General features: G+C 35.3%; 1 protein-coding gene across 1 annotated transcript; it reads right to left on the bottom strand.

Annotated features, from left to right (window-relative positions):
• Positions 1-359: 359 nt before the first annotated feature.
• On the bottom strand, positions 360-128,702 carry LOC149555501 (uncharacterized). The gene is made up of 15 exons (XM_089829572.1): positions 128,057-128,702; positions 80,193-80,376; positions 73,555-73,773; positions 73,248-73,337; positions 68,780-68,873; positions 68,619-68,682; positions 45,269-45,328; positions 44,980-45,155; positions 44,114-44,231; positions 43,840-43,975; positions 11,960-12,292; positions 6,684-6,772; positions 6,563-6,591; positions 864-1,056; positions 360-742 (listed from the first exon to the last, which is right to left on the bottom strand). The coding sequence occupies exons 1-15, from the start codon at positions 128,372-128,374 to the stop codon at positions 467-469; spliced, it is 2,379 nt and encodes a 792-aa protein (XP_089685698.1). The 5' UTR covers positions 128,375-128,702; the 3' UTR covers positions 360-466.
• Positions 128,703-243,793: the final 115,091 nt, after the last annotated feature.

Here is a 243,793-nt window from a genome sequence, read left to right as displayed (position 1 = left end):
CTCAAATTACCCAAGACTTTCTACCAAAGGATCATAACCTTAACTGCAATATGTAAAGGAAAATGCTACCTATAAGCATTAGGCATTGTCAATAGTATTTAGCCTGGAAATGCAATATACTGTAGATATACATCCCCTAGAAACGAAACAGAAGCTCTTCCTGCTCATTTAGTGATAAATAAGAATTCCAAAGGCATCGCACCATTACAAAGAATGAAGAGAACAGTTTTGAATAAAATATGCATATAGAATCAGCTAGTAGACTCTACAGAGCTCAAAAGCCAATTTCCACGTTATGTTCATCTTTCATATTCACATATCAAGATTCTTCCACTTGGCTGAAAGAAAAAGAGTCAATCTTTACCAAGTTGAAACTTTTGCATTCCCTGAAAGGTAACGAAATTACAAAGACAAAGTCACAAAAATAAATATGAGGATAAAAACATAATACTGAGACATCCACCCATTAAAATATTATGTTGTTGCAAACAACAAAGCAAGGATATCTTAGTCCAATTTTCAGAGCACTGATTGTTGGTGCCACCAGGGATTCGATGTCCATAACAGGAGGAGGAGCAGACAAGCAAAGGTGCAAGCATGAAGCGAACAGTTCAAGTTTATACCTCTTACTAGCCACAAGGACCTCTTGTAAATATTTACGAAACAAAGTTTTACAAAGATCTCGATGTTGTTGTGACACTGATTCCCCAAACATTGAATCTTCTGCAAGTGGATTTTCAATCTGTAACAGAAAACAACTTCTATTAGCAGATAGTGAGCAAAGATAAAAATAATCCACAGGTGCATCAAGTTACAATAGACAGAGCTAATCTAAATAAAAGAATATGGGAATCAATCAATACCTCATTTTCATTGCGAGTGATTTTCATGATTGAGAGTGACTCCAATTCTCCAAAATAGGCTCTCTCTTCAGCTTTATGTATAGAAATGGCAAGAAGTTTATAAAAGCCACTAATAAGAGGATACTGACTTGAAAGCTCAACAAGGAACCGTCCAAAAGGATAAATCCATTTCAAAAACAGGTTAACAAAATCACTGCAACCAATAATGTATCTATGTTTAGGAAAATATCTTGTTTCTTACAGTACTCTTGTTTCACATTTACACATATATTCCTTGTATTAAAATGCAAACAAAACAATTTAATTTGCATCAAAGCCTAGATGATTCTATATTCACAAATATTGGAGTAAGCATGTAATAAATAACAATCTTTGTCTATTCTCTTTACTATAACATTAAAAATAAGGAAGTTGAAAATTTTCTCATGCACCCTATAAGTGACAAACGCATAATCTAATATGAAAATCCATATATATTAGAAGGAACCAGACATACCTATTAAAATATTGTAATGTTTTTTTAATGGTCATTTAGTTAGTTTAGGAAGTTCCCTTTCGTGTCTTCTATTCAACCTTCTTTCATTTAGAAACATTGTCTTTGTAAATCTATTGGAGCAGCCTGTCTCCATTAATTTATACAACACCAATTTACCGTAACATGGTATTGGAGCAGGTCAATTGGGTTCTTCAAGATTTGGTGAATTTTTCAATATAAAAATTCGTCACCACTCGTTTTTTGGCGAATTTTTTAAAACATTTGTGGCCTTTTCTTTTTTGGAGAATTTTTTAATTAAAAATTTGTGCAGTTTTGCTTCTCTCATTTATGAGGGATCGTAGTGGTTTGTTTGAGCTTCGTGAACTTCTTTTATCATTGTGGGAGCCGGCAGTTTTTCTTCTCCAACTCTGAAACTTGGAGGAGGTGGAGATAGAGACCCACTTTATTGTTTGCTGCCCCATCTACAATGAAATCAAAGGGAGGTTCTACTGCTTGTTCAAGAAGCCTAAGTCTCTCCCTTCCTTTAGATATACTGACTAGAGATGCCTCGCACTCAATCTTCAAGAGCCTTTGAGGCTCTAAGACCACTCTCTTCAGCACGTATTCCCCACAAGACAGCACTCCAATCAGCTCATTGCCTCTTCCTCTGTGGTGATCTCTCCAACACATGGTTCCAAGCGGCAACTTGACCCCCCTTTGGACTTCTCAAGTCTATGAGACCTTGCACGACCTACACCCAACGGCAACCCTCTTCCTCTTCTACCAGAGGTCTTCAAAGACGGCCTGAGGTTCCTTCTTGCTCAAGCGCCTATCCTTCGATTCCTGGACTTTTTCTCAGCTACTCAAAGCAACTAGTTAGTTGTGTTTTGTTTTTGGTTAGTTGTTGCTTCTGACTTTTGTTGTTCTATTTTCCTTCCTTGAATGTCGTCTGGTGCTCCTGTTGTGCTCTTTGTATCAGAAGTCCCTTAGGCCCTCTTGAGGGATTTTGTTGGACATTACTAAAATTATCTTTTCATGCTCAGACCCTTGCTCGTCATGGGCCTTAACCTTCGATGTTGGATTTCTTTGTACCGAGAAAGGACAGTCCTCCTCCCATCTGTTGTTGCTTCCTTTTATTTAATTTTTTGGACGTCATTTGGTGCTCCTGCTAGGTTGCTCCTTTTTGCATTGTTGTAACTTTCAGTCCCTTAGAGCCTTGTAGGTCTCTTGTTGGACATTAATATCATTATCTTATCTTATCTTATCTATCTCTCGTTGCATTATTTTTTTCTTTGTACCCACCCATTTTTCTATTTGGCAACCCAACCAAACATTTAACAACTCGCAAAACATCTTTTCAGAATCCTGCAACCTATTTTTTCAATTTTCTTGAGATCTACCTATGTTTAGATTCTGTGATTTTTCGCAGATTTATCTTCTATGTTTGCAACTTTTCTTTTTATGGTTTCAAGCTCATGCATATGAGGGTGTCTCAGCATCATTTCTTAATGCATCTTCATATGGAACATGCATCTGTGTTTTGGGCAACTTTTTTTGTTGCAAGCCTTGGTTTTGCCACGTTTCTAGGCATCACAATCTATACTCCTAAAACCCAAAATTTAAAGGTTTGTGAAACCATGCGAAGAAAATCACAAATCTGGTTTTCGCCTAGGATTTTTGGATGCAGCTCAAGTTTTTGTTCATTCAAAAAAAATGTGGTGTGTTTTTTAATTTTTTCTCTATAAAAAGAAATATTTATGTGTATTATAAAGTGTAATGTCCTCTTCTCCACGCTAGTTATTGATGCCTAGTTAGTCTATCTTTCCATCCAGATAGGCTAATGGCATATGTTTTAGGATGCCGGCCAGTCACAGGAATTTGGGTTTCAGTTGAGGAGATTTAATGGGAAACCCTAAGGTTTTAGTCACTTTATTTTTTTTGGATTGTAATGTAAAGTATTTTATTATTTAAAATCACTTTAGGACAAATTAACTTAAGTGACTAAAAGACGAAATAGTCTTTTATCCCACATTACTCAATTGTTTGTATCTCCCCACACTTCAAGGTGATAAAAGGAAACCTTTTGCATTGGGATTCACACAATGAAGATATGATAAATATTAGCAAATTGCTACAGACGGTTGCTTTAATGTGACTGGCAGTTTTAAGGACGAAACCCCTTAAAATAGTATGGGAAGTTGGACGTAAACCCAGCTACTGTTAGCGAATTGCTTACAGGTTGGCAGAGGTATTGGAAGAATGATAAGTCATTTCAAATCAGGTCTATCCAGATATTAGATATCTCTTCATATGCAAGTAGGAAATCGTAGGAGTCATCAGAGAAGGAGAGCAGACCTACGGCAGATAAGTACTGCAACAGTAAGAATTATCAGTCAGGACTCATGATATCAATTACAGAATGATAGCAGGGAAGTTCGGTTTGGTCAGCTATCATCTTTTCTACATGGTTAGGAAGTAGTGGCTTTGAGTATGGTGGTGGGAGTTGTGGGTGAAGTTGGGTGGTGCAGAAGCGTCTGCTAGAAGTAAGAATTAGCAGGCGGAAGATAATCACAGTACAAGACTCACAGCAGAGGCTCCACATTCCAGTGACACATGCTCCTCATATGGTAGAGTTTTCACATCGTATCACAGGATCCGCTGCGGAACAATAAACTAAACAGGGCAGTTCGGGTTGGAATCAGCATTGCAACACGGGGCAGTCACAGCCCACTCCAAGGTGACAAGCTGAACCTTTGTAACTGCAGCCCGTACAACTGAGCACCCACTACGGCTTTCTTCTGTGGTGAAACCAGGTTAGTATACTGCATTGTCTAGTGTTGGCGATAAATTATGTTGTGAGTGGAAGATTAACTCTATTGTTTCTTCTGCATATTGGTTCAAGACAGTATGTTATCGTTGGGCTTGAATTTCTTATATCAGTGCAATTCTGGAAATAGTATGTGTTGTGTTGACTAACCTTGTTTAAAAACATTCTTTTGGATATTAATCTTGGAAAGAATACTGCCATAGTATTAACACATTCAGTGTTCACTTCGCACACCAACTGTTTGTTAAAATTCCCCAAGTATAAATTTCATTCCTTCAACCAGATTAAGGGTGGGAATATTACATAAAGTCTAGGAATTTTATAATTCTTTCCTTCAAAAATTTTGGGAGGGTTTTATTTTTTTTGTACATATTAAAAATATGTTAGGTTTTTAATAATTTTTTCCCTTTAAAACAATTCTATCAAGTTTTGATTCTTTGTTTTCCTTTAAAAAAGTTGGGAGGGTTTTAATTTTTGTCCATTAAAAAATGGCTGAGTTTTGTGTGATTGTTTGCCTCAAGAAATGTTTTGTAAAAGAGTTTTACCAAGTTTCCTCAAAAACAAAGATTTGTATGTTGATTCATGTCTCGTATCTTGTGCCAACTACTTGCTAATGCTCAAGTGTTTGTAGGTTTTGATCGTTTTTTCTCTTTTAAAATCGTGTTTAGTTTTTTTAATTTTCTCCGCAATAACATTTCTAGGTTTTCTAAAATCATGACTAATGTTGTTGGTCTCAAGCTGTTTTAATTTTCATTGCTAGGAAAAAACATTGGAGTGCTCGGCAAGTGTTTCCACAAAAAATGTAGTTTATTGCATTCTGCTCTAGGTCATTGTGCTCATAGGGAATAATGCCTTTGTTTCCCAACATCAAGTTGGCAATTTTTTATTTATCTTGGTAATTTCCAAAATGATTTATAGAATCAGGGAGGGCCTCAAAAGTAGGCTTATTTGCAGCCTTCTATGCATTTATGACCAAAAGACCTACAGATTGTCTTTTGTAGGGTTGGTAGAACAATGCATAGTTCCCAAACTCTGATGCAATGCAAACTCTGTAAGGCTGACTCGACTTGGGACTCTGCAATGTCCCTTGTTAGGACAGTCTAGAAATCTAGGGTGATTATTCTAGGATCCTCTATTATGGATATGAATTAGCCTGTATATAACCAATTAGATGTGGATAATGGTAGTAATGTTTCAAGAAACACTATGAATGTCTTAGGTTATATGCAATTAATAATCATATTAATACTCTCTGATGGATTTAATAATTGTACTTAAAGTGCTAAAGATATTGACTTACCTATTACTCCAATAGTTGCTCTTGCTTTGAGAAAATTGAACAATGGATACGACCTAGCTTTTGCATCATATACATCCTACCTTTGTGAGTCTCGTTTGTGCACACGACCTACCATATCCATAAATAAAGGCATGGACCTTATTTTTCAAGAAGACTCCAACACTGAAGAATGATACAAAGCAAGAGAACATGACTGAGTCATAAAAGGTGGTAAATCATTGCCAAGAAGGTGGATATTACAAAAACTAATACATAATGTTAGAATATAATAATAAACTTATATAAATAATTAATAAATATCGCTTGCTAAGATAAATAAAAAATGCAGGCATTATAGAATGTTAAAATTTAAGAAGATTAGACATTCTCAGCTATATTTGCCATTGGCGTACCCATAATTATTCCTTCCATTGCGCACGACAAAATTTTGACAAATTCTTTTATTGCGCACAAGAAACATGTGGTGAAGCAGTTGATTCAATTGATCACATTGAAAGAGTACCAATATAAAATGAAACTTTGAAGTCAAAATTCATGAGAAATTTAAAACATCAAAAATTCCTTGTAAATTTTCCAAGGTTGTCTCGAATGAACGCACAGGCCTAAACAGAACCCTAGTCGTACCTTGTCACACTGAACCAAATGAATTGTACCCAACTTCTTAGGTACAAGGAAAAACCCAAAATGAGTTATGAAGTGGCACTACAACTTGGCATTTGTTGTAATAACCGAAGGCGCATAGGTCTTGTTTCCGGCAATGAACCAAGGAAATGAACTAAGTCATGTGATAGATCAATACCATAAATAGGAGTTATGAAGGGCATTATCTCATCCAAAATGACGAGTTATAAAATGATAAATTTTGCATTGCGTAAACCACTCCAAACCCAAGCCTCGGCATATTATGGTTTTCTCTAGTCTCATTTAAAGAGTATAACTGCACTACAATACTCTATTTAGGTATTCCAAAGGGACTAGAAGCCATGTTAAAAGTTCAAACAAAAAAAAAATCTCCAAGCACATTCACTTTCAATTTGTATGATAAAGGATAATGATGAACTGGACCTTAAAACAAAAAGGATGACATCAAAACTTACCGGGATAAAAATTCTTGGACAAATTCCACCTGTTAAAACCAATTTGACATCCTTAGAAGTATGTTGGAAAAACTTGAATCTCCATACACAGATGACATCTTTAAGAAATACAAAGACTCACCAAATTCAGAAATTTCCTCATTTGTAAAGGATCTAATGGCTCAATGAGCTCCCCTTCACCTTCGTTTCCCAATGCATCAGTTGCCAGATCTGAATTAGACTTCAAATATAACCATCAGTGCAATGCGGAAATAATGTTGCACTAACATTAATATTGCGCTTCAAAAAAATTCACTTATGAAATTTCTAAATGAACACAATGAGCCACAAAACAAAGTCAAAAAGCGATTGACAATTTCAATAAAAGGGGAACACTGTTATGCAGATATAAAGAATCGATCCAGTACAACTGACATATTAATGGACCAATCCAATGACCCACAAGCCACTCATATTAAACCTTGAAGAATTTTGCATACTTAATCTATGTATACTCCTGAAGCAACTAGAGATTCTTGCCTTCTCAAATTACAAATTCTTTGAACTGTATTTTTTGCAACCACAGGCAGGAAAAAAATCTCAAAATCAAAATTGCACAAGAGACTTCCTGAGAACCAAAGCCACCTTATGTGAAAATATTTCTGATCAAGACTATTTGCAAGCTGAGGGTCACATTAAACTATTTTCAGAAGACAAAACACTTACAATTGTGATACTACTGATAATTTCCACCCAATGAAAGGCCACAAGAGATAAGAAATCCAGATTGCCAAACATATGGAATCTTTATAGTGATGCACAATAATATTATTTTACATTAACAATGACATAATTAAATAGGTGATGATCAAACTATGAAACATGTGACCAAATTATTGTTATAATTTACAGGATTAAGATAGAATTGTCCTTGAAATTGATTGATATTCGTTAAATGTAGTTCTCATTCAGCCAATTAAATTAAAAAGCAACCAAGATAACATATACCAAGATCCTGTTAGTACAATCTCCCCTTCTCTAAGTAAATCTGATGCATATTACATCAAAAATTAAAAGAGTTGCGTCAACGAAGAATTATGTTATAGAATATTTTGTCCCATACAATCTTCGAAAAGATAGGACTTAAGTCTCTCAAATATTGTCAACTTATTTTCATCTACATAAAACATTTTATATGTACTGCTCTTCTATATGTGTTGATTAAAAGAAAATATAAGCATGATAAGAATGTTAGACAAAATCCACAATGATGTAACCTTAAAAGCCTCAAAATCCTGAAATGATACCATCCTATTGAAGCCATCATTTTCAACACTCCAATGTATTGCAAATTATGTCAGGTCTGAAAAAACCACATTCAAAAGCCTCAGGAGGCCACACCTCCTCACAATATCTCAGCCCATCAAGCTTCACAATTTATAAAACTTCAAAGTTCTCAAAATTCTGATCAAATATTTAAGCAGCATCTATAAGATTTAATAAGGTACCATTTTATGCTGTGTCACAAAGTTCAAGTTCGAGTTTGGCAACAATAATATTTGGATGAAGTTTGATGAGAGGAAAAAAATCTCCTTATATAAACTGATACTTATAACATAAATAAATCCATAAAAACAAAACAATATTATGTTCAATTTTAAAAATGTAAAAATATTATAATATAATATGTTTAGAAATTTAATTTAAGCATTTATTAATACATAGATAATAAATATATTAATTTTATATGCACATATATTATGGTTGAAAATCTGATTAAATATTTTTAGAATATTAAATTTTTATGTATTGAGTAATAGTAAAAACAAAATAAATAAACACAAACATTTTTTTAAAAACAATTTTATGTTCAATTTTAAAACTGTAAAATAATTATAATCTAATATGTTTAAAATTTTAATTTAGATATTATTAATACATGGATAATAAATATATTAACCTTAAATATAAATATATTAAGATAGATAATCTGATTAAATAGTTTTAAAATATAAATTTTAATATATTGACTAAAAACAAAATAAATAAACACAAAACTTTAAAATATAAAGCTGTAAGTTTTATTTGTTAAAAACTTAAAAAAGAATAGAATAAATACAAACCAGACCGAATGTAAGTTATATTTGAAAATGGAATATGAATAAAATATTAAAATCAAATCAAAACTGAAAGATAATAAGTTTAATGTGAGAAGCCAGGTTCAACTCTTTTCCAATCCACGTGTACAGTATCTGCAGCATTCTCCTCTCTACGACTCTACAGTCTGCGTGCCATTGAGTAAAATAAATTCATCATATAACTCCACACACTGCTACAGCTGTCCGTGAAACATGAACGACGCCACTTCTCCTGGCAAAATATTCTCAGTCAACAAAGAATTGTTATGATTATATTCAAGCATTTGAGTAGTTTGTTCTACTTCATTAGCAGGTAGATGCAAAAGACCCATTTAATCGCCCATGCCCTCGGCCAGGACACCCCCAAGAAACATTCTTTCAAAATATGTTTTATTAAAACCTTTAACCATACAAATATTGGGCAACTTGCAACAATTTTATATTCATGTTTTAAAGTTCACTGAATTTTGAACTTCATGGCTGAGATTTGGTGAACTATGTGGCTTAAATTTTATGTATACAGTATCTGTGCCCATTCCTACATCAAAGAATAGAAATGAAGGTTACCTAAAGCAAGATAACCCTCAAAATAGCATCATTATTTATGGAGCATTGGTCACCAACCTTAAACTAATAGGTGAGAATGTCAGGAACGGTATTACATCAGGTAAGACTCCCTGTATTAAATCGGGTAAGACTCCCTATGCCTCCAAGTGAATATTGGCAAAAAGATCCCATACAGAAAATAGAGAGCCATAAAGAGATATCTAACAGCTTATTAAAGTCCAAATGATCCTAGGGATATATTATGCCTGAAAATATATATATATATAAACAGAATAGTTCTAGGAGTAAAGGGAACAGATGAGAAACAGCTGATTGAGCATAAAAATATTTCGTTCAGAATCCAGATGCAACCTATAGCATGAACAATGACACTTGGCAAGAGCATAGCACAAGGATACTGAGGCCAAACCTCCCAAACAGTTAAAAGGAGTAAACCAAATAGCAGTGAAGGAACTAGATATCAACAGACCCAATGATACAAACAGCAATAGCAAGAACAGGAGAAGTAAAGAGCAATAACAACTAGATCATGTAATGAAAAACAGATCTCAAAAAGAAAATGTGAGAAACAGGAGAGATATGAGAAGAGTGTCCACTGAAGTCTGAAACAATCATACCAACAGCTTCAAAGCATTGAACAACGGGAACAAGGACAGAGACAGCAAGGCTACAGGCTGACATATGATAACAATGTCCAAGGCAATCAAGGAACTAGGTATCAACAGACCCATTGATACAAACAGCAATAGCAAAAACAGGAGAAAAAAGGAACAACAACGTGATTATATAATGAAAAACAGGTTTCAAAAAGCAAATGTGAGAAATGAGTGAGGTACAAGAAGAGTATCCACTGAAACAATCATACCACCAGCGTCAAATCATTGAATGAAAAGAGCAAGGACACGGGCAGCAAGATTAAAGACTAACATATGTCAACAAAGTCCAAGGCAATACAGTTTTATACACTATGCCAACCTTCTCTAAATGAAAAACATCGAGGGTCAACCAAACTCCCAAAACATATGAAGAGCAACTCATTCCACAAAAACCACATAACTAGGAACTCAAATTATGAAGGACCATTAAGCTGAAAAAAGAAATCCAACCACAGGAGACAATCAATATTTCAGAAATAGAGAAAGATAACAACATTGGGGGATATTGCAGATATGGACCCTAAAGTTCATAGCAATGGAAAAGTATGCAGAGGATGACCACATCACTAAAGCAAAAGCGCTTTCAAGCATCTTCTTGATTGAGATGTCAGATGAGTTACCCCAAACAAATCTCAACAACTCAAAAGTCAAACTTGGTCACAAAAGGATTGATGTGCTAGCCTTCAAGAAGACAATGAATGTTGTAAACCTTTCAAATGACACAAGCATGTGGGAAAGCAAGTACACCCGCTTATGTTCAACGGAAAAAGTAGCCGTCCATGCAAACAAACACTAACAAAACCAAAGTGTTGATCTTCTTTTTTATATGAAATGAGAAGACGCAAAACACTTTCCTTTTCAAAAACAATGCTTTAGAGATAGTGAATTGAGTACAAATACCTCGGAATTGATTTTCACAACAAACTCAATTGGAAAATGTGCATACCAAAAAAACTCAAGGATGCTAAAAGCTTTATATTCCTTACAAAATAAATGTGAGAATGCAGAGTTGTGGGATTAGAAACCCAAGAGTGTGCTTTTTGGTTTGTGCACATATCAGTGATCCTTTATGGATGCAAGATTTGGGGCAGCAGCATGTTGATCAGAAATGGAGGGAAGTAGAAAGAAAACAAAAACATCTTATCATCAACAGTCTCATAATTAACACTGTCGTCCCTTATGAGATCTTTTTGGTAGAAACAGGTATCTTCCCTTTAGAATTTTTGTCCATGGTTCGGTTGTTAAGCTACTTAAAAGAAACTCAAGGTATGGGAAAACACTGTTGCGCTTTGTTGATTACGGATGAAAAACATGATAGAAGAAAAAAACATGTGGATAAAGTAAAACAACAAATGGATGAAAAAATGGAATGTTAGCATACAAAAATGTCAAAAAAACAATGAGGAAATAAAAAAGCTTGCGAGGGAGAAATCCAAGTGTCATTTGGTTGAAACAAAACGGGCATAAAAAATCATACCACTATCAAAGAATTTAACCCCATTGGTGATCATGAGGAAAAAGCATGCATAGGAGCAAATATTACAAGGAGAGCAAAACTACTTAAAGCTCAACTGAGGACTAGTGCTCACCAATTAAGGTGCAAAACAGGCAGATAATTGATACCTAAGGAAGAATGGGAAAGAAGAGTATGCCTACTCTGCAACAGAGGATAGGTGGAGACAAAGCGACATTTCATCATGGAATGTCCAGCATAGAATGACATTTGTTCCAGCTATGTAAATGTTTTATAATGGACAACTTAAGTACATTATTCAATGAAACACAGCTAGACATAACATCAAACCTACTTATCAAAATTCATTGTAGAAGAGCAGATTAAAAGAAGTTGCAAAGTGCTTAACATCTTGGCACCTGGTTCTAGGGTGTGTGCTAATTACGGGGTCCCATAGGCTGCTTTGGCCTTGCAGACGTTATTAAATCTTTCACCCATTCATTCATCCTAAGTTTAAACTTCAACTTAAGAAGAGTGCTAGAAAAGAACGATGACCTTGAGCATATTGAATTTAACGCAAGCATCAGGATAAATGGATTAATACCTTGTTCCCTGGCTGCATTACCCAATTCATGGACTTGTGACCTTTTCACTCTATATTTCAAATTAAGCTCTACCATTGCCTTCATGATAGATTTTAGTAAACAATCAAAAATAGATGCCTGCAATTCTGCATCTTTTATCTTCCCATAGCTAGTTTCAGAAGGTTCAGAGAAAGGGATATTCTCCTCGTCAATGTCATTAATTCCATGCCCCTTTCTAGCAGTGCGGAACAACATTAACAGTTGGGACCAAAGCTCCACATAATGCTTCCACAGTGGTGCCCCCAACTCTCTTCCGTCATCTTGTCCCATTGCTCTTTCTAGAGATGACCATACTGCAGTACAGAAACATCAGGTAAACATTTAGACATCAAAAATGTTATCTTCAACATTGTATGTAATAGCAGAGCCAAAAACAAAACACGATACAAAAATAAAATTTGATCCATTATATCATTCTTGCATTCCCTGCAACTTCTAGATTTGATTGTGACATATAAAAACACTTCATCATAAAAATATTAATATGAGCAAGAAACAATTTATTTAAGGGAAAAAATTTAGAGCATTTTACAATGTAATGAACATGCTTCAATTACTTAAGATTAACAATATTCAAAAGGAAAAATTATTCTTGATGTAAAAGAAGATCCTTTATCTGTCATGGTGACTTCAGTCTTTTTAAACAATTTTTGCATTCTCGACTTGCCAAGCCATTGGATAATATGTTTTGTCCATTCTCAGTGGATTTTGTGATGTCCCCATCCTTTGCATTACATCAATCTAGCAGTAAGCATGTGTGATCAAGGTGTGGCAGATATTGAACATTTTCAAGTAGTTAGCAAGTAGAATCATAAATAGCAGTTAGTAGTTTAAGGAGTAGTTCTTGTTGTTGGAACCAGTGGCATTATGAGGGACAAAACTTATGCAATAATCCTATCAAGGAAAATCATCATATTTATAAGACTTAACAATTTTCCCTCTAGCAACTTATCAAATGAAGGATAATAAGATAGATTTTTTATTAATCAAGCAAGGCACTATTGAGAAATCTATACTCGAACCAAACACTCAAGCATACTCAAAGTATGATTCAGGTCTTGAGATAAAATGACATTATACAAGACAATCTTTATAAATAACAATATGATCAATATTAAGATCTTTTCAGCAACATTCCCAAGACAAATATGGTATCGACAATATAAGGAAGTACAATGCAGATTTGAAGTATTACAATGACCAAGCTGTGCAATCAGAAAAACATAATAATGATGCCATCTCCAAAGTTGCAGAAGTGAAAAGTCTCCTTAAAATGATATAATATCAGATATTCATGTTACCATATAGCAAGGGGAGGAATTGGTGAACAATTAATCATTGTATCAAATCAACCAGCCAAACACCATTATCACTGCCAAAGAGAGAATTATAATCAGTGACTAACTAGTCATTGATTAGCTATCCAAGTACAACAAAGAATTTTATATTAAAGGTGTGACAGAGAGTTTCTGCTCCTCCATTCTTACCATATGGTGTTAAAGTGGCATCAATAATCATTCCAAATCATCATCAAATATATTTTCTTATTTCTACTCTACATACATTTGTGGGTCACTCCAGTTCAGCAGCAGCCTTTTGTTTGAACACATGAATACCAGTTTTACAAATCAGGAACAGTGCCATATAGAATTGCTATTATCATCAGACATATCAGACAAGCATTCAGATAAGGTCTTATAGGACTGCTATTATAATCAGGCATATTGGGCAAGAATTCATACAGATCAAAAGGTCTAACGAGACCAAAACAAATCATCTCTGCATATTGTTAAAGACGTATCACAGAATTTAATAGTGATCTACTAACTAGTAATATATCACCACTTCACAAGATCAGGTAAATGGCCAGGTTGATCAAGGAAATCATTATTAAATAGTGTATCATCATTCCATCACCATTTCATAACATTATCTGGCAAGCAAAAGATCATTTCCATACTTTGTACAGCCATACCTGAAACAGCAAGAAAACACAACACTAAGTTGATAAGATTAATATATTACGGATCAAGATATAGAATCATGGAAAAAGATAACCATGGTATATACATCAATCTACTGTATCGATACAATACTTCAATATTGTATGATTCAAGACTCATAGAGATGGCATAATTCAAACCCACCTTGTAAATCCAAGTATTAGTACACATCATTAGTTAAGACAACTGATGGAGTATAAAGATTATCATCATGACACAAGTGGTGTCAACAATATAATTCTTCTAAAGTATACCAATTTGTTTCATAAGTTGGATTTTAAATAGAAAGAAGTCTCTTGCAATCAAAATCTACGAAAATAGTCCCAAAACCTTAAGAGATTAATAACGCATTCATAAAAAATGATGGAAACTAATATAGCAATGTTGTAATGTCCCCATTTTTTCCAGCATTGGAATTTCAGGGATTAGCCTATTATTGTGATTCTCGTACACTAATTATTGTGGATAGAGGGTCTTTTGAGGTAGTGGCTTGGCTTGGGAGGGTCTTGTCTTCTCCACAATTCAGTAAGCTACAGGTTGGTCTTCGTTTGGCACATATTTTACTTCATTTGGGCTTAGATTTGTGTACTTACTATTTGTGGTAAGTTGGGTGTTGATTGAGATGGACCCTTTCTATTTTTCGAAAGTGCATTTGGTCACATGGAGAATAATAGGTATGACTCCTATTTCAAACAGCATATTTAACTGATGAGTATTATGAGTTATTATATTATTATTAAATCATTAAATGGCTTATTATAAAGTTATAATTTAGCTTTATAATTTCACTTAAGTTGAGGGTTGAGTCATCATTGGAAGGGGCCATTTATTATATGCCTAAGCCAAGCATTAAATATTTAAAATGATGTTGTGTTGGAAAGTTTCAAGAGCTGAGTTCATTTGGGAAACTTTCCAAGTTTCTGAAATTGAGTTCTTTTGGAAATTTTTATCAACAAAGCATTATAAATATGAGCTCATTTTATTGGAAAAAGCACAACTCAATATTTATTTGCTTTTATTGCCATTGTGGCTTTTTTGAGTTCTAATTTTTTGTGCACTTGCTGAAGTATAAGGGTTTTGATGCTGAGAAGTGGTTTGTAATTCACGGCTAAGGCATTGTGAATTAGTTTCTGAGAATTATTTTAAATCACTGCTTAAGTATAGTGATTTAATTATATTTTGGGATATTGATTGAATCTTCTCTATTGTATTCTCTATGGCTGAGAAGTGATCTACTAGCTGAAGAATTTAGTGATTGGGAGCAATAATCATTTTCATCTGTTTGGCACTTAATCTATGGATTAGATTTGTGAATTTGTTACAGCCTTTGACTGTTGTTCCAGTGATAAGGCCATTAAACCCCTTCAGCTTGAAGCAATCTATTCTATGACATTCACACAAAAGCATTTGATGTGTGATATGTTGAAGATTTTGCCTCCCCTATAGGCGTTACTACTGTTTTTTTATTACCATCTGCTGGGAGATCACATTCTGCAAATCTGGGCAGCGTTTGGCATCATTGGAGCCCCGCTTTTGAAACCTAGAGACCTGTGATCATATTAGGAAGACCTGTGAGTACTTTTGAGTACCTGTGCTGCAATTTAAAAGGCCCACGATCAGACATTTGGAGCCTGCAATCAAGATAACAGGCTGCGTTTAGGACTGGATACCCTGCGTATGTGAGAAGGTTGCAGTTCAAATAGCAGAGTAATTCTGCTCATTTAGAGTGCATTTCAAGAGCTATTGAAAGCCATGTTGGGTTGGAGTTAGTGCGAATGCAATTACCTACAGCAGACCAACATCAAAAATTGAATGCTAATCAGGTTTCCTTTGATAATTAATTTGTTTCATGTTATGTTGTTGATTACAATAATACAGTTGTATTTATTAGAGAATTATTTGTTGGCACTGCTTGCATTTCCTTAACATCATTAGTTGTTTAGAGCATATGATCCAAAACACAAAAAACACAAATACATTTCAAAACATCATAGATAATTATAGCATGAGTTGTGCGCCAAGTAAAGGAAAATCGATGTTTAATTGAGCTGTCTCTGATTAGTAAAGGAAAATCGAATTTTTATCGAGCTGTCTCCTATTGAGGGTTATCACAAACGTTGTCAATGATTAGGCTTTTTAAGGAAGGAAATAGTAGTATTATACCATTAATATTATAAGGTGTGCAGAGCAAGGATTTCTTCATCCAAAAAACAGTTCTTTAATTTCAAGAGTAGAAATTTAGAGCAAATCCTCACTTATCAAGAATGTTCCAAATATTGTCGTCGATAGAAATTGTGTATCAGCCGACAAGACCCTTTGGGAAAGTTTTTGTATCAGCCGACGGGTCCCTTCGGGAAAGTTCTTGTTATGTAGCCGACGGGTAAATAGTTTGTAGCGAACATAATGTATCTGGCCGACGGATACCTCCGGGAAGGTTCCTCGGAAAGTATTTATAACCCCTTCGGAAAGCATTGTAATCATCTTATCACCAAAGCATAATGTACTGTTTGGCATATGCGAATAATAATAAAAAGAGTTCTGCTGTTCGTGTTAGTGTTCATTGTCTGTGCGCGTTTCTTAATTAATCTATGCGGTAAACATTTGGCGCCGTTGCCCGATGGACCTGGTACGCAGGCAAGCGGATATGAATTAAATGCCGAATCAGTTGAACAAAGATAAGAATAAGCTGAAGGAAAAAGATGACATACGTGTTGCGCAGGAAAATTTAATTCTGGCTCAACAGACAGAGCGCCGAAGGAGATTCCAAAAGATTGCCAACGAAAACAGGAGTGCGGAAGGATTGTTGAAGGAGACTCGACAACGGCTTGATTTGGTGGAAGAAGCGATGGAGGAGTTTTTGAACCTGCATACGCCACGGGAAGAGAATCCTAATGGAAGGAGATCGACTCTCACGACTCGGAGTGACGAGGGAGCACGAGCGTGGAGTGACCTCTTCGTCCGAGATATACTTCCAGAACGAACAGCTTTGGTTGACGAACCCTCTTCTTCACCAAACAGCGCGGAAGTCGAAAACAGCGCGGAAGCAGAAAACAGCACGAGTGTTGAAAACAGCGCGGGTGTGCAAAATTGGGCAGGTGTTCAGAACAGCATGAGTGTTGGAAACAGCGCTGGTGTGCAAAACAGAGCAGGTGTTCAAAACAGTGCGAGAGTACAAAACAGCACAGGTACACAACAAAACCCCCAACATATAGTGATAATGGCAGGTCCGAAGGAAAAATTGCCTAAATTTGATGGTGATGAAGCAGTTGATCCCATTTGACATTGTAAAACATGTGAAACGATCTGGAGGGCAAATGGCATACAAACGAATGGATTCGACAATTTCCCGCTACCTTACGAGGTGTTGCGATTGATTGGTTTACTAATGCTGATCCACAAAAATTAAACAGTTGGGATAACATTAAGGAGTTCATCGCAGAATTTCAACTTTTGCGTGATGATAATGAAATTGTAGCGGAGATATTCAATACCAAGCAAAAGAAGAATGAAACAGTACGGGTCTTCGCCAGGGGATTGAAGGACTTAATCAGTAAAATGGAGAATAAGCCGGCAGATGGACTCCAAAAGAGATGGTTCATTGAAGGCCTTCACCTGAAGCTGCGGAAAAAGATGAAGATTCGTGCTACCATCAACATACAATGAAGCGTACAATCGAGCAATGAACCTCAAAAGTGACCAAAAGACAAAGAAGAAGAAGAAAAACAGCTCGTCCGATTCAGATTACGATGCATCTTCAGGAGAAGATAGAAGCAATGACGAGGGAAGCAACAAGAAGGTTCGTGCCCTCTAGAAGGACATGATTCGGATGACGAAGGAATTCAAAAAATGAACAAGGAGACTAAGGGAAATGAACAAGGAGACTAAGGGCAATGACCTATGGTGCCCGGAGTGCAAGAAAGAAGGCCATACGAAAGGATCCTGCCCGAAAGATCAATTTTGTGAGATTTGCCAGATTCTAGGACACTCAGTAAAGGAATGTCCTTTCAACCTAAAATCAAGAACACCACAGCAAGTGTTCCTCACGCAGGAGGCATCCCTGTCAGGAGGGAACGGGAACACGAGTACGGAAGGAGCCACATCGGGTGGATACAGAAACAACCGGCGCGGTCATAACAACAGCAGCAATAACAACAATGGCGGCAACAACAATAATGGCGGCGGAAGGAGTCGAATTCAGTACGATGCGAATGGTCGGCCAATTGTTCAATGCCGCGCATGCAATCTATGGGGTCACTTCGCCCGAGAGTGCACAACGACGAACACACCGAAGTTGCTATGCCGATGGTGTGGACCTGGCGATCATGACGATGCTAAGTGCCCGAAGTCCAGAGTCAACTTGATTACTGTCGGGATGGATGAGGAAGAAGTTCTGGCAATCACTCGGAAGCAGGCGAAGCTATACCCTGACCCAGCGGAAGAAAAGAAGAGACTGGAGGAAGCACGGGCCGAGATCCAGAAAGCAACACAGGCAGAAACGGCACACCTGAAGGACCCGCCAAGTACCTCCGTCCGGAACTGTGCAGAACAGAACATTGTACGGCAAATATTGCAAGCTGAGATACCCGTCAAGATAAATGATTTGTTGCTCACTATGCCTCAACTCCATACGGCCCTCACAAATATAGTCTCGAGTGCTAAGCAACCCGTAGAGCAAGACAAGGAGAAACGGGGGGGTACAAGTGCAGAAGACCCGATGCTGTTAGCTCTTTCATCTAGACGCTATCCGGCGGTTGTTGAAATGGGCATTCTCGGGACTGTGCTAACGGACACGATCGTGGATGGAGGATCCGGTGTCAATGTGCTACCAGAGGATACTTGGAAAAAGTTGGGATAGCCGACATTATGGCCACCTACCTTCCAACTGTTAACAGTCGATCAACACGGAATCAAGCCATTGGGAATACTCACAGCGCAACCAGTGACAATTGGAACACAACCATTCCTGTTGGACTTCATTGTGATTCCTCTCAGGCAGAAGGGGTACGATGCTATTCTGGGTCGGGGGTAGCTGATACAAGCAAAAGCAAAGCACGATTGGAAGAAAAATACTTTATCACTCGAAAGCAAAGGCCGGAAGTATGTCATCAATCTGCACACTCAGATGGTCGGGAAGAAGCCCTATCGTCAGATTCTGAAGGAGAAGAGGATGAAAAGGGGCAAAGTATGGAACCAGATCAAGAGGGAGTTCTACGACTGGAAGGAGAGGATGATCTGGATTCAGTAAATGGTCTTTACCATTGGCAGATAGAGGATTATGAATTGTTTCCAACCTGCAACGTACTGACAATAGAAGAACACAATACTAATGAATTTCCAAAGGAGTTCACTGAAATGAAGGAAGGGGATGCGTCACTCGATGTGACCATGGCACATAAGTTCACTAAAGGGGAACCCATCAAATACAATGAAGTCGCGTTGCAGACCATGAATTTGGGAGACGAAGCGGAACCACGGAACATACTGGTGGGAGACAATTGGGACCCAGTACTAAAGACAGCAGCATTCAAGATATTTTTAGAGTATAAGGATGTCTTTGCATGGACGTACAAGGACCTGAAGGGCGTACCACTGGAATTGTGTGTGCACCGCATTCAATTGATTGAAGGAGCAATACCCGTACGAAAGAGGCCCTACAAAATGAACAAAAATTATGCGGCCCGGGTTACGAAGGAAATCATTCGGATGCTAGAGGCCAGCATTATTTTCAAGGTGCAGACCAGTGAATGGGTATCCCCGATAGTGATCTCACCGAAGGAGGACTCCATTCAAATCCGAATATGTGTTGATTTCCCATGCCTGAATGCAGTCACCATCAAGGATCCATTCACGGACAGCATCCTAGAGGAGGTAGCGGGACACGAGATCTACTCATTTATGGATGGTTTTTCCGGCTACAATCAGATTTCAATTGCAGAGGAGGATAAACTGAAGACGACATTTGTCGTAGAAGATGGGGTCTATGCCTCTAATCGGATGTCGTTCGGTCTGTGCAATGCGCCTGCGACATTTCTGACAAGATGTCCGTCGGAAACTTCGAGGCATTTTTGGATGATTGGTCAGTGTTCAATGCGGAGAACAAACATCTGGCAGCATTAGGCGAGTGTATGGAAAGGTGTCGCCGTGCGCGTTTGGCCCTGAACCCGAACAAGTGCAAATTTATGGTCCCACATGGATGGTTGCTCGGACACAGTCTGTAAGGAGGGACTGAAGATAGATCCGAACAAAGTGCGGGTCATATTGGAGATGCAGCCGTCCACCAATGTGACAGAGGTAAAATCTTTCCTTGGGCATATAGGGTATTACAGGCGTTTCATCAAAAATTTTGCCAAGATAGCATATCCGTTGGATAGGTTAACTTGCAAGACAGAATCGTTCCTATGGGACAAGGAACAGGATGAAGCATTTGAAGGACTCAAGGTACGACTGGCTACAGCACCTATTTTGGCATACCCGGATTGGAATAAGGAGTTTCATGTGCATGTGGATGCATCGAACTATGAGATCGGAGCAACCCTCGCGCAGACAGGAAGCCACGGGTTGGATCATCCAATCTACTTCGCCAGTCGGTTGCTATCAAAAGCTGAACAAAATTATAGTACAACCGAACGAGAAGCATTGGGGATGGTCTATGCTGTGTAGAAATTCCGACACTACTTGCTGGCTACTCCATTTGTGTTCTATGTCGATCATCAGGCCCTATTGTATATGATCAACAAACTAGTCATTCAAGGAAGAATCAACCGATGGTTACTCCTGTTGCAAGAGTTTACCTTCAAGATCATTGTACGGCCAAGAAAGAAAAATGTAAGCGCGGATCATTTGTCACGTATCAGAACAAGAGAACCGGCAGACAGTGTAAATGATGACTTTCCTAACGCACAGTCATTTCAGATTGCTGCACTACCAGAGTGGTATACAAGCATCGGCGAATACTTGTCAACAGGACAATTTCCAAATACCATGCCACCGAATGAAAAACGGAAGTTGGTGATACGGAGCGGAACATTTCAGCTGATTAATGGATTGTTGTATAAAATGGGACCCGATCAAATCCTGAGGCGTTGTGTCCTGAAGGAAGAAATTCCACGGGTACTGAAGGAAGCGCATGAAGGATCGGCAATAGGACACATGGGGCCAGACACAACTGCACGAAAAATACTTCTAGCAGGATTATGGTGGCCAACAGTATACAATGACGCCAAGGAATGGGTTGTTGCATGCGATACATGTCAGCGAGCTGGAAAACCTTTGAAGAGAGATTTCATGCCTCTGAATCCTTCTCATGCTTAGGAGCTCTTTGAACGGTGGGGTTTGGACTTCATAGGACCGCTGAAGACAAGCAGAACCAGAAGGTGCCGTTACATTGTTGTCGCGACGGAATATTTGACTAAATGGGTGGAGGCGCGTGCACTATCGGACAACTCAGCGATAAGTACAGCAAAGTTTATTTATGAACAAATAATTACCAGGTATGGCATTCCGTTACAATTAACAAGTGATAGAGGCGGACATTTTGTAAATCATGTGATCCAACTGCTTACCACGGAGTTCAAAATTTATCATTCGCTATCAAGTCCGTAATACCCAAGGGCAAACGGACAGGCCAAAGCTACCAACAAAATCCTGTTATCAATTATATACAAATCCTGCGCAATCGAAGGGGAGGATTGGGAGGAGAAATTACTTTCTGCTCTGTGGACTTACCGCACGGCATATAAAGTTACAACAGGACACACGCTGTTTCAACTGATGTTCGGACAGGAGGCCGTAGTACCAGCGGAATTTATGATACCAAGCTTGCGGATAGCACTAGAAAACAAGTTGGGTGACATGGAAAGCTTAAGGGAGCGGCTGTATAAACTGAACAGGTTAGAGGAGAAGCGATTATTAGCACAGTGGGCAACTAAAGTGACACAGAATAGGTGAAAGGCATGGCACGATAAGTACCTGAAGCTAAACAGGTTTCAGCCCAGACAGTGGGTATTGAAGTACGACGGCTGGAATGAGATCAAACTGGGCAAGTTCAAAGTTAAGTGGGTCGGGCCATATCAGATCCGGGAAGTAGGGGACAATGGAGCAATAAAATTATGGACTCTGGATGGACAGGAAGTGCCTCAGGCGGTGAATGGCTTGAAGCTGAAGATATACCACAGCCAAAAGTCTTTTGCGTCACAAAATGGCCTTCGGGAGACCCCTTCGTCATTGCAGACCGACGGTGACGACGGTCGAAGGGAAAACTAACTTTGTTATTCTTTCTTTCAAAAAAAAAAAGTACCATACGGTTTTCAGGGAAAAGTACCGTACAGTTTCATATCTAAAGGGAAAAAGCAGTACAGTACGGAATTCATAGTGAAGGAAAGAATACCGTACGGCTTCCATAAGCACCGTACAGGTTTCATAGTGAAGGGAAGAATACCGTACGGCTTCCATATGTATCATACGATTTTCAAGGAAAAGGAGTGCCGTACGGTTTTTAGGAAAAAGTGGTACGGTTTCCATAATTGAAGATTGATGCACTTTTTTTTAGATGTACGGTTTTTAATGCATTGTATGATTTTTAAGTGTTGAACGGTTTTTAAAAGTAGTGTACGGTTTTTAAGAGTTGAATATTGTAATTGGAACCACCGTACGGATTTCAATAGACTAAGAATGTATGGACTTTTTCACCGTACGGATTTATGGAGTTTGCAAGCATACATTTTGTAAATTCCGAATTTGGCAATACTCCAGGCTAACATACGGAATTTGGAGCCAAATTTTGTTAATTTCCATCGTACGGATTTTGAAGACTTGGTGGGATATTGCAGTACGGCTTTTCCAGAAGATTGAAATAGTGAAGACGCCTTCAGAATTGTTTCATCAAAACCTGTGTGCGTCGCAGCTCCAGGAAGGAGGCATCCATATGCAATCAGCAAACAGTGTCAAGTTTGAAGCCGTACGAATTTCATCACAGAAGGGTCAAGTTACCATATGCACCTCTATAAGGCACTGTACGGCTTGTTAAATCATCACCCATACAGAAGACTTCCATCATTTCAAGCGTACAGATTCCTTCTGAAGAGCAGGGTACGGATTTCATTGTACGGTTTATTGAATGCAAGGTTCTCAAGGTTGAGGTACGGAATTCAACAGTAAGCAAGCCGATATATCACTTCTAATCGGATTCGGCATACCATAATCAGTGAAGGGCATTGAAAATACCATCATACGGATTTGGGGGAGGGAAACTGTTGTACGGAATTGTGGTCTTCTGGTGGTATGGCTTTGTTATTTGATTTTCCTTCCAACTTTTCCAACGTACGGATATTTCATTCCAAAGGTTGCAATTCACCGTACGGATTTGGAAGAATTCTTCACTGTACGGATTTGGGAGACCGTTAGGAAAAGAAAAAGATATAATTAATGGAGTTTGTAGGTAAACGGTAGTGGAAAAAACAATTAGCACAGTCTAAAGTTGTGGGAGGCAGGAGCATGGCAGGTACAAGTAACCTGAATGAAGGCTCGAGCAGCAGCAAGGAGAAGCGTAAGACTACAGCACCTGCAGTAGCTGAAGTCACACCACAGACTATACAATTTGAAGGGTTGAATGGAACGGATTGCCGGAAATGGTGGCAAGAAACCCCTGATGATCATCCAATTAAAGCAAGCATCAGAAGAGCACAGGTTGAATGGGCCATTCAGATGCCTATTTTTTGCATTCGAGATTATGAAGGGTATCTACGTACCATGATTGAGACATATGGCAGAGCTTCTCGGAGGAGCACATTTCAGTATCTGGGAAGGAACTTAGTGGTATCATTCAAGGCAGCCGATTTCACACGTGTTTTTGGCATTCCAGGACAGCAAGGCAAAAAGGTTCAGCCAAAGAAAATTCCAAAGGATGGGAAGCTATTTTTAATCAGATTAGTATGTGGAGATTTAACTGAAGCAGAGCAAGCGGCATTAGCTGAGACATCGAAGGGAAGCGGTTTAAAGAAAACCGACATTCAGGAGGGGCCATGGCGGTGTCTGATGGACTTGGTCAAGAGCAGGCTCACAGGATCCTCTAGGGCATCGGATATCACATTTCCGCAGGTATCCATGATGAACGGAATAATGACTGGGAAAGTGTACAATTGGGCGTCTGTGCTGGCTGAACGGATGCATGAGTTTATGACTCTCTAGCACAAGACCTTCTATATGCCCCATTACGCCATTGGTCTTTTCCTTGATGCAGCAGCACAGATGATTCCAACGGATGAGTTAGAGGCAAAGCTTGGACCACTGGCTCCGGGAGAACCTCCTATCATGCGGTGGAAGCACTTGGACACAACCTCTAGGCAGAAGGGTTCAGCAGGCCAAAAGAGGCCCCGGATGGACATGGCAGGTGACACTGACAGCGGCCTACAGGTGACATCTTCTGAGCAGGACAGTGTGGAGGAAGAAGAAGGGGAAGGCGAGGATGATGAGGAGGTTCAGATTGTCACGGCTACCCCCTTGCTATTTCTGCGTGCTATAGTTCCCGTGACTTCCGAGTTGGTACCACGAGGTCTACACATGGCTCACATTCCTGGGTTTGGACAGACTCGGCGACTGATATTGATGACTGGAGGATCCCACCAGGCAGTCACACTAGCCACACCATGGCAACACGGGGTACGACCTTCTCCTGTCCAGCCGGGAGTTGGATTTGCGGTTGGCTTTGCCCACCTGACAGCACCCGTCACCCGAGAGACTTCTTCAACCCCTGAAGCACTTCCGGTAGCAGCACCCGTGGCGCCTGCCATAAGTCAGCCAGCAGCAGTTGTTACCATAGCACAGTCAACAGAAGCTCAGGCACTTCCAGTAGAGAACGTACCAGACGGAGGAATGCAGGAGTGTACAGCCCAGCGCAGCCCGAACAACCAGAGGTCATGGATAGAGCTAGTGTTTTTCTGAGGCAACAGTTCTGACTCGTTCCTGACAGGCGTGGCCCATCCATTCAGTCCCCCAGCTATTCCGGAGTAGCACCTGTACCAAAGCCTCAGTCTCAGGAGGAGGGAATGCCACATGCCGTGATTGCGCCGACAGCAAAGGAGGCGGCACCGAATGTGGGCATGGCTCCTGCTTATGAGGAGGACAATAGTGATGCAGAATGGTCATTGGAGGACTTCGCCAAGGAGGATTACGAGTCGGATGAGGACAGGTGCAAGGACTACCTCAGGACTATGAAGTCTGCATTGAAGAAGGGGCATGATGTGGCGATTCAGGCTCTCACTCGACGAAGGGAGTGGCATTTGATCTGAGCATATATTCGTGGGATTTGCCCTAAGCGATTTCAAACTTGTTTTGTGGATAGAGGTTGGCCGGCAGTTGAAACACCAGAGATGTTGGCAGATTGGGCCACTGAGCCAGAATTGGGACTGAGTAACACTCCGATGATGAAATTGGCACATGAGATCGTGGGACTGTACAAAGAGGTTTACTATGTGCGGCAGCGCGCGGAGGCGGATAGGGCAGCAAACAGTGTTGCAACTCAGAGATCTCTAGCGGTTGAAAAAGAGGCAAGAGAAAAGTTAGCCACTGATTTGGCCGACAAGCAAGCAGCATGGGCAACAGAGCGGGCAACACTATTAAAGGATATGGCAGCAGTGGTACAGGAGAAGGACGCGGCTATCCGGGATAAAGATGCGGCAGAGCATGAGTTGCAGTTGGCCAAGAGGCAGGCTATGGAAGTTGCACTTCTACTGAAGGAGACCGTAGAGGTTAATTCATAGATTCAGACAGATCTGCGCATCCGGACTGACTAGGTGTATGAGTTACGTCGTCAACAGCACTCTTCTGGGACACCTCCTTCTTCTCTCTAGTATTTCTTTTTCTTGTTTGTGGGTTGTCTCCTAATTTTGCTAGTCGTCAGGAGACGACTTTTATTTTTGGGGGGGATGATGTCGTCGATAGAAATTGTGTATCAGCCGACAGGACCCTTCGGAAAAGTTTTTGTATCAGCCGACGGGTCCCTTTGGGAAAGTTCTTGTTATGTAGCCGACAGGTAAATAGTTTGTAGCGAACATAATGTATCTGGCCGACGGATACCTTCGAACAGGTTCCTCAGAAAGTATTTATAACCCCTTCGGAAAGTATTGTAATCATCTTATTATCGAAGCATAATGTACTGTTTGGCATATGCGAATAATAATAAGAAGAGTTCTACTGTTCGTGTTAGTGTTCATTGTCTATGTGCGTTTCTTAATTAATCTATGCGGTAAACAAAGATACCAAGCATTAAACAAGTAAACATCAGCAAGAGATTCTGTACTAATAGCATTTTCAAGCTTATACTTGAAAACAAGATCAGAATCTGCCATCTTTTGCAACAAGCTATTGAGAAATCACAAATCAAAACAGAATTTCTTTTATGATTTTTGATACCATTGATTGTTTTAGCAAAGAGGTCTCTGGGAAGTGGGAAAATCACAATTTCCTTGAAGTATGTGCCGGATAGCCCTGTTGAAGCAGAGGAAACAAACCCTTGTGTTGGCTAAATATTTTGTAAGTGGTCGCAAACACACTACTTTCAAAATGAAGTATTTAGACACAGTATGTGAGATATAATCTCTCCTCTCAGTTAAGGGGAGGCACCCTTCTTATTGCTGCTGAATCAATTAGAACCTAGCAATAAAATCATACATAATCTAAGACAGGGTGTTGTACACATCACCTCCTCTTTCTCCAAAAAGGCTTTTCACTTTCATTAGTATTGCACTTACAAACTAAGTGGAGTCGTAATGTCAATCATCTTAAGAATAACCAACAGATTATCCTTAAGCATACTTGTAAACTATTAACTAAAAAATGTAGATAAGCAAAAAGACTCATACACTATCCTAAAATGTTTTAAAGAATGAGGGATCAATATGTTTAGCACAAAGACTTTTAACACATAAGACTTCCTTACTAATTTCTACAATCACAAAAAATCACAGCTCAAAGGCTATATATTCATTTCTGCATAACTCAAATTGAAAACTTCAGCACAATGTCTGTATGAATTCAAATTTAAAGCTTTCTTTATGATATTGTTTTGTGGTGTAAGAACACCACAGTGATATAACAAGTTCATCCAACTCAAAGATTGAAAATACTTGCTCTTTTATTTACTTTGAGACCAACTTGCACAAATAAAAGAAAAGTTTACATTTTGCACAATTCCACCAGAGTTTTCTTTCAATGCAAAAAGATAAAAAATACACTGACCGCCCTATCTATATAAAGGTGAGGAGATAAGAGAAAAAGGTGGGAGAAGTCCAGCTAACTTTGACTTTTTCCACAACTAAAAAGTGGCGACCTAATGTAATTTGACTTGCAATTTGTTTACGTTTAATTGCAAGTTACAATTTAAATGTAAAATGATTATATGCAATTGCAATTTTTCATCAACATGTAATTTGTCAAAAAAGAAATTACATCCTGCAGCTAAAAAGTGCAATAAACAATTATGCGTCCTGAGACAATCCTTGACCTTCTCCACTCCTATTCATGAATCCTTGATATTTGTGAATTGATTCATACACTTCATCAAGATTAGGCACACTTGTGTTCTCTGCCACCACAGTTGTCTTGATAACTAAATTTGAACATCTGGTGATTATTGCCTTATTGTCTTCAAGAACAGTATGAAGTCGAACCAGTGAAAATTAGTACCCTATGAGCTCGTGAAGGAATTTAGCATAAAATGATCCGCCTTAAACTCTAGATGGATCATCAGTAGGACTTTTTCAACTGCAGTGTCTTCAGAGTTCAACTCTTGATTTCAATTACCAATTTCCAAGACATCTCCTTAAACATAGCAATAATCTCTTACTCTTTTTCAACTCAAGTTTCAAAAGCTGCTTCCACGGCTGTGATCAGGCCTTAGATGACTTGAACTATTCACTAACAGCTCCTTGTGTGCAACATACTTTTCACAAGAAGGTTTTAATCCATTCTAGCACATTCCCAAATTCAGAATCTGAAAATTTATTCCAAATTTCAAGATCCTTCTCAAGGGAATCCAAGCTCTGATTAAAAGTTCAATTGGATGTCACCATCCTCACATATGCTAGTACATGAAGTGATTTCTTAGAGTTAAGCTATACCTTCAACTGCTGAAAGAAGCGCCCATATCCATTTACCTCTTCCCAAGTTGCATCAAACAATCTTCTTTTATCAAGTGTTTTATCAAATAACCACATAAAATGGCCAAAGAAAACATCTTGTACTCTCTTGTACTGAATTTCGATATTGGTACCAACGATCTGTCACCCCTAGTAGAAAGGCCTGGAAAAGGTCTAAGTGATGCCGCTATGTACATCAAATAGGAGTTCATATAGAATGTGAAAGTTGCAGGAACTTGTAAAAGCTACTCACACAAGGCATCGCCCATTACCTCAGCACAAAAGATTTGATATTGCTTATGTCTTACTACCACAATGTATCTATACATCCATGTCTCAAAAGCATTAGACTCTATCAAACCATGATTCGACTCAAGAGGATAATTACGTCGTTAATTTCCTCTTCAAAATAATAGCGGAACAACTTCGGCCATTTGGATGGATAAGTTATCCTTTATAGAAGCCAAGTTCCATTAATGTTCCTTATACGTTCCTTGGTTATCTGGTTATAGTGATTAAGAGCGTTCTGTATTGTTATGTCCACATGTATTGGGGCAATTGGAACTTTGAAGATTTCATCAATGGTTTCCGCATCCAACCAGATAATGATCCTGTCCTCAACATCTTGATGGTTCTTGACTTCTTATCAAAGTGGGATGTACAAGCAAGGACAAAATCAAGTTCTAGGGAAGCCACCGTGAAGGCAAACACGAAGTGTATATAACTTCTCAACAACAACTACATATCATTATCTTTTGCATTAGAAAATATCCTTTCAAGAAAATTAGTGTTTCCACTATGCGTAAAGGTTTAACACTACAGAATGAATAGTAATAGAAAGTAATATATAATGCAACACAACACTATTATTCAAAGAACTCATCAACTTCTTTATTAATCTCAAAAAATGTTTACATTCATGTATTAAGACTCAAAACGACAACATTACTTCTTAATTCCCAATGGTGATGATTAGCTAGAAGTACCTGAGAATATGAAGTCTGGAAGTTGCGACAAACCGTTGGGACCAACCAACTACCCAACTACATACCCCTTCAAACACACTAATCATACGTTAACAACTATTTTACCGAAAACATCATCCCCCCCGAAAAGAAAGTTGCCTTCTGACAACACACGGCAAAAATAAGATACTATACATCACTACAAAAAAAACAGAGGGTGTTGAGAAAGCGTTTCTAATGAAGACAGTGTCAATGGTGGTATATGCATTGCTAGATGAGCTCTCAACTCATGCACTTGATTTGTCCTTAGCCTTGCATCCCGCTCCATCAGTCTCTGTCGCTCTATGGATGTCTTCACCATAAAAGCAGCCTCAAGAACCTCCTTGTCCTTTTCCGTTGCTTCTGAGGCACTAGCAAGGCAACTCTCAACCATAGCCCTCTCTATCATCTCCTCTTGCAATCAAGCGGATATAGTTCTCGTCTCTATGAGTAGAGACTCTCTCTCAACTGCCCATGCAACCCTCCTGACCCAACTCCGGCCTATGCTTCTCTTCAATCAATGAAAGGCAAGATGCCAACTCCTCGCTGGCTATGACTATTGCTAATCTCTCAACCTCAGCCTTGTTGGTTATCAAAACCGTTGATTAGAATCCTACAAGCCTTGCCTGCTCGATGCTGGGATATCCAATCAGTTTTGGCCAACTTGATAGGATCAATCAATTCGATTTAGATACTCTACAATTTTGGCTCCGCAAAACCAAGGCCTGTACACCTGATCCTGGACAACAAAACTTGGATCCAAGATGTTTTATAGCGAATAGATATAATGCAAAGACAATTTCCTTAAGTGGCACGATTTTAAGGAAAGCTTCTAGATTGCGAATGGTGAATATTATTCTTCAAATTATAATTGCTTTAACAAGTTTAAGAACGTTGTAATAAGATTAAAAATGAATTACTAAAACAAATAAGTATTAAACCATTAACAGAAAAGATCTGAATATTGCCAACAAACAGATAGAGAAAAATAAGCGAGTTAAGGATCAGTGCCAAAATTTAAATGAGCAATAGAATCAAAACTATATGTTTTCACATACAACTTTGTGATATTACGAATATTAGATCTATGAACAATTCAATTATCAGGATGCGTCAAATTATTTCATTTTATGCATATTTAAACCAGTCTATAATGTTTTAACCCTTATATGGACAAAATAGATACAAATAAAGAAAACAATAATATTTCACTATATTTGCATTTCTCAGATTTAAATAGCAGCGAATAATTTGATTTACTTCTCCTGATAATAAATTGAAAATAAATAAAGAATGAAAAATGATCACAAAGGACGAACTATATAATATTTAACTCAAAAGCAAATAGAAATCTCACTGATTATACTGCAGAAAAATTTTGTGCTGAAGACACCCACATGTTGATGCTGCACTCAACAAAATTTCTTACAGCATTTGAAATGTATGCCCCATAATCTCACTATCCAGATGTTTTGTTCAACTTCAATCTTTCCAAAAGAGAAATTTAATAACATATATGATTCAAGAAATGTCAAGAGCCTTTTTGAAAGTATACTCAATGGTGATTTGTTTGATTTTTCATATCGCATATTTATAAAGAACCTAAGGGGTTTGGTTGCCTTGTTAAACATCGCACCCTTTCATAAATTAAACTAATCAATGTATATTGACAAAACCTTTAAACAAAATAGTTATCAGTTGAAATTTTTTGTGCTTAAATATTTGGCAAGTCAAATAGGAGGATCCCTTTCTCAGCATCAGCATACGATTGGTATGTTTGTTCAATCCACCTTTGCACATTTGGATGACTAATATTCTTTAGAATCGCGGGCCCCAGGCCTTGCTTCTCCCACAGTAACCCCAACATATGAAACTTTCGTGAAACGTAAGGGATAAACTTTAGCATCCGAACATACAAAACTGCCGTAGAAATACAAAGTTAGAACGATTGCATACATAACTATAGTTTTTATTTTGATATCCCCAACAATGGGAACTATATCCGCGACCAAAAAACGTATGATATCTCCCACAATCGTTCACAATAACTCCTCCAAAATACATTTTGTTGCCTTATAAATTGACTTAGGTGTCGTCTGTGAACAGATACACAAATTATTCTGACCCGATTCAGATTGAATAAGGTGAAGACTACGAATCATCCATTCAATATATTGCTAATATGTGCTTTCATTATTCCTTGCCGGCATCACTGTTGTCTGTGTTGAGTGAGAGGCGAGGCATAGAGTCTTCACGTGAATGTTTGCAATTCAGACTCTTCCAATATATTAATCCCTATACCTTCATCGCAGGTCCTTCTTTATGATCAAATGTTGTCACTGTACATTGTTATTCCTTTATAGTGAATGCCATCTCAAAGGTGCTTCTATATTTTTATTCCACTTGAATGTCTTTGTGATATCACTTGTAACTTGCCCCATGTAGTTTACCTGTTCAACGAAGAATATCAAATACCGACATGGCTTTTCACTAACTTGTCTATAGAAGTCTCATTCTTATGCAAGGTGCCAAGTATTCACATATATATAGTCGTATCCCCAAATAAACTTCCTAAGCAATTGTTGTACAACTCTATATTTGATGAAAGTTGGACGTCAATGATATATAAAGGCAATTTGGAGGCTTCCATTGCAGATTTGACGACTTGTAATAGGATTGAACAGGCATCTCTGATCCTCTCTCCTTTAAAATAAGCAAAATGTATGTAACATGATTGAAATGACTTTCTCAGGCATCCTCTGGGTCTCTAAATTGTTGGTTCTATCCTTATGAACACATTCCTGATCTGAACCTTGCAATGATGTCTAGGATCAAATAAGCCTCAAAAGTAATACGATTTTTGTTTCTCACGAACATATAATCTTGCAACATTAATCTGATACTTTTCAATGACTCTATCTGAATAGATAAATGCCACACATGGTTAAGAACAGGGAGAAACTACACACTCATAATATTAGCAACCTGATTAGGTAGTTAAAAGAGAAATATCTACTCCACCTACCAGATTAGAGCCTGAACTCAACTCTCCCTACTCCAAGAATCACCCCAAGCCTTTGAAAGGCCCCAACTCTCCATCATCTCAAGAGTATTTATGGCTGGCCACCCTTAAGACTCAAAAAAATCAGTCAAACTCTTGTTTGCAGCAAGTTCTGAGAACCTCCAACAAGGCCTCTACCTCTACTTACTACTCAGCCACCACCTCTCCTTGTGACCGCATGAAGGCCGCTATGTGCCTAGTTCCAACTGTCATCTCCTTGGTATACATCTCAACATCACCTAGACCCTTTAGAGGCTCCGACAAACATACCTCAGGAGCAATTGTCGACTACACCATCGATACATGCTCCTCCAACTACTTGACTACAGGTATACCAGCTTCTATCTGTCGTACTGGTGAACTTTCTCCCTCTAAATCCACTATCTCCAACAATACTTCGCATCACGGAGATAGGATGATTGCCCCCATAGGAGCCATGGGCATGAATTGCAACCTACTAAGCTAGGTATTCATGTCTGTCCAAGATGGAATATCAACCATCACTAAAGTGATATCTATCATAACCTAAATCCCTGCCCCTCTCCCCTGCTCCATAGTAGCCTCCACTACTCTAGCCTCAACCTCAATCACACCCATTGTCTCCATGGGAATCATCTCAGGTTGTCTCTGCCTCACTATTTAGTACCAAATTTGTCGATTGCTCAACTTGGGCTCTAACAGACTCCACCACAATTGACTCCATCATGACTATACCTCCAACAAACTCCACTACTAAATGTACCACAACTACAACTAGCTCAATTATTGGTACCATACTGGTTGGCATCCCCAATTACTCGAACCCTTGAACGGGCACAATAGTCATCAAACCAACCATTTTAGGTGCAATCAGATGGGTTGCATCTAAGGTAAGTCATCAAACAAAGAGGACTAGTATGGGTGTAATCATGGCTATTGAGTCTACAACCTCTCCCTCTGCCACCTGGCTATCACTGTCGACCATCCATAGACTATCTTCAAACGTGCTAGAAGTCTTTGCAATCGCCTCCTTGCCATTGTCTACGTCCTCCGATGATGACTTTGTTTTCGAGACTACTTGGCATTTTCTCTTTCTACCCTACAGGTGGACTCCCAAAATCCAAATATCTACAATAAAATACTAGAGGATGCCAGGTGCCAAGGTACCCTCTGGCTTCACCTCCAACTAACCCAACAGAATTTGCACTCTCTAGCATCCAAGAACGGTCCAATAGCATAATGGAGCATAAAGAAGGTGTTTTGTTGCAAGGTAAGGAGCTCATGCATCTAGTCTGACAACAAGGACACCTAATCATACACCAACCCATTTTTGATACCATTCATGAGAAAAATCTGTGGCCAGGCAATATGTAAGGCTCGACTAGAACTAGTAAGTCTGCTCTTCATCATGTCCATGATATGGCGCCATAGTCCCTCTACAACGAATTTCTTCATCCCTCAACTCTTAGCTATATTAGCAATTGTGTCCATATATGTTTGGCGTGAGAGTGTGTGAAACTAATCCTATCAGTGCTCCTCTTCATCGCTAGTCATCTTCTTGGCCTTTAAATCAATTTTCTTTCCATTCTTGTTAGGAATGCCAAATACCAGTGTGAACTCGACAACTATGAAAGAAAACCTTGAGATCATACCCAAGATAGTCAAAAGAATTGTTGCATGTAAATGTGTCAAATGTCTCCACCAACATGCAAAGGGCACCCTCATAATCTTGGATACAGAAAACAGGCTTTTGTATGCCCCAATAAACTTCAGCCCCCTTAATACTTTGCTTCACTAAATCACCCTATGGTGTTTCCTGCCACCATTTTATGCACTCAAATCCATTGAGTCCTTTAAAAACTACATTTTGCATTGTCACATCCTCCTATGCTACGTATGAGCTTTTCCTAACACCTTTGGTTATATTTCCTTCTTTTTCCCTAAGTCTGTATCAATTCTTCCTACAAGTTTTACACCAATAGGCAATGTCCTCACATTCTTGTTCATTCAAGAGGAACCACTTGAGACTGGCTGCAACTATTTCTCCCAATTCTCTTCATTGCAGGAATCCATCAATAATTATCTTCTTGTTGTCATTTTGTGCCTATGAAATCATTTATTAATATTTTCTAAGAACTTGAATCCCTAACTACTATAGAGTTTTCTTGTGGACTTCCCGGTGGTATGGCCTATAGTAGACTTCTCTGTGGTACAGCCTACTGTGGACTTCTCGACGGTACTACTAGTAAGGCTTTTATTGTTATGTGTCTCAGACACCTTTCACTCAGTGTTTATTGTACCCCCTACTCTTGTTTTCCCAATGTAATTCAATGGCAATGCCTACTTATTTTTGCAATACGCCCACCTTTTCCAACATCAAATCCATGCAAACTCTTTGTCTCCCATGTGTACCTAGTTCTTCTCCTGATGGTGTTGCTCCCTAATGATGGACTTTAATTTTCTTACCTCTACTCCAATGTGCTACCCTTGGTGCCTTTTGTGTCCCTTCAATAATAATGATGCCTCTTTCCTCCAAGTTTATTGCCGCATGCACTCAAACTTCCACTCTTTATCGTTGGGCTTAATGTGTAACTCCTTCCTGTATTGATCTTATAGATCATGGGAGACTTTTATCTTCTAATCTCATTTGCCCGTGGCTTGAACTTAATTTTTCCACAATAGACCCCTTTGTCCGCTCTCCTCTGATGTCGTATGGTTTTGTGGTTTTGTGCTAACCACTGTGATAGACTTTGTCCTCTTTATGTTCTATATAGTTTTCTATCTTATTGACTGCACCTTTCCTTTATCACACGAGGCTTTTCATTCTTCCGATCAAGGTACGATGGAATGTATTTTTTTGTTCCCAAGACCACACAAAAATCTGTTTTCTTTCTCCCAAGTCGCACGATGGACCTACAGTGACACCCATACTGTAACCACTGTACAGCCCCACCGTACAACATTCACTGCACATGGTCATCATCGATGTTTGCCATTTGTGGTCATTGTACGGTCTCACGGGCTATTATACAATAAGTCCAATTTTTTTCAACTTTTTTTATTTTTTGTACCTTAGTGGTGCCTTCCACTAGCTTGGGTCGCCCTTCCTCTTGCATTTGCCTTTCATTGTAAGTTTTCAATTTTGAACCATTAACCGCATCAGCAATCTCCCGTCCATCCAGTGTCCATAACTTAATCACTTCATTGGCTCTAAATTCTCTTACCTTGTATGGGTTGAGCCACCTGACCTTAAACTTTCTTGGTTTAATCTCATTCCTTCCATTTATCTTGGTACGAACTGCCCAAGAGTGTATTATACCTACCTAAAGTGTTTGTCGTTTCATAACTTCCTTCTCTGTTGAGATTCCTTTGTTGCCCACTGCACCTTCATCCGACACTAATCCAATTTATTCAAGGAATATAAGCTCTCTTGAAGGCTTTCCATATCTCCCAACTAATTCTCTATTTCAATTGTCAAACTCATATCCATGAATTCTCAAGGGACAACAGCTTCATGTTTGTACATTAACTAAAATAGTGTTTGTCCAATAGTTACCTTATATATCATACAGTAGGCCCAATGTACCGACGGTAACTTCTCTTCCCAATCTTCTTGCTCCACTTTGCATGATTTGTAGATCACAAACGCCAGTATTTTATCTGTGGCTTCAGCCTGGCCATTCGCTCAAGGATATGATAGACTTTACATAGAATGAGAGATCTTGAACTCTTGGTGATAAACCAAATTACATGACTGACGAAGTGGCCCCATCGATCACTTGTCACTTGAATCGGAATTATGTGCCTTGAGATAAATTTGCTCATAAGTGAACCTTGTTGTGCTCAACGTCAAGTTGTCAAGTAGGGCCGCACCTCCACCAATTTCATAAGCTACTTGATTACCACAAGAGCATATCTATGTCACCTCGCTCATCTTGCCTTCAGTGGCTCGATGAAGTTAAGTCCTCATCTTTCCAATTACTCGTGCTTATAAAGGATTCAAAGGCATGAATGAAGTCCCACTTCAGTGGTTTTCCATCCCTCTGACATGCATCACAGTTGACGACCCAATCCCTAGCATCGTTGTTTAATGTAGGACACTACAAATTGGCAAATAAAATCTTCCTCATTGTAATTTAAAGTCCCATGTGTCTGCTAGTCAGACCTTCATGCGCCTCCCAAGCACACTTGAGACTTCCTCCTCCATGACACACCTCTCAAGTACTTGGTCCAATCCCATCTTATACAACAATACATTGATCAACTAGAACATCTGACTCCTCGAGACCAGTTTCCTTCTCTCTCCAAGCGACATGTCCCTCAGGAACTGGGATGTGCATAAGTACTCACCAATACTTGTGTATCACATCTAACAAGGTTGTGATCTGGAACAGATGAGCATCTAGGAAATCATCATTCACTCCCTTCGATTGTTCTCCAGACTTGATGTGGAGAGTTGGTCAACAATTTCACAACTCTTTCTCGATGTACAATGATAGAGAACTTAAACTCCTACAAGAATAGAAACCCATTTGCTCACTCTCCCTTGTATTATGGGTTTGTTGACAAGGTACATCAAAGCTTGACGATCCTCATAAGAGGTAAATGCCATTGCCAACAGGTAGTGTCGAAAACAGCGTACACCATTCTAAGAGCCTCCCTCTCTGTTGTGCTATAATTTTTCTCCACCTCGGACAACATCTTGTTAGCGAAGTACACTAGGTGGTCAAGCCCATTACCTCCTACTTGTGCCGATGTGGCTCCAATTGTGAAGTACGACAAATCCACATGCACATGAAACTCCTTGTCCCAATTCAGGTATGCCAATATTTACACACCGACTAGCCGTGTCTTGAGCTCATGGAATGCTTCCTCCTTTGCCTTCCCCCAAGTGTAGTGTTCTCCCTTACGTGTAAGGTTGTCTAATGAGTAGGATATTTGAGCAAAAATTTTGATGAACCTCTGGTAATATCTTGTGGCCCATAAAGACTTCATCCGTGTAATGTTTGTAGGTGCTTCCATTTCATTAAGCATCCTTCCCTTGTAGTACCATGAACCTACACTTCTTCAACTTTTGTGCCAATTTTGCTCTCCATGCACTCCCCGAGAGCCACGAGATGTGTCCTATGCATTGAAGATCGACCAGTCCTCTAGAAAGGTTTTTTCCAATAGATATTTTATCAAATATATGCAATATGATCCTCTTAAACATTGTTGGTGCATTACAGAGTTCAAAGGGCATCCCATTATAAGCATAAACCATAGTTACACCACCTTGGAGGTCAACGGGGCATCAGGACGAGGGGTAAGTTTCAAGGCAAGGGAGATAGAAGGGCGTCAATTTGGGGATGACGGTGATGGGGAGTGTATATTATATGATGTACATATGGTACTTAAAATACTGGTTATGAAAATATGTATAACAATATAAACATAAAAATGTAATATACTTATTTACTAAAGTTTAAATACTTGAACATTACTTTGAACATTGAACATGAAAGTGGAACATTGAACAATAAATATTATAATTTTATATATTCGAATGACGAAATAGAAGAGTTCTAACTTCTATAATATAATATTAAATTATAATAGTCATAGATATCAAAAGTATGATTATCTCATCATAAAGATGATTATATTGAGTAGCATGATATGATATTCAATACGCCCAATAGAATATTATAACATATTTTTTTTTTTTAACAAGCTTTATTTTATTTTTTGGTTGGACAAGGGATGCTTTTTTTGGTTGGATAGAGGACACATAGTCATCCCCTGGAGGGGTTAGGGGACTTGTTCCCGTCCCCCCATCCCCCAAGGACGCCAAGACATCCCCCCATCTCCTCAAGGGACATCGAGGACATCCCCTTGTCTCTGCCAAAACAACGGCTATTTGGTGGTACTGCTAGAGAAATCAGAATAGCATCCCCCCATCCTCGGTGCATCCCCATCTCCAAGATGCTCGGATTTTTTTTTTTTTTTTTTTTTGGGGAGGGGGGGATGCGTCCCTATGTTACACTGGTGTAAACATCATCCTCCACAATGAACACAATCTTCAACTTATCCTCCTCTATTATACATATCTGGTTGTATCATGAGAATTCATCCATAAAGGAATACATTTCATGCCCTGCCACATCTTTGAGGATGCTACCAGTGAAGGGAATCAAAAAGGGATCTTTCACCATGACAACATTAAGGCATCAAAAGTCTACGTAGATGTGAATTTGGTTCACCTCCTTCAATGATATAACAATGGGAGGGACCTACTCGCTTGTCTGCACTTCGCAAATAACACTTGCATCCAACATTCGTTCAATCTCCTCATTCATGCACACGACAGTTTTTATTCATCCTATACCAAATCTTCCATACCAGTATGGCACAAAGTACCAATGGAATGGGATGCACGCATAACTTCCAAGGTAATCCCTTTAAATCTTTATATATGCAAGCATATACACCTTTATACTCCATTAAGATCTTGAACGTTGCCACTTTTAGGACGAGGTTCCAGTCATCGCCCATGAGGATGTTTCTTGGGCTAGCCTCATCGTCAAGGTTGGTTAGTTTCAATGAAGGTTCCTCATACCGAATTAGCTTTGCCATATTGAAGTGATGTGTTGGTGCCTCGATCACTTGGGCCTCCCCTTCGGTGTACTCTTTGAATGTTAGAGGGAACAAATCCTTCACCCCTTCATCCACCTAAAGAATGTTGCAATGGAACAGCCCATAATCTTCCATATGCTAGTGGAAGAGGCCATTCACGGAGCCTACGTTATCCTCAGAGCAACCTTTTAATTCCAAGATACCCTCTTCATAGGGTTCAATCCATTTCTTCCCTTCATCTTGGCCCTTGGTAGCTCCGTCTCCCGACTCCTTGTAAGGTCTGGAAACAAATGTGCTAGAGCCTTAAATGTGCTAGTCTTCATGGGACATGTCTATTGATTATTGTGTGATTAATATAAATGACAATTATTATTATGTGTGTGTGTGTATATATATATATATATATATATATATGCATACTACGTCTTGAGTCATTATTATATTAATTTCTCTAATATTTACATAATAATAATATTTATATATTTAAGTATATATACATATCTTCACTTGTGTTTACTCATAGGTTTATCCAACTGAAGCTACTAACCATCAACAAGAGGCATTCCGATACGCCCAGATAGCTACCTTTTCAAGGATCTATGGACTAGGGCCAAAGAAATGAGTCAAATTCTTCTAGATGGTGGCATTTGGGTGATTCCATGGCTCTGGATCGGGTGTCTAATCTAATATTTTGTTTACTTTTTGGTTTTTTTTTTTCAAAATCATGTGTCAAAATGCACTTCTGGTAAAGCTGGTATATGTATAGAAGTCGACATGAAGATAGGAGTATAAATTTCATGAGTTTTTCAGTTATAGAAGCAGCAAGATGGTAGCTGCTACAACATTTGGAACGGTCTCTTTTGTATAAAAATACTTTCTTTTAGTAATAGAAAGGGAGCAGGCCCCACCCGGCTATTTACTTACCAAAAACAAAAATAAATAGTATCCATAACTTTATGTAATGAATTTGACTTCACCAAATGAGGCTCCAACACACATTCATGCAACTCCATTGCTGCAAATGATTTCTTTGATTTCACAATCTCAAAAAAACACCGAAGTGTGAACATTTCTGTAATAACCCTAGCTGGTTATAACTTCAAAATACATCAATTGTTCAGATGTTTGAAAATTTGTCAAACACTTAGCAAGTGAACTCGAAACTCAAGCAAATGAACTAGAGATGGATAGATGCACATAACTATATATAATACCAATATGAGAATTGATTCTCCACTCTTTCAATAATTTGATACATTCACAAATTGACTAGAAATCTATATCAGAATATTAGCGAACAATTAATGAGCAACTCCCCACTTTAATTAATGTTTTAGCACAATTTCATTTAATGGACATGACACAATAGTGTTGCAGGTAGACACAATAAATCTAGAAATGAAATATACAATAACTAATCAGCTTCCTCATCAAACGCAGCTTGGAATGTAATGCCAGTATATATGCCAATCTCTTCAAATTCTAATCTTAGCATAGCTAAATGAATCGCAGCCTCCCAATTCTGCAAATTTGAAACTCATCTAACCAAATGCTGCCTGTAGACTTCAATAATCAACCAATCCCTTCCAACAGAAAATGCAAGTACAAATTTAATAATTTTTCCCAATGCCAATGAAAGTCTTCAACACATAACTCTCCGTAGCTACAGTAAACAGTAGGAGAAATGGCCAATTGTATACCTCAGCTCAATTGCCAATCCCAGCTTAGAACAAAATCTCATATTTGAATCTACAATACTTCAGCTCTAAATCCAATGGAACAACTCAGAATTCAAACCCTTATACTTCAGCAAGGGCACAAAAATCAAAACTTAGAAAAAAGCCACAAAGGCAACAAAAGCAAATAAATATTCAAGCATGCTTTTCTCAACAAATGGGCTTGTATTTATAACATTCAAATTCCCTTTTGTTGTCAAAATGTAACTTCACTCAGGAAGCTTCACCACACAATTAATTAGAAGCTTCCATTAGATTCTCTCACTTGACTTGGCTTAACTAATTAATAAATGGCACTTTCCACTAATAACTCAACCTTCAACTTAAGTGAAATTATGAAGTTTAATTATAACCATAGTTCCAAGAATCACGGCGATTCATGCGATTCACGCGATTTTGCGATTCGATTCAAGCCAAACGATTTTTTGTGAATCGGTGAATCGAATCAGCAATAAAGGGTTTATGAAATAAGTTACTCACTAAATTTCAAGGGTTTTTCAAATTTTCCGATTCATGGCCGATTCGATTCCGATTCATGGCCGATTCACGATTTGATTCGGCCTTGCCGATTTCGATCCGATTCCGATTCTTGTTACTTTGATTATAACTTTATAATAAGCGATTTAATAATTTAATAAAAAAATGGCCACTAAAAATATAATAACTCCCAAAATACTCATCATTTAAATATGTCGTCTGAAATAAGAGTCATACCTATTATTTCTCCACGTGACCAAATGTACTTTCCAAAAATATAAAGGGTCCATCTCGATCAACACCAACTTACCACAAATAGTAAGTACACAACACTAAGCCCAAATGAAGTCCAATTTGAACCAAACGAAGACCAACCTGTAGCTTACTGAATTGTGGAGAAGATAAGACCCTCCCAAGTCAAGCCACTACCTCAGAAGACCCTCTCTTTCCGCAATAATTAGCCTATGAGGATCACATTAATAGGCTAATCCATGAAACTCGAATACTGACAAAAATGGGGACATTACAATTTCTTTGCTAGAAATTAAAATCGGAAACTAGAATCAGATATTAGGCAGTAGTACACAATGAATTATAACATATCAACAAGGCCATTTCAAAAAGCATTCAACCACCACTGTACAAATAAATATTTTTGTTATCGTCTCAGATGTTTAAGCTTTTAAGATCTAAAAACAACTCCTATTTGTTCATGAATGGTAAATACACTTTCATGTGAATTTTCAAAAGATAAAGAAAATTCCATTTTTTAATAAATATCAACTATACTTTGCAATGATAATTGCTCTTCAACAATAAGTTATGAATTAGATGTAGATAATAATTTAAAAAATTGCTAGGCCCATCACATGCTTTACAAACATTAGCTGCATTCATGAGAAACCTGCAAGAGCTTTAAAAATGTTTCTGCTTTTCTAATGTGCTGGGATTGATATTCATCATTTGGATGCATTTTTATAAACTTCAAAAGTTCATGAAATTTACCCTTAATCGAAATGCAGTTTTTGAACTCCCTGCACTTTTCATAGCCTGCAAATGAACGGAAAATGAGCCTTTCTTTATTTACAGCTATTTTTTTCTTGCTGAGTTGGGCTTGTCTTTCTGCTGATGTCACCTTTCTTTAAGCTTGATTGCTGCTTTCATACTTTGGGCTCCAATTCTCATTATTTTATTTTTTCCCTTGTCTTTTCTGATTTAATTTAGCTGCTGGTATTTTGTCTTTGTACTTTTTCCTATAATAATAATCATTAATTAATCAAGTATTATTTTCTTTCTTTATTTGCTACTTGATATCTCTTTTTTGTGTATTTCCTGTGTGAAAAAACCAAACCAACTAGAACAGGTTTTTCATCATTGAAACTAGGCAATACTGACAATGGTTTTCATCCTCAATCAACTCTTGGAAGAACTCCATGTTCACCCCAACAACATCTTGATACATGTGCAACTCTCAATCAATGAAAATGAAAGCCAAACCCCTTCATATATAGTTGGAGGTAAAAGGGGACTTTGAAAAAACAAAGTAATTCATTTCCCTGCAAAAAGCCATTTTATCAATTTAAAAAACTTAAATCACAGTTCCTCTTTACTTAGGCATCCAACTTGGAAGACATAACATCATTTTAAAAAATTAGAACACTAAATTTACTATTATAATGCTACGTCATAGCTTTAGTGCAATAATTAAAATAATTCCAATCAATTTTGTGGAAAGCCCTGTTAAATAACCAAGGAATAAAATTGATTATGTCGGAGTGTAACTAAAGCTGAAGAATGTAGTCGAGTACCAAAATGGGCACCTACAATAGCAATGTTTTAAGTACTGTGGAGAACAACCCAAAGATCAAACACACTAGAAAGAATGTTGACATATACTAGAATACCAACTGGACACCAAAAGAGCTGTTGGAAGCCAGTGATGTTAAAACCGGGCTCTCCAAGAATGCTAGCCCTCAACAACACCAAGTCGCCTACAGGAACCCAAAAATAGTCTAACAGAAAAAATAGAGAATGAGACATTACATGTACTGCAGCAAGCTGAATATGCTGCCCAGAACAGTTGTACGACACAAGGAAACTAGCACTAACATGATCATTTTTAACCAAGAAAGAGGATGTTTTGACAAAGTTAAGCCATTACTTTTAAACGGTTCAAATTCTTAGTGAAGCAACAGAAGAATTTGTATGCCCTAAAACAAGTGAAGAGGAGACCTTGGTGATCTAATATCACATTAAGCAAAAGCAACAATTATAGAAGGCAACAAAACACACATTAATTTTTGCTCAATGATGTCATCAGTCCATCCGATCACTTGCTAATTTGTTGATCAGAGAAGTAGATATAGGAGATTGAATGCCTCTTCTTAGTATTTTGCATTTGAGGTCCCATGTTTCTAGTTCATTTCTGCAATTTCAACATATGGCATAACATCATGTTCTTGTGCCTCTGCTTATCACGTAACTCTGAGGAATACTGTTGACAGCCTTTTCTTCTAGAGCTAGATGCTTCTTTCTCTAAACAGTACTCCCTCTCTAATGGAATTTTTCTAATCCACATATATTTTGTTCTAATATAGTACTTCTCCAAAAATAACATATTCAATAAACCATTCTTTAAGGGGATACCTCTCAAGTTCGTCATTTTTTTACCACTTTTTTAAATTGTCACCTACTTAGTATCAAAATATGTAAAAAAGCTGAAGAAAATAACCGTCCTAACCGTCCTGACTTCCACCACTCCAATGTATGAGCTTAGACCTTAAACCAGCAAACTATCATCAATATATTTCATTTATTCAGATAGTAATAGCACCTATATTGTTTAGGAATACAGTGAATACTGCATCGCGTGAATAAAGTGCCTTGAAGAGCCTCTGAAGACTTGCATATAACCCATATCTTTGCTTTGGGAACATATAAGGGAAGCCATGGAAAGTATTACCAACAGCCTGCAAACGACATTGATTGTCAGATATTTTATTATATATACATGGTCTGCTTTTAAGAGTTACCTTGATCTAGTTATATTATTCAACTAAAATACTAAGGAAAAACACATAAATCACTTTGGGCATTCAACCAACTACCTTTGCTATAAGAGAGATGGTGTAGTTTTCAATTTCATCAAGGTACACAACCATGTTTGCAAATGCACTAACAAGTGTCACGGAGAAATTTAAAGACTCCTCTCTCCCATTGGTGTCTCTGCAAATCAATTCCAAGATGATTAAGAAATCAAATTTTGATTATTACTATGCAGGACTGTAATTTAGATCTTAAAAGATGATACACAAGAAACACCACTACAATAGACAGATTCCAAGAAATTCAAGTTGTCAATGAGCAGATAGATATAAGTAACCATCTATTATTGAATGATTAATCTATCCTGTTCAAATATATCATCCAAATGCTCTATAATTCTTTTTAAGATACAAGTCATGGCAAACATAAATAAAGTCCACAGAACAAGAAAATTAAGAACCCACACTAACAGGAACACAGATTCAGGGACTTATCCAACAACTCGGAGAACTGAACACAAAAATATGCACTGACTAAATCGCAACGGTAGAAAAATGACTCATGACTACAGCTGCCAAAAATGAAGGATTTTGAATAAACAAGTTACCTACATTAACTCCACTTGATATAGATGACTAATGTACACTGCAAAAATTTGTATTGCAAGTTGATAGATCGATAATAATAACACAATAATTTACCACAAAATATTGCAAAATTTATATACAATGTAGGGTTCGTGCACAGCTCTTGATGGCAGTACAATTGTGTAAAAGTTAAATTTGAAATCAAATATTTTATTATAATGTTAGGTAAATAATTTCTGGAAAACATCAACACAACTGGAGCTACATTGCCTACCATAAAGTATTCATCCTTCTAAGACAGAGAAAACTAATTTAAAGATTCAACTGTGGAAAAACAAAACCTTCGAGGACTTCCACCAAAAGGAACAAGTCGGTAAAATGTTTGTAGAAGACTTCCTTTGCCGGAAAACTTCACTATTAAAGGAGACAACTTGCCCACTGTGAGAATTGCTAATGAAGTTAGTTTTGGATCACTTCCAGGGGAATCCAAAACTCCCAAGGCATCTGAAAGGATCTTCTGTAATATATTCACATTGGAAATTCACACACTAAGTTATGGGCAATACAGTCTCAAATATTATAAAATTAAAAAGAAATATCAAAAACTACTGCAATAACTCAGATTATTACCTTGTAAGTTTGATGAGAGTTTTTTGCCCGCTGATCATCAGAGATTATACAACTTACTATCTGGCTTAGCACAAATACAAGATAAATAATTTAGCCATTAAACAACAATACAAACATGCATTTTCTATAGTTAATAAAAGCATCATACTAATCACTTAAATAAATTCATTGTTAGTCAGTCCTATAGGCACTCATTCACGTTTTATAAATTTTCGAAATAAGGTGACCAAAAATATGATAAATAATGTAACCACTAGCATATCATTTTCTATTATAATGCCACTTTCAAGGTCTAGTTTACTTTCTAGTGTTACGAGTAAGAGTGAGTTTACTGTCAATGCATACTCATTTTGTTAACACCATAGTTCAAATTATTGTTATCGACAACTTACAGCTGAGAGCAAATAATGGACATAAGTCAGGTTCTTATCAGCAAAATATCGGAAACTTAAAAAATTGCTTAAATTTAATTGGAAATGCATTTGTTTTGCAAAATTGAATAAGGAAAAGAAATCTAATGAGTCGGTAAATGAGTAAAAGAACTAAACAAGCTAATCTAGGTATTTATATATGCAAAAAAAATACAAAATCACATCCTCAAGTGGAATGTTGATGGCTCATAGCCATAGTTTGATAGTCTGAACCAGTGTTACGGAACTCTAACTCGACTCTGACTTGGAAAGTCAAAATTAGGCTCGGACTCGGGGACCGGACTTGGCAAGTACTCGGAAAATTGAAAAACCCATGAAATTCAAAGATTTTTAAGGATTTTAAGATTTTTGCCTGCATCTTTTAGTCAATTAACATCAAATACACAATAACTAAGATAAATAGAAGCTACTTAATACACATACACAATTTTGCATAGATCACATAAGTATAAAACCGAATTTTTGAAGGGAAAAAACTGAATAACACAATATAAAGTAATCAACATAGTGTCATTGCAGTGTCAAATGTCTACAATATTCGTGGATTACGAAATCCATCGTATCAAAATTTCAAAACATATCTCAAAATAACAACAAGAGTGTAGAAGACTAAGGCTCATAGTAGCCAATGTCCTCCTACGAGTATGCCTAAGATAATTCATGGAAGACTATAGAGCCATCCTCTCTCCCTTTGTCTGAGGCTAAACCTCAAGGGCATCCTCATCCTCATCCTCACCCTCACCCTCACCCACATAATCCTCATCATCAGACTCAGATCCATCACTCCTAGCCTTAGGGTCTTGCACTCTGTCTCCTCAACTGCCATCGCTACTGCCTCAGCCTCCCAATCCACCTGATCAACCAACTCCATGTCTTCATCACTGAAGAGAGGATCAAATCGTTGTGTTCCACTTTGCATGTGGATCAACAGTCTCTAATACAATTGGTGATGTACCGATGCCCTGGATTTGTCTATGGCGAGGGTGAAGGTTGTAGTGAACAAAGACAACATCATTCAAATTTCACACTGCCAACTATCTCCTCTCTATCTCAAGCATTAGCAAAGGGTGGAATGACCTTTTTAGGTCAAATGAATGTTATACAAATCAAAATAAAAAAAACTTAACCTTTTATTTTAATTTATTTTTTCTCTTTATGGCTTCAGTCGCCAATGAGAGTTCTGAGCTTGGGACTCGGTGAGTCTGGCGAGTCTCTGGACTCGGCAAGTCCACATGGACTCTGCTGAGTCCAAGTCCACAAGCCATTTGCCTCGGAAATGTGGACTCTAGCTCGGAGATGCAGATTCCTACTTGGACTCATAGAGTCCCATAACTATGGTCTGAACTCTAAAGCAAACTAAAAATAGGCATCAAGTACAATATCAAAATAGGTTACATCTTCCTCTTCCCCTTCTAAGCAGCTCTAGTAAAAACTACTGGAATGGGAGGGAATCTAGCCCTAGAAGACTGTTGTGGTTGTGGTTGTGACTAGACCTCCTCCATCTTGGATGTAGACGGTGTTGACACTGGCAATTCCTCCTCATCTTTTGTATCCTCCTCACTCTCAATACCCATCCTCCTCAATGTCCTCATCCGTGTCATCCAATCCGACTGCAAATCCACCCTCCTCCATAACCTACCTCTCCAAATCACAAATTTCATCATCTATGAACAATATAGGTTGCTCTTGTAATGTCCAATCAAAGTAGGGATCTATGTCATCTAAATCAAGTGGACAATCTGCTACAAACTCTACCTTTCTAATGCACAACTTAAGGTTATAATATATAAAAACAAGGTCATTAAGGCATCTTTGTGCTAACTTGTTCCTCTTTTTCATGTGAATGGCCTCAAATAAGCTCTAGTTATGCTCACAATGGGATGAGCTACATGGCTGACATAAGATGCGTATGGCAAGTTTTTGCAGATTTGGAACATTTCCACACCAATTTCGCCACGAACCATCTACAAGATAAATACTAAATAGTTAGAAAACAAGATGAAAACATATTTTAGTAACTTAGTTTTATCTACACATCATACATGCAAAGACACCAAAAATCCAAATATTATACTTACAGTTTGTGTTCCATCCTCTTCTTGCCAAGTTTGAGGAGAATAGCTTTCTCATTGCATTTTAATACACTTCCATCTCAGTCACAATGAGGTCTCTCACTCACCTCAACATCACGTACCATCCTTTGCATGCAATCAATGAAGCCCACCATGACCTCTCCATTGGGATCCGCATAGGATGGAGAAAAGCGAAAACAAGGGTTGAAGAAGTACCTCATCAAATGAATGGGCTGGTGGAGCTGATTGGTCTACCTCCTATACATAATTTCCCAAATGGGGTCAAATTTGAGTTGGTCCCCTTCTAACATTTTCCTACAAGACTCTGGCCCTATTCATGGCCTCGTAAAGATGCCCCACCGGTTGCACCAAGCAAAGAACTCTAACCAAGGAGCCTATCAACTACAATTGAAAAGTAGAAAAATATTATCATTAATCAAAGACTAGAGTTAGAAATTAAAAATGAAAGACTTGGTTATTGAATACAACAAAATTAAATATTCAAATTCTGAAGCTTCCAAGTTACCTTCACAATTTTTGTAGCACCGTCAAAAAAGTGTTTGTCGATGTATGCAACACTCTGTCCATCAGGCTTCTTTGAAAAGCTTGAGTTTAGCCTTTCTAGACTCACAAACAATTGTTTCAAAGGATTCAAAGAACTAATAACACTTTGCAACGTTAACAAAATTGTTGCAAACCTTGTGGCAGTAGGTCTAACTAACTCCTTCCCATGGGTGAATTCTCTCATCAAGCATAGAACCAAAGGTGATTGAAGATGTATTTTGCTATCCTTCTTGCATCCTCTATAGTCAGTCTCACCTAATCCAATTTTCTTATATCATCCAAATGAAGGTCAAGGACATGCGCTGCACAAGGAGACCAATGAAGTGTGTATACTTATCTTGGAGGATCCTAACGATTGCCACATATGTTGTTGCATTGTTAGTTATTATTTGCACCACATTACCAACCCCCACCTCCATCGCAACATGCTCTAACATTAGAACCAAAGTTTCAACTGCTTTTATCTTGTTCGAGGCATCCAACGATCTCAAAAAGACCATTTAATCCTTGCAAGAAATCAAAAAAATTGATGATGGTTCAGTTCCTTGCATCCGTCCATCCATCTGAAAGTATGGTGCAACCAAATTGTTTCCATTGTAATCTTTGATCATCAACCATATATTTGGCCCTAGAAACATCTTTGAGCAACCTACAAGCACAAAATTAAGTTGACATTAAGTACACAACTTTAATAACTTGCCAATGCAAATCGTTGTTGCACACAGTACCCTCCAAAGATGGTTGTGCTCTAGGAGTGTTTATGTGCACAAAAAAACCATCTATAGAAGATGTGTCTAGCAATGGTCTACTAGAACAAGCGGAAGTGGAAGCCATGGGAATGGTAGATTTTTGGATCCATGGGCCACACTATGAGCCCACTATGCCCTGTAGTGCTTTTTCTTCATCCTCAAAGTTTGTTGGGATACCTAGTCACAACCCACATTGTTTCATTATGAAATATATCAATTATCATTGTTTAAGAGAAATCTAGATTCTAAACAAATGATGGTGTTTGAAAAATAATAAATGATTCTTAAAAACGAGATAGTGTGAGTCTTGAGATACCTTGTGATTCAGAAATGGCTACCCTAATGGTCACTTTTGCGCTTTCCCTTTGCAACTTTTTCTCTTCTTGGGCACATAGCAAGGCATTCATCTCTCTTTATCTCAACTGTGGTATTGTCCCAAACCCTTGTGTCATGCTTTGTGATCCCTCCAAGGTGGTATTTCAAACGAGATATGCCTCCACTAATTACTTAAGCACATTTTATGCATGTAACACTATTAAATTTGGGTCCTTGAAAAGCACATTTCTATGCCTTGTCTCTAGTTGCTTTAGGGTGTGTTCCTATATATCCTCATGGACATGCATCTACTGGGGCATTAACAGACCCTGTTGTAGATGTATCCGCATTTGCGATTATGATGAAGAATCAACCTACAAATGTCACATACAAAATGAGGGCACAAATTTAGAAATTCAATAAAGAAATTTAGAAACAAACTAAGTTTAAAACTTTAGATTAGTTTAAACGTAACTGAAACTCATAGTAACACAGGGACGTGTCTGCCCCCCCTTTTTGCCCCACGTCTTGGAGACGGGGATGCACCAAGGACTTGGGGACTTTGTTCCCCTATCCCCAAGGGCGCCACCAGAATCCAACACCTTCGCCAAGGATGGGAAGACGTCCCGGTGTTGACTATTTGCAGATTCAACTATTTATGTTCAATGTTCAATGTTCCAAATCAATCCAATGTTCAAGTATTTACTCTTTTACATAGTTATATCTTATATTGGAATACATCTTTCATAACTAGCATGTATAGTATATACAACCCCTCCCATCCCCTTGTCGTCCCCCCATCGTCCCCAAATTAAGGCCCATCTATCCCCTTGACCTAGGAACTTGTCCCACCATTTCGTCGTCCCCCCACCCCCCAAGGCAGTGTAACTATGCTGCAACTTGAAAGAAAATAACAAAAAAAAGTGTCAAGTTATGAATTGTTTAAGAAAAATATGAAATTTTTGGGAAAACTTTGCAAAAACTGCTAAAAATTGGTGCTAGATCTTATTCATTACCTTCTAAAAGGAGTTGGGAGCTGATTGGAAATGGTATGAGAGAGTTTGAGTAAACTTGGATGCATTTAATACAAGACAAAATGTTCTTAAACATAAGAGAAAGAATCTTGAAAACTTACTTGTGAATCCGAATTTGCTTGAAAAAACTCTTTGAATCCACTTCAATCCACAAGAAATTGGTGTAGATGGCTGCAAACAATGGTCTTTCACCTCCAAAAGCCCTCTCAAAAATGTTCTAGCAATCATAAAAATTAGAAATACATGCTTGTTGGGCTGTCACAAGCAAATATACTAGCGCACGCGATATTTTGAGGCAAACCGCAATAAGTTAATGAAATTTGCCGATATTTTAGCAATGTAAAGGTGATATACAAGCAATAACTTGCAATGTATAGGTGGCGATATCTAGGAGTAATCTATTACCTAGCTTGCTTTATCGTGATAAGACAACTTATCGACAATAAGTTTATCTATGGTTGACAAAACCAACTAGAGTAGCAAGTATTAAAGACAAGAAAATAGTGGTACTAAGTACCAAGGCTGGGGTAACCAAATCTAATTTTCTCATGGAGAGTCAACTCGTCCTCTCATTCCAATCACCTTGTTCTTGGTTTACTCCTACTCTAGATAAGCTTCTTGTTTTTCTGAGGATCACTACAATTGTAATAGCACTGCCATATTTTGGTAAGTGTTTTCCAATTTGCAGCAATCTCTTATTTATATTGATAATAAATCAAGAGGAAATGTGTCCCTTCATGGGACATGTCGATTCATTAAAATGATAACATATATATATATATATATATAATCTCATATGTACAATTTGTACATATGAGATTATGTGTATATATATACACACAAATTGTACATATGAGATTACGTGTATCTATATATATATATATATATATATATATATATATATATATATATATATATATATATATACACTAATCTCATATGTACAATTTGTTATTTACTTAACTACACACACACACACACACACATATTTTACATTTATGTATCACATATATGTAACTTCAGTTTAGTCTCAAAGTTTATCCAATTGAAACTACCAAACATCAACACTCCCTCTTAGTTAGGGAGGGTAAACACAAGACATATATTACCCCATTGGTAATAAAAGGAATGATAAATTTTAAGGATATCTTTGATCAGAAGATATCCACCATTTTGATATCACATTTGATATACTAATTATTGGTCTTCAAGAATATCAACAAGTACTCAAAAAGGTTTGATATCACATCTGATATCATGAGCATTGCTCCCAAAATAACAACATATGATATTCACCAAGTAATCAAAAGGTTTTGATATCACATCTAATATCATGAGTATTGGTCTCTGAGAATATCAACATTTCATATTCACAAAGTACTCTTTGAGCAATGGCCTTCCAAAATGTTGAGATGCAAGATATTCACCAAGTACTATGAGTAATGGCCTCCTGAACATCAAGTCGCATGATATTCACCTAGTACTTTGTGTAATGGCCTTCTAGAACATCAATTTGCATAACATTCACCATGTACTCAAAAAATGTTTATAAGGTATGTACACACACATTCTCATAATGCTTACCATATAAACATCCACCTTGCAAAGTATAATCTATCATGATCTACATAGAAATTGTAAGATATCTATCATTATAGAAAATTAAGTTATTGTAAGATTGTCACCTTTCAATAACTTCTGCAAATACAAGTGACATCATTCATGATGTACAGAGGGGTAGGCCCATTAAAATTACATAGTCACAAGGTATATTCATGAATCACAATCCTCTTGACCGCTACAATTTATTGATCACTGGAGAATCCATCTACATGGTTTACTCCCTCTAAATCAATATGACCGAAATCACCGGAGGTTAACTGAATCATATCCTCTATTTGCTCCCTCTCTTTCAAGGTTGTCACTAATGAAATGTCAAGCTCCCTCTGAATCTCAATCTCCCTCTTCCTGCAATAACATTCTCAAAGGAAAAGATCAAGGCACATAGCTCTAATAGTACGTATAGAAATACAAATAAGAATATTAACGTTAGTTAGGACATTTGTAATTTAACTCATGCTTATTACTAACAATAACATAAATACCTCTTTATTTTATATTCCCAATAATAGAAATAAGATAACATAATACTCAATCTTTACCTTTCATACTGTCATAATGAATCTCTTTATATTTAACAAATATTATGTCAAATGAATGTATATAATTCAAATACAATTATACATATATAAATGAATACATGTATACAAATATATATACAAGCTATCATATTCAAACATTCAATAATATTTATACGTTAATTTTAAATAAATACGCATATAAATAATAAATCGCTACTACTTTGCACAAAGAAAAACTTAACACAAATTAATCAACACAATTATCTTACCTCAATACTTACCTTTTCTATACTCAATGGTCTAGACCACCATCTTTCTAAACGTTGGGATCGAGTATGTATTCAACCTTAATCTTTATTTCAATGTACTCGTGTCGATTCAAGCACTTAAAGCAATGTTGATTCATTTTCATTCCCAAAAACATCCAAATGACAATGCTTTTACACTTTGATGATTGCATATCCAAAAATATCACCACTGTACATTAATGATTCCGTATCCCTTTCTATTCTTGAATACATCAATAATAATTCATCATTTCACGACACAATACCTCAAAAAATGATGTTTTCTTGCACCTAATCAGTCTCAAACAAATGCCCAACCATATTTCTCTTTCTAAAATTATTCTCTGCTCTCCCAACAAATTCTACTGCCCTAATTTTGTAAGCGGCAAAAGGCCTGTATAAAATGGCTTAGGGTTAGGGGTTTCATAATGTATGGTGATATTGTACCTTCTTGTAGCAGTATTGAGTTGTAGGGGATTGTGGATTGTAATCACTAGATAATGATAATATTGGACTTGATGTTGGTGGGCGTAGCCCAAGGATTGGGTGAACCACGTTAAATCTTTGTGTCTTGTGTTCTCTTCTATGCGATCTAGTAGTTTCTCATATTGGTTATATTTGCATGTAACTATTATTTTCGTCCATGGTTAATCCTAACAAGTGGTATTAGATCCAAACTGTCGTCACTTTTTTTTAGCCCAAACTTTCGTTCTTTTTTCTTAGCTATCCTCTACAGGAAGGTCTCGCAGTTGAGTGATAGCAATGGCAAATGAGGGTAAGATGAAAGTTGAGAAGTTTAATAGGCAGAACTTTCAATTATGGAAAATACAAATGGAGGACTATCTTTATCAGAAGGATTTATGGAAGCCGTTGGAAGGAAAAGCCAAGAAATAGTGAACTATGACAGATCAAGAATGGGAGATTTTAGACAAAAAAGCACTTGGAAGTATTCGATTATGCTTGGCACCATCAATGACATTTAACATTACAAAAGCAAAGACGACAGAAGAGTTGATGCAAACTGTATGAAAAGCCCTCCGCTTCAAACAAGGTCATTCTAAAGAAGCGTTTATTTAATATGAAGATTACAGAAGGTGGATCTATTGCAGATCTTTTAAATGAGTTTAATACTGTTAGTAGTCAGTTATCTTCTGTGAATGTCAATTTTGATGAAGAAATTGGGGCTCTCTTGATTTTGTGTACTTTGCTTGAAAGCTGAAATGGCTTGGTAATGGTTGTAAGTAATTTTGTTTCTCAATCTAATACCCTAAAATTTCATGATGTGATTGGTGTTATTCTATGAATAAACTCGTAAGAAAACCTTAGGTGGTTCTACATCAGAAAGTGTTTTAAATGCACAAAGCAAAGGCACAACGACTGAGAGAGGAAACAATTCTAGACATCGTGGGAAATCAAGAGGAAATTCAAAGGGAAAGAGGTCTCAATCCAGAGGACCAAGAGATTGTTGGTACTGCGGGACTCGAAAGAACAATGAGGGAGATAAACCAGAAGGGAACAAGGAGGCAAATGTGGTAAGTAACAAATCCGAAGAGGATGCTTTACTTTTTTCTTTAGAAAGTGTTGATGATTCTTGAGTTTTAGATTTTGGGGCTTCATTTCATGATACACCCCATAGAGGTTATTTTATTGACTATGTCCAAGGGGATTTTGGGCTTGTTTATTTGGGGGATAATGAACCCTATCACATTGTTGGAAAGGGCAAAGTTAATATTAAATTGTTGAATGGGAATCATTGGCTACTTCATGAGGTAAGACGTGTTCCAAGGCTGAGTAGGAATTTAATTTCAGTGGGGCATCTCGGTGATGAGGGTTGTGTAGTTACTTTTAATGATAAAAATTGGAACGTTTCAAAAGGTTCCCTTGTAGTAAAAGGTGTGAAAGTAGGCACCTTATATCTTTGTACAAGTCATATTGTTCCTTCTACTTTAATTGTTCCAAAGAAAAATAAATGTTTAGGAACAATTGTTGCAGTTGAGAAGGGAGAACAAACAGTTGATGTAAATTCTGATACAGTGCTATAGCACTACAGACTTGGGCACATGAGTGAGAAAGGTATGAAATTACTTCATTCAAAGAAAGTTTTACCAGGTCTGAAATGTGTCAATATGGATTTCTATGAAAATTGTGTATGGAAAACAAAAGAGAGTTAGCTTTGTGAAGGGTGGGAAGGAAAAGAAAAATGAGAAATTAGAGCTTGTGCATACAGATGTATGAAGACCAACTCAGGTATCTTCCCTTCGTGGCTCTCATTATTATGTTACATTCATTGATGATGCAACTAGAAAAGTACGGGTTTATTTTCTTAGACAGAAATCTGATATTTTTGTAACTTTTAAGAAATGAAAATGCTTAGTTGAGAATGACACTGGTAAAAAGCTAAAATGTCTCATATCTAATAATGGTGGTGAGTATTGCAGCAAAGAATTTGAAGGTTATTGCTCCACTAATGGTATTCTCATACAGAAAACTGTTCCACGGACTCCACAGGAAAATGGAGTGGTTGAACACATCAATAATGGAGCGTGCAAGGAGCATGAGGTTGCATGCCGGGCTGCCCTTAAACATGTGGGAAAAGGCTGCCAATACTGATGTATATTTGATTAATAGATGTCCCTCTACTCCTTTGGGTTGTGGTATTCCAGAGGAAGCATGGACTAGTAAGGTGAGTTATTCTTTTCTCAGAACCTTTGGTTATGAAGCATTTGCACATATAGATTCTAAAAATAGGACCAAGTTGGAAGTTAAGTCAAAAAAAATGTGTATTTGTTGGATATAGCATTGATGAATTTGGTTATGGACTTCGGGATTCGGATAATTGTAAGAAGCAGGGATGTCATGTTCAATGAGAAAGTGTTGTACAAAGATCTATTACAGCAGCATGAGAAGAAAGAAAATGATTATGTAGCATTGGATAATACTCCACAAAATGATGTTCCAGCAGTTACTCATGCTCCGCAACAACCACAACAACAAATACCACACACCCCAGTGAATGTTAGACAGTCAACAAGGCTAAGTAGACCTCCAGAAATATTTTCTCCCTCTTTGTACTCTATTTTGCTAACAGATGTTGCTGAACCTAAATGTTATGATGAAGCTGTGCAGGTCGATACAAAGATTTAGTGGGAGTCTTCAATGAAAGAAGAAATGGACTCTTTGCTAAAAAATTAGACTTGGGATTTATGCAAGTTGCCTACAAGTAAAAGGACTTTACAAAATAAATGGGTTTACAGGTTGAAAGAAGAGGATGGAGCTTGATGTTAAAACGGCCTTTCTTCATGGTGATTTGGATGAAGAGATATATATGACATAGCCGCAGGGATTTGAGCTCAACGGAAAGGAGAACTTAGCATGCAGATTGAAGAAAAGTCTATATGGCTTAAAGCAAGCACCTCGACAATGGTATTTGAAATTTAACAGTTTTATGCATAAGCATGGATATAGCAGGTGTCATTTAGATCATTGTGTTTATTTTAAGAGGTTAGATGATGACAGCTACATTATTTTATGTTTATACATTGATGATATGCTTGTAGCTAGGTCTAACATGGATCATATTAAGGGGTTAAAAGAACAGTTAGCACATTCATTTGCTATGAAGGATTTGGGGGCAGCAAAACAAATTCTTGGTATGAAGATTTGCAACGATAGAAAAAACAGAAAATTGGCATTGTCTCAGGTTGATTATATTGAGAAGGTGTTGCAATGTTTCTCTATGGAGAATGTCAAAGTTGTTAGCACATCTTTACTTGGTCATTTGAAATTGACTAGGGAGATGTGTCCAAAGACACAAGAGGTGGATAATATGTCCAAGGTACCTTATGCTTCAGCTGTAGAAAGCTTAATGGAAGTTACGGTAGGTACTAGGCTAGATATTGCACATGCAGTGGGAATTGTTAGCAGGTCTATGAGTCATCCAAGGATTGAGCATTACAATGCAGTCAAATGGATTCTCAAATATTTGAGAGGAACCTCCAGTAAGAATTTACATTTTGGGGGCTCTACTATTAATTTATAGGGCTATGTTGACTCAGATTTGGCAAGGAATATTGATACCAGGCGAAGTATTACAAGCTATGTATTTACTATTGGTGGGACAGGAGTGATTTGAATTTCTCAGTTGCAGAAGGTTAATGCTTTATCCACTATAGAGGTAGAATATGTTAATGCTATAGAGGCAGCCAAGGAGATGATATGGCTTCAGCTCTTCATGGAAGAATTGGAACACCCACAGAGGGATAATTATTTGTTTACAAATAGCCAAAGTGTCATTCATCTTGCAAAGAATTCTCTTCTACATTCAACGACAAAACACATACAGTTGCAGTACCATTTCATTCGGTCAGTTTTAGATGATGGACAGTTAAAGCTGGAGAAGATACATACAGATGATAATCTAACAGATATGTTTACTAAGGTAGTAACAAGGGAGAAGTTGGACTCCTCTTCAATTCTGGTTGGTCTTCTAGACTAAACAGAATAAAAGAATAGCAGAGTCAAGGGTGGTTTGATATTCCAGTAGGAACTACAAGTTTACTGGTGCTATGATCAGTGTCCAAGTGGGAGGTATTTGTTGTGGATTTTGATCAGTCTCCTAGTGGGAGATTGTTGTGATGTGGAGCCTAATTAGACATGAAGGTTTATTCGACACGGTCCCCCCCCCCCCCCCCAGGATTATTTCTACGGGAGTTTGGGGGCAGTGCCCCTTGAGCAAAAATGACCCTACTATTGTAAAAGGCATCGGCTACTATTTTTTTATTGGACAACTTATTCTAGCCCTAATTTTGTATGTGGCAAAAAGCTTGTATAAAATGGCTTAGGGTCAGGGATTTTATAATGTATGGTGATATTGTAGCTTCTTTCGGCGGTATTGAGCTGTAAGGGATTGTGGATTGTAATCACTGGATAATAATAATAATGGACTTATTGTTGGTGGACATAGCCCAGGGATTGGGTGAACCAAGTTAAATTTGTGTCTAGTGTTCTTTTCTGTGTGATCTATTATTTTCTGATACTGGTTATATTTACATGTACTTGTTATTTCTATCCGTGGTTAATCCTAACACTATGCTTACTCACATTGGGATGTGGGTTTGCCAACTTCGAATCCATGTTGAACTTATGATCTACAAATGTATGACCAATGAATTTGTTGTTCATGGGATTTCCATCAAGCAGAACATTATTGTAGCATTTCCAAGCAGTAGCCACATTGATAATTCCAACTTTTGACTAATTTTTATCAATTTTTTTCACTAATATTGGCTCGTAGTGGCAAGCGAATGTGGTGGACTTCTGATTATTAATTTCAATCTGCCCACTATGTGATTATCACCCCTCTTATGTCGTGCATCTGAGATGTTATTCACATTGGTTAATTCTTTTAATTGATAATCTAAATTGTCTTTTTATCATTATCAATGCTTTCACCGAACTTCATCGATCTCATTATTTTACATTTGTCAATATCCTGAATCAAAACTTATCTCAATGTTATCCTCTTACTCCATGTACTTGTGTTAGCCGATCAATCTATTTACATCATCAACAATGACTAATCTGAACAAGATGATTATTGACTTTCTCTAGTCTTGGTCGATGCTTAGAATTGATGTCATTCATGTTGGTGTATCTCAACAATCTTTTGTTGCCACCTTCTTTGGAGGTGGTTATTCGGTTTCCAAACCACTGACTGCAACTGCCTTTTAGTTTACAATGGGATGAATTTCAATTCCTATGCATGATATTTATTTGCCCTTCATGGTCAATGAATATCAATATTATTTTTTACATATCCTCTGCTAGAATCCATATTTGATTTGCCAACATTCTGAGCCTACATTAATGATCGAACGTAAATCCCCATAAGCTTTGAAGCCAAGATCTAACACATCTATCTAAACTCAATCCAATCACTTCCTTGCCACTCAGCCCCAACTCATCGGCCCCAATTTGGCTTCCTAATTTGGTGTGTCTATCCTCCATATTTGTCAATTGATGGCATTGCTCTGAGAATTTGAGCACAATCAATGACTCCCGTGCAGCGAAGCAGTTGTGGGCATTGTGTCTTAGGAAAGCCCATTGCTCCCTACATACAACTGCATTGGATATCATTTGGGCCACAATCTACAACTCAAATCTCTAATATTGACAACTTTGGACCATTTACCCAATTTACAGTTTGACTACAAAACCCAATATTACCAATCAATATTGAGATTCATTGAACACACAGATAAGGAATATTGAGAGAATCTCTCTCCCACTTTTCTTTGTCACACGGAATCCCAAAGCATTACCTCTCACTCCCAATACATTGTCTATCACACTTCCACAGTCTAAGTAGTAGAGCTCATCCATGCCCATTACTGCTTTAAAAATGGCTTCTCAATAATTTGAAAATTTGATTCGATCCCCTTCTTAAGATACGCATTTCTACTGTGTCTCTTGTTTTTTACATTATAAGCCCTGCTCTGATACCATGTTATTTTTCTGAGGATCGCTTCAATTATAATACCACTACCATATTTTGGCATGTGTTTTCCAATTTGCAGCAATCTCTTATTTATATTGATAATAAATCAAGACGAAACATGTCCCTTCAAGGGACATGTTTATTCATTAAAATGATAACAACATAATTATATATAATATAGCATTTATACAATTTATTATTTTATTAACTACACGCACACACAGATATATATATATATAACTTCAGTTTAGTCTCAAAGTTTATCCAACTGAAGCTACAAAACATCAGCAATGCTCTTCTTCAAACTAGGTTAAAGTCCACACAAGTGCCCTTGTGGCATCTTTCACCCCTAAGCATGGCCACTAAGAGCTACATGTAAAAATAGAACATGTATTTTATCTCATTTGAAGAGGCTTCCTTGGACACTGATGTACCATTAAAGAACCTAGCAATATACAAATTGTTGCTAGTAAATGGTTTGCAACTTGCAAAACTACCCCTCAAGAATTTCGTAGTTGTTGTATATAAGGCATCCCTACAATTTAGGATTCTTTTTAGAGTAAGGCCCATCCAAACAGAAAAGCTTTACCTAGGAGGATATTTCTTATGGGAAGGAAAAAACCCCATTAGAAGATTAATGAGTGGAATAGAAGCCTCGGCATTTTATTTCAGCTCCCATACTTTGCCATATATATAACAATTAGCTACACATTATGCCTAAGATTTGAATACATTTTGTAACTAATACAATCCAATCTATATAGTTTTTTCTACGCACTGTAAAGCATATTCAAGAAAAACAAGTTACATTGCTGCAATGTACCCAAGTAAACCTAGGAACACCCAATGAAACCCACATTCAACTATAAATCTGTTTTCATTACCTCTTTTCTTTTGCCTTCTTATGCCTCATGGATTGTGCAATCACCCAAGCAAACTAACTCTAAACCCTAAATTGACCTTTAAAAAAAAAACACAAAAACAAGCACATTTAACACTTTCCAACAATCTTTATGTAATGTCCCCATTTTTTCATAAGCAGCACAATTTGTTGGGATTAGCCTATTAGTGGCCCTCATATGCTAAGCCAAATGTTAGAAGTTCTCAGTTAGCAAATAGGAGGCTCTTTCCCTTTTGGGGTACATAAGCGTTTGAGATTGCTCTTCGTTTCGTTCAATTTGGTACACTTACTATTTATAGTAAGTCATCTATCCAATATTTCTATATTTGGCAAGGCGCCTAGACCGGCCTCAATTGTAGTGGTGACCTTGGCACTATTGTTTTAATCAAGTTTTCAGGGATCACTACTTATAGAAAATAAAGGGTTAATAGAAAGGGACCCTTATAATCTTTATTAAGGCATCCAAATTGACAACAGGGCGCAATGGTTCAAACAGTGAAGTCAGAATCATAATAATGGTTATTAATAGAGTTATAACATTTTATTATTATGTAAGTGTTACTTTGACAATTTTAAGGGAATATTAAATTGACTTCATGTGACTTCATAATTAAAAAGGATTTAATATCATAAAATTAAACTATTAAGTAGCTAATGACTTTATCTGATTTTATTATAAAAGGAAATTTAATGGTTATAAAGTCAAATTATAAGTGCATATGAGGACTACTATGAAGTACCAACTTCAAAGGAGAAATAAGTGATTAAAAATGCAATAATTAATTATGTTTTGGAGGCCAAATATTAAAGCATTTAATAAAGTCAATGTGCAAACATTTTAATATTATATTGTATGATATTAAATACACTTGAGATTGGGTCAACTTCTTGAGGAGAGGTATAAAAAGGCAAAAAAAGAAAATTATATTCATTCACAAAATGTGCTTTGGTTGCTTTGGAGGAATTGGAGAAGAAACCAGGTTTGTCATTGTTGAGTATTGAGGAATGAGTACTCTTCAATGATTATGCAATTTTGAGGTTTGGAGATACTAGGTGAGATTACTAATTGTTTGTTGGCTTCCTCCAAGAGTCCAAATTGTGTGAAATTGTTGAAATTTGTAATTGAAAGCCAAGGAATTCACAAGAAGTACCAAGTTGGAACCCAAGGAGGGATTCATGACCACGGAAGTCCAAACTAGAAGGCACTCTGTGAAATGTCAAGATTTCAAGTTAGAACCCAAGGAGGGATTTATCGAGAATCCCTTAGAGACAATTTATATATTGTAGTGTTTAATAATATGTATTTGTTAGAGGTGGGTTCTCTACCAATAATTGGGTTAATGAGTCCATTCATTAAATAGAAGTTCCAAAGGCCTTAGAAGACACTCTCCATATGTTGGTTGCCTAATCAATAGTTATTCTCATCAAAGGGTTAGGTAAATCTGAGAAGAGTTCCTTCTACGGATTAGGCAGGGTCTAGTATGGAATTAGAAATTAGTTGATTTAATAATTACTTACTTTGTTACCCACTAACATCTATTGCAGATTTACTAATTAGTTGGTTTCATATTCATATATGTTTATATTTATCCTAATCATTATTAACAATTTCTATAGGTTTGGCCTTCATTACTCAATCCAAAAGCAGGGACATTACACTAGTATCAAAGCATAGTCATGTCATCCTATGAGTAGAGGTTTATACAAACTTACGAGAGAACAAGGAAAAACACCATGAATGACTTAGCCAATTCGATGAGATCCTATATGGAACAAAAAAACCAAACATTGTGAACTCAAATGGAAAAATCAAATCAAGCCCTCTTCCAAGCCCTACAAATCAAGGGAAATTGAATCAATAATTTAAAAAGCCATCCCAACCAAGGGAGAGACACAAGTTCAAATCATTCGAAGAACAACAATATGACCTCTAACACTAGAGTACCCCAACCCCCATTCCTGCCTAGAGAAGGGTCTCAAAGAGAAGAACACGGATAGAACAACCAAACTACAAACATAGCATAGCAAGAGCTTATGCAGAGTTAGATTCTTGTATTAGAGAAGTGGTATCGTTTAGAGAACTTTGTGAAGATACGTGAAGGGAGACACCCAGGAGGCATGTAAATAAAGAACTCAAACATAAAGGGAATGAGGTAGCACTTCCAAACTTTAATGGATCAAGAAAGATTGCAGCCCATGCATGCTTACAAAAGTTAAAAACATTTTTTATTGTAAGTCCCATGATAGAAGGCACCCTCTAATTTGCAATACTCCACTTGGAAGGAGCAACACATGAATGGTGGCACCACGAACTTACCTCCCTAGGGCATCAAAATATAAACTCCTGTGGATAATTCTCCAAAAAGCTTAATAACACATTTGATGAGAGAGATTTGTAATGGTACTTTGAAGAATAAACACATCTTAAGCAAAGTGGAACTGTGGATGAATTTGCACGTCAATTCGAAGTGTTACTAGTGATGACCACTCATCTTTCCCAAAAGAGTCTTGCCCATATGTTCATAGAAGCTCGTAAAGAATCCACAAAGAACATTGTAAAACCTTTTGAGCAACAAACCCTAGAGGAATCCATCAGGAAAGCAAGAGAGGTTGAATCTAATAATACTAGGGAAAGGCCCAAAAGCGTCACGTCTAGAACGTTCCATTGATGTGAAGGAGCGAGCAAGGATAACCAAGATAAATCATGTTATTTGTGTAAAAAACATAGAGCACAAGATATAGATGCCAACAAAAGGAAGAAATTGTCTAAAAGATATTATGTTGCACATATAAAAAACCTTGGGAACGTGGTCATTGATGTGAAAGGGCGAGTAAACAAAATAAAAGAGACAAAAATCGATGAATTAGAGCAAGGGCCTTAGCAATTATCTCTCGAAATGAAAACATATCTTTTCAGATTAACAACACACTTAAAGGACAAAAGGTGATTGCTTTAGTGGATATATGAGCTTCTCATGATTTCATTAGAAAGCACTTGGCAGCAAAGAGGAGGTTAAAAAACCAAAATTTTGAAGGCTTTAGAGTAGCATTAGCCAACAGATCCATAGACCATTGTACAAGAGTTGTTACTCAAGCAGAAATTACCACCGGTGGGCATATAATTAAAAGAGATCCTTATGTAGCAAACATACAAAATGATATCATCATAGGAATGCCATGGATAAACTCTCTACGGCGTTTTATCATGGATGGTCCTAATCTTGAAATATGCTTTAAACATGAGGGAAAAGAAATAGCATTAAGAGGAATGCCTGATGGGACCCCAAAATAGTATCATGTAATAAAATGGAGAGGATCTTGAGATATGACCAAGGAGAGTGGGTAGCTTTGTGTATGGTCTTAAATAAAACCCACAATAATGAACAAGCATTCCATGTAGATATTTGTGCTATCCTTAAGAAATACAAAAATTATTTAAAGATATTCCATCAAGTCTTCCCCCCAAAACAAGTTTTGAGCATGCCATAGAGCTAGAGGAAGATACAAAACTTGTAATTACAACACCTTACAAAGGCCCCCATAAATTCAAGGAAGAAATTGAAAAAACTATGAAGGGACTATTAGATATGGAACATGTACAGCCTAGTAGTAGTCTATTTGCCTCATCACTAGTACTTGTCAAGAAAAAAGATGGAACTATGAGAATGTGCATTAATTACAGGGCATTAAATAAGAAAATCATAAAAAATAGATACCATATCCCTAGAATAGACGAATTAATCTATGTTGCCGGATTCGTCCCTTGCTGCCCGGATTTGGGTCCGGGTCCGCACGGGTCTAAATTCGTCCCTGGGTTCACTGCGGGTCCGGGCAAGGTCCTTAGTTTTGACTATGGATTCGTCTGAGTCCTTGCTGGAGCGAACCCAAACGAACCCACAGCGAACCCAGGGCTAAAACAACTTTAAAGAGTGTGTTTTTTTAATTGTTTTCTTATGCAACTCTCAAAGGAACTAAATAAAAAACATTTCACTCATCTAATCCCTTACGTCAAGGAGGACGATGATATAGCAGCATATGGGACTAGTGGAACCAGTTTGGGTTCCAATGATGAAGATCTAGATATAGTTGCAGTTGGGGATGAAGCCATTGATCCCTCATTTTATGATGATCCATTTGACCCTTGAAGGGCATTTGACACTATGATTATTGATAAACTACTAAACATTTGCCATCTATCATCATGTTTCAAACTTTATTATTTGATGAGCTAGACTTTGTTTTGCAATTTAGTAATTCAAAGTATTATTTGATGAACTAGTCTATGTTTTGCAATTTAGTAATTCAATGTATAATTTTCTTAAAATCATGAAGATAGATTAATGAGCGAGTATTTAAGGTTTTTAGATTCAGGTAAAAAAGGTTTTGAAGGGACCCGAAACCCTTTGGCATTTGGCATTGATCAATGATCAAGCAACAATTGTTCATATTGTGAAATGACTTTGTTTTGCAACTATGCATGTTTCTCTTCTGTGTGTGTCTATATATATATATATATATATATATATATATATATATATATATATATATATATATATATATATATATATATATACACTCACGAACCCACCCACGAACCCAAATGGGGAAAAAAAAATTGCCCGGACCCACGAACCCGAACCCGAATCGGCAACTTAGGAATTAATTGATGATTTACATGGGGCGTGCTATTTTTCCAAAATTGATCTACGATCAAGATATCATCATATCAGAATGAGGGAAGATGTGCCGAAGACAACATTCAATGTCATTATGGATACTTTGAATTCTTAGTGCTCCCTTTTGGACTCACAAATGCACCAGCAGCTTTTCAATCTTGCATGAATCACAGTTTAAACAACAGTCGTGAAGGTTTTTTCTCTTTTTTTTATGACATCCTTATTTATAGAAAAACATGAGATAAGCATCTAAAACATACCGAGGAGGTTTTGAGTATTTTAGAGAGTTATTATATGCTAGAATTTCAAAGAGTGAATGTGGACTCCAGGAGATACTTTATCTTGGGCATAAAATTAACAAGGAGTGTGTGGATGAAGAAAATATCAAAGCCATCAAAGAATGGCCAAAACCAAAACACTTACCCAACTCAGAGGTTTTTTTCAGAGTATGGAGTTACTACTGTTGATTTGTTAAAGGATTCTCAAAGATTGCAGCCCCCTTACCAACCTAACAAAGAAAGGAGCATTCACTTGGAATGATAAAGCACAACAAACTTTTGATCAACTGAAAGAAGTCTTGAATTCATTCCAGATATTAGCTATTCCAGATTTTTCTATGCCTTTTAATACAATGTGATGCATCAGGAGAAGGTATAGGAACTGTACTAATGCAAAAGAAACACCCTATAGCTTTTGAAAGCCATAAACTCACAGAAGAAGAGAAACGTTATTCTATATATGACAAAGAGATGTTGGCAATAATGCATTCCTTGGCAAAATTTTGTCAATACCTAGTCTGCGAAAAGTTCATAGTTAAAACTTAAAACAGATCATAATAGCCTATGTTTCTTCTTAAACCAAAAGGATCTAAATGACAAACAACAAAAGTGGGTGAGCGAAATTCAGCCCTATGATTTTGATATATAATATGTGAAAGGAGTAAATAATGGAGTAGGAATTGCCTTGTCAAGACGTCCCCACATCAACACTATTTTTAATATCTCAAGTGATTGGAAAATTGATATAACAGCAGAATATGCCAAAGATCCTTTTGCAACCACAATTTTGGAAGCAAAGATACCTAATGAAGACTTCTGAGTGTTGGATAACATCAATTTCTATAAAGGAAGGATATAATTAACTCCAAAATCCAAAATGAAGGGAAAGATATTAAAAAGTAGGCCACCCAAGATATTAAAAGGCATATAAACATATAAGGAAAAGATACTCATGGAAAGGATTGAAAAAGGTCATACAAAAATATGTACAAGAATGCATGACCTGTCAACAAAATAAAATTGAACAATCACACCCAACAGGGCTATTCAACCACTCACTATTCGAAACCAAAAATGGCGAAGTGTATCCATAAACTTTAAAATAGGAGTACACAAAGTTCAGAAAAAAGATAGTATTTATGTAGTGGTGGATAGACTCGCAAAATATGCTCATTTCTTCCCAATCTCTACAGAATATAAAGCACCCCATATAGCAGACATATTCTTCAAAGAAGTTTTCCATCTCCATGGGTTACCACAAAATATTGTAAATGATAGAGGCAATAATTTCATTCGCAAATTTTGAAAAGAATTATTCAAGCTAGCAGGGACAATGTCAACTCTCAATACTAGTTATCACCATCAAACTGATGGGAAAACCAAGATTGTTTACAAATTTATAGAAGGATACCTAAGAAACTATGCCACATAATATTTAAACTGACAAATTATATAACAAAAGAAAAATAGCAATAAATAAATAACATACAAATTATTAAAAAATGGCATACAAAATATTAAGTGAAGCAGTGACCATAGGTTGCTTGACCAAGGCCACAACCAAAGGTTGCCACCTTTGGTCAGCAACCCATGGTTGCTGTCCCACATAAGCGGCCAACTCATATAATGAGCCACATGTGACAAGATAAAACAAGCAGAGAGTTTAATAAAAAGACAGATAACAATAGAAGGAATAAGAAATATAAACAGTGACTAAAAGACAAAGTTTTCTAAACAGACTGACAGAATTAAGAAAGTGATAGCATAGAACATTTTCTGGAGAATGAAAACAGCGAGAATGCATTCATACATAGGAACAAACAATAAGGAGCAAAAACAAAAATATTAAAGCGGACAAAGGCTGCGAAGAATAACAAGACAAACAACAATTAGGATAAACTGGAGACCAGTACAATAATCATCACATGCAGAGATGAACTACTAATGCAGAAGCAGGAAAAAGGAGATTGAAAGCAGAATAAAAGTTGCACAAATTAATAGCAGAGAATATAGTAAATGCTATTTGTGAGAAAGGGAAGAGTAAAATAAAGAGCCATCAATCTATATTAGAGAAGATCATAATTATGATATATATCTCCTACTTATCACAAGAACATAACTGCAGGAAAGACTACAAGGCAACAGGAAGTAAGAATTATCTGATGTTTATATATGAGATGGTAGAGATATTATAATTTACTAATTAATAATTATGCATGAGGTGAGAACTTATAGTTCTCGTAGAGACCAAATTAATCTTGGTAGAGGGCAATCATGAAGAATGTTGAGTTTCACTAAAAAGAACTCACAGAGACTAGAGGACATTCATGAAGAATGCTGAGTTTCTCTAAAGAGAGCTCACAGAGACTAGAAAGCATTCTCTACAAATGTTGAATTCCAAGTTGGAATCCACGGAGGGATTCTAGAGACAATATATAGATAGATAGATAGATTGTAGTGGTTAATCATATGCATATGTTAGAGGTGGGGTCTCTACCAAGTAATTGTGTTAATGAGTTCGCTCATTCATAGAGGTCTCAGAGGCCTTAGAAGACACTCTCCATATGATGGTTTCTGAATCAAGAACTATTCTCATCAGAGGGTTAGATAAATCTAAGAAGAGTTCCTTCTGAGAATTAGGTGGGTTTAGTATTGGATTAGAAATTAGTCGATTTAATAAATATTTACCTTGTTACCCACTAAAATCTATTGCACATTTAGTAATTAGTTAATTTCATATCCATATATTTTTATATTTATCTTTATCATCTTCTAACAATTGTTACAGGTTTAGCCTTCATTACTCAATCTGAAAGCTGTACACCAATTTCAAAACCTGATAAGGCCAGCTCTTTTGGCCCCAGTATTCTGATTTCTAGCTATTTGCCCTGTTTTGTACTATTAAAATTATAAAAATATTCTCTTTACTAAATCAAAAAGGAAGATTTGTCATAAATTGGACTTCAACACATAAATTTGAGGTTCCTAAACTTCAACACATGAAGTGCAGATACAAAGACATAAGCCATCTTACATAATGTTTGAGGATTAATGTTATTGATATGCCAAGCATCACAAATTTAAAAAGACCATGGATACTGAAATTCCTCTTCAGATATTACAGCTGACTTGAATCTGACCTGGCAAGGAGAAAATTGGTAACAAAAATGAAAGATTGCTATATATATACACATTTAAACAATTAGGAAATGACCTTAAAGATTCATCTAGCACAAAGGACCAAAAACAATTCATAAAACAGAATTTTGTTGTTAGATCACAACAAATTAGGCTTTCCTTCAAAACTTAAACAGGCAGATTAATACCAAAAACAAAAATACAAATTAACTAAAACATCAATAATATGTGAGGAGAATCAACATTGAAAGACCATAGTCATCATAACCTCTGAGATAAACTGCTCAAATGCTGGAAATGCAGCATCTCTCAGTTGTGAATTGCCATGTGTGCTGCAAAACAACACAAGCTGTGAGTCTGCGGCATAAAATTTGTACTGTTTGAATGATACACCCAAGATGACTAAGAGAAATAAGATATTCCACTCACCAATATGACTGCAGCCATTTGAGAATGACAATAGAGTTCTCCAAGAGACGCAAACGAAATAGACTTGCATGTCGTGAAAAAAGCCTCAAGCCAGCTGAGCGCAACATGAATAAATGTAAGTACAAATGTCCATTATGGATTATGCATAGGTACTAGTTAGTAGTACAAAAAGGGTTTAAATTACACTAAACAACCACTCTGACTTAAGATGCTCTCCAACAAAGATAATCAAAATATCTATCTTAGGGCTTATGCAGATACCAGTTATAAACATAGAAGAAGGGAATAATGAACTGCAAATTCAATTGAAAGGCCACAAGGATACCATCACAAGCATCGTAGAAGAGCTGCAAGAAGAGGTGCAATTGAAAAATAAGATTTTGGAAATGTTCCAAGATTACAGTAAAGCTGTGAAGGGGGAAGAAAATTCCAATACAAAAAGAAATCGGACCCAGATGTAAACAATGTTGAAACTTCACACCACCATATTCACTTTCTTTCAATCAAAAATATTTTAGTAGTTTTGGAAAGTACGCTAAACTATTTAGTTTTAAGATTTTAACCAAGAATGGCCAAGGTAAGAGTGTCATTGTTATTGTCAAAACTAAGGATGATTCAAAGCCTCAAATTGTTGTGCAGGTTGCTAAAGACGGAGAAGGGCAACCTAAAAGTACCACAAAAAGAAAAATATGAGATGGCAAGTAGGACAGTGGCTCCCATAAGGGAATTGCAAAATGTCATCTCATGACTATATGGGTTATTGCAAGTTGGCTCTGGTGGTCATGTAAAAAAATTAAAAGAACTCGAGGAGATTACAGATCAGCTCCCAAGAGAGGATAGCATCCCAAACAAAGAGGTTGAACATTTCCACCCCATCTGTGTAAATATGCCGAAGGGCAGCCCATGGAGGGATTAATTAAAATTAAGGAATCCAATAAGGTATGGAAGAGAAAAAAAAATTCCATTGCTCTCTTTAATTAAAGCTAAAGAGTATTAATATGCAAATCCACATTCATTTTATGGATTGAATAATCATTGCTCAGCAAGGTGTCAGATAAACAAATTCACAATTATAGAGTGCTTATACTTCAAGAAGGAAAAGATTTCCAAAGGCATCCAAAAGAATTATCATACCATTTGTACCATAAGTGGGAATTGGCATGCAATGGATTGGGTACTAAATCCACAACTCCATCCAAGAAAATGCAAATTTCATTCCAAGAAGGAAGGGAAAGCTACTATTGAAGAGGTAGCAAAAGAAAAAGCAAAGCCATTGAAGAAAGAAGCCATCAAGAGGGAGCATCCCAAAGAGCATTCATTATCCCCACTACAAAAGGGTAGAGATTAAAGTCTGTTCAATCATGGAATGAATTGGTGCAAAGCTAGTTAGCATGTATATTAAAATAAAATCCTCAAAATTGTTCACTTGTCTGTTGAAAAGCGAACTAGCTTGATTTACAGAAGAAAGTATTGCATCACTTTCACTCTTGATGGGTGAGCAAGTATGACCCATAGAACTAGTTGAGAAGCAAAAGTATGAGCAGCCAATTAAACAAAGAGGTTGTATTGCTTTCAGCACTCTTTCATGTAAATGTTGAACATGCATGTTTCCTTAACCACTTGTTCAAGTATATGACAATATAGGTAGAGGAAGATCTCAAGTTAAGATAGTAATCCAATATTGAATTCTAAAAAGATGGACAAGGTAAAAATAAAAAGTAACAAATTGTTTCACAGTCTACATGCAAGGTTTTCATTAAGGAATCTTCACCAATAGTAGCATTTTCATTGTTGTAGCACAAATGTGGGCATTATAGCATGGATTCAGGTACCTAGAATTGTTTTGGTATACAAATATTATGACACCTGTAGAGAATTGTAGAATGCATGTCTTGGTTCTTGCATCCATCCATTTAAAACTTGCAGCAGGTTTCCCAGGGCTGATTTTATATGATACCAAGGTTAAGCCACATTGGTGGCCATCTTGAAGATATCTTAGTCCCAATTGATCTCCCATGATGGCAGACGAGTGTTGCAACATTTATTCAAATAGGTAAGAAAAGCACTCATAATGAATGTAACACCATAAGAATACTGCTGTGTATATGCGTGTTGAGTAGCCTGCATATTGATGTGGGCACATTTGCTTCATTAGTAATACAAAATTAAAGAAAATATTGTTTTTCAGCTCATTAATATAACCCTCTCTTCATTCCATTGTGTAATTGGTATTCATTTGTTGTCATTGAAGCGTGAGACCCAAGACAGGACAGCCATATCTAGGGTATTGTATCTTTTTTTAATCCTAATGTAAGCTTGAAAATGGAAGAAACTCATAAGGAAAATGTTCATACAAGTGGTAGTTTATTCCACTTACATGTATTTTATTCCTCAAAATTTATTAAAGGAGGTTTGGTGAGCAAACATCTCAAGTGAGAGCTCTACCATAGCCTATAATTGTAATGTCCCCATTTTGGCTGGCATCGTTTTGCGTGCCGGTTCAGTCTATCACCGGCTCTCGTAGACGGGTGGTTGTGATGAGAGAGTCATTCTGGCGTTTATTTGGGGATTGGATGGTTTATTATGCTCTTGGAGATATTATTTATATTTTATCATTACTTCTTATATTGGGCCTACATGCTATAATTCTAAGTTGAGTTGCACTTTTTATTTTATAAAGTTATTTTATTGTAAAAGTGCATTATAATGAGATTTTATAATGGATGTTTCTAGAAGTTCTTAGTAACTTCTTAGAAAAGGATGCTTCTAAAAGTCCTTAGTAACTTCTTAGAAAAATAAATAAATAAATAGAGGGCTTGGCCTCTCATTTGGGGAGACGAGAATTGATGATTCTACTACCAATCTCTCTGAGCATTTGTGGCACCATCCAGGTCTGCAAATATTCAGCATAATCCTTGAGAACGATACCTCTCAAGAGATTGCATAACTGAGGAAGTGAAAGACCTTCTGAAGGGTTGCACTTTGGAAGTGGTATTCAGCCATTTCAAGTTGAGCTTAATTTGAATACTCAAACTACCTGAGGGTTTGAGTTTTTTAAAGCAGTCCGAAAAAAGTAGTCCAAAAAAACAAGTCCGAAAAAGCAGTCCGAAAAAAGTAGATCCGAAAAAGCAAATCTGAAAAAGCAATTCGAAAAAGCAAAGCGAAAATGCAGATCTGAAAAAAGCAAGTGAAAAAGCAGAACAGAAAAAAACAAAGCAGAAAGGCAGCATTGGAGAAAAATATTACAGCCATCTACAATCAGGTTCCTTTGAATATTATATGCATTGTTCTTATCATTTAGATGCATATTAGGAGGTAAGGCTGTAGGTGAAAGTTGTAACAGATTTAAAGCATTATTCTTGCAGATGTAAGCCAAGAGTCTTGGCCATTTCATACTAGCATTGTAGTTGACATTTTATGTGCAATAAAGGAGACATAAATTGCTGGTCTGATATAGTGTAATTGAATATGTATTTATCATTCATGATCAGCTTATTAGTTTGCATGCCAATTGTTTGACAAAATGTCAATTGACTGTAAGTTCTCTTTTTTGGCATAAATAATGTTATAATTTTTCATCTCAAGTGTTTGTCAAAATTACTAGTTTTTGTAGCTACATATTGCAAGTAGTTTCAGTTACATATATGCATTGAATATTGTCAAAATAAGTTGCACATTCATGTTAGGTCATTGTTTAGTCAATTCAGAGTCTTTTTGCAAGCATTCTTATTAATGCTAAGTGAAGGAAAGAGTCATAAAAGAAAACTGAAACTTTATATCAGTTATATGACCCTTGTATGCAAAGTGTTTTCTTGAACCTTTATCAGCATTTTGGGATCAAATTTGAGTAGGGTCATTACAGTGGTATCAAAGCTTGCTTGCAAAGTGTTTAACGAAATGTCAAACAACTAAAGTATAAAGAACTTTGGTGTTTGAAGAAGTTATAACCTCTTGGGGTTATTACAATAATCACGTTAAAACAGTTACCACGAACCAAGAAACGACAATTAAGAGTGTGAGAGGTTGATTTGAATGCATACAAATATTCCAAAGATCCAAGAACATATTGGTTATGAACAAGTGCAGAATGATATAGCATTCCTTATTACACAAAATTATAACACAAAATAACAACCAAGACATTCAATGTAAACTGGCCATAACACCTAATGATAACCAAGATATTCAATGTAAAGTAAGGCATAAGAGTCTCCTTAAAACAAGAGATACAAAAGCATTAACTGTTAAGGATAAAATACTTTAGTCTAAAATGATAAAACAACATGCCTAAAATAATTGATTGATAATTATAGACCAAATATAACAATATTAGTTTGATAACCTCCCATAATGGTCAATCAATTAACTACACCAAGTTTATCATAGTTTGCCAATCCATTCATTTTCAATTGGAATCATACTTTGTGAAAAAAGCAGATTTTAAATGCACAACAAGCTCAATGCTTACCTTTTACCATCTCATAGCGTTTCAAATCTTCACGAAAATGTAAAACCTGCTCAATATATGCATATATTTTCCTCGAGTTCTCTACCGATCCTGCACTAGATCAAACTTTCTCGTGAAAAAAGAGATCCCTCTTTACTCTCTATATCAAGGAAGTAATAAAACAAGGAAATCAATATAAACTTACACACATTCTATATGCCAACATTGGAAGATAGTGAAGTGGACATAAAATGGTTGAGTTATGTAGACTACAAAACATAAACAAACAAACAAAGCTCATGACAAAATTCTAAAATTTTGAGAGTACCTCCTGCAGGCACTGTCCTGTCAAACCAAAGGAGTAATGAGTCCAAACACCTAATGGCGCCTGTAACCAGGACAAAAACTGGATTATTTCCTGTCCGACGAAGTTCCTCTTCTAACGTATCGAGGCATATCTTCAAAATGATGTCCAAATGTTCCTCTTGAAACAAGGCAGGAAACTTTTCGACCGCATAGCCAATTACTATCAAAATATTTGACTTCACTGCATGGAAAAACAAACACACTGGATTAGTGAGATCAGCCATCACGTTTAAAAGAAACAGAATATCAATTAGATTAGCATGTACTCTGTTTGTACCATGAACCAGTGCCAGTGAGTAGTCACCATAGGCTTAGACATTAATTGCATATTTTGAACTAAATGTTCACTAGCAGCATAGATCACCACCAATGGATGGTCAGATCTGTGGACCAAATTATATCTAAAGCACCATTGGATAGTGATGCTGTGAACAAACTTGTTCATTAAATAAAGTCTTTACAGCTGGGAGATTATATATAGTTCGCATGAGAGATTTGCTCAAGTAGGCCATTATGGAGGCAAGATATTTTGGAATGGATGGAGTGGTGTGTGCATGCACACATGCATGTGTGTGTGCGCATGTACATATATAGACAAATATAGGTAGATGTACACTATAGGTTTGTACTTTGTGTGATATCGTATATATTGTATATAGTTATGTATCTGTGCACATGTACAGATAAGTATTGTACATATATACCTGTATATACATATATATAAATGCATGCATGTGTATGTATATATACATATAAATGTATGTGTATGTGCATGTCCCCAATTTTGGCGAAACAGATTAATTAAATCAATTATTTCAAAGCTATCCAAATAAATTAAATATTAAAAGGGATGACTTTATTTTATTTGATTCAAAAGGCCCCTTTAAGAGGAACAATTATAAAATGATTGGGAAGCACCTTTAAGACAAACAATTATGAAATGATTGAAAAGCACCTTTGGAAGGAACAATAGGAGAAGAGACAAAAGGGACTCAGAGGATTCTCACATTTGCAGGCGACCAAGGAAGGGAAGAAAACAAAAAAACCAGGTTATCTACATCTTCTTTCAGATCATGATCATCTCCTCGATCTTGCATAGATTTATTCAGAGGTGTTGACGAAGCAGGATGATGAAGTAGACACCCTTACCTTCGAGCTCTTGAATACTAAGAACACCTAGAGGCTATCCTACTGGCACTACATGAAGCAAAATAACAGGTCTAGAATTGATTTTGTCACATTCTTCTTCAACTCAATCAGAGAACCCATCTTCTATGGCATCATTAACTAAGGTGCAATATTCAAATATGAAAAATATGGATGACCAACAGGTAACAAGAGTTGATGAATTTCATGTGGTAAAATTGGTGCAGGAAGATTCTACTTGCAGCCATAAGATTGTTGCCTTAGCAAGTGTGATAAGTTAGAATGCTGCTGATTGTAAATCAGCTATGAAGGAGAAGAAACCAGATGTTGATACAACTTGCAGCCTTGAGACTGAAACTTTAACAGTTAATTGCAAATCAGTTTCAGCAGATTGCACCTCTTGCTGTAGTTCTTGAAAGTATATACCCAGAAGGGGAGGCAGTTGCACAAGTCGTGGGCCAAGTTGATAAAATTGACACATTCATTGAGTATCTCATACAACTCAGGCCTAACGATGGAGTCTCAACAACAAGCTTATAGACAAGCAGGCATGCATTAGGAAGTGTTAAAGCAGCAGATATTGTTACTTCCTGATACAGGTCGTGCCTGTTCACGAGTTGAACAGGGTAAACCATACTATATAATGACTAATGAACCTGAGAATGATGACAAAATATCTAGTGATACCAGTAGTTCCACTATCACTAAGGTTGTTAATAAAGTTAACATTGGGAGAGATCGTGATGAGTATACCTTAGTTGGGTGTGGTATACCACCCGCACTTAATGACTACATTTCATGTTTCGCATTGTGAGTCTCGAAGTCAGATATGGAGTCCAACAGTTGGTTCACTACCTTTGTTAGAGCCTGTTGATGCATTTCATGGTAATTGCACAGTGCGGTATGGATACTCCTACACATTCAGCCCACTTTTTGATAACTTGATGTTACATTTAACGCATAAAGGTAAGCTGAATAGTTGGTACGAGATGCTTCCTACTTCGGAAGGGGACAAATCTAGCTGGACTTCCTGTCGGCTTCTCCAGTATGATCACTATTTTGGGTTACAGGTTAGAAAGGCAATGTTCTAGCAGTTAGGCATTCCACCTGTAATCATTTTAGAGCTACAGGATATTACAGATATTGGGAAGAGTGGATGGTCTTTTCGCTTGTGCTATCCAGGTGGAGCATTTACGAGGGTAGTTATATTTCAGGGAGTTAGTAACAACTTGAGGATACCCCATTTGGTGGACTTATGCAGGCATGCTTACATGGTCACTCTTGGATGTATTATGATACTCAAACCTCAGATCTAAGAATCTTCATAATTGATGGCATATTTTCCAAGATATTGTAGCATAATAGTGTGGTTGAAATCAGTTAATTTAAAATAGTGCAGCAGATTGGCAGAACACTGTTCCTGAGGTTGAAATGGAATCTAGGCATTGAGTTTCAGCATGCAAGTGAATATTGTTTAGGGGAAAGCGATCTCCGGGAAGGGGGGACTGTTATATCCCCAATTTTGGAGAAACAAATTTGTTAAACTAATGTTTTTTAATTAAATATTAAAAGGGACGATTTTATTTTAAATGATTTAAATAATGACTTGAATAAAATAATAAGATATTATTAAAAGCCACTTTAGATTAAGTCATCCAGCTTATTGCAGAAGTTACGCCATTATAATTGCAATGCATTCAACATTTTCAGTTATTATTTTGATTTGAAGAATTTGTCTGATGCATTTGCACTAGCTAAATTTCTGCAGATGAAAACCTTCTGGAGTTGACAGAAGAGGTGGACAAAAACCTGGTTCTTCCTGGAAATGGATTCATGATGGAGACTAAATTTGTACAAAACTTATGAAGTCTCTGCTGGAGACAAATTTGGAGAAATAAAAATATTTGCAGGTCTGAGCTGCTTTATCTGCTTTGGAAAATAAGGGTGTAATGTCCCCCTCTATTACTTTAAGGTTTTAGAGAAAAACACTAATTTATTAAATGCTTTTTTCAATTCTCTCTTATTAGCATTTAATAGAAAAACAAACCGATATAACTATATTTTCTATTATAATGTTTTAAGGAGAACACAAGTATACTTGTATTACAATAGAGAAGAACTTGGCCCATGGTCTGGGGAATCCACATGGAGTGGAGATCATGGTTATGAGAGGAACAGTTACCTTCAGCAATAGGGGAATCTCAGGCTACGTGGCAAGAGATTTCTGAGAACGCAAGAAGGCTGAGCCATTACATTGGCAGTGATTAAAGGATAGCTCCCATTGCTGGAGAAGGGGGGGAAGAGAAAGAAATTATTGAGTGATAGTTGTTGCAGAGAATACAGGTTTGTATTCACCAGAGGTGCTATTTTCGGGGCTGAGAGATGCTCCCAGAATGACCCGAAGTGTGTAAGAGGCAGAGCTTGACCATAGACTAGTAGCAGAATGACAGTGGTGGTTAGACTGGAGATGCCAGTTTGCAGAAGACGGTGGTTGGAAATTATCAGCAAATGCCAAATCTGTGCGACCATGGGATTGAAATTATCAGTGCATGACCAGGATAGCTAATGTTTCCATCCTCTCAGTAAACCAGTGATTACAACAGAAAAACTACCATTGCATGAAAAGGAGGAATAGTTGGGCTCTTTGATGAAGATAAAATCGTAACCGGCAGCAGGAGTTGGGTAGGAGTTGAGCAGAGATATAGCCGAAAGCATAGGATCATCGTTGTACAGTGTGAAGGGGGGTATGAACTAGCGGAGGAGGCGTGACTCATTACAGGATTTGCTGGGTGTGAGAGTGAACACATCTAAACTCGCAGAATGCCATTATTCCTTTCCAGTTACCTCTGGTTTGTCATGCAGGAGGGACAAGGCAGTAGCGCAGGTATCGGTAGAAGTTCAGGCAGATGAACTAGAAGTTGGGACTGTAGAAACAAGGCACACTCATTGACTCCATCAGGCTCAAGAAGTGACACCAAGAAGCTCCACTTGGCTTTACATAGTAATTTTTCAAAGCTACCTTTACTGTGTGAACTGGACCACTTGAAGAAGCTTGGCTGTCAAGCTAGAAGGTACATACTGTCGTCGGTAGAAATTGTGTATCGGCCGACGGGTTCCTTCGGGAAAGTTCTTGTTATGTAGCCGACGGTGAACAGTTTGTAACGGGTATAATGTACTTAGCCGACGGATACCTTCGGGAAGGTTCGTCGGAAAGTATTTATAATCCCTTCGGGAAGCATTGTATTCATCTTATCATTATCATATCATATGAGAAAAGCATAATGTACTGTTGGCATATGCGAATAATAATAGAAGTTCTGCTATTTGTTGTTCGGTGTTCGTATCGATTTTCAGTGTGCGTTGCTTAATTAATCCATACGGTAAACACATACTGGTACCCAGTAGACATCACCTTCTGTAATGTGTTAGAGTAGACTGTCCAGCATCTCCGTAAAGTTGCTAGTTGCTATTCGAATTTCCTGCTAAGTGCTTGAAAAAACTGAGCCAATTAATAAATTGTTATGTTGCTGTTTGTGATTTTATCATTTCTGGGGAGTTTATAATGTTAAGATCTTATTTGATATGCAATTTGAAACTAAACTATGCCTACAATCCTTATCTGAGCGTGACTGTAAAGCGAGTGGGAAATCTTGGCTGATAAACCAAGGAGTATATTATAAAAGGAACATTTTATTCTGAATACATTATTGTGGTCTATTTTAGTCTCAGAATTCTGAAGTTTCCTATAAGATTAGGTCCAAGACAAATAATTCATTAGAAACTTTATTATGAAATGAATGCATTATAATGTGAAGGACGTGGAATGAAATATTATTTGCCTGGAAATGTACATAATTGGGCTGGGTGTTATATTAGCATGTAAAATTAAGGAGGGGAATATTTATATTTATCACGCCAAACCTTTCTAAGGTTTGGCAATTTGTAAATTATTATTGTGCTGTGCCTTCGAAGAAGTATTGCCTTGGCCTCAAATTCATAATTGTGAAATTACCATAACTAAGCTTTGGGTTTTGCTTAAAATATTTGAGTGGAGACTTCCAAAAACAAAAAATGATATTTAGCTATTGCTGCAGCTAATGTTTGGAGGTGAAGAATCATTATCATGAATATCTTCAGGTCATTTCCAGGCTACATGGAAGCTCTCTCATATGTAGAGAAAGAACCCAGCTAGGCACGGGAAAGGTTCAGAGTTCATTGTTTAGATTCTGCTGTGTATTGCGTGTTTGTTCAGCACTGGTAACACTGGCCTTTCCTTCATCCATATTTGGAAGATTTTATTTTACAGATTGGTAAATAAATTCCTTGTGCATCTTCAATGCAGACATTTGGTTCAACACAGTGTATTGGGTTAATTACAGAAATTGGACTGATAGGAGTTACTGTGCTTCAGCATCAGTGGTTGGTACTTTTGGTTTCCATCTATCTGTTGAATATGAGTTTCTAGATTGAGTCAATAGCCTACTCTCTGCACATTGAGCTATGAGGCTATCAGAGTGGAAGTATTGATACTGCTGCTGCTATTTGGCTTACACATCAATTATGATGAAGTCTTATGTTTACTTCTATATTTCTGAGCAAAGAGAGTTCTACAATTATAGTTATATAGCATTTCCATATACAGCAGGGACTATGCAATTAAAGGTTAGCAAATTCTCTCTTTGATCTTGGGGTACTGTTCATTCATTTAATTCTGTAATTACATGTTCACATCTGTTACTCTACATAAGTTTGTGTTGTTCATTTTCATCTGTATTATGACATGAATTGTAAATCACTGATATCTTAGCAGTCCAAACAGCAACATACATTATCACTGCACAAACTGAAACATCGAATCAGCAAGCTTGCAAACTGTTTAACAGGATTACTCGGGGAAGATAGTGGCAATTTGTGAATAAGGCTTCCACACAAGTGTTTGATGAAATGTCTATGTGAAAAGTGTTAGATCGGTGAAGTGATTTTTGGGTCGGAACTAGTAGGGATTCTTACAGTATGTATATATACAGCACACAATAGTGCAAAGCTTCTTTAGAAAATTCCTAGATAAATATGTTGTAGATATACTTGTATCATTTAAATATGTTTGTATTTACATACATGTGTGTGTGTTCATTTAAATATGTTTGTATTTAAATACATGTGTGTGTGTTCATTTAAATTGAAGCTTATAATGTAGTTCTTTCTACCTAGTAAAAAAGGTACACAAAGTTTGTTTCCCAAAATGCTCGTAATTTGAAATTTTGAATACACTATTTGTATGTAAAACATGTCAAGCATTTGAAAAGCTTGGCTGCTGCATGGGAGCAAGAAAACAACTTAATTTGTCACGGTAACTTGGCTTCCCTACTAATTCTTATGTTTCTTTTAATAAAAAATAGTACTGTTCAAGTATTCTAATCCTATACTATGTGCACAATAGTAGAAAGTAAATACATGTGCCAGCTGTCCTTGCTTTCCTATACTCTATCAACAAGGACTCCGCCCATGTCCAATCCAGCAAAAAATCCAGAGGTATACTCTCCTGCATGCTTGATTCCAAAATTGAGAGCAATGGAGTCAATGCCGCAGCCTGCACTGACCTTGAATCTTCTCTTCTGAAAATACCCATGCATTTAGTCTGTCCAAAAACATTGTTCAAATTTAATACAAAGACTGAATATGACCTACAAAGGCCAAGAGAGTACCTATTCCTAAGAAATAAGCTCACTATAACAAAAAGAAAAGAAAAAGAAAAAGCACACTTTCTTTGTAAAATTTCCACACAAAGAGGTTTATAGAAAAACAGAAAGATATAGCATCAACCAGGATTGGAATTTTAGAGCCTCCTTTAGCACATAGTGATGACAGCTTATATTGAATTTGTTGCAGGGAAAGTTTACCATTTTTACTTTTTTCTCAAGGGTGCAAATTATCTGCATGTCTACTTCAGTATCTTCTAAGTATGAAATCTTATGTACTCACAGTATATTTTGATTATATCATGAAAGAGTAACCTGTAGTGATGACAACTTATCGTGAATTTGTTGCAGGGAATGCTTTTATATTTCCTCGAGGATGCAAATTATGTGCATGTCCATTTTGATATCTTCTAAGTGAATCTTCTATACTCGATAGTCAAGATATTGACTATGTCATATAAGAATAACAAAGTTTATGGAGACCACTTTGTAAAGTTTAATAGATCTTGCTTGGTGGAGACTAAACAATTATGTTTCAGTCTAATTTCCTTGATTTGACAGACCTATTTGTTCCTTATGTGATTGCTTGACTTCTTGATCTGATATGATTTCTGAATTAGTATTCTGATCTAGTCTGAGATCTATATGCCAATGTTATTGATAGGATCTGCAGATAAGAAACGGAACTAATATATATATATATATATACACATTGAAACATAACCAAGTAGGGGCATGACCCTACGTGGTCATGCCTCAATATATATAATAATACTAGCATCTGTTCTTAACTAAACTTAACCGATGCTAATCTCACCCGATGACAAGTCTTTTAATAAACAAATCGTTTGCCAAAGAAGACTCCCGATTCATCAATCGGTGTGAGCAGGTTAACACTAATAATGATCGGTGATAGGAATTAATAACACCCAATAGCAATCGGGATAAGATATAATGACACTTGAAGTTTATCAAATGTGAAGCACACCATTCGATCTGAAGATCGTTGTCATAATAAGAATGAGGAAAGACATTTGTGAAACTAATATTCTGCATTATGAATTGTGATGACGGATTTGTATTATATATATGTATGTATGTATGTATCTATGTATGTATGTATGTAATGTCAGTCACCTATATTTAAATAGCAGGAGTTTCAATACACTAAATGCTAACATTCTTAACAGTCTCTCTTTAGCAATAAGGGTTTGAAACATTTTATATATATATACAAGTACTAGTCAACTGTGGCTTAACAATTCTGGTGTCCGGCAAAATCCGGCCCGAAGAACCATAATAATAATTTTTATGGTGTCCGGCAACATCTAGCCCAGAGAACCATGATGATTATCAATGTGTCCAACAAAATCCGGCCCGAAGAACCATAACAATAATTTTTTTGGTGTCCAGCAAAATCCAGCCCGAAGAACAATGATAACAATTTCCTTCAACACTTTTGGTGTTAGAAGGTTGATCATCTATTCACCTTACAATAGAGATCTTAAACAAATATGAAAGATCCTCACCTTTCATTTTACAAGTCTGCAAACAATCTAATACTTCAATATTCATGAATATATATAATTTTACAAATATGATTACAAATTTGTCATACCAAGTTTACCTCTAAAGTACTCTATTTTCACTCTTGCAATAGGCTTGGTGAAAATATCAGCATTTTGATCGTTTGTGATGATATAGATCAGCTTGATCACATTCCTATCAACTATGTCTCTAATATAGTGGTATGGAGACTCAATGTACTTTGACCGATTATGGAACACTGGATTTGCGGAAAGTTTGATGCAGCTCTGGTTGTCACAATGAATCACAGTGGGATCTAATTTCTTTCCAAATAATTCAAATAACAGCTTTCGTAGCCATACTGCTTCGCGCGCTCCCATGGAGGCTCCCATGTATTTAGCTTCGGTAGAGCTCAAGGCAACTATAGGTTGTTTTCTACTGAACCATGATATCATTGTTGATCCAAGACTGAAGCAACATTCGGTTGTACTCTTACAGTTTATGAAACAACCAGCCCAATCAGAATCAATATAACCTTCAAGTTTGATTTCAACATTTTTGTACTTTAGTCCAAGACCAATAGTGCCATGTTGATATCTCAAAATATGTTTTGCAGCCATTAGATGTATCTTCTTAGGCTCACACATGAATTGACTTAATACATTTGTGGCATAGCAAATATCGGGCCTAGTATTTACCAAATACATGAGAGATCCAATGATTTGTCTATAGAGAGTAGGATCAATAAATTCTAAATGTACTGCTTCCTCTTTTAGCTTGTGTAGATTAATTTCCATTGGAGTTACAAGTGGTATGTTGTCCATCATTCCAAAGATGTCCTAAGTGTATTTCCCTTGATTTAGAAAGATGTAATCTTTTTTTGACATACTTCTAGACCCAAAAACCAATGTAGTAAACCTAGATCCTTCATTTCAAATTCAGCTACAAGATCTTGTTTGCATCTTTCAATTAGATGATCATTTCCTGTTATCAATAGATCATCAACATATAAAACAAGTATTAACATATCATCATTAGAAATTTTTTAAAATATGTTAGGATCAGTTTCATTCTTAAGAGTATCCTAATTTGGTGAGGTAGTTGTCTATCCTTTCAGACCAAGCTCAAGGTGCTTGTTTAAATCCATACAAAGCTTTCTTGAGTTTACACACATATAGGTTCTTATTTTTTATAACAAAACCTTCAAGTTGTTCAATATATACTTCTTCATTAATGACCCCATTTAAAAATGCAATCTTTACATCCATTTGATGTATCTTCCATCCTTTAGCTGCTGCAATTGCAATAATTGTCCTGACCGAAGTGTAACAAGCAACAAGAGCAAAAGTTTCTTCATAATCAATGTCTACCTTTTGGGAAAACCCGAGCAACAAACCTTGCTTTATGTTTCTCAATGTTGTCATCTAATGCATATTTGATTTTATATAGCCACTTTGAAGAAAAAATTGATTGTCTTTTGGTCTAGGTAGAACATCCCAAACATCATTTTGTAGTATTGATTGATATTCAACCATAGCATCTTTCCAAGCTTAACAAGTCAGAGCTTCTTCAATAGTTGTTGGTTCAGATTTAGCAAGCTCAATTACTAATGCAGTATAACAATATTTGTTTCTGGTTTTCTTGCTTTCCCTGGAAATTTCATCTACTAGTTCAACATTATTTTCTTCGATCATTTTTCTTGCCCATAAAGGTCTTTTCTTGATATTGGAGATGTCTCTATCTTTTGTATCTAGTAATAGTTCATTCTCTTCTGATATGTTCTCCCTCTAAATGTCAGTTTGTAGATTTTCATCTAAGTTTGTAATAGTCCCATCTTTTGTATTTGTAGATAGTTTTAATGCAGTGTTTTCCTCGAATATGACATCTCTGCTTACTTCAACTAATCTTTGTCCAATCACTATACCGAACAAATATCCCTTTGTTCCCAGATGGTCCTAACTTAGTTTTTCTTTCTTTAGGTATGTGAATATAAACAGGGCAACCAAAAATTCTAAGATGACTTAAGTCAGGTTTATTCCCTGTAAAGACTTCTTCAAGTGTTATCTTTCCTAGTATAGAGTGGGGGCATCTGTTTTGAATGTATATGTATTGGTGGCTTCCGCCCAAAATGAAAAGTGTAGGTTTTGGTCATGAAGTATGGCTTTTGCTGCTTCAACAATGGTTCAATTTTTTCTTTCTGCTACCCCATTTTGTTGAGGAGTATAAGGTATTGTATACTCCCTCTTAATCCCAATAGAGGTACAAAAAGTTTTAAAATTTTCAGAAGTATATTCTCCACCATTGTCTGATCTTAGAGTTTTAATTTTTTTTTACGTTTGAATTTCCACAATTTCTTTGAATTCTTTAAATTTTCATAGAACTTCATTTGATTCTTTGACTTTTAGAAAATAAATCCAAGTTTTCCTAGAATAATCATCAATGAATATTATGTAGTAAGAGTAACCTCCCAGAGAAAGTGTTGGCATGGACCCACATAAGTTAGAGTGAACTAGTTCCAGAACTGATTTAGACTTGCGTTCACTAGGAGGAAAAGGTTTTTTAATGTTCTTTCCTAAAGCACATCCTTTAAAGATGCCTATGTGCTTTGAATTTAGACTCGGTGTTCCAGAGGTGATTTTCTCTATATTTGGAAATGAACTAAATCTAATCTGTCCAAGTCTTCTATGCCATACTTCATTAGAATTTGTCACTTCATGATTAAGAACTTCCCTTTGAATATTGCATAGTTTATATAAGGTCCCATCTCTAGTCCCTATGGTGATAGCATTTTTTAGATTTGAGTTTTTAGGCCTATACAAAACTTTGTCTTCATTGAAGGTGACTTGAAATCCTTCATCAGCTAGTCCAGAAATTGAAATTAGATTTATTTTATCTCTGGTACAAAAAGAACATCTTTTAATTGTACTGTAACTTCAATCCTTAGTTGTATAGAACAAGTCCCAATTCCTCTAATTGAATGGGTGGAGATGTCTCCAATGGTGACTCCTTTAGAAAGGTAATTTCCAAAGGTTTCAAATTTTTCTTTGAATCATGTTATATGTCGGGAAGCACCACTATCGATTATCCACACATTTTCATTTGAATTCATCTCACTTGATAAGGCGGAGTAGAATAATAGATTTTCATCTTTCTTTGTTTCGGCGAAGGAAGCTAAGATTTTTTTTCCCTTTCTGACAATTTCTGAAGATATGTCCGAGTTTCTTACATTTATAACATTTAACTTTGGAGAAGTCATTTCTTTTGTAATTATTATTCTCTTTCCTTTTGTCATATGTCTTTCCTTTAAATTTCCTCTTTCTTTCTTTGTTATTAGTGACTGAGAAAAGAGCTTGATTTTCTCCCTCTTGATTTGAAATGATCCCTCTAGAGATTAGCCTTGATTCTTCTGATGTGCAATCATTTTTTAGTTGATCAAAAGCTGGTATTGAAGGTTTGCAGATGACTTGGATGAATGCTTCCCAAGATAAGGGCAATACTCTAAGTGCTATTATCAATAGTTCTTGGTCTTCTACTTTGCTTCCAATAGAAGATAGATGATTTTTAATTTCGGAGATCTTTCCAAAGTAGGATGAGATTGTTTCTCCTTTATTCATTTTAGCATTCATTAGTTAATTTTTGTGTAATCAATCTACTTGAGTTGTTGATTTCAAACGTATCCTTAATTGTCTTGAATACTTCAAATGCCTTTTTTTTTATTTGATATGGATGGAAGAATATGATCTTTTACGGAATCCACAATGATTTTCCTCGCTTTATTATTTCATCTTTTCCAAGCGGTCGTTTCTGCCTCATTTTTAGGTATCGAAATGTCTGATTCAATAAAAGATTCTAGTTATAATTCTTCAAGAATTGTAATAATTCAAATTTTCAAAGTAAAGAAATTTGTTGCTCCTTTGAGTCTGTCCTCTACTCTCACGTTATTTGACATATTGTCCCCCTTTTTTATTCAAGATCCAGTTTGAGAGTCTCTCTACCAAGTAGGCTCTAATACCATGTAAAGTTTAATAGATCTTGCTTGGTGGAGACTAAGCAATTATGTTTCAGTCTGATTTCCTCGATTTGACAAACCTATTCATTCCTTATGTGATTGCTTGACTTCTTAATCTGATATGATTTCTGAATTAGTATTCTGATCTAGTTTGAGATCTATATGCCAATGTTATTGATATGATTTGCAGATACGAAATGGAACTAATATATATACATTGAAACATAACCAAGTAGGGGCATGACCCTACGTGGTCATGCCTCAATATATATAATAATACTAGCATTTGTTCTTAACTAAACGTAACCGATGCTAATCTCACCCGATGACAAGTCTTTTAATAAACAAATCGTTTTCCAAAGGAGACTCCCAATTCATCAATCAATGTGAGCAGGTTAATACTAATAATGATCAGTTATAGGAATTAATAACACTCGATAGCAATCAAGATATAATGACATTTGAAGTTTATCGAATGTGAAGCACACCATTCGATTTGAAGATCATTGCCATAATAAGAATGAGGAAAGACATTTATGAAACTAATATTCTGCATTATGAATTGTGATGACAGATTTGTAATATATATAAATATATAAAATGTTAGTCACCTATATTTAAACAGCATGAGCTTCAATACACTAAATGCTAACATTCTTAACACATTTAAGGTCATTCATCTCCAATTCCCTAATAAGTGTAGTCTCTCCCTCTAGATCCTCAATCTTCAGAGAGTACTTGTCGTCGCAGTGAAAGCACTACAGGTCCAACAGGTGCCATGGGTGTGAGATAGAACTTGGTGAGCCAAGCATTCAGGGAAGCCTCTGACACAATACCACTTGCCAACACGTGTACCCCCTCATTTCTTGCCAATTGCTCCATGGCTACTAATATCATCCCTACTGTCTCCACGACCTCTACCTCAATAGCCATATGTGAATCACCTCTCTGAGCATCTCCTTGACAATGAACATTGTTGTGGCCTCAACTATATCAATTGTTGGCTGCTCGATCACTCCAACAACAAACTCCACTACTATGGGCTTTGGCTCTCTCATGGGTAGTAGGGTTATTACTATTGTACCCATAAACACAGGTGTTATGTTAACTAGGGCCCTCCACTGTCAAGAGCCTAGCACTAAAACTACTGCCACCGTCACACCAAATGAACTAGGAGAGACCCACTGGTTGTCCAGAGATAGAAGTGACAGAGGAAAAAATACTCTCTCGTGTGATGATGTGTCACAACTAGAACATGTATGTCTATTGAAGGATGGTATCAACTCGGAAGGGGTGAGACTACCCCCAACTGTGACTCCAATCATGCCTCCAAGTGCAATGACTCTCCCTCCATGTGACTCTCACGACCTACCAACCTAAAACTCTCTCCACTCACCCTCAACATGTTGACAGACTCTTTTCCAATGTCATCATTGTCTCCTCTATCCATGTCGGACTCTGCCTCAAACACTACGCCTTGGCAATTTCGCTTTTGACCAAACTACATAGCACCCCCCACAACCAACATGTGCAACTGATGCCAATACAAAATGTGTAGATTAGAGGGCTCCATGCACCCTCACGGCTTCACCTCTAGCAAGTAGCTTCTTAGAAGAACCCAATGGCATAGTGCAGCATGTAGAAAGTTTAGTGCTACATGTAAAAAGTCTAGTGTTGCCTAGTCATAAATTCCTCCATTCTATCCACCAATATTGATGCCCAATCATACAATACGCCATTCTTGAATCTGCTCATTAGAGCTACCAATGGTAGAGCGACGTCTGAGGCTCGGTTGGAGCCTAAGAGTCCACTATTGATAACGTCCATCAAATACCTCCAATTCCCAAACACAACAAAAGACTTATTCAATCCATGTCTCTTGTTGGTCGTAGCTAATGATTCCAACTCTTCTTTGTTTTGTTTGAATCTCTAAAAACCATCTATACGAGCCTCTCCTTTTGTGCCTTGCTAATCTATTTCATCCTATTAATCTTTTTCCCATTAGACCTAGAATGCCAAAAACTCTTGTTGTTGAAGATTGTAGCTGCAATAGAGATCTTTATCTTTGTTTTTAAGAAACAAAAATATAATTGTTATGACCGTTATGATTATCTTCAGCTGAAGAAGACATTTGAGATAATATTAAATATGGTGACATGTGTCACTCGTCATGCGTAGAGGCATGCAATTGAAAATGAAGAATCTTGTTGTGAGAATTTGACGAGACCTTTAGTTGTGATGTGAAGAATCTCTCAAACTCTATATATTTGTATAATTACTTTGTGTAGGTGAATCATCCTTAAGCGAAAAGCATTGTACTTGAACATTTTATGATCAATAGAACTGATATTTTGGGTTGTGTAGCTAGGTTTTTCCCTTCATCTAGAAGAGTTCTCCCTAGATAATTTTTATGTCCCTTGTATCTTCTTGTATCTTTTTTGTTCTTCCTTATTGTATTTTATCTTTATTTCGGCTTCCTCATTGATGTCATATGCAACAAATCCCTCTCCTTCCTTCATAAGGTGTTCGCCATCTCCAATACCTATTTATCCTCACCTAAAGAGTTGGAGACCATAATATTTCATTCATGAGGTGTTTGTGTATCCTCGAATCTATGATACCTTCTACATGCTTCCTGGCTAGCCACTCCTCCAAGACCATCATAAGTAAAGCCCAATCCAAGTCTCCTCTATATGGATGTTTTGTTATTATAACGTACTCTTCAATCTCCTTTTCCCAACCAATAGTCTAGTCCCATTCGTATCATACCCCAACATATTGAACCCAATGGCATACACCTTCCTCTCCTTTTATAGTTTCAATTTAGATCCATTCACAGGTTTCTTAATAGGTCTATCTTAGAGGGTTGCAAGTTTGACGACCTCATTGTTCCCCACTTCTCTTACTTTATATAGCTTGAGCTAATCAACTTTGAACTTCTTGGGCTTAATTTCATTATACTTTAGGACTACCTGCCTTGGTCGGAAGTTCATTTGCCGAAGATGTTTATCATGCCAAGACTTCCTCTTCTATTGAGTCACCTTTGTAGCCCATTGAGTTGTCATCTGGCATTCGTCCAATTTACGCAAATTGAAAATTCCTTCCTTCAAGTTGGAAGGGTGTGTAGCATGTTGTGGCCCTGTAGCAACTCTAGTTTTCCCCTAGTACAACTAGCAGTCATTCTTCCTAATCTCCTACTTCCACTCTATGTCTTGTACAACACTAACACTAATACTTTATTTGTTGACTTGGTTTATTGTTTGTGCATGGGTAGAATGGGCTTGAAAGGTTGTGAAGTATCCAAAATTCCACCATAATGTTCCTAATCACATGGTTTACAAAATGTACCCCTTGATCATTGGTGATCGATTCAGGTGTTTGAATCAAGTGACTATTTGTTATACAAGAAACGGCTTGTACTAATGATAGTGTTCTCTGGTAATGCTCTAGTCTACCACAATGTACCTAAAGCGTCATGCAGTGCTCACCTTCAATGGCCCCAAAAAGTCCAAACCCCACCTTTCAAACAACTCATGAGGTTGCAAAGGAAATAATGGCATAAAATCTCATTTTAATGGTTTACATACCCTCTGACAAGGATCACAAGCGAGTACGCATTCCCGCACATTAGTGAATTACATTGGCCACCATAGTCTTGCAAGTAGCACCTCTTGTGCGGTGGCATCGAGCCCCATGTTTCCCCCCTACCAGCCCTTCATGGGTTTCCCTCAACACACTTGGTATTTCTTCCTCCATGACACATCGACAAAGCACAAAGTCAAGTCCCATCTTGTAATCTCTGCCATCTTTTGGGCCCTCAATGGAGTTCTTAGCTTTTCATTCTCCGAAGGCTAAGTGGAGAAATAAGGAGAAATAAATTAAATTAAAGTCAACAAATAAATTAATCTAATGGTGACTTTATATTTAATTAATTTAATTTTTTGGAAGCACAACTAATTATTGTATTGGAAAGGGGGAAGCTTCTAGAGAGTGCATTTTCTAGAAGTACAACTAGTTATTGCATTGGAAAGGGGGAAGCTTCTAGAGAGTGCAATTAAATAATATTTTATTTCCTTCTAGAAGTGTGAAGGAAAAGAATATAATAGAGGCAAGAGCTTCATTGTTAGACATCTGATTATTGTCAATTGCATTTGATATGAACTTGGGAGAAGAAACTAAGGGTTTCTGATTTCAGTTAGCCATTGGAGAGTGTCAGCTCTTCAGTGTTGCAACCATTTGAGGTGGTGAAATATCGACTGAATTTGGCATTGAGAAGAGTTTCATTTTGGAGTTCTATTTGTGCTTAAAGTTAAGGAATAACCGAAGGATTTGAAGAATATTGAAGGACTAATGAGTGCAGACCTGAAGATTCATCTTTGGCGGCCGTTAGTAATCGTTTTTTCCTTGCTGCTACAGTACACGTGAACAATGTCGCACTACATTATTTATGCTTGATTCCAATTGCAACTTTCCTCTCCATCCTTGGGCATCACTATTACCAGGCTCCTCTTGCAACTATTAGTAGTTAGCATTGTAATCATAGGCATATAATTTTGCTGTTGGAAGTGATAACTTAGAATCAAATTTGGCATTGTTGTAGTCATTATTGTAAGCCCATTTGTCTTGGCAAATTCATAGCAACATTGTACATGGGAATGAATTCAATAAAGGAGATATATGTTGCATACCATTTGTTTGACGAAATGTCCACCTAATAGCATATATGATCAGCATTATAGTTGTATGTCAATTGTTTGTCAAAATGTCAGTTGGCTGTAGGTATGGATTCCATATCTAGTTTCCATGTATATGCACTGAAAATACTAAAAAGAACTGCAATTGCATGTTAGTTCATTGTGAGAGGTATTGTAATATCATTTGCAAACATTCTGAATTTCTTAGCATCACTCAAACTATATCAAACAACCTAAAACACAAAAAATTCAGAAAAGAGAAAGGCAACATACAAGTGTTTGATAATATTCATTGAGCTAAAATTAGTCAATTTGCACAAGGGATATTACATTGGTATCAGAGCTTGCTTGCAAAGTGTTTGACGAAATGTCAAACGACTGAATTAGAGAAGAATTTGGTGTTTCACGAAGTTATAACTGGTTAGGGTTATTACACATCTTGTATAGTAACACCCTGACAAGTTGGAACATTTAACTCTTGAGTGTCAACTTCCTTTGCTTGTTTGGTGGCATCTCACGGGGGACCATGGAAGTAGAAAGATCTTGAGCAATGTGTTTGGACCATGATGGTAGGACTGCTATTTGGAAGAGGTGGGCATCTGGGAAGTGCCCATTCACCCTGTCAATAGGTTCTCCATATTTTATCCTTGATAATTGATCAGCAATTACATGGCTTTTCTTGGGCCATACGATGATTGTAAATGTAAATCCTAGAGCAAAAAGAGCCACAAGCTTACCCTTCCTTGTATGATGGGCTTGTTCACCAAGTACATTAAGGCCTGGTGATCCACATAGAACGTGAAAGGTGTCGCAAGAAGACAGTGCTAGAACTTTTGAACAGCATATACCATGCCCAAGACCTCCCTTTTTGTTGTATTGTAGTTTCCCTCCACCTTTGATAGTACTCTGATTGCAAAGTGTATTGGGTGGTCCACCCCTCCTACATCGTCCAATGCAAAAATGGCCCCAGTGACATAGTTGGAGGCATCTACATGGACATGGAATTCTTTGTCCCAATTTGAATAAGCCAAAATGGAAGCACTCACCAATCTTGACTGCAACTCCTTAAATGTTGTTTCTTGTTCCTTACCCCACGTGAACAGTTTGCCTTTCCCTATGAGCCTCTCCAATGGTTTCAACGAACCCTTTCTTGAACCATCAATAGTAACTGACACCTCCGAGAAAGGACTTCACCCCCGTCATGTGCTCGGAGCTTTCCATCTTGATGATCACTTTCACCTTATCAGGATCAATCTCCAACCCTTCCTTGCAAACTATATGCCCAAGTAGCTTGCTCTACAGTACCGTGAATCAATACTTCTTTGGGTTAAGTGTTGATCGTGCCCTTCGAAATTGTTCCATACACTTACCCAAAAGAGTCAAGTGAGTTTCTTTCCCACTATAGATGGACCAGTAATCTAAAAATGGCTTGAAGCTCCCCATTGACATTTTCTCAAATATATGAAGTATGAACCTCTAGAATGTGGCAGGGGTGTTGCACAGGCCGAAGGGCATCCTATTATATGCATACACCCATCTTCCACAACAAATGTCGTCTTTAGTTTGTCCTCTACGATGTTATTTTGGCTGTAGCCAGATAATCCGTCTATGAACAAGTGCATTTCATGTCCTACCACTCTGTCCAATATATATCGGTGAAAAGGGATGGGGAACAAATCCTTAATTCTAACAACGTTGAGACTTTTGATGTCAACATAAATTTGGATTTAATTAGCTTCCTTCTTCAAAGGGATGGTAATGGGCAACACCTAACCACTTGTCTGAAATTTAAAAATGATCCTTGCATTGAGCATCTTCTCAATTTCCTCTTATACCTTAGCCGCATAGTTCTTGTTCATGTAGTACAGTCTCTTCCATACAAAGCGTGCTCCTAGAACAAGAGAGGTCTGATGAACACACAACTCCGACGAAACACCCTTCAAAAAGTCCATGGGAATATGTCCTTATACTCCATCGATACACCCTTCAAATTTTCGTACGTCCATGGGAATACATCCTTATACTCCATAAATATCCTAAATGTTGTCATCTTCAGTATGGGGTTCCAATCGTCCTCAATAAGGATCACCTTGGTGTCCTCTTCCTTTCTAAGGTTTACATTTTGTATGTTTGGTTTTTCATACTTAACTGCCTTGTCCCTTTCAAACTAATGGGTCAGAGTGTCATCCACCCTCACCTCACCTTCCTTGTACTATCTATACTCTGAAGGAAAAATATTTTTCTCTTCGATTTGATCTCCAGGATCTCTAGTACGTTGCAACTGAGGTGAAACACTTAATAGTCCTCCATCTTCCAATGGAATAACCCGTTGAGTGAACTGGTCTCATCTTCCTAGCAATTCCCTAGCCTCAAAACTTTGTCATCAATTCCATTTGTCCTTCCTCAGCGTAATCCCCTTCATTACATTCAAAATGTGATGCCAATTCTTGGCTCACTATTTGGTTTCAAAGGTCGATGACACATTTCTTAATTTTGCTCTTGATAGAGAAGGTGTTCTTCCATTTGTAGTTGGCCTTTGTTGTGATGAGCCACCCTCTGCCAAGGAGGGTGTTCTATCCTTTCTTTTCCGAGGAGACGACGACAAAGTCAAGGAATAGTTGTTAGAGTTTCAATAATTACTCTCTAGGCAATGAGTGTCCCAATCAATTTTAAAGCATGTTCGTCGGTGCCTACCAAGTTGAAAGGTTGGCGACGAAAGTGTTGGTTTCTCAAGGGCCTTCTATGTCTCTTTTGGAAGCACATTTACTCCACACCCTCCATCTACAATGGTGTTGGTGAGGGTATGGCCAATGATTTCCATTTCCACCATTGTCGAGGTCCATCCAACATGCATTGCCAACAACATAGGATCTATGGTATCACTTTTAAAAGTAACTCTTATGGGTATGCACTGCCCAAGAGTGTCCCAATTGATTTTATACCAAGTTGTTCGGCACTTACCAAATGGAAAGGTCGACAGCCAAAGTGTTGGTTTATCAAGGGCCTTCTATGTCTCTTCTAGAAGCACATTTACTCCAAAACCTCCATCCACAATAGTGTTGGTGAGGGTATGGCCAATGATTTTGATTTCCACAACCATCGAGGTCCATCCAACATGCATTGCCAACAACATAGGATCTATGGTATCACTTTTAAAAGTAACTCTTCTGGGTATGCACTGCCCATGAGTGTCCCAATTGATTTTATACCATGTTGATTGGCGCTTAACAAATGGAAAGGTCAGCAACCAAAGTGTTGGTTTATCAAGGGACTTCTATGTCTCTTCTGGAAGCACATTTACTCCAAACCCTCCATCCACAATAGTGTTGGTGAGGGTATGGCCAATGATTTTGATTTCCACAACAATCAAGGTCCATCAAACATGCATTGCCAACAACATAGGATCTATGGTATCACTTTTTAAAGTAACTCTTTTGGGTCCTTTTTTTGTCTTCGTTGTTCCAATAATGTTCCTACTACTAGGGTTATCTTGGAACAAGTAATACCTACAACAAAAATGTTAGAACTAAACAATAACATGCTTAACTATAATATTCAAATGTTACCCCACTTGTAATCCTAAACCTACGGACGTCTCTAAATCGAGTTTCCTAACCCTTAGTTATTCCACTATCTTCTCTAGAGTGGATTTCCTAAGGTTTCTTCTTGGAAGGGGCAACCCCTATCCAAGGCTCATGACATATGCATACGTTGACTCGTCAATAGATTCTAGTCATTGTATCAATCCAAGTCATGTCGATCAGATGGAGACAGTTCTCACATACAGACTTTATAGAGATTATATTAATCTATGATGCATGAGCATCCTGGGGTAGCAATCCTATATGTTGGAGTGCTTTTGACCTTGGAGTTGGTGGACTTAGTTGAAAGAAGGTGATGTTCGATCACTACCTGGGAGTTCTTGGTTCTAATGTTGCCCGAGGAACTCAATGACTAAAGGGGCTTGACGATGCTTATGATGCTCAGTTGATGATCTACTCGATGGAACCTATGCTTGGTGATGCTTGGCTTACTCGGTGGTTTGATTCATCGACTCATGTTTTTGGGAGATTTGATCAGCCCACTTAGTGCATTTCATTTGCATTGCGCGTGATCGTGACATGGATCAATCATGGCATTTGTGGGAACCTATTTGGGGTCTTGGTTATTTATCCTATGTATTTAATGATTGCTGTAAGCTGACTAAGGCATATTGGGTTTATTGGTTTCTAGATGATTCTATTTGTAACAAGTCGACTTATGGTCATGCAAGTATATAAGGGTTTGGGGTAGTGTTTAGGTATTCAAGAGGGGAGTAGCAAAGATTCAGGAAGGATTTTGGAGTTGCGAAATTGTAACAAAGCTAGTAGCTGAGTATGGGCTTAGGAAAAAAGACGATTGTTTAGTGGCTTGCGAGCACAAGTTTAGATCTTGCTTAGGGTTTGTACCAGATTGTTGTGTTGTTACAAATCTCGGCTAGCTAGGGTTTATTGGATCTTGTGAGGTCTTGTAGAACTAGTACTTGCTTTGTATTTGGCTATAACAGTGAAGGCCTTACAAACTAGCACATTACATGTAATCAGTTGTTTTTATGAATAAAGAAGTTGAGTTTGGTATCAGATTTTGTATCTTGTGTTGTGTTTCTATTGTGTGGATACTGTTGGGGGCTTGGACTTTTCCTTTGCAAATTCTCTAAGCCTTGCATTGCATCAATCTAGGTTGTGTCAACGCCCATCTCTAATATTGACACTAGAGATTCATCTATGTCATGTCAGCCAAATGGGAATCACACCCATCTCAAATACTGACACTAAGGAGTTTAAGATTCATCTCTATCATGTCAATCAAATGGGAATTACACCAATCTCTAATACTGAAATCAAAGAGTTTAAGATCAATCTCCTCCACCGTAAAGAGGCAATATTGAACTTTCATAAAATATCAAATACTAAACACATCATTTAAATATTATTGTTAAATTTCAGGGATCGCTGCAAATGTAATAGCACTGTCACTATTTTGGTATGTCTTTTTCAAAAGCAACTTCCTCTAGGAACAATTGCAAAAGAATCTTGAAGAGAAAAGAGCTTTGCAACTTGTACAGCAGCCAGACACCTATGTGCCTCGGCTTTCGTACCTTGCTACATGTTCTCTGCAATTTTTTTACCTTTTAAGCCCTGATTTTCATTGATTTTATTGTTTTTGGTGTCTGTTTTCTAACTGTGGGTGTTCTTTGTTGAGTAATCCTTCTTGTGTCTTTGGGTGTCGTTTGGGATTCCTTGTGTGATTTTTTCTCATACCCCGCGCCATCATTCTCCCACCTTGGATCACTCGTGAGGATTTTAGGATTGGTAATTATGGCCGAAGGTGGAGGAGAAGCGTCTAGAGATATGATGAAAGTTGATGAGGTATGCAATAATGAACATGATAAATCTGATGTCCAACCGAAGGAAGTTTTGGAGAATGGAAGAGTCTTCAACTTCTTGCTCGTCAACTGCTTCCTTCTCTAGTAAAATTTGCAAGGTTACGACGAAATTTGAAATGACCGAGTTGGAGCCGCAACCAATGGAGATAGACTTGGGGATGGAGGCAAGTCCGACTCTGGTAGCGGTGGAGGAAAGGAGGAAGGTAAGATCCCACCCCGTGAATTGAAGACCCTTTCACTTTTTCCAAATGAGGATATGGTAAGAGCCATTAAGTCAAAGCAATCACGACTAAAAAATGTTGCAATTTTCTTTGCATATTTAGATAAAGGATTCTTACCCTCTCGAAAAAAATTTGATGAATGGATGGTTAGTGTTTGGGGTAAGAAAGTTGGGATTCATGTGACTTTCTGTAGAATGGTTCAAAGAGGGCTTTTTGTTGTTTTTGTCAAGACTCATAGTATGCATGAAAGAATACTTAATAAGAAATTTTGGAATGTGGGTAAATCTCTTTTCAGAGCCTTCTTGTGGTCGCTGAATGGGAATGTAGAAGAAGTGTCTGTTAAGGCTTCACCAAATTGGGTAGAAATTGAGAATTTGAATGTGGAATTTTGGCCTTTTATCTATCAGTTGCTGAAGCCTATCGGCTTGGTTCTCCAAATTGAGCAATCCAAGACAACCCTCCCGCATTTAAATGCTAGGGTTTTGGTTGCTCTCGAACCTGGAATTATATTCCCTGATAATATCTCTCTTAATATTAATGTTGAAGCTTTTTCATAGAAAATCTCTCATCTCGGTAATTTAGGTGTTTGTTTTCACTGTAAAAAGAATGGATATGCAAGAAAGGATTGTCCAGAACTATTTAGACCCCAAACTGCTAACTTTGAGGTGTCAAAAGATAGTGCTAATAAAGCTTCTACTTCTGAATCTGAGAATCCCTCAGCACCATAGAGAAGCCTGTGAACATTGATTCTAATAAAGCTGATAATGATGGTCCAGGAGAGGAGTTTGAGACTATTGTCAATCCCTTGTATGACATTGAGCTTACTCCTACTTGTGATCCCAATTCTACTTCTAAGATCATCCCAAGTGGTTCTACCCAGTTAAAATCTATTATTTTCCCTAAAGATAGTATTCCTGTTGTCCTTCTAGTAGAAACCCCCACCAAACTTAATGCTCAGCAACTTGTTCTTAATTTTCCAGCTAAGAGGGCAGAGCTGGTTAAAAATACCAATCACATTTTGATAAGACTCTGCACTTGAATGGTTCGAAGTCTTTTGGGATGGAAATTTGTCCAGATAAAAATAGAAATAAGCCCCCTTGTGTTGATGTATCCAATAAAAGGAATAAGAAAAGAAAGGGCAATGATAATCAGATCTTAACCAATTCTAGTGGTTACAAAAGTAAACAGGGAGATATCACCAATTGTTTTAGCAAATTGTATAGCAATGGTAAGAGTAACACTATAAATCATGAAAATGATCAACATCCATAGCTGGAATGTTAAGAGGGTTGGAGATGAATGATAGGAAGTATATTGTCAGAAGATGGTGCAGTAATCTTAAATCAAAAGATTTTATTTGTCTACAAGAAATTAAAGTTGTTGGATTTCAAGCCCACGCCATTCTAAAAATGCTTTGGGATCAAGCTACTGCATTTTACTCCAATCATGAAAGAGGTAAGGGGGGAGTTGTTATTCTTGTGGATTCTAATTGGGTAGACTATTGTGAATAGAGGTGTCTCTCCCTGTCATAGAGCCCTATGGATTGTATTTTCTAAAAATGGTCAGACCTTTGGATTGTGTAACTTTTATGCACCTAATGATTATAGAGACTGAGCTGAATTGTGGGAATGGGCTTCAAATAATTTTCCTAACACCAGGTAGATTTTTATTGGTGATTTTAATATGGTGCAGCATAGGGAGGATAAAGCTGGAGGTAATTCTTTCAGTTGGAAAGGTAATGAACTATTCTTCTGGAACAAATTCAAAAGGAAATTTAATGTTTTAGATCCTGTTGAGGATAGGAAATCGGAATTTCAAGATATTTGGTATACCTTGTGTAATAATCAAAAGGGTTCTAAATGGTTCTACTGTAGGTTGGATAGAGTTTATGCAAATTCTGCTCTCTTGTGGTTTTTCTCTGACCTTGGCCATTCATCTATCACAGTTACTCCTGCCTCTCTTTTTGACCATTTTCCCATCTCTGCAAGGATTGGGTTGCAAGGTGATGCTCCGGCTTTTAGAGTTAAGATTATCAAACCTTTCAAACTTAATCTTTCATTTGTTAAAGATCAGGATACTCTTAATACTATCAGGCAGTATTAGTTTTAGTGATCTCTGATAGACAAAACTATTATAACAGATATGAACAATAATGAATATCTTTACTTGATTGATTGCAGAAACAGAGATACAGATCTTGTTCTTCAAATGGCAATCGATGTGTCTTGATTTTTGGTCTATAACATCAATGGAGAATCCGCAAACCTGAATGTGCTATTCTGCAGTGAGAAGTATGTAGATTGTTGGGACTTGTATTGCCGTATATTGATATTTGTCCCAACGATCTGCATTGCATATATATATATATATGTTGTGGAGAGTCATGCATCTGTAGAGGCATGACCCTACGTGGCCGATCTGCATTGCCTATACATACATATATATATATATATATATATATATATATATATATATATATATATATGTTGTGGAGAGTCATGCATCTGTAGAGGCATGACCCTACGTGGCCGATCTGCATTGCATATATATATATATATATATATTGTGGAGAGTCATGCCTCCATACGAATGCATAACTAATCATTGGTTTGTTTACTTAAGCAATTTCACATATCCTTTATGTATTCAGCAGCCTTTATGTAATCGGTGCCAGACCATAAGGTCCCCCGATAATGATAATAGCCTTCATAATATCAGTCGATAACTATATAGACTGTTATGAGAATAATTCAAATGTAATTACACGTGTGTGTGTGTATGTATTTTATCTGAAGAACAGGATTCACATAAAACATTACAATTACTCATTACTTCGACTAATGTTATACATCAACACTCCCTCTTGGCAAGGGAGAATAATACACCTCTTAATAGATTTTAGAATAGAATATCTGAGTACATTATCTGACCTTAACACTCTGAAATAGTGACTTGTCAAATAATTAAAATCACCATGCTATGAACATTATCATAACATATATTATGATCTCTAATTCTCTGAAACAATATCTAGAGTAATCATAATGCATTTATTATCAATGATCTCTAATTGTCCAAAACAATATCTAGATTTTTTCATGATAATAGGCCTATCATTTGCAACATCGTCACCTTACAAACGATTACATTCTAAATATATATGTCTATGAAAGATTGTCACCTTTCATTACATATCTGATGCAACTAAACAACAATAGAAGCATAAACTCATATAAATTGAAAATTTAAATTCAATATTCAATATTAAAATTTAATCATACCAAGTTTTCCTCTAAAGTATTCCAACTTCACTTTAGCAAGAGGCTTAGTAAAGATATTTGTTGTTTGCTCATTAGTACTGATGTACTCCAATTGAATGACTCCTCAATCCACCATATCTCTTAACGTAGTGATAAGGAATTTCAATATGCTTGGAACAATTGTGGAAGACTGGATTAGCTGAAAGCTTGAGACAACTCTGATTATCGCAATAAATCACAATGGGCTTCAAAGGTCTTTTGAACAAATCAACTAGCAATTTTCGTAGCCATACAGCTTCTCTAGCTCCCAAAGAAGAGGCAATGTATTCTGGTTCAGTAGAAATTAATGCAACTGAAGACTGTTTTTTGCTGAACCGAGCAACCATTCCAGATCCTAGACTAAAGCAACATCCAGAAGTACTCTTACGTTCAATAGGGCTGCCTACCCCAATCAGAATTAGAATATCCATGAAGGTTGATGTTTACTTGATCATATCTGACTCCCATGCCAATAGTGCCTTTTAGATATCTCAAAATGTTTTTAGCTGCATGTAGATATATCTTCTTTGGTACTCAAGGTGTTAGTTGCATAACATATGTCAGGATGAGTATTCACTGAATATATTAAAGATCCAATAATCTGCCTATGGTAAGTAGGATCTGTAGATTCAGATTTGATCATATCATCCTTCAACTTGTATAGATTGACTTCCATAGGAGTAGAAGCTGGTTTACATTTCATCATTCCAAATTGCGTTAAAATATCAACTGTGTATTTTTCCTAATTCAAAAAAATGTAGTTACCCTTTTGCTAGACTTTCAATCTAAGGAAGTAGTGTAGAAGACCTAAATCTTTCATATCAAACTCTGTTGTTAGTTCTTGTTTGCATTTCTTTATGAGATGTTCTTCACCTGTTATTGACAATTATCAACATATAACACAAGAATAATCATATCATTGCCATCTATCTTGAAGTATAAGTTAGGATCAGCTTCATTTTTTGAATATCCTAACTTCATTAGATAGTGGTCTATCCTTTCAAACCATGCTCTACGAGCTTGTTTGAGACCATATAGTGCTTTCTTTAATTTACAAATGTGAGTTTTACTATCATGAGTGTAGAACCCTTTTGGTTGCTCGATATAAGTTTCTTCAATTTTACCATTTAGAAATGTTGTTTTAACATCCATTTGATGAACTTTCCATCATTTAGATGTTGCAATAGCCAAGATAGTTCTAACTGAAGTGTGTTTAGCAACTGGAGCAAATGTTTCTTCATAATCAATGTCTTCTTTCTGTGAGAAACCTTGTGCTACAAATCTGGCTTTGTACTTTTCAATGCTACCGTCAGATGCATGCTTAATTTTAAACAACCATTTAGAAGAAACAATTGATTTGTTTTTAGGTCTAGGTACAACATCTCATACATCATTTTTTAGTATGGAATTACATTCTTCAATCATTGCTTCTTTCCAAGGTTGGCGTGATAGTGCTTCTTTAACATTTGAAGGTTTTGTTTTTATAAGTTCAGTAAATAATGCAACATAGCATGACTGATTTCTAGTTCTTTTACTTTCTCGAATCACTTCATTAGGTTCAACTTGATTTTTTTCTATCATTTTCCTAGCCCAAAGTGGCGTCTTTTTATTGTTAACATTTTCAAAATCTTCAAGATTAGATGTAGTGGTAGAAAATGGTTCAATATCATTCTCCCTCTCAATTTCTGCTGAGTGACTTTCATCTACTTCAGGAATAGGTTATGTAAGAGATTCATCACTATTTCTAGAAATACTAAAAGCAATATCTTCTTCAAATTTCACATCTCTACTAATCTCAATTGTTCTTTGACCCAGAACAAAAGCCCTGTAGCCTTTGGTTGTTTCATTGTATCCAATGAGTATCCCCTTCTTTTCGAATGGTTCTAGTTGTGTTCTTTTCTCTTTAGGAATGTGGATATAAACAAGACATCCAAATATTCTTAGGTGACTTAGATCTGGCTTAATACCCGTAAATACTTCTTCAGGAGTGGTGTTCTCTAATATTGAGTGTGGACATCTATTTTGAATGTAGACTACAGTGTTAAATGCTTCAGCCCAGAAGGAAGTATAAAGGTTTTGATCGTGCATCATTGCTCTGACTGATTCAACAATTGATCTACTTTTACATTCAGTAACTCCATTCTGTTGAGGATTATATGCTACAGAAAACTCCCTGTTAATCCCAACAGTCATGCAAAAGTTTTTGAAAATTTCGAAAATGTATTCACCTCCATTGTCTGACCTTAGTATTTTTATTTTCTGTCCTGACTAGTTTTCAACTAGAGCTTTGAATTCCTTGAATTTTGATAATACTTCAGCTGATTCCTTCTATTTTCGAAAGTAGATCCAAGTTCTTCTAGAATAGTCATCAATAAAAATTACATAAAAGAGACACCGTTTAGAGAAGGTGCAGACATAGGACCACAAAGGTCAATGTGGATCAGTTCAAGAATGGATTTTGATTTGTGAACACTTTTAGGAAATGATTGCTTTGTGTTTTTGCCTAGGGCACATCCTTTGCAAATGCTTAAGTGATCAGTTTTGGGACTAGGTAAACCTTTTACAATTTTTCCTATAGATGACAATGCACGATAGTGAAGGTGACCTAGATAATGCACGATAGTGAAGGTGACCTAGCCTCCTATGCCAAATTTTGGTAGAATTTGAGGTTTTATGACTTAGAGCTAAGTTTTGATTATTACAAAGTTTATATAGACTTTCGTCTCTAAATCCAATAGAAATGGCTTTCTTGATATTAGAGTTCTTTGGCCAGGATAGAACTTTGTCCCCTTGAAAAATGATTCTGAATCCTTGATCAGCAAGACCAAAAATAGAGACCAAATTCCTTTTTATTCTAGGTACATATAAAACATTTTTGAGTTGGAGAGTAATTCCTGAATTTAGGTAAATTGAGCAGGAGACAATACCTTTGATAGGATGAGTGGACTTATCTCCAATGGTGACTTCTTCTGGGGAGTATTTTGAGAAGTTTTCAAAATTTGTCTCTAAAACCGATTATGTGCCAAGATGCTCCACTGTCTATAATCCAAGTGTTCTTGTTTGAGTTTTAATTCACTTGAAAGAGCTAAATTAAATGCATAGTTTTCTTTTTCTTCTTTCTCTACTTCCTCTCCTTTGATTTCTGCTAAGGCTGCTTGACTTCTCTTCTATTCAGGGCAGAAGTTATAAGAGTAACCAATTTTATCACATTTGAAACATCTAACTTTAGACCAATCACGTTTCTTATATGTTATGTCAATTTCCCTTTTATTATGTTTGAATTTTCTTTTCTTGTTTGAATTTGCATGAAGAGCTTGAATGTCTCTCTCTTGATTTATACTTAGTCCTCTTGAGACTAATCTTGATTCTTCTTGTGTGCATTCATTTTTTAGTAATTCAAATCTAGGAAGCTCGGGTCGGGAGCTTAGGCCTTATATAAATGTTTCCCAAGATAGAGGAAGTCCTCTTAATGCTATCATGCTAAGTTCTTTATCATAAACTTGATTTTCCATTGTTGCAAGTTGATCTTTTAATTCAAAAATCCTTAGAAAATAGGATGTAATAGATTCTCCATTTTTCATCTTTATGTGTAGTAGATCTTGTTTTAGGGTTAACAGTCTACTGGTATTGTTGATTTCAAATGTGTCTCTGATAGTAGAGAACATCTCAAAAGCAGTCTTAAGACTGGATATAGAGGGAAGAATATGATCTTTCACAGAGTCTATTATAATTTTCATTGCCTTGTTATTGTGTCTTTTCCATGTCGTTTTATCTGGATCATTTTCAAGCATGGATTTGTTTATTTCCATGCACTCCTCTAATTTCATTCCTCTTAATATTATCATGACTCGAATTTTCCATGATGAAAAATTTGATGCTCCCTCGAGTCTATCCTCTAATCTTACATGATTCACCATTTTTATTTAAGGATATGATTTAAATTTTATAAATCTGAGACTTTAGATTTAATTCTGAATAATAGAGTTTCTTATCAGAATGACTCTAATACCATGTTAGTTTTAGTGATCTTTGAAAGACAAAACTATTATAAGAGATATGAACAATAATGAATATCCTTACTTGATAGATTGCAAAAACAGAGATACAGATCTTGTTCTTCAAATGGCAATCGATGTGTCTTGATCTTTAGTCTATAACATCAATGGAGAATCCGCAAACTTGAATGTGTTATTTTGCAGTGAAAAGTATGCAGATCGTTGGATGTATTAATCTGCAGAAGGAAGTATGCAGATCGCTGGGACTTGTACTGTCATATATTGATATCTATCCCAACGATCTGCATTGCATATATATATATATATATTGGAGAGTCATGACTCTACATGGACTTTGGCCACGTAGGGTCATGCCTCTACGGATGCATAACTAGTCATTGGTTTGTTTACTTAAACAACTTCACATATCCTTTATGTATTCGGCAACCTTTATGTAATCGGCACCAGACCATAAGGTCCCCCTATAACGATAATAGCCTTCATAATATCAGCCGATAACTATACACACTGTTATGAGAATAATTCAAATGTATATACATGTGTGTGTGTGTGTATTTCTCTGAAGAATAGGATTCACATAAAACATCACAATTAATCATTATTTCAACTGATGCTATACATCAACAGGCAGGTCACTGACATTGTTAAAATGGTTAGTGGTGATATGTTACCTAGAGACGTGGGAAGGAATAGCTGTTGCATGGAAAAAGATTTTTCAGATTATTGGTAAGAAAAAAAGTATGGATTTAAATGTTGAAGAAAATAGGGCACAGATTGAACTCAATCAGGTTGAGAAAGATTTGCAAATCAGAATTCAAGACTTGGATTTAGAAGCTGAGTTGATTAAGACTAAGCACTCGTCGAGGAAGATCCAAAACTATGAGATTCAAGGACAAAGAGCCAGATCCAAATTGGATTGGAATATGGAAGGGGATAGGGGGTCTAAGTATTTCGTCAACATCATTAAGGCAAAGAATATAAGAGAGCTTATTGAACACATTAATGTTAATGGTGATAAATCATCGGATCCAAAGCTAATCCCGTCAACTTTCTTTGAATACTATTCTCAGCTCTTTTCATCTGAAATGCTGGATGCTAATTATAAGGCACTTGATAAATGTCTGCAACTAATTCCCAAAAAATTGTCAAAAGAAGATTGTTATAGAATAAGCACTCCTATTACTTCGGATGAAATTAAAAGGACTATCAACTCTCTAGCCAGTGATAAATCACCAGGATGTGATGGTCTTCCTGCTGAATTTTATAAAACTAATATTGATTGGATTTCCAGTGAGTTGTTAGCACTTTATGATGATTCTTTAAATAGAGAATCCCTAGGCAAAAACATTATTAAAGGCATGATCAAATTGCTACGAAAGGCTGATGACAGAGCTGAAGTTAAAAACTGGAGGCCAATTACATTGTTGAACATATCTTATAAGATTATTGTTAAATTGTTGCTAAAAGAATTGAGAGTTTGCTCAATAGATTCATATCAGTTACACAAACAAGTTTCATTAAAGGTAGATATATATTAGAAAATCTAATTACTAGTTGGGAAGCAATGCACTGGGCTAAGGAGAGTAAGCTGAATGTGGCTATGGTGTTGCTTGATTTTGAAAAAGCCTATGATAGAATTGAATGGCCTTTTGTTATTGGGATGTTACAGGGTTTTGGATTTCCTGAATTTTTCTGCAGATAGGTTAAAGTGTTGCAAAGATTCTTCCATAGTTATAGATGTGAATGGCAAACTCTCCAACTCTATTCCTCTAGGGAGATCAATTAGATAAGGTTGTCCCATTGCCCCTGCCCTTTTTGTGATTGTTGTTGATGCTTTATTCTATGTGCTCAGAAGAACCCTCCCTTGGTCCTCCTGTGAAAGGTCTCCTTGTTCCTAACAATGATTCTCTGCTCATTTCTCAATTTGCTGATGACACTTCTCTATTTTTGGAACTTGAGGAACTTAACTTTCGTAATACCTTGGATAGAATTGAATTTTTTAGTTAAGCCTCTGGAGCTAAAATTGCTCCTCATAAATCTTCAGTCTTAGGTTGGTCGGACTCTCCTCCCAAGTGGGTTTTGTCGATGTCTTGGCAATGGAAAGGCCCTAATAAGATTGTTAGATACCTCGGAATCCCTTTTGTTGTTAATCCTTTGACTATAGCAATCTAGGAGTGGATCTTTGATCAAATTCAAAAGAAACATGTGAAATGGCAGACTCATTTTCTGTCTTTGGCAGGAAGAATACAAGTTGTGCAAAAAGTTTTCGCTTCGCATCATCTTTACTTTGCTTCTACTTGGTTAATGAATAACCAGCAAATGGATAAAATTGAAAAAAAAAATTGAGAGATTTTCTATGGTCTGATGGAATGGGTAACAAAAAGAGACTGTGTGAATTTGGCAGTGGTGCTATAAACCCAAACAGTATAGTGGATTGGGCTTGAAGGATCTAAAAAAGCATGCCTCTACTCTTGCTTCTAAATGGATTGTTAAGGCCGTCCATGGTAATGAGCCTTGGAAAGTTTTGATCAAAAACAACATTCAATGCTCTATAGTTCCCAAAGGCAAAAGCTGGAAGAACATTCCATTTTGTGATCTGCTTTTAGGAGAGTTTAAGATCAGGGTTTTTGGTTCTAATGTTTTTAGTACTCTCTGGAAGGCTTGGACCCACTCAAGGATATTCTTATCGGTTAGGAGTGTTGTTGGCTCTTCTCCATGCAGATAGATCAATTTGATGGGGGTTATACCTAAATGGTAAACCTTTGGCACTCACACAGAGCTACTCTACAAAATAATGGAATGTGATGGGAATCTCTTTTATTAGGGACTTAGTGATTGATAATCAGTTGGGTACTTGGGATGATCTTAGAGTTAGATATGGTATCTCACAGACTCAAAAAAAAACATATACTCTAATTTACAAGGCACTTGGTACATGTAACTTCTCCAAAACTCTTGACTTGGATAGTTTTTTCAATCAATTATTGTGGAAAGATGGTACAGTTTTTAATGAAATTTCAGTTAAGCGGTTATATTCTATGCTTGTTTCTGATCCTGAGATTTTTCAAAAAGTGATCCAAGGGTGGGGTTTGTGTTCTCCCTTTTCTAAATGGTCTTTGTTTTTTCAGTACTTGTGGCAGGCTAAAGTGGAACCCAAAAAAGTTTGTTTTAAATGGCTTTTGTTGCTTAAAAAACTTGCCTTAGGACCTAACCTGGAGTCTTTAGGTCTTTCTTCTGGCTGCTGTAAAATTTGTGATTTTGTTGAGTCGTTTGAGCATGTTTTCTTTCAATGTGATTTTGTTGTTATGATATGGTCATTTTTTTTGGGCAATCCTATTGTATGGAATTCAAAGCCAGGTCTCTCATGGAGTGAGATCTTTGCTGGATATGTTGAAGTTTTTGACTCTAAGCTTAACTCTTTTTGGTCTGCTCTTGTGAAATTTTATGGTTCATTTGGAAAGCGAGAAATGAAGAGGTTTTTCAGCAGAAGGATAGTGGACTTACTGAGTTTACTTGTAAACTCAAAAAAAATTTCATTATGTCACAAGTTTCACTCTCTTTGGAAATCTCTATGGTTCAATTCATGACATGGTTAGGGATGGTATGTTACTTATTCACAAGGATGAAATTAAGGCTTTCAAATACCTTGATCAAGTTAAGGATATGATGGACCTGGAAGACATAAAACAAATTGTTAAAATGATGGAGGATCTACACATTTCTCCTAGCACCCCGCAATCTGCTGCAAAAGTTTCTATTGGTGAACAGGTTCAGCTCGCTAGTGATTTTGTTCTAGCAAGATGGAATGATGAGTTGTTTGATGCTGCTTTTCTTCAATCTCTAGTTTCTAATTATGGATGGGGTCCGAATGTTAATCAATAGTATTTCTTAGTTTGATATTTGGCAATTTTGATCAGCTTGTTTTTATCGGAACAACTTTTCTCTAGTTCTAGTTATTCAGAATATCTCTGATATTGTTTTGATTAGTTGTAATGTGATACATATGGGCTGACTACCCTGTAAATCATGCTTAGTAATGATCTGATAGTCCTTAATTGTTTGTTGCTCGGGTAGTTTATGATGAACAGTTCAATATGAACCTGATGTATTCAGTTTTTAATCTATTCTAATATCAATGCAACTTCCTCTCACATTTATATTGAACATAGGACATGAATAGACATGTCCCTTAATGGGACATGTCTATTCGATAGTCAAATACTTAATATTAATCATAATATATTCATTTATATATGTATGCTTATACACACATACACACAAAATAAATATATAATTATTATATTAATTTCCCTCAAATAATAATAAACTTACATATATAAAATATATCTAATATATGATGAACACACATATATAAAGGATAAAAGCATCCGAATTGACTAAAACTTTAACAATTATCTATTTTAAAATTTCATGTGTATATATTTATATATGAATATATATATATATAGACAATTATGTATTTACTAACATACCATCTAATAATGTAAAGAAAACTTAAATATATAGCATACCTTATGCACGTACCTTTATGATTCCTTTACCACCTTTTAGAGCTGCCTTGATTCTCACATTAAATATATGCCAAGAGGTATGCAATTATATCTCTTATTCTATCTTATTCTATTTTCTCTATATGATAAGATTCTCCTTTGTTATTCACTGGTGATTTATAAATTTTGTTTAATTTTTCAACTGTGTCCTACCAAAGAGTCACAACCCTTCATAATTACAATCCTTTCGAAAAGTTACAACATTTCATAATTATAGCCTTTTCCAAAAGTGATACCCATTCATAATTACAACCTTTTCAACAAGTCACATCCTTTCATCATTGCAACACTTTTGAAAAATTATCTTCCTTATTCTTTAACTCTCTTCCCCTTTTCTTCCTTTTTCCTCTTTCAAATGAACTCTCCTCCCTTTTATATCTTATTTTGAAAGAGTCACATCTCTTTACTATAAGTCTCTTGACCTTTAATTAGATACCCTTCTCCATACTTTGACAAAACAAAGTATGCCCTATCAAGTGCTTCACCGACCTCTAATCACTTTCATATTTTACAAGTAGCATCAAACTCTCCAACTGTTGGAAAGGACACAATCTCAAACTATGTCAAGGACATCTTTGCCTGTAAACAAGAAGAAACAACTAAGGATCCCCTCGAAAAATAGAAAAGATATTTCTCCACAACCAAGTATTCTAAAGCTGGAAAAGGAAGATCTATAAATTTCAAAGCTCCTCAAAGCATGATCGAGCAAAGGAAGTCTCAGCATTTGCCTCATAGAAAAAAGGTACTCCCCCAAAATAAACCTAGCAGTTCATTCCTAGAATCAAATTTAGATGGGGAAAATTGGATCATAGTAACAAATCAAGGAGCATGCAAAAAGTACAAGCCCATTATCCCTAAAACCCCTATCTCAAGACACCCACGGCCAAGATCCATCTCTAAAACCAATAGGGAGTCATTAGGAAGAATTGCAAATAGAAACTTTCAGAAAAGAACGAAAAGCCCTCACCAACCTTTGCAGCTGACTAAGTTCAAGCCCATGATCAATAAGGCAAACCCAAGTGTAAATATTTCACCTCATAGACTAGCAGCAATCCCTTCCTCAAACCAATACGGTAGAAACTATAGAATTCTTGGCCAAATACAATATTAATACCCACAAGCACCAATCTTCAATAGGATCTAAGGTAGGGAATAGCAAAATAGAAACACAAAAATGTCAAAAGTAAGGATCAAGGAGTATCTATAAGGGTTATAGCCCCTCCAAAGCACTCACCTACCAAGTCAGGAAATACCCTAATCATCAGTGATAAGAGTAGTGAGAATAGGTGGAAGGAGTGCCAAGATTAGGGTCTTCATGCATATTGGAATGGTCTGGCATCCAAAAAGTCTAACCTAATAGCAAGGAACTGGAGATAAGAAAAAACAAGCTTTAATAAAATAGGAAAAAATATGTACACCTAAAGAATTTGGAGGCCTAGGCATAAAAAAATTAAGTTGGCAAAATGAGGCGCTAGGGGCAAAACTTATTTGGAGAATGTTTAAAGAACATAATAGTAAATGGGCCAAAATTTTATACAATAAATATTTAAACAATAATAATCCGTTGTTTTTGTTTAGAACTATTAATCCTCCAAAAGGTTCAAGAATTTAGAATTTCATGTTGAACTGTCACCCATTAGTCGCTAAAAACCTAACTTGGGACATTGGTTTCGGTTAAGATGCTTTATTTTGGGAAGATTCATGGGATGGGCTCTCTTCTCCAGATAGTGTAAATCTACCTATAACCATAAAAAACACTCTTTCAGCTCTATGGGGTATGATCATAAAATTATAATTAACGATAATCAGTACGGAGGATGGCAATGGTAAGCCCTAGATGAGACTTCATTCTCAACACAAGAAAAGTACATTTTTAATCAATTTTTAAAAAGTAGACCAACAAATCAAAAAGATAGGAAAGATAAATCAATTGAGAAGCCTCGAAAGATAAAAATTATAAAGTCAAACTAGGGTATGAAAAGATAATAAATTCTCAACAATGGGATAAGATTGACATCCCTCTAAATCTATGTTGGGATCCGACATGTCTTCCGAAAGCCTTTGGGCCACTCTTTAGAAGAGAATTCTAATAGCAAATAGGTTCACCAAGATGGATTTTGAAGGACCGTCTAGATGCCCACTTTGCAAAAAAAAAATTGAAACTTCCAAACACTTGCTTTATGATTGTCCCTTTGCTAAGACTTGTTGGTATTGGTTATGTAAGAAATTAAATTTGCAAACTGCATTCCCTCATAACTTATTAAAAAAAATTAAAAGTTGGCCCAAACATGGTTGTTCTAAAGTTTATAGTAATTTATGGAAAATATCCCCTTCCATACTCCTATGGGAATTATGGTAATAAAGGAATAGAAGAATTTTTTGTAATGAAAAGATGGATCTAACATCCTTTTTTAATAAATTGGAGGCTTGTATTATTATTCGAGTAGCTAACAATAATCTCATAAACTCACATAAGGAAGAAGGTTCCTTTTCAGACTGGGATGTAGATATGCGTAAAAATTGGGTCAAACTAATTAACCTATCAATGATATACACAAAATCCAACAAGATCACTAGGAAAGAATGTAAATGGAAACCTCCTCCTACAGGATGGTCAAAGTTAAATTTTGATGGGCATCGAGAGGTAATCCAAGACCAACAGGCTTAGGATGAATTATTTGTTCAAATAAAGGATCATGCCTAACTAAAAGCGTCAAACCTTTAGGATTAAAGTCTTAATAACTTAGCCCAATTAAAGGCCCTAATAGAAGGCTTAACTCTAGGTAGAGAGATATGTATTAACAAATTAGTTGTCGAAGGAGACTCGCAAATTATCCTAAATGCATTAAGAAAAAGAGAGACCCCCTTAATTCTAAATTTGAATATACCCTAGCCATTGTTGATCAATTAAAAAAAAATCATAAAACATATTTATAGGGAAGGTAATAGAGAAGCAGATAATCTCACTAACAAAGGTGCAGATGGAGAAGAGATTCTAATAAGACAAGCTAATATGATAAGTATAAGGTAGATACTTGTTCTTAAAGCGAAATTGGTTTAGAACTTTTACTGTTAAAATAAACATGTTAAATTTAGTTGATATCATGGAAGATTAATGTTAATAAGCGACAAATTTTCAGTTTTTCAAAAAATTTCCTTGTATACCAATTGATTTTAAAATTAAAGTTAATAAGAGATAAGTTTCAATTTTGATTATGAAGCATACTCTTTTCATTCTAACAACTTGATCGTAGCCAAGTTTAATTTTCAAGTTATATTCACAAGGAAGTATCAAAAGCAAAGTTATAAATTCGAAAATAAAAAATAGGCGCTAAAATTGGATAAATCACTGTGATATATTTACGTTAGGACTACACCAAGGATACCTATCCATCTCTGATCTTTGGTGCCCAATTGAGATGTTTTTTAATTCTAAACACAATCTTGGGCCTCATGGCCTTTTACCTATCAAATATATATATATATATATATATATTACCCCAAAAGTGAAGTATAATTACAATATAACAACATAATAATTATATCATCAATATAATTTATGTTGGCCAAAAGGAATCTGACCATAGCTATAACAACATCAACACTCCCTCTTAACTAAAGAGGAATCCTTCCCAAATAACTTCTTGTTCATCCTCCAACGCTAACTAGGGAGGATCTTCTCACTTATTTGAGTTATAACGTGCAACATGGCTACTATCAAAGGGTGGATCCATCATGGTTACTCCCATGGATGGAAATGCAACAAGGTCTTTTACCTCAATTTTGTCCACCTCAGAGAAACTGCACTACGAGGACTAACACCTTGAATTTTTCTGTCTCAGAGAAGTTGCACTATGAGGGATGACACCTTGAATTTCTCTGTCTCGAAGAAATTGCACTACGAGGGCTAGCATCAGCACTTATATAATATTTTTCTTTTATAAAACATTTTCTTTTTTAATTTTAAAATGGCTACTATCAAAGGGTGGATCCATCATGGTTACTCCCATGGATGGAAATGCAACAAGGTCTTTTATAATGTCCAAAATGGCTACTATCAAAGGGTCGATCCATCATGGTTACTCCCATGGATGGAAATGCATCAAGGTCTTTTATAATGTCCAACATGGCTACTATCAAAGGGTGGATCCATCATGGTTACTCCCATGGATGGAAATGCAACAAGGTCTTTTACCTCAATTGTGTCCACCTCAGAGAAATTGCACTACGAGGGCTAACACCTTGAATTTCTCTATGTCAGAGAAGTTGCACTATGAGGGATGACACCTTGAATTTCTCTGTCTCAGAGAAGTTGCACTATGAGGGATGACACCTTGAATTTCTCTATCTCAAAGAAATTGCACTACGAGGGCTAGCATTACCTCAATTTTGTTCACCTCAGAGAAATTGCACTACGAGGGCTAACACCTTGAATTTCTCTGTCTCAGAGAAGTTGCACTATGAGGGATGACACCTTGAATTTCTCTGTCTCAGAGAAGTTGCACTATGAGGGATGACACCTTGAATTTCTCTGTCTCGAAGAAATTGCACTATGAGGGCTAGCATCAGCACTTACAAAATATTTTTCTTTCATAAAACATTTTCTTTTTTAATTTTAAAATGGGCCCCTCCTTCCAAGTTCAGCCTAAAATGCTTATTAATGTTTGGTAGTTAATTCCTGCTATTTGGGGCCCTCTGATTGGTATTTGACAACATTACATTTAGAATAATGCAATCAATATTGTTGTTACAGTCAAGCTACAGGCTCAGATTCTCAAAATTATACAGCAGACTGTTTGCAAGGTGCTGGAAAAGTCTGAAGGTTACATCATAGACCTAGAACATGCATCCTTATGTCCCTTTCTGCCAATACATCAGTGCTTGGTTGGTCTTGGGTTGATCTGGGTCCTTTGTGGAAGTTATGGTGAATATTGGAAGTTGCATCAAAATATTGTCTTACAGTAACAAACCTATATAATGATCAGATTTGTATAGAGGATCTTTTTGTATTAATATCAGTCCACTTGCAATGAATTGGAAGAGTAGTTTCAGAATTAAATGATAGTAGTGTGTTTCAATTTGGAAGGTGGGTTATTGTTCTTGTTGCCATTTGAAATGAATTCTAAATTAGGTTCTTGGGTATATTTCAATTTTTTGTGTTATTTTAATATTACAAGCACATTGACAGTAATTCCAAACTATAAATGCATTATAGCATATTGAGCATTGAATTTGATTATTGAAATGTTGTATGTTGTATGTTAAGGTTCTATGATGTTTAAATGGCATGGTTTATCTATGTCTTCATATGAATGTAATGTATATATGCAATTTTCCCTATATATTTTATATTTTCCCAATATTTAACAATGCCGTAACCTACAATGCTCTCTAATAGTTAATAAACTTAGATCCAAGCCTTCCTTGTCTTCAGACAATTATCTGTGCATCGACTTTCATTTGGTTGGGCAGCTCATTCCTAGGATTGGTGAGTTCTCACCATTTGCAGTAATCCTTCACAGGCTAGTTCACTTCGTAATGACCAGCTTTGTAAATCATCTCCAATGGCCTCAGTGTTGCTTTGTTGTGCTCCCCACACTGACCATTAAAGGCTTGCCAGCACCAATTTATGTATGCAGCTGTAATATGAATTCAACTAAGCTCCGGCAATGTCCACAACATGCTACAGACAATTGCCCAAAATTGGCCTATTTGACCCCACTCTAGTCAATAATGTTTTGCTGTCTCAAACCTCATACCTCTGAAGTTGCAGCATGTAGATGTATTGAGAGCTACCAGCTAATAGAAATGATACACTCCAGCATTGGGATGTAATAACCCAAACACTAATATATATATACAATCATTTCAAGCGTTCCACTTAATATCCAAATGCAGGGATGATAGAATAAACAGCAGCAAATCACATTAATTTATTTATTTATTTTTCACTTCAAACCTGTTCAGAAGATAATGAACTTTGCCACAAGCAAGAAGAATATTCCCTTGCTAAAACTCTAACTCTTGATTTTTAATGGAACACCCACACAAAGGAGGTCAAATATGTACATGGGGATTTCAATAAGGAATACAAACTTCACAAATGGCTCAAGAACAGCCATTGAATGTGAATGCACCTCAATACGAAGGAATGGAGAAAATGTTCAGCAATGGTGAAGAAGCTAAGGTTCATATATTTTCACAATCAAAATGCCTCAAATGCATCCACATCCAATGAATTAGATTAGGCGCGACAGATTAAAATTTATTATTCCTGATAATAATGGGTAAACTCTTGATTAAAATAAAACATCAACAGAATATCAATCGCCATCCAAATTCTTCAAGCCAAAACATTTACTGCCAGAATACTAGAGTTGTATTTTCTCTTATTTGAATCACCAATGAAGTCAGATGAATACTCGGCGTAGCATTATCAAGCTCATTAAAGTTCACACCAAGACTCAAGAATGAAGAAATTTAATAAATTGGGGCCCATAAAATATTCAGAATAAGATAATAAAAATGTTCCCCTCCTCAATATCTGATATAAAATTCTTCGGACCTGCAGAAACCTTTGAACTGCAAAGCCATGTTGTTTTGAACAGCAACATAAACTTGTTCCAGTAGACTCTCATCAGCAAACTCTGGAACAACAAAACAGGTCCCCAAACATAGCTTCACACAACAGACGTTTCTCATAATGAATTGCACCAGCATGTAAGCATGATTCTCTACACACAACCATTTATTTGCCAATGCCAAGAAAATGAGATGATTCCACACTATTGAACAGCAGTATCAATTTATATTCATTTTTCCTGTTATGCTGCTATACTGGGCAGTGTATGGATGAGAAACGAAGAAAACGTCTTTCTCAGCAAAGAAGACAACTTAGAATTTGCATTGAAAATTAATACCCAATGTCATAGTATAATGATCGATAGTGTGAATTGCATGGGTTCATCGCTGCCTTGTATTAAATGATAGCCTCCATTTAGTATTAATCATGCCACCTTGTACCCGTTATATATCAATGCCACCGTGGTGTTGTTGGAAAGCTGCTAAAAATTAAAATAATGCTTCTATCCAACATGGATGGTCACATATCGCTGAAAGAAAAGTAATATTCTGTTCTCAAATGTTGCCAGATGTAATCAACTACCTACCTTTATTTAATATTATCTCCTTATTAAAAACCTCACCTCTTGGTTCTATTGGTATCACTCGGTGTGGTCTAATAGCAGCTACACCATATTATGTTCACCATCTTCACATATCAATGCTATTTAGCTTGCCAACATGGACAACAATCACATGGCTGCGGGGGAGTGAAGAAAATGGATGCCTCTTAAAACACATATCACAGCTTCTCAGTATTGAGATTGACGCATAAGCATCTCTCTATAAATGGCAGCCCATGGTGGAGTTTCAAAAATAATATATATTTCTGTTAAGTATCAACTACATCCTTGCCGTTAACATGTGCACTGCAAAGCTCACAATTATATATCACAGGAAGGTAAATAATTTTGGTAGTCTTCAAATTGATTACAGTAACCTTTCCCAGCATATAATTTTCCACACGACATTTCAAGACCATATAATCTTCCGTGAATAAAGTTCACACAACATAATATGTTGCACTACCATTTTCCATGAATTAGGTGATGCAACATTTGCAGGCACAGATTTTTGAAATCCCATGAATGGCTTAATGCTCAGATTTATTTCCTCTGAAGGCATTCTACTATTTCCATGGCAATAATCAATAACATACTCTCCTTCCTTTCTCGTTGCTAAGTTCAAACCTTTGTACTCTTATTATTCCCAGTAAACGACCCACCCAGATACCATGTTGATTTTATAGGTTGGCTGTATATATTAATACATTTCATATCTTAGATAAGAAGATTTTACTCTTCCCTTATATCTCTTACCAGTGCCCCTTCACCAAGGGTTACCACTCTTCCAAGGTGGCCTAATAATTATAATATAATACTACATTATATTATTATAATAACCATCTTTTATAGTTAATTATATATTAATTGATATAATTAATAAATAATTATATTATCTCAATAAATCTTATTATATAATAATAATAATGAAGGGTGCTCCCCTTAATACTACAAACACACAACAAAAATAGAGAACAACAAAATTGTCGCAAGAATAGAGAATGGGCTTCTTATTATCTCCACAAATGTGGAATTACAGATTTTTAGAAATACAATATGAAAAGCCACATGGGCAAAATTTCTTACAATATTCTTCAATACAGAGCCACGAACTATCACCCGAATTGCCTAGACATCACTTTGGGCATTCCATATATAGGCAAATTTTCACCGCCTGGGAAGGTTCTAGACATTAACCCTAACCCTTGAGGCCAACCAACCCCCAAATAACTATTATTTTTCTTAATATTACATAGGGTCGGCCCTAACTATATTTTTAGGCCCAACTTCTGAAGGCCATAACTTCTGCATACGACTCCAATTTTCAACTGTAGGAACTTTTTGGAATTGTCAGTTGTTGTTCCATAGCGCCGAACATGCGCAAGTGCTAGTCATCCTAGGTTTGACCTCATTTCGGAGCCTCTAAGGCCTTCAAAATTGAGCTCAAAGGTTTCGTATCCAAAAACCTCTAACTTTTGCAATACATATGGTATGACAATGCAGCTCTACTAGCAGGCTGATATGATTAAGATGAATCTCCACCTATAAAATCAGAAGACTTCAAGACTGTATGACCCACTTACTATAAATAGTAAGTTTCCACAATAGTAACTCTAAACTGAAATAGCCATTAATAAAAATGACAAAAACAAATATTTTTGGTTATGCAAAATTGCCCTTACACCTAGGACACTCCTGCATCAAACACCCGGTGTAATTTGAGACCTAGTGTGTAGCCCTATCATGTCTCAGGTGTTCAGAGGAAAGCCAAGCCGATTAACCTCCTTCGTTGTTAGCCATGATGAATCCTCAACAAGTCGTCCTTTCCACTTGACCAAATATTCTTCATATTCCCTGTTCCTTGTACTTCTTCCAATAGGATTGTCCAGTATCTCCTTTGTACTTAAAGTAATTGCTAGAATACTCCACTACGCTTCTATGACCTCATCTTCAATACTACCTTCACAATATTTTGTCAATTCTGAGGTGTTAAATACTGGTGAAATATTCAATTCAGTGGAAAACTCTACTTCATAGGCATTTCCAGAATCATGTCTTTTTGTTATCTTGCATGGTCCAAACTTCTTCATTTTCAACTTGTTATATGTTCCCACTGGAAAACACTCCTTCCTCAAATGAACCATGACTTCATCCCCAACCTGAAATTCCTTATACCTCATTTTCTCATCTACCTTTGTCTTGTAATATGTATTCATCCTTGTAATGTGTTTGATGAATCCTCAAGTCGTCCTTTCCACTTGACCAAATATTCTTCATATTCCCTATTCCTTGTACTTCTTCCAACAGGATTGTCCAATATCTCCTTTGTACCTGAAGTAATTGCCGGATTACTCCACTACGCTTCTATGACCTCATCTTCAATACTGCCTTCATAATATTTTGTCAAATCTGAGGTGTTAAATATTGGTGAAATATTTAGTTCAGTGGACAACTCTACTTCATAGGCATTTCCAAAATCATGTCTTTTCAGTATCTTGCAAGGTCCAAGCTTCTTCATTTACAACTTGTTATATGTTCCCACTGGAAAACACTCATTCCTCAAATGAACCATGACTTCATCCCCAACCTAAAATTCCTTATACCTCATTTTCTCATCTGCCTTTGCCTTGTACTATGTATTCATCCTTGTAATATGTTTCCTCGCCTCCTCGTGAATGTTATTCAAATGTTCTGCAAAATTCTCAGTCTCAACACTACTTATCTCTCCTTTATCCAACATCCTTAACTTAGAGAAGCATTTCTAGGAATGCTCTCATATACAATCTGGAATGGTGATTTACTAGTACTTCTATTGACTGATTTATTATATGTGAATTATATTTGTGGTAAAATCAATTCCCATCCTTTTAGCTCATCTCCAACGAAACATCTCAGCAAGTTTTCCAAAGTCCTATTCACAACCTATGTCTGTCCATCAACCAGTGGATGATGTGATAAGTTGAATTTCAATTATTTCTTCAACTTCTTTCATACTATACACCAAATATACCCAAGAAACTTGGTATCTCGATCTAAACTATGCTCTTTGGCAAACCATGTAGTCTCACCACTTCTCTGAAAAAAAACATCGCGACATGAACAACATCACTAGTCTTCTTGCAGGGAATAAAATGTGTCATCTTTGAAAACCTGTCAACCACCACAAAAATCGAATCATGCCCTTGCTGAGTTCTTGGTAATCCAAGAACGAAATCCATGTTGACATCCTACCACGGCTTCTCTAGTACAGGTAATGGCTTATAAAACCCTGTGTTTTGCTTCACTCTTTTTGCCATCTAACATATTCTGCAACTTTGTACAAACTTCTTGACATATTCTGCAACTTTGTACAAACTTCTTGACATCTTCTTGCAACCGTAGCCAGTAATAATTCTCATCAATCAAAGGAATGGATTTATCTCTACCAAAATGTCCAACCAATCCTCCACTATGCTTCTCCTTGATGAGATTCTCCCTCGTTGAACTCCTTGGAATGCACAATTGACTTCCTTTAAAAAGCATACCATCTTGGATTATAAAATCCAACCACTTCAACTTGTCAAATGTAACAGGTTTCGTACAAGCTTTCCAAGCTTCACCAAAATCAAGATCCTTTGGATACAAAATGTGAATTCCTTGATCCCAACCACCTCAATTTGCATCCCTATTAATAAAAGTTGTCTCCTACTAAGAGCATTTGCAACTCTGTTAGACTTCTCACTTCTATGTTTCAAACAAATGTATAACTCTGCAAAAACTCAACCCATTTCAAATGCCTCTAGTTCAATTTTCCTTAAGTATTCAAATATTGCAAAACTTGATGATCAGTATATAAAACAAATTCCTTAGGAAAAAGATAGTGTCTCCACTTCTTTAATGCCTGAACTATAAAAATAAAATTCCTAATCATAAATAGAATATTTTCTTTTGGCATCATTCAACTTCTCACTGAAATAAGCAATGGGTCTACCTTCTTGGCTCAAAACAACTCCTATTACAATACCACTACCATCACAGTCTACTTGAAACACCTTGTTAAAATCTGAAAGTGTCAAAACAAGTTGCTCTATAACTTTTTGTTTCAACAAATTGAAACTCTTATCTGCTCCTACAATCCATTTAAACTTTTTTCTATCCCCTCTCATTGGTTCAATCAAGAGTCCACATATGCTGCTAAAACCTCTTATAACATTCTGTAAAAGCTAGCCAATCCATGAAAAGATTTTACCTCTGTAGCACTCCTTAAAGTAAGTCATTCAAGGATAGCCTTCACTTTCTCAGGGTCCATTTTTAGACTTTCTATTGAAATTGCAAATCCCAAATACACTAACTCCTTCACGAAGCTAAACTTCTTCAGATTAATCAGCAACTTTTATTCCCTTGACTTCTCAAACACCCTAAGAATATGCATGATATGCACCTCCAGTGTTTTACTAAAATCAAAATATCATTTAGGTAAACAATGACAAACTTAACCAGAATTTTTTTCAAAACCTCATTCATGAGCCACATAAAAAGTGCTCGGTGCATTGGTTAGCCAAATAGGCATGACTAACCACTCATACAATCCTTCCCTTGTCTTGAAAGCAATCTTCCATTCATTTCCTCTAATTCGAATCTCATGATATCCACTCTTCATATCTATCTTTGTCAAATACACAACTCCACTCAAATAGTCCATAATGTCATCCATCCTTGGCAATGGAAATATGTACTTAATTGTGATCTTGTTGATAGCCCGAGAATCTATAAACATCTTCATTCTTCTTTGGTGCTAGTACTGTCGGTACAACACATAGACTTGGACTCTCTCGAATCAACCCTTTCTGCGACAACTCGTACTTGTCTGTTCAACTCTTCACTTTCTGTTGGTGTCATTTTGTGCACTGCCTTGTTTGGCAAACTAGCTCCTCGAATCAAGTCCATCTGGTGACTGATTATCCTCACTGGTGACAATCCATCAGATACATTATCTGATATGTTGCAGTTCATGGATCTATTGCAAATGTATTAAGCACTGTCTTATTAGGTATGTGTGTTCCAAATGCAACATCCATTTAGATTGATATATAGAGAATAGGCCATAAATAGACATGTCCATTCATAGGACATGTCTATTCATTAATTAGATAATTAATATAATAACTTTAATCATATATATATTTATATTATATTAATTTTTCTCATATAACACTAACCTTATATCTCAAATATAAAGAACACACATATATATAAATTATATCTTATATATAATAGCTTTATCCGACTTAAGCTATCAAACATCAACACTCCCTCTTAGCTTAGAAGGATAACCATATAAGAATAAATATTACTTCAATGTAATATTACAAATAAGAATTTTAAGGATACCTCAGAAGATTTCCACCATTTGATATTGCATTCAATATTATGAGTATTGGTCTTCCAAACTATCAACACATGATATTCACCAAGTACTCAGAATAAGGTTTGATATCACATCTGATATCAAGAGTATTGGCCTCCCAGAATATCAATGATATTCACCAAATACTCAAAATAAGGTTTGATATCACATCTGGTATCAAGAGTATTGGCCTCCTAGAATATCAATGATATTCACCAAATACTCTTTGAGTAATGGCCTTCCAAAATGTTGAGATGCAAGACATTCACCATATACTCAATTTGTTTGATCTCATAATACAAGTTTTTGTAAGATCGTCACCTTATAGTAACTTCTACAAATACAAGTGATATCATTTGGAAGTCGTCACTTCCTCACAATGTACATAGGGCGTATGCCCATTAGAATCACAGTCATGAGGTATATTCATGAATCACAGTCCTCTTGACTGCTACAATTTATTGATCACTAGAGAATCCATCTCAACATGGTTTACTCCCTTTGAATCAATAAGACCGAGATCTCTGAAGGTTGACTGAATCACATCCTTTATCTGCTCCCTCTCTTTCAAGGTTGCCTGAAATGCCAGCCTCCCTCTGAATCTCAATCTCCCTCTTTTTCCTGCAAGAACATTCTCAAAGGAAAAGATCAAGGATATAGCTCGTATAGAATTATAAATAAGAGAGAGACTACTATAATACTCAAGGATAACAATTCTGCTTAATAAGATCATTTCAATATAATATAGATCTAACTTAAATCTATATTTTCAACATATTGTTTTCTTATTAATGCTACATATAATAATCTATAGTGACCAACTCCACTTATATTCTTTACAAATTATTTAGAAAATATATTTGACTTCATATATAAATTATAATCACCATATATTTAATATCATATATGTACATACATATATATATATATATATATATATATATATATATATATATATATATATATATATATATATATATATATATATATATATATATATATATATATATATATTCAATGTTTTAATAATATAGAAGAGATATTACTATATATTCACCTTGTTCTATATCACTCAAAATATTTCATATTCAACGTATTGAAACGAGATCATAAGAACGAAATAATGCATACATATGTATACTTACCTTAGGCCACAAGAACAATGTATTTGGTCCACGTCCCTTGCCATAGGTCAGTTTCATCCTATCATTCATGGGTCTTAATTTTTATATTCCCTGAAGACATCATATAAACCAATGAAAATATTTGTTGCTTCATTCCCTTTCTTATTTCTTTCTGCAATGACCTTGGTGGTGTGTCCCTCTTATATGGCATTTGTAACCTTTCAATGAAAAAACATTTTAATTGGGTATATGCCCAATGCCTTCGCCACCTTATTTCTTCCACATTATAAATGCCGAATCTATGGCTATGTTCATTCAACCCCTTTATCTCTTAACTTGTACTTGACTTTCCCATCTTTCATATAATACAAGTATAATTAAATGTATTGTTGTACCCACTAGATTACCTTGTTAAAAATATGATCAGATTTATATACTTTAAAACTAGTTTATTATTCAGATAACTTATGTGATATGATATATATTTTTCCCCTTGAATCATGTTCTTTTTCTGAAAATATTATCCTGCTTGTATGATACTGATAATACCTGATCAGTATTTACAGTAACATGCTCTGTGGTGAAAACAGTTACAAGACTGTTTTGTGGTTTGCCGTGACTGTGATCTGTCTTTTGTTATGCGTTTTGTGGTTTGCCGTGACTGTGACCTGTCTACCAAGTTGGATATGTATCGAAGTGAATTTCGACTTTCCTTACTTCTCGTTGAGAATGGCCTCTCTCCAACGTGGTATTCAGACTGTAAGTTTTCTCAGTTTGTTGTCTCTTTACTTGAATTGTTCCCTATGCCTTTGGTGGATGGTGATACTATCTTCTGGTCTTTAGTCGCTGCTTACTAAATATTATGCCTTTGATCTTCTCTAAAGATGATTTAATTCTCAGTCCATGCTTCCAAATACATCTATTGAATACGTGTGCATGTGTTTTGTGCTTCTCCCATAGGAATATCTATGTCTGTGTTTTTCCCAAATCATGATCTGATCTTTTCTTTTTCTATCCCCAAGTGCTCAACAATCGCTTGGCATATATAAATCTATCTTTCTAATCGCTTCTCCATTGGTCTTTTCTATCATTTCTTATATTTGCAATCTGGCTTTGATACCATGTTGAGCTTTATGGATCTGCTGGAAATGTATTAAGCAATGCCTTATAAGGTATGTGTGTTCCAAATGCAACATCCATTTAGATTTGTATACAAAGAATAGGCCATGAAAAGACATATCCTTTCATAGGACATCTCTATTCATTAATCAGATAATTAATATAATAACAACTTTAATTTTACATATATATATATATATATATATATATAACAATAACCTTATATCTCAAATATAAAGAACAGACATATATATATTATATCTTATATATAATAGGTTTTTCCAACTGAAGCTATCAAACATCAACAGTATACAATATCTGAAAACTCATCCAACAGATCTACAACTTTTGTGGGTACCTCTTCTATTGCTTTACCATCTTTTGGAATGATAGAAAAATACGTTTGTTCATGCCTCATACCCACTAGGAACTTCTTTCCATCAACAAAGCATACTCTAGCAGCACTACATGCCCTTTCTTCTTTATCCTTCAATGACTTCAGCTTATGTTTCAATCAATCCTTTGTCAGAGTGTAGGTATTTGCACGACCATCATGTACAACATGCCTATCAAACTGCCACGATCTACCTACCAAGGCACTGTTCAGTGACCGTGACCTTGTGGATATCCTGCACCCAAGAAATGCAGTATGGACGCGGGTGTTTCTGCCTCTTGACCTTTAAATTCGTGACCATCTCTTCTGACACTTAATTGTCAGTGCTTCCACCATCAATAATCACATCACAACACTTATCTTCACACTTGCACTTGCTGAGAAACAAGCTCCGCCTTTGAACAGGTTCATTCTCACCACTCAACAGGACTCTTATGTTAGGACTTCTCCTCTTTTAGCATCCTCAGAATGTGATGATTTGGCATCTTCATCCATATGTGCAACTCCGGCCTGGCCTTCAGTTCTCCTAGCTGTCCTTCCTTGATGCTAAGGACATGCAAATGCTCTATGACCTTCTCCACAGTAAAAACATGTTCCATGAAAGCCTCATCTTCCTGATCCTTGCCCTCTTTCCTCTTCCTCTGTGATCTCTATTATTTTGATCATGGAAACGATTGAAATTGTTTCTCTTGTGAGTATGACTACTACTGCTAGCCTCATCCTTCTTCTTCCGATCTTCATTTCGACCTCCATAAGACTGTCCACCAGATGGTCCACCACGACCTCTTCCACTTTGCTTGCTCTCAAACTTCTTGTTGATCTTTTCCTCTACTTTTTGGGCAAACTGGTACGCCTCTTCAGTATTGTTCATTTGGACCAGACTCAAATTCTCCTGAATGCTTGGCCTCAAACCATTAAGACAACGAGCAACTTTCTCCTTGTCAACTTATGCATGGCCTGTTCTTATGAGAACTCGATAGAACTCTGCTATATACTCCTAAACAGATCTTCCTACTTGGTTCAACCCTTTTTCTTCAGCAGCTCAAGCTCATAATCAACTAGAATGAATGAATTGTCGCTTCAATTTAGCTATCATTTGATCCCATCTTGCGAATTTCTCTTTCCCTCTTCTATTTCGCTCCAAGTGAATCTCTTGCCACCAAATCTTCGCATGACCCTTCAATTTGGCCTTCGCAAACTTGACCCTATAAGAATCCTCAACATCCTCATATTCAAAATATTCTTCTAATTTATTGATCCAATCGATCAATTGCTCCAGATTAAGATTTTTGAAAATGTGGGAACCTCAAACTTAAGTCTTTTTCCAATCTTTGAGATGGCCCTAAAAAACCTTTCTTGTTTTGGGTTCAGAACTTCATCTTCTCCATCCTACTCAACCTTTCCTTCTACTTCTCTTTCATCCTCACTTTCATCTTGTACGACAAGGTTCATCCCTCTACGCACTTGGTCTTGCAATGCTTGTAACACCTCCAACTCTTCCACCACATTCCCTTCATGGAGGCATTTTCCTGCTTTTGTTGAAACCCTAGGGAAAACTGCCTCATAGTCGGCGATTTGTCTACACGCTCAGCCCAACCAAGGTCCTGGTGCAAACTGTCTCACAATCGGCAATCTGTCTACACACTTAGGAACTCCTACTCTGATACCACTCAATAAAGGGTGCTCCTCCCCTTAATACCACAGACACCAACAAAAATAGCGAACAACAGAGTTTTCCAAAGAACAAAACATGGGTTTCTTATTATCTCCACAAAAGTGGAACTACAAAGTTTTAGAATATGAAAAGCCACATGATCAATTTCTTACAATATTCTTCAATACAGAGCCACGCACTATCACCTTGAACTGCCTAGACATCACTATGGGCCATTCTTCTATAGGCAATTTTTCACTGCCCGAGAAGGTTCTAGACATTAACCCTAACCCTTGAGGCTGACCAACCCCAAAATAACAATTATTTTCTTATTTATTACATAGGGTAGGCCCTAACTATATTTTAGGTAGCCCAACCTTTGAAGGCCATTAATTTTGCATATGAGCTATGATTTTCAACTATTAAGACTTTTCTGAATCATTAGCTTCTAATCTACAACACTTGACACATACAAGCACCAATCAACTTAGGTTTAACCTTGTTCTGGAGCCTCTAAGACCTTCAAAATTGAGCTCAAAGGTTTTGTACCCAAAAACCTCAATAACTTCTACAATACATATTGTATGACAATGCAGCTCCACTGGCAGGATGACATGACTAAGATGAATCTCCACTTGTGAAATCAGAACATTTTGAGATTGTATGACCCACTTACTAAAAATAGTAAGTTTCGACAAATAGTAACTATGTACTACAATAGCCCTTATTGAAAATGACAAACAGTAACTATGGACTAAAATAGCCCTTATTGAAAATGACAAAAACAGAAATGTTTTGGGGGGATGCAAGACTGCTTATGAACCACTTACTAAAAATAATAAGTTTCCACGAATAGTATTTACGTACTGAAATAGCCCTTATTGAAAATGACAAAAACAGAAATGTTTTTGGGTGATGCAAGATTGCCCTTACACCCAAGATCCTCCTGCATAAATAATAACTATATTATCAATATTATTATATTACCCCAATAATTAATTATAATTATAATATAACAATAAAATAATTATAATCAATATAATATGACAATAAAATAATTATCATCAATATAATCACAACTTTCATGTTATTTATGTTGACCGGAAGGAATCCAACCATAACTACAATAACATCAACAGCCCCCATCCCCAAAACTCGGTGGAACTAGCTATTCCTTCATGCTTGATAACCATGAAAGTGAACTAGAAACACATCCCATGTTGTCCTTGTCCCAAAAGCTCGATGGAGCATACATATTCCTTCATGCTTGAATTATAACTATGAGAGTTCAACACTTACGAGCTTTATCATACAAAGGAATGAAAGGATATTAAATTGAGAAAATTATAATCATAGAAATGATCCCAACAAACCTCATGAAATTGTTTGAAACTTTGAAAGTGAATATGTTAGTCATTTCAAAGTCAAACAAATTACACTTTATCATTTTCTACAATTTTTTGGAAGTGTCTATGATGGATTTTTAGAATTTTTCAGTATAAGTCATTTAAAAGTAAATGAGATAAAATCTAGAGAAAACCTTTGTATTAGCCTTCCCTAACTCTCCTCCACTCATCTCCGAAAATGCAAAAAAGCATATGCTTTTGTCTGCCTGAAATACAAGACTCGCAATAAGTTTTTAACCTTAGGCAGCTAGAATGATGTGTACCCCAAGTACCATGTAAATTTCAAATTATTTTTACAAGTTTTGGATCAAAAACAGAAGTTTTTGAAAATTCCAGCAAGTTGCTCACTACAAGTTTTCAGCATACTCTGCAAGTTTTGCATCTATGGTTTTGAAGCAGATAGGTTAGAGGAAACGAACATAAGGATTTCAATTGAAGTAGCTTTCAGAAGAGAACAGTGGTAGGAATTGGAATCATAAGCTTTTTAGTAAGAGTCTTCTATCTACATATCTACATGATGTACGAGCTAAAGCACCCTCTGGTCTTTTATTGATAGAGCATTGTTTTCAAATTTCATCGTGATTCGGTATATTCTAAAAGCAAAATGCATATGTTCTAAAGGAATGTTTAGAGTACATAGTTACATACTCATGAAACTCACGCGTTACGCAGAATTCTTTAGGTAAACTCACCAATTATTTGGCCAAAACTCATAACTAGGGAATAAAAGTTAACTGCGACATAATAACTGTGTTGCCCAAGAAAAGGTTCCAGGCTAATTTCAACTTTGTTTTTCCCTGAGCTTCTCTATTTGACTAGGATTTGCAAACATTTGGCTTGGGTTTGTTAACATCCACATAGGGTTCGCAGGCATTAAAATAGTAGATTTTTATCACTAAAAATTTGATGGTTTTTTCTTCTTTATTATTTTACTCTCGATACACCTTCAGATTTATTTTGTTTTATTCTTCATTCCCTGTTAGGATTTCTTCATTAAAAAATGAAATATTAACAGCCAATCCTTCTCCATATATCATATTTTAGTGCTGTACTTCGATAGAAACGTTGTGAAATTCTTCTACAAAGTAATAAATTTTAGGAACATATGGAAATACTGACAAATTTCGTTTCATAGTTTACTCAACAAAATAGAAAAACAAAAACTCAACAAATGAAAGAAGATAAGATAATTCCACAAATAATAAATAAATTTAAGAATTTAAAAAGACATTTCTCAAAAATGACAAAACACTTCACGAAATTAAAAAAGAAAAATCCAGAAAATAAAATGAAGAACTGAATAAATCAAATAATTAAGATAACATATGTAACCTTCAAAAGAAGGAAATAATTAAAAATTCCAGAAATGGACACACGAGGAAATCGACAGAGCGTGCGAATTCGAAGAGACTAAAACCATTCCAGAAAAGGAAAAACCAAAAAAAAATCGATGACACGAGCAAATTCCAGCAACAAATAAAAAAGCAAATGAAATTCATTCCAGAAATTACTCAACAAACTTTCAACATACTGAACAAAGATTCCCCAAAGGCTGCCTGCTGCTGAACATAAAAATGCACAGATTCTTACCTTGACAAAGGGCGCATATGCTAAAGCGCGCTTGCCGATGCGGGTTATAAATTGCGCAAGAAAAGTAAGGCAATTATCTTTAGCTTTAACAGCAGCCCTGTCCCGCGAGGGGAGCAGAGTTTCCACTGCGCTTAAAATCCCCGAGTCTTCATCGAACACGGCTGCAACTGCAAACGATATATCTGCTTCATCGATCAATTCTGAAGTAAGCGTGGAGATATCCTCTATGATATCTGAAACCTCCGCAGGAGAGCCTCGTCGCGTAGCCTCGGATTCTTCTTTCAGTGAATTGAAGTATTTGGCTAGTTTTTTATCCATCTCCCATACAATTGTTTAGAACGGGAAAGCCACTTCTGAGTATTTTTCGTCTCTTCTTCTTCGGGAAGGCCGAATACGCTCTTTGATAGCCTGCTGTAGATGGCGTACTTCTCGTTTTCAACTGGTCGAAAATTGCAACGTTCTGAAACGACCGACTTACATAAACACCGCGATGCTAGAACCGCAGGGTTTTATGGAGATCAAGGTCATGTGACCGGCCGTCTGGTTGTTTCCCGCTGTAAGGCTCAATTTTCGAGAACTACCGATGTGCAAGTGGAGCGCCCACGTACTGCTGCTTGCAAGATACTTCCGCAACTGCAGAGGCCAAGAGCTAGCACCCGTTGCTTTTACATTTGAAAATTGGGCAAAAATTCATGTCGTATTTAACCCGAATAACGGAAAAAATGTTATGGAGAAATAAAAATAAACATAACAGATTAAAATCCATTTATGACTGAGTACTTGTATCAAAAATAATTAATAGTTAAATCAATTCGAATTTGTATCATTTTATGTTCCTTTTATAGATCTTAATTATTTTTTAAAGAATGTTTATGTAATATTATGTTCATTTTTTTATATTGTGAAGTTGAATGGTTCACAAAGAGCCCACCAAGGATCAAGTCTTGCTAAGTGAAAGGCTTTGGCATCATAAGGGATGAGGTTGGGATCATGTCCTATATAATTTTTACGGTCTGGATGCCCCTCAGTCCTTGGCTCTAAGTCGAAGAGGTTTCAGGCATGAGTGGGCCCGTATCAGGTCCCTAAAAAATCTATGTGGTGGTCTTCGCTAGTTGGTAGCTCGCTGGGTTGCCTCGCAGCTCAAAAGAGAGAGAGGTGTAGATTTTTACATTTGTACAAATTATGTCAAAAAAGGAGAGAAAGAAGTTTAAGTATCATGAGATTATTGTGAATGGAGCAGGAATTTGCTAAGAGCAAGTGTCTTATCAATAAGACGATGTGCTAAGATACAAGGTGTAAAAGAGCGAGACAGTGAGGTTATTGAGGCTTTATTTTGCAAACTATACTTTTGGGTCATGTTCATTGTTTTCTAAGGACCACGCTAGGTCATAAGTCCTGTTAGACTAACCGCCAACGTTCCCCTTCAAAATTCATGACATGGATTAACCGCCTCCTGTGTTCTATAAGTCTTGTTTTTGTATCGAGCATTAATAGGTCAACCTTTTGGTGCAGCGACAACCCTAGCTTGTAACAAGTGGTATCAAAGCTTGGTCACAGGTTTGAATCTCCTCGGGTAAGGCTAAGGGGGGGATTGTTGGACTAACCGCCAACATTTCCTTTCAAGATTCATGAAATGGATTAACCGCCTCCTGTGTTCCATAAGTCTAGTGATTGAATCGAGCATTAACAGGTTGATCTTTTGGTGCAACGGCAACCTGGCTTGTAACAGTTCCTTCTCCTTGCTTCTTTTCATCTTAGTGAATTGTCAATTTTTATTATCTTTCACCTTGATTCCAAAACTCCTTACCTAGTTAGGTTTTCAATATGTTACCCCTTGATGAATCTTTAGGAGAACTTGTCAAACACTTTAGTCACAAAAAAGATGGGCTTTTAAACAAGAAAAATAGTTTTCTCAATAGAAGTAACATTGTTGGTGGATAGCAAACACATTGAGTAATTTTTTTCCAGTGTTAAATGATTCTCTTATGCAACCTTTTGGCTCTTGGTTGAAATGGTTCTATCAAGAAGGTTTAAATATAGTTGGAAAAGAATCTAAGGAGTCGCACTTCTAAGATTGTAAATGGACCTTCAAAATTTTATCCTAACATGCAAACAAGGAATACAATCAAGACTTGAAGCTATGTTTGTGTAAGGTTCACTGAAGCTAATGTAATCGATGTGAAGAGAGGCTAAGCTTGGTACATGCAAAGTAACAATTCATAGTGTAAGGTAGATAAAAGTAAGATATCTACTTCTAGAGGGTGATTCATTGATTACAAAGATGGCAACAATGAACCGAACATCCTAAGTTTGGTACCTTAACAAATATATCAAGATTATTAGAGTCTTTCTTGGGGAAGTTAAGAACTACAAGGTTGCACATGTTAAAAGAGAAAGCAATGTGGAAGTGGGTATAGTGTCCAAGTTCGAAATCTGATTAGTAGAAGCAAGGAAGGGCGAGGTAATGGAGGACTTCCAAGATATAGAAGGAGCATGGCTAAATTGGGAGGAAGGGGATTTCGTAAGGGAAACTTCATAGAATATATATTAGATAGCACTTAGGCTAAAAAGTCGTAAAAGTGAATATATTTGAATTCAAAATGAACAAAAGATCAACCTCAGCTATGTTTTGAGCCCACACTTGGCCTCTCCCATTATCCATCGATGAATGTTAAAAGCAATTATGAGGTTGTAGGTAGGATGAAGGTGTCGTGATAATCTTTTACGTGTTAGTATCGAGACCATCAATATGATCTAAAGAAGGATCTTGAAGCCCATGGAATAGGCTATAGATGATAAATAGAGAGGTTTATTTGCTAAAAAGTCACTTATTTTGTAGAATAAATTGAAGAGCACTGGAAGGTAGGGTTGTTGAGATAGAGGTGAATTTATCACTAAAGACTTTGTACTTCTAGAGTTTACTCTACATCAAGATGTCTTGTAGGAGGAGACTAAAAGGGGTCCTTTGATTTAAGGATTCAAGGCTTTTGCAGATACTAGAGCTTTTGTTGGAAATAGTAGAAATTATGGAAACCAATCACAAGTACATGGCTAATGTAGTCATCTTGTGTGGAGTACTAATATTGTGGGTGCTCCAATTGAGAACTGAAGAAGATACTTTATGGACAATGAGATCCATCATAAGCCATAGTGGATACGGGGTTTGGTTTTGATGTTGTCCTCTACAATGTCAAGAATTTCTTTAATCCAAGGGGAGACTAGACCACAACAAACCAAAACTAATCTATCCATAATTGACAAAGAGAAAATGGAGGATAGGTCTTATGACCATAAATATAGGTGGAGTCCTACAATTACTCCACTTTCATGGTCATTTAAATCATATGTAAATGATATATTTCTTTTGAAAATGAAGATTGAAATTATATAAGTAAAGGAACAACTTGGGGAATCCAAGTTCAAATGCATTGACATAATTAAGTGGGAATCTTGAAAGATAAAAGAAGATGAGCTTGAAGAGGAAATTATAAAATTGCAAAATAGTACGAAAAGGGGGCAAGAGGAGTTGATTTATATCAAGCAAGAGTTTAAAAAACAAGTATAGAAGGAAAAAAAAAAAACCCAAAGGAAATAGAAAGTGAGTGGCACAAAACAAATAGAAAAAATTCCCACTAATGGAAAATACCATAAATACATAATAATATAAGAGACTGGCTAGAAGAAGCCAAATCTTCAACACAAATTGTGAATCATCCACAAACTAAACAAGTGGAAATCATAGGGGGAAAAAATAGGAAACAATTACGAGAAGAAAAAGAAAAATAGGATAAGGATACAAAAAATAATTGGATTCGTGTTAAAATAGGTTTTGAGGGGACATGAAACCCCATACAAAATTTGTCATGAAATAAACATTAAGTCCATAGTATCAAAGTAGAAGTAAACCATAGGTTTTACAAGGACTTGAAACCTTGGAAATTAATACCTTAAAAAGCATATCAAAACCCCATATGGGTAGACACTAATGTATTGTTGGAAACAATGGGGACCAATAGATATAACCAAGACTAGAGACCAAGAATAGAGACTAGAAACCATACAATGGATGATTAAGAACAAAAAAACCAAAAAGACAAAAGAAACAACACAACACTAAGCTAACTCTTTCATAGCCTTAGTCAGGTTATTCCTAAGGCTTGCCACCTCTTCAATTGAATCCTTTGTAGTCAAACTAGGAGCAACCTCAACTGCCTTCTATGTTCTCAACTTGGTACACTTAATAGGACCTCTTCTTAAAGAAACAAAAATAGAGGACATGATTTCCTTCGCACTTCTCTTACCCAGACTAGGAACAACAATATAGAGACTAGAAGTCAACATATTCATGTTCTGCTCACTATTTTTGACAAGTCAACAAAGTTTAGCCTCGTAATCCAGAAGTTTACCTCGAATGTCACCAACCGTTGCTTCCAGCTCCAAATTTTTATTTTTCTCCATGTCCAAGCTAGCTTGCAAGTCCCTAACCATCCTGTTTCAAAAATTCACCTTATTATACATCCAAGTATCAACCATGAGGAAAATATTAGCCCACATTTTAGCTTTGTGAAGATATTCAAGATTTCTCTCTTGTTCCTCCCAAACAATATCATCATGGTCATCAATTACATAGTTTCCTTGCTCCTTACCATGCTCAGTATTCATTTCTTCAATCTTTGTATCTTTTGGACCCCTAAATAAATTATTTTCTTCCACAACATCCAATCCTTCTTCCAACTCACCAAATTTTGGTCCACATAAGGCAAATTCACCATATGTTTATCCAGATCACAAACCTGGGCATCTTGCAACTCTTCCTCTTTTTTTATCATGTAGAGCATCCTCCTTCCTTGATTTCCTCTCTGTAACATTATCCTTCATAGGATCCTTATTATTGTTCACGGTCCCTTCCTCCTCACCTTTATTAGTATCATTAGTTGTAGGCTTATCCTTTTTACCCTGGCTTTTAGTCTCCTTAGGGTTTATGTCCTCCTTCCCTTTTTTTCTTCTTCTTAGTTTTAAGAATGTCAACCATATCTTCCTGTTTATCAGAGACCATCTTCGAACCCTAATTGTTTTTTTTTTCATAGATTTAGAAGAGGTGTCACCCTAGCTACCAAACTAGCCCTCATTCTTGGAACTACAACCTCCACTATTAGCTAGCTTCTCTTGACCCCGGCCACCCATATATTCCTTCTTTTCCTCTTGCCCAGCCTCTAAGTCATTCTCTGATTCAGTCTCCATATCTTGGTCTTTGGCCATCTTCTTTCCCTTTCCAATGATCAACTTCCCCTTTTTCTCTAAAGTCTTCACATAATTAATCTTCACGTCTTCATCCTCAAATTCAGAGTCATTATCAAACTCTGTCTCCATACCCCCAAGCCTCCATACTATTTTTACCGTCTCCAAAAATTGTCTTTCCCTTCTTCACATAACTCTTATCTGTCAAATCCTTAAGGAGTTTTTGTTTTTTCTTCAAAGAAGACATTGAAGCCCCCGAAGACCTATCCCTGTAGTATTCTGCAATCAACAAGATTAATCCTTCATGAGGAATGGGTCAGCTTTATTTTTGACAATAAGCGCAAGGCCTCTGTAAGAGGGAGTTCATAAGATAGTAGGGGAAAAAAATTCTATCCTCATACCAAAAATGGTTAAAGAAAATAGAATGATAATTGTGCATCCTTTTAGAACGACCATCCAAAATAAAGTATTCCCTCACACAAGATAAAACTTCATGCCATATATCCTTAATCTTCTCTAGGTCAAGAAAATCCCCTACTTTAACTAATTTCTTATCATCCTCCATTGTTTTAAGGAACTTTTTCAACGTTGCATTAGAAATCTTAGTTTTTGTATTAAACTTTATCCTAGTTTTAGTAAGCCCAATAATTCCAATTAAAAACTCCTCATTAATCGCTATTGTAACCCCATAAAGACAAACTTTATATCTGGACCAGCTCCTTAAAAACTCCTATGAAACATGCAGCTTGAAACCATGGAGTTTCTCAAGGTAACAAGTAACCTTACCTTTAGCAAGTTGTTCCCATACCAGTTTTTTTCTTCTTCCAAGAGTTGCAGTTTGATGGCTCATGCTTCCTCTACTCACCCCCCATCATAGAGAATTGGGTAAAACTAATCTTAAGAAGAGAAATGAGAAAACCAGAGACAATGTCATTAAGAAAAGGTAATAATCTTTTTAGACCATAAAAAGCCTTAAAAGACCCCATAATATGTACCAAATTAAGAGGATAATAATGAAAAGGTGTGCCTTCAAAATTTGATATTTACCATCATAATAACCAAAGCACCTACAATATAAATGGAAATAATTAAAAAATCCTCCCACCATATGCATTAGTCACATCAAATTTATTAACTCTTTCAGCTTTGAATGGGTGCTTAAGTCATCCTCCCACATCGTATGCTTACCTGAGCTGACAACCACATTAACAATCCAATCTACCACCCTAATAGTTTCCCTACAACTATGGGAAATATTAACTTTATTAAAGCTTTTGAGGAGCTCCCTATTTTTTTAAGTAATAGATTCAATAGTTTAGCAAATAGCATTTTTTTAAAATAATATTAATTCTATTAAGAGAATATCCTTCTAGCTAGAGGCTCCCATATCCAACTTTCACTATCATTCTAACCACAAACATTGCATCAGATGCCTCAACAATATGGCTAGAATAAATACCAAGGGACACTACAATAACATCCAAAACTTTGCCATAACAATCTCTTGAAACTCCACCACATACAACTTTATTAGTATTACCTTTTGTAGACCCATCAAAGTTTTCTTTAATGCACCCATTAGGAGGTGATAACCAAACTGCCCCATCTCTTATTGACTAAGGATTTACAAAAAGTTTCACCAAAGGGTTGTTGATGATAAAATCCCCTTTGCCACCAATATGAAAAATGAAGTTCTCCTTGACATCTCTAATAATCTTAAGACCCACAACCCATGAAGGAGTATCTGTGTCCCTAAATATCTGATTGTTTTTATCTTTCTAAATACCCCAATACAAGTTGGGAAGAGAGAAGTTCCAAAGAGATTTGGCTTGGGGTCTCTTAATTGGACACACATTTAAAACAACCAGTCAATTTATCTGCATAGACCCAGGAAAGTGGCCAATAATCCAAGACTATTTTCCAAACCTCCTAGTAGAATCTACAGTGGATGAAGAGATTATCAGTATTTTCATTATCTCTCTTACAAAGAACACACCTATTGACAAAGTGGAATCCTCACTTACTCAAGTCATCAATAATGAGAATTTTGTTTTGAAGAGAAATCTAGAAGAAAATTTCAATTTTAGGAATAAGACCTTTCATCCAAACTTTCACCCAAGGGGGAGGTCTATCAATAGATTTGTACATAAAGACCGTGGCCACTTCATATTTACCACTTTGATGAAGACCCCAAACAAGAGAATCTTTATAATTCATATTTATATAGACAAAGTTGAGAGAGTTTTGAATAAGCCAAAGGTCTTGATTAATATTCACGAGATTCACCCACTTCCCATGTCTTCAATAATTAGACACAAAGTCCCCAAATCTTTGTTTACATATTTCAAAATGTCCCTATCATTGAAGGCACTTTCCAAACAATAGTACACTAGCCAATAGTCCTCCCAAAACTTCACTCTTCTACCATCTCTTAGTTTCCACCTACCCCCCATGGTAACAATATCCTTAACCCCTTGAACTGCATTCCAAATGGAAGAAGCATTAGCCACCGGAGGAGAATTAATGAAATACTAAATAACAGGGGTGTTAAACAAATATTTGTGTTTCCAAATAGTGCTCCATTCCTTACTATACTCAAAGACCCTCCATCCTTTCTTAGCAAGAAGAGATTTGTTCATTAATCTAGTAGGTCTAATACCAAGACCTCCTTTACGTTTAGGCTTACAAATAGAATCCCAAACAACCAATAGTAATTTTCTCATCTCCTCGGTCCCAACCCAGAGAAAATTCCTTTGGATTCTTTCAATAGCATATGCATATTTAGCCATGATTTTGAAGAGACTAAGAGCATAAGTGGGTAAACTTTGAAGGCATACCTTAAGTAAAGTAACTTTGCCTACTTGATTGAGCAAATTACCCTTCCATCCAGCAAGCTTCAAATTAAACTTATCCACCACAGAATCCCAAAGTGAATATAGAGGCTTTAAACCAAGGGGGAGACTTAGATAAGTTCTTATCAATGAGGCAATAGAACATCCCATAATATTAGCACTCTTAAATTATCTATGAATGGGGGTATTTATGAAGAATATGGAGTTTTTCTCCCAATTAACCTTCTGAACATGAGCATTAGAGTAAATACTAAGTGCCCTCTTAAAGCTTCTAACATCACTAATAGAGGTAATACCCATAAAAACACTATCATCTACAAATTTCTCATGGGAACATGATAAGGGATTAGAGTAAGGCACAATACCATGAACAGTTTCACTATTTGAGAGACCACCAATATATCTACCCAAAAATTTAGCCTTGATAGTAAACAAGATAGGAAAAATTGTATCTCGTTGCCTCAAACCTTTAGAAGGTTTAAAAAATAGGGAGGAGGCCCCATTAACAAGGAAAACCAAAGAGACTGTAGTAACCAATTGGGATATTAGTTGGATGTATGTATCACCATATCCAAAAGCCCTAAGAACTTTGAAAAGAAAACTCCATTCCACCCGATCATAAGCCCTAGAAACATCCACCTTGATTACAAAGCCTTGGAAGTTGGAGGATACCATAGAATGGATATTCTCACGAAGCACTATAACAGAATCTAAAATCTACAAACCTAGAACATAACCATTCTGTTGCTGAAAATAAGGATAGGGAGAACCTTAAGAATCCTTAGAGTAAGAACTTTGAAATAATCTTATAGATTGAATTACAAAGACTGATCGACCTATAAGAGTCAGGAGAACTGGTACTGGCCTTCTTAGGAATTAGATAAGGGATAGTAGAATTAATCTCTTTAACATCTTCCATACCCCAAATGATTCTTTAACAACATTACAAACATCCTTACCAATCATTTCACGAAGATACCAGAAGGAAAACATTGGAAAGCCATCCAACCTTTGGGATTTATCCCCTTCAAAGGAGAAAAAAACCTTCCTAATTTCATCATAAGATGGGATTGCCACAAGCATTTTATTCTTCTCTTCTAAGAGTAAGGAAGGAATGGATTCCAAAATTTCATTTTGGCTCCCCTAAAAAGTGTTAGGATCAGAAGATAACAGGGAAGCAAAGAAGGCCACCATCTCTTCTATAATTTCCTCCTCATTCAAAATCTCTTTGGAATCAATCTTCAACATAGAAATTTGGTTGTCTTCCCTAAGCTTCATAGTTTCTAAGTAGAAATGTTTAGAATTTATGTCCCCTTCCTTCAGTCAAATAGCCTTAGGCCTTTGTCTCCAAAATGCCTATTCTTTGGAAATAATATCATGACAACTAACCAACTTAGCATTTTCTTCCTCCACAAGATCAGAAGAGTACCCTTCAACTTGAATTCTATCCTAAATCTCTTTAAGTTCCCCTTTTATGGTTTACTTTATCTAAAAAATGTCCCCAAAGGAAGTCTTATTCCAAACTTTCACTATATCTTCAATGACATGTCTCAATTTTTTAGTAACTTTGAAAGAGTTGTCCCTTCCACCTTAATATTCTACCACTCTTCAAACTCATGCAAAAAAATTGGATGTTGAATCCACATCTTTTCAAATCTAAAAGGGAAGTTCCTTCTCCCCAAGTAGAAATCAACCACAAAAACCAAAGGAAAATTACTAGATGTCAACTTAGGGATGGAAGATAGAGAGTACGCAAAGTTCTTGATCTAATGATGTGAGACAAGAACTCTATCAAGATGAGCTTGAATAGAATCCTCTCCAATTCGCTTATTACTCCACGTAAAGTTAAGCCCTTGGAGATCCATGTCCATCAAAGTCTCTTGATTAATGAACTTCATAAGATCTAGTCTACCTTCCAGATGACTTGGATTTCTCCCCATTTTTTCATGATCATAAAGAGGAACATTAAAGTCCCCCAACATCAGCCAACTACTGACATCCACACTATTCTTTAAATAAGATAACTTCTCCCAAAAATTCTTTTTCTAATTCCTATTATTTGGACCATAAATATTTACCATAATTGAGCTAAAATCTAGTTTGGAGTGGTGAGGCTTAGCAGCCATCAAATTCTTGCTAGATTCTACAATTTGTCCATTTAGCAAGGATTGATTCTAGAGAACCAATGTACCTCCTGAAACCCCTTCAAAGCTAATAGCAACCACCCCATAATTTTTGAAAGGCCTAATCTTCTCCGCCTTATCCTTATCCATTTTAGTTTCTTGAAGTACAATAATAGCTGGCTTATGGTCATGAACAAGATTTATAACCACATCAACTTTATGGTAGCTATTAAGCCCCCTTATCTTCCATTTTATGATCTTCATTTTTTTTTGGTTTAAATTCCAGAATAACAGCATACTTTCCATCAGTTATATTCCATAAACACTCTTGTTCTCTCTTATATTTTTGGATTATTCTTCCTACTTTACCTAGAGAAACAACATCTTCTTTCACAACAAGGGATCCAAAATTAGTTTTCTTTCTTCTAATTGAAACCTCAGATGAAGAGGAAGAGGAAGAGCTCCCTTCTTTATCTCGCTTCTTCTTATTTCTAGTTTTCTACATCTTTTCTTCCACTACAACTATGTTCCCTTTCTTGAGATCTTTACTAGCCTATGTTACCTCATCTCTAGCACATTCTTCTACATATTTTAACTTCACAAGATCAATCGAGGATGAGTCAAAACCCAAAATTCCACATATTTTAGCCTTAGAGTAGGGTTTTGTCTCATGACAGTTACCCCCTTCTACTAATTCTTCAATTATGCTAGTCAAGTTCTCAGAGTCAAAGTCATAATTGTTCTCTTTGATTTCTCCTTAATAACATCCCCCTAACTCTTGTTAAAACCTAAGTTAGGGTATAGGACTTCAACATATTGATCTTTTTCCTATTGATCATTCCTTGATTGTGAATCCTTTGCTTCTTGATCAACCATAGTGTCTTGCTTTCCAAGATTCTCATCCAGGGAGGGGAGAGGACTAGGTCCAACCTAACTTCAACATCAACCTCATTCTAAGCCACCATATCACATTCAAAAATAGCTTGATTATCTCCAAGAGACTTAATAGTTTCTCCCTAAGGGTCCTTTTTTGAATCTTCTTTATGAGCCTTATCCTGCCTGACCTTAGGTTTCTGTACCATTTTTTGTTCTGCTTGGGCTTTCTTCTTCTTCTTCTTTAGAGCCTAATTCACACTTGGCTTCAATTTGTTACGATATTTCTTGGCTCAGTGCCCCACCTTTTTATAATAATCAAGGATTTGGTAGATCTTCAAATTCAACTTCCTGGGACCATTTACCAAGTTTGGAAATAATGTCGATCTTCTAGGGAAGATCCTTGACCTGATGAACCTTAACATAGATTCTTGCAAATACCAACCTTGACCTAGTTGCCTTCCTAGCATCAATAGCCAATAACTCACTGAATGACCTAACGAATCCTTTAAAGACATTTTAAAGCCAAAATTCCAAAGGAATACTCGAAAGTCTAACCCGAAGAGGGGTCATAAGAAAAATGGAATTTGAAAAATTTATATTTGGTTCCCACTTCTTCATGGTCAGAGTAATTTTCCCAAATGATGAGCGACCCCCACATAAAACCATATTAAAATCTTCCTTACAAGTAAAAAGAAGGGAAAAAAGGCTTTGGCCATAGTCGCAATGTCTACTTGGCCACTAAGGGCCCATTTCCTTTTGACCATAGACCTTAGGTTTTTAATGCTTGGCCTCAATCTCATAACTTCACCTATCAAGGTAAACTCCATCACAGATATCAAATGATCCATGATGAGATTTGGGACAAAGAATTAAAACTCTCCTTTTTCCCAGCAACAATTGGAAGTGATAGGTGGAAACGAAGACTTACCCGTTGTGTTTTTTACTAATAAAGAAGACCAAAGAGGAACCTTCTCTGGAACACCCTGATCCAAATCTCTAGACTCATGTAGAGGGCCTAAACCTAGGTCCCCTAAACACTATTTTCCACATGTTAAGGTCCCTCATCGCCACCATTTCCTTGCGAAACCTCATTAACTACATAATCGGTAACATTGTTTGCAGGTTCCACAGGTTCATCTATATCCTCAACTTCTTCCACTTGCATCGAATCATAGTTGCAGTTAAAAACTCCATGACCATTACCTGTATCTAGGTTCCTACTCAGGATCTCTATTCAAACTCTCTTCAATGCTAATAAGGATACGAATTTCATAATCAATTTTGGTGAGAAGGAAAGGACTAAGGTTTTGTTAAGAGATTTTATTAATCATGGGCTAAAGAGTTTATGTGGTATTCAATAAATAAATTGGATTGAAAATAAATAGGTGACAAGATAAATATAAATCTAAGAGTTACCTTAAGATGTGGGGAATACATGAATGCAATCTTAAAGAAGACATGAATTCTTAGAGGCACTTAGTTTTACTTAAGAGATGACTAGACATTTGTGCAACAAGAAGGGGGAAGGAAAGAATGGGAAAAAGTAAAAACAACAAGAGAATAAGGAAAATGGACTTGGCCAAAAAATATAAAGCCCAAACTAGTAATAGACTTTCACACAAGAATGGGGATGCATGACCCTATTACAACATCTTCATACAATAAGTTGGAATTGTAGAAGTTTCTCATGGAGCATAGGATTAGGATTGGGATTTGAGCCCATATACAAAGGGAAATATACTTGCTACTCTTACAATAATGTATAAGCATGAAGGTTGCAAAGTTATAGACTTTTAAAGTTATAATATGTAATGAAAGATAATGGGTATGAGATCAATCTTTGGGATAGATGATAAAGATAGGAAGCTTGTAACTAAATATTCTCATACATTGTAAGAAAAATTTATCCACTAGGCTTGAGGAGTTTCAATTTATAAGAGGATGCAAAGATTTATTTTCTATGGAGATGAACGATGACTATGCAAATAGGGAAACATGAATACAAATGAAGAATGTGAGATCTAGGGAGATATGGCTTTAAAAAAGGAATAATGTATATGTAAAAAAATCACAATTTGTAAACTCAATTTTAATAACACAACCAAAAAATAAAACAATGACTAACTTGTGATCCAAAATTTTAGTATAGAATGCTACAAACAAAGTGACTTGGAGGGTACAGGGTGATCAAACTCACCTAAGGCTTTGAGAGGTACCTTAGACCCATAAAATTTTGATGAAACCTCTACCATCTAAAACTATTGGTTACATATTTCTCTATTATTTTCCATAGTGGCATCACTTGTCATCTACACATAATAAATGAGGAAACTGTTGGGAGGAAGGGAGCAGACTTAATCAAAACCCTCTATGGGAATTAACGTTGACATTTAAATGTAAATCCTTGAATGGGAGAATAATATTTCTAATACCTTGAATGATATATTTCTGCTTGAAATGAGATCACAAGTAAATATGTGATTGCATGACTTTGTCAAGAAGTAAAATGACATCAAAAAAATCATGTTTGCATAATAATTGTTACAGCTTGCAAAAAGATGAAGAATATGGTGGGATAAAATATTTTTAATTTTTCAAGTATTTTATTTTCTCATTTAAATTTTGAGATAATGTATTCTTCATTGAATTAGTAGATGGATTACAAAATTAGGGGCCTAACATTACTTTTGTATCTCTCCAAGCCATTTCAAGGTTTAAGAAGCAAAGGAGACTGACAAGATTTTGAATATCTTGGTAAGATTAAGATACTATTATCCAATTAAAATTTGGGCCACTTTTATGAGGAACAAGACACCTCCTAAGGCATAAGGTGGATATTATTGAGCAAGATGTTACCAAGTGCAATAATTACCAAAAAGGAGGTTACCAAGCAGTTAAACCAAGCCAACTGAAGGACACTGAATGAACCAAATGATTTTGAATCTACAAATTTTTAGTGAATGGAATCTATTGAGAAGGAAAGTGGCTTACAAAAATTGAGGAAAATGTTAGGTAAGATTAATTAGGAATTAAACAAGATTGTACATGATCCCAACAAAAGGATTAAACTAATGTTATTAAATAATATATTTCTTGGAAGATGAAAACAAAATGTGGATCTCAGATCTAACGTGTCAAGCGATCTAGAAAGATCCAAATCCTAATTAGGTCAAGTACAAAGGACACTATGAAGTAGTATAAAAATATTGAACAAGAAGAGATCAACGCGAGAGAGAGAGAGAGAGAGAGAGAGAGAGAGAGAGAGAGAGAGAGAGAGAGAGAGAGAGAGAGAGAGAGAGAGAGAGAGAGAGAGAGAGAGAGAGAGAGAGAGAGCAAACAATTCTACTGAGCAATAAAGACTAATAAATTGATGAAATCAGTTAAGTGAAAGGTGAAGAAGTAGTACAAAGTGTAGAGGATCTGATCAATCATTCAAGTAGATGCACTATACCATATCATATATTTGACGAAATACATATTTTTATTTTATTCATATATATGATGATTAAAAGAACAAGGATGAGGTGAGCACTAGAATTCAAAATCAGAGGGGAAACAATTCCAATCGGTTCCATGATCAGAACAATAGAGATCAGAGAGGAAGATGAAGAGGGCAAGGAGCTGGAAGAGGAGGATTTCATGGGAAAAAAATTAAATGTGGAGAAGAAGGGTATAAAACATTTGAATGTTCCTAGTGCTAAGGAAGGATAGATAGAAGAGCTCAAGGCCAGGACAGAGTTGTGCATGTTGATGAAGATGCTAAATCATCCCATTTTTAAGATGCTAAAAGAGGAGAAGTCCTAGTTAATAGGAGAGTATTGTTGAGTGGAGAGAATGAACTTGATCAAAGGAAGAGTTTGTTTTGTACTAGGTGCAAATGTAAAAATAAGTGTTGTGATGTGAACATTGACGGTGGAAGTATTGACAATCTGGTGTTAGAAAAGATCGTCACAAAATTAAATCTCAAGAGGTAGAAACACCTGCATCCATACCATATTACATGGGTGTAGGATGACCACAAGCTCATGGTTAATGAGTAGTGCCTAGTGAAGTTCAAGATTGGAAGCTACTAGGATGAGGTACTTTATGATATCATTGCTATAGACATATGTCATATGTTGTTGGGTGGGTCATGGTAGTTTGACATGCATGTTGTACATGATGGGTGAGCAAATACTTTCACTCTAACAAAGGATGAAGTGAAACATAAGTTGAATCCATTGAAGGAGAAAGAAGAAAAGGTATGTAGTGCTGCCAGTATATGTTTTGTTGATGGAAAGGAGTTTCTCCAAGGTATAAGGCATGAGCATATGTGGTTTGTTGTAATCCCAAAAGATGGCAAAGAAGTAGAGGACGTACCTACAAAAGTTGTAGATTGGTTGGAAGAGTTTCCTGATATTATGTTAGATAATGTACCTGATGGATTACTCGCAATGAGTAAGATCAGTCACCAGATGGATTTGATTCGAGGAGCCAGTTTTCCAAACAAGGTAGTGCACATAATGAAACCAACAAAAAATGAAGAGTTGAATAGACAAGTTCATGAGTTGTTATAGAAGGGGTTAATTTGGGACAGTCTAAGTCCATGTATTGTACCAATAATATTATCACCAAAGAAGAATGGAGAATGGAGGATGTGACAGATTCCCGTGCTATCAACAAGATCAAAATCAAGTATAGATTTCCATTGCCAAGGATGGATGATATTATGGATTATTTGATTGGAGCTGTGTATTTCACAAAGATAGATCTAAAGAGTGGATACCATCATATTAGAATCAAAGACGGTGATGAGTGGAAGACTACTTTCAAGACAAGGGAAGGATTGTACGAGTGGTTGGTCATGCCTTTTGGGTTAATAAATACACTGATAACTTTCACGTGGTTCATGAATGAGATATTGAAGCAGTTTCTGGGTAAGTTTTTCATTGTTTACTTAGATGATATTTTGATTTTTAGTAAAATGTTGGTACAACATTTGATGCATATTCAAAAGGTGTTTAATAAGTTGAGGGAAGAAAAGTTGTTGATAATCCTAAAGAAGTGCAGTTTTGTGAAGAAGGAGTTGGTGTACCTAGAATTTTTAGTTTTAGCAGAAGGTCTGAAAATGGACCTGGAGAAAGTGAAGGCTATCCTTGAATGGTCTACTTCAAAGAGTTCTACAAAGGTAAGATATTTTCATGGACTGGCTAGTTTAATTAGAAAGTTCATAAGAGGTTTTAAGAGTATTTGTGGACCCTTGACTGAAACAATGAGAGAGGATAGAAAAGAATTTAAGTGGACCGTAGGAGTAGATAAGAGTTTTAATCTATTGAAACAAAAGTTATAGAGCAACCTATTTTAGTACTTCAAATTTTTAACAAGGTGTTTTAAGTAGACTGTGATGCTAGTGGTACTGCAATAGGAGTTGTTTTGAGCCAAGAAGGTAGACATGTTGCTTATTTTAGTGAGAAGTTGAATAATGCCAAAAGAAAATATAGTGTTTATGATCAATAATTTTATGCTATAGTTTAGACATTGAAGAAGTGAAGACATTATCTTGTTCCTAAGGAGTTTGTTTTGTATACTAATTATCAAGCTTTGCAATATTTATATAGTTAAGAAAAATAAAAACTAGAGGAATTTGAACTGGGTTGAGTTTTTGTAGAGTTATACGTTTGTTTTGAAACACAAGAGTGGGAAGTCTAATAGAGTTGTAGATGCTCTTAGTAGAAGATAACTTTTGCTGACAAAAGTGCAGATTGAGGTGGTTGGGTTCAAGGAACTCAGTAATTTGTATCTAGAGGATCTTGATTTTGGTGAAGCTTGGAAGGTTTGTATAGAAATTGTTACACTTGACATGAAAAAGTAGTTGGATTTAATAATCAAAGATGGTATGTTGTTCAAAGGAAGCCAATTGTGCATTCTAAGAAGTTCAATGAGAGATAATCTTATAAACAAGAAGCATAGTGGAGGATTAGCTAGACACTTTGATAGAGATAAAACCATATCTTTAGTTGTTGAGAACTATTATTAGCCATAGTTATAGCAAGATGTCAAGAAATTTGTATAGAGTTGCAGAGTATGTTAGATGGAAAAGGAGTGAAGAAGAATACAGGGTCGTATCAACAATTACCTTTACTAAAGAAACCATGGAAGGATGTCGGCATGGATTTAATTCTTGGATTACCAAAGACTTAGTGAGGGCATGATTATATTTTTGAGGTAGTTGACAAGTTTTCAAAGATGGCACATTTCATTCCCTACAAGAAGACTAGTGATGTTGCTCATGCGGAAAAGTTGTTTTTTTAGAGAAGTGGTGAGACTACATGGTTTGCCAAAGAGTATAGTTTCAGATTGAGATGCCAAATTATTTGGGTATTTCTAGCATAAATTATGGAAGAAATTGAAGACATATTTGATTTTTAGTTCATCACATCATCCATAGACTAATGGATAGATAGAAGTTGTGAATCGTGGTTTGGGAAACTTGTTGAGATGTTTGGTTGGTGATAAGCCAAAATGATAGGATCCAATTTTACCATAGGCATAATTTTCATATAATAATTATGTCAATAGGAGTATTGGTAAATCACCATTCTAGAATGTATATGGGAATAGTCCCAGAAATGCTTTTGAATTGAGGCAATTAGATAAAGGAGAAATAAGTAGTGCTGAAGCAGAAGAATTTGTTGAACATTTAAAGAATATCCATGAGGAGGTGAGGAAGTACATTATTAAGATTAATACATAGTGTAAATATAAGGGAGATATGAAAAGGAGGTATAAGGAATTCTAGATTGGAGATGAAGTCATCTCTCATTTGAGAAAGGAGAATTTTCCAGTGAGTACATATAATAAGCTGAAAATGAAGAAGTTTGGACCATGCAAGATAATGAAAAGGCATGATTCTAGAAATGCCTATGAAGTGGAGTTGCTTGTTGAACTAAATATTTCACCAATATTTAACATTTCATATTTGATAGAGTATAATGAAGGAGGTGATGGAGATGAAGTTGCAAAAGCACACTGGAGTATTCTAGCATCTAGTTTGGCTACAAAGGAGATCGAGGAGATACTGGACAATCGTGTTGGCAAAAGTACAAGGAACAAAAATTGTGAAGAATACATGGTCAAATGGAAAGGGAGGCCAATAGAAGATTCATCATGGATAGGAAGGGAGAAGGTTAATCATCTTGGTTTTCCTCTGAACACCTGAGATGTGACTGAGTCACTTCTCAAATTACCCCAGGTGTTTGATGTAGGAACATCCTCGGTATAAGAGCAATCTTGAATCAACCAAAACAAAAATTCATTTTAGTTGTTTGAATAAGGGTTGTCTTAATGCAGAGTTGTTGTCTACGGAGGTTTGCTACTCAATAAGTCAATCATATGAGTTTAGAATGTCCTAAATTTAGAGGTGGATGTTCATCTTAGTCATATCAGCCTGCCAATTGAGGATCAATGCCATATCATAAGTATTGATGAAGTTATTGTGGATTTTTGGAATAAATTTTTGGTACAAGAACTTTGGGCTCACTTTTGAAGGCCTAAATGTGCCTAGATGAGGCCCAAAAAATTGACAAATGGGCGATTGCATGAATTCGAGTTTGTAGATCAGAAGCTAAAGATTTTGAAAAGTGGTTAAAATAGCCAATCAGAGCAATGGTTTGAAAATTATGGCCTTCTGAAGTTGGGTTAATCAAAACTTCCAAAGTAAATGTCAAAAGTGTATTTATCTGACTCTATATGTATTGTTAGGGTATGTTGACTATCGGTATTGAGTTTGAGTGTCTAGAACTTTCCTGGGTGGCATAAAATTTTCTATTTAAGAAATCCATGTACATTGTCTAGGACAACTCTAGGTGATAGTTTGCAGCTTTGTCTTGCAAATTACTGTAATGAAGGTGCCCATGTGGGTTAGCATATTGTAATTCTGAATTCTCTAATTTTGCATTTGCGGCAATAATAAGAAGCCCATATTTGTTCTCAAAAATTATTGTTATTTCTTTGTTTCAGTTATGTATTTAAGGTATTAAGGGGAGCATCCCTCATTAGGAACCTATGGTTGTTGATCTTCCCTCTTCTTCTCAACATGTTTATGGTAAGACTAGGTGTAACTGACATGCTTGTGAATTTCAAAAGAATTGCCAAGATCATGCTAAATCTTGTATGCATACTTCTCATTAGCTCATGTTTGTAAAGGAATTTGATCATACTAATGATATTGATAAATACGATATTCATATTTTGGATTCCATTGCTATTAATCATGATGATGACGATACATTAGATGATGATGAGAATGTGATTATTGATTTGCCTAACATACTTTTAATTCATCTTATGCTTACATCTAGTCGTGAGCATATTGACTCTCAAGGAATTACTTCTCTAGACTTAGCTATTGTTCCTATTGTACCAGGCATTGACTCTACATACTATTGATCAAGACCAGGGAGGAGGGGAATGCGCTTGAGTGAGTTCTCTAGCATAGTACCTTTTTATGTATTTTCCTATTGTGATGTGTTTCCCATGTATTGTGCTTTCTATATGTTTTTTTAGATTTCTTTAGATGACCTTTGTTGCTTTGATGGCACAAGGTGATAAAGGAATCAAAATATTATTCTTCTATTTATATCACACTTATTCTATATGTTGTACATGTGCCAATGTTCATACCTATATCTTTGTGTTATCTACTTGGATTTGCAACATGGTAGACAAATTTATTTTTGGTCTCCATGATGGTAATCCAAAAAGTCTCTTATTCATAACTTTATGTCTTAATTCTATTGTGTTATAGTTCTAATTTGTTCAGGGAGTGCTGATATTTCATTATTGATATAATATTTACATGTCATATTATTAGACTAACCCCAAAGTTACTAGATCCCTTTATTCACTATATATGTTATGTGATTATTTCAATTGATTTTTCTTCTCTTAGAGGCATTTTATAGTGGAAACATCTCTTGGTGGATGTACGTATGCTCTGTTAAAGAAATTGCTAATGTTAAAGTGTTGGCAATAACTTTAATGTGGGGGCATATGCTTTGCTTGTTCCGCTTTAAAATTATGGAGTAGTCAATACAGATTCTAAGAATGGGTTAGGGTACTTTAGCCTTGGACGCTTGGTATGATTCATAGGTTATCCTCAAATATATGCATTACTACTTCATCCCTTCTTTTCAAACACATCTTGTGAATCCCTTTATGGATTGTGCATAGTCCTAAAGAATGGATTCTTCACGCACACCTTACATTTAGGAAGTGAGCATCTGTGACATTGGGTCTCTCTTTCCTTTTCACACACACATGTTAAATCTTGTATGTGAGTAACACATGCAAGCTTGCTAAGTCACATACATGAGTAATGCATCCAAACACATACGCTAAATCTTATATATGGGTAGCACATAAGAATTTACTATATCTTATATATATGTAACACATTCAAGTACAACATGCTAAGTCCCATACATGGGTAATACAATTTTTTATTTTTATTTTTATGTGATTCACAATGAGATGTACATTTCTCATTAGATAATTAATCACATCCCTTCTCTCTTTACTTCTTATAGTTAGTTGTTTCTCTCTTATTATGATCTTGGATATGGAAAAGACCTAATCCCTTGGGGCTTGATGGAATTTTTTCTTGTTTTGTGATGAGATTATCTTATGTCACGTGCTCTACTTTACGAAGAATTTGGATTGAGTCCACACTCTCACTAAAGTGGGGGCTAAATGTACCATCTTAAATTGGAAGCACTTTACTTTAATGATGGTTTAGCACCTATTTAATGCAAGATCATCATTTCCTTGCATTCCTCCTATTTTTTTCCTCTTTCTTCTCCTTTCTCCTAGGTGGAATATGGGCAAGACCTAATTGATCCTCTTTAAGGATGCTATTTTCATGGCATAAATCTCGAGGTAGGATCTAACCATGTATATCATCCCTTTTCTTCATCCAATCACCCAGAATTTGTTTACAACACTATAATGGTCATATCTTGTAAATTGTACATGATTTTTGGGATTGAAGACATATTTTTGGATCCCAAAAGAGTTCCTAGGGTTTTGGGCCCTAGTTGGTAGGGATACACTATGCTCCTTCTCTATTAGGAATGTATATTATCCTTGATAGGCCCATTAGGGATGTAGTATATCCCTGCCTAGGTCCTATCTTGTGTCCCCTTCTTTGATCCCGAGTCCGGGTTTACCCATGGAGCAGAATTTGAGGTAGGTCAACTTGCGAGAGAAATTTAATTATGAACCCTCTATAAACCCATCTATGTACTTCATTTTTAATCCATCATTCACATACACACTAGCACTCAAGCACTCAATTTTTCAAGTGTCACTTAACAAAATTCCTCCATTAAAGATCAATTATTCAAGCATTCAAGATCTTAAAGATCTCCCTAAATCCATTCAAGGTCCTTTTTTGCTTCTTCTACATGTATTCATCCACATTCTTGATCCAATCCAATTGGTAAAGAGAGCTCATGGCATTCAATTCAAGAGATCCTACTATTGTAAGGTGAATTTGTACACTTGCTATACATTTTTGTAGTTCAATTATTTCAATTCAAGCTTAATTTCTAAATTGAGGTTTGACCGAGGTAAACCCCATCAACAAAAAAAACTTTTCATTGCAGGTTTTAGATCTTGGATTGGTGAAGAAATTGCAGATTCAGATACCCTTTTCATCATTCTGCAAAACCATGAAATCAAAATCAGGGTTAGACATAGTTGATCAAAGACACATTACACCCTTGCTTTAGGAAAGTGTTACCCTTATGAAAAAGTCACCCCTACCAAATCATTTAATGATTTTTAGATTTTTCATATTTTAGTATTTAGGCCCAGATTCATGATTATTTGTTCATTTGGAATAACACTACAAGCAAAAAATTAGTTCTAAAAGGTGAATCTTCTAATCTTCTTTGTCATTTCAACATTTCTACATATTACATCTACATATATTGTCCTAGATCTCATTATAACTTAGGGGTTTCAAGGACTTTTGTGTCATTTCTCTCACTATGATCTAGCTTGCATTGGTGATCCTTTATCACTTGGCTAGCGCTAATCTTTCTAGATTTAATCTTTTAGAATTGGGATTGAAAGGATCAATTTCCTTGACTCCCTGTTTGTGTTGTGTAAGTGTGGTTATGTGATGAACTTATGGTTTATTTGCTTGATTCAAATTTCTCTTTTAATAGTAATTAATGTCCAAGTATACACAATATTTATAAGTCATTAATATAGATATTACCCCTATATTTTATGGACAATACTCAAGAAAATTTTCACAGAGAAATAGGAACATAGGTTGTGGATTAAAGAAATATATGATAACAAAATTCTCCAGGAGTTTTCTGGGAGGATATCCCATGCTTGTGTTGATAAAAATAAGGTGAACGAATGAGAGGGAGGTGAATCAATTGTCCCAAAAACTAGCACAAATTAATATTATTGTCATATCTGATAAATAAACATAAAAGCATAAATTAACAACATATCATTAACACATATAGACCCAAGATTTTGTTAAGTACGAATTCTGATGTTATTCCTATGGGGGAGTATTCTAGCAGTATTGGTGACATGATTTAGAGGTTATGTGTTGCATTCATGATGAAGTTTGTCATTGATGTCAACATGTTGGTTATTCTGTGAAGACTAGCAATGCAATGGATAGAGTTTGGATTCATGAAGTTAAAGGAATGAAGTTGAGCTTATGTGCAGTTGAGGACATGTTATATAGAGTATTTTGATGACACAGTTAAGAGTGCACACATAAATATAAAGATATGATAGAGATATGATGGATTTAGTAAAGGCAACATTAAGACAAAGTTATTAGATAAAAGTTACTATTGTTTTAGTTATATCTCCTGACAGAGATAGAATTTGGTCATGCAGACTTAGATAGAGCTAGAAGAAATGATGAAGATGTTGTACTCAAATGCACACATCCAAATTAGAATCAAGTAAAGAGTTAAAAATACAGTGAGAGGACAATAGTTTGTAGTTGTGAAAAGTGTAAAGATGTAATGTAACATGTAAATGTAATAAATTAAGTTGGTACTATAAAATTATTGTAAATTGAGAAAGACTCAAGGCCAACTCAATAAAAAAATTAATACTTGGTATAAAGGAAAGATGTTTTCCTTGTGGTAGATAATGCATTGTATAATCTAGTGCAAATATTTGTGTAATGTGAGTATGTGAACTTGTATGCAAGATCTAGTGAACCTGATAACAAATGTATTTTGATCAGAGAAGTGTTTAGTGAAGTGAGACACAATGAGAAAAAAAAGTGATTGTATTTGGCAAGAAGTTATTGCTAGACAATTGTATACTTGTATTGTCATGAGAAGGATAGTAATAAGGCCAGTTGGGTAGTGAGTTCAATGGTCTTTCCCTGAATTTGTTTGGATAGTGGGTCCTTCTATCTTCCTTAACAACTCCTATTAGGGTTGGCACAACACGTAAAAGGGATTTGAAGTCTCCTAACATGGACTAATATGTACTAAATGTATTCATTGACTCCTAACAATGTCCATCCTCTCACAATGAACATTTATATTAGTAAATCATTTTGTGGGTACCATCCCACCAGAGTTTTCCCTCTAATCAGGGGTTTCCCTAGTTAACATATCTAGTGTTATTGTGTATGGTGATCTTTCTATATTTTTTGCATTTTCTATTTACATGTTTTGGAATTAATAAGGATATTGAGAGTTTTTAAAATTACATAATTGATTCACCCCTCCCCCCCCTCTCCCCACACAATTACCTTGGTGGACTTTACTTTCTAACAATTCGTATGAGAGCATTAAGTCCTTAAAGGAAACACTTAACATATTAAGGAGATCTATGTCACAATTTAGGAAATAAAGCCTGAAGTTTGATGGAGTTAACTATCACAGTTGGAAGGAAAAGATTAAAACACTTTTGCTATGCATGGGTCCGAGTTATTAGTTGATTACTAAGAGTAAGAAGGATGTGATTGAAGAAAAGCATCTTGAAACTTGTGATGAAGCTCAGAGAGATGTATTCATATTAAATATGCTTGCTGGAGAAGCACTCTTATCAGCTCTTCCAGAAACTGAATTCACTCAAGTAAATACTTTAAGACTAGCTTATTAAATTTGGAATGCTTTGCAAGTTACATTTGAAGGTTATGATCATGTTCAGAAGGTTAGATTACAAAATTGGACATGCCTATATCAAGATGCTAAGATGATGGAGATCAATCTATAAGAAGTTATTTTGGTAGAATAGTAAAAATTATTGGAGGAATTAAGACTTGTTGAGGATCTAAATATGAAGATGAAGTTATATGGAAGATATTGAAGACTTTGACACTTGCATACAGACATACACCAAAAAAGATTGAACAAGATATTCCCTTATCAAAACTAAAATTTACAAGAGTGACTCTTCTTGAGAGATTATAGTTAGTAGAAATGTGGATGAGATGGAGTGGATAATTGTGTAATATTGAAACTGCCTCAGTGCATTAAGTGTTCAACCTATGTTTACAACAAGTGCAAGTACAAGGGGAGATTATGCTAGTAGAAGTCAAACAAGAGTGGACGAAAAAAAGGACTTTCCCTACTTATGAAGAGAGAACCTAAAGGTAACAAAATACTTAAATGTTGGACTTGTAATGAGTATGGTCATTATTATTCTACGTGTCCTAAGAGAGTAAGAAAGATTAGAAATCACTTCAAATCAAGAAAACCTAAGAATTGTCTTTTTGCAAATAATGATGAGGAACTAAATGCTAAGGTAGAACAAATTTTGAGTGAAAGTGATGATAAAGTAGGATTTGTTTCTATTAAGGAAGAAAGCCCTAAAAAAGAAGAAGTTAAAGAAGAAAAGACATTAGTATCTCAAGTTGAAAAGAATAAATTTGATTGGATCATTGATAGTTATTGTTCCCATCACATGATTGGAGATATAAATATGTATGTTGAATTCAATAGCTATAATGGAGGAATTTTTAGAGTTGGAAACAATGCAGTCTATCATATAAAAGGAAAAAGGATCCATTATCCTTGATGGAAAGAATAATACTAATGATGTTTACTTTGTTGATGATTTGAAACATAATCTTTTGAGTGTTGGAAAACTAGTGGACAAGGGATATCAATTGCAATTTACAGAGAAGACCTACATTATCAAAGACAAAGATAACACATTGATTAGTTTGGTACAAGAATAAGAGGTAATGTATTTCAATTGAATCTTACTGAGATGACATGTTTAGTTGCTAAAGTGGATGATAGTTGGTTGTAACATTAGAAATTTTGTCATATCAACTTTGATAACCTTGTGAAGGTAAGCACTACATTTGCAGTTAGAGTTTTTCCTGAAATTGTGAAACCTGCTAACATGGTTTGTAAGGAATGTGTGATGGAAAAATAGAAGAAAAGGTAATTTCCAAGCAAGAAATTTTCTACATCTATGGAGTTGGAGATTGTGCACATAGATTTGAGTGGTCCTACTATGACAAAAGCATTCTATGGGGAAAGGTATTTTATGACTCTTGTTGATGATTCCACTGGAATGATGTTGGTAGCATTTCTTATGGAGAAATATGAAGCTTTTGAGAAGTTTAAGATATTTAAGAGTAGAGTTGAAAATGAATCTAGTTTGAAGATTAAATGTTTGAAATTTGATAGAGATGGAGAATTTACTTCAAATGAGTTAAATAGTTTTTGAGAAAAAAAAAAACATTGGAAGACGTCTTTCAACCCCTAAGACACCTAAACCAAATGGGATAGTAGAAAGGAGAAACAAAATAATGACAAAAGCAGTAAGAGCAATAATGCTTGAGAACAATGCATCTAAGATCTTTTGGAGAGAAACAGTGAATACAACGACATGTACTATGAACAAAGTACAAATTAGACAAAACATTGGTAAGACACCTAATGAACTTTGGTTTGGACATATACCCCTAGTTAAGTATTTTAGAATCTTTAGAAGTAAATATTACATTAAGAGAGAGGATGATATTGGAAAGTTTGATTTAAGGAGTGATGAAGGTATTTTCCTATGATATTCATTGAAAAGTAAAACATATATATGTTTCAATCAGATAACTAAGACTATTGTTAAGAGCATAAATGTAATAATTGATGAGAAGTTTAAAATTCAGGAAAGAATACTTGATTACAATTCTAATGAAGACACTAATCCAAGGCCTAATAGAGAGCATGTTGATCAAGAACTATTTTATGAGTCTGACACTCATTTGCAAAATAAAATTTTGAAAGAAGCACAGAGAAAAGAACCAAGATCTGAACCTAGAATTGAAGTCAGAGTTGAAGCAATAACACCTAACAAAAACTTGATAAAGAATCACCATGCTGATCATATTATTGGAAGCAAAAAAAAAAGAGTTATGAAAAGAAATAGAGTATAAGAAGAACTATGTTTAATTTATTAGATTGAACCGAAAAGTGTTGATAAAGCTAGTAAAGATGTTTTTTCAATTAAAGCTATGAAAGAAGAACTGAAGTAGATTGAAAAGAACAATAAATGGGAATTTGTTCCTAGACCTAAAGATAAAAATGTTATTTGAGCTAAGTAGGTATTTAGAAACAAGGTGAGATTGTGAGAAACAAAGAAAGACTGGTATGTAAAGGTTTTTCATAGCAAGAAGGTATTGATTTTAAGGAAATATTTGTGCCCATTGCTAGAATAGAGGCAATAAGAAGATTTTTGGCATATCCAGCTAACAAAAACTTCAAAGTGTATCAAATGGATGTCAAATCACCCTTTCTAATTGGTGAATTAGAAGAAGAGGTATACATTGAGTAGCTTGAAGGTTTTCCTTTGACATATCAAGAAGATATGGTCTACAAATTGAAGAAAGCATTGTATAGATTGAAACAAACACCTTGGTATGTGAGACTGGATACACATTTGATGAGTTTGGGATTCGCAAAAGGTAATGCTAATAGTAACTTTTATTTGAAGGAAATTGAATATGGTGTGTTAATTATTGAGGTGTTTTTGGATGACATAATTTTTGGAGGTGATGTTGAAGCAAGTGAATCTTTTATAGTAGAAATGAAGAAGGAATTTGAGATGAGTATGATTTGTGAGAAGAAGTATTTCTTGGGATTGCAGATTGTTCAGAACAAAGATGGTATCTTCATATTGCAAGATAACTATCTAAAAGATTTGGTTTGGAAAGTTGTAAACCTATTGGAACACCCATGGTAACTGGTTGTAAGTTGTCTAGAAAATATGAAACAACTACTGTTTAGCAGAGAAAGTATAGATCTATGGTTATGGGTTTGCAATACTAAACACAAACTAGACCTAAAATATATAATGCAACTGGTATTGTTGCAAGATTTAAAGCCGATCCTATAGTGTCACATTATACAACAGTAAAGAGAATTTTTAGATATTTGAAGGGAACACCTAATTTTTTATTATGGTATGACAAATCCAATGAATTTACCTTATGTGCATACATTGATGCAAATTTAGCAACAAATATAGATGATAGAAAAAGTACTAGTCGTGGAGCATTTTTCTAGGGAGGAATATTGGTTTCCTAGATAACCAATAAATAAGACTCTATTTCACAAAGTACGACATAAGAAAAGCATGTAACATTGACAAATAATTGTAATCAGATTATATGGATGAAAAAAATGCTGAAAGATATTGGGATTGAGTTCATACAACTTGTTATCATACATTGTGATAACACAACTACAATGAGCATGTCGAAAAATATATTTTTACATTCAAAGACAACGCATATATCTATTAAGTATCACTTTTTGAGAGAGAAAGTTGCATAGAAAGAGATTAGACTGGAGTATATTAGTATAATGGAGTAGATATCAGACATATTTACAAAACCTTTACCAAAGGATACATTTGAGTACTTGAGAGCTATGCCCCAACCTACTTTTGAGTAGTTGATGCAGAGATTGCATCATTCTAGTGGTAAAAGAGCACTATTTCTTTTATTTGGACCAATGCCCGATAATTCCTTTATGGGGGAATATCTATGTTTGAATTGAGTAATGAAGGACTCTTGGTACTGGTATTTAACATTGTCTTTGGACACTTTAGCTTATTGCGTATCTTATGAAGAGAATTGACATAATGATACCTTTTGCATTGATGTCAATGGGGGAGAGTAATACATGAAATACATAAATATATATTAATAGGGAGAGTAGCACATGAAACATTATTTGGTATGTTTTGGGAGAGTAATACATGAAATATCTTTGTATATTGACTAATGTTAATGGGGGGAATTGTATATTGATTGATAAAGAGGATTTGAATTTGAAGATTTGATTGACGAAGAGGATTTGAAAAGACGGGGATGTATGGGGGAGATTAACACCTTCCCTATGCATGATGGTTACAATACAATAGAAATTCATGGACAACATGAATGGGGGAGTAGTGCTACAGAGATATTTTGTATTCATGGACCTTAGATGTTTTTCATCTATGTTGTCATCAATGCAAAAGGAGGAGATTGCTAAGTGCGAATGTTGATGATATTCCTATGGGGGAGTATCCTAGCAGTGTTGGTGACATGATTAAGAGGTTGTGTGTTGCATTTATTGCATAGTTTGTTATTGATGTCAAGATACTAGTTATTTTGTAAAGACTGGCAGTATATTATATAGAGTTTGGATTCGTGAGGCCTTATGCATAGTTGACGATATATAATATAGAGTGTTTTAATAATACCTTTAAGAGAACATACAAAAATATGAAGACATGATAGAGATATGATGAATTTAGTGAAGGCAATTTTTAGATAGAGTTACTAGATAATAGTTATTGTTATTTTGATTATATCTCCTAACAAAGATAGAATTTGGTTATGCAGACTTGAATAGAGGTCGAAGAAATGATGAAGATGTTGTGGTTAAACATGCACATCCAAATAAGCATTGAGTGAAGAGTTCTGAAGGTTGTGAGCTGATAATTGTGTCTAATTGTAAATAGTGTAAATATGTAATGTAATGTGTAAATGTAATATCTTAAGTTGGTCCTATATTATTATTGTAAATTGCAAAACCTTCAAGGCCGACTCAACATTTGTTTATGGACCTTCTATAAAGGAAAGATGTTTTCTTGTGGTAGAAAATGTATTGTGTGGTCTAGTGCAGATATTTGTGTAATGCAAGTATGAAAAATTGTATGTGAGATCGAGTGAACCTAATAATGAATATCTTTTTATTGGAGAAGTGTTTGGTGAAATCGAGGCACAATGAGAAAACAAAGTCACTATATTTGGCAAGAAGTTTTTGTTGGATAGTTGTATACTTGTATTGTTCTATGATGGAAAATGAGTTTGGTGGTCTTGCCATAAAGATGTTTAGAAAGTGGGTCATTCTTTCTTCTTTAACAACTTCTAACAAGTTTGGCACAAATCCTAATAGGGTTGGAATCTCTTAATAGGGATTCAAAGTCTCATAATAGGGATTGATATGTATTGAATGTATTTCATTAACTCCTAACAAGGTCCATCCACTAACAAGGAAAATTTATATTAGTACACCATTTTGTGGGTACCATCCCCACCAGTGTTGTCTCTCTCATCAAGGGTTTCCTTAGTTAGCGCATTTGGTGTTACTATGTATGGTGATATTTCTATGGTTTTTGCATCTATTGTTTACATATTTTTTAATTAATAAGGACAATGAGAGTTATCTTGGTGAAATTTACTTTCTAATAGATTTATGTATGCAAAAAATTGGTCAAGGGAAAACCGCGATAAGGATGAGCCAATAGGATAGGTATAAGTTGTTAGAATTTTTGTGGTGGGGAATGCATGTACATTTAGAAACATTTCATAGAGATCCCTTCTCAAAATAAGAAAGGCTTCCACCTAAGGAAGGACTCATTGTATGTGCAAGAAATATTTGTTCACATCCAAAAATTATGAACAATTTAATAACATCTCCTTTATGTTTGATAAATCCCATTGAAGCACGATACAAATCTCTTTTCCACACTTCTTCTTTTCCTTCAAGATATATATATATATATATATATACACACACACACACAAAATTATCTTACATACTCATTTTCACATCTCTCTCTCACTAGAATCTTTTGTAAGCCATTTTGGCAAGAATATAAGGGGTGTTTAGGTTTATGTTAGGTATCACTTAGAGAATCTAGATAGGAATGTGAAGTAGAAGAACTAGAAATTTGAATTAAGGACCTATAAAATTTCTAAGACGTGGATTTTGTATAATCTTTTTGGACATAACCTAGAAGGCCTTACAGTTGAGCATGCATGCTGATAATTTTATGAATTAATAAAGTGTGTACTATTCTTTCTCTCCTTGGTGTCATTCTTTGTGTTATTTTCTTCCGTTGTGTTACTCAACAAGGTGATTGAATAGTTAGGTGTGCCCCTGGCCCTAGCCCTTCAATCTCCCTCCTTATACTAGGTGGTATTAGAGCTTGAGGTTCATCCTTGAGGAATTGGATCATGTAGAACCCTAAGTTAGATTTGGTTATAGGGTGGAATGTTTGTGGATTTGACCTATAACTTGCAGAGGGTTACAATCTTGTAGGAACCTATTTGTAAAGATGGTTCATGGCAGAGGAAATGTTGGTCCTTCTATTATGAATACGTTGAGACAAATTATAGCTAGATTAGATGTTGTGGAGATAACCTAAAGGAGGGGAGCGCATCTTGATGATGTGAGTGATGATGAAGCAATGACACCAAACCCTAATCCAGAACCCAAGGAAGACCAGGATGAGGAAAGATTGTTGAGACTATTTTCTAGGGCACATTCAAAGCCTATCATGGAAGTTGTTCCTTAAGATGGAAAATTGGACATGAATGTTGTGTTGTATTAGATCTCTGCTATGGAGAAGTTCTTTGAGTTTGAAGGCACTCCTAAAAATAGGAAGGTGAAGATTGCAATCACTAGGTTGAAAGGTCATGCCTCACTGTACTAGGATCATTTGAAAACTGATAGATAGAGAAGAGAAAAAGAGAAGATCAGGACCTGGCTAAAAATGGTGAACAAGGTAAAGAAGAAGTTCCTTCTTATTGATTACCAAGTTAGCTTGTTGAGAAAGAAGAAAAACTTGAGACAAAAGGACATGACTGTGAAAAAGTATACTGAGGAATTCTATAGATTGGACATCAGATATAGACATGTGGATGATGATGTTGAGAAAGTTGCAAGGTACTTGAATGGACCAAGATTTGGAATTAAAGATGAGATAAGTTTTGTGAAATTGGAAAGTGTGGAAGAAGCATACCAATATGCCTTGAAGGCTGAGGAGATCTTGAAAAAGAAGCATGAACAAAGACAAAGAGGTAGAGATGGTATATTCTAGAGAGATAGAAGTATATCTTATGGAGAAAAATGGCAGCTCTAATAATTTTGTCCAAGATGAGGGCAAATCTGAGTGGAAAAATGATGACAAAGGAAAGACCAAGTGGTAATCCCTACCATGGAGGTACTAGCTCTTACTGAGAAAGAGGTAATTCTTATTCTAGAGGTGGTTTTTGTGATAATTGTTTCAAATGTGGCAAAGAAGGGCATAGATCCTTTGAGTGTAGGTACTTTAGTGAGAATGAACAAGGTAATAAAAATGATGTGATTCAAGGAGATCTTGAGGGTTCACCAAGTGGACCTGAGGTTGGAGAAAATTTGATGGTGATAAGAACTTTGTGTAATAAAAGATTTGATGAGGAACCTGTCCCAAGGAGAAGTCTTTTCAAGACCAGCTGTAAGATGATAGGAAAATATTACAAAGTAATTGTTAATAGTGGCAGCTCAAAAAATTTGGCATCCAAGGAGCTGGTTACAAAGATGCAGTTGCAAAGGTTGAGACACCCTAAACCCTATCATGTGTCATTGATCAAGAATGAGTATAAATTGTTGGTAAGTGAGCACTGCATTGTGAAATTCAAGATTGGAAACTATTTTGATGAAATTCTGTGTGATATTATGCCTATGGATTGTTGCCATATTCTATTAGGTAGACTTTGGTAGTATGATAGATATGTTGTGTGTGATGGTAGATTAAATAAATATACTCTTTAAGTAAATGGAGAAAAAAAAATGGTTACCTTTGATTGAGTCTCATGATTAGATCAATTGTACTACTTTGCAAATTTGCATGGTTAATGGAAAGAAATTTGAAAAAGAGATGAAAAGGAACCAAGTTTATTTTGTTATAATTCCTAGAGGGCCAATTTATGGTAGTAATGACTGAGTCACAGATAGATGCTGAGCAACAAAATATAGTAGATGTCGAGTGACAACAAAAATTGATAGTGTAAGCTGAGTGCTAGTCAAAATTGAAAGGTTGTGGAATGGTACAAGGAGATTGTTGTAGAGGATATTCCTGATGGTTTACCACTTGTAAGAAGTATAAATCATTGTATGGATTTGATTCTTGGAGCTAGTTTGCTAAATAAAGCACCATATAGATTGACACCTATCGAGAATGAAGAACTTAATGAACAAGTGCAAGAGTCATTGCAAAAAGGTTTGATCAGAGAAAGCTTGAGTCCATGTGTTGTACCTATTTATTGGCACCTAAAAAGAATGGAGAATGGAGAATGTGTACTTATTCTAGAGATATTTACAAGGTCATAGTGAAATATAGGTTTCCTATGCTGAGGATGGATGACATAATGGATTTTTTGAGTGGAGCAATGTATTTTACCAAGATTGATTTGAAGAGTGGTTATCATTAGATCAAAATCAACGAATGTGATGAATGAAAGACTGCTTTCTAGACAATAGATGGTTTGTATGAATGGTTCATAATGCCTTTTGGTTTGACTAATGCACCTAGTACTTTCATGAGGTTGATGAATGAAGTCTTGAAGAGATTTTTGGGTAAGTTTGTGATTATTTATTTGGATGACATAATGATATTCAGTAAGAATAAGGAAGAACATCTTGAGTATGTTATACAAGTATTACAAAGATTGAAAGAGGAGAAGTTGTTGATTAACTTAAAAAAGTGTTTTCGTATGCAAGAGGAGATTGTGTATTTTGGATTTGTGATTTCAACTAATGCTTTGAGAATGGATCCTAAGAAGGATAAAGTAATTTTGGAATGGCCTACACCTAAGAATGTGGGTGAGGTAAGATCATTTCATGGTTTGGCTATTTTCTACAGAAATTTTATAAAGAATTTTAGTTCTATTTGTAATGCTATGACTGAGACAATGAGAGAAGATAAAAAGGATTTTTAAGTGGACACATGGGGCTGATAAGAGTTTTGATACTTTGAAACAAAAGGTTGCTGAGTTACCTGTATTGGATTTTCTTGATTTCAATAAGGTATTTCAAGTTGAATGCGATGCAAGTGGTATTGCAATAGGAGCTGTGTTGAGTCAAGAAGGTAAACCTATTGCATTATTTAGTGAGAAGTTGAATGATGCTAAAAGGAAGTATTCTATGTATGATTAAGAACTTTATGCTATTGTTTAGGCCTTGAAGAAGTCGAGACATTATTTGATTCCTAAGGAGTTTGTGTTTTATACTGATCATAAAGCTTTATAGTATTTTGAAAGTCAACAAAAGTTGAACAAGAGATATATGAAGTGGGTTGAGTACTTGTAGAGTTTCACATTTGTGATCAAGAAAAAGAGTGGAGTTAATAATCGAGTTATAGATACATTAAGCAGAAGACGTTCTTTGTTGACTGAGATGAAGGTTGAAGTTCTTGGTTTTGATGAAATGAAGGAATTGTATGATATTGACCCTGATTTTTCTGAGGTTTGGAGAGAGTGCAAAGCACCAAGTCTATCACTTCAATTGAGTAAGTTTGATGAGTATTTCATTCAAGAAGTTATGTCATTCAAAGGAATTTAGTTGTGTATACCAAGAAGTTATATGTGATTAATTTGATTAAGGAAAAGCATTGTGGTGGTTTGGATGGACATTTTGGAATTGATAAGATATTGAGTTTGCTGAAGGATAAGTATTATTGGCCACAAATGTATAAGGATGTTCAAAATTTTGTAAGGAGTTGCAAATTTTGTCAAGTTGAAAAAGGAGTAAGTTAGAATACTGGATTGTATACACCTATTTTTGTTCCTAAGAAACCTTGTAGTGACATCAATATGGATTTTGTTCTTGGATTACCTATGACAACAAGAGGGTATGATTCCATATTTATTGTTATGGATAGATTTTTCTAAAATGGTACATTTCCTACCATGTAAGAAGACATCATAAGCTGTGCATGTTGATATTTTCTTCAAAGAGATTAGTAGATTGCATGGATTATAAAAAAAAATTATTTTTGACAGAGACAATAAGTTTTTTGGTTATTTTTGGAGGACTTTATGGAAGAAGATGGATACTGAGTTTAAGTTTAGTTCTACATTCCATCTAGATATAAATGGGCAGACATAGGTTGTGAGTAGAAGCTTGGGTAATTTGTTGAGATGTTTATTTGGAGGTAAGTTGAGTAATTGGGATGCGGTATTGGCACAAGATGAGTTTGCATAAAATAATTATGTGAATACAAGTACATGAAAAACACCTTTGAGATTGTTACTAGAATGCAACATAAAGGAGTATCAGATTTTAGGGATGTTGCTAGTGAAGAGAAGAGAAGTGTTGAAGGGGAAGAATTTTTTGGTTTCTTGAAGTCTTTGCATGAGGAAATAAAGTTGAAGTTGGAACAAAGTAATTAGAAGACGTACAAGGAGAATGTTGATAAGTCTAGAAGACATCATGTTTTTGAAGTTGGTGATGAGGTGTTGATTGTTCATTTGAAGAGAGGAATATTTCTTGTTGGAACATATAGTGAGCTAAAAATGAAGAAGTTTGGATCTTGTAAGAAAGGAAGTTTGACAGTGGTAATGCTTATGAAGTGGAGTTACTTGATGACATGGATACATCTCCCATATTCAATGTTGCTGATTTGTATAAGTATCATGAGTCAAATGATGAAGTTGGTGTTCTAGATGATTATCCTAAGAAGCAAATTGAAGAGGTTGAACAAATATTGGATTAGAGAGTTGGTAAGAGCACAAGAGGAAAATATTACTACATATTTGGTAAAGTGGAAGAACAAACCAATTGAAGATGTTACACGGATTTCAAAATCTGAGTTGGATTGAAATCAGGTTGTGACACTTGCATGATTCAAGAGAATCATTTCTTTCAACCCCAGTTGTCTGATATAAGAGCATCCTCGGTTGCCTTGTTATCCTACTCATCTTTGTTCATCTTGCCTATTAGTACCGAGTTCCAATGGTTGCCAAGTTGTAGTTGTTGCCAAATTATTTAGTGTTGGTCAAGTTGTTATGTGTTGATCAAGTTTGTTTGTGATTGGTTCTTTGTTTGAGATGACTTATGTATTTAATTTGGATCATTAATTTAATGCAAGGATATTATCTTGGGATGTGTGCAAAACATTTTAAGGTCATCCTTCTATTATGTGAAGATCTAGAATCTTCTCTAAGTTGTTTTGGCAAGTTAGGTATCACTTAGAGAGTCTGGATGGGAATTCAAAGTAGAAGAATTGGAAATTGGAATTAAGGACCTATAAAAGTTCCAAGTCTAGGATATTGTGAAATCTTGTTGGCTATAACCAAAAAAGCCTTACAGTTGGGCATGTATGCTAATAATTTGATGAATTAATAAAGTTTCTACTATTCTTTGTCTCCTTGGTGTTGTTCTCTATGTTATTTGCTTCCATTGTGTTACTTATCAAGGTGATTGGATAGTTAGGCATGCCTGTGGCCCCAGCTCTTCAATCTCCCTCCTTGCACCATAAATACAAGGTTATTACATTAATTTATCCATGACATCAACCATGGAAAGAACATGTTGACTCAACACTATCCATTGACTCAACACTATCCATATAATTACAAAAATATAATCATACTCAATACAACATGCAGACCAAACAATATTGACCAACACATAACATAGACCAAAATCTTTTAACTTGAGCATAATGCACTTCCAAGGATTACACCTTGCTACAACATGCTATAAGTATTTGGTCAACCAAAAACATAAATAAAACCATCCTACTAATGAAAAAAATCAATTGTGAGGGAAATTATCATTGCGTATCACCAACAAAAAAGTCACAAGATGCAAACAAATCCACAAGCATCATGAATTGCCATAGAATATCCACACTAGCACAAATTACCGCAATCGTCAAAATCTTATACTACACCTTAGGAATGCTAAAAAAAATGATTGTCAACTTGGAAAAATCATTTGTGTACCTCCAAACATGAACCACCTAAATTTTGGGATACACCTAAATATTCCAAACACACTTCAAATATCAATAGAGAAATATATTACAATGTGGAGAAATAAAAATCAAAATATTGTCAGACTGTCACCACTAAATGACTAAAAAACTAGTTACAACACATATATTCATATCTCACTCAAATCTTCATGAAAACCTTTGAAACTTGAATTGAACAAACTATAGACAACCCTTTGAAAATCCTTTTATCTGCAAAAAATGATCTTCATTATACTTAGTCTGATTAAGAAATCTTGTTGAACTTCACTACATAACTATCATAGATAGGGAAATATGTTGAGACAATAATGGAAACACATCTCCCAAGGACATATTTTCACATTCTTCTCGTATATGTAAGTGTATGCATTCCTAGTATTTTTTCTATGGCAGGTCATTGGATGTGAGAAACACTTTTCTTATTTGATGGATACTTCATATGGTGGTGATTCTATTACTAACATATATGTAGTTCTTGAATATTCTATTATATGCATTAATTAAGGGAGTGAAATTAGATCTCTTGGAGACATTTCTAATGATATATGTAATTATGAGTTTTGAGCAACGAGTGAAAAGCTATGACCCTCCGAAGCTAGGGTATTATAATGCCAAAATTATACAGTTTCTTCCATGTCTACAACTTCTTTTTCTTCAAATGCTTCATCTCTAAAGCATGCTCACTCTAGAGAGTTCCACATTTCAACGGTGCAAATATTCTAAGGAGAAGGAAGGGAGACTTTTTTCTAAAATAATTTGATAGAGTTCCATGTGTCAGTCTATTACAAGCCTCAAATTACTTTTTGCTAATAAGCCTAAGCATTACTTAAGCATAAGACGAGTATGTTATGTGAGAATTTTTTAGGCTTTTTTTTTTTTGTAGGGAGTTTTTACACCAGTATGCAATATGTTCTTCTTGTTACAACAAAAATCTTCTAGGTGTCTAGCTTCACACGCTTCTTGTTTCTTTCAATTTTTGGCTTAATTTTCAATAGAACTACTGTGATATTTGTAGAAAGGTGGTAAATGGGTGTAATGATAGATGATCTTTTTTTGTTAATAGATAAAGGGCTATCCGTCACTTATTTAGAGCCAACAATAGAGATCTCAAAATTACATGCATTGCATAAATGATCACATAACACAGTATTTGATTGCAAGAATTAATTTATATTTTATGCATCTAAATAAGTATGATACAATAAACTATGCTTTTGACCCTTTGAATTTCTTAAGATTCATTTCTTGAACAGGTTTATGTATTTTTTATTGACTTTAGCGTATGCAACTTTGTTTTTTACTAAGAAGATTATGTTTTAGCTTTTTTTGTTCTATGATTATCATTGCACGAGTCATTCTATGTCTATGATTTAAGAAATTTTAAATATTTGTGATCAACCCTAGAGTAATTTTTAAAGACTCTCTTGATATCTCATTCTATGGAATAGCTTGTGTCTTTTACATATTTCTAAAATCTTGGCAAACCATCTTTTATTATTTTAAGAAGACTTCTTTCATTTTCCCTCTACATGAAATGAAGAGACGACTTCTAAAATAGTAGAGGTCACTTTGTGAAACTACACAAGGTCCCTTATTCACTAACCTTCCCATCAATTTTTTACCTAAGAGAAATTTTAGGAATCAACAATTTTTTTTTGGCACACTTGGTGGTACAAAGCTTTCAAAAGTAAAGAATTAGTGCATTCTTTAGTTTTTTAGCCTCTAAAGAGGTACTTTTCAAGCACATGGAAACCCCTAGCTAAAATTGGGTAATTTTGATGGTACATTCTCTAATCTTGGTATATATATTATTCTTCCTTGTATCTCAATATGGAGGGATATTATGAACAGTGGAGTTTTCCCCCTTCTTTTCAAGAAAATGCAAGTATTTCAACTCCATATTGGCAACATCAAGCCGAAATTGCTTCTAATTTTTCTTAATATTCCCATTCTACAATAAGTTATGAGAAAATTTCTAGTGCTTATCTCTCATCCAACCCTACATAACCCACTCGGTAACTTTCTTACACTTTCCCTCCCACTCAACACCAAGACATTGAAAATATTAGCTTCAAGAAGATATTGTTGAATTTCTAGAAAAATTTGAAAGCTCATGAGGAGAAGATGAAATATCATTTGTGAAAAAATGATCTTTCTTATTAGGCTCATTTTATTCAACAAAAAACTAAGATCCCAAGACAAAAATAAGAGAAGTCTCTTACAGTGCATGTTGTTGCGAGGAATGGAAGAACTGGACAACTAGTGAGTATGGAAGAAGAAGAATATTCAATCCACCTCTTTTATGAGATCCCCTATTTTATAGAAGGTGAGGAGAAATAATTTCAATGACAAGCTACTATAGAGACAAATATGAAGGCAAAGAAGGGATTTATTCCTCTTATTTGAAGAGCTTCCTTTGTGGAGCATGAGTTAGAAGATAGAAAGGATGTATTGAGTGAAGACCAAACTTGGTGCTTGGTCTAATTAATTAGATTGGAGACTAGATTGATTTACCCTTAATTATGGATTGGACATCCTTCAGTAGTAACCAATTTACTTACTAGGCTCATTTTTATGTCAAACCAAGGACATAAACTTGAAATGTTATCTACAAAGTATATGTTCTAATCCCATATAATTGTCATCACTTATGCTATGGAAATGAAATGTTTGAAAAATAAATTTTTATCTTCAATCCTATCTTGAAACTTGGAAATAGAACATCTATTCTATTGAAAGCATTCAAATACAACCAGGATTCTACTCTGCCTACCTATGCTACAAGAATAACCACGAGTTCCATTACTACGTAGTTGAGGAACAACATAGTGCTAAACTACTTCTTAGAAAGTAAGAAAGTAAAACTAACAACAAGATTCACTCACCAAGTGGGCCCCTTATGTGAGTGAATGGAGATTTAAAAAAAAACATTCATCTTTATTCATGCTTGAGACATTGATTACAAACTAGAATATGAAATAATTTTTTTCCTAGTACTTACTTCATATTACAATGACTTCTTCGACTAACTATACGAAGTTTGAGAAGTAACTTATTTAAAGCAAAAAATTAATAACAAAATTCCTAGATTATAGGTCGATTCATCCATGATAATATAGATAAGCTATTAAATTCATAAATTGTAGAAATTTGTGATAAATACTGTTTCATCAGAACAAGTCTTCTTGTTCACATCTATAGAAAAACATAGGACATCGAGGTGCTATATTTGTGCATGGGCAGTTGGTTGGCCCCTTATGTGAGTGAATGGAGATTGAAAAAAAAACATTCATCTTTATTCATGCTTGAGACATTGATTATAAACTAGAATATGAAATACTTTATTTCCTAGTACTTACTTCAGATTACAATGACTTATTCGACTAACTATAAGAAGTTTGAGAAGTAACTTGTTTAAAGCAAAAAATTAATAACAAAATTCCTAGATTATAGGTCCATTCATCCATGATAATATAGCTAAGCTATTAAATTCATAAATTGTAGAAATTTGTGACAGATACTATTTCATCAAAACAAGTCTTCTTGTTCACATCTATAGAAAAATATAGGACATCGAGGTGCTATATTTGTGCATGGGCAATTGGTTGTTGCTTTGAATCACTTGTTGGATAATGAATATCCCTATGGCAATTAGCTGATTTTATCCTTGTAATCATAGATTTAACGAATCAATATCCTTCTCTGCTAGTGCTCCCACATCCATATTGACTTACTCCCACATTAGATTAGTAGCATGTGCAATCTTTCACAACACACAATCATTGTTGGAAACTACAATTGAAACAATTTCTATCTTGTCACTAATGTAAAACCTTACTAGTAAGGCATTTGCTAATATTGTAGAGTGCCATATAAGTTTATTGATGAAGAGGATTTGAAAATAGAGATAACTAGATGAACTAGTGAAGTTGTTGAGTAAAGATGAGAAAGTATGATGGAATTTCAACAAGAACTTGATCAGTTGGTATTTGACAATATATCATGTTATTTGATCATTGTATGAAGTATGTAAGAGATGATTGAAATACAATTTTGACATAGTAAACTGTGGTCAATAAAGGAGTTAAAGCAAAATATTAAGGAACTTAATAGAAGCTAATCATAACAATATCAAGCGAGTGATAGTAGTGATCGAGCAAGATAAAGGAAAATTGAAGTAGCGATCGACTGTAGTGAAGGCCAAGTGAGATAGAACAATAGAGATCGGGCTACACAATGATGACCAAGATGAAGAGCATAGCGATGATCGAGTGTGAGCAAATTAATATTTTGTGAAAGAATTAAGATTTGAGGTTGACATAGTAGAATTTATAGATTGGTCAAAATGTGTAAAAAAAAAAGGATTGATGAGCTGGTGTATTTAATGCATGAATTGAGTTTGTTAAGCGATTAAAGGTGCATATTAAAAGAGAAGTTTCCAAGAGTTTTGAGATAGAAATAGAAGGAAAAAATGATGAAAAAATTGAATGACTATGATCAAACCCTAAGATCTATGGTTATGTTTAAGTGACAAAATATCTAAGCTACCTATTTAAGGAGGCATAAGAGATGTTTTAGGGTTGTTGATTGGAAAATTTGTGGAGAACCTATGAAAAATAGAGTAGCAGAGAGAAAGTGAGAAGTTGTGATAGAGTGATTTCTTAAAGGGTTTCCAAGCAGATCAGAGATGGAGAATGTGATGAAGTCCAATCAATGAACCATGAATGATCCAAATAAAGATTTGAGTTTGCAAAGTGAGTTGTATTTATTAGATCAAACCTATCTTTACTTTCTAACCATTGTAACAGTAAATTCCTTTAATCAAGGTTGACCTAATATTTATATTGTAATTCCTATAATCTGTTAGAGTAAAGGGTAAATTTAATTTAATTTATTAAATTACCTTTAATCCCTTCTTAAGATTTCACTTTATGCACATGCATTTGCATTTAATAATTAAATATTAATTATTAAATATCATTTACCTCTTAGGGTTTCCCTTTTAGGTTTTATGATCTCCTTCTATAGGATTGATCATTTGTAAATTTCATTCATTCTTTCAGTTTGATAATATAATTTGCATATTCTCAGAGCCAAACCCTTGCCTCTTCTTTGTCTTTTCTCCTCTATAATAGGTTCTTACATGTAGGTGTTCTTCAGGTTTTGTGGATTTGTATTGCTCAAATCCTTCATGGTATCAGAGCCTGACCTACTATAGCTTGTTCTTATTTGGAGAAAAGGAGGAATAAGGATTTGATAGAACAGATCTAGATTTTTTCAGGTATTTTTTTGTGAAAATAGGGGGTCTCTAAAATTTGGATCACTTTGAGGCCAAATAGACCTCATGGTTGGATTTAGAAGATGTCAAAACCCTTATTTCATTTAAAATTTGTCAATTTGGGACAATGTTGATTGGGAAGACAATTTTTTTTCATACCAAGGTCATATGATATTTGGCACACACTCCGAGGCACAATAATTTTTTTTGTTATCTGCAAAGTGTGGTGGTTTCCCTAATCGCCATGACAACCACAATGGTTTCCTGGTTGCCTATCTCTGCTCTGCACCACTCCGACATTGCTTCGTTGCCACCGACGCTCCTCCACCACTGGCTGTGCAACCCTTCCCCTACTACTGCTTCACTTGACCCCATCCTACAGTCACGTGGGGGGGGCTAGGGGCCAACACCCATTTTTTAAAATCCTTTTAGAGTGCCTGGTAGTCTTTTGGTTCTAACTTAAGTAGGCATTTTTTGGATCCAAAAGAAGTGCTGAAAAGCTAATTCAAAGATGGATATGAGGGTGAAGGTATTTTTTTGGATTTTTTTTCCAATTTAGTAGCTATTTTTCTGCTCAAAGTTAGATGATACTTTCTATCTTCTGGGGGGCGTAACTTGCTCCTTTTAGCTCCATTTTTTGATTCGAAAGAAGTGCCAGAAATATCTTCTGGAGAAATTTCTAGATTCTTTGTCATTTCACCAGTATTTATTATTAGGTATTTGGGATACTGAATTGAAGTCTTTTTTCTCTATTCTTGTATACACATTCCTTCTACAAGTTGGGGTTCAATTTTTTGCATTGTGGGAGGGTGTTTTTTCATTATTTTCTGTTACAATATTAGTATATCAAAAAAATTCAAAATATTTTCTTAAAATAATGGCCGAGACCTCTTCTTGTCTAGTACTTCTAAACCCACATAACTATCACACATGGAAATCTATTATGCAATGACTTTTCCATTCAAAGGGTTTGTGGTCTTGTTTAGATACATTGTAGTCATTATTTCAAAGTCAATATTAGACTTTGCAGCACATGAATAAGATGGATGAAGCCATGGGTCTAATTTCTTTGAGCTTGATGAGTATTCCACTCCTAAAGAAATGTGGGACAAGTTCAAGGACTTGTTTGGTACAATCAATGAGTTTAGAGAACTTTAGATTGAGGCATAGCTTACTTCTCTTGTTCCAGATGCTTTTCCCTCTATTGAGGGCTTTCTCACAAGGTTCAAACAATAGAGAACTTTGTTACAGGGATGTAGGAAAGAAAAGATAGATAAGGAGTGCATCTATCTGATTCTATAAAAGCTTCGAGGAAACTTTAAAATTTTCTCTTCTACCTTCCATTCCATGATGGATGCTTTGGGTGCCAAATTTACCATGCCCACTTTTGAGATTTTTTGTGATCGATTATATAAAGAGTAGTCTAAGCTTACACAGTTGGATACAATCACAAGTTCAAATACATAGGCATTGGTTTCTCAGACATCTATAGGGAAGTCAAAGCCCAAGATATATTCAATAGGCAGTGAGAGTTTCTCCAAGCCTACTCCTAAATCAAATGCTTGAAAACCCAATCCGAAGGGTAATTCATCTAATTCTAGCGTGTCTTCCTCCAAGACTAAGAAGTATACATCTGATCCTTGTAGTTTTTGTGGCAAGGAAGGACATCCGAATTCCAGGTGTTGGAAACATATTGAGGGTTTAGAGGAGGCCATACAACATCATAGTATTGCTTCTCTAAAGCCACCACCTCTTGCTTCAGGGAAAGGACATGCTCTTTCTACACGAGCATTGTCTTCTACAACTACTTGGATTCTTGATTCAAGTGCTTCCCACCATATGGAAAACTCACCTAATTTGGTTAGCTTACTTGCTCAGAATGTTACTACACAGATTATGGTTGGTGACTCTATATAGCTTTCAGTTTTAGGTTTAGGAACTATCTCTTTAGAGGGTGGTTCACTATATGGTGTTCTCTTGGTTCCGGCCATTTCTACAAACCTCTAGTCTATCTTTCAGTTTTGTCATTCTGACTCTGGTAAGATAGTTGATTTCTCACCGCATGATGTGGTTATTTGAGACCTCCATGATTCTAACTTGGTTGTTGCTACTGGGAGTGTTGATCTTTAGTCTCAGTTATATAATTTTGATGGCTTTGAAAGCTCTGACTCCACAGATGTTTCTCTTATTTTCTCATGCAGACACAGTGAGTAGGCTTTGGCATGAGCATTTTGGCCATGTCAACTACTAATATCTATAGTACATGAGTACACAGGAGCTAGTGATTAGGCTACCTTAGATCTCTTGTACTGATGGTGTTTCTCAAGGTTATGCACTTGGCAAACATCACAAAGATCCATTTTTGGTAGGTAGATCCACACGTGCTAGGGTGCCATTGGAGTTGATACACAATGATCTTATGTCATTCCCTACTCCATCCTTTTTAGGTGCTTGATATGTGCTTACCTTCATAGATGACTTCTCTAGATGCACATGGGTGTACTTTTTTAAGTACAAATCTGATGTCTTTGATTCATTTCAAATCTTTAAGACATTTGTGGAGAAGTAGTCTAGTCTTTTTGTTAGGCATATTCACATTGACAATGGTAGAGAATATGTGAATTAGTCTTTTAGATATTTTTGCACTGAGCATAGTTTACAACATTAGTTTATAGTTCCCCATAACCCTCAGTAGAATGGGGTTGCAGAGCACAAGAATAGGACATTATGGGAGATGACCAATTGTATGATACAAGATCAAGCTATGAGTTCTTCATTTTGGACTGAGGCTATCAATTGTGCCAACTATATTCAAAATTAGACGCTTCACAAGGAATTGTGACACTTGACTCCTAGGGAGGCTCAAACTCATGTCAAGCCTGATGTTTCTACATTTCGCATTTTTGGTAGTGAGGCTTGGGCATTTATTCCTGATGCTCAACAGAAAGCCATGAAGATGAAGAGCCGAACACTCATCTTTGTTGGCTACTGCAAGGATGTGAAGGAGTATAGGTTGTTTGATCCTGATTCCAAAGATGTCTTTTTTCAGTGAGATGTTCAGTTTGATGAGCGTTATCCTCAAATGGAGCCTCCATCACCAACTTCTCCCTCACTAACCAGTACTTCCTCTACTCCTCCATAGGATTATGCATCCTTTGAGGAAGATCTTGATATTGATCCCCCTTTACCACCTCCACTAGTTGTTCAGTGAGTGCCCAAGTGGGCTCATGATACTGTTGATACAACAAGACCTATGACAAGTGATCCTACAGATTCATGTTGTTCTCATGCTTAGAGTTCTAGTACTAGACTATTGAGTCATGCCATTTCAGATGATCTAAAAAGGTTTTCATAGGCTATAGGACACTTAGGGTGGGATAGGGATATGGATAAGGAGTACTCTTCTTTGATGAAGAACCACACATGGGATCTTTGTCCTCTTCCAAAAGGAAGAAAGTTGATTCGGTGCCGATGGGTGTACCATACCAAGTACGTTGTAGATAGTTTATTACAGGTACAAGGCACATGTTGTTGCAAAGGGATTTTCACAGGTTGAGGGTATTGATTACTCCAAGACCTTTGCTCCTATTGTGAAGATGAATTCTATTCACCTTGTACTCTCTCTTGCAGCTTCATAGGGATGGAAAGTTTTTCAGATTGAAGTGAAGAGTGCCTTTTTGCATGGAGACCTACATGAGGAGAGCTATATGGAGCAACCTCCTAGTTTTGCGTAGGACTCTTCTTTGGTATGCAAGCTTCAGAGGTCTTTATATGATCTCAAACAAGCCCCTTAGGCTTGGTATGAGAAGATGGGTTCCTTCTTGCTTCCTTCATAGTTCACTCGATGTCATTCTGATCCTACATTATACATTCAATGTCATGGGGCTGACTTATTAATACTTGTGCTATATGTGAATGATCTCATCATTACAAGTAGCTTGTCCTCCATGATCCACAATGTTCAATAAGCTTTGAGAGAGCAGTTTAAGATGACAAACCTTGAACTTTTGCACTATTTTTTAGGCCTACAAGTTGTTCAGTCTTTAGATGTGTTAAATTTTTAGTCAATTTAGACGTATTTATCCTTTATATATGTGTGTTTATTATATGAGATAATTTAATATAATAATAATATATATAACTATGGTTATATATATAATTTTTATAATTTATCATAATTATATAATATTAGTATTATAAATATGTTATAATATTAAATTATATAAATTAAAAACTAGACATGTCCCTTATAGAGACATGTCTATTCATGACTTATGGTTATTAATACAAGGAGAGATGCATTTGAAAAATACATACCACATATTATGGCAGTGTTAGTACATTTGCATTGATCTAGAATTTTATCATGGTATCAGAACAATTAGATCAAAAACACATCATTTTAAATGTTAGCACTAATAATACTATAGTTTTAGTGTCTCATCAGGGGATTTTGCAACCATAACAAAGAAAGAAGCACCCTTGACAAGCGCACAGGCCCATCTTCATCACTGAGGAATACCTTCTTTCCTAGAGCTTGTGATTTGCAAAATTAAGGTCATGGGAAAAGCTAATGAGAATTGTGTAACCAGTGGGTTCAATTGTAATAATCAATATAACGATTGATATTTTTTAAAGAGCGATTTTATGATTGAATATCTATACAATATTTCATATTAGATTGTTACAGTAAAGTTAGATATCCATATTGTAAAATTATGGCAATTCATTTTATCCCACAATCACATGCGAGTAAGTCTCATTTCATATAGTAATTGAAACTAGAAATATTATGTAAAATAAATTGAAGTAGTTTTGTCTTCGCATCGAACTGCTTAACTGTGAAAGATCAAACATACTATATGAATTGCTTAGTTGACTGATTTAATGAAAATGGATCAAATTGGGGTGACTACAATGTCTCTTTGTGTAAATGAAATAGAGAGAGGTATTATGATTGTCGCAAGTCGAGGGAGATGCTTGAGTTGGCAATTACAAAAGAAGGTTTAACACATGGTCCCTAGATCCCATAGTTGTCGTGATTGGATCAGGTATTGATAAAGGATGTGGAAGGTCAGTATTGTATGTGCTTGGATCAAGAGGAAGGCATGTAAAGTAGTTCAAACACCCACAAATACTATTTTGACTGGTTAAGGTGCATTATATGTCTAAATTTTCTTCTTCCACAAACTGGTGTTTAACTGCGTCATGAAAGGGCCAAGATTTATCATTTTTGAAAAATGCTGACCCATAATTGAAGAGTAGTTCATTAGTATTGGAGGATATTGACGTGATTACCATGAAAGTCAACAAACTCTAGTGTGCATTGATATCATAGAAGATAAGGTCAATAGTACCCCGTGACTGTCTGAAATAAATGAGTTCTTCATGGGCCATACATCTTGTTTGTTGGAAGATAAATAGATAGATAAAATTTTAACGTCTACGAGGCCAAAAATAGCCTATGGGACAGCAAGACAACTCAAGCAGACTTAAGTAGCATCTAAAGTAGTGTTTAGTGGAAGAATATACATATAAAAAAAATTCAATTGAATTGATCCACAAAGTATTCAAAGGAACGTCATACAAACATACAATATTGAATATATTCAAGGGCAAAATGCAATAGGATTGACCATTTATTATGTAAAGAGGTCGTACTATCATTATTACCACCTAACAAAAATATAAAATAATATATATGCGGGAATCCCATCACATAGAGGTTCACATGCCACATGGGTAAAGTTGGACCCACCACAAGCTAGACTAATAATAAAGGTGTACATAATGGGACATTACATAGGTCGTGAATGATACGGTGGACCAACCATAAGGTAGATAGGAATATGTAAGGTTGTAAGGTGTAGTGTATTACGTTAGATAAGTACCAAATATTAAATTGATTGAAGGAGTTCAAAAAGAAGATTAAGAAATTCATGTCTCGTGGTAAGGGTGCATCCACCCAAGCATGAGCAAACTATGGAAGGATAGAAGAAATGGAAAGTAGCATGATAAAGGAGCATGAATGTGAATAGGATGACAACAACTTTCCATAATGTATTAAAGGTAAATATGTTTTATTTGTTGAGGTAAGTATGATATTTAATGTTTAATATGTTATTTACATATAATGTGCAATTTAATGCTTACATTAACATATTAGAATTTATATTTATATGGATATGGTGAAATAACATAGTTTGTAGTAATGAGTAATTTGAGATGGAATAGAACTTAAGAAAGTTAAATTATCCATTTTTCATTGATGTAAGATCAAGGTGATCTTAAGGTGATAAATACATTGATTCCATTCATCTTATCAAAAGGTAAGTAAATTGTGTTGATTAATTTTTCTTTGTGTAGAGTGGTAATGATTTATTGTTTATTTGTGTATTAACATATAAATATTGTGAATAGTTTGAATATTATTTGGACTTGTACATCTCAATGTGGATCAAGTAATTGTTTATGACAAGTCAGAATGACAAATGGCATGCCATTGGTTTATAGGGAAACAATGGTAAAATTAGAATAATAAGAGTAACAATATTTTATATGGAAGCTATCATAAAGTCTTAAAATATACAATGAATGTTAATGCAAGGAGAAAAGAAATGTTTTTATGTTTATACTTCAGACATAAAAAAAATGCAATATCATATTAATTCATTTATTGGGAGTGGTTATTGATTAAAGATGATGTGTATCACAAAAGAACTTATTATCATTATTGATTTGGGAGAGATCTTGATTATTTTGATTACCTTCAACATATGTGTGATGGTTGTCTCTACCAGTAACACTTATATTCTTAATTTAGTGGTGATAAAGCTAAGGTTAAATGTCAAAGTGATAAAAGAGAATATAAATCCTTTGAGTGGAGTATTGTTCTCTTTAGGGTGCTAATCTATATATGAAGTAGCAATGAGAAAGTAAACAAAATGGTCACTACTATCGGGTACATAAACAACATGTTAAGCTCTTACATGACCAAAGGGTGAATGGATGATACACGAAGGCCATCAAACATGTAGAGTATGTAAAATGTGACACATATGAGTGTGTCCCACTCCAAACAAGAGGAGGTACACTTTAATATATAAATTAGCTTTTGTATTATTGTTATTATTTATATGGTGAACTAGTATAAGTCTATATACTTTGTTTAATGAGTAGTTTGATATATGAATTAGTACAACTAGTTTATTTAACAAATGATGGAGCACATATATATATATATCTTGATTTCATGACTATATGAGTAATAAACCTATCATGCCAATGCAAGAGATGAGTAACTCTCATATAAGTGGCTAGTAGTGCCAAAATGATAGGTCAATATAGTCTACATATAAATGGCTACATAAGAATATGAAAGGTTCTAACTTCTTACTTCACCAAGTATTGTTTTAGGGCATGAGTTAAATTATAACACTATTATTTGTATATCTATATGTACTACAAGACATATGCCTTGATCTTTTCTTCTAGTATGTTCTTGCAAGACAATGATGACTGATATGAGATTCAAAGAAGACTGATATCACTAAAGACAACCCTGAAAGAGAGGGAGATAGAGAATATGTTTAAGTCAACCTTCGATGATCTCAGTCATATTGATTTAGAAGGAGTAGACTATGCTAAGATGGTATCTTTACTAATAAGAAAATTATCACAATCAAAGGGACTATGAATCATGGAATGAAGTTCCATGTAAACCAAGGATATCTAGACCATAAAAATCCTAGATAGATGGATACTTGTTCAACAAAGGAGCATAATAGTTTATTAGAGGCAACCTTGGACAAAGGGAGGGACTAGATAGAGAATATGATTTAGTCAATCTTTGGTGGTCTTGATCATATTGATTCAAAGGGAGTAAACCATGATGAGATGGATTCTCCTAGTGATCAATAAATTAGAGCAATCAAGAGGACCGTAATCCATGAATATATCTTGTGACTATGTGATTTAATGGGCCTACCCCTTGTGTACATCATAAGGAAGTGACGACGTCCAAATGATGTCACTTGTATTTGCAAAAGTTACTATAAGGTGATAATTTGTATTATGTGATGTCACACCTTAGTTGAGTACTTGGTGAATATTAGATGTCAATATTCTAGGAGACCAATACTCTTGATATTAAAACCCTATTTGAGTAATTGGTGAATATCATATGCTGATATTCTAGTAGACCAATACTCATTATATGAAATGTGATATCAAAATAATGGATATCTTTTGATAAAAGAGATCCTTAAAACTTGTCATTCCTAATATTACAAATGACATAATATGTGTCTTGTGTTTAGCCTTCCTAGTGAAGAGGGAGTGTTGATGCGTGGTACCTTTAGTTGACTAAATTCTATGTTATACATTTTGAGTATGTTTTGTACTTAAATCATGAGAATATGTATCTTGTGAGACTTACAACTAAGTGCCTAGATGTCATTAAGTTGATTGTCTTTGAGTTGTTTGTATAGATGCATATTGTGTATGAGGTAAGTATTCATTTTTGTGAGTCTAATAACTAAGAGCGTAGATGTTATTGTGTTGATTATCGTTGGGTTGTCTGTATAAATGCATACTAGTTATTTTGATAACTAATAACTTAGATGACAATTGTTGATCATCTTTGGATTATTCAAAATATCGGTCATCCTTTACCTTTGATTATCAAAATGTACTTATTATATATATATATATAAAACTATGGTTATATTTTTTATTATTATAATTTATTATAAATATATAATAATACTATTATAAATATGTTATAATATTAATTATATAAATTAACAAATGGACATGTCCCTTATAGAAACATGTCTATTCACGACTTATGGTTATTAATACAAGGAGAGATGCATTTGAAAAAAAACATAACACATATTATGGCAGTGTTAGTACATTTGCATTGATGCAAAATTTTATTAGGATGGGATAGCCATACTCTAGCAGAAGTATGCTCTTGATATGCTTCATAGATTCAACATGCTTGATTGCAAGCCTGCTCCCACACCTTTTAAGTCGAGTGTAGTTTTATCTACCACTTGCACAACTCCTACAATGAATTCTACTTAATATAGACAACTTGTGGGTAGTTTGTTATACTTGACACACACACGTCCTCGTATTTCCTCTGTGGTTGGACTTGTCTCTCGATTCTCACATGATCCTCATGAGAGTCATTGGCAAGCTCCAAATGTATCTTGAGGTACATTAGGGGTAGAACATGTTATGGCATTCACTACACATTAGGGGTGTTGGAAACTTACAATTGGAACAATTGTTGTTTTGTCATTGATGTCAAATCTATTGATAAGATATATGGCTACCTAATCTAAGTGTCATATCTATTTGATTGATGAAGAGGATTTGAGAATTTTCTCACAACAATAGCACCTAGAGGAAAGGTTGAGTTATGAAAAGGAAGTTACAATGGACATTTGATTAGATAGACTTTGATAAAGCAAAGTGATTGTTTATGTCAAGAATGCTAAGCTAAGCTGAGCAGAAGTATAAAATAGAGTTAGTGCTGAGTAATGCTAGAGTCAACTAAGCTACAGTTAGTGTCGAGTAAATCTAGTGTTGACCAAGACTTAGCATCGATTGAGCAAGACAATTGATGCTAAGTTAGAAAGCTTTACAGATCCTAAGTGTTTTAGTGATGACTAAGTGTCATACTTTAGAGATATAGAGTCGAACTATTAGAGTGTATGCAATGTAGTGTGTGTGAGTGTGTACGTGTGAAGCTTGTATTTGAAGAGAGACATACAAAGAAAGGTTGATCAGAAACACACAAGAGAGTGAGTGAATACAAAGCTAAAGGAGAATGCTTGTAGATATGATGATGTTATTGATAAGTACATTAGAGAAGAATACTTAAGTGTTTATCAGAAGAGTGGACTAATTGCTTGAAGGATGTCCAAGAAAATCAAGATCAAAGATGTCAATGGAAGGCTTATTAATAAACCAACATAAGGACCAAACAGAGATATGAACCTACAAAAGTGAGTTGTAATCACACAAATCAAACCTATTGTTTTCTTAGTCATTGTAAATAGTTTGTATTGAAATCCTTTCAATAGAGGTTGACCTAATAGTCATTTGAAGACTTAACAGTTGGTGTAAATCCTTTAACTAGGTGACATTCTAAATGGAATGATCAAAGTCATCTTATAAGGCAACTCCTAAGAGGGTGAATAAATCCTCTAACTAGGTTACATTTAACAGTGTGTTTTGTAACCTTTAATAGGGTTGGCTCCTAACATAGCTTACTTCAGAAGAGTGAAAAAGAGTGACATGTTACTTGTATTTTTTCCCAAATTGGGTTTCCACATAAAATCCTAGTGTCAAAATTGTGATGAATTCTTTATGTGTATTTACATTTGATAATATTTTTATCATGCAATACAAGTTATGTTTATGATAATTTAACAGTATAGACTGAGCAACAATAGGATAAGCAAAATAGTGAAGTGTTTACTATTTAATTGTTCAAGTGGTACATATTGACCTTGAGTAACTGATTCACCCCTCCCCCCCCCAATTATTCTAAACATTTCTAACAATTGGTATGAAAACGAGTGCTTACAGAGAAAAGTTTGAAGGTACTTAAAGCTAAAGATCATGACTAATAAGAGAGATGTACCCAAGCTAAACACATAGAACTTTCCTACATGGTAGATGTTGATGAAGTTGCACCTATCCAGTATTAGTGATGTTGCTGTCAAATTTCTGGACAATGAATATGTAAAGGCAACAACTACTCCTTTGACTACTAAACAACTGAAATAAAATCTTGAACACAACCAAGCAATGTTGGAGATTTCCTCAGCCCTAAGCTATGCTGATTTTGATGACCTAAAAGACTATGATAGTGCAAAGAAGATGTGGGACAGATTGAAGACCATATATGGAGGTGATGCCAATATTCTAAGAGAAAAATCAGAAAGCTTGAGAGGTAAATTTGATGACATGAGAATGATGGAAGGTGAGAACATAAAACATTATTGCACAAGACTTAAAGATGTTGTTAATGCTATTTGAGGTGCAAATGGAGAAATAAAAAATGAAACAATGATAACTAAGGTATTGAGGACTCTACTCCCTATCTATGTCATCAGAGTCTCTACAATTCAAGAACTGAGATGCACATTAGGTAACAATTTGACCTTAGAAGGTATAATTAGTAGACTTATTTCTTTTGAGATGTCTAACTTTGATAACTATACACCTGCTACTATTGAATCTACTTTCAAGTCACAACTAGTTCTTAGCAAGAAGAAAGGAAAACATGCGAAGAGTGAAAGTGATAGTTTTGATGATGAGATTGATGAACTTGAAGCCCTCATTGCAAAAAGGGTTGGAAGAGGAACAAGTAAATACAAAGGTAAATTACCTATCATTCATTTTTTATGCAACAAAGTTGGTCATATTATTGCTAGATGTCCTGATAGAGACGATAAGGATAAACAGAAGGAAAGAAAGTACAAAGGAAGAAGAGATGACAAAGACTACAAGAGAAGAAAATATGACAAAGTAATAAATCTTGTTATATTACTAAAGAAAGGACTGATAATGAATCTAAGAGTAATGATGACGAAGTTGTGTATGTTGCTATGAAAGAAGATCCTGATGAAGATGAGAAAATTGTATTAATTTCTTATGTGAACAAAAGTGATAAATGTATAATTGATAGTGGATATTCCAATCATATGATTGGTGATAAAGATAAATTTGAAGATATTGGTCCATGCGATGGTGGATGTGTTAAATTTGGTAATGATATCCCATGTATTATAAAAGGTAAAGGTACTATTCAACTAAATGACAAGATAACATGTGACAATGTTTACTGGGTTGGAGGATTTAACTACAATTTGTTGAGTGTTTCACAGCTGAACAATAAGGTTATAGAGTTAAATTTCACAATAGAAAGACCAAGAATAATGATGGTGATGGTAAGCTAATTGGAATCAGTGAGAAAACAAGAGGTAACTTATTCTATCTAGACCTGTCAAATGAGACATGTTTGTTTGCACAAAAAGAAGATATTTGGTTATGGCACAAAATATTATGTCATGTGAACTTTGAAAATTTGGTGAATATTAGTAAGACAAAGAAAGTAAGAGGGTTTAACTAAACTAAAGAAGCCTGGCAATGCTATGTGTAAATAGTGTCAATTGGGAAAGATGACAAAGTCTAGTTTTAAGAGAAAAACATATACTACGATGAAGAAAGTAAGAGGGTTTCCTAAACTAAAGAAGCCTGACAATGTTATGTGTAAATAGTGTCAATTGGGAAAGATGACAAAGTCTAGTTTGAAGAGCAAAACATATACTACTAATGATATTTTGGAATTGGTTCATACTGACTTTTGTGGACCCATTGGTATTCAAAATTATTGTGGAGATCAATTTTTCATTATATTTGTGGATGACTACTCTAGAATGATGACTGTGATGTTTCTTAAAGCTAAATATGATGCTTTTTAGTTATTTTAGTGGTATTTATCTAGAGTTGAAAAAGAAATAGGAGGTGGTGAATTCATTTCACATTAGTTCAATACTTTTTGCAATGATAGAGGAATCAAAAGATATATGTCAGCACCAAGAACCCCTTCTCAAAGTGGATTAGCTAAAATAAGAAACATATCAATAATGGACTGTGCAAGAACATTATTTTTGGAAAAGAATGTATCACAAAAATATTGGAGAGAAGTGGTTTGTACTATTGTTTATACCCTAAATAGCGTACAAGTCAAGAAAGGTACAAATGCTACACCTTGTGAACTATGGTATGGTTATACTCCTAATGTTAAAATTTTCAAAATCTTTAGTAGAAAATGCTATATATTGAAAGATAATAGGAATGAAAAGCTTATGCAAAAAGAGATGAAGGTATATTCCTAGGCTATTCCACTAAAAGTAAAGCTTATAAATGTTTAAATTCTAACACTAAAAAAGTTGTGGAAAGTGCAAATGTGAGAGTTGATGAGTTTGCCGAAAGAGGTGACACTTCATGTAATGAAGAACCTGACGACTACAATACATTCATCTATGTGGATGATGATTCTCCTAGCACTCAAAGTGATCAGACAAGTCAAGCTACAATTTTCCATCAAATAGGAAATGATGGAATGCAAATGTAAATTATTGAGAAGCAGGGAGTGGGTGCCGAGTAATAAACTAAATATTTTGAATCTGAGATGGGCAATGGTGACCATCAGATAGAAAATGTCAAGCATACAGAACCTAAACCAAAGCTAGAGCAAGGAAGAGAATATAAACTTGAGATTAATTTTCAAGATGAACCTGTAGAAGATTAGAGAAGGAAACTACCCGTGCTAGCAATATATGTGAGGAGACATCATAAACCTGAACAAACCATTGGTGATGTTGAATCAAGTGTTATGACAAGAAGAAGACTCTAAGATAATACATGGTTACTTTGTGAGTTTGGTCCCAAGTCAATAAAGGATGCTTTAGACAATGAAGATTGGATCCAGGTAATGAACAAAGAAATTGAGTAGATTGAGAAGAACAATACTTGGACATTAGTGCTAAGACCTAAAGACAAAAAGGTCATTAGGACAAAGTGGGTTTTCAATAACAAGCTCAACGAGGATGGAGAAGTAACAAGAAATAAGACAAGACTGGTATGCAAGGGTTATGCTCAAGAAGAAGGAGTTGCTCATGGAGAAAATTTTGCTCTAGTGGCAAAACTTGAAGGGGCTAGAACTTTACATGCATACTCATCCTACAAAAATTTCAAGGTATATCAAATGGATGTCAAATTTGCATTTTTAAATGGTATACTAGAGGAATAAGTATACATTGAACAACTTGAAGGATTTTTTGTTCCAAACAAGAAGAACATGATATGTAAAGTGAACAAAGTCTTCTATGGATTGAAGCAAGCCCCAAGAGCATGGTATGAAAGATTACACAACTATTTGGTGAAGACTAGTTTTGAAAGGAAAAATGATAAAAATAACCTATATTTGAAGAATGGTAAGAACAATGAAGTATTGTTATCTAAAATATTTGTTGATGATATTATATTTGGAGGAAGATAAGATTTATGCAAATAATTTGCTGATGAAATGAAGAAGGAATTTGAACTAAGGGTGTTTACTAACTCAGATTGGGAAGGAAATATTGATGATAGAAAAAAACTAGTGGAAGTGCATTCTTTCTAGGAAAGAGATTGGTGTCATCGACAAGCAAGAAGCATAATTGTATTTCCCAGTGCTGAAGTCGAGTATGTGGCAGCTACAATGATCTGTTCAAATATTATGTGGATCAAATAGTTACTAAAAGGTATGAAAGAAGAAATCATAGATCCAGTGGTTATCTATTATGATAACACAAGTGCTATCAACATTTCAAATTAAGAATCCAATGATGCACACTAAGACAAAGCACATTGCTATCAAGTATCACTACTTGAGGGAATTAGTTCAAGACAAAGAAGTAAAGCTAGAATATGTAAATACCAAGGAACATATTGCTGACATATTTACAAAACCCTTACTTAAAGATGCTCACATATATCTTAGAGGTAAACTAGGGGAGATTCCCCTAATCAAAGATACTTAAGCAGGCAAGGTGCATTGCATCACATATACTAATTAGAATATCCTACATAGTGATGCAATACAACTCTACTTTGGGAAGCACCTAAGGTAGATAATTCAATGTCACATAACGGATTAGTCATAGAAAGATGAAAAATATCAACCAAACATGCTAAACCTACATAATTCAAATGTATGAAGACTTTGAAGCTGAGACAACTATACATCTTTGGCATTGTTGTCAAAGAGGGAGAGATTACTTAAGTTGTAGAACTTACTACAAAGAGAAATTCATAAATTTACAGAAGAAGAGATTACAGAAAGAGGGATCAATTAATCCTAAGAGAGATTCAGAGAGAGCAATCTAGAAAAGAAGAATCAAAATTTCAGTAACAAAATCTTTTTGATTGTATGGTAACTAAGCTATAATTAGTATTAAGATGTTTGAGATGTTGCCATCAATGCCAAAGAGGGAGACTGTTGGAAACTTACAATTGGAACAATTTTTATTTTGTCATTGATATCAAATCTATTGATAAGATATATTTCTACCTAATCTAAATGTCATATCTATTTGATTACTGAAGAGGATTTGAGAATTTTCTCATAAAAATAGCACCTAGAGGAAAGATTGAGTTATGAAAAGGAAGTTACAATGGACATTTTCTTAGATAGACTTTGATAAAGCAAAGTGATTGTTTATGTCAAGAAAGCTAAGCCAAGCCGAGAAGAAGTATAAAATATTGCTAGTGTCAAGTAATGCTAGTAACAATTGAGCTATAATTAGTGCCAAGAAAATCTAGTTTGACTGAGCATTAACATTGACTGAGGAAGACAGTTGATGCTAATTCAAAAATCTTTATAGTGACCAAGTATTTAAGTGATGATCGGGTGTCGAACTTTAGAAGTTTCCAAGTGATAGTATAAGAATGAATTCAAGGAACTTGTGAGATCAAGTTGACTTAGTTGATTTCTTGGGAGATGTAAACTATGTTGAAGATAAGATAGATGAGTTGGATAATTAAATTCAAAGGAAAAGATTAGGTAAAGACCTAACAAAAAAATTCTAGAGAAGTTCCTAGAAGAAGATCAAGAAGATGGACAGATACAATGAATCAAGTCGAACCTGATCATAAACCCTAAGATCTATGGTGGATGTAGAAAATAGTAAAGCATGAATTTCCTATCTAGAGAGATACAAAGCCAAAAAATTGGAGTGTGTGTGGTGCAGTGCGTGTGAGTGTGAGTGTGTATGTGTGAAGCTTGTATGTGAAGAGAGACATACAGAGCAAGGTTGATTAGAAACACATAGGAGTGTGAGTGAATGCAAAGCTAAAGAAGAAAACTTGCAGATATGATGATTTTATTGATAAGTATATTATAGTAGAAGGCTTAGGTGTTGATGAGAAGATTGGACTGATTGTTTGAAGAGTATCCAAGAAAATCAAGATTAGAGATGTCAATGGAAGGCTTATCAGTAAACCAACATAAGGACCAAACAAAAATTTGAACCTAAAAAAGTGAGTTATAATCACACAGATCAAACCTACTATTTTCTTTCTAGTCATTGTAAATGGTTTGTATTGAAATCCTTTTAACAGAGGTTAACCTAATAGTCATTTGAAGACTTAACAATTTGTGTAAATCCTTTAACTAGGTGACATTCTAAATGAAATGATCAAAGTCCTCTTACAAGGCCACTCCTAATAGGGTGAATAAATTCTCTAACCAGGTCACATTTAATAATATTTTTTGTAACCTTTAATAGGGTTGGCTCCTAACAGAGCTCAATTTGAAAGAGTGAAAAAGAGTGACATGTTACTGGTGGTTTTTCCCAAATTGGGTTTCCATGTAAGATCCTAGTGTCAAAACGATGATGAATGCTTTATGTGTATTTAAATTTGATAATGTTTTCATTATGCAATGCAAGTTACGTTTATGATAATTTTATAGTATAGACCTAGCAACAACATGATAAGTAGAACAATGAAGTGTTTATTGTTTAATTGTTCAAGTGGTACATATTGAACTCAAGGAAATGATTCACCCCCTCCTCTTAGTTATTCTAAAAATGTTTAACAAGGGGATCCTCGCATTGTTGCTTACACAAACTCAGATTGGGCTGGTGATATTGATGATCGCAAATCTACTTTTGGATTTGTTTTCTATCTTGGTTCTAGTCCTATCACATGGTCTTGCAAGAAGTAGCATGCTTACACATTATCATCTATAGAGGCAGAGTATAGGGAAGCTTTGATCACTAGTCAAGAGGTTTTGTGGTTACAACAGTTTATGACAGAGTTTGGATTTCCTCCTGATAGTCCCACCTTTCTTTGGTGTGACAATCAAAGTGCTATACACATTTATTGCAATCCAGTTGAGCATCATTGGACCAAGCACATTGAGCTTCACATGCATTTCATTAGACATATGATTTAGGATGGCTCTCTGAGCTTGGAGTACTTTCCCACTATTGAGCAAGTTGCAAACATCTTCACTAAATATTTTGCATCCCCGTAGTATCTTTAGCTATGTTCTATGATTGGGGTGAAAGAAGTTGTCCTTGGGGGGTCTTAGTGACGAGTCCTTCCTTCTTTTCTTGATATCTATTTTTGGAGTATGGTTTTTCCCATGTGGTTTTCCCTATTTCTCTATTTCATAGAGATTTGGTTGTGATTGGGTACCTCATCAAGCCTTGTTGTTGGGACCTAAGTTTGCTTTTAGCATTGTAGTTTCCTTGATTTTCCCTACATTATTTCTCATCTTAAGTGGGGGTGTTAGAGTAAAGGGTGAACTTAATTCCATTTTTTAAGTTACCTTTACTACCTTCTTAAGTTTTCACTTTATGCACATGCATTTTCATTTAATAATTAAATATTAATTATTAAATGTCACTTACCTCTTAAGGTTTCCCTTTTAGGTTTTATGATCTCCTTCTATAAGGATTAATCATTTGTAAATTTCATTCATTCCTTCAGTTTGATGATATAATTTGCATATTCTAAGAGCCAAACCCTTACCTCCTCTTTGTCTTTTCTTCTCTGTGACAAGTTCTTGCATGTAGGTGTTCTTCAAGTTTTGTGGATTTGTATTGCTCAAATCCTTCATAATCAAGTTGACATTCTAATAGAATGATCTAAAGACATATAATAGGGTCACTCCTAACACAATTTTTAAACCCTTTAACAACGTTACACCTAATAGTGTATTTTGGAACACTTAACAGGGTTGGCTCTTAATCAAGCTCACTTTAGAAGAGTGAAAATTGGTAGCATGTTACTTGGTGGTTTTTCCCAAATTGCGTTTCCACTTAAATATTGGTGTAATACATGTGTGAATGTTATCTTCACATTTCATACTATTTGTATGCACCCTAAAATGGTCGCCTAGACTATGGCCCCCCATTCTTCAATTTATCAATTTCCTAAATCAATTTATCAATTTCCAGAATCAATGCATTGCAATATTTTATTAAATCAATTCAAATCATTTTCCTAGATCAAATTGCTATTAATTTTATTATTTCAATATTTCCTAAGGTTTAATCATCTTATTCTAAGTCGTATTTAATTAAAAGAAAAACTTCTCTTTTAATTAAATAAAATGACTCCTATTTAATTAAAATAACTTGCTCCCTTTTAATTAAATAAAATCGCCACTTAAATATCTGTTTACGATGGAAAAAAAGAAATAAATTAAATAAAAATATAAATAAATCTATTTTTCTCTACACTTTAATGCACATATTTCTAAGTGGGATTCCTTAATTTCCTCTTTCCACTTTCTTGTCAAAGACTTCTCTTTTCTCATTGGTGGAATTTTGTCTCATAGAGAGAAAGCCTTATTATCCCATATTGGTTGTGAGAAACCCCCCACCTCCACAATTGACTATATAAGGAACCCTCTCCTTCTCATTTCAAGAAGAAGAATAGATGTTAGTTGCTATAGAGGAAGATTTTATTGTTATGCTACAGGTTTGGAGAGTGATTTTGGAGGAGGAGTTTGAGCCTTAGGGTTTGGATATCAGAGCTTCATTGCAACATCTCTCTTCTTATCTTCTTATCTCATGCATCCATGGTTTCCATCATCATGCTTCATCCTTGCATTTTCATATTAACTTAGAGTCATATTTGCTTCATAGAATAATTTTGCATTGTTATTTCCTTTCATAGATTAGATTTCCTTTCTTGCATTGCTTTGCATTGTTATCATTTAGATTAGCTTGCATCTTCATTTGCATGCATATTTTGATGTTTGAATCTCTCATTTTATGGTGTACTTACATGGGCACAAACTAGGTCAAACTGAGGGCCTCCATTACAAACCCTTGAACTCCATAAATAGAGAGCTATGGATCATAATTTCAGATCTCATTCTTGAGCAATCTTGGATATAATGATTCATAGAAGTGTGCCAATATTTTACCACACATTTTTGGTGCCCACCATGGGAGTACAAATACTCATTCTATAGGCCCACAAAGTTGGATTTATCTATAAATGCCAATCTCTACCACTCTTATGAACTGTTCTATGTAAGATTTTTAGAATGGCCTTATTTGATGCTCCTACTTGACCATTTCCACATTCCAATCCAATATAATTCACATTCATATCTTCATAGTTGTACTTGTGACTAGTGATGATTGTGTGATTTTATGATGTCTATTAATAATGGCCCAATGATGAAAATAAGTTCCTTCACATTCTTTCATGAATGATGAACACAAAATCCTATGTTACAGTTGCTCTATTGCAAGTACACCTTTGCATTTTCATCTAGCTTACATTGTTAGACTTCATGTTAATTTGCATTTTTAGATTGCATTATGAGTTTGAGAGGGTTTTCCTTCATCTTTCTTGTGGACTTTTCATCAACTGCGGTCATGTCTTGATCTTCATTTCCTTATCTTCTTTTGTGATCTCAATCAAATTTTCTATTTTAAACAATTGATTTATTTTGAGGCATTCTCTTTCTTAAGAAAAATTCTCTTTCTTCTTTCCATTTCTTTCCACCTTTTCCAAACTTCTATCTTCCATTAGCTTTCACCCGACTTCTTTTCTTCTAATTCAACTTTGGGGCATAATCTTTCATGCTTGATGATCTACCTTGGTTTTGTGATCCTTATATTTTTCATCTTACATCAAGAACCTTATATTTAGTTCAACTTGATCAAATTTCTCAATTTGTTGTTTCTCCTCTATTTTATTTTTATTTTGACCATGAGGGGGTAGTACCTATCAAATTCTAATCCTTGACTCAACTTTATCATTCTTTGTTCCCCTTGGGATAGCCTTGTCTTTGTTACGACAAAATTGTTATAAGAAATTTGTATTCTTTGTCCTGATGTGTTCCTAAGTTGACCACACATTTGTGTTGTTTTGTGATCCCAAATTGACCTCACACTTCAACTGCATTCTTTTACTACATGTGTTCCCAAAATAATAACACACAATTTATTGCTATATCTTTCTGTTTTTCAACATATACTATGTAGAGAGGTAGTGATGTGATGAATAAGTTGAGTTGCTGATGAGTTACCATTTTGGTCAAGTGGATTTATGAGTTTGATTAAGTCGTTTGAAGTTTTTAAAAGTTTAATTGGTACATCTATACCTGAGTATAATTAATTCACCCTCCCTCTCTAAGTTATTCTAGTCATTCTAAGAATTGGTATTAGAGAATTGGTGCTTGTAATGAAAGTTTGAAGGGACTTAATCAAAATATCACGATGTACAAGAGAGAGGTACCCAAGTTGAATAAAGAGATCTTTCCTGCATGTCAACATCTTATGAAATTGTATCTATCTAGTTTTGGAGATTCTGTACTAAACTACTTGGATAATAAATACATTGAAGTGGCTAGACCCAAGATAGTTGAGCAAATAAAGGAGAAGCATGAGCACAATCAAATAATGATACATCTAACATCTCCCTAAGTTATGCTAAGTTTGAGGATGTGAGGGATTGCACAACTACAATAAAAATGTGTGACAAGTTAGCACAAATTCATGGAGGAGATAAAATGTGTTAAGAGATAAAGTTAAAAGTTTGAGAGGCAAGTTTCATGACATGAGATTAAATGAAGGAGAAACTATTGTATAGTATTGTGGTCAAATCAAAGAGGTGGTGAATGCAATTAAAGAGGAGATTGAACAAACATATTTGATGAGACTTTTGACAAGAAAGGTTTTGAGAACCTTACTTCATATTTATACAATTAGAGTATCTATAATACAAGAACAAAGGTGCACACCTAGTACTGATCTGACCTTGGATAGTCTAATTACTAGTCTCGTTGCCTTTGAATTGTTAAATTTTGATAGATATACACCTTCTAGTGTTGAATGTGCTTTCAAGTCTCAACTAACCCTTGATATATCTAAAAGAAAGAAAATCTCAAAGAATAAGAATGTGGACAATGACATTAAATCAAATGATGATCTTGGTGATCTTGAAGTATTATTGGCAAGAAGGCTACCAAGAGGAAAAGACAAATACAAAGGTAAACTTACTATAATTTGTTTTACATGTAACAAAGTTGGTCATATTGTTGCAAGGTAGTTAACAAAGATGAGAAGGATGAAAGGAAAGACAAAAAATACCAAGGAAGGAGAGTTAAAAAATACAACTGAGGTAACATAGACTATAAAGGAAAAGGTAAGAAATCTTGTTACATTGCCAAAGATGATGGTTCTAAAAGTGATTCTGATGAACATGATGAAGAAGTTGTTTATGTTGTAATGAAAGATGATTTTGACAAGGATGAGTAAACTAATTTAATTTCACACATGATTAAGAATGACAAATGGACAATTGATAATGGTTTCTCACATCATATGACTAGTGATTCAATTAAGTTTGAAAAGCTAGAACACTATAATGGTAGTTGTGCTAAGTTTGGAAATGATGTACCATGTTATCTAAAAGGTAAAGGATTAATTATATTGAATGAGAAGATTAGACGCAACAATGCATATTGGGTTGATGGACTAAATTATAATCTGTTGAGTGTGGCATAACTGAACAATTTAGGCTATCGAGTTAAATTCCAAAATAGGACCAAAAAAATCTATGATGCTATTGGTGAACTAATTAGAAGTGGATAGAAAACAAGAGATAGCTTGTTCTATATATACCTATTTGAAGATACATGTCTAATTTCACAATTTGAAGATGTTTGGTTATGGCATAAGAGGCTTTGTCATGTGAATATTGATAATTTGGTGAGCATTAGTAAGATAATAGTAGAGACTGAGCCACACAGTGATGACAAAGCTGAAGAACATAGTGATGACTGAGTGTCAGCAAATTAATACTTTGTGAAAGAACCAAGATTTGAGGCCGACATAGTTGAATTTACAAATTGGTCAAAATGCATAAAAGATGAGGATTGATGGGTTGGCATATTTAATGCATGAATTGAGTTTGTTAAGAGATTTAAGACATGATTTCAAAGAGAAGTTTCTAGAAGCTTTGAGAGAGAAGTAGAAGGAGAAAATGATGGAAAAATTCAATGACTTTGATCAAAACCTAAGATCTACAACTATGTTTAAGTAACAAAAGACCTAAGCTACCTATTTAAGGAGGTACAAGAGATGTTTTATGGTTGTTGATTGGAAAATTTGTGGAGAACTCGTGAAGAACATAATAAAATAGAGTTGTGATAGAGTGATTGATTAAAGGGTTGCCAAGAAGATTAGAGATGGGGAATATGATAAAGTCCAACTATTAAACTAGGAATGAGCTGAATGGAGGTCTAAATTTGCAAAGTGAGTTGTATTTTATCAAATCAAACATAATTGTTAATTTCTAACCATTGCGCCAATAAAATCCTTTAATCAAGGTTAACCTAACAATCATATTGTAAATCCTTTAATCAAGGTGACATTCTAATGGAATGATCTAAAGACCTCTAACAAGACCACTCCTAATAGGGTGATTAAATCCTTTAACATGGTTACACCTAACAATGTGTATTGTAACCTTTAATAGGATTGGTTCTTAACTAATCTTACTTTAGAAGAGTGAAAAATGGTAGCATGTTACTTGGTGGTTTTTCCAAAATTGGGTTTCCATGTTAAATACTAGTTTCATACATGTCTGAATGGTGTTTTCATGTTTCATTCTATTTACTATCATATGTTTTTGTTATTTAACATATACTAAACATAGAGCTAGTGATGTGATGAGTAAGTTGAGTTGTTGAGGAGTTTCTATATTGGGGCGAGTGGATTTATGAGTTTGATTAAGTTGTTGAAAGTTGAATTGGTACATATAGACATGACTATGAATGATTCAACCCCCCACCCTCTTAATTATTCTAATAATTCTAACAAATCATACCATTATTTCACAAAAGCATTTATCATACTAACTTATTCTTGTACATAGGACACTTGGCTACGTAAACATTTACCGAACAAGAAATTAGGATAAGAGATAACCAATTTACTAATACATATACACACAGACACACACACATATTTCATTCATCAACATAAGTTTTGATCATGAAATTATATTAACAGAGTATCAAACCTAAATAGGTACAGGTGGGATAAAACCTTATACATGATAAGGTTTAAAAAGAGTCTTTTAATTTTAGGAAATAAAACAACAAAAACTACTCAACTATCATTTGTAAAGAGTAAATGTTTAGGCCATTAATAGGCCTCATCATTCTCCCCAACTGATGTTCTTTGTGTTCTTCTAGCAACACTGTCATTCTTGATATGTACCATTATCCTAAAATCTGTAGGCAAAATCTATCCAACACCTCTAGTAGCATTGTCCAATAATATCCTTTAGTTTCCTTTAATTGTTCCCATTTTTTTCCCTCTACTTCCACATCATGTTTGTCAACATCTTCCTTCACTCCAAGAAGTGGGGATATAAGAAGTGGAGGCTAAAATTTTAAAGGAATCCAAAAATTTAATTTAGTCTTGCCTAGATTAATGTACCAAGGTGCCTGCCTACTAGCTATGATATAATTTTGTGGAGAATACGGCTCTTTGACTTTGAGATCCTTAGGCAAGCTATTTTACCTCTAATTTGTGGCCCCCAAATATTCTTGTCCTTCTTTCTCAATCATTTTTTCATATTCTTTATTGTTGGAAATATAAGGTAGGATGGGTTACTAAGAGGGCAGGAGTGAATCAGGAACCAATAAAACTTTATCTTATTTCACCAATTAATCCTTCATATATTATTCTGATCTAATTGCATGCATGAAAGAATAAAAGCAATAAAAAATTCATAACATTTTAACACAAGATATGGTAACCCATAAACCTTCCAATTAGAAAGTAAAACTAGGGTGGGGATGATACCCACAAGCTTTAGTAGTGCAATATAAAGTTAACCTGTTAAGGCTTACAATTGGCCACTTCTAATGATCTGCTCTATTGGGAGCAATAAGGATTGTGAGGTCCACCTTGTTAAAGGATTTACAAACATACGATGAAGTATGCACTTAGTTAAGAAATTTAGCAAAAGACTGTTAAACCCCCCCAGTTAAAGGATTTGACTGATGCACCTATTAGGATGAATCAATGGTTGATCTTTGATTTGCAACTCTGATATGCTAAATGAGATTCCTTGTATTATAATGATCACCTAACTATGATAGATAAATCTCTATTGTCCCTTATACTGCTTGTAGCCTTCTTCAGTTCACACTCATACACTCCTTATTCTTCTTCACAAACTTATTTGGATATGATACAATGCATTATATATACCAATCCAATTTTGGAGTCAACTACAATACCAAATTCATCATAATTCACAAAGTTGGCCCAACTACTATAACTTAGGTTCTAAAGACAAACTTTGTGATGTTTTGATGCACAAAAAATACTATCAATGCTTAGAAAACTCTGGTACTTGGTTGAAGTTGAAGCTCAGTCCATACTAATCACTCTCGAGTAGCTCAAACTCGTTTAGCACTGTGTGGCTTGGTGAACACTGAGAAAATTGGTAGCTATTGAATCACTCAGTTAATAGTGCATGACTCGGTCAACACTAGATTCATTGAGTTAACACTGCGAGCTCGACAGACACTATAGAGCTTGGTCAACACTACAGAGTTTGGTTAATACTAGAGTCTTCATCACATCCACTAGATAGCTTAATGGATACTACTACGCTTAGGCTATACTATAAACTATCTCTGATGCTTGGTAGATGTTGAGTAACTTGATATAAACTACAAACTATTTGTTTAGCTCAGTAGCAACTGAGACACTTGGTTAAGACTGCTGGCTGAATGATAAGCTCAGTAACAATGTAACAATTTGATTAAGTGTTGAGTCACTGATACATAAATTAACCTTAGTGTCAAAAATCTCCCTTTTGGGATTAGTGACAAAAAACCTTATCAAACCAAAAATATGAATGCTCAAAATTACAAGATAAAAAATTTCTTTATCACCATGCTATTTCTTCAACTCAGTTTTGACTTCCTTCTACTGTAGCTTGGTAAAATACTTTATTTTTCTAATTTTTCAAAATTTCTTTTTTAAAGATATTTTTTGCTTATCTATACCATGTATATGCATATTACTATACTACTCCCCCATACATATATCTCTCCTATATACATACATCTAGGGTATAGTGATCTTCTACTTTTATACAAAATATACACTTCTCCCCCTTTGCCAATAATATTCTCCCGCTTTTCACATAAATGTCAAAGGTGTATAATATCTACAATTTAATACCAAAATGTGAGAATAAATTAGAATATACCTTCAAAATTAGTACCATAGTCTTGTCCCAATTTTCTTGTAATACCTTACTTTTGTGCAAGGCTCTACGTACTTTTATTGACAGTTCCATCATGTGGTCAGATATGGATAAGTTATTATCATAGATGAGATTTTTTGCATGTGCAATGTGCTTTTTGAGTGCATCCATGTTTGGAAGAATCATGCCTTGAATTTTTGCAAGTGTGACCTAATTCTAGCTTCTCCCCTCAATAATTCTACCTGAAGATTTGTCAGATATCTGATCTTTGTAAAATGTGCAAAAATATAACTTGTATCAAGTGATAGTTGGTGTGCACTTTCCTTCATGTCCTCATCTATCTTGGAAAATTTATCCTTGATCTCCTTTGTGAAGATAGATGTGTCACTCAGTTTGACAATTAATGAAACAACATTACTAGCAAATGTTTCCAATGAAGTAACAATAGCAGACCATTCTACTTGATCTATAGCGATCTTCTATGTTACTTGCTCCAAAACTTGATTTTCAATTTTTCTTTTAGCTTTTTGCAGTAGTTTTTCTTGTCCATTCAAATCTTCATTATACCTATGGACAATTTCAGCTAATTGATCCATAATAGATTGTTTGCTATCAACCTCAATACTTAGAGCATCGGCAAATATGCTCTTTATGTCCTCAAGAACTTGGATTTTCTTCTTCTCTCCTCTAAGCTTCTATTGCTTAGCCCTTTTCTTCAAGAGTTCTCCGAGGGTATCCATTTGATTAGGAGTAAGGATAGAGATATCCCAACTCGGAATAACAATGTCCTCATCTAGATCAATTTATTCCTCTTCTTGTTTACCCTTAACCTTTGAAATGGTAGAAATAATTTCTTTACCCTTATTGAGAACTTCAGTGCTGGGCTGAGACTGATTCTCAACTATCATTGTGCTAGCTATGGATACACTCGGTATTGAAACTATTGTAGAAATAAATGGAATATCACTAAATGTAGAAATAACACTAACAATAGGAATACCTTATTTTTGCTTAGTCAATCCTGATGTTGGAAGAACTTGCTACTCAGTAGATGAAGTGTTAGGCACTTTAGTCAATGTAACACTGGACAATAGAGATCCAAAGATTGGTTGTGTGCTTGGTTTCACTATTTTAACCTCAACCAACTTGGTAGGAGCCTTCTCTGACCTTGATTGCACTAAGGCTTTTCTTAGAGAGTGAGTAAATGAAGTCATACCTAATGCTACAATCTTCTTTGCATCAATTTCTTAAATACTCTATATTTCTAGAAGACTTTCCTTAGTGGCTTCTTGTCCTTCCTCCCCATCAACAAGATCAACATCATCTATCTCATCATCCTTTATTTCTACTTCTTCTTATGCATCCTCATCTTCACCATCCTTGTCATCAACGTACAACACAAAGTCATTGGGTTTGTGCAACCCATAGATGTTCTTCCATGTGGTAGAAGTAGACTGCACCACATATTCAATGTCTTTAAGAAGTATCAGACATGTGTTGAATTTGAGAGTGAGCTTCTTCTCATTCTACTTCAAGGATTCCTTCACCTCCTTTTTATGGAGAATCAACATAAGTTGTCTCAAAGTTTATTTACAAATGTCCTTGGTAGTCTTAATTGCACTTTCCCATCTAGGTTTAACTGCATCAAAAGTTCATCAAAAATTTGCTGTGAAAGCTCATAAGGCAACTATTTCCACTTACCCAATTTTTCCATAAGTGTATTCCTAATCTAACATTTCTCTTCATTCCTAGTCTCATACTTAAGAGACTTAAAACATGCCTTGCCTTCTCCTTCTTCCATCTTCTTTAATTTTTCTTCAAGTTTAGCTGCAAACCTTTTGAAGATAATCAGCTCTGCTTCATCTTCACCTAGCATTAGCTTCTTCCTAGACTTGGCTTCTCTTCTTGTAAATACTATAAGGGAGGACTTAGTAGGTTTAGTTATAATAACCTTCCCCTTCTTCTTGGGAGGTCTTCTTTCTCAAATTCAGTTTCCTCTACTTCATCCTCTTCATCTTCATCTTCATCTTCTACATCATCTCCTTTACCCTCAGTAAGCATTAGAGCAGAGCTTGATGACTTGGCATTCTTGATTATTTTCTCTATCCTCTTCATTCCTCTGCTTACTGCTTGAGGTAGCTTTATCTCAAGCTCAATTCTAGCCTTAGCCTCATCATATGTTCCAAAATAAGTGGCTTTAGGATCCACATGCTCATTCAATAGAGCTTCAATTATATCCTTAGTGTCATCAATGTTAACCTCATAATCCAGAGGCTTAACCCATGCCACTCTAGCTCTAACTTCTTGAATATAAACTTTGTCACAATCAACCATGAAACAATTATCTTGTTCATAATCTTCTACAAGCTTCTTGGGTATCCTAAATCTACTTTGCATCTTTTCCTTGAATGAGTCAAAGTAATTATCCATAATGTTGCTAAAATTTTCACCCATTTTTGGTATGTATTCATTGATTTTCTATAATATTGGAACATCCTTTCTCCATACTATAGATCCTTTAGAAGGGAAAAACTTTTGAAAAAGAAAAATATAAATGTCAAAAGAGAATCAAACATACATGGGTTGTTCTTTGACACTCTAATGCTTTCCATATTGTTTTTGAATTGGTTCAACAACAACTTGAGAAGGTCGAAAGACAAGTTATTCTTCACCACCTTGTATGCCAGATCAATAGCTCCATAAGACACACTATTCGACCAGCTTGAGATGTATATCTTGTGAGAAATCACATGGATCCCAAACTTCAACTCCATGTTTGTCACACCACTTAGCTTCATGCCTCTTCTGTCCCACTCGGCAAGAGTCTTCTTTGTTAGTTCTACCCAACCAATGGTTTTAGTGGTCTTAGCTTTATTCAACATGGGAAATCCAATGATTATGTGCATCATCTTCTTTATTATCAAGACAGGGTGGTCTAACCATAATTGTCCATTATGCACTCGGCTTAGAATAAATCTGATCCACTTGAATTGAAAGTCCTTTGGCATATGTAGAATATGTGTTAAGCCCTTTGTTACAAAATTATTATGCTCGGGTTTGAGAATGCCATCCACACATAACTCATTGAACGCTTCATTAATTTCCAGGGTTCCAAGTTTTTGAATAGAACAATGATAGAATGAATAAATATCATGACAAGAAGTACCTTGGGTAGAATTTGTGATTGTTCTCTAGTGAGGTCTAATGTCTCCACAATTACTAGACTCAGCTTGAATGTAGGAGCCTTGCAATCCACTACACGAACCAAATTTTTTGATCCTTTCTTCACTTTTCTTCTCGAAGATGCCATCACTTGGTAGGGTTTCAAAAATGGGAGAATCTTCAACAATAATTACACAAATTGCTTAGAAACTCTGAATTCTCTCTTCACTATGTATTCTAAAATTTCATGGTGAAATAATGCATTTGATTTCTTCCTTTTAATAAATTTCCTCTTTTCAATTGCCATTAGTTCTTCATAGGTATACTTGCTTGGTGACAAGCTCTCCTCCACTTAGTTTGGTATTTAATGCTCAGAAGACACCTTCAACTCAATAAGGTCTCCTAACTCAGTATGAACTACCAACTCAAAGAGCTTCAAAACTCAGTAATATTACCACCATTTGGTCTAACCTTGGTACTTAGTAGAGTCCCCAACTTGACATATACATTATGAAATGATATGTAACCCGACCATGCTCAGTAAGGTCTTGAACTTCTATTATCACTTGGTGATCCTTGTGCATCTTGAATGCTGATATGGAGATTTCTACTTGCTAATTGGAACTAATGTTAGATGATCTCTTCTGAATCACAGTTCCAATGATCTCCATAGGGAACTAAGTTGAAATGTCTGAGCCACCCAACTCACCAATTATCATCCACTTCATGATTTTGGCTTACATTATTAGGAGATTTTGGTAACCATTGCTGCATCATTTGTTTTTTTATATTGTTAGCTTTGACTTTCTTTTCATCTTCAATTTTTCCTGTGTTCATATAGTTCTTGGCAAGATGTCCAAGTTCTATTCAAATAAAACATCTCTTTGTAGTACCTCTTTTCTTCATGTGATGTTTCACATAGTTTTCTCCAATGTGTCCAAACTCACCACAGTAGTGGCATCTATGCCATGTAATATAATCTCATCCAAACATTGCTTTCACAATTTTTTCTGTTGGGTTCAACTTCTTGGTTTTGCACTCTAAATATTTGTGTCTTCATTTCTTTCAATTGTGACACTTTCCTTCAAACTTAGGTTTCTTTGTGCATTCACTTGCTCTATGTCCATGCTTGTTGCAGTTGTAACACTTTCCATTGAATTTTTCTTTACCATTGCTCCAACATTTGTTTGATGTATGACCTATCTTACCATAATGATTGCAAGTAGGTCTTTTGTTCTTTTGAGCTCCTTGTTGAGATGATTAACCTTCTTCTATATATCCTAATCCATCTTTTCCTTTGTGTCTATACAAACTTTTCTCTTTTAATTGATTCATGCTTTCTTGAGATTTTATCATTCTTTCATTAGTTTTCTTTTCAATGCTGAGATCATTTTGCAGTCTTTCATTCTCTGTCCTTAGATTGATAAGCTCTTGATTTACATCATTCAGTTGATCAATAAAGTCTGCTTGCTGAAGGGATAGTTGTTGAATTTCATTGTCCTTTTATCATATCTCTTCTTTGGCTTTGTCCTTTTCTTCCATGACCTCACACATTCTGATTGATTGCATTTATTGTTATCTTTTCAGCCTTTTGACTTCTTCTTGAAGATTGGAATTCTTCTCCAATAGGTCTTTGATTGTTGCATCAGCTTCATCTAAATTTCTTTCTAGAAATAAGTCTTCAATTGTTCTTTCAATGTAGATATTGTCATTGATTTGTACTACAAGATCTTTCCTTCTTTTCAACGATTGAGAGAGTTGCTCCTTTGCTTTCATGAGTTGTACAATGGCCAATTCTAGATCCAACTTTTCATTCTCAATAGCCTTATCTAGCCTGTATACCTCCATTGCCTCTGATCTTATCTCAAGCTATCAAACTTCTTCTGTAAGAACCAAATAGCTTTGATACCAATTGTTGGAAATATAAGGTAGGCTAGGTTACTAAGAGGGGAGGGGTGAATCAAGAACCAATTTTTAAAAAAAAATCTTATTTCACCAATTAATCCTTCATATATTATTCTAATGTAATTGCATACATGAAAGAATAAAAGTGTTGAGCTGTCATTTTGTACAATTCTTAATGACAAGAATTATTTCAAACTCCTCTCTTGAAAAGCTAGTCAAGGATTAACTCCAAGGTTCTGAGCAATCTTGCGACCTACTAGAATCCGCTCGATAGAAGATAAATGTGAATGTTCATGAGGAGGCCTTTGCTGGTTCAACCAATTTTGGATAAGATGTTGAGTCTACTTGCTATCTCAAAAGAAAAACCACACAAAAAGAAATATATTATTGTACTTTTATGTTTATAATGAATGCAGTTTTAACTATGCAACTATATGAATTCCTAAATTAACCAAGTGTTTGTAAAAGCAAATAACGAAGATAGGGTAACAAGAAGTTTAAGAAAATAACTTGAAAAATAAATTCCTAATGGACATAAGCCATAGAAACAACACATCTATGAGTTAAGCATTTGAAAAGATCAGTAGGTAACCAATGAAAATAGTAGCAACACTTTTTTAATTCCACTGATGCAACCATCAATGGGAATTTAGTAACTATAATATGTTTCACTATTCATTAGGTCGCAAGGCCACAAAAAGTGCGCTCATGCAAGACAAAAGCTATACAAGAACAATAGGGTGATCTCTTCTCCAACTAAGTATGTCAATAGAATTTGTACACACATGGCAAACACCAAAATTAAAAGATCGCTCAATCAAAATAACACAATAAAACTATTGGCTCCATTATGCTCCATGAACATACATTCACAAAATATAACACACTTAGGAAAGAATAAGTACACTCAGAATGAGAGCACCAATAACATATATTATTGCATCAAAATAATGGCCTGGAATACATATTACATTCCTAAATTTGTAAGAAATCATCTCCTCAATTTGTGTTGAGAGTGAGAGATCTCTTCATGCAAACATAAGCTTATAAACCAATAAAAAAAATCTAATTATGTACAAACTGACTCTCTAAGTGGTGCTAAGTAGGACTTCACCCTTGTTTATATCAATTAATGGGTGCATGAGCCTTTACATGTCTTAAAAAAAAGAAGAAAGCATGAGAAAATAAGAATAAGAAATCCATTAGATGATGTAGGAGTCTCTGGAGATGCAAAAAATAGAAGCTTAATCTTCTGTGGATGTTTGTAGGAGATAAACTGCCATTAAAATGTGTTTTCGATGCATGGGAAGCTCTAAATATAGAGCTAACAATTAAATGTTAGTGCACCTCTAACTTCTTCAAAAACTTCCAGCACACCTTTGGAGAAGTGCACCTTGCACACCTTTTAAGAAGTACACCTTAGTGATATTTGTGCAAGGTGCTTAATTCACCAAAAAATCAAAGTTCTCAGTTTTGAAAATGATTTCTAGGTTTTTCTCAAACAAGGTCTAGGAGCACTCTAGTGTACTTATTTTGCCATTTTTTTGATGATTTATAAACTCTTTATGGCCAAAAAATTTCATAGGTTTGAACTCCTTTTGCTTCTTCTATCTAAAATTCCAAGGCACCTGTGTTGAATCTTGTCATTAATAGTTGCATAAGATGAGGAACCTATTTTGGTTCATATGTACAACCTTTGTATCGTTGATCTTTAGTGCAAATTGCTCAATTTTTTTTCTCTCAGTCTACTTGATCCTTCTCAGTCAAAGACCAGGTGATCTAGGTTATCCAAAATGATCAAATGTTTGAAACTTTTAAATTTTTTTTAGCAAGATTTTCTAGGCATTTTTAATTAGCTTTTTTGAAGGTCTTCTGCTCCAAATTTCAAGTTGAAACTTTCATCAGTCCCTAAAATTGGGTAGCCAAAGGGTCACTATTTTAGGGATTGAAATTAGATTTTTAGTTTTTCTTTCCAATAGTGTAAATAGTTTTGAATTCTGAGCTCTAGGTCAAAAGTTATGACTCGACAAGTTTAAGGATGCCTTTTTATCTACACAAAGAAGCAAACATTAGTCCAAAGAGTTAAAAATATAACTCAAAACAAACCCTAATTGATAAAAAAATGTAGCCCAAATGCTCCAAAATAGTGAAAAATTAATTGAATCTCTCCATAGGCCCTAGAATGCAAAATACACACCTAGTACACCTTGATAGGTGCACTAATTGCATTAAATGGTCATTTTAAGGCCATTTTAGTGCAGTTGCGCACCTGTGCACCTAGGTGAGGTGCGCAACTGCAAAAGGGGGACTTAGAGTTCTTTAAAGTTCTATTTTAAGGGTGTGCATGTGTGGACCCTTATCTTGTGCCTTAAGATTTTGAAAAGGTGCGCACACATGCACCTTTCCTTAGATGTTTTATTTAAGTTGAATACAAAAAGGTGCACACATGTGTACCTTTCAACTTAGATTACTTAGGTTACCTTTAGGTATTTTTTAAGATGTTGTGAACAAAGGTGCGTAGATATGCACCTTGAAAAAGTGCACTTGTGTGCACCTTTGGGTGTCTTGACACTGTTGTTTTGTGTGTTAGGTTGAGGTGCACTTTAGTAGGGACGAGCTCAGAGTGTGCAACTTTTGGAGGTGCATACTTGCACAAGTGCACATCTCCAAAGGGAATGGGTGTGCACTTGCACACCTTGATGGTTGTGCATGTGCGCTAAGTGTGCTAGTGCACATCCATGCACATTGATGCTTAAAATCCTCAAATTTTTTCCATTTCTGACACCCCATACTTGTCCACTCAGAGATGAGGGCTTGATCTAGAATCAGGAAGAGTTCCAAAATGACCCAAGCCCTGGACTAGGGGTTTGGGAGACTAAAAAATTACTAGGGGGTCCCCATTTCTAGGAGAAATGGGTCGTACATTGTGAAACCACAACAGAATGCAATAAAACATTCATAGCATTTTGACACAAGATATGGTAACCCAAAAAATTTTCAATTAGAAAGTAAAACTGGGGTGAGGATGATACCCACAAGCTTTAGTATTGTAGTATAAAGTTAACCTATTATGGCTTACAATTAACCACTTCTGGTGATCTATCCTTTTAGGAGCAATAAGGATTGTGAGGTCCACCTTGTTAAAGGATATGCAAACATACAATGAAGTATACACTCAGTTAAGAGATTTAGCAAAAGACTATTAAGTCCACCCAGTTAAAAGATTTGACTAATGCACCTATTAGGATGAATTAGTGGTTGATCTCTTATCTACGACTCTAATTTTCTGAGTGAGATTCCTTGTATTATAATGATCACCTAACTATGATAGATAAATTGCTTCTGTCCCTGATACTACTTCTAGCCTTCTTCAGTTCACACTCATACACTCCTTATTCTTCTTCACATGCTTATTTGGATATGATATAATGAATTACATACATATCAATCCAATTCATTACTTTTTAGAGTCAGCTATAATACCAAATTCATCATTATTCACAAAATCGGCCCAACTGCTATAACTTGGGTTTTGAAGAAAAACTCTAATATTTTGATACATGAAAAACACTGTCAACGTTTGAAAAAATTTGGTACTTGATTGAAGTTGAAGCTCAGTCCATATTGATCACTCTCAAGTAGCTCAAACTTAGTCAACACTGTGTGACTCAGTGAACACTGAGAAAATTGATAGCTGTTGAATCACTCAGTTGACAGTGCATGACTCGGTCAACACTAGATTCACTGAGTTAACATTGTGAGCTCGGTAGACATTGTAGAGCTTGGTTAACACTATAGAGCTTAGTTAACATTGGAGTCTTCACCATATCCATTGGATAGCTTAATAGACACTACTATGCTTAGGCTATACTGTAAACTGTCTCTGATGCTCGGTAGATGTTGAGTAGCTCAACATACACTGCAAACTATTTGTTTAGCTTGATAGCAACTAAGACACTTGGTTAACACTGCTGGATGAATGATAATCTTGGTAGCAACTATAGAGCTTGGTAGAAATGTAACCATTTGACTAAGCGTTGAGTCACTGATAGACAAAGTGACCTTAATGTCAACACTTTATATGTTGTAACTCCCCGCTCAAGAATTGAGAAGAAATAAATTTAATATGTTTTAGATTACGGTAAAAGCAAATTTTGAAGGGACCTCGAAACCCTTTAACAACAAGCAGAAAGATAAAGCATTACAACCCAAACAGGAAAAAGAAACCTTCAACAAACTTTACAAAGTTTACGAAACTTTTTAAATTTTTTTTAAAGAACATAAAAGTAACAATATGGAAGCAATATACTTATACATAATATTTACACAAGTGCAATTCTAGTAAATATTTCATTCTTGAAGGGTTCATTCACATTGAGTCACATTTAAGAAAGTTTTATTAATAAGTTTAAGTCTTAATTACAATGTCCATAATCATAAAATTAATAAAGACATACATAATCTCATATACTTATTAATAAAAAACTAATATGATAGAGTACATTTAGATACCATCATCCATTGCTCATGTTGTAGGGTATGCAATAATAAATACAAGTACATCAATATACAATACAATGTCTCGTAGGATCTCAAAACACATGATACATAGATAAATCAAACGAATAGAAGTCTCCAAGATAAGAATAAGAATGATAATGATACAAATGTATCAACAAGAATCCAACATCTCCCAATCTGAGGGGGACCCAAATGGTAAAAAGACACTACCTCTCGACCGTGCGGTCACCTAATTAGGCTCCCACTCCCACCGTGCCTGAGAGATAATATATGATCCACACAAAGATTATCAAACCATAAAATAATTCTAGGTAAGGAATCTTGATAGCCAAACATACCTCAAGGGTAACCAAATTACTAATAAAGAAAAGACAACCAAAGTAAAAAAGAGACTCATCCAAACCAACATCACATACCAAAATCAACAACAAATACTAAGTACAAATCAAATATTAAAACCAAAAAGATATAATCACTTCTAAATCAATGTCAAATGTCACAAGAACAATAACCAACATATAACAACTGACATCAATAAAAGTAAACCACCAATCACCAACTCCAACAATATAAAACACCACCAATGAATATCTAACATTCATTAATAAAAGTTATCTGTCAATGATAATTGACATCCAATCAATAAATAATAACTCCCAATAAATACACCATCAAAAGTAATATCCAACAAGTATACCACTAATAAATACACCACCAGAGAAAAATATAAAGAAAACATGAAGGAGACTTAGGCTACATACTATGGAGTGTCATCACATGAGCCAACTCTAAGGTTACCTTGATAGTTTCTCAGGACCCCGACCTCCTAGTGACTCTATGCGGAACCAGAAAACCCTCTTGTGAAGACGAGGAGACTAGTCATACCTCTCAAGTTATCATCTCATTCTCATCTTTGGCCTATACAAGCACTCAAGGCATGGATGAGAAAAAATCTCTAACTTATCTTTTTAATTTATCTCAAGGCATGGGGGAGGAAAGTATTTTAATTACTATGTTATCACTTGATACACAACTTACAGTGAATTACCCTGACAACCACTTTGGGTCTCAGTCCCCATTGCAAGCCACTCCCATAGACATGCACCTAGACCACCTTCCCAAAAATCACAAACCACAATTGTGTCTCATACCGCAAAAGTAATATTGATCAAATTTGGTTCCTTAATAGGCAATCCAAAAATAACATTGATTCTCAAAACCCAAGTTCTCCTAAGTGCTCATCAAAAGAAATCTCAATTTAAATTATACAACACATCATGACATTGAGTCAAATAATCATAAAAGAAATCTCAAAAAATGCCTCTGGAGCACATTCTAACTTGGCCAACTAAACAACCCAAAAAAAAAAACCATCACGAAAATAAACATCACAAGACTATAAATAGAACATTTAAGAAAACACATAATTATCAACCATATGATTTAATTCTACCATTTTCTCTTGTTTAGTTTGAGCATAAAGATGTGTTTAAAAATAAAGTAAGAATATACATGTTAATATAAATGGTTATTCTAATATACTTATTTAATCAATAAGTATTTGAATGTCAAATCTCTATGTGCATATAAGATATCATGCAATATTATCATGTTATTATTTTAAATAATCTTAAATCATGAATGATTTAATTAATAACATAAATATATATTATTACATTAAATATTAATATCAATTTCATTTCTAAAATATTAATTTGACTTCTATTTTAGTCCAACATTAATATTTACTTTACCTTTAATTCATGATGTAACTAGAGATAAATCAAACTTGAAATTATAAATTTTAATTAAGTTATCTACAATTTCTCTCATAATATTAAATATTCACAACTAGATGATTATATAGTGAACTCCACTGTAGCTTCTCTTAAAATATAACTAAATCACAATTATATATTTATTAATTTGTAACTCCACTTGTATTAATAAATATATAATAAGTTATATCCCACTAAGAGTTTTAAAAGTAATTGATATTAAAAACTCACTTATAAGAAAATATTTATTTATTTAATTTTAAAAATAAATAAATATTTATTTTTTTAAATTTTAGCAATTAATAATTAATCATTAATTTAAAAAAAAAAATTCAAAAATTAAATTAATTTTTTATAAAATAAAAATAAACATACAATTAGTATTTTACCATGCCGTTGATCTCTCAAATAATGCAACCATACTATACTTAGTTTTCTATTTTTAGTATATTTGTTTTCACATGCATGCATGAGTTTAGTTACAACATGCTTTCCTCTCAATTAATCTTTTTCTTTTCCAATAAATTTTACAACTAAATTATTCTAGATTTAAAAAGAATATTTATCTTTATTTAGAAAATTCATGATAGTCACATGGTTCTAATGACAAATTTAAAGTTGAAACCTTAGTTGTTCAATTTGTTGTTTTCTTCCAATTTTCTATAATTGAATTTTCCTTATATTAGAAAGGATTTTAAAATAATACAATCATAATAATTTTCTAGATTTTTCTACAATTATCCTTAGGCAAGTTTCTTGATTAATAAGTTTTAATTTTTCAAAATCTACAACATAATTCTTCATCCAAAAATAATACAACTAGCGCTGGCACTGGGATAGGGTGTAAGTGTAAAGTCGATAGTTAGTTTTTTTTTTTTGGTGGGGTGGGGGTGGGGGGGGGGTGGGGTGGGTCATTTTGCTCTATTTTGATTGTCTCTAGTTTATGTGTAGTTAATAATCAATAATTTATTTATGTATGCAATGTATGATCATGTATGAAAAATATCCTTACAAAATCCTATATCAATTTGAACTTCTGGTAGAGCAAGGACAGGTGCCTCGACACAGTGAAGGTTAGGACCTCTATAGATAGAGAGGTGTAAATAAGGTTGGTTTAACTATAATAATCTAGAGTTGTACACTTTTTGACTCTTGTGCATCATTTGCAATGGTTAAAAATATTAACTTCTCAAAATATTTTTTGCAAGATAAGGAAAGGCTTCAATCTTTAATAGAACTTCTCAATAGCACTCACTCGAACTTCTTTCTTTCAACATAGAAACACAAGTTCTCAATATTGTAGTTACTTTTAGCAAATATTTTTTGTGCATGAACTTCATTTGAAACCAACATCCTTGTACATACAGAGCAATCAACACCAAGTCAATTTTCATAATTCATTAATCATAGAAGTCCAGAGATCAAAAATAGGGCAGCTTCAAAAAATTCCTGCATTTAAAAACCTTTTCAGGCATTCTTTTCTAGTGAATTTTGAATAAATTTAAGGTGAGATCGTACCCAAAAAAATGAAAGCCCAACCTAGGTCACCCAAGATAAGATTGGGAGTCTCCTCCATTGATTTACTCTATTTCACCTTCAAATTGGGTATTTCTTTTAAATCCAAGATCACAATTGGAAAAGTATATTATATACTGAAATATATCTTATTTTTTTTGAAACAACTTACATCATTGATACTTGTACATCATTGGACACTACATAATTATGAAGGTACAACTCATACAATAAATTTTTGATTGTATCAGGAAAATATTGGAATCCTGAATAAAACTCATGAGGAGTGGCAAGTGATGGAGTAAGGCCTTGCATAATTCTAGTCAACTTATAATTCAAAATTTTCTCTTTAAAATATAAGGCATAAACTTGGGTAGGTTTGGAATAATAGAGGTGATCTATATTACTTGTTCCTTTAATATAGTTACCTCTTTTTATTTTTTCTACCAAATCTTGACATTGATCATCAATTACCTTTTCTCTTCTTCCCACTTTTCCCTTTCCACAATCATCTACTGGTCTATATTGAGAGTAGTTGTTAGTAGTATAAACTCATCTATGGTGGCATAGATTCCTATTTATCAAGGTTAGTCCCGTAAAGAACTGGATTATCAATTTTTGCACTATTCTCTTCCTTCTCAATTGTCTTTTATACCAATTGTTCAATTATTTCTCTTGGGTTATCAAAATATTGTGCAACTTGAACTAAGGTAACCAATACTCATTTAACATTTTTTTCAACAATGTGGTTTACATAATCCATGTTAACTTCATGGTTCTCATCAAAGTAATACCTCTTTGAAGATTAAGGAACCTCTTCTTGAATTTTTAAAATTCAATCATAGTATCATCTTACATCATTTCATGCTCAAAATATTGAGAATCATGATCATCATCATCTTCTATTTCAGCTTCTTCTCTCCTCTTGAATATCAAATTTTGTTCTTCAACATCTGAATTGTGCTTCTCATCTTGATCTACATTTCCATTCCCTTGAATGTTTTCTTAATCATTCTCCTATGAGTAATTCAACATCATAGTATCCTCATATTATTGTGCATCGTTCAATTATTCATCACACTATTGTGGAATTCCCTTTTCAACATTACCCTTACTTTTAGCATTTACCTCTGACTCTATTATTTTGTATTCTAAAGAATCATAGGACTCAACAATATTTGTTGAACCTATAGGAGAAACATATGGATGAGGGTTCCTTTCAAACCTACTACTTCTCCTTATACGAGTCTCATCCTTGGGTTTAATATAGCTCATCTTTCTCTTACATGAAGAGTCTCCTTCAACATGCAATATAGGATTTTCTTCCCAAATCTATTTCTTTTTGGAAGGAGGTGGAGTACTAAGATCTGTAGTAAGAATTTCTTTCCTGTATTTTTGCTTATATGAAATCCTCTATTTTTCAATAGATTTACCCTTTTCTTTTGTGTAGAGGCTCTACTCTTAGCAGAAGATTTAGGGGTTTCAATTTCAATAGGGACTTCTTTCTTTTTTCCTTGCCTAAAAGTTGGTGGTTTAGGCAACTTTGCAAGTTTCTTCTTCTAAGTAGTCTTAGGGTTTTTAGAAATAGAACCAGAAGTGGAAGGATCTATTGTTATTAATACTTTCTTAGTCCCATGCTCTATTTGAATTCTTTTTCCTATCCCTATCCCACTAGTACCTACATTATTTTATACAATTTGATCAGATGCAACTAAATCATCCTCGGACATTGTTAAATAACTATGCAAGGCTCTTTCTACTATCAACTTTATCAAAAAATGGTGGGATATAGTATTCTTCTTATCTTACCACACGAGACCTGCACACTTCTCCAATAATTAAGATAGAAATTTTGGTAGCTTAATAGGCATGTGGTTGTATCTCAAACATCTCAGTAGTTTAAATTGCACTTTTTGCAGATACTTATCACACCCTTCACATGTGAGATAATGCATGATATACAATGCACATAACTTATAAGGTTCAAGAAAAGAAAGTATTTTTGTACCTTTCTTCTTGTCTACAACCAATAATGAGTCTATGCATAAAGTAAAATATGCTCTAGATGAGCAAGAATATAAGTCCTCTATAAATTTCTCCTCTTCTTTTGACAACCCTAAAACTTTTGCAATGATCTTCTCATTGTATTTAACTTGTAAACCCTTCACCTTGGTCTTCCCATTGTGAAAGGTATTAAAGAAATAGTATGAAATATCATCATCATACATTATGATCTTTAGAAAATATGCTATAAACCTTTTTTTTTAAATTTATACCTACATTCCTAGTTTGCTAGAATTATGTCATGAATAGTAGGCTCTCACTTCTTCAATTCTCCACCTATTGGAACCGGGTATCAATACTTATCTCAAAAAAAGCTCTAACAATTTCATATGCTAGACTAGAATGGAAGGCTTGATTGAAATTGTAGAGTTAGTTCCAAGACTAAAGGAATGTTGTAAAGAAACATATAGAAATCACAATTATGAAAATGTCATTTAAAATCATGATTATCATGACAATTTTCCACATTAATGAGCTTACATCTTAGGATGAAACTTGTCACATCAAAGGGAATTTGGAAAGTTGCAAAAGATTTGGCACATAAATAACATGATGTGGTCTTACAAAAGGTTTTACAAATTTAAATAAATCAAATATTTACAAAAAATAAAAAAGAGTACCTCTTTCACCAACTTAGTTTTGCAATAGGTCCCACTATTGCCAAGACGTGTAATATAGGAAGTGACATCTACTACACATTGCTTGTACGCCAAAGGAGCACTATGAGGTAGTTGATGAGGTAGAAAGAAGGTGAGATGGCACTTTTTGATGAAGATATATGATTTCACAAAAATTAAAATATTTATTATGATTCCTTTGAACAAGTTCAAAGGGATGATAGAACTTGGGCACATTGCACATAACTTTTTGCTATTGGAGTGGAATGATGGTCAACAAGTTGGAACTACTATAGAAACTCTTGTCAATTTTGAGGTTTATGGTAAAGCTTTAACCAATGAATTTTGACCAATAACTTGAACCTAATTGGATCAAGTGTAGACAGTTATACCACACCATTATTAAAAATTGAATAATTTCATACGTCCTCAACCATCGAGTTTGAAATTTCCCTAGTTTGTTCTAACAGTGGGAATCGTAAAACAAGACCCAATCACCCACATAATTTTTTTTGTCTTTTATGAATATGTCATATCATTTATTTTATTATTGTTGGATGACATTTGTATTATGAATAACATATTTTTGATACTCATCTAATCCATTAAGATGAAGTATTCATTCTTATTGAGCATGAGTGAGATCAATGTTTAATTTAAGAGTTGTTTTAAGGATTTTATGTTCAAATTCCATAGGCATAATAACTGTCTTACCATAAACCAACTCAAAAAGGGTAAATCTTATGGTTTTCTTCCATGTTATTCTATAAGCCCAAATGGCTTTAGGTGGTCCAATTGCCCAATATTTCTTATGGATGGAAACAATCTTTGTTAGGATGGCTTCAATTTCCCTGTTTGTAATTTTTGCTTGACCATTTTCTTGAGGGTGATAGGGAGAAGACTTTCCATGTCTGATGGTGTACTCATTCATTAATGTTGTAATCAAATTAAAGGTAAATTGAGCACCTTGATTAGTGAGTAGGAAAATGTTCCCTAGGGATAGGTAAAAATGGTTTATCTTGATCCTTTGTTGCTACCTTGATTTGGTTATACCCACTGAACCCATCTAGAAGGAGAAATATTTCTTCCCAGCTAAGTTATTTAGGACTTGATTTATAAATGGAAAAGAGAAGTGATCTATCTTTGTAGCAGTATTCAACCCCCTATATTCTACACATACCCTCTATTTACCTTCCTTTTTAGGTACTGCTACCATTTGATCATTGTACAAAAATGGGTAGAAACATTGACCAGTCTTTTCTCTAGGGTAGTAGCCTCAATTAGGGTATAATTTAGTGGCTAATATTCATAAATTGGCTAATTTTAGAATTTTTTGGCTAGTTATTTGGCTAATAATTTAAGATTTGATACAACCTAAATCGCCATAGTTTTATAAAATTCAGTTATAGAATACTTAAAATCGCTCAATAATTTATTTTATTAAAAAATTTAAACTCAAATATTCGCCACAATATTCATTACATGAATAGATTTGAGTTACCTAAATATAATATGTTATTGGAGAAATTAAATTGAGCTAACCAATAATTATCATAATTATTAGTTACTTTAGGGAAATATCACCAATATTTATTTTTCACTATTGACTTAAAGTATATGTAATGATTCTCATAATATTCCACGAGGTAAAAATATGTTCAATTTTGATTTGTAATACTCCATGGTGATTAATGAACTTCCTATTATTATTGAGATTCATCAATATTTTATACAAAAAAAATTATGATTCAAAAATAATCGCCAATATTAATCATATTTAGAATAAAAAATTGAGAGATTCACCAATAGAAATGATTTTGTTTTTTCAAAATAATGAAAGATTCGCCAATATTTTATTTTTTTATTTAGAGGTGGCTTTCTTAAAGTTTACCCTGGCCTCAATTCACATTCTTTAATTGGCTCATTAAATGCTATGCATGCATGAAAGGGATATGTAAAATGTTTGACCATGTTTTATTTTCTATATCCCTAAGTTTTTCTAACCTTTGATTTCACATGTCTAATGCTTGTGTCCATTTTTAAAATATAATCTTCAACCTTCTATGGGTTATATCATGTCACGAAGTCAAAATCGAGACAAATCTTGATCTTTTAGCAGATCAAAGGTCATTACTTATAGTGACATAACGATAGCTTGACACATAGCAAGTGTTAGGACCCATTACTTATAGTGACATAACGATAGCTTGACCCATGCAAGGTGTTGCGAAAGGTTTTCTATTATGAATGAGGCTCCAGCTGTCAAGTTTCTATTCGATGTGAGGCTCCAGCTATCAAGTTTCTATTCAATGCAAATATGGACAAAATGAGGAAAAATGTGTTTTGTTTAGCCATCTGATCATCCCAAGACCAATGGATGTCATTATGTCACTATTGAAAGCTGCAAGAATTTTAGCCATAGTGGCATAACAACAATGCAACATGTGTCCCAACGGGCCTATCGGGTTCATAATATGCTTGTTTTTGTTGCATCGTTAGATTGAAGATAGATCAACGGATGTTGTTATGTCACTTATGAAAGTTATAATATTTTTAGCCATAACAACATAATGATAATATGACACATGTCCTAGTTGACTTAGAGGGTGGACCTAGAGCAGAGGGAGACAAATCAAAAGTTGACATGTGGCACATCTCTGGGAAGGATGAATGGTCAACAGAAGTGGTAGGGATTCTTTTCTAGTATATCATGAAATTGTAACATTGTATCATCGCAAATCAACCTTGGTCAATATGGAAATATAACTTTGAGGATGTGAAAGGTGGTAAGTCTAGCCTATTAAATAATGACACGTAGACCCCACTTGGAAGTTAGTTCAGTTTTGACCCTAGGGTGGCAGAAATATTGATATAAAAAAAATAGAGTAAGATGCAGGTTGGCACCAAATAGAGGAATGAGTTGGTGACTTGAGCAACACAATTTTTGTTGGAATATTCAAATATGGAAAGAGTACTTATGAGAGGGGGGGGGGGGGGGGGGGGGGGGTGAATCATAAGTACCAAACTTTAACCAATAAATTTTTTAGGTGGAAGTAAATTGCATGCATGTAGATACATTAAGTAAACATGAAACTAAACACATGCATCAATAACACATAACACTGGAATTTGGTAACCTAGAAACCCTCCAGGAATAAGAAGGTAAAACTGGGGTGGGGATGATACCCACAAAAATTATTGTAGCAATATTGTTTAACCACTTCTGATGGTCTACCCTGTTAAAGGCCTACCCTGTTAAAGGCTTTACACTGTATCAATAGTGACCTGGTTAGAGGATTTACAAACACTTAACATGAAGTGTCACCCTGTTAAAGGATTTAGTCACCTATTTAAAGGATCTGTGAAATAGCTGTTAAGCTAACCTATCACCATAGGATTTTCATTCTAATACAATGGCTAGAAAGTATTAGGTGTAATGAACCTGATAGTTTACAATCCTTGATTGCTGAATGCAGGCTCCTATTCCGCTTTGTCTGATCTTGATCCTTTGTGATTTGATGACCTTGGCTTCTGAAAATAGATTTTCTTTCATACCCTCGTTCATCCACTCATATCATATTATATTTACAAATGAAATTTCATCTTCCTTATAAAGACATTTGAGGATTTAGGGTTAGGTATGGATCTACGATCTATATTGAATCTTCATTTTTCGCTTATTGTTTGCACTTCTTCTATTGATTGCATGCCTCTATCAATTTTCTTATTGGTTGCATGTAGATTGCATAGGAAGGATAAAAGATTCAATCTTATCATTAAATCCTTCGAGATTTACCTCATGTCGACTGTAAAAATGATTTACATCATAATTTGTGCAAGTACAAATTCTTATGCTGATATCCTGAGTTCTTGGCTCCTGAAGCATTCCTGATGCTCGACACATGCTGTTTCCTGGATTACTCGGCACTTACACAAAACTATGTCACTTGGCACTTTATGCTACTCGGCACTTGATATCACTCGGCATCTGTTCTTCACTCGGCATCTAAACTTTATTCGGTACCTAATCTTCACTCGGCATCTAAACTTTACTCGGCACCTGAAGATCACTCGACACCTGAATACCTTCCTGACTCGGCTTACATGGTGTACTTGACTCCAATGTAGAATGTGATTAAGTGTGTTGGCACTCAAGTATCAAAAACCATTCTGAGGGTAACAATTTTAATGGAGATAAATTTTTAGTTGGAGTAAAGGTATGGTGGAAATTAGATAAAATCAGTTTCATGAAACAACCACCAAGAACTATGTAAATTCTTTGAGCGCAGTTGCAGATGTTAAGACTATGCCAATGGAGGTAGTTGAAGAATTTGATAATTAAAGGCAACAAAAGGCAAAATTAGTAAAATCTCCTTCTGTAACAAGTACCACTTAGTGAACTTCATGATCATCTTCTGGGTTTTACTTGACTACAAAGAGTGTAAAATGTAAATGTAGAATATAACTTTGTAAAATATCTCTAATTCTTCTAATAACCTTTTGAGAGGTGCCATCACATTTGAAGCTTGTTGCAATCCTTCTCTATTTAACAATTTCCAAGATGTGGAAAAGGGACTGGAATTTTGAAGTTTTTATGCAAAATAGTGCTATCAAGGTTTCTTAAGAATCCTTCATTCTTTCTTTGCAGATTACTTTACTTTATAGTTAGTCTAGATGAATGTTGTGGAACTAGTTTTGAAGTTTAAATAAAGGAACAGTTTAGAAGCCCTTCTTGTTGTCTCATTTTTTTGTTTAAAGCATTGATCTGATATAAATTTTGTGCTTGATCTTTAATCCATGAGTTCTATGTCTTAGTCTTTATCTATAAATGAGGTTTGGAGTATTCATATAGGTTGCAAGTCATAATGTCCTGCTTTCTTTCAAGTTTTGTGGAATTGTGAATGTCATCATTCCCTTTAGCATCTTGTTTGAAACATATCCTTCTTGTTAAACATTTATGTATGAATTTTTTGAGGATAATATTATGCTCATCTTAACTATTCAGAAGTGTTAAATCATGTCAGGCTAGCAATATTTTCATCTTAGTTTTGGGTGTATCACCTTAGTTTACCTTTTCAACATTTACTTTCAAGCAATCCTTCTATCTATTTCCCTCTCAACTTTAGTTTTTTATGTTTGAAGAAGAAAATAGGTGAAGCATCATAAGGAACTACCCTATAACCTAGAGCTTCACTCCAAACCTTGGTACACCCACTACCCAGGAGTGTTTCCATTTTACTCAAAGTGATTGAATTGTAGAATTCAGTGGAGGCACAACTTTTAGAGATGATACTTATGGTATGCCCGGTGGAATTGAGAAAAGTGTTTCTAGTATTTTCTCCATATGTTTTTGTTGTTGTTGTTGTTGGTGTGCACAATAGTAAATCAACCTGTTCAGAGGTAAATAATATACACATCCAGCAACTCTAACTGTGGAAACAAAGATTAGTGCATATGATTTATGAGAAAAGTGTAGACAAGAAGTAGTTCTACATGTTTTAAATATAAAGAGTTGTCCCCACCTAGAAGGAGATGTAGAACAACTAAGAGAATTCAGGATACCCTCATTCATACGAGAAGTGCCAAATCTACTCTGCCACCAGCAATTTTTGTCATTGTTGCAAAGCAAATCATTGTTCCAAGGAGAAGAATTTTTCAATCACCAATGGAAAGGTAGTTTTCTTTCATCCCTTTCAATCAAGGGAGTCCACTACTTGTTGGTCAATATCATGATATTCCTCTAGCCACTTTGAAGAGTTTACTAGACTTCACTAGAGAAGGCCAAACGATAATGGTTGAGCATATCAGAGATGTTGCAACATTATGCAATGTACACCATGTCACTAAGGAAGATGTTGGTGTGAAGTTGCTTGTAGCCTCATTCAAAGGAAAGATACTACAATGGTTTCAAAGCCTTTTTGTGGGTTCAATCAATTCCTGGGATGCAAATGGGAGATGTCTTGACAAGGCATTTTGAAGACAAGTCAAATTTTTTATCTCTTGTTGAAAAACTCACAACCATCAAGCATGCTCCTCATGAGCAGATGATGGATTTAAATTATAGATTTAAAAGAACATGGAGCAGAATACCAAATCAGGTAAGGCCTTTAGAAGAACATGCTTTTCTATATTACTTGAGAAGTTTAAATAGTGATATCTCTATTATGATACAATCTATGTGGGGTTACTCATTACCACAAGGTTATGACATTGCTATAAGAGTTGAGAATAGTCTTATTCAAGCAAGTGAGATTGCCCCTAGGCCTCCAATGCCCATATATCTAGATATCCAGCCTAATACACCTCTAGCTCTACCATCTTTTAGTCCATTACTGACTATTCCAAGCAAAGAAGTCATAGCTGCAGGCCCTTCATAAAAACTAAAAGAGCTAAGAGATGGCCAAAAAAGCATGAAAAAAACTCATGCAAAACCTTACCAATGAGATAGTAAATATTAAGAAAGGAGGCTACCAGGTTAGGAAGCCATCCCAATCTTAGAATCAAACATCAAATCAACTTGCCAAATAATAGTTTCAAAGTCAATATCCACCTAATAGGTAGGATTATAACTAGAGACATTTTATGCCTTATAACCCTTCTCCTTTGAATACTGCTGCTCCTCCAGATACTGTCAGAGATATGGTCCTTGCTCAAAATAACCTAGCAGTACAATATGAATGATGTTAGCCTTGTAATCAACAACATAACTAGGTTAAATGCTCCAATGGAGTGATGAATCAAGCCTTAATGGTTCAAGGTGCTTCTAGTTCACAACTTACATCTGATGTTGATGCTGAGAGACAACTAGAGGTTCCTCTTATAGATGCTACATTCATGTACTGGCAAAAGGAAGAACATTTTGGTGTGAATAAAGATAATACCACAATTGGTGTCCACACTCGAGCAAAGAAAAGAGCCCTAGACAGTGACATAGGGACAAGTAAGGATGTGTCAAATGAGAAGTCATCCTCACTTCAGGGACAAAAAGAGAAACAAAGAAATCCTCATGTTGCCACTCAAGAGTAGTCACAACAACAAGTACATCCTACCATTTCTAAAATCCAAGAAAAGATACATGCTACTGTGCTATTTAATATTGTGGAAAACACGAAAAGGATGAGCATGAAAAGGATGATAATTGCCATGTCCATATGGGATTCTCTAGCTATTCCAAGACAAGCTGACTTGTTGAAGGAAGCCTTGGTAGCAGATATTCCAAATCAAGTTGTCGACGAGCATAGCAAGGTTTTATTCATAAATCAAGGAGCTATTTCTCAAGATATCAGCAAGAAAAATAATCAGATCGAAGATAAGGATGTAAAACCTCCACCATTTTATGTCTCATTGATTATTGGAAACAATTTGGTTCATTATTGCCTGGTTGATAGTAGGGACACAAGCTCTGTTATGTCCAAGTAAATAGTAGAACAACTAGGTTTAAAGTATGAATCATTAGAGAAAGGCGTAGTCCAACTAGATGGTTCATGTGTTAACACAGTAGGGCTCATAAAGAATGCAAGTTTAACACTCCATGCATGCCCTACTTTCTGTATTCCCCAAGATATCTTTGTGATAGATTTGCCTCCATATTTTGCCCTTTGTTTGTCAATGGAATTGTTTACAAATTGGTCACACATGTTATTTATGACCAAATATGGAATCGAAGTAATAATTAGATTTGAGTTACTTGCAAAAGACCACATTGAACCTTACACACCCATTGTGATTAATGCCAATTGTATTGCACTTGATCAAGAAAAGGACCTTGTTTCCCAAGATACAAATACCCAAGTTGATAGTATCCCTAATGTCTTGCTAGATGAGTGGGAAATAGAAAATATCTCAACAAAGGGGAAAAATGATGTTACCATTGAAGATATTACAGAGGTTGGTCTAGGAAATTATGTCTTCCAAGAAGCTAGATTAGTAATGCAAAACCTTTTCAAAGATACAACTAATCTTGTTGAGTAGCAAAATGAAGTTTGGGAATTATACTTTGATGGCTCTAGGAGCAAGAATGGCTTAGGTGGGGGAGCAATGCTAATTTCACCTAATGAGGGTAAATATTATGCAACCTTTCATTTTAGTTTTACATGCACAAACAATATAGTTGAATATGAGGGGCTGATTTAAGGATTGTAATGGGTCAGAATGAGAGGTGTCAAATGCATAAAAGTATCTGAAGATAGCAATTTGGTTGTCAACCATGTGAGAAGGTTTCACATGACCAAAAATGAAAAATTAAAAAGCTACAAGAAAAGAGTTTGGGATCTAATTGAAGACTTTGATGCTTTTAACATAGTTGCTATCCCTAGAAGATTAGATTAGTATGCTGATAGATTAGCTATTGGAGGAGCACAATTTGATATAGTTGCAGATATTAGCAAAGAAGATGTACAAAAGCATATCAAAGTTGTGGTTAGACTGTCTATACCTGACAATGACATTAATTGGCAAGTTTTTGACAGTGATGAACACATTTTGAATTTTCTGCTTGAAGAGGACATGCATTCAACTTTCAGTCAACATAAAGTGAAAGGAAAATATTGTGATTAGATTATACAACTGAACTCCAATGAATTTCCCAAGGGATTGGTTACTCTAGAGTTCATCTTTAACATTGATGACCAAGTCAAGAAGAATAAAACTAGCTTGGTGGTTCAACAAGATCACTATGAAGATCTTGAGATTGCAAAGGGAAATAATTTAGAATTTTGGTAAAGCAATTCTTGCTGAAGAAAGGCAATCTTACATCCAACTTTTCCCAGAGTTCAATGATGTTTTTGCTTGGGGATATGTAGACCTTAAGGGTTTTTATCTACACCTTGCCCAACATACTATTGAGTTAGAACCCAATTCCAAACCCATAAGGCAAAAGCAAAGGCTAGTCAACCCAAAGCTGGAACCCTTAATGTAAAAAGAGGTTTTCAAGCTCATTGAGAGCAAGATAATATTTCCTACCAAACACACTAGTTGGGTGTCACATCTAGTTCCTATCAGAAAAAGGAATGGGGAGCTGAGATTATTTGTTGACTTTAGAGACCTCAGTAGTGTCATTGAAAGACCATCATCCCTTTCCATCTATGAAACAAATGCTCCAATATGTTTCAGGTTCTGAGAGGATTTCACTTCTTGACAGATATTCTAGCTATAATCAAGTTTTAGTAAAAGAGGAAGACCAATTCAAAACTGCATTCACCATGAAGTGGGCTACCATGGCATATAAAAGGATGCCTTTTGGCTTGTCTAATGCAATGGAAACTTTTCAAAAGGCCATGGAAATGGCTTTCAGTAATCTGATATACAAATTTGTGCTAATCTATCTAGATGATATCATAATTTTCTCCAAGCATGTTTCAGATCACAATGATCATCTGAGGCAAATCTTAGAGAGATGCAGAGAGTTTGGCATATCTGTCAATCCAAAGAAATGTGCATTTGATGTCCACAAAGGAAAACTATTGGGATATGTTGTATCGAAGCAAGGCAACACCATTGGTCCTGAAAGGGTTGCAACCATTCTAGAGTTTCCTTTGCTACATCATAAAAAGGAATTGTAGAGTTTCATTAGGAGAATCAAATTTGTCAGACATTTCATCCTAGGCACTGTTAACTTGCTAAAGCCATTGACATCAATGCTTAAGAAAAACATTGTTTTTAGCTGGTCAAAAGAGGAAAAATGCAATTTTGAAGCACTAAAAGAAGCATTATCAGCTGCTCCTACTTTCGCAAATCCCAACTTTTCAAAAGACTTCACATTGTATGCATACCGTACGTAGTATGGACACAATTTCTGCAATGCTGGTTCAACAAAATGATCATGGTTTAGAACAACTTGTTGCTTTCTGCAGTAAGGGTTTAGAAGCATATGAACAGAGATGCAACTTCATTGAAAAACATGTACTTTCTGTGATAAAAATTCTAAAAAATTTCAGACATTTGGTGTCTAATAGAAAGATTCATCTTATGGTAGCTTATTCTAGTGCGAAAGAATTCTTGTTAAGAAAGGACCTCAACGAGAAAAGGGCTGGTTGGATAACTCGAGTTATGAAATATGATGTAGATATTCAAGTAACCAAGCTTGTCAAAGTGAAGGGCTTATGTGAGCAATTAGCTAATAAGAAGACTCAGACTATAGATGACATAGCAGAAACTGTCCTAGCTAATCAGGATATTCAACAACAAGAGCAATCAAAAAGCTGGCTACAAGAGATGGTTCATTTTTTGCAAACTAGAGAATGTCCTCCATTACTTGATAGAGTCAAGCAAAGGTATTTCAAGTTGCAATTTGTACCTTACATATTAGTTGATGGTCTTTTGTTCAGGAAAGATATGAATGGAGTTCTCCTTGGGTGCATTAACAACAACCATACCAGTGAGTTCTTGAAGCAATTCCATGATGAAGGAGGTCACTTTCCTCCAAAGACAACATCCTACAAGATCATGAGGGCTAGATATTATTAGCCCAACCTATTTAAGAATGCTCATGCTTGGGCAAGAAAATGCAAGCAATGTGCATTATTTTCTAGAAAAGAAAGGTTGGTTGCCTTACCCCTGCATCCTATTCTAATTGGCCAGCCATTCATGAAGTGGGGTATTGATTTTCTGGGTCCTATAAATCCAAATTCTAGTGCTAGCCACAAATGGATCCTGACTTCTATAGACTATTTCATGCATTGGGTAGAAGCAATAGCTCTGAAGGCTCAACCAATGAAACTATTGTTTTGAGTTTCTATGATGATTTGATTTATAGGTTTCAAACTCCTAACTCCATTATATTGAATAATGCCTTGGCATTTGTGGGGACAAGGATAATTGAATGGGCCTTGAAAAATGTAGTATACCTCAATACTTCATCAAACTATTATCCTTAGGGCAATGGCCTAGCTAGGAGTACTAATAAAAACTTGTTGAGGATTTTGAAAATAACTTTAGTAGACAACAAACATCATTGACATTCCAAGTTGAGATTAGCCTTATGGTTTGATAGAATCACTCCCAAATAGATTCTTGGCAATTCACCTTTGGTTTTGTTATATGAGAAACAAGCCAAGCTACCTATTTCTGTAGAGTTCTTTTCATTAGAGTTGGATGATAATCTAATGCTTTTTGAAGAAGATGATCCATTGAAGCTAAGGTATGCTAAGTTACTAGAGCTCAAAGAAGAAAGGAATAAATCATTGTAGACAATGGAATACCAACAAATTTAGACTAAGAAGGTGTTCGACAAGAAAGCCAAGCTCAAAGTTTTTAAAGAAAGAGATTTGGTTCTATGCTGGGATGTTTTGAAAAGTAGTCCGGGCCACCATAACATGTTTGATCACATGTGGGCTGGGTCATTCATGATTTCATAGTGAAAAGATCACAATGCCTACCAACTATCAACCATGGAGAGAGAAGTTTTTCCAATCCTTGTAAATGAGATATACCTCAAGCTTTGCTTTGAAGTATGGTCTGTATGATCTTTTTTGTATATATCTTTCTTGATTTCATGTTCCCTAAGTGTTGTTCCAACACAGGTTTGTTTAGTTTCAGTTTTTTCCTTCTTTCAATAAGGTTCCTAAGTCCAAAGTCTGTGCAAGCAAGGTTGTTGCATGCAAGCTAGTGTAGGGGTGCTTGCCATACATGACCCAACTGCATATATCTGAGCATGAGTGACTAGTTTTGAAACCCATTGTTATACCCAAGTAGGCTCTATGCCCAATAGATTATCCAAGGCTACTAGTTCAATGTCTAGTAGGCAACCATATCGTAGAAGTTGCCAAAAGTGTTACCATTTTTATCATTATGAAAAAATGGGTAGAAACATTGACCAGTCTTTTCTCTAGGGTGGTAGCCTCAATTCACATTCTTCTATTAGCTCATTAAATTCCATGCATGCATGAAAAGGATAAGTAAAATGTTTGACCATGTTTTATCTTCTATGTCCCTAAGTTTTTCTAACCTTTGATTTCGCATGTCTCATGCTTACGTCCAAACTTTTATATAATCTTCAAGCTTCTGCAGGTTATATCATGTCACAAACTCAAAAATCATGACAACCCTTGATCTTTCAGTAGATCAAGGGTCATTGTTATGTCACTTTACAGAGTTACAAGGTCATTACTTATAGTGACATAATGACAGCTTGACATGTAGCAAGTGCTAGGACTAGCCCATGCAAGGTGTTGCCAAAGGTTTTTTGTTATGAATTGGGCTCCAACTATCAAGTTTCTATTTGATGCATATATAGACAAAAGGAGGAAAAAGGTGTTTTGTTTAGCCATCCAATCATCCCAAGATAAATGGATGTCATTATATTTCTACTGAAAGCTACATGAATTTTAGCCATAGCGACATAACGATAGTGCAACACGTGTCCCAGCGGGCTCATCGGGTTCATAATATGCCCATTTTTGTTCCACCATCAGATTAAAGATAGATCAATAGATGTCATTATGTCTCTTATGAAAGTTGCAAGATTTTTAGCCACAACGACATAACAACAATACAACATGTGTCCTAGTTGACTCAGAGGGTGGAGCCAGAGCAAAGGGAGACAAATCAAATGTTGACATGTGGCACAACTCTAGGAAGGATGAAAGGTCAGTAGAAGTGGTAGGGCTTCTTCTCTAGTATATTGTGAAATCATAACATCGTATCATCACAAGTCAACCTTGGTCAACATGGAAATGTAACTTTGAGAACATGAAAGGTGGTGAGTCTAGCCTATTGAATAATGACACATAGACCCCACTTGGTAATCAGCTAAGTTTTGACCCTAGGGTGGCTAAAATATTGATTAAAAAAGAAGAAGAAGCAAGACATGTTGAGATAATGGGTGTTGCACACATTGCATAATATTGTTATTTTGTTATTTTATTTTTATTATGTAATGTTGTACCTAGATGGACGTGCAACATGTAAAGATTCCCATGGAATATTCTTGATGAGTTGTATTGTAACATTGTGAAAATATTTCATGTAATTATTTAATATTGGGGAAAAGAATTAAATGCCCAATATTAAATGTGGGGTCAGTGGGTTAGGTAGCACATGGTTTTAGCACATGGTTTATGTAATACCACTTGGTGGTTTTGTGGGACTTGCTACTAGATAAGTAGCCACAAGGGTAGTTGTTGTGAGAGAGAGAAAGAGTGACAAGGAGAAGACAAAAGGCAAGAGTCGAGCGGGACAAGGCTTGACAGGTTAGCCAAGGGAGCATTTGTGAAAGTTGGAAGCATGGCATGGGATGTGTGGATTCATGCTTGTTCACATAGTTTGCTCGGTTGTGGCTATGGCCATGAAGGCTTCCATGGTTGTATGGCAATGGTATTTTTGCTGAATAATACATGGTGATGGATGCTTTTGGAGGCTGGGTTTTTCCCTCAATGAGGGTTTCCCAGGGTATATCTTGTGTCACATTTTGTGGGTATGTTGTCTATTCTCTTGCATGTGGATTTTAATTCCATGTTTATTTCAGATCTATTACGGGTTATGTGGAAACGGTTATATTCTTTGTTGCCAAGTTTTCCTTACAAGTGGTATTAGAGCTATGGTTTTATTATTGTAACCCTAGATTGAATCCATGGGAATGCATGAGAGGATAAAAGAAAGGGCAAGATATATGAATGTTTTATTGCAGATTTGAGGGTTTTTTGGATTTGCTGTTATGATGGGATGTTAAAAGATTTGGGCATGTAAAATTGTTGGAGAAAAAGATTTTTTGGATGTTTCATTTAAATGAGGGTTTTGGGGGGTAGCTCGTAGAAATGACCTCTTGGGTAAAAACAGACCTCACCATTGGATCCGGGTCGACATTTCCATAAATTTTGATATATAATATGCCCTAGTTTGGCCATGTTCAGAGGAAATGAAAGAGTTTTTTAGTTTCAGCCTGTGATGGCCGTCAAATTTAATCCCGTCGAAATTTTCGTCACTGAAAAAAAATTAAAAATGAAAAATCGTACTGAAAATGGTAAAAAGATTGTCTTATTAAAATGGCCATAACTTTCTCTCAGAATATCGGATTTCAGAGTTCTTATAGGTGTTGGAAAGCTAATTTAGAGAACTACAAGATGGTGTAGGTCTGGTTCTATGATTTTAAAATTTTGTCAGGTTTTAAGAGCCCTAAAGTCAGATGTTGTTTATTTTGAGCATGGATTAGGGCATAACTTGGGCATACAGAGTCGGATTTTGGACTTCAAGTAGTCAACGGAAAGCTCTTGGAGAGCTCTACACATTGGTTCAGATATGGTGCAGGTTTGGCATGATTTATTTGGTAATATATTGATCTAAACAGTTTATAGGTATATTTTGACTATGGTAACATTGTGAGTTTATGGCATTGGAGATTTAAGATTTGATGTCATTGCATACTCAGTTCATATTTTAGATTGGTCTCATGATGATATGGTTATCAGTGTTTGATTTGGATATGTATGATGACTTGTTGGGTCTACAAGTTGTGCAGTGTTGTAAGCGGTCTATACTTACAGGTTGCATTTATAGCTTGGTTATGGGTTGTCTTTGCCCATTGATCTTTCATTATTGATGCATATTCAGATTGGTGGCTTGGATTTGGGTTGTCTATGCCCTAAGTCACATGATTTTATCTTCATGTAGAAGGGATGAGATGTTGTTACCAGGTATAGTCATGGTGGAGGATTGTGGTTGACTATGCTGACAGGTTGGACATATTGAGAGCCAGATGCTCGGTTCATGGATGTGATCATGGTGTCATGGATTTTGGCATGACATGATTGGATAGACAGGTACATCCTTGATGTTTATTAGCTTGGATTTTCTGATTCAGTTATGGTGGTATATCTTCTTGGTTGAGGATCATGGTTATTTGGTTTCTTTTGAGGAGCTCATGATGTGCACTTTGAGTTCTTTGATAGTTTGATGCCTTGGTTAATTCTCATGGTTAGAGGATGGTTTTTCATCATGATGTCATGGATAGCTTGGATACATGGTTCAGTGGGAACTTGTGACAGTGATGGGGTGACAGTGCAGGATTAGTTCCTGGTTTGGTTTATATCTTTTTGGTTTGGAGAGGATGGATTTTATGATGCCATAGGTGACTTGGTACCACGGTTGAGTGGGAGTTGTTGGCATTGATATATTTATTGAGTGTTTGCAGATGTTGGAGGTTTGTCTTAGATCCTATTGCTGCAGAAGTGTCTTTGACATTTGCATGGTGCACTTGTTATCTTCATGGTGTTTGAAGATGGTTAGATCTTGAGGACTCATGGAGTTCTTGGTTATCTTCATGGTATGTGGAAATGGTTTTTCTTCATGGTGTGTGAAGATGGTTGCATCTTGAGGACTCACAGGGTTCTTGGCAAAGGTGTGGTTTATGCTTTTATTTGGCATGTTATCCTTGGTATGAGGATGGTTTCATTATTATGTCATGGTATACTCTTGATACACGTTTAGAGTTGTGACATGTTATGGTGTGTTCATATGGAGCATGTTATCTCTTTGGTTGAGATGGTAAGATCATGTTGTCATGTTTATGTTCCTGAGGCCATGGTTGGAACTTGGACATTGACCTTGGTTTAGTTTCTTGGTATTGAGTACACTAATCATAAGCTGGATACTTCATGATATTGCTATGTTGCATTTGGAGTTGGCATGGATTGATTGGTTATAGGTGCTCATGGATACTTAGAGACGGTGGTGACGCTGATTTCTCTTAGATTAGAGAAGTATTTGTTGGGACGGTTGATGGTTTCAATAGGAAGTCCGAGGGACAGTCACCTGATATGGACTTGAGAGGAGATTGTTATTAGATGAGTCTTGGTTGGAGACTTGGGTATCTTGATGAGCATTCTTATTCTCCACTCTTGGTCTACTCGGCGGTTTGCTACTTGAGAGGTATAGCCCATTATTTTCTCTCAGTTGCATTATATTTATGCTTGTCTTTCATGGATATGGATCTTGAGCTATGGTACATGAGTTAGTTTTGGAGGGTTCATTTGAGAGATGGTTAAGCATTGGTTATCTCCATGTGCATATGTTGTTATGCTGGTTGAATTTGGGAGATGGTTTTATATTGGGCATTTTCCTTGGATTAGGAATGGTTATTCCTTGGTTTAGGAATGGTTTTATTGAGTTTGATCTTCTGGTGAGAGGCTTACATCCATGATTAGTTATATGGTATGGTTTGGGTGTTGTTGAGGCTTCTTGTTGGGGTTTTATGGAGGAGATCATACTTGCACAGTTTACATCTAGAGGTGTGTGTAGAAGGACATGATACAGGTTATGATTTGCATGGTTTCTTTGGTCTTGGTTATCTTCCTAGATGTTCAATTTTGCCTACATTAGATTTGAGATTGGTTAGAGATTGTGATCACTGGTTTGTGCTCATGTATGTCATGTAGGAGATGACATGGTTATTTCTTTCTCTTTCCTCTATTGGTTGTGGTGAACTTGGGAGAGCATTGGAGACTTGTTATGAGAGTTGTTCTTGCAGGATATTAGTTTATGTATTGTGGATGTCCTTGATACTACATGGATTCACTTCTTTGAGATGTGTTGAGTGGATTGGTTATAGATTTGACATTATCCTTTGTAGTGGGAGCTTTTTGGTATATATGTGACAGGTATTGCTCTTGAGGCTTGTGATTGCAGGTTATAGATTGGATATGTCGGTGATATGAGATTCACTTGTTATACCTTTGAGGTATGGATAGTTGGATGGGTTTGGCACTTGCTGTGGGTGCTATTTCAGCTATGGATATTTTGACAACTACGGATACATATGATTACCTTTGGATCAGGTTTTTTGTGCTTGAAATTTCAGTTGGTACGGGATTTTATGATCTTCTAATGCGACAGGTTGGGTGGCTTTCTCTTTGGATGGCTTCTATGTATGTCCAGTGGGAGTGGCATAATAGGAGGTGAGATCATTCATGTTTGAGATTCTGGATACTTTGATTTTGTCGCGGGTACCATGATGGAGCACTTGGTGTATTTTGATCCATGATGGTGGATGTGCTGGGAGGGATTGTTCCCTTGTTCATTTTTTGTGGCTACGGATTGACCGTATGCAATGTATACAACAAGTGGGAGATTGTTGAGATAATGGGTGTTGCACACATTTCATAATATTGTTATTTTATTATTTTATTTTTATTATGTAATGTTGTACCTAGATGGACGTGCAACATGTAAATATTCCCATGGAATATTCTTGATGAGTTGTATTGTAACATTGTGAAAATATTTCATGTAATTATTTAATATTGGGGAAAAGAATTAAATGCCCAATATTAAATGTGGGGTCAGTGGGTTAGGTAGCACATGGTTTTAGCACATGGTTTATGTAATACCACTTGGTGGTTTTGTGGGACTTGCTACTATATAAGCAGCCACAAGGGTAGTTGTTGTGAGAGAGAGAAAGAGTGACAAGGAGAAGACAAAAGGCAAGAGTCGAGCGGGACAAGGCTTGACAGGTTAGCCAAGGGAGCATTTGTGAAGGTTGGAAGCATGGCATGGGATGTGTGGATTCATGTTTGTTCACATAGTTTGCTCACTTGTGGCTATGGCCATGAAGGCTTCCATGGTTGTATGGCAATGGTATTTTTGCTGAATAATACATGGTGATGGATGCTTTTGGAGGCTGGGTTTTTCCCTCAATGAGGGTTTCCCAAGGTATATCTTGTGTCACATTTTGTGGGTATGTTGTCTATTCTCTTGCATGTGGATTTTAATTCCATGTTTATTTCAGATCTATTATGGGTTATGTGGAAATGGTTATATTCTTTGTTGCCAAGTTTTCCTTACAAGACATAGGTTGACACCGAACAAAGGAATGAGTTGGTAACTCGACCAACATAGTTTTAATGGAGATTAAATTTTCAATTGGAGTAAAGGTATGGTGGAAATCAGATAAAATCATTTTTGTGGAACAATCACCAAGAAAGATGTAAATTCTTTTAGGGCAGTTGTAGATGTTAAGACTACATCAATGGAGGTAGTTGTAGATGTTAAGACTACGTCGGCGAAGGTAGTTGAAGAATTTGATAATTAAAGGCAACAAAAGGCAAAATCACTAAAAGGTCATCCTGCAACAAGTACCACTTAGCGAACTTCATGATCATCTTCTAGGTTTTACTTGAATGCAGAGAATGTAGAATGTAAATGTAGAATGTAACTTTCTAAAATATCTTATATTCTTCCAATAAACTTTTGATAGGTGCCCTCACATCTGAAGATTTTTGCAATCCTTCTCTATTTAAGGATTTCCAAGATGTGGAAAAGGGACTAAAATTTTGAAGTTTTTATGCAAAATAGTGTTGTCAAGATTTCTTAAGAATCCTTCATGCTTTCTTTGCAGATTACTTTACTTTCTAGTTAGTCTGGATGAATGTTGTAGAACCACTTTTGAAGCTTAAATAAAGGAACAATTAAGAAGCCCTTCTTGTTGTCTTATTTTGTTGTTTAAAGCACTGATCTGATATGAATTTTGTGATTGATTTTTAATCCATGAGTTTTGTGTCTCAGTCTTTACCTGTAAGGTTTGGAGTATTCATATAGGTTGTAAGTCATGATGTTTTGCTTTCTTTCAAGTTTTCTGGACTGTGAATGTTATCATTCCCTTTAGCATCTTGTCTGAAACATATCCTTCTTGTGAAACATTTATGTATGAATGTTTTTAGGTCAATATTGTGCTTATCTTAACTATTCAGAAGTGTCTCATGATGTTAGGCCAACAATACTTTCATCTTAATTTTTGGTGTATCACTTTAGTTTACCTTTTTAACATTTATTTTCAAGCAATCCTTCTATCCCTTTCCCTCTCAAGTTTAATTTTTTCTGTCTGAAGAAGCAAATAGGTGAAGCATCATAAGGAACTAGTCTATAACCTGAAGATTCACTCCTAACCATGGTACACCCACTACCCAAGAGTGGTTCCATGTTACTCAAAGTGACTAAATTGTATAATTCAATCGAGGCACAACTTTTAGAGATTATAGGTGCAATCATATAGAGTGATATCCATTGGTTATCAAAAATAGGGTAAATAAAACCAACATGAAGGATTTTTTATAACTTTGTTTTGACAATATCCCTGAGGACTAGATTTACTCTTCTTTGAGGTCGCCTAATAGGTCTATATTAAGGACTAATATATATCTTATGGGTACAAAGTATAGTATATAATCCCTTCATATCCTTATAGTCCTATAAAAAATGCTTATTTGTAATCTTGCAACAATTTTAGCAAACTTTCTAATTGGGAACTAGAAATATATTTATTAACATTCAACTCCTTCCCTAGGTTAGTTTCTATCTTTAAAACTTTGTAAAGCATTAGTGTAAGCATGCTTTTAGTGTGTGAGTTTTTGAACTTTGCAAATTGGTCATGTGGGGAAATTATTTCAGTTTCTTTTCAATTTTTTTTACTAACAATGCCTTTGTAAGGTTTGATCTGCAAAGAGGCACCACCTTGATATTGTGTTGAACTTGAACTTGAACCATGTGTTTCAAGTTCAAGTTCAAGTTAGAAGATCTGTTGGTTCAGGAGTTCAAGTTTGAAGGTTCAAGAGCACAAACAATCGATTCAAGGTTCAAATGCATGATTTAGGGTCTAGGTTCAAGGTTCATAGTTGAGATCTACAATTTAGTTCCTTAGTTCAAAGTTTAGATCAAGGTTTGAAAGACATGCTCATTGGTCCATAATGAAGATCTAATTTTAAAGTTTAGATGTTTCAAATACATAAATATTGATTCAAGTTCAAGGAGTCAGAGTTCAAAGGCATGATTGTCAATTTAGTTCTATTGTTCTAGTTTCATCAATTCAAAGGTATGGGTTCATAATTCAAAGTTCAATGTTCAGATTTGAGAAATTAGTCTCAGTATGAACAATTTAAAATCACTAGCTTATGATAGGGTATGAAGATATTATCATCAATAATTAAGGGGAAGTGTCGTATTCATATAAGAAACTATTAATAATAATCAAATGGAGATATTCACCTCCATGCTTTCATCTAACATAATTGAAGACCCCCTACGTACTAAGGTATCTGATTAATTTAGTAGGATTGATGGACAATTTAATAGAAGTGGTTACATTCCTTTTCATCTAATGTTATATAGCGCTGATAAGAAGTTATGACTAGAAGCAAAAGATGTAAGGGCCCATTTGGTTGTTGGCATATGAATTGAAAATTATAATAGAAAAATGGAATGAAAATGGAAATGGAAATGGGGAATGAGAATTGAAAAGGGAAATTCCAATCCTGTTTGGTTCACTTGGAATTCGATTGGGAATATGTTAATCCATTGTTTGGTTGTACAAAAATGGAATAGGAATAAGGTGAAGTTTTGTATTTTTCAAAATATTTCCCTTAAATATTTTTGTTTTAATTGATTATTTTTTGGTTAATTTTTTCAATAATGGTAAAAAGGTTAATATATTTTCATTTTTATTTTATTAATTGAAGTCAATGAGAAATATAATTTATTTCATTTCTTTAAACAAATATATATAATAAAAAAATGTTATAAAAAAAAGTGTAGAAGAAAAACTTAAAAAAAAAAAATCAGATTGGGAATAGGAATGACCTATTTCAATAACAACTATTTTTTGGATTGGACATATGCTCATTTTAGGGGAAAAATTGGAATATGTATGTCTATTCCCTATTCAGATTTGGGGTACCAAACAGAGAATACATTTCATATTCCAATTTTACTATTCCTATTCCAACAACCTGTGTCTCAAGTCACTCTTGTGATGATGAAATTAGAACATGGATTCTGGTTCTGACAAGAATGATGTTAAAAATTATATGCATAACTGCATGTATTGGGTGGAAATGAAGCACTTGGGTCATCCCTGGAAAGATCATCCCCAATCCTCTTCCACTGGACTAGAACAAAGTACGTCCACTCAATGGATTGTCAAATTTTGATGGTTATGAATTGAAAGGGGGATCGACCTCGATGAATCTTAGTTGCAATTGAAGGAAGTAGAGGAGGCGCATAATTTTTTTTTGGACCAAATATGTCAATTCATATGTCATAGTAAGGAATGATAGTCAAATTTTACCTTTTATGTTCTATTAAAAAAAAAAGCTTAGACACCTATCACTTGTGTAAGCATTACTCATCAAAGTCATAAAAGTTATGGGAAGGTGTGGGTGTGAGAAAAAATCACTTGGCCAAATGTTCATACCTCTCTATTTCTCAAAAGGTCTCAGCTAATGACCTTTGATCAAGCTATATCCAAGCCTGATAAGTATAGTGAGAAGCAAACATGATGATGTTCATTCTGGTTGTCCAAATGATGGTGAAGGCAAAGCTAATAGAGCTATATGAAGGCATTTATATATGTGTTTAAAGGTGTCAAAAGGCCTTGGATCGGGTATTGATACTCCAAAACCCATATCTCTTGGTTTTGGACAAGGTGAATCTGCATTGTATAACAAATTAGAGTTATTGGTGAAAGAAGCTCACGGGATGCATTGCAATGATTTGATAAATGTGGTTAAGCGAAAATGCCAAGTGGAATTTTGGTTTGTGCATGTTATAAATATTAAAGTGGCACGCACTGTTTGACATAGTCTCTTTTCACCATGGAAATATGTAGATATGGAGAGGATCAATAAAACAAGCATGGAGTAGCGAGGCTGAGATGAAATTGAAAGTCAATACATTCATAATTGTTGCAGGGTCAAGGAAAACAAATGATAACATGAGAAAGACTCTCACAAACAACCACGTGAAAGATACATAGAAGTGAAATTCTGAACTAGATGATATGGCGACAATGTATAGAGGAAATGATGAAAAGAGATATACCAAGCATACACTATGATCTCGGTGTGAATGGTTGAAAGGCAGAGATGATGAGTAGGGATGTGCTCAAAATAGACAATGAGATATATGTTGCAGATAAATGTAACTAAATGCAAATAACCCCATGCTCAAGTATGATTGGAAGATGTTGGAGGCTCGAAGATAGCAAGCCTAAATGCAATGCTTTGACAGGAGGTGCTACATTGATATAACTTACTAGTATGCTATATGATCAAAATAATACTCTTTTACTATACAATATTGTGGCACCGCTAGATGGAAAGTAAAGTGAATATTTGTCAATGTTGAAATAATATGTTGTAGGTTCTATATAATGTGATCAAATTAGTCACTTTTTTAGTCACCTATAATTTTAAATTATAAAGAAACAGTAGAAAGTGAATAATTTTAGTCATGTGACTAAAAATTTTAATGATGTGACTAAAATTTTTAGTCAGTAGTCACATATTTGCCAAAATGTACCAGTGTCTCTTATCTTTGAAATATTTTTGATACATCATTTTCAAACATCAATATGTGCTTTGTCTTAGAATGCAATACATGATTCTTAGACATACTCACTATACTTATGTTATTACAAGGTATGATAATAGGTTCCGAAAACTCTATTATGATATCCTTCAACATCTATTTCATCCACATGATCTAATTAAAATTATTTGCTACTACTACATACTCTGCTTTTGTTGTGCTCTATGAGATACAATCTTGTTTCTTATTTAGCCAAGAAATAAATCTCCCTCTAAGGAAAAATACTCCACCTTTTGTACTCTTTCTATCATCCATACTGCCTACCCAATCCACATTAGTATACGCACATAGAGTAAAGTCATTTGATCAATCATACCACAACCCAAAATAAGGTGTACCCTTCAAATATCTACATATCTTCTCTACTACTGCATAGTGTGATTCCTTAGGATCCTCTTAAAATCTTACTACTATACCAATTGCATTTTCTATATTTGGTCTTGTATGAGTTAGATATTGTAAATCTCCAATCATAGATCTATACTTCATTTTCTGAACTATAGGTGTCTCATCTTTGCTAGATAACTTATGACCAGTTATCATAGGTATACCAACTTGCTTACAAATTTCCAAGTCAAATCTCTTCAATAAGTCTTTCAAATACTTATTCCGAGAATAAAAAATAACTTAAATATTAGATACAATCTATAAACCCAAGAAATATTTCATCTCACCAATCATGCTCATCTCAAATTCATTCATCTCATTATCATATTTTTCACTTGCTTCATCATCACCTCTAATGATTATATCATCCAAAAATATCACAATAATCAACAAGGGATTCTCAAATTATTTACTATCTGCAATACGTTTACCAAATCCCAATTTTTCTAAATGCTTATCCAACCTCACATACCAGGCTCTAGGTTCTTTATTTAGTCCATACAATTCTTTCTTCAATTTTTATACCATATCTCCTTCTTTTGTCAAACAAAATCCTTTAGGCTACTCAATGCAGACTTCTTCTTCAAGTTCTCCATTTAGAAATGTTGACTTCACATCCACATGATACACTTTGAACTTATTATTTGCTATATAAGCTAAGAACATTCTTACTACTTAAATTCTGGTAATAGGTGAAAATGTCTCTTCATAATCTATACCTTCTTGCTAAGAATATCCTTTGCATAATAGTCTAGATTTTTTCTCATAGCCTCACCTTGTTTATTCATTTTATTCTTGAAAACCCACTTAGTTCCTATAATATTTTTGTCCTTTTTTCTAGGGATTGATTCCCATGTCTCATTTTTTGTAATTTGATCTAGTTCTTCCTTCATTGCTTGAATTCAAGGATCATCTTTACATGCTTCATTTGCACTCTTTGGTTTAACTTGAGAAATCAAACATAATTCATCATGTACTCTATTTTTTGTCATAAATCCTTTGTCTTTGCATCCAATAATTTGATTAGTAGGATGATTCTTTATCAAATTCTTATTTGGTGCTGGTATCATTGTCTCAACTCTTACTTCTGCTCTAGGTATAGATCTTGGTTCCTCTCTCTATTCCACAACTTGAATATCCTTCTACAAATCATTGTTAGTCTCATAAAAGTCTCAAAATTTTCTTGGATAGGCTTAGGATTAACTTCTTTAGCATCAACATTATAATCAAGCATTTTCTCTGGAACTCCAAACTTCTCATCCAATTTTATGTTTCCACTCTTAACAATAGGTTTAGTCATTTAATTAAAAAATCTATAACCTTTTCTTTTCAATGAATAAACAAGGAACATACCTTCATCACTTTTTGCATTAAAATTATCAATATCATCATCTCTCATGATATAACACTTTCTTCCAAAAATTCTGAAATACTTCATTGATGGTGCATGTCCAAACCATAATTCATAAGGTGTCTTTTTTGTACCTTTTTTGATATGCATTTTGTTCATTGTATATACTACTATATTAACCACTTCTCTCCAAAATATCTTTGATACATCATTCTCAAACATCATAGCTCTTGTTTCTTATGTTACATACATATTTCTTCTCTCACCTATACCATTATGCTCAATAGTCTTAGGGGCTGATAGCTGCTTCTTAATACCATTCATTTCACTAAAGGTGTTAAACTCATTCAAGGTAAATTCTCCACCTCTTTATGATCTTAAGCATTTAATCTTCAGTCTAGACTCATTCTCAGCTTTATTCTTAAAAAACTTAAACTTCTCGAATGCTTCAGAATTTACTCTAAGGAGCGCTACCCACACCATCCTTTTAAGTCATCAATAATAATCATAAAGTACCTTTCACTATAGAATCCTCTTGTCTTTATGGGACCACGTATATTTGTGTGAACAATCTCCAACTTCATTTTAGTAGAAAACTTCTTGCTAGGAAAGGAATTTTTCTTATGCCTAGCCATAACAGATTCCTTAAGCGCGACATTACTAGGCTTCACAATTTTTGGTAAGTCTCTTACAACAAATGTACTACTTTCTTTCACAATATTATCAATATATATATGATGAAATATTTTGTGCCACAAATAATTATTATCAACTTTAGTAGCCAAACATGTCATTTCTATAGGATTCTCCTGAAAAATAGTACCTTTGGATCTTGTACCAGTGCCAATCATCTTACCATTCTTATCCTTGATGATGCACGTTTTCTCTATGAATTGTAACTGATATCCCTTATCAACCAATTTTTCAACATTTAGAAGATTATGTTTCAATCCATCAACAAAATAAACATCATCCGTGTTAGTTTTCCCATCAAGAGTAATAAATCCTATTCCCTGAATGTGACAAGCCACATTGTTATCAACTCTAACAATTCCTCCATCAAGGCTATTGAATTTAACAAATTTATTCATATCACCATTCATATGATGTGAACAACCAATGTCTATGATCCAGTCAGCTTTCTTCTCAACCCATGACGCTAGGGCTTTTTCTTCTCTGACTTCTTTTTAAGGATTTTCTTCCTTTATAGAAACAAAGTCTTGTAATACCCCAAAATTGGCACCTTGCATTTCAGAACCAATTTTAGTGCATTAGTCTCACAATATCAATTTCTTGACCAACAAAGTCATATTTTACTAGGCATTTCTAATCAATTATCTGTACTTGATCTCAGTATCAAATTGCAAAGAAATCCTAAAATTGCAATAATCATATACCTTATTTAATTCCTTAACATCGACTTAAATTGGCTAAATAAACCTTCTAATAGAATTAATTTTAATATTTATCCTCGTACTTTAATTAAATATATTTATCCCCCTTAGCTAATACACATGACAAAAGGAATTAAATATATTTGATTCAATTAAATACCCTCATCTTAATTGTTGAATTTTATTATTCAATTGATTAAAATATTCACTTATGAGGTCATATTTAATTTAATACATCAAACATTATCTTCAAATATTCTCTCCAGTTCTAAATTGGAAATTATGAGTTAACTTTGAATTTAAAAAAACAAAACAATTAGTTAACTCCTTCAATCAAGTCTACTCTCCAGTTGAACTCAACTCTTCTCTAATTTGAACCGTGCCTCTGATTCAATCTCAACCATCAATTGGTTATGAGATTTTATAAAAGACACCTTCAACCTCTTATTTGGGAGGATGCAATTGATGATTATTAAAACCCTATCAGTTTGAGCACTCAAAATATTCTTGCACTCAAAGATCTCAAGGCCATTATTTGCTTTCGTAGGTTTCATACTCATTTCTTAGATTACAATGCATATATCTTAGTGTAAGATTTGCTTATTATTCTTAGGTTAATTTCATAATAATCTATGTTAATTCATCTATTTTGCATTGAGAATTCCTAAAAATCTAGATTATATTGCATTCATTCTTTCTTAATCTTACATTTTATGCATTCAAATCCTTCATTCTAGTCAGTCTAGTTATTGAACTCTCAATTGTAAGAGCACATAGTAAAACCCCATCTGGATAGAAGGAAAAAAATCACATTGTGCAAACATTCAAGATGACTAATATCATGTTCATTTTTGGATTTAATTGACCAAAAATAATCATGTTGAAGTGTGATATTGAATTAGAGGTCCTTATTTAATGCATACATTTCTAGCACCCATCGTTGGGTAGGAGAATTGATTTTTTAGCCTCATTTCTTCACCTTTCTGGCATTCTACACTTTATTTTTGTACAATTTATTTCCAACTCACTTGGAAAGTTCTTTCCTTGCATGGCATGTTGCAAAATCTTGCATGAAAAAACACAGGCTCACACGAGAGATTCATTCTCTTGCAAAGCTCTAAATTTTGTCTCACGTGACAAAACATAGGCTCACATTGGAGAGTCACTCTCTTGTGTAAAATTTGAATTTTGTCTTGTATGAGAGATTTATTTCCTTTCTTGGAAGAAACATGATACCACGTGAGAACTGGCACCAATGTTTTGGGTTACATGATCTGTATTTCTAACTTTGCTTAAATGCTGCTTTCTGACTATATTGGTTCATGTTTTCTATGATTTATTTGATTTTCTGAAGCAACATAATAGTTTTCTATAGGACACATGTTAAAGACACCTTGGAAAAATGTATAAAATTTGCAATGGTTTGATTGCGGCACATTTGTCAAAGATAAATTTCAAACCCACAAAATATTTTTTTCTTTTTTTCATGCTTTCTTCACATAGTTTAAATAGGCCTTGTGAACTTCTCTAGGGCTCTAGACAAAAGGATAGGGGATTATGATCTTTACTACTTGGAAGTGATGGAAAAAAGTAAATAAAAAACCTACACCCCTTTAGATGATGGTACCCTTTGAAGGAAAGGAAGGTAGTGGCTCTCTTGACAAATCTTTTAGTGAGGGGAGTATGCTCTTTTTCTGTTTGGAAAAATCACAAACCCAAAAGCTTCTAGATGCCTTTGGATTGATATGATAGCTCAGTGATGAATATGTTTAGTGTGTTTGGGTAAAGTGAAGAGGTAGAGGAGTATGAACTTTTCCCCTTTGGAAAAATAAAAAATTTGGACCCTTGAATCCAAACCAAGTCTAATTCATCCTTTAGCTATCCCATTGGAGTGAACCAACCTCTAGGAATGACCTAACTAAGCACACACCTTTTTCTAGTGATTACAACTCACTATAATAAAGAAGTTTTGTAGAGAGAAAGACTCCAAAGAAATTTTAATTCCTTTCTCTTGATTCTAGATATCACATATCTTGGGGAGGCTCTATCTATTATACTGAGTAGTGTTTCTCCTAGTCTTGCTTTGCCAAGTGTGTACACTTTTTAGATGTTGGTGTGGTTGAGAGGCCTTAACCTCATTTCCAAGGCCACCAAGGGTTAATGTGAATGAAAGCCTATTAAATACTTTATTATTAGTTGCTACCTGATTCACCTTTGAGAGGAGGTATTTTATTTGTGCAAGAAGGCGTAAAAATGTCTATTGTAGATTCTTACCATAGGCATGCACCTGGATGTTGGAAGGTGGTGTGTGATACTGGCCCATGCCTCAAGGGTAACCTTTGAATATATATGTTATCGAGTCCTTAGAAACACAAAAAATATAGGCGCCCTCTAGTGGGTTGACATGGTTGTGTGAGGTGAACACATGCACATAAGATGTGAGACAAAGGTTTTGCTTCCTCTTCCATTTTATGTTATAGGGATAAAGCGTGTCTTTTTGAGTCAAATACTTGTCCAAATAGTCCAAAATATTAGAATTGTGTCAAGACTCCCCCCATCCTTCTAAGTTTCCTTGTCCTCGATTGGATTATTTTTACCTACTACTTGTGTCCCTACTGTTAGATTCAAACAAACTAAAAACCAACTAGTTATACTTGCAAACTGGTCCAAATGGTAAAATTACCAATTTTGTCAATGTGAAACACTATCAAAATCAAACTACAAACTGAAAAATCTTTTGTAACCTCTAAAAATCTAGAAAAACTAGTCAAGATCTCTTCCAAATTCGTCAAAACTTAAAAAACCTACAATTTACTCACTTGGTTTGCTAAGAAATATTGTGCGAGTCAGGATCTTAGGGTCTTGTTGTTGTACTTCCTTGTACTAGTCTATATATTTTGTCACCCATGAAACCCTATATACTTTCACAATATTGAACTAAATCTCTATCAAATTTTGGTCAAAATGTGTGTCTGATCTATTTACTCATATGGAAAGGTATTTCTTCGCATGGTCTCCATAGCCACTCAAATATGCCTATCAAAATCTTGCACCAAAGAGAATTCTCTCATGTGGGACTATTTGGAATCTATCCAAAGTGTAAGAATTTGCCTTGGAGCAAAATCACCCAAGATCAAAGAACTCAAGCACAAGCACAAAATGGACCAATAAAGTATGATTAGAATAATAATATCAAATTGAATTGATGTTATGTGATGTACATACACACTAGGAATGCCTGCATATAAAGGCCTCTAGAATGCTTCTAGAATTTCTAGAAATTAGTGAAGAGATAAGCTCAACAACTAAGCACACGTCCTCCAGAAGTGGATTATCCTCCATTGTGCATGAATGTACATGCATCAATGAGAGGATAAGTATGACAACTTGTATCTCGTATAGAGATCTTGTAGACACCATGTTCTTAAATTAGATGCTAACTCCTGTATTGTCAACGAGATAACTCATATGAATACACATATTTCTAGGTGTCTAACTAATAAATAATAAAATAATGCATTAACTAAAGTAAACTTAAGTAAAGTGTAATTAGAAAATACTTAATTACACCAACACTCCCCCTTAAGTACAACCTAGGAGAATGCACTTAAGCTCACAAAAGCTAGGATGTAAATGCATGATGGGTCCCGACTACTAGGCCATTTTAGGTACCCATGTCCAAAATACAATGAAATTTCTCATAAAGAGGAGAAAGAGGGAAAATCTCATGGGAAAAACCCTCCCCCAAAAAGAGAGATGAAAAAACAAGATGCATGGATGGATGGAGTAATCAAGACCCCCCCCCCCCCCCCCCACCCCTATCACGATAAACATCATATATATAGAATAGAGAAGTATGAGAGGGACAAAACCCTGTAATAAGAAAATGTCCCCCAATAAGAGAGAAGAAGTAGAAGAAAGGAGACAAGGTAGTCCTCCCCCAAAATGTAGAATGCTGATCAGTGATAGCTGCTCCAATGTAGAAGTTAATCCATGACTGCTGAATGATGTTCCTCCCTTTGGGAAGAAACAATGTTATAGGTACATATAAGATGCTTCTCCAATATGTAGAAAGAATCTTGAAGATGAATGGTGTCTCTAAAACCTACTCAACTATCCCTATGTCGATATTGACAGTTGCCCCTTCCAACACTACTAAAAAGAATGAGTGCAATTCTAGCAAGGATGGATGTAGAACATATCGCAAAGAAACAACTATCTCCTTAAATGATAAAGAGACCTCCTGGAACTATTGTACATAATGATCCACAATCATATTAACCTGGTAAGATTGATCATGTAGAGAATGGACAAGAGGGTTAGAGTGAGCCCTCATAGCAACTAAAGAAGGATACTCTTCATCAAAGAGAAGATATTTATCATCAATAATGTCTCCCAAATCTGCTATGTGGGACTCCACAAACAAACCTGCAATGTCTATCAAGAAATCATCCCCTGATGCTAGAACCGGAAGACAAGGTGTACCCAACTGTACTAAATTACATGGACCTATCACTGTAGCAATGTATGCATGTAGAATGTGTTGATGTTGCAACCCTGTTCTACATCTGTCAATAGGATCTCACATATCTGAATCTACTGAATCACTATCACTGTTGTCACTATTAGTTTCCACAATGTATGAAGTATGGAGAGGATTAGAGGATATGCTATGTGAAATTTCCTCAAAGTAAACATTCCTCTCTATGAATATCTCATGAGTCTTAGGATCCGTAAGACTATATGCCTTAACACTTTCTTCATATCCAATGAAAGTACAAGGCCTTGGTGGTGGTGCCTTGTATTCCCTTGAAGATATGTGTGCCCATGTTGGACAACCAAAAACTATTAAGTGTTTCACATCTAGTTTTCTTCCGCACCATGCCTCAAAAGGAGTCTTTCCATTTAAGACATTATGAGTAGATCTATTGAGGATGTGATTGGTACTGCTTATACCTTCGAATTCAAGTGATGGATCAAGAGACTTAGCTTGAATCATGCAACTTACCATTGACTTAATATTTCTAATCCTTATTGTTGCAACACTTGTCTTTTGTGGACTAAATGCTATTGGATTCTAAAGAAAAAATCCCTCAAGTTCACAAAAGTCTCTAAGTCTTGAGTTCACACATCTAATTTCATTGTCCATATGAAGAACCTTGATGGCTTTCTTTGATTGCTTCTCAACATGACTCTTTAAGGCTAGAAAATTAACAAACACTTCATTCTTGTGATCAAGAAAGTAGACCCATATGTAGCATGAAAAGTCATCAATGAAAGTGAGGACATAGCAACCCTTGCTAACTGATGTCATTACAAAAGGACTTGCTAGAACTATGTGAACCAACTCAAGAACAACTGATGCTCTCCAAGACTTCCCTTTGTCAATCTTCTCTTCTAGATGCATATCCATTGAACAAGTTGAACATTCACCTTTAGAAAAGTTGATTGTAGGTAGACCTTTGACCATGTTTTTTGAGCTAAGTTGATGAAGATAGTGGAAGACAAGATGTCCATACTACTCATGCCATAATTTACTTTGTGATTGACATTATGTTAATAAGGCATGTGAAGGAGACTTAGGCACAAAGTAGGAGAAGGAATAAAACCTTGTGTCATGATTGACTTTACCCACTGCAACCAATGAATCATCTTTAAGATTTTGTACCATTACTGAATCAGGAAGGAACTCAACTTTATTGCCACCTCCATAGTTAGTGATTTGGTAAATTGAAAGGAGATTAGAGCTAAGGTTAGGGACATAGAGAACATCTTTGAATTCTCCATTTTCCATCTCTACTTGCCCTTTCCCTTCAAATTTCATTTTGGTATCATCCCCTACAAAGATGTGAGCTACCTTAGATTGCTTCAATGAAGAAAAGTGTCCTTTTGAAGAACCCATATGATATGAGGCACTTGAGTCAAGAATCCATTCCCCTAAAGAACTTGAACTTGCCATAAAAGCATGCCCTTTTTCCTTTGAAGTGGATGGATTTGAATCCTTGTAAGCATTTGGCACATTGATTTTGTTCTTCCTAAGTAAGTTTTCCAAATTATTGATTCTCTTAGTCTTGTAATGATGCTCAACATGATTAAGTTTCTTGCAATATGCACAAAATAGTATATCCTTGTTTTTGTTGTTTCCCTTCTTGTTGGAAGAAGAATTGTCTTGCTATAAGGAGGAAGATTGTCATGTCTCTGATTGTGATTTGGGCTTTCAATGCTTTTTCTTACTATTGGTAGAAATTTTACCAGCATGATTTGATTGGTTCTCATTACTAGGCGCCAATGCTGTAAATTTGGATGACTTGAGAATTATCATATCTATCAACTTGGATTGTTCCAATTTCAACATTTCTGCAAATGCATCAAATGAAGGCTTAGTAAAGGCACTTCCAATGGTCAACTTGTGAGTATTGTAACTCAAAACAAAAGATGCATACTCTGAAGGTAGCCTCTTCAAGATGTGATGCATCAATCGATCATCCTTCATGGGATTACCAGAATCCTTAAGTAGTGCTCTCAATTCATTGGCTTTGTTGACATAGTCTTGAACTGTGTCAAAATTCTTAGGATCCAATAGAAGTAGATCATCCTCAATTTGGAATCCCTTTTCCTTATCCACCTTATCATAGAACCCTTCAAGTTCTCCCAAGCACCCTTGGCTTCCTTAAAGCTGGAAATGTGGAAGAAGAGATCTCTATGAACACAACTCCTAATAATTCCTAAAGCTTGGTTGTCTTTAACTTGCCAACCAACTAGTGTAGTAACATCAATGGGTTTTACAATTGTATCATCAACATATAGATTTAAACCTTTTTCTATTAGTCAACACCATACAATATCTTTCCATGTAGTATAATTGTGTGAAGTTACAAGGGGAGTTTTAGGTGAACCCATTATGAAAATAATTAAGAAGCACAAGAGAGAAAGAGAGACAAAAGAACACAAGACATCCCCCCCCCCCACCCCAAAAAAAAAAAAATGATGCTTTTGACACCTTATATGTAGTGCATTTACAATAAGCCACTTGTCAAAATAGACAAAAGTGGGCTTCTAATTTGGTTGTTTACAACCTCCTTTTAGAGTTTAAGTTTGGTACGTAGCAATGTAGCTCAAATGTACAAATTTTTTGAAAAGTAATCAAAGCAATACAATGCAAAAGAGGACCTAATTCTAAAAGTGGTATTTCTATCCACACAACCCTATACTCTAATTATAGATTTAGAAAGTAGACAAAAAATTAAGCATTTCAAAAAAAATGGAACCTGAAAATGTGTCCAGATGAGCCCGTATGAAGCATTTGAAGTTTTAAAATGTAGGATTGGATAGGTACAGTCACCAAAAAATGCAATTTGTGACAAATCTATTCACCAAAACTAGAAAATAATAGAAGTACTAAAAAGTTCAGGAAATTCTAGCCAAAAAAAAAAAATTACACTTGATTTGGAGTTCGGATGACTGAGATATGGCCTCCTGAAGTCGAATAGTCAAATCAAATCTAAATATGGAGAGGGGTCTGATCAAAAAAATGCTATCTTAAATTTGATGTCCAAATGACCATTGTGGAAGTGCTATTTGGCCTGCTGATGATGGTCAAACAATCACCAAAATCAATGCTGTCAAATGCTTACATCAGAAAAAAGATGCCCTCCCTAATGAAATGGCATGTGACATTAGTGCTAATGTTAGCTG

Source organism: Cupressus sempervirens, chromosome 5 (assembly GCF_028749045.1).
Source record: "Cupressus sempervirens isolate cs-2001-9-10 chromosome 5, ASM2874904v1, whole genome shotgun sequence".
NCBI lineage: Eukaryota > Viridiplantae > Streptophyta > Pinopsida > Cupressales > Cupressaceae > Cupressus > Cupressus sempervirens.
This window is presented reverse-complemented; position numbering and strand designations above follow the sequence as displayed.

Coding starts and splice junctions, on each gene's coding strand:
- LOC149555501 (XM_089829572.1), bottom strand. CDS start 128,374: ATGGATAAAAAACTAGCCAAATACTTCAATTCACTGAAAGAAGAATCC. Junction 80,377..128,056: donor CATATGCGCCCTTTGTCAAG/GTAAGAATCTGT, acceptor GTTTTTGGACAG/ACTAAATGCATGGGTATTTT. Junction 6,592..6,683: donor TGAGGAAATTTCTGAATTTG/GTGAGTCTTTGT, acceptor TGGTTTTAACAG/GTGGAATTTGTCCAAGAATT.